The 288358-nt window shown below is 40.5% G+C and overlaps 14 protein-coding genes across 29 annotated transcripts; 8 read left to right on the top strand and 6 right to left on the bottom strand.

Annotated features, from left to right (window-relative positions):
• Window positions 1-5689: 5689 nt before the first annotated feature.
• Window positions 5690-167649, bottom strand: gtf2h3 (general transcription factor IIH, polypeptide 3). 2 transcript variants are annotated; one of them, XM_072664955.1, is made up of 13 exons: window positions 12415-12439; window positions 10976-11055; window positions 10707-10813; window positions 10113-10258; window positions 9387-9449; window positions 9221-9250; window positions 8966-8994; window positions 8809-8883; window positions 8669-8722; window positions 7603-7671; window positions 6584-6719; window positions 6084-6120; window positions 5690-5990 (listed from the first exon to the last, which is right to left on the bottom strand). In XM_072664955.1, the coding sequence occupies exons 1-13, from the start codon at window positions 12422-12424 to the stop codon at window positions 5921-5923; spliced, it is 906 nt and encodes a 301-aa protein (XP_072521056.1). In that variant the 5' UTR covers window positions 12425-12439; the 3' UTR covers window positions 5690-5920. The 2 variants fall into 2 exon arrangements, with proteins under 2 accessions (XP_072521056.1, XP_072521057.1); XM_072664956.1 differs by lacking the exons at window positions 10976-11055; window positions 12415-12439 and adding an exon at window positions 167646-167649 and having other exon boundaries at window positions 10707-10815.
• eif2b1 (eukaryotic translation initiation factor 2B, subunit 1 alpha) lies at window positions 12496-20095 on the top strand. Its single transcript, XM_072664953.1, has 9 exons — window positions 12496-12834; window positions 14033-14134; window positions 14696-14832; window positions 15731-15847; window positions 16147-16259; window positions 17094-17162; window positions 17334-17409; window positions 18003-18128; window positions 19720-20095. Exons 1-9 carry the CDS (start codon window positions 12822-12824, stop codon window positions 19873-19875), a joined length of 909 nt encoding a protein of 302 aa, XP_072521054.1. The 5' UTR covers window positions 12496-12821; the 3' UTR covers window positions 19876-20095.
• Window positions 21182-26463, bottom strand: LOC140542110 (transmembrane emp24 domain-containing protein 2-like). The gene is made up of 4 exons (XM_072664957.1): window positions 26107-26463; window positions 24116-24308; window positions 22667-22774; window positions 21182-22472 (listed from the first exon to the last, which is right to left on the bottom strand). Exons 1-4 carry the CDS (start codon window positions 26284-26286, stop codon window positions 22348-22350), a joined length of 606 nt encoding a protein of 201 aa, XP_072521058.1. The 5' UTR covers window positions 26287-26463; the 3' UTR covers window positions 21182-22347.
• vps33a (VPS33A core subunit of CORVET and HOPS complexes) lies at window positions 33683-45818 on the bottom strand. 2 transcript variants are annotated; one of them, XM_072664940.1, is made up of 13 exons: window positions 45708-45818; window positions 45121-45186; window positions 44311-44438; window positions 43478-43664; window positions 43172-43288; window positions 42593-42767; window positions 41902-42095; window positions 40990-41116; window positions 40828-40895; window positions 40522-40659; window positions 40179-40316; window positions 39484-39652; window positions 33683-34316 (listed from the first exon to the last, which is right to left on the bottom strand). In XM_072664940.1, the coding sequence occupies exons 1-13, from the start codon at window positions 45807-45809 to the stop codon at window positions 34123-34125; spliced, it is 1803 nt and encodes a 600-aa protein (XP_072521041.1). In that variant the 5' UTR covers window positions 45810-45818; the 3' UTR covers window positions 33683-34122. The 2 variants fall into 2 exon arrangements, with proteins under 2 accessions (XP_072521041.1, XP_072521042.1); XM_072664941.1 differs by lacking the exon at window positions 33683-34316 and having other exon boundaries at window positions 39625-39690.
• LOC140541998 (leucine-rich repeat-containing protein 43-like) lies at window positions 58582-75168 on the top strand. The gene is made up of 12 exons (XM_072664820.1): window positions 58582-58754; window positions 58934-59170; window positions 65683-65793; window positions 66094-66233; window positions 67429-67667; window positions 67797-67936; window positions 68070-68199; window positions 70826-70980; window positions 71511-71582; window positions 72669-72890; window positions 73923-74019; window positions 74550-75168. Exons 1-12 carry the CDS (start codon window positions 58644-58646, stop codon window positions 74699-74701), a joined length of 1806 nt encoding a protein of 601 aa, XP_072520921.1. The 5' UTR covers window positions 58582-58643; the 3' UTR covers window positions 74702-75168.
• rsrc2 (arginine/serine-rich coiled-coil 2) lies at window positions 76663-84224 on the top strand. Of its 3 annotated transcripts, none has more exons than XM_072664945.1 (10): window positions 76663-76783; window positions 78197-78339; window positions 79375-79415; window positions 80377-80555; window positions 81049-81195; window positions 81560-81676; window positions 82048-82133; window positions 82387-82649; window positions 82876-82965; window positions 83066-84224. In XM_072664945.1, exons 2-10 carry the CDS (start codon window positions 78258-78260, stop codon window positions 83252-83254), a joined length of 1194 nt encoding a protein of 397 aa, XP_072521046.1. In that variant the 5' UTR covers window positions 76663-76783; window positions 78197-78257; the 3' UTR covers window positions 83255-84224. The 3 variants fall into 3 exon arrangements, with proteins under 3 accessions (XP_072521046.1, XP_072521047.1, XP_072521048.1); XM_072664946.1 differs by having other exon boundaries at window positions 78238-78339; XM_072664947.1 differs by lacking the exons at window positions 76663-76783; window positions 78197-78339 and adding an exon at window positions 79748-79826 and having other exon boundaries at window positions 78349-79415.
• Window positions 83360-87937, bottom strand: LOC140542105 (uncharacterized). 3 transcript variants are annotated; one of them, XM_072664948.1, is made up of 5 exons: window positions 86883-87937; window positions 86205-86373; window positions 85968-86097; window positions 85415-85548; window positions 83360-85210 (listed from the first exon to the last, which is right to left on the bottom strand). In XM_072664948.1, exons 2-5 carry the CDS (start codon window positions 86325-86327, stop codon window positions 84434-84436), a joined length of 1164 nt encoding a protein of 387 aa, XP_072521049.1. In that variant the 5' UTR covers window positions 86328-86373; window positions 86883-87937; the 3' UTR covers window positions 83360-84433. The 3 variants fall into 3 exon arrangements, with proteins under 3 accessions (XP_072521049.1, XP_072521051.1, XP_072521050.1); XM_072664950.1 differs by having other exon boundaries at window positions 86205-87067; window positions 87256-87936; XM_072664949.1 differs by having other exon boundaries at window positions 86205-87067; window positions 87234-87936.
• zcchc8 (zinc finger, CCHC domain containing 8) lies at window positions 88045-95030 on the top strand. Its single transcript, XM_072664918.1, has 15 exons — window positions 88045-88237; window positions 89421-89463; window positions 89555-89629; window positions 89710-89815; window positions 90411-90482; window positions 90612-90715; window positions 90875-90940; window positions 91071-91131; window positions 91240-91373; window positions 91544-91686; window positions 91835-91950; window positions 92468-92554; window positions 92636-92750; window positions 93342-93805; window positions 94123-95030. The coding sequence occupies exons 1-15, from the start codon at window positions 88066-88068 to the stop codon at window positions 94525-94527; spliced, it is 2163 nt and encodes a 720-aa protein (XP_072521019.1). The 5' UTR covers window positions 88045-88065; the 3' UTR covers window positions 94528-95030.
• Window positions 98188-137926, top strand: clip1a (CAP-GLY domain containing linker protein 1a). 5 transcript variants are annotated; one of them, XM_072664935.1, is made up of 26 exons: window positions 98197-98385; window positions 102549-102802; window positions 102897-103402; window positions 104061-104185; window positions 105298-105514; window positions 106890-107045; window positions 107150-107241; window positions 107615-107675; window positions 109045-109149; window positions 113941-114846; window positions 114988-115104; window positions 115457-115514; window positions 116939-117022; window positions 117748-117904; window positions 118444-118609; window positions 118804-119019; window positions 122164-124782; window positions 125645-125782; window positions 126292-126398; window positions 127349-127469; window positions 128341-128393; window positions 131581-131698; window positions 132542-132698; window positions 133059-133111; window positions 136607-136734; window positions 137009-137926. In XM_072664935.1, the coding sequence occupies exons 2-26, from the start codon at window positions 102718-102720 to the stop codon at window positions 137235-137237; spliced, it is 6774 nt and encodes a 2257-aa protein (XP_072521036.1). In that variant the 5' UTR covers window positions 98197-98385; window positions 102549-102717; the 3' UTR covers window positions 137238-137926. The 5 variants fall into 5 exon arrangements, with proteins under 5 accessions (XP_072521039.1, XP_072521036.1, XP_072521038.1 ...); XM_072664936.1 differs by lacking the exon at window positions 98197-98385 and adding an exon at window positions 98799-98975; XM_072664938.1 differs by lacking the exon at window positions 137009-137926 and having other exon boundaries at window positions 98188-98385; window positions 134277-136694.
• LOC140542107 (D-amino-acid oxidase-like) lies at window positions 142887-156294 on the top strand. 2 transcript variants are annotated; one of them, XM_072664952.1, is made up of 11 exons: window positions 142887-142901; window positions 145851-146046; window positions 147240-147354; window positions 148257-148333; window positions 149789-149854; window positions 150057-150111; window positions 150282-150386; window positions 150570-150652; window positions 154544-154661; window positions 155085-155183; window positions 155285-156294. In XM_072664952.1, the coding sequence occupies exons 2-11, from the start codon at window positions 145853-145855 to the stop codon at window positions 155414-155416; spliced, it is 1044 nt and encodes a 347-aa protein (XP_072521053.1). In that variant the 5' UTR covers window positions 142887-142901; window positions 145851-145852; the 3' UTR covers window positions 155417-156294. The 2 variants fall into 2 exon arrangements, with proteins under 2 accessions (XP_072521053.1, XP_072521052.1); XM_072664951.1 differs by lacking the exon at window positions 142887-142901 and having other exon boundaries at window positions 145660-146046.
• On the bottom strand, window positions 156308-181684 carry svopa (SV2 related protein a). Of its 2 annotated transcripts, none has more exons than XM_072664943.1 (16): window positions 181524-181684; window positions 171295-171455; window positions 170022-170107; window positions 169767-169865; window positions 169476-169547; window positions 168948-169072; window positions 167202-167265; window positions 166701-166826; window positions 165644-165772; window positions 164787-164860; window positions 163017-163093; window positions 162813-162917; window positions 162350-162461; window positions 160352-160433; window positions 160126-160215; window positions 156308-159763 (listed from the first exon to the last, which is right to left on the bottom strand). In XM_072664943.1, exons 1-16 carry the CDS (start codon window positions 181556-181558, stop codon window positions 159551-159553), a joined length of 1650 nt encoding a protein of 549 aa, XP_072521044.1. In that variant the 5' UTR covers window positions 181559-181684; the 3' UTR covers window positions 156308-159550. The 2 variants fall into 2 exon arrangements, with proteins under 2 accessions (XP_072521044.1, XP_072521043.1); XM_072664942.1 differs by having other exon boundaries at window positions 171295-171458.
• Window positions 181685-186162: 4478 nt separating this feature from the next.
• Window positions 186163-213822, bottom strand: kntc1 (kinetochore associated 1). Its single transcript, XM_072664584.1, has 61 exons — window positions 213697-213822; window positions 213057-213177; window positions 212845-212960; window positions 212596-212674; window positions 211496-211573; window positions 211352-211386; window positions 211160-211270; window positions 210311-210404; window positions 209842-209894; window positions 209435-209547; window positions 208965-209016; window positions 208698-208802; window positions 208527-208570; window positions 207787-207849; window positions 207604-207679; window positions 206790-206915; window positions 206401-206567; window positions 205692-205803; window positions 205193-205336; window positions 204677-204733; window positions 204506-204577; window positions 204166-204285; window positions 203769-203912; window positions 203271-203366; window positions 202727-202830; window positions 202482-202584; window positions 202091-202225; window positions 201732-201851; window positions 201558-201630; window positions 200642-200709; window positions 200098-200432; window positions 199619-199791; window positions 199068-199165; window positions 198485-198626; window positions 198282-198338; window positions 197379-197542; window positions 197188-197292; window positions 196972-197100; window positions 196768-196884; window positions 196243-196352; window positions 195177-195411; window positions 194965-195054; window positions 194017-194185; window positions 193395-193453; window positions 192767-192983; window positions 192074-192147; window positions 191509-191719; window positions 191161-191273; window positions 190940-190995; window positions 190767-190845; window positions 190250-190374; window positions 189270-189405; window positions 188982-189077; window positions 188716-188772; window positions 188552-188606; window positions 188385-188448; window positions 187681-187810; window positions 187302-187391; window positions 187048-187202; window positions 186449-186551; window positions 186163-186217 (listed from the first exon to the last, which is right to left on the bottom strand). Exons 1-61 carry the CDS (start codon window positions 213820-213822, stop codon window positions 186182-186184), a joined length of 6687 nt encoding a protein of 2228 aa, XP_072520685.1. The 3' UTR covers window positions 186163-186181.
• A 5479-nt stretch (window positions 213823-219301) lies between these two features.
• Window positions 219302-223362, top strand: LOC140541753 (4-galactosyl-N-acetylglucosaminide 3-alpha-L-fucosyltransferase 9-like). 3 transcript variants are annotated; one of them, XM_072664519.1, is made up of 3 exons: window positions 219302-219395; window positions 220628-221579; window positions 222980-223362. In XM_072664519.1, exons 2-3 carry the CDS (start codon window positions 220637-220639, stop codon window positions 223135-223137), a joined length of 1101 nt encoding a protein of 366 aa, XP_072520620.1. In that variant the 5' UTR covers window positions 219302-219395; window positions 220628-220636; the 3' UTR covers window positions 223138-223362. The 3 variants fall into 3 exon arrangements, with proteins under 3 accessions (XP_072520620.1, XP_072520621.1, XP_072520619.1); XM_072664520.1 differs by having other exon boundaries at window positions 220628-221583; window positions 222980-223067; XM_072664518.1 differs by lacking the exon at window positions 222980-223362 and having other exon boundaries at window positions 220628-221769.
• A 3417-nt stretch (window positions 223363-226779) lies between these two features.
• On the top strand, window positions 226780-279300 carry ssh1a (slingshot protein phosphatase 1a). 2 transcript variants are annotated; one of them, XM_072664867.1, is made up of 15 exons: window positions 226780-227314; window positions 233805-233842; window positions 256701-256801; window positions 263310-263374; window positions 264718-264839; window positions 268526-268594; window positions 270951-271016; window positions 272067-272261; window positions 272741-272834; window positions 274190-274318; window positions 274430-274476; window positions 274863-275009; window positions 275604-275804; window positions 276345-277005; window positions 277212-279300. In XM_072664867.1, the coding sequence occupies exons 1-15, from the start codon at window positions 227228-227230 to the stop codon at window positions 278262-278264; spliced, it is 3075 nt and encodes a 1024-aa protein (XP_072520968.1). In that variant the 5' UTR covers window positions 226780-227227; the 3' UTR covers window positions 278265-279300. The 2 variants fall into 2 exon arrangements, with proteins under 2 accessions (XP_072520968.1, XP_072520969.1); XM_072664868.1 differs by lacking the exons at window positions 226780-227314; window positions 233805-233842 and adding an exon at window positions 246846-247107.
• The last annotated feature ends 9058 nt before the right edge of the window (window positions 279301-288358 follow it).

Consider the following 288358-nt stretch of genomic DNA (forward strand, 5'->3'; position numbering starts at 1 on the left):
AAGGTTACTCGTATTACAGAGGAGGGCCAATGTAGTGTTAGGAGTCTTGCCCAAGGACACTCATTGGTGTAGTGCAGCATAGTCACCCAAGCCGGGAATCGAACCCCAGTCTCCCACATGGTGGGGTAGCTCACTGCCAGGTAGTGGTGTTAGCTGTTGCACCACACCAACCACACAGGTCACAGTCTACATGTTGACGAACTCGATATATACACTCACTAATACGCCTTTCTGTCTTTCTCTCTTTCTTTCTTTCTTTTTTTCTACAGCTTATAGATTCACAGATATCACTTTTACACTGCTGAGTAATCACATACACCTAGGATGAGCCCCTGAGAGGAAAAACGTTAAAACTAGATGTGCATTTCCTTAAGAAACCACAACCGTGCTTGAAATGTGGCAAGTAATACTTAAGGGGTGTGCTAGGTGGTTGCTATTGTGTTGCTAGATGGTTGCCATGGTGTTCCAGGTGGTTGCTATGGATTTGCTAGAGGATTGCTAATATGTTGCCATGTGGTTGCTATGGTGTTGCTATGTGGTTGCTATGGTGTCACAAGTGGTTGCTATGGTGTTGCTAGGTGATTGCTAATATGTGGCTAAGTGGTTGCTATGGTGTTGCTATGTGGTTGTCATGGTATCACAAATGTTTGCTATTGTGTTTTTCGGGTGGTTGCTATGGTGTTGCTAGGTGGTTGCTATGGTGTCCCAGGTGGTTGCTATGTTGTTGCGAGGTGGTTGTAGTGGTGTCCTAGGTGAGTCTGTGTGGTGTGTGAGAGTGTGACATCACGCTGTCAGTTAGAAGTAGACCACACAGCGTGATTATCTACGAAACAGTGTTTGAACCGCGTCTGTACGCTAAGCGGTTTGGGCTGTATTAATCGCACAAATGTGTGGAAGAAACAAGAACAATTATAATAATAATAATAATAATAATAATAATAAGATGAAAAGGAATAACAATACAATATACTTTTCAAGCACTGTATAATTAGATTTATATGGTGTGGAAATATGTCTAACTGTGCCTTTGATGACAGTATTTGACTAAAATAATAACAAGGGTTAACTCATTAGCTAGAACCAAACTCAGTTCTCAGTTAAACTCTGTTAAACCTGAAAGGTAACCATCTGCAAATGACCTTTAAACCCATGACATTTGGTCCTCTGCAGAAGGCCACTGAGTTCTTTCTCACTGATAAAAGAAGAACTGGTGTCGTCTCCTCTTGCTCTCCTCTTCCTGTTTTTCTTCATTTTAAACAAGCTCACAAGGTCACAAGGTCACAAGAAAAACCCAAGTATTTGTCTGCGATGCAGAGATCTGGTCCTCTTTTCAGATATCCAAAAGTACCGTGGCCTCCTCCTGAGACTCTTTGCGTGAAGCAAAACAGGAAGCATTTCACAATCAAGTGAACTACAGAAGGAACCACAAACAAATCAAACTGAGATCATCTCAGAAGGTGCTCTCAGGCTGGTTAATTATTTGGGGCCGTTTTGAGTTAGTTTGACGTGACCCGGGGATCTAGGTTCTCTACAGAACTGAAGTGGCCCGAGAGTGAAAATGCTCTTAGTGTTCTACTCCAAGTGCGTTCAGTGGATCATCAGCAGTTTGAAAACATGTGGCAGCTGGTTTCATGTGACTCAGAGGAAGAACAATCTGGCCTTCACTTTCCCAACACTGCCAGCATTTCCCTTTCACCAATATAAAGTACAGCAAGTTTGGATTAGCACTCTTGATAGAACAGACTTTACAAACTTACAAAACAAACAAGACCCCAGATTGAGAATTGGGCACGTCCTAGGATATAGTGTGGAGCAACAGTTGCTAAGGACCAAACAAAGGGCAAGGGCATGGACAAGTCAATTATGACATCACAGGGTTCTGACTGGGAGTGTGTGTGACGGTAGCCGATCTTCCTTTGCCTCGTTCACAGCTTTCTGCTTTTGGAGTTGTCGTGGTTATAAGAATCTGTGAAAAACAAACTTTTAAGGAGTTTACGGCGAATGTGTTGCAAAGTATTTCAAAATTTAAAAAGTTTTTGTGGATAGGAAATTAACCACGGACAACGGAGGATGCTGACCGCATCCAAGACCATCCAGTCCAACATTCACAGGTGCATGTATGATCTCTGAATCTTCAGTAGATGTCTTGTAATCTTACAATGGTAATCAAAACCCAACAACTAATACACTCATGTTGCATTTCTGTCCTGTAGCACATCTTCCTGTGACAGAGCCATTTTGGGTCTGCCATTACTCGCCAGCACAACCCCTGATTACTAGAGGTAAGAACAATATTACACCAGTCGCATCTCCACTACTCACTGATTCTGGGTAGTATGATGTCTCTATTAAGGTAGCCTTCAAATCAAGTGTTACCTGTTCTTTCAGGTAATCACAATAATTCTTAAATCAATACCACAAATCCTGCTCTTCAATCAGAATTTCCCCAAATTTAAACCGTTTACAATACTACAGTTCTGTATCTGTTACTAATAAATGAATAGGCAATTTTTGCTCCTGTTCTAACAGCACCAAAGTGGTCAGAGGTCACAAGGAGCAGAGAGTTAGCTTGGTAAAGCCAAAGTCATCCTGGGATGTTTGAAGCTCAGTTAAGGGCATAGAGAGTGGTTCAGGCCAAAAGCAAATCTGAAATAAGCTATGAGGTGGATCTGGGTCAAACTGGGGTGAAGAGAAAGAGAGTCCTTCAAAAATGAGTGAGAGAAGAAAGAGAGAAACAGACAGGGAGAAGACAAAAATGAGAAAGAGGGAGAGAGGCAGTGAAAACAATTATAAGATTAAGAGAGAGAGACAGTAGGAAAAACAAGACAAGAAAAAAAGGAGAACATATATCAGGGAGTTCTGTCTGCAAAGACTCTAACACCGCTGAGGAGAGCCAGTCCAGTTTAATGACCACTGACCAACAGATACTGGTTCACAGACTGATGCAGTCAGTCCAGCTTCTTCACAAGCTTGCCTCCAAAACTTCCCAAGGCGGTTCAGTAGATAAGAAAAGTAAAGATCTGCTGAGATTAGGGCTGCAGCCACTTAAAGAATGCAAGTGGATTACAATGGTAATCAAAACCCAACAACTAATACACTCATGTTGCATTTCTGTCCTGTAGCACATCTTCCTGTGACAGAGCCATTTTGGGTCTGCCATTACTCGCCAGCACAACCCCTGATTACTAGAGGTAAGAACAATATTACACCAGTCGCATCTCCACTACTCACTGATTCTGGGTAGTATGATGTCTCTATTAAGGTAGCCTTCAAATCAAGTGTTACCTGTTCTTTCAGGTAATCACAATAATTCTTAAATCAATACCACAAATCCTGCTCTTCAATCAGAATTTCCCCAAATTTAAACCGTTTACAATACTACAGTTCTGTATCTGTTACTAATAAATGAATAGGCAATTTTTGCTCCTGTTCTAACAGCACCAAAGTGGTCAGAGGTCACAAGGAGCAGAGAGTTAGCTTGGTAAAGCCAAAGTCATCCTGGGATGTTTGAAGCTCAGTTAAGGGCATAGAGAGTGGTTCAGGCCAAAAGCAAATCTGAAATAAGCTATGAGGTGGATCTGGGTCAAACTGGGGTGAAGAGAAAGAGAGTCCTTCAAAAATGAGTGAGAGAAGAAAGAGAGAAACAGACAGGGAGAAGACAAAAATGAGAAAGAGGGAGAGAGGCAGTGAAAACAATTATAAGATTAAGAGAGAGAGACAGTAGGAAAAACAAGACAAGAAAAAAAGGAGAACATATATCAGGGAGTTCTGTCTGCAAAGACTCTAACACCGCTGAGGAGAGCCAGTCCAGTTTAATGACCACTGACCAACAGATACTGGTTCACAGACTGATGCAGTCAGTCCAGCTTCTTCACAAGCTTGCCTCCAAAACTTCCCAAGGCGGTTCAGTAGATAAGAAAAGTAAAGATCTGCTGAGATTAGGGCTGCAGCCACTTAAAGAATGCAAAGAACCCAGGCAGAAAGAAGGCAGAACACAAGGAACTGGGTGGGCATTTAAGTATCTACAAATGTAGAGTCATGGTGTCTGATGAACTTTGTGAACCCGCTGGGCCATAACCTCCCATACGTGAACTAGATGCCTTCAAAGCACCTTACTGACCTACAGTACTGTGAGATACTACCTTTCAATTACATTGTTTCCAGTCAAAACACTACCAGTTGTTTATTTTTTTAGAAAAAAATCAAATCACCGTGGCTTGAGCCCAGGTTATGGCCCAGCGGGTTCACAAAGTTCATCAGACACCATTGGCATTGGCATACTAAAACACCATGACTCTACATGGTTTCATATCTTAACAGCATAACGTCTCTAGTACATATGGGTAAGATGACATATAGGGAGAGATGGGCAAGCTTTTGGAATACGCTCCGCCTCTGGAACTTAATGGATAGCCTTGTCCAATCCCCATTGTACAGGTCAGAGACCATGGCAGAATGATTTTAGGGTCCGTAGTCAATTCCTCATTATCATACAATCTGGAGAAAACATCTACTTTTGCATTCTTAGAGTCAGGACGTAGAAATGTATTTACAACTAAGTGGTCTTTGTTTTACAGAAAAAGTTCTTTAGCTCTTGATATTCAGGAGGTGGTCCCTGAGTTAGGTTAAAATAGGAATGAGGGCAGGCTGCAATGTCATGGGTCGGCCAGGAGATGGAGGGGTTGTGCTTCTCTTTCCAGGGAAGGCCAAGGATCATTTTGTAAACTGGGGAGCTGGTGATAAGGAGTGAGATGCTTTCTATGTGAATGGCCACTACAGTGAGACAAATAGGGTTGGTGATGGATGTGATGGCTCTGTTTCCCACTGGGTACAATCCAACACGTGTATGTTCAGCCAGATAACCGGCCTTTAAAGGGCAGATAGTAAGGAAATTGTCTGCTGCTGCTCAGGAGATGAGTGCTGTGGACAGTGGAAAGTAACTGGAGGAGGAGCAGGAGGTATGGTGAGAAGGGGAAATGGAGCAGGTGGTTGGGTAGGTGAAGCTGCAGAAAGTGGTAGCTGTTGCCACCATGTCTGAGGATCCAGGAATAGGGTCCAAAGCTAGCAGTCAAGAACTGAATGCACAGCTCAGAACTCAGCTCAGGCAGATGCTTGAGATGTCACACTGGCTCCACTCCCACTGGGGCTATAAATGCTGTCTGGTTAGCAAGGCTCAGGTGAGCTGACTGGATCTGAAGCCAGGGATCAGTACATTGATGATGCCAAGCACTGAAAAGTAGAAGAGGTTGTAACCAGATGGCTGACGATTCTTTTATTGTTTTTTGGATATATTGTGTATTTGTTTTGAACCTGGGGTCAAGCAGAGGAGGATGGGTTCCCCTTTGAAATTTCTGTTATTATGCATCACTGGTAAACCCTGCACTAATACGTTTGGAAGTCTTATTCCCTACAGCTGACTAACAAAAAGTATACATATTTTTCTATAATTAATAAATAATTTTCTTTCTATAATTTTACTTTGTAAAGTTGTGCTTTTGTAGGAGTAATTCTGTGTTTTTGTACTATTGTGTTTTTTGTGCTTTTACAACCAAACAACATGGTCCCATCACCACAATGCCAACATTAAACTTTGAGATGTGCACACAATCTCTGATTCTTGGTTTTCGTCTGTGACCCAAAAATGTCTGCAAAAGAAAATTCCAGAAAATATAATAAAAAAATATAATGAAATGTTTTCAACTTTATTTACAATTTACAGTACAAAAGTGGACAAGAAGTCTTCCAATAATTTCCATTTTCATACTTAATAGTTAGACAAGGTTATTCTCGTCTGTGTCTCCTACAAAAAACACCTGGTCCATACTTTGAAGTTTTCTTTTGCTTCTACAAAACTATTAACACAAAAATAAAAACGCTTTATACATTAATATTAGAGGCATTGAGGCTGCAGACAGTTGGGTTAGTTTGCAGTTTTAAGCTTCTTCTTTTTTGGTTTCATCATCTGTGGTAAGGGAATCTTAAAGGCAGTCCTATAAATAAGACAAAACATCATCAATTAATCATCAATTAAACATTTTTGAGGTCATTTGTAAATTAAATATTGTTCATATAAAATTACTCACTCGCATGTTGTGCAGATAGGACTGAAGTTGCAGAATACTGTTAAATGTCAAGACAAGAAGAAGAAATGACATCAACATAAGACAAACTTCAAACAATTATAAATTTCTGGTGGGGCTGCTATTATTAATTTCATAAAATGTTTTTTAGTTGGTTAGCATTTTAATATACTCTTAATGTAAATAATAAAGATTTATAAACATGCCTAATTTATATTTAGGCATGTTTTTGAGATTGGTGTTTGTTAAAAATGCTATCCTATCTCCAGTCTACTAAAAATCTCTCAATTTGTCTGCGCAAACACATTAAGATCTGGATGAGGTTTTAGCTGGTTGAGAGATGTTTCTGCGTGTGATTTTAGAGAGATGAGATTGGCAACAGACCAAGTGCAGTGTTAGTCTCCCGTGATAAACTAATGAAGCACACGTCATATGGCTGGTCGGCTGCACCCAAGATAAATGATAATGCATTAAAGCATAAAAAACAGTAGGGTGAGACTTACTTGAGAGGCACACCGAGCAAACATAGCCAATCTCGATGAGGTTGCGATGGCAGAAGCAGGCTGCTCTGTAATCCACATGCACTGATGGAGGAAGAACTAATTGGGAACGCTGGTCTGCGTCTGGCAGGAATACCCACTGTCCAAACCAAAAACCACAGACACGATCATAATCACCAGCTCATGAAGTGGACACATGAAAGACAACGATGTCGATGGCAGTAAGGAGATTTTGTTTATGTGGGTTTTCCAACAGGACAGTGACCACAAACACACATCAAAAGCTGCCTTAGAATTAACAAAGCAGGCTACCATTAAGCTTTTCCGATAGCCTGACCTCAACACTATTGAAAATATGTGAGCTACCCTTAAAGGTCAGGCCGATGCCAGGAAACCAACATATTTAATCAACCAATTCTACCATGAAGAGTAAGTGGTCAAATACCAAAATTCGGAATTCGGAATTCTGTCAGAAAACAAAAAGATCTTGTCATGGTACAACTTGATAAGGACACTGAACCAAATATTAGGTTTGCTGTACAATTATTTATGACCCCGTGCTGATTTCAGAAAAACAAAACTGTGCACCAATTTCTTGTTTTTATTTTCTTATTAAAGATGTGTTAAGTAACTCTGGCTAACTTTGCCCCTAACAACAACAAAAAAACAAAAAAAAACAACAACTGAAAGCCAAATATTGCCATGACATTCACAATGAGTGTATGCAAACATCCAGTCACAACTGTATAGCCTGCAACATGGTTGGTACCAGTTTATCTCTCACCAACAAGTGACACTAGTAATCTTGTATTAGCATGACATCAATTATAACAAGTATAAAAACAAGTATAAAATGTACAATATGAGGAGACAACAGTTGTTAAAACACTAAATAACTTACAGTGTACTTAATTTTACTATAAAGAAAGTACATAAACTGGATAAATAAACAGGATATAAACAAGACAGAGTACAGCCAAAACTAGTGTATGCACTGACGGACATGAAACTGATTCTCTCACCAGCAAATACTGCGCTAGAGCGGTCTTCTGAGGAATCTTCAGATATAAACCCCCAGTTATGTCACAAGCCTGTAAAAACAGAGGTTACTTCTCATTTTATTTCACATATGGACAACTTTGTATATCATAACTAACAAGTTTCAGAAATATATATACAAATATTGCAATAATGTAAATGAGTACTGGGAATGTTGATTATTGTGCTTCTGTTCTCTTTTGCATGATATGTGATCATTTATTTTTTTGTTTTTATTTTACATGTAAACATAGCCTTTGTTCAATAATTCTAATCTACTATTAAAAAATGCTCACAATAGGCTATAGTACAGATTTTCATTCTTGCACAGACTGCTGGGGTACATGGACATAAAACAAAGTACAGTACAGTAGTAGAAAGCAAAATGAAGGAAGTACGCCAATGCATGGTACATAAGACAAATAAGACGAAACCACAGATGTTAACTGTGTTACAAACAGTAATAAAGTTATTATTATAGATCAATAGAGCAATATTTAACGCTAGTTTTGGATTCAGTATCGGTAACGATAAAGCGATACACTTTCTCAACTAAAGATGTTATAACCTTTTTCTTTATGTAATGTTATGTTTTTCTGTAGTTATATATGTCAAGGTATTAATCTTATTATTATTATGCCTCTCTATTTGCATGTGTTTCTGCATTTCATAGCTCTGAAACTTTAGTTTATAAGTACAACATATAAAAATATATAAACACTATAAATATCAGAATTCACAGCCATCTATTGATATCGATCTCGGTATTGGCAGATACTTAGCCCTAAGCCCTAAAATTATGTTTAGCAATAAGATGGATATGGTTATTACCAAAATCCATCCATTATAATTTAGTGCAACAATTCTGATGATGATTTATCTAAATTTACATTATTGTCCGTTAATGGCCACCAATACAAAGTAGATGAATAATGAGACTGATTTATAGGACATGGGACAATCTTTAAGCTTAAACTCATTAAGCTTACTTTAGCAGTCATTAGTTACAAAAATGATAGATGGTAAAGCAAACCACGTAAAAAGACATACCTGCTGCAATAGACCTGAGTCTGAGTCCAAGACACACGCATCAATCAAGATATTCTGGAAGTGTAAGTAAGAGAAGTGTAATTGGTCATGGTCATATAAAGAATTTCCTAATAAAAACGGAGTGAAATCTCACCAAATACCTGTTTCTGTGCGGCAAAGATTACATTCATGAAGTTCATGTACTGCAGAGCACAATCCTCAGCTGCTTTTACCACCTGTAAAATTCAATCTAGGTAACCATGCTTAGATGAATTTGTACTCAGAAAAAAAAGAACCCAAAGGAAACTAGCTGCTTACCAATATCCTTGATTTCATGTCTTGACCAGCTGAGAATAAAAATGTAACAATTCACTACAGACATAAAGGTCACTCTCGAAACAGATCTTTAACAAATTAATAAGACAAACTACAGCTGGAAACGAATGTAATCTAAATCTGGTTGGGATTGGAGGGAAATTGTAGGGACTGAAGTATGTCTGCAAGAAGAGTTGCCTCTAACCTAAATCATTATTCAACGCTTAAAAAAAAAACAATGATTAACTCAAACTTTACCTTCCAATTCTTTAGAGACTCTATGAATATCTGAGTGTTATGCCATTTAGGAGAATTCTACAGATGGAGGACAAATTCAGAACAGTTTATGAACTGTGGTTTAAGACAACAGAAACACTTAAAAGAATGTAAGGAAAGTGCACATTTTCAACTTGTTAAAGGATACAACAGAGAGCTTTGGCAAGAGATCCAGCCAATAAGGTGTCAGTCTGGTGCCCTTTCACCTGTGCTTTAATAAAGAAAAACAAAAAGATATACACGCTGCAGTTAGGAGTGTAACCCTACGCCGGCCCACCATTCATTTCCAATGCTGAGAATAAATTTTTCCCCTGATTCTTTTTTAACCAAATTAGAAAGAAGAACAAATATGTCTATCTATGTTGATGACACTATTGCTTGTAGGCGGGAGACTAGAGCTTGGAGGTGGGAGCATGACATCACCGCACTGGAGTGGGTTTTTTTACTTGCAAACTTTGGTGTTATAGAGGTACCTAATTTGAGTATGATATGATCATACTCATTACATCATGTTGTCACAATATGCCTTTCAGAGCACCATGTAACTGTGGAAAATATCTGGAGACCACAGACCTGCCTGTTCATTAGAAAGAGGGGACAGTTTGTTGTTTTTAGCTTGTGTGAATTCAGTGCAGCACAGATGAAAAATGATTTGTATTTTGACAGTATTTAATATATATATATTTCATAGTTGTTCAAATGTCTTGAAGAATTATGATGTTAGATGTTGGATATATCACCCACTCCTAAGCTGCTATTATTATGACAAACACTGTGGCAAATGGAACACAATACCAGTTGCCATTCAGCTAGGAAATTAAAACTAGTGGTAAAGGTGGGAAATATGCAAAAACATGCAAGCTATGTAACTCACTTCTAGCCATGAGATTTCTGATCTCCTCGGCAATGAGGTCGTTTGCTACCGACAGGAGCTCGTATTTGCCGTCGCCGCTGCCAGGTGGCACCTCATCCCCTGCAATGTCCCCAGCTTTCCAGTGCTTGTTTGGGTATAGAAAATGGCTTTCAGAGGAAAGAAGAGACGAAAAATGGACAGTGAATCCATTGTTCAGACAGGCACATATAGAATTTTAATGAAACGCATTTTCTTATTTAGTTGGCCGACCCCTGCTCTGCCCACAAATGTATTCTTTTATACAATAGTGTAAATTCAGCTACTTTATGGTTAGTCCACTGCTGACACAGGCATCAATTGGGCATGCACAGTGTGTGTAACCTCCAAAGAAAAGAACTGACAAAAGAACAAAGTGCTCTGGAGCAGCTGCACTTGAAGCTGAGGTCTGCACAAACAATGCCAAGCATCTGCTAACAATCAACTAACCTTGTGTAACCTTGCAACAGTAGCTACAAAAAACAGTTGCGGTCAAAGCAAGGACAGCAACAGTAACAACATCATCTGCTGATGCCCATATTTTGGAATCTACTTTGATGCACATATCAGCAGTCTTACCTCTCCTGACAGTGGCTGGCAACAATCGCCAGCTTGTTGGTTCTGGTCATAACCAGATGAGAATTTGCCATGACCATCACAGCATCCAGACATTTTGAGAGAGTAAACTAAAAGGGATTTAAAAAAAAATCAAGTACAAGTTGTCATTTACTTTACTTGTCATTTACTAGTTTCTTTAACTGGAAGAAAAACAAAACAAGGCAGAGGCTTGAACACACACACACACACACACACACACACACACACAGATATATGTATATGTAAGGTACCTCAGGTTCTCGCTGCGCCTGCTGACCCCACCAAATTGGGTTGACATCCACCACAATGACCAGAAGACTAACTTCATCTTCTGTAGACCAAAACAGATAAATGTCTGTTAATAATAGGTAAAATTTTCATCACTTTTTCATCTGTGATGAACGTGGCACCTCATCGCATGGCATCTACTACATCTTAACTTCTATTGAAAAAAAAAGTAAATAAATAAATCAACAAAAAGTGTTTTCCTGATATATCATCCTCAAACATACGGATGCCCTGGGCATGACTGTGATGTGCTGTCATAAACGAGTCACTGGCACACTGAAAAAGGTCATTACAGCAAACACAAGCTCCTTACTGCCCCTTCAGATGAAGGCCTGATAATATAAACAGGCTACTGAAAAAGATCATAAGCAGAGATGTGTGCCCCTAAACGTTGTGTGTGTTTAGTCTGATTGCACCAAATCAAAACTTGGGACACTGCATGTGTGTAGATGTGCTGTACTGCAGTATCAGATGTATGTGACATTATGCTTAAGTAGAACATGGAAATAACTGAAGTACACACACTCAACAAGCAGTTCATTCAGACTTCAAAAGACAGCAATGATAATAATAAAAAGAAAAACAGGGACATCTGTGTGCAAAATGTCCAATCAATAACATGAAGATTTTGCGAAAAAGAAACTTGAGATCTTAAAAAACATTATAATAAAATCATCAACCAGACATGAAAATCCACAGCCCTTTCAGGAATCTGTAGGTTCTTGTGTTTATCTAGTTCGTCCAGCAATTATTAAATCCCTCACAGGCAGGATCAGGAGGATTAAATCAGGGAATATTTGACCCAACTTCTTTTCCAAGACCAGATCTGAGAAACACTGTTCTTGATAGCTAAAAGTTACAAGTCAGTAGTGACCAATATGTGAACTGTGGGCAGATATCAATAGTTTCTATATGTCTCTGGAGATGTGAATGTTGACCCATACAACTTCTTTTATGTAGAAACTGAGGGCATACAGACGTATGAGAGAGATACTCCCTGTCTCCATATTTAGTGCACATTTCGCTCTTGCTCTCTGTCCTGTTGTTGCACAATGCTACTTAGCTACTATTTGCACTTCTTGTAGAAGCTAGGAAAATTAAAAAAATATATAGCTATCTGATGCTGTTTTCAACCTAGCATGTCAGAAGCAGAAACAAAGAAATGCTTTGTACACAACAGTCAAGCATCACCGCTATGTCTGTGCTGCGTTAGCATAGCCAGCGAGCTAATGTTAGCTAGCTAGTAAAGTGGCAGAAAAGCCACGAATGCGTCGCCTATTCAAACACGTGTAAAAACAAATGAACCGTCTCCCTATTTCAAATATATCTGAACTCCATTCACTTGCTATATGTGAGCGTAAGCCTACAGTCTAAAGAGCTCACATCTGCAGCTGGCTGTTACCTGAAGCCATCGCTTCCTCCGGTGGTCGCAGATTTCGGTTGTTGTCATGTGTGATGTAATCACTAAGCGACTGCTGACTGGGTTCGCACTGGACCTGTCTGACTTTAGCTAGCTACAAAATACGACCATACAGCCTGTTCGTGGGAAATCAGCCCTGAAACCTATAGACTGTGTGAAAGTAGCCTCCCTATATTTTTTACTGCGTTGCTATATTGTCTGTAGTGGTGCACCGGCTGCTTACAGCGTGGATAGTGTAATCCATTGCATCAGCAACAACGTGCTACAGAATGACCACCTAGTAAACAGGGAGAGGCAAGTTACAAGGTTGATTTTTGGAATAACTGAGTCTGCTTTTGCAGCACATTTGCACCACGGTTTAACATCTCCAAAAGATTGGACCTTGCGGCATGGATGAAGGAGGTAGGCTCTGTGTTCTCTGTCTATGGATCGTGATATAAGTGTGTGTTTTTAATGTTTTCTTTTTTAAACCCACGTTAATCTAATGATCGTGTTTCTCGTACTTGAACACAACTGAACCTATTTTAAATGATGTTTTTAGTCAAACAGAGCAACCCACATGGAAAGCAGTAAACCACTTAGCTAGCCAGCAGGTGGGATCACTTCAAAAACTGAGACATTTGACACAAATATGGCAGACCTTGTTAGAAGGGAACCCTGACTGTCAAAACGTGAGCTTCGTGTATTTGGCTTCAATGTTTAAGCATCATATTTGAATGGTATTGCATGGTCTTACATGTTGCATATAAGCATGTCCAGTATTATAAAAAAAAAAAACAGGCAGAGGATATATAAATGTATTATTCTGCGTAAATGTATAAAAATATACAATTCTAAGATCTCCCACAAAAACACTACTGATGGTCTTACTTTCCATAGGTCTTAAATTCAGTGAAGCCATATTCAGGGCATCACATACAGTGGCATGAAAAAAGCGAGGCAAATGTGCCATGATTTTTTAAAAAAGGTATAAAATTGATAGTAAAAAACAAAACAAAACAGAAACCAAAAAAGGAAAAGGAGCCTGAAGCAGTATTTTGTTAAAAAAAAGAGTACTTAATAGCACCCCTTTTGGCAAATATCAGAGCTTGTATTTTTTTTTGGTAGCAGCTAAGAGTTGTTTATTTCTTGTTGTTTGTTTCTTCTTATTTTTGGCCATTCTTTCTAGGTGTGTTTAGGATCATTATTTTGAGACCTTGGTAAGAATTATCTTAGAGCTTAAATCTATTGGGAAGTCCAAACGTTCATGGTGCTCTTTTCCAACTCCACCCCCCCCCCTTATTTTTATTCTAAAATGGTACAAAACAAGAAAAAAAATACACTAATCTTGCTTAAAATGTTGATCTTACTTAAAATGTTTCATCTTAAAACTTCCTGCCTTTTGGAGATCCATTTATCTTTTATATTGACAGAATGAGAACTTTGACAAAGGGTGCCCAAATATGTGCCACTGTGTATATAGGTGACCTTCAAATAGAGGAATTGGGCCTATGTGCAATGTCAGTTTGGGTTTTACATCATATCTTAATAGTACAAGACATGTACACTATTTTGGGCATGATTCTCTTTGAACATATTACTCTTTGCTGTTTGACTGCAGAGTTGGTGGAGTATTTCAGGACGCAGATGAGCCAGGATCCTGATGTGGCCTCTGCCGTTGCCGCCATACGCTCACTTCTGGAGTTCCTGAAGAGAGATCAGAGTAAGTGACTATGAGCACAAGATCATCCACTCACTGACTCACACACACCAGGCTTAAGCTGATTGATGACAGCAAAATGGATCAATCAAAATGAAGAAAAAGGGGTTTTACCTAACTGTGTTGGAACATATTTGGCTTAGCAAGAACGCAAGTTTCTATAACTTTAGTCTGGCAAAATTGTTGTAATACATGCAAATAAAATGGAGAAACTAAAGGGTGCTTCTGCAGACACCTGAGACATGTCTTGACTGAGTTACATGTTGGGTAAGAAGAAAATTAATGGTTTAACATTGCTGTTTATCCAAAGTAGTCTTTTAGTACTTTACATCTCTCAAGTACACCCATAATTGTATTAAAAAAATACTATATTGCAGCTGAATCTGGTGATGCTGCCAGCATAGCTCTTGTTGTTAATTTGACCAGAAATGCTAACTTGGCTCATAATTGTAACCCCCTGCAAATAAGACCATGCTAGTTGGCCTCTACTAGCTTTTATTCATTGTTCGTTCCATCAGAGTACTTTGGGGGAAATGCTTATTTGGAGGCTTTGCCATTTTACAGGCGAGACCATCTTGGGCCTGAGAGAGAACCTGACCAAAGCTATCGGCCGCCTGCAGGAGGCCGATTCCTCTGTGGCTGTTTCCTCTGGAGGAGAGCTTTTCCTACGATTCATCAGCCTTACCTCACTAGAGAATCCGGTTAGTCGCATATATAAACACACTCTTTTTCCAAGAACCTTTTAAATGTTTGGAACCACTATTTAGAATTGTAAATAGATTAAATGTAAATGTAAAAAAATATGTTGAGAAAGCTGTAAAAATTATATTAATATTCACATTGTACCGTTTTGTAGCTTCTAAGCTTAGAGGTATCTTTTGTATTCTAGACTGTACAAACTAGCTAACTAGATCCACACAGCATGTCTAGTCCCTGTAGAGATGTATAGAATTGGACTTTCAGGAGCCGATAAACATGAACCAATTGGCACCATGCAAAATGCAAATAGTGGAATAACACAATGTAATTTTATCCCCTCCATTATTGTGCAGCCTTACTTTGTGTTGTGGATTTGTTTTGAATGGATACAATTGCCGTTTTACTCCTCAATCTACACTTAACCGCCCCTAATGACAAAGTAAGAACATGTATTTAGCAAGAAAAAGCAGACATGTTTATGGGGTGTCTGCACTTTAAACAAATATCATGTATGGTGAAAATCAGTCAACACAGCCTAATACCATCCTTCTGGTGAAACATGGTGGTGGCAGCATCTTCGTGCTCTGGGGTGCTCTCAGCAGTGTTCTCAGTGACTCAAACTGGGAGACTTATAACAACCGAGGAATGGATGAATGCTATAATAACATAGAATCTATTTTTTTTAAAGAAAATTAAGTTTCTAAACTCTTTAAAAAAACTCATTATGGTGATTAAGTCCAGATTAATTTCTATTTAAACTCAAATCCTCAACATAATCAAAACTATAAAAGGGTCTGAATACTTTCTGAATCCATTGTAATGACTTTTTCTTTTAGTTTGATGCAAACCAAATCTGCTGGGCTCATTTTAAGCATACATTTACCTGTTTTCTTTTCTCAGGATCTTTCGCAGTGCAGGAATGTGATGATAGAGAGAGGTGAACTCTTTCTGAATAAAATTTTCTTATCCAGGGGCAAAGTGGCCAAACTCTGCCACACCTTTATTAAAGATGGAGCTGTATGTATCTCACAAATTTAGCTTTTTTTCAAGTTCTTCAGGAGGAGGTATGAGGCTAATGCTGCCTACTAACACTATTACTCTATAGTGACCCATGCTCATATTTTTAACAGTTCATTACCTAAGTACATCATACTGTGTTCTAAGCCACATTGACACATTGAGTCTGCAATGCTAGCCTCGTACCTCCAGTGTTACTAAAGAGACAAAATAGACACTAAACCTTTTGTCTAAACTATTAATTACATTTTACATGAGCCCTCACTCGGTATTTATGCCTTTATGCCTTCTTTCTTCAGAAAATCCTCACTCACTCTTCGTCCAGGGTTGTTCTGAAAGTTCTGACAAGCGCAGCAGCTGAAAAGAAACGATTTACCGTCTACGTCACCGAATCGCAACCAGATTCGGCTGGGTGAGCCACTTTAATAGCATTCATGCACCATTAAGAAGTTGCACCAATATGGTCCAAGATTGGTTTTAAGGAACTGATGTCCCACTGATCTCGCCTTGTATCATGTTTGATGATTTCATTGATATATTTATGTATGCACACGATTGAACGAACATGATTTCAACTTCCTCTGGATCAACTGTCACCTCTGTAAATGCACTGCCAAAATCATCTCTCACCCGCTCAAAACTCATCCAGGTGTTCTTTAGTTTTGCTCAGACAAGCGGATGTGGTTGAGAACACAGCATGATGTTTACCTCACCACAATGTGCTATTGTTTTACTCAAGGCTACCAAAGACTTCATTTTCACAGTCAGTTCTTCACTTTAAGTAGTATAACTAATAGTACTACACAGTGAGATGCTATGTTGATGATGAAATATTGCTCATTTTAGCTTGAATACTTAAGTCTTTATGGTTTTTGCACGTAGCTTTTAAATAGATTTTGAAGTGAAAATTAAGATTTCGTCTGAAATTTATTGACCGTTTTAGTCCAGCATCTATGAGATGCCAAACACGTTTTTGCTGGCTGACTGCATTTGGAGTATGTAATAAATAGATTTTTCAAAATATTCCTTTACTTGGTAAAAGAGCCTTTACATTATGTAGTCTTTGAAAGGGTTCCTTTCTGGTACCTTTTTTTAGAATGCATGTAAAATACAGTGTCAGCCTTCACTGAACATGGTTTGAAGCTTCTAAAGTATTGAGCTCTTTGCCATATTTTGGTATTGAAAAGGTTTTGAGCTTTCAACTCACTAATGTAGGTCTATTCTGTGTTTCCTTCTGTGCCTTCAGAAAACTCATGGCAGACAAACTGCGAAGACTTAATATCCCCGTCACCATAGTGCTTGACGCTGCAGTCGGGTAAGATAGGGGTTTTGTAATTCTGTTTCCCATTATAAGTACCCAAACAAAACTCACTGGGCTATGCTGGGCTTAAAGGTGAATAGTAAGTGTCTTGATTTGCAGTGTTGGTCCTTTTATCTTATCTTGTTAAAGTGAATATTATAATAAAGGCTTGTGAATGCTTTCCAGATACATCATGGAGAAGGTAGACCTGGTAATAGTTGGTGCTGAGGGGGTAGTAGAAAGTGGAGGCATCATTAACAAGGTCAGTCCCATGCCTGAACATATATGCACACTTTTCTGTTGATGTCTTTATCTCATATTGTGGGTACTATATGTTATGTCAGATCACAAGTGCATATCACTTTTTCTCCCCCATTCAAAATGTACGGTTAATACATGCAGCCTGTTCAACTAATATTTCAAATCACTAAATCCATTGGGCCAATAGATATTAAGCATCCCCAAAGGTGCAGTGTTCCAAACCAGTTATTCAGACTGGAAGTGCTTTTCTAACATTTTAAACATTTTTAAGAAAGTTTTCCTTTAAGTTGTCAAGGCACAGTACCAAAAACAACCTGTGTGACCGAGAGGAAAGAAGTGGGGTTGGAAAATGTAAATGTGATTTATGACATCATTTTATTTTGGCACATAAAACCACAAAATATTAAAAGTGTACTTCAGGGGAAAACAAAATCCATTAGGGTTTCATAGCAATTATGACCTTACAGGTTTAACTGTAGTCCAATAAATCGATTATGCTTCATCATGAATATAGAATTGCGAACTCGAATACATGAACACATTAACATTGTGTATTGTGACGACGATGTGACTGATGCCATATCACCCCTCCAGATTGGTACCTACCAGATGGCAGTATGCTCCAAGGCACACAACAAGCCCTTTTACGTTGTGGCGGAAAGTTTCAAATTTGTGCGTCTTTACCCTCTAAATCAGCAAGATGTGCCTCACAGATTTAAGGTGAGCTCCTTCAAATCCTTGTTCTTTAGTTCAATTGACTGAGACACTGAGAATGTTCACTGTGACATAGCCATGCTGAGATTCCTTTTTGGAAACCTGGTTTTGATTGGTTAACATACCTATAATTGTTGAACTACTATGATAAAATAATATATATAAAAATTATATTAATACACCAATTAGCCATAACATTAGCAGCACCGCCTTGTTTATACATGGATTGTCCATTAGATCAGCTCCACTTACAGGAGCACTGTGTAACTCTATAATTCCAGACTGTAGTCCATCTGTGTCCCTCATCTGTGACACCTTCTTGGCCTCCCTTTATCCTGTTCGTCAGTTGTCAGAGCAGGTATTAATTGGTATTAATCCATTGCTGCGGCGCCGGGAGGGAGGGTAAAGGGCCTTGCTCAAGTGGCAGTTTGCCGAGCCCGGGTATTGAACCCACAATCCTGTCATCAATAGCCCGGATCTCTAACCACTCAGCCACCCCTACCTAGTTGGTCCAACTTGTAGATGGAAAGTCCCAGACAGAAGCTCATATGTTGCTGCACAGTTTGTGTTGGACATCCTCTAGTCCTTAATCAGTGCTCACAGGATACTGCCCACAGGACACTGTTGACTGGATATTTCTGGTACTACAAAGATCCAAATACTACATGGTCCTGTGGAGTTCACTAAAAAAATCTTTGAAAAACAGGGTGAAAGGAAGTCTGGAATTCTAGAACTACAAAGTGCCCCTTTATGAAGTGGTGCTGATGGAATGGGTGTAGAAACAAGGAGGTGACATTTAAGTTATGGGTGGTCGGTGTATGTTTATATATACCATAGGTATTGCTTTTAGCGTGACATGGAAATTGCAACCAAATAACTGTGCCAGTTGTGTGTGTATAGCATTGCATTTGTTGTTCAGCTGATCTGGTTAATGGAATTTTTTTAACACATACCCAGCTGTTTTTACAAATCCTCTTACCCTCAATGTAGTTGGTCATCCAAGACGTTTGTGTCAGCTTCTTTAGTTGTGCACTGGCGCTACAAGGCTAATGTATTACAAACCTATAGCGTGTCAGTTGGAATTATGCAAACTTCATACCTAAATCATCACAAACCTAAACTGATTTATTACATGATCTTGAACTTTCAAGACTGACCAGAGTTTATCATAAGGTCTTCAATTTTTATCTATGGTTTAACCTTATTCTAATTATTTGAAAACGGTAAAGTTGCACCGGACCAGCATATTACCATATGTTATGCACTTGTCTGTCACCAAATATGTTTATATCTTTGAAAACACTGGTGAATGTACATCAGCCCCATAACTCCAATAACCAAAATCATAGAAGTCTAGCAACCAAAAGACATGACTGATGTCAGCCAAAATTTTTAAATATAAATATAAATATAAAGTAAAAAGCAGGCTGAACATGCATTGAGTGTGGTGATTGTGTGTGTGTGTATGTATATGTATATATATATATATATATATATATATATATATATATACATACATACATACATACACACACATTTTTAGAGTTATTTTTTATTTAACGAAGGGTTGTACTAACAGCCAACCTGTTCTCTTCAGTATAAAGCAGATACTCTGAAAACTGCAGAGGACCTCAACCAGGAGCACCCCATAATCGACTACACCCCTCCCTCCCTCATCACCTTGCTGTTTACTGACCTGGGTGTGCTTACGCCATCCGCGGTTAGCGACGAGCTCATCAAACTCTATTTGTAATACTCTCCACTGGCTCTTACAGAGACGTGCAATCAAATCAAGATCCCCCTGACCTTCATGCTAATTCGCATTGTTGGTCATCGTTGTTTAATTCTGCACCAACAGCAATTATGGTCTTCTTGACTCGCACTGGATGATCCGGTTTGAATATTCAGATTGCGCTTGGCTTGTGAGCATGTATCTGTGTTACTAAAAAAAACAAAACAAAAACCTTTCATAACATTGTGTCACATGGCTGATTTAATTAAGAGAATCATCCACAATTGGGCTTTGATCCCCCCCCCCCAAAGGTGAACTATCAACCATATAATATTCTGTAAAGCAGAATGACTTTTCTTTTTAGCTTTGTACTGGAAACATGAAATAGGGGGACAGTGTGTATAGGGTGCTGCATAGAGCTACACCAGAAAACACCCCAGCAAATCTTGCATCAAGCTATTGTGTAGTTTGTCAAATTATAGTTTAATTTTTCATAAAATAATTTGCCTTAATGATTTCACTTTAATATGTACGACAGCAGTAATTTATAGTGTTAAATTATCGCACAAAACAGATCAACCACAAGTCACAAACTCATCTCCAGCTTAGCTAGCTCGTAAACCCTGCCTGTAAACCTCATCTTTAAGTTAAAGAAGTGAACTATAAAAACCATATAAAAAATATATTTGGGACAATATGCTAAAGGTGGCCTGTTGCCTTGTTTGGGGGAGATGTCTTACTCCAAAAGGTCTCCAACTTTCTCCCACCCTATTGTCATGCAACTCTTCATGTAATCAAATTTTCCCCCTTAAATAATCAAAAGTTATTCCTCTGCAGATGATTTGCTACCATTACGTGTAGTCTTCAAGTTCTCTGATGATTTCCCTAATCAAAACACATCTTAGCTGTTTAAATGAAGTTCACCCAACTTGTTTAGCTTTCCTGTCACTCATGCTTACGTATGAATCTGTTTGCTTCCAATATATTGCGGCTTTTAAAATTAAAAAAACAAAAAACATGCATCTCTAATTTTGACAGATTTTAGTATTCTCCATCGTTTAAACCCTGTAGCTGCTTCTGTACACTGTGTAAAAAAATTGGATGAATGGACCTTGTCCTGTAAAGTCATTGTTTGAGAGTAGTGCAAGCGGGGGAAGAATTGCTACAAGATCTAAAATTCTTTAAAACCCAAATAGCACAAATTCAGCACAATTCATTTAGCATTCCTGTTAGAAATCATGAAGCATAAGCAGACCCGGCATCAATTCATTTGATACTGACTTAAGTCAAAAGGTCCCAATATAAAGCCCTAAGAAACTCCAGTATGTACTCTGGAATAGTTTATTTTCTTTGAGGTGACTGAAATTACAGAAACAAAATGTTTTTGCCCCAGAGAGTTTGTCAAAACACCCAACAAAAACTTTTGAGCAGGTTTCAACCCAAAATTGTAGCTAAATGCAGAGGATAAAAGTCCATTTATCTTTCTTTTTTTCTTTCTTCCCTTAAACATCTAACAGAAAAGTAGAGAATTTGTTTTTCTACTATCTATATTGACTAGCTGCATTGTATTAAACCAGGCTTTAAAAGCAGAAAAAAAAAAAACGCTCAACACATTATGTACACATCAACGTGAAACAGTTTTGCACTGTACAATTCAGTATTTGACAAACCTGATAATGCCACCTGGTCGGCACAGAAACCATTGTGAAGAATCTGACAAACAAACAAAAAATAATAGAAAAGCTCACACCACCACCATTTACAATGAAAAATCTAAACATGGTCTGTTGTGTCCTTATTTGCACTCTTGCAAGATAACCGCAAATATCTTGTAGTAACAGAAAAGCAAAAGAATGTAGCTTGCATTAGAGCTCAACAGAGTAACCAAAAAAATAACCCTTTCACAACCACCCTTGCTATAACTGTGGGAGCAGGAAAATCCATCCCAAAGAATGTTGCCTTTAGAAAATAAACTGCAGTAATTTAAAAGGAACACTGGGTCCTTAGTTAAAAGGCCTTGACCTCTACTAACAATACTTTAGCCTCAATGATCCTATTGTTTCTACAGCAGCCTCTTAAGGGTCCTGTGATGATGCAAGTTGTCAAACATGTTAAACAGAGGAGAACATGTGTGTATGCTTTTTTCAAATGCTACATACCAACAAGAGGGTGAAGGGTGATCAAACCTGCTCAAAATATTCATATGGCCAAGATTTACCTTGCATTATCAAGGATGGGGACAGCGGTTGTAAAATTCTCGGAAAGTCTTAAGTTAGTGCACCTTTAAGCAAATACAAAATATTACACAGGACCATGACAGGAAGTGGAGAGTGCATTCGCAGACTCTGCGAGTCTGGCAATGCCTAGTCTCAAAGATAACAAGACTAGGAGGTGGTCGTCTTCCCGTTTTTCAATAGGTTTACTTGTTTATTCTTCGAATGAGTCCAAAGAACGATGAGACACTTTGGAATACAAAACAGTACAAACCACAACTTAAACAACTCTCCGCACTTCGAAAAACCTCTTCAGATAGTAAATTTGTCCCAGGGTCATGGCCACCAACACCAGGGCCTCGAAGAACGACCACAGCACTACTCGACTGTTCGTGTTGTCGTTAACTGCAGACACATGAAGAAAACACAATGTTAGTAGTCATGTCTTTTGTAGCCGCATGACAAAGACTTTTTTTTTTTCAGAGAATTAATTTCCCCCCCATTTTACTGCATATGAAGGCTGCATTTCTCTGTGACACTAATCTATGTAGGTTAGAGGTTGGAGTCATTTTTCTAATAAGTTTGTGACAGGGTCTTACTTGCTCTGTGTATCCTCTCGCGGACCTCCATGTACTCTTGCTCGTGTTTGACCGCCGTCATAGCAACTGCAAGCTCGTTGATCATCTCCTCTAGCTTGTTTTGATGGGCTGTAATGGAACAGTGACCTAATGAGCACATGCTTAATGGAACAGGAGCATGCACATCCCGACGTAGTGCGGCAAAATAAAGAAGGGATTACATTTAGGTCCCTTATTTGCCCTCAGAACAAGGCAACGGAATTCTTACATTCATATTTTGTGTAGCCAGAAATCAAACATTGTGATTTAAACAAGTACACTGCATGAATAAGTACCAAATGCACAAAAAGCACAAGATTGTGGGTCACTTGTAAGCCAATAATCAAACTAAGTTCTGATTTCTAAGCATAGGCATTATAATGCGTGACATGCGCTGTGTCTACTTACTTTTTTTTTTTATGTGCCATAAACTACACTTATATGCAAGGGAATGGACTGTAGATAAACGTCACTCTTGTTGCAAACCATTTCCATTCATGTTAGCGGTATTGCAAGGCAACTGCACACATGACCAAAAAACAATAACACACCCACACCTGTGGCGTGCATGTGAGTGTGTGTTACTGCCCACAGTCAAAGGGTTCTAATGTTTTGTTCAAACAGCAACAGCTAACGGAAAGGCTAATGCATAGTCACAGATCCGTGTAAGCTTTCCATGCAGCCTAATTAACCTACCATCCCAGGTGCCACCACCAACTGAGGGGGAGGATGAAAGCAGGAAAGAGAGGGAGAAAGATGAAATGAAAAGGACGAAAGGATGGAAGTAAGGAAAAATGACAACAGAGATGTAGCCAGACGCAACATTCCACAACACGTACAAGGGCTTTTGTGCAGAAGTCATGCAATAAGACTATACTTTTTCAGGGGGTGAGTTCTCAAATGTTCACCATGAGCCTTTTTAAAGAGAGGCTATAGAAAAGCTGCACAGGTAACATGGCTTTTTAAGTATGCTAACATAATACTCCAGTGTTCTTTGACCCAATCTATCACATCTGTACTCTACAAGAGTATTTCTCAACCATGGAGGTCCTGCAGGCACACTGCCCTGTACTTTATAGTGTCTTCACTGCTCCAACTAATCAGCTGATTAACAGAATATTTCTGAGTTATAGTGGGTGTGTAAAAGCAGGGAATGCACTAAATTGTGCAGGGCAGTGGGCCTTGAGGACCAGGGTTGAGAAACACTGCTCTACAGTCATTTACAACCATTTTGGCTGAGTAGATGGCTGAGTAGAAGAGAGATCAGGTAGTACATTTCTGGAGTATTTACATAATGTCCAGTAATTACAAAATAAATACGTGTAACTATAATGAACACAAGAAAGAGTAAGAATTTCTAATACAGAAAGTATACCTGGGTTATTTTAGGGAGGAAAACACCACTCTAGACAACACAACACCATACCATACCCTCAGTCTCCATGCCATCGCCCTTCGGAGCCTCTCCAATATCAATGGTAAACATGACGATCTTGGGGGTCATGGTGGACATCTTATTGCTGAAGCAGAACTTGTAGGTACCGTCCATGTGTGCAGCCACAGAATACTTCCCGCTGGACTCCCTGTCTCCCTTATAGATCTGCTTCCCATCTGGGCCTGTAATCTGTCATACAACATAAACTTCACTTATACAGAGTTCACTGGTAATCAGATTACAAGAAGGTGATGTAAAAACAAAACAGCCATGGCTAGCTTGTGAACACTAAACGTGAGCCACTCACACTGTAGGGCAGTAAATCATTAGTTCAAATATTTAACGAACAAACAAGGCGAAAAATCCCGAGGCACCAAGCCCTTGGAGAAAGAAGAACGGCCTGGTTTTCATAGTTTGGAGTCCATAGTTACAGTGAAGAAAAAGGTCCCAGAGATTTCTGTGTCTCAACATTGTGGAACAGTTTGACGAAGACGCTTTCTACAATGAAATAACCAGTTAAATGAACTGAACCGGCCTGTGCAGCGCCCTGGCCTCAACCTCACCCGGCACATTAGGGATGAAATGGAACGCAGCTGAGGAGCCAAACCTTGTTGCATAACATTAGTGAACAACCTCACTAATACTTTTGCGGCTAAATGGAAGTAAATCCATGCAGCAAAGTTCCAAAATGTAGTTGTAAAGCTTTACTTTGTCCCTTGTCTTTTCTAGACAAGAGAGGGAGGTCGGGACTGGCAAACTTGACAGATTGCAGTACATACTTAATTGGATGTATCCATCACCATGTTAATGTGATGTTTACACGGCCTCAGAGTCACCAAAGTCACTCAGGGTAACAGCAGGGTGTGAGCATGCATTTTGACTTAGAATAGCTGTTTTAACTGACTGTTCAGAAAGCCGTGTTCAGAAAGACTTGTGCATCGTTCTTGCTAATAGGATTCTTACGGCACTCGTATTATTTATGCTGAATATAATAAAAGCATACACTACATGCCCAAACGGTGTGGGGATCCCTTCTAGCATATGCATTCAGCTACTTAAGGTTGCACCCATTGCTGCCACAGATGTGCAAATGCACACAGACAGATGATCCCTGTAGAGCAGTATTGCCAATCGAATTGGACTCTCTGGAGCAGACAGACATGAACCTATTGGCACTATGTCTAAAGCCAGGCATGTCAAACCTGCTAGCTACATCAAAGGTGGCTGAGACACCAGATGGCTGATGAAAGGTCCAGTTCTGCCTGACATGATCATTCAGTTTTGTCTTGATTTCAATCTGGAAACTAACTAGCTAATTACCTGAAAAAACTAATCAGACAAAAAGATAATTTTGCTAAGAGGATCTTGAGTCGAAGACAGCAGCTGTTAGCTACAAACGTTTGAGTCCGTGTTTAAATATACATCTTACAAACGTTATCCAAGACTCATATGTATTAGTGCTGATATCAAAGTGACTGTTTAACTTCACTGAAGCAAGAAATTCAATTTAGTATTTTTATGTTTCGAAGGCAGGCTAGCTAGCTAGCTAGCTAACTGGCCGGCTCGCTATCTAGCTAGCTAGCATTATACAAATTTGGCAGAGGGAACAAATCTAAGTCTAGAAAGTAAAAATCCGCCCCATGCTTTTATCCGAACTGCTTGGGCGGCTGTGCTACAGCTCAGCATAAATATAGAGTCAGTTATCACAAAATCCTGGGGTGGAGTTTTACTTTTTGGGCCTGGATTCGCCACCTCTGTAATTCGGCTAACAGGCTAGTACAGACGTTAACCAAGCTAGCTAGCTGTCTTGCTATGCTATGCTATGCTAGCGGGAAAACGCTTCCGACTACCGAAGTGTCGCCCCAGTAAATTGCCGACCCCCCTTCTGCTTCCAGCCACCAGACAGCCAGTTTTAATATGACTGCAGTGCTTTCCACCGCACGCAGTATTTACAAGACGGGGCTGACTAGCTAGTTAACATATTTACCTCCACGTCGATGTCCAGGAAGCCTCCCTCAGCTACCTCGAACATTAGGCCCATCTTGGTGCCCGAGTTGACCCGCTCGTAAAAGCACTCCTCAGCGTGGGCATCCACGCTCACAAAGTAGCCGGACGCGGTGGCGGACAACGTCGCCAAAAGGACCATGAGTTCTGAAAAGGTAAACATGACCAGACCCTTCAAGCGCACTTTAAAATAAGATTATAAAAAAAACAGGGCAGCGGCTTTAGCTCTGCTCGGGGGAAACGCAGGCTAACACTCGAAAAGCCGCGGACTCGCTGAGGAGGAGTCGCTCCCAGCGGCCGCCTGCATGAACCGCTGCGAGTGGACAGAAGGAGCAGTCTGGGTGCTGCCACGTAAGAGCAAAGGAAGAGGCGCCCCGAGGGCCAAAACGCAAACGGTGCAACTACCAACTACACTGTACTGTGATTTACCAGTATTTTTACTATACAAGCAAAATTACTTATTTTCTCTAGATAATAACATAGTATGTAGAGATAATACCTTGTTTTCTCAAGATTCTGAAGTCATATCTTAAAAGGAGGAATATTTTTTTTCTTACTTTTCATTAATTATCTCAAAATAATGACTTATTTTGTCAAATGTGACATTGTAGCTCAAAATAATGACCTATTTTCATAAAATTAACAATAATGACCTACTTTTACAACAGTTTGATTCAGTATGTCACAATAATGACTCATTTTCATTTTTTCCCCCAAAGCCTTTTTACTTATTTCCTAAACAAAATGTTTCAAATATTTTTGGAGTGGGAGCAGTAGGAGATTTTTAAAGTAAAAAGTTTCCAAAGCCAAGAAAAGTTGATTTTCATTAGAAAATTTCTCTTCAGTATGACATGAATATTTCTTTATGTTTTACACCAACCTACATAACGTCTGACAGATCATGCCGTGGATTTCCACAGAAAAGAAAAAACAAACGTCTCATCATCTTTCATTTTTTATTTCCACTTTTACCATCTCTCAATATCAATATGCAGTCCTATGCAAGTGTCTGTTAGCAGTTAACACTATCCTCAAAGTGCAATTAGATGTTTGGAGCATTAAGTGATGAGCAGACAAAATCAACTCAACTCAATCAAATCAACTTAATGTCCCTAAATCAAAAATCCAAATTGTACTTCATTGTACTTCCATTAACATCACATATATCATACTATACACACACTAAACATGAAGTCATTTTACTGCATCATTTTAAGTTAACAAACATGATTGTGAAATACTTTCCAGTATGTATATATTATATGTTGGACTCCTGTATAAATCACTTTTTCAACAGCCTGGAATAATTATGGCAGGTCCAGGGCCAGATTAATACACTTTGGTGTCCCGACCCTCTTTGGGACATTTTTGTTGTTTTTATGTAAAATTCTGAGAAAACATGTAGACTGTAATAGACTGCCGTAACTGCCATCTACATGTGATGTAACACAAATGACAATAATCCCGCTTCAGTGAATACAAGTCAATACAGTGCATTATTGTGTGTGTGTGTGTGAGGGTATTGTTAAATGCCATCTAAAAACAGCAGTTACATTGATAAGTTAAAATTTTTCTGAATATGTATACATTTTTTTTATTTGAGGGAAAAAAACATTGCAACAGAGAAAGCTATATCATCATATGCTGTTGACCCACACTAAATAAAAATAACATCTCTATGTGAATCCAATTACCATAATTGATCACATACTCAGGTGCAGTTGATTAGTCAAGACATGTTTTGTATCTGACCTGTGCTTCAATAATTTAAAATACAACATCTCCACTCAGTAAAACACACCAGTATCTACAAAAAACTTTCAAAATGGCAAATAAATAAACAACCAAAAATAGATCTTATTCAATAAAAAAATAGCATTTACGAAGACAAATCAAGAAAAAATGAAAAAAAAAGATGCCAGATGAGGTTTGAGCAGGTTAAGAGATCTTTCTGTGCATGTAAGTGCTACGTCACATACTCCAGGTCAACTGCATCATGTTCACCTGACTGTTCTCTAAGTTAGAAATATTAGTGACAGGTGTATTATTGAATAGCAAGTACTTTTATTGTAGACTGTGTACAATTTGATTTGAGTAATATCATGCAAATCATTTCCAATAGCATATTTGCAAAAAATAAAGAATTACTATTCAGCCAAATTCAGATGTGTAGTGGGTTATGTAGGAGGCACCTGCTTGTATACAACTTGTTTACATGTCAAAAGTTACCTCCAGAGCACAAAGCGGAGTATTGCCAAAGTGCTGTTGATAAACATTAAACCTTGGTACTTCATAAAAAATTAACAGCCTACAGCTTTTAAGAGGTTGAAAATGGTTTTGGTCATTGATCTGTCCATTAGTCTGTTATACAACTTGGCAGGACTATAGATGGTAGTTTCGGAACATCTTCAGAATAATGATTGTGAACTTGTCTGACATTAGTGTTGTTCCTGCTGTAACACGCCTGAGCCATCTAATTATTCTGATATCCGTTACTTCTTGTACAGAATCAAGTCAGGAAACAAAATTGTACCATATTATTTTATAGGTTGCATTTTTTTTATTATAGTATTTAGAAACAGTTATGTTTAAAAGAGTATAAATAGGCACCTTTGCCCTGGGAAAGTGAGCGTAGTGTACCTTTAAAACTCATTTAAGGTGCATAATTATAATTAAAAGCACGAATTTCATGTTTAAATTCACACACACGTTCATGCGCCCCATATTAAAAGCTTTGGGCATGTATTGGGAGAATATCATTTGGTTGCACATTCACTTCTAGTGTTTGTTAGCAGTGTTAGCCTTGTATCTCCAGTTTAAAACTAGAGAAGCAAAATGTCTTGGATAAATCTTGGATAATCCATTGTATCTGAAGCAAAAATTGTACATATTTGAGTTTCTGCCGAACTGTTCCTTTAAAGAGCATGTTGTGCTTTTCAGAGTACATTTCTAGTTCTACATTTAATCTGTTAGCTCCACTGGGGTGGGGTATGGACAAGACAACTATTTAAGAACTATTTTTTTTCACAATCAATTTGTCATGTACAACATTTTAGACAGCCCAAATATCGCAGATAACATTAAAATGTCAAGCCAATGTTCTTCACACAGTTTAGACTCTAAATCCAAATTGAATCCAAATTGTATTGATAGAAGACACAATTATGCAGTCCATTAACCAAGGCATGGAGCTACAACTAATGTAATCTGGGTTTAAATGTGTTAGATTGGACAAACCAATCTGTAGTGCAATTAAAAATACTGACACAAATCAGTAGTTTTTCAAATATCCCAAAAAGCAAATCAAAAATGTATAACACAAACAATGTCCACTCGAATTACACGGGTAACCCAATGTAGCTAATTAGCGAGGTAATCAAGGCAATCATTTGGAAGATGGCGTATCTGTTTATTTAGCGACAATAAAGTACGTAGTCCATCCAGCGAGGATCAAGGCACCAAATAACACCGTGTATGTGAATAGAACAAATCTCAGGAGTTCTCTGAAAGTCCGGAGAAAGCGAAGCGTCAAAGGTTCCCTTTCAAACTGCACCTCCATCTTCCAATTCTTCTCAAGCTTTCAAGCTTCCTCCAAGAGAGGGTATCCTGAGACCTGTTGACATAAATGTTTGTTTGCAAGCTTGTTAAATAAATATGATATACGTACCTGCCAGTGCTACATATTGGACTAAACTTTTGATAGCTAGGTTTGCACTTGAATCATTTATAAGCTACTGCTTTTAAATGGCTGAAAACTGCAGCATTCATTGATCAGTATATTAAAGGAAAGCCCTACACAATCTCCTACATGCAGGATCTCTAGCGTATAGCTCACTGCCATGGCCAATAAGTTTTCTGTTCCACCAACAGAACAGAAAACCCATTGATTTGAAACAGATCTTCTGCATCTCCATCAGAGGTGTGTACCAAGTTTACAGGTTTTCTGATCTTTCTGAAGTACCGGGGAACATATCAACATGAATCTGCTAATCAACTATTAATTAACTATTAACTATTAAGTAACATCAACTATTAATTAACTATTAGATGTAGATATTTCAGATAGATCAAAGCTAGATTGAGCTGAGACACAATGGATTATTCCTTTAATCAGTTATACAGCCTGTCAAAGCTGCAGCCTGTATATTTCTAAGGGCAATGTGTTTTGAAAAATGTAGTTTTAAATAGAAATAAAACATATCTTCTATGATTCTGCAAAAAGAAAGAAAAAAAAGCCAATTCCTCATTTCTAATATTTCTTGAAAACAAGCTCTGAAGTCGGCCATTGCAGCAAATCTTTAGTTATCTTTAAAATAAATATAATTTAGGGATCAAATTACGTTTAAAAAAGTGAGCCTCATACGAAGCTAAAGTAACCCATGTTCTGCCTAATAGTTCTAAAAGTATAAACAAGGAACCCCTGTGAGAAGTCAGTCAGTTAGTCAGTCAGTCAGTTGTTGCCGAACATATGCCATGGTCTGTTTACTCCCTAAAGATGAAGCTTTTTACTTACGTGGAATTGCCTTATTCTTTTCAAATGAGCCCAGGCTGTGAAAAAAGTGTGGCTGTGCTTCCTCCTGGCTGTTTCTGAGAGCTTCCTCTGATGAAGGTGAGTGGATAAAGCCTCTGTTTGCTGCTCGCGCTTATAGGAGTGGCCGAAAGAAGGCAATTAAATTGATTACAAGAGGCAGAAACCCTTGGGTCCCTCTAATGGCCCAAGCGCAGCATCCAGCACCTGCTCCACAGGCCAGTCTCGGCACATCCTCCCCAAGCTGTTCAACACACACACACACACACACACACACACACACACACACACACACACAAACACACACACACACACACCTCTGATCACTTCACATGTTCTGTTATAAAGATAAAGACAAAAATAAAGATTTTTATATAAAGATTACATTTCAAAATGACATATTAATTACATATAAATTGTAATAAAAGGCAAAAAAAAAAAAAACACTAATAAAAAAATGAATGTTAGATAACAGTAAACGAATTATTACGCAGACCTTTCTTGCGATTCTCCTGTCAGGTTAACCACACCTTTTCTGAAAGAACACAGCAAAATTGTGTCAGTGTTAAATCCACACTGTTAATGTTAAGTTTAGATATTACAGTATTCATTTAACACTGGCAAATTTGCTGTCTAGTACATGCCATGCAAAAGTCTAGGCACCCTCAGCCAAACTGCCAATTTTTAAGTTTAAGGTTTTTTTTTTTCATTTGAGAAGAAGTGAATACAGTCTCTGTAGCATATAAAATATAATGCAACTCTTTTTTGCAGAAGGCCTCTTAGCTATTCTTGCACAGCTTGTTGAAGGTCTGTCCACAAGTTTTCATGCAGGCACATTTAGGTCAAAAAAACTATGAGGGCCATTTCAAATGCTTGGGTTTTTGTCTCTTCAGGTGGTCAATTTTTTTGATTATCCTGATGAAGAATCCATCCTCTTGGTAGTTTCAGCCTTTTAATAGATGCTTTGGCATTTGCATATTTTTTCGGAATCCATACTTCTGTCTATCAGTGCATTAGTTGCAATGCCACTGGCAGCAACACAACCTCAAAACATGAGGGATCCACCTTCATGCTTCACATTTGGCAAGGTCTTTTCGTACAGTTCTCTTTTTCTCCAAACAGACCTTTGCTGATTTTGGTCAAAAGGTCCAATTGTGACCACAGCACTTGTTCCTAGTCAAGGTCTGAGCCTTTGCTATGTTTAGGGTATGCGAACATTTACACCGGCCTTATTGATGCTTATTTATTTATAAGATACTGTGTTTTACGTTTGATTACTTATATTGGGGCACTTCAATATGGGTGTTTTATACTGTTCTTAGATGCACTGTTCAATCTGATGTAAGGATGCAGCTTTCTCAATGATTTAACTGCAACAATACATGTTGTGTTCATTCTACATGTTTACATGAAAACAAACAGGCGACTTTGGTCTATTAGCAGTGTGGACCTCATGTTTCCAGTTCTTTCCTACACCCCCGTTGCTTCCTGCACCATGCTGCTGGAGCTGAAGGCACGGCTAAGCCATCGATCAGTGCTGAGATCCGTCTCCAACTCTAGCACAGTAAAGCTTGTCCGGAAGAGATGGCAAATGGCCCCTTAATTCAATCATCGTCCACCGCTGTCAAATCATGCTCCATTCCAGGCCAGAGCTCCAGACAGAGGCCCATTATCGGCTGATCGGGAGGCCTGTTATAGGACTAATTGCCACTGTAGGGAGAAGAGCGCTGACGTTTTGCTTAGCGCCCCCTTCTTCTGCTCGCCGCCCTTTTCAGCCCTCCAGTTATGATAAGTGTATATATTACAAGTAAGGGGGTACTGTATTTTATTCTCCCCCCTTCGTGAGTTGTTTGTTTAGGTCTGACACAGTAAAAAAAAAGGAGTCCGATTAATGTTTTGACCGCTGTTTTTCCAACCTCTCTTTATAACCCTGAGAATTAAAGAGAGCAGGCCGCTTTTCACTGCACGTGTCACCTAAAGAGCAGTCCGGGCTAAAATGTGGAACGATCTTTTAACCTAGCAAAGTTTCTCCTTTTAATGCAATTTATAAACAAACGTTGAACAGACTAGTTTTAAAATAAACCCCGTCACGGCTCCTTTTTTAAAGTTTGCTAATGGAGAATTAGCTACAACTGCTAGCTAGCGCTAATTCTCCCTTACTTTAAATACTGGCCGAGAATTAGCTAGCTAGCTAAGTATCATTAGCATGTTTTGGGTAGAGCATACAAGTGTAAACCGATTGACTAACAATTTCCACCTTTCTCTGACTGATAAAAGACAAATGGGCCACTGACTAACTAACACTAACTGTCAGCTCTACATACAATCTCTCACGAAACTTGTGGGCACGTGTGTGTAGACAGTAGACCATCTACCGGATTACTGAGTTAAGGCCCTACTGTCGCTGAACCAGACGTGGCGCTGTTTTCGCTGTTGGAGAAAGTCCCGCCCCTCTTCAAAATAGACAATCTGATTGGTTCTACCTCAGGGTGACTGACTGTTACATAAAAAGTCGCCCTAAAGAATATGGACTATGGCAAATATGGCAAATAACCTTTGCTGAGCTGGCATCTCTCTAAATATTACTCTCGCTATTACCTAAAATGGTTCTAAATAGTACTGAAAAAGGGACCTTCTGATCTATAATAATGTTTTTGGTGCTACAGAGAACCATTACATTTATTTTAAAAAAACAACAACCTTTAACTGAGTTCGACAAAGAACCTACTCTACAAAGAACCTAATTATACATTCATTTGTAAGTTTGCTTTAAACTCGACTGTCTGTTAATACCAACCTGAATCTGAATTTTCCTGATACTATGCCTATTCCGATAGCAGCAACAAATTCATCATAGGCATTCCTACTTATGGCCTGACTGCCACGCTGAATTCATAAACTACTTCAACAGTATCTGCAAGTACATTTTTTTTTATTTAAAATGCCAACGAGCACAAACAGATCATCAAGTGCATTGTAAATCATTCTGTACAACAAACCCACAACCATCTGATAACTGCCTCCAACTCTCCAGCTTGTTCCAAATCTGTACGCTCTTTTTCTCTTTTTCAGCAGGAGAGCTCAACCGGAATGGCCGGGATGATCACACTTATGTAATAACATTCCTTTCCCAGTAGAATGTTCTGATTGGGAACAGTGTGATTCCATGCTAAGGGGAGGATGCACAACATTGGCAAGTTACCTGTGGGATTTTTCTAAAGTGGCTTTGTTTTATTACAGTTAATGGGTATTAAGAAGCTTTCAAGAAAGGCCACACTGGGAGTTGTTGGTGACCGACTTACCAGAAGAAGAATAGGCAGGTGGAGGTGGTGGAGGGTTGCAAGAACAAAACACATAAAAATATATATGTACAGAAAACAAAAGTTGAGCCACAGCATTTGTAGAGAGACCCCCCCATACGTCAGCCATCAATAACAGAAGGCAGTCAATGCAGGGACAGTAACAGATGACTCAGAATATTTGAGCTTCTGGGCGGTCCATAAGAGATTTGATCCAGCTGGTGCCGTTGATGAGTTTGGTGGTGGCGATTATGTACTCCGTTCCTCCATCCTCCATCTGAGAGAGAAAGCGAAGAGCAGCGATTTCTGCATAGGTCACGCCACCAAGAAAGAACACCAGTGTGGTCCTGTTTTCACCCTGTTGACCTGCGGAGGAGTGAAATGTCAATTTACAATAAAATTCCCACAACACTGCACTGGAAACAACCACGCCCTTACACTACAGATCTTCACAAGCCGTGGAACAGAGGTTATGAGGAACGTTACTCAGACAGCTTGTTGTCCTGTCGTTAATACTCTTGTGGCATAAACCCTCTCATATTTCAGTTTTGCCCAATATAGCAAAAGCGATTTGCTAACGGCCTTTAGCACTCTCTCAGCACTGCTTAGCTCTGTCACAATCACAAGGGCACAAGGCCTTGGAGCGCTTTATGTTTTTCGGGAGACTGAGGTGTTCTGCTGAAGGCCGGCATCAAGGCGACTGAATCTTTTTATCCTTTAAAAAGATTTAAATGCCTTTGTAAAGCAAATTTAAGGGCATGCACTTACTGAGATGACAAGTCCAGCTCTTGTTAGCAATGTTAGCCTAGCATCTCCCATTATAGACTAATGAAGCACACATTGGGTATGAGACATGTCTTGGCTGATCAACTGCTCTTCGGGTCAGTGATAAATCATGTTCATTTGATGTTTTTTTTTTTCTTTTTTTTGCTAAACTATTCCTTTAATTGCTCAAACTACTTAAACACTCCATGAGAAACACACACACACGCCATTTGAGGCTAAATTTGTTGCAGGAGTTACAGGTAATTTTTTCCCCTCATCAATACTGATCTGCCATTTCTAGTGAACACACAATTTTAAAAAATGGGATGAATGTGATAAGAAAAGGCGCTAAATCACACACACAGACACACGTTCCGTTCTCAATTATCACTTCTCTGTCGACAGATCAGGACATGTACGGGCAGTAAGAGCACTATTAATAACCCAGACTGATGTATGATTTACTAAACCACTCGCTCTTAAGACCTGAGACTAATTGTGATCATACATTTCTTCCCAGTACATACGGTTTAAAAGAATACACCGGTGTTTTTTCAATCCAATCTCAAAAGCATATAGTGAGTTAACACAAGCAATAATGTCAACATATCCCGAGAATAAAACGAGAATAAGAAGAAATGCAACAGCCTACTGGCTTCAATTACAAGGTCTGCTGTGAGTCAATGGATTCCGTTCTTTTCTAAGTACAGGGAAAAAAGTATTGACTGTGGTAATCGACCATACGCTGCAGATGCAGCTGATGGAGGTTAGGTATATAAATAAATAAATAAATAAATAAAATTAGGGTGAGTAAGATTTTATATGGCATCACACTTTCCACACCCCTGCTATAATGTTAGAAACCTGCTTTACAAATACATGCTCAACTACATTTCTTATCAGATATATCAGATGTCCAGCAAAACACCTGTTGTTGACCCCCCGCCCCCCCCATGCACCCACAGGATCAAACAAAACATGTGGAAGACAAAGACTTCTCTTATCTACAGCTCACACATTCGCCTTCATGACAAAACCCTCTGACCGCAAACAGAACACTAAGCTGCCGCTCAGTCATAAATCTGCTTTTATTTATTAATGCTGTAAATGGGCCTACATACAAGCAGGTTTTACTCTACTGCTTATAAGTAAGGGTTCGACCAAGCAATTTGTTTTGTTTTGGCATATTCTTTTAGAGCAGGGCTGATTTGCTGCAGTTTGAAAAGCTAAAAAAACACATTAAGGCTCCATATAATAGAGAACTGATTGTCCCTTGTTTTATTAAAATAAAGCAAATTATATAATATGTAATATGTAAAGCTTGAAGGTTTCAAAACATACTGTTTACTCCTCCGGACCATACAGTACACAAATGGAAACTAAGCTGCAAATAAAGTCTGTTTGGGATTCACTATTTCTATGATGTCAAGAGAATCATCTTCTTTACATATCTCCACCCATAGCGGGTATGCACTGCCCCTCTGGAACACGCACTCTGTAGTCAGACTGAGTGGCAATGCATTCTGCAACATGGCTCAGGTTATTAGGGAAAACTGCCAAACCGGGAAGGAAACAATCGATTATCAGGTTGTTAAAAAGCAGCTGGACTCGACGATAATCAAACCAAATTATCAAAGAATCAATGACCCATGGACAGCAATGTGTAGCCAAGAACTGAGAATCAAATCACATTACACACATTTAGAGAATAAATTTCACTCGAATTTGTGCTTGAATGGGCTTAGGAGTGTTTTCCACATTTTCTGGGCACATTTAGTACTGGTTCATTTGGGTTTTGCTCGCTTTACTGTTTAATCAAACTTAGCATGTCCCTAAATTTGCAACTACAGCGGGCTTGTTTTTGCCCACCTGTTTTCAGAGGGTTACTTCACCAAACTGCAAACTCCCACGTTTTGGTGCCTAGATTTCAGAATTGTAGCAATGCATTGTTTCTCTTTTTTTGAGCTTTCAGCAGTCTGTAAAAGGAAAGCTCTGAATTCCTGCTGTATCCGTTTGTACAGTCAGTCGCACACATGTTATGTGCTTTAGCGGCATTTACACTATGCTAACCCTGCCACTCAGTCAGACTTTTTGTTACTCAGTGGGCGTGGCTACAGTGAGGTCACATACATTCCCCCCATTCAGCCCCACACACCCACAGTGTCTTTTTAATGAAAGTGCAGGGTGCTTTTTAACAAGGGCCAATACAGGACAGCCAATCAGAGCAGAGCAGGCCATATATTCAGCAGACATATCAATCATGCAGATAAACAATATAGGGTAGGACACCAGTTCGTTGCGACAACCCAGTTTGTAAAATTTCTTCCCTGTTAGATATTCCACCATCGACTGTGAGTGGTATATTTGAAAAAAGGTTGCGTTCAGGAGCCACAGCAACTCGGCCACAAAGTTACAGAGCAGGTTGCCATGTGCAGAGGTGCATAGGTCACAAAAGTCGCCAATGCATATTCATGCATACATACATACACACAAACATGTTCCCAATACAATACTTAGTCTGATCAAAAAATATTTATTTAAAACAAAAAAATCAGTTCAGTTTCATTCATTTTTTTAGATGGGGCCAAGTATAATGTAAAGTATAACTGCAACTAGTTAGCCATGATTTGTCTGCCTCACTCTAGCCAGAGTACATGTACTGCTATTGTACAGCTCCACTGAATTGTAATAAGGAGAACAGCGTGTTCCGTTGTTTGTATTCCTAGTTTGGCCAGCTGCTTAAAGCACTAGAACAAACTTTTGGTGAAGCGGGAAGGACAAAGCTTGCAAGAACGGTGTAACGCTGCAGAACCCCCCTTGACTTGGAGATGCACACATCCTTTCCTTTAATAATAAGTTAATTCAGTTTAATATTATTCTTTGGGTATACCTCACTTCTGAAAGCTTGTATCAAATGGAAAAAGATTGATTAAGATATTTTCTCACATGTAAATTTGGGATTGCAACATATGCTGTGGTCTTGCCCTGATCTGGATGGATATTGGAAGGTTTCTGAGATTATTTCAGATCACTAAAGTGGATCTACCTAATTTACCAAGACTGGCCATACAAGGAGAGGAGTCTGTGTTACCAGAACAAATAGGGGTGAACCCTAGATTTATTACGATAACACTTATTGCCGCTAAAACTGCTAACCTACACTTTTTAGTATTAGGTGGATATCATCTGAACCCCTAGCTTCTCTATGTTGATAAAAGTAGTCTCTTCCTATAGCCCCTCAGAGAAAATACTTATACTTGTCTCTAGAATATACCTGCTTCTATGTTATATCTAATTCTGGGGTAATGATAATGAGTTTTAAAGAATTTATTTGCAAATAATGGTGGAAAATAAGTAATTGGTCACCTACAAACAAGCAAGATTTCTGGCTGTCACAGACCTGTAACTTCTTCTTTAAGAGGCTTCTCTGTCCTCCACTTATTACCTGTATTAATGGCACCTGTTTGAACTCGTTAACAGTATAAAAGACACCTGCCCACAACCTCAAACAGTCACACTCCAAACTCCACTATAGTGAAGACCAAAGAGCTGTCGAAGGACACTAGAAACAAAATTGTAGACCTGCACCAGGCTGGGAAGACTGAATCTGCAATAGACAAGCAGCTTGGTGTGAAGAAATATACTGTGGGAGATTTAGAAAATGGGAGACCTACAAGACCACTGCTAATCTCCCTCGTTCAGGGGCTCCACGCAAGATCTCAGCCTGTGGGGTCAAAATGATCACAAGAACGGTGAGCAAAAATCCCAGAACCACACGGGGGGACCTAGTGAATGACCTGCAGAAAGCTGGGACCAACGTTACAAAGGTAACACACTACGCCGCCAGGGACACACATCTTGCAGTGCCAGACGTGTTCCCCTGCTTAAGCCAGTACATATCCGGGCGCCTCTGAAGTTTGCTAGAGAGCATTTGGATGTTCCGGAAGAGTATTGGGAGAATGTCTTATGGTCAGATGAAACCAAAGTAGAACTGTTTGATACAAACACAACTCGTTGTGTTTGGAGAAGAGTGAATGCTGAGTTGCATTCAAAGAACACCATACCAAGCATGGGGGTGGCAACATCATGCTTTGGGGCTGTTTCTCTGCAAAGGGACTAGGACGACTGGTCCGTGTACATGTAAGGATGAATGGGGCCATGTATTGTGAGATTTTGAGTGCAAACCTCCTTCAATCAACAAGGGCATTGAAGATAAAATGTGGCTGGGTCTTTTAGCATGACAATGATCCCAAGCACACTGCCAGGGCAACAAAGGAGTGGCTTCGCAAGAAGCATTTCAAGGTCCTGGAGTGGCCTAGCCAGTCTCTAGATCTCAACCCCATAGAAAACCTTTGGAGGGAGTTGAAAGTCTGTGTTGCCTGCCGACAGCCCCAAAACATCACTGCTCTAGAGGAGATCTGCATGGAGGAATGGGCCAACATACCAGCAACGGTGTGTGCCAACCTTGTGAAGACTTACAGAAAACGTTTGACCTCGGTCATTTCCAACAAAGGATATATAACAAAGTATTGAGATGAACTTTTGTTATTGACCAAATACTTATTTTCCACCATTATTTGCAAATAAATTCTTTAAAAATCAATTGTGATTTTTTTTCTCATTTTGTCTCTCATAGTTGAGGTCTACCTATGATGTCAATTATGTCAATGATGTCAGGCCTCTCTCATCTTTTTAAGTGGGAGAACTTGCACAATTGGTGACTGACTAAATACTTTTTCCCCTACTGTATATATATGTCATTACTCACGTTTCTTATGAAGACCAGTTGGAAGCTGCTGCCTCTCTTCAAAGTGTGGGCCGGGCAGCATTTTCAGCACCTCCTCAATGCTGCGCCACCCCGGCCGGGCCAGCAGCTGGGTCAGCCGCACACTGAGTGGAGCATAACCACTGTACACGTACGAGATGTCATTGGGGTTCTGGTAGTAAGAGACATTGTGTAGAATTACCACACTGCCTGCATTTTAAAAGGCACAGGGTGAAATACAAAAAGGTGTCAAATATATTTACACAATTATACACAAAAATATATTTAGTTCATTTCAAACTGGACCTTAAAGTTTTTAACACTTTATAAGCTATATAACTGTCTATAATTAGCCATCTATGGTAACTGCCATTAGCCGTGTAGCTCTACCGCTAAAGAAAGCAAACTTCTGAAATTAAAACATTCCTTGGTTGTTTAATTATGTTTAACCCCAACTTTACTAATGATTACTTTAATTTTGCATATTCTTTTACAACATTTGCATGGCTTTAGTTTTCTATGATGGGGTCCCTTTAGGAGCAATAATTCGAATGTCATTGCCAATTCATACCCAATACCTATGAGGAATTATTCAAAAGCCTATATTATTCAAAATCTCAATTACTCATTGAGCAGTTCAAGGAATGTATAATATATATTGAAGTCTACTTGTTTTCCCTCTTTATCTCCTCACTAACCTGTTCGTTTGCATCCTCCATCCAGAGCTTGAGGGTTTTCCTAATTGTGGGGTAGTTGTTCCTTGTGGTGATTTGCAGTTTGAGCAAGCCAACCTTCTCCAGGTTGTTCAGGGTTAGGATGTGCTCATATCCATATGTCTACATATGCAAAGATGTAATTAAATTAAATTGATGGGCCAATTATGGCTCCAATTCATTGCCAATAAACATTTCCATTCAATTCCACTTTACAGCTTAAGTTTACAGACTATGTACTACTGGTCTAAAAAACATGATCAGATAGTCATCATTAAAGCAGAGCTGCTAACAGCAGGTAGAAGTCCAATCAAAACTGTAGCTGCACCTGCAGGATCTCTCTCTTGTAGTGGTCGAGGACTTTCTGTTTCAGGCCGTTGTTGCAGACGGACTGCATGCAGACCAGCCGGAGGATCTTGATAAGAGGGTCCTTCTGTGCTATACTGTCCTCTATGTATGTATTAACCTGCAAAAATATAAGTGGGTTACGCATTATGTATAACCAGCAAAGTAGGTACTGAGTACATTCTATCACAGTCACACAGTACATTCTAGTCACACACATTTTGCTGGACAATGTTACTATGTCTTTATTGCTAAATCATTCATTTACATAAAGATAATAGGCACCTACCTTGTCTGTATCCACTCCAGTCATAAATTCTTGCTCTACTGTTAAATTGTCAAAAAAGACTTCTGAGGCTGAAAGAGATTAGAAGTTGTTCACATGTTATTACAAAAACCTGACAGTGATGAAACAAGAAAGAACTGTAGAAAGAGGGGGAAGAGAACACACTGGTGATGTCCTTGATGAGCTCAGCAATGGACGTGTGATTGGCTAGTGAGTTCCGAGCAGCCTGCATGTGGGGCAGCTGGGATACAAACTGCTTGATCTCTCCTACTGTCTTCGCATTGTGGCGTTCCTAGGAGAGATAAAGAAAGGTGGTTCTGAGAACAAATAGAAAAGGTCACATAGTCCATTTTAAAAAATGGAATAAATATAAAACAATAACAATAAATAAATCAATAAAAAGAATAAATGTGCACTTCATAAGTATGAAGCTGTTGGTGTTTTTTTAAAGAGTATATTCACATTTAATAACTGCTGGTCTCCTGCTTCTATAATTTGCTTCCAGGATTTTATCATCAATTGAGGCATTATTACAGACACCGCAGAATTTAACTCTTCTTGTCTTGTGGGCACACAAGCCAAACTTAAAACAGCAAAAGTGTGGTTTGTAGGCATGAAATGGCTATTTTGGGCAAAAAACTTATTATGCCAACCTACATGTCTGTAGTAATATTACTAATATAACTGCCCCCTACTGGGTCTGACAGGAACCACCCAAAGCACACTATTACAGTTTTCGTTAAGTCCTTCTGGCTTTATTTCCCACTACTACCTCTGACCAAAGGACAATCTGAATATTGCTGCTGTCCAATGAAAAACATGCATCTTCAGTTTTGTGCGAATAATTCTGGATTAATAGACCAATAGAAATGCTCTACTGCGGTGTTCTACTGCTGTGACTTCATAACTGCTATAGACCATTTTCTAGTTTTAAGTATTGCATCTCATCATGTTTTCTCTCAAAATCTCATTAAAATCTTTACAAAAATATTTTTCTAAATTTACATCACATTTCTTTGGCAGAACCACAAATAACTTTTTATCCAGCTTTGTAGCTTTGAAGGGTTAGCCACAAACCTCAAAAGCAGCAGAGATGATCTTGGCCTTCTTGCTGAGGGCTGCCCCCACGGCATTGAAGTTCTTGTCTCGGATTTCAGCGTACAGCTCCTCGGCCGAGTTGAGCTGCAGTTTCTTCGGCTCTGTCGGCAGATCTTTACCTCCTTCTCCGGGCTTCTTCTGAGCAAACTTCTCAGGGGGCAGTTTTACATAACCTGGCAAAGAAAGGCAGTTTACAAACAAGCAAAACCTTTAAAATAAACAACAACAAAAAACAACAACACAAAAACAAGGACACACAGTGTTTGTGTACTAACAGCAAACATTTTTAGACCTTTTAAATGTGAGTGAGTTACAAGTCATGTCAATGAGGTGCTTTGCATTTAACCACTTGAATTCCGCATGTTGCAGATTATTGGTGAGGTCTAGGCTTTATCTGTTCCATGGCTGCACTGTTGGCTACTTTTAGCTCCAGTACTAAACTACAGGATCAAACTTCAGACTAACATGTCTTGGCTGTTTGAGATTTCATTTGGGAAAAGGAGGAAACTGTGCAACTATTACCTTAACACACCTGAATGAACTCATGACCTAATACTTAAGTCTTTTTCATATACTAGAGTGGACAAAAACAAGAACGCTGCAAAGGTAATAAAAAAACAAACAAACACATATTTATTGACATAACTTCTAAATGTGTATAAAGCCATACCGTTAGTGATTCCATAGATTTCATCAATGAGGCCCTCATATGTGAGCTGTGTGGCCAGTGGTGTGAGAAGATCCACATTGCGGTCCAGCAACAGCAGTGTGTCGAACACAGGCAGGATCTGATTCTGACTACCAGCAAACTCCCTCTTCATCCGCAACATCATGTTAGCCACATGCTATAGGGAAACAGAAAGAGAGCAAGAAATAGTACTGATTTACAAGGCACTTGGCAACTCAACAGCAAAACTAATACACACTTCCCATCAGTGCTGCTAGTCAAACCAATTAAACAGGAATTGAACAACATCTTTTCATGTCTTTCAACGTTCTGAGGTCTCTCCACCATCCAGTTACTGGTCCAAATGCCTCACCAATGTTTACATGCGTCTTCCCCTCCTGCATCATCTAAGAAATTTCTGTTCAGCTTTGTTTGTCAATTCTTTTTCCATTTGGCTGTTTCTGGTACCTCTCAATGACAATGCATGTAGTTTAACACGTAGCTAGGAAGGGCCAGCCACGTGTCGTGCACATGCCCACCCTGTTACTGATTTGATGGATTAGTGTTGTGCGGCCCACTCACCCGTGCACATTCTCCTTTCCCAAATATCTGAGGTATCGTTCCATACAGAGCCTGCAGAGTCATCAGCCCCTTTGCAGTGTGATACAGGCTTGTCTGGTCATTCTCTAGATAACATTCCTTCAAATAACAAACGAAAACAAAACCAAACAAAAAAAAGAAAGAGGAAAACAAGAGAAGGTCAAACCTAAAGTCACAGTAAAACAACTCATTTCATTTTGAGTGATAAAATGGCTGACTGCTCTTCTTCAAAAAAACGAAACAGGTTTAAACAGGTTTGGGACACATATCTAAAGCTCCAGGTGGTACCCTGAATGCGCTCTCTGACTCCATGGAAAGCAAGTCTCCATCATAAGGGATAAGGTCCAGGATGTACTCGTCGATGTTGGTGAAGGAGTTGAGCACGCCCTGCTCTTTTAGCCGCTGCTCACACAGAAGACTCCGCCGGGGAACGAACAGTATGTGGAACTCTCGTGGTGGCTGCATCTTGTCCTCACTGAGAGAAAAACAAAGTGAACAGAGAGGTTTGTTAAACAAGGCCTTTAGCACCCACCTATATGATGAATCATCAGATCTAACATAGAATTAAAGGTTCCTTATTGATAAATAATAGAGGAGTAGGAGCAGGGAGTGGCTGGGAGTCAGTTCCACATAGCAGAATTGGCCTTGCTCTTGTTGGGTGGGTGGGACAGACCTCCCTCTCCCTAAACCAATTAATGCAATGCCAGCCAGGTGCCTGTTAGCTGATGTGAAACAGAGTTGGCAATTAGCATTTTCCTCCATGCACATTCAGCTGTCCAATGACACTGCATTAGCTGCAGTTCAAAAGATGTTGTCTGGCCTTATGTGACATGGACAAAGCAAATGCTAGGCTTCATCCTCCCATTGCTGGTAGCACTGTGTGACAGGGAAGTCCTAACTAACAGGTGGAAAACTGGGAAAATTACAAACACCTCTTCAAATGGCAGCCAGTTAGCGCATAGCTCATTTACATATATCACCCATCAAATAATTTAACTTGGTATTTCTCAATTCCTGTTCGGGAGGTTGCTAAATGGACGTTTCCTCCACTGGAGAAGATCAAAACATCATTAATATGGGAAGAGAGAAAGAACAATAGACAGAGAGAGAAAGAGACTAACCTCATTACATTCTCTGCAATGATATCCATCAACTCCAATCTCGGACGGACAAAGAAGATAATGTTTTTGACGTCAGCAGGGGGCACTCGTCCCCCTTTGAGTGTGAACATTTTTTCCACCTCATGTTCCTTGAGAAGAAAGAACAATACAACAAAAAAAAAGCTGCCATCATTGCCAATGCTGTGTTTTTATTCACCACTAAACTAAACTAAAACAAGCTGTTTCCTGGACATGTTACCTAGCCTTGAAGTACAGCAAACTTTTCCGTTCAGAGACATTCATATTTAGTCTAAAGTGCAACTCTAAAAGCTCGTCATAGGTACACAGCCTATTTACGGTTGCTATGATTTGGTAATTTTCAGATACTTTATGTTTACTTGAAGCGACAATTCTGTGTAAAACTGTATGAAGGGTCATTCCATAAGATATGATACCCTGAACTCTAAACAGAAATCTGCTAATAAGACATTTTGAATCAAGCATGTTTACCACCCTGTCACGCCTACTTATTTAACTCAAAAGTTGATAATTTGTTGTTTTCTCTCTCTCTCTGTAAACGCGTCTACTCCATCACACAAAATAGACAAAGAAAATGATATTCTCATTTCTCATTATTTGTTTACAGAATATTTGTGTGATTAACTGTTCAATTCTGCAAGGTCTATGTTCAATGTTATGGAGCCAAATGGACATGCAGCCTGTAGATCCTGGAGTCTTTGGTCATCCAATGGCATAAAATACACGGACATAAGCAGTGTCAGCATACATACATGACATATTATTGACCTTGAAGCTAAATGAACATCTCACCTTCAACAAGGAATACTGTGCTATCAAGCCAAATGGTCCAGTAAGGTACTCGTCCCATACGATAGCCTACAGACAAACAGATGAAAACCTGAAACAGCTCACTTGCTAAAAACAACATGAGCTACAAGGCAGGGCGTTAATTTGTGTATATTGACTGAAAGCAGCTTTCTCAGCCTTTAGAGAACATTTCAATCTGAGATCTTCTATCTTCACCAAGTAAAAGGGCATGGCCTTGGTGTGACTGTCAATTTGTTAAAAGATGTGCATGTGAAAATAAGACAGGGCAAAGCCATTCCCCACTAAAACCTATGTTGAGTGCATATGGCCACAGCGATGTAAAAACACAATTTCAAAGGCATTGCGTTTGTGACTTATGTGTGCAAAAATATGATATATGGTGAACAGTTTTCCAACACACGTTGCAATATACACCGTATTATGAAAAGTCATAACACGTCGCAGGACAAGTCCATGACTGGTGGCCTATTGAGAGCTAGCCAACGTTAGCAAAAAATGAGGACAACAGCCCTCCTAAAATCGCCCGCTGTCAACGTCTGTAACACTTTTCCCAGAGATATTCACTCTACCTTACTCCCAGCACATTTATCCAGAAATTCCCGAAGCTCTTTCCTCGCAGCTTCTCTCAAAATGTTGAGATTTACTCTGCCGTAAGACAAGTGCGCAGCCATCTTTAGGAGGGTAGAAAATACAGGTCATGTGACGCGAGCAGAGTCATGTGCTCAGAACGGGTTTGCGGTCGTCGCCTCCAGCACCACCCGTATTCCGTCAAGTCCCGCCTCCTTCGCTGTGATTGGCCAGTAAAATAGAACCGGCTGTCAGTATCGCAGAAACCACAGTAAACAAACGGTCTCTTAGGATAAACCTTCAACGTACTTCCTTTTTTTTATTTCTTTTTTAATTTACATTAAAAAGTATATTTATATTATATTATATACTTAATTTGGAACATTTTTACAGTAGTTATATATACTTTTAAAAGTACATATTTTATGTACTTTTAAATTCAGTACTTCAGTTTTATATTCAGTACATATTTTATGTGAAATTCCGTGCAGTATAATACTGCAAGGATTAAAAGCATATGGTATTACCTTTTATTTATTAAATCAATGTAAAATGAATGCAAAAATATTGCGAATATTGCATAAAAACAGGCCCAAAGTGCCCAAAGAAATACAGTTTTGGTTAGCCTGTGCCCACCGCAGCCTCAGCTTTCTTCACTGCACGGATGGGTAAATATAGTAGCTCTGTTGACCTCTTTAATCAGTGAGGCATTTCGGATGGCAGCGCACCAATCATGCCACTCTCAATATCACTGAGATCATATTTTTTCCATGTTCTGATGGTTGATGTGGTAAATTATCTGAGGCTACTGGCCTGTATTTGCATGATTTTATGCATTGCGCTGCTGACACTGCTGATTAGCTGCTTAGATAATTGCATGAATGAGGTGTGTATCAGAGGCTGCTGTTAGCTTCTGATCACAGCACACATCAACAGAGCATACTTGGGCATAACTGGGCATAATTGGGCATATATTTCTTTCTTTGTGATCTCGAAATAACACAGAAATATACATATCTAAATATATTTGAAATATGTACTAGAACGTATTTATTTTATATTACATGTTATTTTATTAATGCACTTATTGCCATTGTCAGAAAAGCTGTGATTTGAGTGTAAGTAACTCCCTCTTGTGGACAATCTTTACCTTGCTAGGACAGACATGGGGCCTGAAATACAGCCTTCAGCCTATCAGAGTTACTGCTACAAATATTTGGTGCTGGTCGCGTCATCAGGGCCAAAGATGAACTTTCCATTTGAATATGTGCCGCTTATTTATACTTGTTCAACATATACTGAATGTAACCAAGACTCAGAAGGGTCAGTCCTCTGGCTTTGTCCCCTACCCGTCTACAGCGCTCTGCTCTCAGGAGAACTGATCCCTGGCTTCAGAACCACTCATCTTACCTAAGCCAAGCTAGCCGGACAAAGGCCAGCGAAGCCAGTGCAAAGCAGAGCCACGGTCGTGACACATCGTGAACGAGCAAAAAATCACGTGGTCAATTACACCCAATGGAACAGTCAGGAGAGATGACGCGTCAGGGTGATGGGACGTATCAAGCTAACACGCGCTAAAGGAACTAGCTCGATAGCGGACAGCGATTACACGATAGCTAGCGTTGCCTGTTGGTATCAGCTTTATATAACAATATTATATCGTTGAACTGGCTAATATGTGATTCACATTATTCACAAGTTAAACAGCAACGCTTAATCGAGATAAAACTTCTCAGTAATGATAGATTAGCAATAAGATGAACAAAAAAAACAACTATATATTATAATGTATAGCTATATATATATATATATATATATATATATATATATTATAACGATAGCTATTTGATAAATAACTATCATTATAATAATAATTAGTAAGTAATTATTACCGCCGCTCAGGGCCCCAACGCCACCAGGGGGCCCCCAAGAGTTTAAGGTGAAGGTATAGAGGCATGTAAGAGGCAGGTAATTTGAACACACACACACACACTAGTGAACTAGAGGCAGTGAGCATACATACACACACACACAGAGCCGACCGACAGGTCCCTTAACTCCGACCACCTCTGCATATTGCGCAATTCCCTTTCACACCGGGCTAAATTTAAATAAGGAGGATTTTCAGAAAGCGATATTGTGAACTATATTGTAAACTATAAATTAAATTAATATAAACATTTTTTTACCTGTGTAATATAATTTCTTTTTTTATTCAATGTTATTAATATATACATGATTTAAAAAAAAAGATCTTGGTGCTCTCAGCGGTTAGAGCTCCGGGCTATTGGGTACAGGGTTGTGGGTTCGATACCCGGGCTCGGCACTGTTGGGCTCTCGAGCTCTTAAGTCCCTTCATCCTCTCTGCTCCCCGTGGCGCTGGGGATGGCTGCTCAACGCTAATAGGTGTATTTCTCCCATGTCTTAAAAAAGAAACTACCCCCCTGGAGCAGAGAAAAAAGAAGAAGAAGAAGCTGGAATGAGAGAGAAAACAGCAAGACAAAGGTAGGTTAGCATGTCTAATATTACAATATCATCATTAACCAAGCCTTCGGTTCAGTTCATGGTTAGCGGGCTAGCTAACAAAACGCGCCCAGTAGCTAGCTAACATTAGCTAGCTATCAAATACAATATAGCTAGCTAAATATAACCTGTTAAAATAGAGAATTAGGTGCATTAAAGATTTCAGGGCTGTTCAGTATTTATTCATGGACCTCCCCTATGTGCTAGACTAACTAGGCCGTCGTGGTAGCTAATAATGAGCGCTGTCAGCTAATTAAAGTTGGTGACAGAAAACATCTAGTGCTAGGCTAGGAGTCCACCATGGACCTGGCTATCATTCCTGAGTGAGAATAGGCCTCAGGTTACTGCTCAGTTAGTCACAGTTTTTTTCCGAGGTAAATTTATCTTGCTGCCACGTTCATAGGATAAGGGAGACAAAGAAAAACAGACAGAAGAAATATATAAAATAACTGTGTATGACAGTATATGGTCAATAATTAAATAATTCCATCACACCAATCTAGTCCTCTGACAGATGGGCCAGGTTTAGTCCTATTGTGCTTATAAACTTGACTTTTGGTCACCACAAATTTTTCAGGAGCGTTGTTGAAGTATTTGTATCGAACAGCTCCACCTGCCCAATCAAGTGCCGGTGCCTCCTCAGTTGATGATGGTATTAGTGAGTACTGAACAGAGGCTGCTCCCAGATCATGTTTTTTTTTTTTGTAGACTTTGGTGGTTGAAAGACTGTTACTTTTAGTTTAAATATGACATTTAACATGGTGAGCTTATTTTATTCGTTTTTATTACCACAGGTTCATCCTCTGTGGGGCTGCCAGCACCTGAGAGTGAGGAGCAGTCACCAGCTAAATGCATAAGAAATTGTTTTGTAAGTTTGCTACCGAATCTGTATCCCTTGTTTATTTTGCACTGTGCATGTACACACGCACACACACACACACACACACACACACACACTTCATCTGTTTCCCTCTTCTTCTTGTTCTTCCCACTGTCTGTGAGATCAGAAGATAATCACTGTCTGATTATCTTGTCCTGCGTTACAGTTTGACCCAGATCCACCTGATGTTTCAGTTTTGTTTTTGTCCGATAGCTGTATAACCTCCTCCGGTGTTTCCCTGCAGACACTAAGAATAGTGTTAGATGAAGCTGTTACAGAATCTGATCGTGCTGGCAGGTAATGGGTGGTTGTGTTCAGAGCTCTTGTTTTACAGCGAAGATCCACTATGAACTCCCAGTCAGAACCCAGGGATGTCATAAGTGACCTGTCCATGAACTGGACTGAACATGAATGAAAAACTACAGCCCTGTAGAGTTTCCCAAAATGTAGAGTTTCCCAAAAAAAATGGCGCCGCTGACGACGGCCGCCGTAACGACTGCTCTGACCACATCAAGCATTTTTTTAGTTAAATTTAGTGTTTTTAGCTATTTTATTCAAACTTTTTCATCATGGCTTGTATTGCATATGACAGAGAGACTCTTCTTTCTGTTAATTTACAATTCACTCACCTTAAACCGCTGTTAACTCCGGATCCAAGCTGGCCGAGAGAAATCCTGAAGGAGGACAAAGAATGGGACGACAAACTCCACAAGAAGCGACACAGAGGAAAGCGAACCGGCGCCAGAGACAGACTGAGAGCCAGGGCACACAGGGAACCTCTGCCTAGTATTCTCCTAGCCAACGTCCAGTCTCTAGACAACAAACTCGACGACCTCCGGGCCAGAATCAAGTTCCAGAGAGACATTCGGGACTGCAACCTTCTCTGTTTCACCGAGACATGGCTGAACCCAGCGATACCGGACCACGCCAGCCAGCCGGCCGAGTTCTTCTTTGTACGTCGCATGGACAGAACCGTGGAGTCGGGAAAGTCAAGAGGTGGTGGAGTATGTATCATGGTGAACAACAAGTGGTGCAACAGTGCTAATGTTGTGACCCTTGTACGCTCCTGCATACCAAACCTGGAGCTGCTCGCCCTAAAGTTTCGTCCCTTCTATCTTCCTCGGGAGTTCACCTCAGTCATCATCTGTACAGTGTACATTCCACCCGATGTACAGAAGGACACCGCGCTGTGTGAGCTTCATGACACACTCACACAGCTCCAAAGCCACCATAAGGACGCCACACTCGTTGTTGGGGATTTTAACAACGCCAACCTCAAAAGTGTGGCAGCGAACTTTCACCAACACATCACCTGCCCCACCCGGGGCCACCGGACTTTAGATCACTGCTATACCACACACAAAGACAGCTACAAAGCGCAGTCAGTACCACCGTTTGGAAAGTCAGACCACGCCGCCATCTTTCTCCAACCAAAATATAAACAAAGGCTGAAGCAAGAGCTTCTGGTGGTGAGAGAGGTCGCGCGCTGGACGGACCAATCAGTGGCCGCGCTACAGGGCGCTCTTGATGACGCGGATTGGGACATGTTCCGGCGCAGCTCCGATGACGTCGGGCTGTGTCCTTAGCCCTCTGCTGTACTCACTGTACACCTCAGTCTGCAAAGCCACTTCCAGCTCCACCAACATCATTAAGTTTGCTGACGACACAGTTGTGGGGGGCCTGATCTCAGGAAATAACGAGAAGGCCTACCTGGAAGAGATTAGAACCCTGGAGAACTGGTGCCAGGATAATAATCTCCAGCTAAATGCCAGCAAAACGAAGGAGCTGATTGTGGACTTTAGCAGGAAACAGCAGAGGAGCTATCAACCTGTCCACATCAGTGGAACGGCAGTGGAAAGGGTAAAAAAGCTTCAAATACCTTGGAGAGACCATCTCTCAGGACTTGTCATGGAGTTGCCACATCAACACCATAGCCTGAGACGACTGAGAGACTTCAGACTGCCCTCCAAGGTACTACGATCCTTCTACTCCTGCACCATCGAGAGCATCCTCACGGGGAACATCACAGTCTGGTTTGGGAACAGCACCAAGCAGGACAGGCAAGCGCTACAACGAGTGAGACGTTCAGCAGAGCGAATCACTAGGATGGAGTTTCCTGACCTGCAGTGCATCTATAAGAAGTGGTGTTGGACCAAGGCCAAGAAGATTGTGAAGGACCCCAGTCATCCCAACAATTGACTGTTTTCTCTGTTGCCCTCGGGGAAACGCTTAAGAACCCTGAAGGCTAACACAGAGAGAATGAGGAGGAGCTTTTTTCCACAAGCCATCCTAGGACACTAAATCCTAGGATCCCATCCTAGGGACTAGGACACTAAATTAAAATATCTACATACACAAACTGGACCCTCACTTACTACAATACACAACTAAGGCTCACGGACAACTCACTACGGACAATAATGCAAATATTTCTTTTTAACTCACACATACACTCACATACAGATAAATATGTACATATTTATATATATATACATATACAGACATGCACTATTCCATCTGTATTTTTTTTTTTGCTTCTTATATTTCTATATTTTCATATTTTATTTTTTAACTTAAATGTAACTTTTATTTTATTTATACAAATTTGTTTTTTTTTTGCACTTTTGCACTTTATTTCATTAAGTTAAGGTTTAGTTTAAATTTAGATCTTATTGAATAGCTCTGATGTGGGCAGACTGTCAAAAAAGCATTTCACTGCAAGTTATACTGTGTATTACTATGTATGTGACAAATAAAATTTGATTTGATTTGATTTGAGTTTACACATACTCGGTGGGTAATTTAATTGTATATATCATTATGCTCCGTGTATAGCAGTGTAGTGGTTAGAAATGCTAAATGTTGTGTCACTTTGGGTTTAAGATTAGGTATCTGACAGTAGCAGTAATCACTATTGTATCATTATAGTTATGAAAATGATGAGGATAATAATAATACATATATTAATTATATTATTAGTAGTAATGTATTATTAGTGTACATATAATAAAAATACATATATGAAAATAAGAAGAATATCTTATATATATATATATTGTAATGATAAAAGCCACATTTAAATACCATTAAGGCTAATTCAGTAGAAATGCTAAATAACTTCAGGGGATCTCACAAGGGCACCAAATAAATCAAATTCAAATCAAATTTGAACAATTTGAAGATTTTTTTTAAAGAATTGGTCGCTACAGTCTAAAGCAGTTAGTTTTCTCCAAGACGATCAACAACAAGTAACTTTGGATGTTCTTTTTTTATGCCTGTCTACCTTAAAGTCACTTTTTAAGACCATGCAAAGTTTCCAAAGAACACCCCCTAAAGATTTGCAGCAAGAAGTTTAAACACTCTTGTTTAGATTACATGTAAGTAAAAATAAATTTTGGATCCCAGATTCTATTTACTAAATTGAACACATTGAAAAATTAAAATAAAGGAATATAAAATGTGGTCATATTAACACATTTTAATTATTGTATTAATTGAGTATTTCATTATTGCCCAATGTGTTAAATTCTTAAGTAAATTAATGATAGTTGTATATTAAAATAAAGTGTGTTCTCTGTTGAGGATGTGCACTTATCCTTCCTTAGAAAACCAATTCAAAAATCGTTTTAACATGGGTGCCAAAACTTTTGCATATGGTTGTAGAGCAAAGTCTAATAATGAATTGTGATAAAAGTATGAAAATAATCACAAATAATGCATTACGATTGTGCAATACCATGAGATACTGAGACCGCTGTGCTGTAGTCTCAGTATAGCACTCCCTCTTGTCTGTTATTTTTATATATTGCTTTGACATTATGATTAATATGTTTCGATCTATTATTTTTGGCTGATTTTAGTGCAATTGTGCTAGCACATGTATATTAGTACATTGGAAATATTTTAAAATGCACTAACATACTTTTTTTTGTATGGTTTACTATGAGGAAGGCCTAAATGTTTCTAAATACAATTGTCTCTGTATAGCACAACCTTAGAGGTGGGTATAAGTATTTCATTACTGTACTTTTTGTTTCTATATTTTACTTAAGTATTACTGTCACTAAATACTTCTAACTCCCTACAATGATAGCACACGCTGCTTTTAGGTGAACATTATAAAAAATGTTCAGCAACGATTTTCAAATGTTAGTTTAGGTTTAGCACAAAGAATAATGTGATGGAAACATTTAAAAGATACATTCTCAAAATTAAAATTGTAAAACACAACTGATACATAATCACACTGACAAATAATATTAAAATATGATATAAAACATTTTTAGGGCATCAAAAAAGTGATTAAAAGAAAAGTTGTAGGAACATTTATAAAAACAATGTCAAAATGATAATCCCTGAAGATGTCAAAAAAAACTGACAGATTGCACATTCTAAGCACCAAACTCCCTCAGTCCCACTTTTACACAGCCCCAACTCTTACTTTATTACTTTAAATACATTTAGAAGTGTGTATTTTTACACTTTTTGTGAAGAATAAAATGAGTGAAAAATGAAAATCATACTTTTACTTTACTTAGTATTTTTTTATAAGGGACTTTTCGTCTACTACCTCTGATCCATTAGCTGAACCAGCTAATGATTATCAAACAGTTTAGTATCTTTTCTTCTGAATGTGAATTTAAAAAAGGAGTAAACTGAAGCCAAGTGCCAGGATTAAGGGCAGTAATTCAATATTAGGTTAGGTCTGCTTTTTTATGAACAATTTACCCTGTTTGTGATTGCAGTATACAGCCAAGAATATTGACAAACAACCCTAAAAAAAAAAACAAAAGCTAGGATTTTTTTTGTATTCAGTGCCACAGACACAAATGTTTCGGTTATGTTGTGATATGTACAGTCTGATTTGAGGCATGAGGCAGGCTTTGATGCTTGATTTATTTCTCTGTCACAGTCAAAAAGAGTATAATATAAATACAATAAAATTATAATGGTTAATAAGTTAGTGGTAATAAATAATTGCGCTTGTCTATAGAAGTCAGCAGGAATAGTCTTTGTAGTTAGGAATTATGTAGGGATAATCATGCTTGGCTTTTGTCAGTAACCATACATTTAAGTTTTGGAGAACATTTAAAGTCAGGCATTTCTGTTGAAATACAAAAGGACTTTTTACTCTTGCATCTAGATGTAGTGTCTCATTGCAGCTCCGTTCATGGAAATACATTTGAAGTATATTGGTCTTCTTCTTAAAGGCATCACCAAGCACCTTAAAATCTTCAACAGCACTGAGGTATTTTTTGAAAGCACAGGCAGACGTGTGAAAATTGTGTGAAATCCCACTGATGTTCTTTCTTGGACAGGCAGTGTTCTCGTGTGTCTGAAAAACACAGTCATAACAGTAAACTGATGTACATATGTGCATTTCTTACTGAGAATTCTCATGATACTTTCCAAATAAATCACTGCAACAGACATTATTAAGGTGAAACATCAGGGCTTTAAGAGAAGGTCTAATAATTTCTACTAATAAAATTACTAGTCTGTAATTATTTGTTCACTTGTATTCAATAAAATTATTTTACTTATTTAGAATATCATTTTCTTTAATGATTTAACTTTTTCATACTATATTATTATATATGATATATATCATATTTTATTTATATATTATTATTTACACTTTCTCTGAAAATGAGCCATAGCCCAACCAGGATTCAGTTAGTAGCAACAGCTTCTTACTGAGTCACTGTTAAACTGTTGCACGCAAGGTAAAATACATTTCTTCTGTAAGCTTCAACTGTCTGTCTTTAATCTAGCACTTTAATCTGCCTAAATATGTTTCAGTGCATTGTCATCAACTTAGTGGTAATATATTACTAGAATCCCTTTAGGGTCCCATACTAAGCACTAACTAAGCACTTTCTAGTGACTCTATTTTGTAATTACTAGTTTGAAATGTGTGAAAGTTGAACAGGAATAAAATATGAAATTATTTTCTACATTAGTCTGCAGCATTTTTTTTTTATATTGTTGAAAACATTGTTTCCAGGGTTTTGAACACTAGTCTATGTATAACTAAGCATTATCTAGTTTGTTTAATAGTTTTAACTATTTGTTATTGTTTAACTTAATAGTTTGAAATGTGGGGAAAAAAAGAAATTGTTTTCTACATTAGTCTGCAACATTTTTTTATATTGTTGAAAATAATATTGGCCCAGCACTTTTTCAAAAAATAAAAATATTATTTAAAAGTAAAATGTTTAATGTTATGTATAAACTTACGTAATTCACACACAGATCACACGTTACTTTCATAACGACATTAAGCATAACCAAACCAACTGGTGGAGTACCAGTTGTTGCGGCATGAATTTGCTTTAAACTGCAGCCCAGAAAGACAGTGATGATGATTGTCCTGGTAATAAAGCCTAGAAAAGATAATTTCATGTTATTAAATGTTTCCATTTAGATTTTTTTTATATTAGTATTTCAGTCTTTCCACATTCTTAGAACATTTATTTATGATGCATGAAAGCATGAAACGTCAGCCCAAAATTCCTAAGTCCACTTTTTACACAGGTAAAGTATTAATTGCTTAATACTGCATTGCACGGTGTACAATACAACATGTATTTGACATTTGTGTTAATTCAGTAGCTATTATATTGTTGCTGTTGTAGTAAAACATGTCTTTGAAATTATATCTATTTCAACATTTGAGTACAATCTCTGTCCCATTGACATTTTAATGAATAGCTGCACAGGTGATTTCTACATATTGCTCTACTTGTTTCTACTTTGTCAATTAAAACACTCAAAATTTTATGTTAAATTTGTGTTAAATATAAAAAAATATTTTAAAAGTTGCAAAAGCAGCACAAAGGCATGCTCTTGGACTTAATGAAAACATATCATAACATTTCACTCATTGAAGCTGCACTGTTAAAATGGGTTTATCTATTTAACCTAAAAATAATGACTTCATCTAAATAGTTAAAGGAACCACTATTTGATCTAATGTATTTATTTGAGTTGAACAAATCCTGTTTAATTGTTTTTTTACTACACAAAGTAATGTTTTAGGTTGAACAGACAAAGCACTTTTTACAGTGTATAATTTCAGAGATACATTTTGTTACAACAGCAATAGTGTAATGGTCACTGAATGCAAAGCACTTTCAATTGAATTATTTGCCAAGCAAGACAAAGAGCATCTATAATTTCTGCCTGCCTTTTTAATATCCTAATTACATTTTTAACATCTAAACATCACAGACTGAATGTTAACCTACCTGATGTGTAGTCCATGTTGCAGAGTGGTCTTTGGTGTGTCTCGGTTGTAGTTTGTGCATCTTCAGAAGTACATTTTAAGTCCAATCCTACACACGGTATTTTCCTATGTGACGGCAGTTTAAGATACTATCAGAGTATCCCATCCTGTCAGAGTTTACCCACTTAAAGCAGTATGACTCAACATTGATGTATGTAGATTTAGCAGTTTGAAAATTAGCTGATTATAAGGTAAGTTAAGATGAAAGGAATTAAAGCTTACTCATTTACTGCTCACCTCGTGCACTCACATAGACCGAAATCTACATTTACATTTACAAATGCTTGTGCTGCCTTTGATATGCCTTTGTTTGTTTGCTTGTTTAATATATAATTAGGTTGTAAATGTAATTGGTCAGCATTTGGATTCAGATTAATAACAGCACTGGCGAGTTCTGTTTCTATGTGCACTAAATTTGTCCTTACAAAGAATGTAATATACGGTAATCGTTAGTAGTTTGATTCCCGGGGCCACCCATGTCTGAGAGACCAAGACAGCATAACTGGCCTCACTGTCAGAGGGGATGGCCTTCCCTCTCTGCCCAATCACTCACATGATACTGGCCAATGCAGGTGTCTGTAAGCTGTCCAGTGATATTGCATTAGCGTCCATGAATGCTGTGGTCCTTCACAAGACTCAGAAGAAGAAGCAGATTACATGGAATTGAAAACCTGATGCTGAATTTGTGAAAGGTCAGCTAGAGACTTTGAATACCCACACATTTGAATACCCTCAACAGGAGCACATATGTATCAAATACATCAGAAATAAGTGTATGTTCAACACCTTAACACTCCAAGGCTTTTTGCACACTAAGGTGTATTACTCAGTAACTACTGGGAGAAGGACAAACTGGTGGGGCCTATTTCTTGGTAATGGAAGTTTGTAATAACACTTTTGGCCCGCCGGTGCATGGGCCATAGGCTTTTTAAGGGGTTACATTAGATCACTGGAAGTTTACCCTAACCCCACTAACCCAATGAAGAAGCAAACAGGTTTATACTATACAATGTAAATATTGTGCTGGTGAGAAAGCTGAAGGTCCAGCCCACAGTAGTCTGAACTAAGTATATTTAGCTTATTAGTTTTCTAAATATAGTAAATAGTTAATGGCTTTCCTCCGACATCTCTTGTTGTAGAGGTCCGGTATAAGTGGAAGGGGAAAGCTGCAGTGATGGACTGGGCAGTTTTGCAGCACCCTCTTTTACCCACAATGGACAAATGACCTCATTTGAATCTTGTAGTTAGTCTTTACATGAATGGTCCAATAGAAATGCTCCAGAATGACTTGGGATAAAATATGTTTGTATTAAAATGTTAATATTACAATTAATATACTAATTGACTTCCATTGTTAGTTTTTTTTCTTTGCATTTTTCTTGTGTAACAGCAACAATACATCACTGATGTTTGATGGTTTGTAGAGCTTGGAGACGGAGGCAGGATATTTATTAATACATGAAAATAAAACTAGGATTACTAGGATTACCAAATAAAACAATACAAAAATCACACACAAACGTCAACAATCCGCAAAACCGCCATGAACACACACTAACATGAACATGCATAGGGTACTTATAGGAAGACTAACAAGGGAGTCATGAGAAACACCTGGGACTAACAAAGGGATGTGGTTACAAAGGAGACACAGGTGGAAACACTATTGGACAGGCGGGTCTAGGACAGACAAGACACAAACAGAGCTATGCTTGGGAGCACTAGCAACACAAAACAGAGGCAGACATGACAGAACAGGGGCAGGCATGAATGCACAACTCCAGGGTGCATAAAACCAAACCACCCTGGAGCTGGCAAAAGGGGGGAGGCCAGAAAATCACAGGGGTTCAGACAGGAAAGGGGATTAAGACATGGGCAGGACATTGACCTGGGGGTCAGACAAGAAACAAAACAGGTGACTGGACAGGACAAGTTAGACGGGACATTTAAAATTACTTCAATTGGTAACAAGCAACTGAACTGGGTTTTTCAGTTCAAATAAATACTTTGAATCAAATAATAAAACTCAATGAACGAACTGCTTTTAGCAATCAGTAATTAAATATCATCATTAATTAGTATTATTAGGTGTAATAACACTAATGCTGCTCCACATTCCATCACAGAGCACCAGTGAGAGCTCTGTGTTGCCAGGCAACCATACTAAACACAACAGAGAGAGAGGAATGGTGGACAGGGAAGAACCTTTGATGGCTATTTGTCAGTAAGGAAAGCATTAATCCCTCGATGCCTTATGTGAAGTCAATGCTAATGGCCTGCCAAACGCTCACTTCAGCTATTGACAAGCTCATTCACAGCCTATGTTTGGAAAATTATCCGTGTGGCAGAGGCAGTTGGGTAAGTGTAACTTAATGAGCCCTACAATATGGCATGTAGGCCTGCTTCTGCACTTCTTTGTAACTAAGGAGTGAGTTAGTTACAAAGAACTAGTGAGAACAACAGAGTTGTTGTGAGACCCAAATGTTTTTTTTTTTCAATCAATACAACCAAGGCTTAGTGAACACTTATTTCAACAGCGCAAGCCAAGGTTGCTAGAATGTGAGGACCAGGATGATGAGAGTGGAGAAAGAGGTTTGGAGGAGGAAGATGCTCTGCTAGAGCTACTACGAAGCCCACCGTCACCATGGCAAGAGGAAGGGTCCTGGAGTCCTCAGGCCCTAGCCTTGAGAGAACTGGCTGTGAAGACACCAGAAGTTCTTAAAGGCAACTTCATATATTCATTCTTCACAACTCTGCGCATTGTAAACAAGGGGGTGAGTTTGTTTATTTATTTATTTGTTTATTTACTTAACTTTTCTCTCTTTTAGTTTCTACATCCTAAAAAATGACTTCAGCACATCAATAGAGTAATGAAGGTGCGGTTTCCTTATAGAGAAGATCAATCTAATAATTTTAAGTTTACATTTAGTCAGTGGAGTATTCAGAGAGAGCTCTAATAAGTATATTACAAATACAAGTCATCTCTTTTCAGTTCTAATTCTCTGATTCTTCGGTTTGACAGTGGCTGAATGAGCAGACAAAGACTGAGATTGCTGTCCTAAAATCTCCATGTTTGCAGTAGCTCTTGTATTGTAGTTCTGTTTACATTTAGTATCATTAGCAAAGCCACAGTTTCTCAGGTAACCAAGAGAAAGATGCTGGATTCTCTTTTAGAGGCTGTGCATGTGACATAAGTTTGCAATATTAATATATTTTAGCCTTAAATACACTTGTGTTAGCAAAGTTACAAAGGTAAATACATACACTGTCCCAAATGTAGGTAGTGGTTGCAGAGCAAATCACCAAACAGGGAAGGTCCAGAAGGAAAGAGAATGATATCATGGATTAAGGTAACAGCATATGATTTACATCATTTCCATACTCATCAAAGCGCTGTCATCAAAGCACCTGCTTGTGACAGAAGCTCCTGCCATTTGTGCCCCAGTAATGAACCCAGCCACCCTTGCCACCCACTTAGATCTTTTTTTTTCTTTTCACAATCTTGATTCAAAATCTAGGTCACCTGGACTGTTCAGCATTTTAGGTGTTCTGCTGAGCATGGCAGGATGGTGACTGTTTAACTGTAACTTGCAGTACAGTGATATCCATTCACAAATAAAGCCCATTTGCACTCCTTGTGTTTCTCCACTTATTCGGATATTTACTTTAAGTCACCCAGATGTACAGTCGGTACCAATAACATGTCTTAGCCCCTAAACATTTATTTATTTTGCAAACATGAGTGTAGTAAAAAAATATTTTAAAATAACAAGAACGTTCTACCACATTCAACACGTTCCAGTATAGGTTTCATAACCAATAAGTTTAATATCCTGCAATACATCCTGAAATACTAATGTAAACATTTCACAGATTACATGTTCTGTATATTTTGTAAATAGTTGTGTTTTTACTACTGTAAGGGACTATGCACTTATGTTTTTTTTTAAACAACAATGCAACGACACTAGATTCAGTTATTGCAGAAAGGCGTAACATGGTTGCATGTGTGGATAAGAATATTCCTTGTCTTTGCAAGGAACAGGAACAACACTTGATTTTGGCTTGACATGTGGTTGATTCAGCCATGGCTCAGGATTCAAACTCATGACCTCCTGGGCCATAGTGGCAGCACATTAGGCCACTGATACCCAACTGCATGGTCTACAGCTTTGTTCTATTTCACAATAAAAGCACTTGCAGTTGACTGGCGCAGATCACGCAAGGCAAAAATGTCACAAACCGACTTGTGGTAACTGACTGGGATAGTGCTCAACTCAAGGTTTGTCTATGGAGGTTGTATGACTGTGCATAATTTTACACCTGTTAGCAATGTGTGTGACTAAAATACTTGAACTAGTTAGTTAGGAGAGGTGTCCACATACTTTTGACTCTATAGTGTACACATAGGAAGCCTTGGTAGCTTTGCCTTCTGTTCAAATGAGTTATATCTGAATGCCAGGTCAGAGGTCAAGGCCAGAAGAAGAAGTTAGGCGGAAAGCTGTATGATAGCATCAGTATAGCAAACAGGATGTGGACCTGCTTCAAATTTGAATGTTTTTACTTTCAGATGATTTTGACAGAGCCTCGCCATCAATGTAATGCCATCATCTAATAAAATGAAGTTTGCATTGGTACACCTTCTTTTAGTGTGGGAGTTTTTATTAGTGCATCACTTCATGGTTTAAATTTCAGCACAAAAACCACTAGCAACAAAGGAATTTTACTTCGTAATGTCACATTAATAGGAAAACCCCCAACCCACATCTTTTGGATGCGCTAACATGGTGAAATCCATATTCTACTTGGTCATTAAAAAAAAGAAATAGTGGTAAAATATCTTTGGTGACATCTAAATGCCAAAGCCTGGTGGGATGGAGATAAGCTCTACAAAGCGATGCATCTTCTGGAATGGGGCCCCCATGCTTTCTGTTGAAGCTGATGCTATCATTGAAAGTCTATGAGCTGTCTGGCTTATGCCCAACTGCAAATACCATCATTTATATTGGTAGATGTCAGCTAGATTTTTCAGTTTAGTTTAAATCGTGTTTTAGTTGGGATGGAATAAGCAGTTGTATTATAGGACTGTATAAATGTGTAAACCTCAAAATATGTGGTATTATCAAAAGATTATAGCATTAACATAAGATCAATGGGTAACTGAAGACAAGCAATTTCCCCACATGCGGTATAGAGAAGAAATAGTTCTCTGTGATGGAAAACTGGATATGGATAATCCCTTTAAACAACCTTTTAAAATAGGAATAACAAAGCAAGTTTGTATGTAATCCATATTCATATAAATGTACAGTTATTTGTTTTTTTTTGAGTATGTACTCTTGTTCTGCTTCTATTTTTGCATACAGAAAAATATAGTTGGGTTGACTATGGGCCAGCTTGCAAACACCAACTGTACACAAACGCCAACGCTTCAGTTCTTTTAGCACAGCTTATTTAAGATCTATCCACAAATTATCTATTGAAGTCAGTGGACTGCCATTCCAAAAGCTTCAGTTTGTCTTCAGTTATCCTGTTGCTCGGCCTATATAAACAGATGGTTTGACATTTGCAGCCATGATTTGCTGGGATTTTGTGGAATCCTTTCTTCCCTCCACCTGTGCAGTATTGCCAGTCCCACCTGCCACAACACAACCCCAAAGCATGATGGATCCACCCATGCTTCACAGATGGCGAGGTGTTTTTTTTCCCCATGAACTGCAGTTACTTCTTTGTCTCTTGGTCTCAAACATACTTTTGCTGATTGTGACTTTATTGGTCCACAGCACTTGTTTCCCAAAACTAATCTGGCATCTTCAGATTCTTTAAGATATTTTTTGTGACAAGGTTGCAGGTAAAGCTTATGAATCTTCCATTAAGAATATATTTGTGCAAGCAAAGCTGCACAGTGGATCAGTGCACCATTCTCTTTACTTAGCTAAGTGTTCATGCAGGATCTTGGCAGTCATACGGTCGTTTTGATTTGTAAAGGTAAAAAGGTAAAGGTGCACGTATTTGTCACTGTACAGTGTACACTGTACAGCGAAATGTGTCCTCCGCATTTAACCCATCTGTGGTAGTGAACACACACTCACACACACTAGTGAACTAGAGGCAGTGAGTACACACACACCCAGAGCGGTGGGCAGCCAACTCCAGCGCCCGGGGAGCAGAGAGGGTAAAGGGCCTTGCTCAAGGGCTCAACAGTGGCAGCTTGCCTTTGCCTTTGCCTTTCTTACCAGCACATAAGCAGTTCTCTTCTTGGCCTTCCAGATCTCATCTTTACCTACGCAGTTCTACTGAACTATAATTTCTTAATGTGTAATGTGTTTCCACACTGTAGACACCACAACTATAAATTAGCTAACTTCTTATAGCCTCACACTGGCTTGTCGGCATTGTTTAATTTCCCTTTCCGATCTTTAGACAGTTGCTTGGAATGCTAACACAAGAATTTCTGAAGCTCCACAGCCCAGTCACTGTGAATGTGCATTGAAGATTTGCTAAAAATATTTAGATGAAAAAAAATATAAGATGTCTAAATAACTACAGAGGCTGTGTTTAGAGGCACTGTAAAAAGTGATTGTGGCAAAGGGTGCCCAAACCTTTTCATACAACCGTAAAAGAGGTTTTCAGAAATGTTCAAAAACAGCCCTGTGTGGTTGTTCCGTTGATGGCCCATGCTCTGTTTGAGTCTACTAAATGAATGAATTTTACTTCTAATGTTGTCTGCATGTTAAGTTAGCCCGCTGAGGAGGGTGTGTATGGAGAACAGGGTCTCTGTGGAAAAGGAAGATCAGAGGGGGAACTCCAAAGCTTGCCCACAGTACTTGAATGATCCAGAATGAACTGCTTTTATGTGTAAGAATAAAGATTTCCTTTATTACAGCTTTCTCACCCCAATTGCGTATTCGCTCCCAGGAACACTGATGTTTTTACTGATCTTATTGATCTTATCTCATACACACACACAAACACATGAGTAATTCTCTGTGTGTGTGTGAGAGGATGCACGTTGCTGGTGGTTGGGTTAATTGGAACTTAGTGTTCATCATTTACATTTCCACTTTTTGATACTTCAGTGACTGCCGAAAATGTGTGTTCAAATGGATCTTTTTTTTTTGTTCGTTTTTAATTGGGCTAAGAATTTTGGCCAAAAAAAAAAGCTCAACTATTCAACTGTTCAACTCAATTCAATAAATAAATACTGCTTGTGCTAATTTAACCCCTTAAACAGCCTATGAACCGCCAGTCGGCCAAAGGTGTTATTACAAACTTTACCTAAGAATAGCCCCACTGGTTTGTACAGAAGTCCTTGTAGTTACTGCATAATATGCCTCAGTTTGTAATAAGCCTTGCTGCACTAAATTTTTATTTGTTAAATACTTTTTTAAATATTTGAATTAAATTGACTAAACATAACTAAAACACAAGCAGCCCTAACCACTAACTGTTTATATACAGTTCAGTTGAAAGTGAAAACATCAAAACTTAACATCCTCTATGTCCAAATAATACATTTTATATATATATATTTAGTTACTTTTGTTTTTCTTTCATCACGGAACAGAAATCTGTTAATGTGTTAATATGTAGAGCATTATTCAAATTTGGCATGACGTTGTGCTTTTTTTTTTTTACTCACTGTTTAGCATATTAAACACTGTAGTTGAAGGAGTATGAACTTCTTGTTAAGGGAGCACAGATGGATTTATTAAAAGTGCACAGGAGTTAAAAATGAGTGTCCAACATACATCTTTAAAGGTGCTATATTCAATATTAATTCAATACACTTTTTTGTCAAATTCAGCAAATGTTTCCACATGGTTTGCTAGCTGTTTGCGTGGTGGACAATAAAGATAAGATAAGATAATCCTTAAAGTGCTTCTACTCAGCATGGCTTTGTAAATGGAAAAAACGAACACAATGGCTCGGCTCGAGTTCATGCTCGTGCACATTACTTGGGACCTTCCATAGGTTGGGAACATTGACTGACTTTTTTTTGCTGTTTCAGAAATAGCTCAGTATCGTTTTGTCCAGTTTGTGACTGTTTGTGATGGATAATCACAACTGCTTTGCTAAGCAGCAGCAACTGCAGTTTGCTAGCACTATCCTAGCTAAAGCTAATTCTTAGTAGTGCCAGTGCTTTCTCAAGCATTAGATATATTTTGGCGTTTGATCATAATGTACATTTGGTAAGGGTTTTATGGCTACAAAGACCTAAAAAATATGTTTAATAGCACCGTGGGATTATGTAGATTCATACATAATTCGAAATGCTATGCGAAGTAACATTAGCAAGCTAACATTAGCTAGATGGCATGCTAATGGCGTGGTAGCGATGTTGTACGAGGCTGGAGACCCACATGCGAACGCCGCTGGTAACAATGTTGGACCAGGCAGGCAGGCATGATCGTTGGGTGAGGCTGGTAACAGGCATGCTGACTCCTACTAGATTTTACTTTGCTGTGTTTGAGTTACTGTCTTTGGGTCTCAAACCTAGTGTCCTTGCGCAATGCGCGAATGTTGCTGTTGAATTCAGTCAACCATTGCTCTCTAGAAAAGTGTACACTTCCTTTAATAGAAAAAAAGGTTTTGACTGTGATAGGTCTTCAATCAACACGAGGTCAAAATTATACATACACTAATTCTGATTTTTTTTTAGATTACTTCAGTGGGGCTGAAAGTTGCAAAATGTCTTTTAACTTGCCAAGACCTCTTAACTGTTAGTGAGCATGATTGGCTACAGCTGGTAGCTTCTCTGTGCCCACATAAAAATAGTTTGTTGGACTGACCAAAACACAATACAGTGGGAAAGTCCAAGGAGCCCAGTGCAGATCTGAGAGGGACGATTGTAGATTTACACAAGGGAAGGTTTTACGGAGCCATTGCTAAGCAACTGCAGATTCTAAGATCACCAGTTCAAACAAGGTCTTTTAGAAGACCCAAAAGGCCCTCTGAGCAGAAATTGGTTCAGATGGTCAGGAACAATCCAAAAACCACAGAGGAATTGGTGTCAACAAGAGGAGAATGGGTTCCCTCAATGTTTTTTTCTGTTATAAATTGTAAAATTCGGTGTGCTGGCATCAGGAAAAATGGAAAGCCATAAGGATCTGAGTGATTTGGCAAAGGCTAAATGGTGATGCCTAGACGACTAGGTCAGAGCTTATCCATCAGGCAGGTCTTGTGGAGAGTTCCCAATATGCAGCTGTTTGTATCTACCAAAAGTGCTCCAAGGGAGGACAACCATTGAACTGGTGACATGTTCTGAATCCCTCATATGTGCTAGGTCTCCATCATTGATGAGGGATTGCTGATATTTAGCTGTTTGGAAGAGCTGGTGCTAAGTGCTAACAACATCACTGAGCTTCCTTCAGAGAACCTGCCGAAGACACTGCGGGTAAGGAACCAGGGTTGGTGCTTAATTATATATATAACTTATAAATTTTATGTATTTATAACTATAACAATACTGTCATAAGAACATTATATTTATCTGTATATTTATAAATTGTAGAGCACTTTCCATACATAGCAGTTCAAATGTCTCCCATTGAAATAGCATGTTTAAATTAATAAATAAATACAAATACAAGCAAAAATCCACATAAGTACGCATGGTCTAGAACAGCTCTGTTAATGTGCTGAATATAAGTACACTGCATAATAATGTCATCTTTTCAATGTCATACATTTAAAGGTCCTGGAACTTTATGCCAATCGTATTTCGAGCCTCAAGAGCCTCAGTGCCCACCCTCCTCCCCATCTCCAGCACCTAGGCCTTGGGAACAACTGCCTCGGTTGTCTGGAGGACATCCAGTACTTCACCGCAGACTTTTGGTAAAGGTTCCAACATCATGTTTGTTATGGAACATTATGAAACACTTTACAGGCCTATTACACAATTATTAGAAGTTAGAAGGATGAGATTTAGAAGAATTGAAGTGTGAATGCACATACATCGATCAGCAATAACATTAGCATCACCTGCTAGTTTAGAAGACATGTTGTTTCTATCTAATATATCTAAGCCCTTGACAGATGCCACTGATGGTAATGTTTTTCATTTTATCTGTCAGTGGTACTAATGTTATTGCTGATTGGTGTTCAAAGACACAACAATTGTGTGTAAATGTAATTGTTGAACAATTACATTTATAGTGGGATATAATGTTGGGAAGGAAACAAGTGCTGTGGACTGGTAAAGATGAAATAATGAATCAGCAAAGCCACATTTGGAGAAAAAAAGGAACTGCGTTCATGAAAAGAACACCTTGCCAACTGTGAAGTACTGGGCTGTTTTGCTCCCAGTGGCATTTGCAATTTGCATGGTTTGAGGGAAGAAAGGATTTCACAAATACCAGCAACGGCTAAAGCTGAAAAGCGAATGGCTTCTACAACAGGAGAATGATCCAAAATATACCACAAAGTCTACCATGAGCTACCTGAAAAAACACACACTGAAGCTCTTACAATGGTCCACACAGTTTCCTTGTCCAGTCTTGCTATCCCTTTCTGCTGTGACACTGAGAATTTCCCCACTGTGGGACTAAAAAAGGATTATCTTATCTTATCTTATCTTATCTTACCTAAATGTCATAGTGGACATTTGTGGATAGACCTTAAACAAGCTGTGGTTCAAGATGAACCAAGAATATCTCATAACTAGAGACCTTCTGTTAAGAAGGATTGAAAGACTACAAGGTTGAAAGACTTTTAACCACAAAGTGTTGGCCAGGTATGATTTCTGCCAAAAATGACGTTGCTTAATCCTGACTTTGAATCATTTTTTTTAATATCAGTGTTTAAATATAGAGCATTTTCATGCATGCCATTCATCACTGACTTACAACATACAGTACATGTAACTAACAGAACATAGCATTTTAGTGGTGGTAGATGTTTATTTCTCTTATTTTGAAATTTGCTTGGATATTGTATTATGATCAAATGTCTCACGCTGATCTAACCTAATGAACTTATACAAAACCCAGTTTAGCTTTTAAGTGAGTTTATGGTCTTTTGCCCCCTGTAGGCCCCAGCTGATGTCTCTAGATCTAAGCTGGTCTGGATTTACAGAGCAACATGTTCTAGTGGGGGCTCTCTCTAGCTTGCCCCATCTACAAAGTTTAGTTCTAGAGGGCAACCCTCTGACCCTAACGCCCTCCTACCCAGGCTTTGTGCTGGACAGCCTGTTGCAACTGCTTTACCTAGATGGAACTCGAGTAGTGCCAGACGACCGTCATCGCTTCAGGGGCCTTGCTCAACTTAAAGGTATAAAAGCTGAGTACTGTGAAAGTACAATTTATAATCATTAATTTACATGAAGTTAATAGTTTAAAGAACATTCTGTTCCTCTGTAAGTCAAAGAGAGTTAACATCATCTTTGCCTGTTAAGCACAGTTTGCGAGGAAGCCAAGGTCATGGTGTGTGTTCTGAAGATGAGGGGTGTTCCTAGTCCCGTTTTGCCTTTGGATGAGTTTCCCGTGATCAGCCACAGCTATTCTGTCTCCTATGAATTTCTTGATCAACCTCATGAAAATGTGTGTTATTTTTTGGCTCTTTTTTGCTCTCATTTGCGTAGAAAACTACTTCTGTAAACAGATTTGGCAATTAATTTACATGTAAAATATGTACGCAGACTAATATTATGTATGCATTAAAATTGTGTCACAGAATAATGTGGAGATCGGCCATACCCTGGTAGATATCCGTCAAAATCCACAGGAACAACATGGGGAAGCAGCATCAATCTCATGTCCACCAGCAGATCGCCTGAAAACAAGCACAGAAACACAGAACCAAGGTAAGTCTATTGGCCTTACCATTACTTCACACTTTGTTTATGTGGAAAATAAGGGGTAGATTTACTATCATGTTACATAGTCACAAATTCCAGTTTGCTGTACAAAAGGTAACTGTCACGGTTTGCCACATGGGCGCAATGGCCCATTAGCCCATTTTGGCTAACTGCATGTGTATTTATATGAGTGTTCCTCTTAAAGCACAACATTCTGGGTGGAGATTGTTTTAATGAAGCACTTTGAAGACTACTGGGAAGTACTGTGTGCTGTTTGAACGCCTCATAAAAAGGTTGTTGTTTTGCTCAAACATGGCCACTATTGTTCAGAGAATGGTTGTCCAAACATGGTTTGTCCTATGTTTGACCACTGAATGTTAAACAGTTGTACTGTCCATGCCTTTAGATGTGAACATTGTGTAAACAGTGCAGGCTAGAAAAAGTAAGTAACCATTTGAATTTAATAACCTGCATATCCCCCTTTAGCAACAATCACCTCCATCTAACATTTTCTATATAAACACTACTGTGCACAATTTGCACAGTATTAAGGACACATTTCCAGCCATTCCTCCCTGCAAATGTTCATCAGTATTTCTGCACAGCAGTCTTCATGTCAAGCCACAGTATCGTAATTGGTCGGGATTCTGACTTTGCCATTACAAAACACAAATCTTTTTATGTTTAAACCATATTGTTTGTAGAGTCTTCTGTAGGTATTTTGCTGTTTTGAGTTCTTTCTCACATTTTCCAACATTGTTGTGTCCCTACACATGGGAGCCAGATGACCTGGATGGTTGTGATGAAAGTTTAAATTACGCAAAGAGCACATGTTCCATCCAGCCATTGCAGGCTTGTGCAGTCTCTTAAGTGGTGGGTAGTTTTTCTGTGGCAACAATCAACAATAACCAGAATAGCTGTAAAACCCCTAGAGGGAGGCAGATCAGTGATAAAGTCAATATTCAAAAGGCCATGGGCGTTTGGGGATCTCCAGGGGTACTAGCAAACCAGCCGATGGAGAGTGTGTGGTTTTACACTGGGCACACTTCACAGTGCGTTGGATGCCTGGATGGCCTGAGCTGGGGCAGGTTTAAGTAGGCAGTTTCATAGGGTGGCAAGGAGATAAGACTTATTGTTATGAACATTTGGAACAGTCTGGAATGGGTCATTGGCTTGCTCTAAATGGATTTCACTGTCCATATCCCATCTGAGAGGGGCTAAAATGCAATAGTGGGGAAGAATGGTCTCCAGACGATTAGAACTAGAGTCATTAGCATTAGGAGATATTCGAGAGAGAGCATCAGCCTTGCCATTTTGCATCCTGTGCGATAAGTTACAGTAACGTTGAACCGATCGAAGAATAACAACCAACAGGCCTTTTAGCTATCCTTAAGTATTCCTAATTGCGGTGGTCTGTGAACACCATAAAGGGTTTCTCCAACCAGTGCCTCCATTTTTCAAGGCATCCTTCACTGCACTGCATTATAGGCTCTCTATTAGCACTGTTAAGTTTACAGGAGAAATTAGCACAATAATTTAAATTGTGGTGTGCCAGAGGGATGGGGAAAAAACTGCATCTACCTCCTCTGTCTGAAGCAACTACCTCCATTACAGAAAGTGGCTCAGGGTTAGGGTGTTTGAAAATGGGGGCAGTGGTAAACAGTGGTAAACAGGATGTAAGGAGAGCTGTGCTAAATCCTCAAATTAGATGGCAGTAAAATGTTGGAGAAGCCTAAAAAGAACTGCAAATCCTGAACCGAACTAGGTTGAGGCCCAATCAACTACCCTGCTGATTTTGTTGGAGTTCCTCTCCTTACATCTACCTCACATTAAAATTTGCATTTTCCCACTTTGACAAAAAACGTGGTTACGGTTCAGAGATGGAATATACTCTACAGCATTGTGGAACAGTATTGGGGAGTAAATATATAGCACAATCCCAAGGCTGATGTGGGGGTAACTGTGTGGCTCGTTCTTTTCTAAAGACGTCTATTAGTTCATTGTAACATCTGGGGACAGACTTTCTGTGGTGGTGGCAAAACCAAAAAATGGAGTGGATATACAGTGATCTCTCCATGTTTTTCATAGAATTTCCAGCTGCTCCGGAATCTAATAAGCACTAAAACAAATTCCTTGTCAAACCCAAAGTCAACTAAACAGGAACTATCATGTGATTAATTGTCGAGGAGAAGAGTGATAAACTTAGCTTTGAACATGAAGTGCTGATATGGCCTGTTTGCCACTGCACAAACAGAGCCTCTCAGTGAACTGTCTCCTCTTGAGTTAAGTGGGTTCTACCAAATAAATAACAAGATACTGCACCTCAGTCTAGGTGCAGCGTCCTTGAAAACAGTGAAAAGGTGTGGAACACCAGGGCCATTCGTGTGTCTTCATAATGGCCAATGCACCTGTAAAACCCACACTTCTAATCTTATCTCTTTATTAAAAAATTAGAATCATTAACACAGTTTTCTAGTCTGCACTGTGGATGTTTTAGATGGTAATTCCAAAGCCTTCACTTAATTTTTCGTTTTAATGTTGGGAGCTGTAATCAACATGATTATGTGACTCTTCTAGGACTGCACACAAATAAAGGCTAAGCTGAATTTCCCATCCTGCCTCTCTCCCTAAGACCCCAGTATTCCTGTAGTGATGAACAGCACATCAAAGCAAGAATGGGCTGAAATGGTGGAGTTTAATTATACAAGAACACATCATATTTGTGACCTGAAAGCCCTGAAGAACTTCTTTCTTAGAGGCCTTTGGCTCAGCGTGGAAGAAGAGAAGGTATGATGCCTCCCTAAAATGTTTGCTTCTAAGTGTGTGTTCTATGTACGCTAGGTATGTGTGCAAGGGGAATTGGGAGGACCAGCCTACTTACCCAGAGAAAGCAAGGCCAGTTGTATTGTTTGGGATTTCCAGTTACAGACGGCTGTGTGATTAGCAAGGATTGAACCTGCAATCTCCTTGATAATAGGGTCAAAGCTTAGACGGCTGCACCACTCAGGAACTCTGCTCAACCAATTTCAGTGAACCAAAATGCTTGAAAAAATAGCATTTGTATGTAGAATACGTTAGTTATTTGTAGCATAGCCCAGGCATATACAAATAAATATATTTTCTCTGGTGATGTTCTGCCAGGCTTGTACTGCATCCATCTACAACTACTGCTTGTTAGGGTTTTTCCTTAGCATATGAAAGGCAAGGGATAAAAACTCCTTAGTTCTTTTGAATAATGATTGACTATATTATTAATGTATATATTATAATATATTCTATATTAAATTCTCATTTTGTTAAAAACTTGATTTCTGCAGGTCCTGTCATGGCCAGCACCTCCTGTAGAAAGCACAGGAACCAAAGCAACAGCTGACAAGAAAGGAAAAGAGGTACAGTCTTCTACATTGGACTTCAAAGTAGTAGATTGTCACTACCCCTTCTGGACATACTGGGTGCTTAGGCTCTGGTTGTTATGGCAAGGCTTCTCTCAGGCTTCACACCCTTACAGCTCTCTACACCGAACAATTACTGTCACATCCAAAACAAACTCTGACCTGCAACTGATGCTGATGCAAAAAGCAGCCTGGCCAGCTCAAGCAAGTTGACCAGCATATGATGTGTTTTTGAGTTTGATGGTCTTGCTGATTTACAAGCATCCTGACCAAACAAAACAGCTGGTATGACCAAGCTTGACAATGCCTTTTCTCCATCAGCACAAGAATAGTGTATCAAGAACTAGATTTAAATGGCAGAGCACCTGATAAAAATAAATAATCCTACAATCACTGCTTGAAATCAGTATAACTTATAATGGCCTATAAGGCCTTTTAACACACTGCCAGAAGAACACTGGGATTAGTTCCAGTGCTGACCCCCTCTAGAACTAGACTGCTCGTCCTTGTTCAACATAGTGGTCCAGAGGTTTATGTGAATGCTCAGCTAATTGTGACTGGTCACTGGTAAACGTTGTCAGCGTTTTTACGTGAATATGGAAATGCAGCTTTTTGAAAACAGTGGCATCATAATGTTGGGCACAGTTTTAGACACAGCTTTTGAGGTACTCTACATGGTGGCATAGCAATGTTTCATCATTGACTGTTAACCTGACAAACCTACACTATTAAGATAAGTATATAGTATATATATACACTATAGGGTATATATATAGTATATAGTATAGTCTATACCTTATAGTATTAGTGTCTAGTACGCAATTGGGACACACCCGCAGCTTTCCACAGTTTTTAGGCCTGTGTTGGCTGTTAGACTGCTAGTTTAGGAATTTGACATCAGAATTTTTGAGGTCTTAGCGCCTTCTGCTGGGCTGGCTGGATCACATGAGAATCACATTAGAGTCGTTTTTGTGCTCCTGTGTAGCCTGCAGTCTTTAGATTATTATGCAATATAATGCACTTTAATAAAAGTGTTGTCATTTTTAAGTAAATGTTTTTACCACCCTGAACTTTTACTTGTAGAGTGCTGATATGGGCCAAAAATTAAAAGACAAGAAGAAGAAAAAGGAATCTGTGCTCAACCTAATACAGGAACCTCCTGTCAAACATACCCTCGCCTCGGTTCACATTGAACTCAAAGAGCTGTTGGAAGGAAAGGATCAGATTCAAGTGCAGTGTGACTTAGGGGTGCTGTTCTCAGATAAGGACCAGGATAAGGCCAGGACCACGACGCCCCGTGACAAGGTACGATGTGAAAGGTGTTCAGAATGCCATTAAAAAATCATCAGTCTGGGGAATTACAAGGTTACATTTGAAAGCCCAGTGTTTGTCTGTTTTGAGAAAATGTAGCAACAAATCATGCAGAGAGGTTTTTTTTTTTTAACATGGTATAACAAAAAAGTAAAGGGCCCAAATCAAAAGTCGAGACATTCTGCATAGTCAGTACTTAGTAAAATCCCTGCTTTCTTGTAGAAGTCTTTGTTCTTGTTTGTGGGGTTTCTTCCAAAAGGGCTTCTAGGGTAACACATTAAATAGATTTACTGTTAATCTGATACATCAAGTGTACTTAATATATTATTTCTTCTTCTTCAAAACCTACCCGAGCATTACCCCAACACCTGACCCTGACCCTGACCCTATCCCTAACCTCAACCTCAATCCAAAATCTAATCCTAACCCTAACCCTGACTCTGGCCTTGTGGTATCATCGTTAAAATTGCTGAAATTGGTGTTGAACATATGTCAAAAACTATGAAAGCTTTGTGATCCTACACAATTACATCAGCAGTGATCATCAGGGTCTAAGCACAGGGTGGCGTTTTGAAGGCGGTTAAACCCCTAAAATCATGTTAATCTAATTCAATATTAATGTATTAAATTCAATATTATAACTAATTCAGGGGCTGCATCCTTCAGAGGCTGTATTAAAAGGCTGATTGTGTCACATTAGCGTGACTAGGTTGTTCCATTTCAAATTCCATTAATACATGGTCTCGTATGACGATAACTGCCCAGTGGTGCTGCAAAGATGGCTGCCGAGTGAACTTGCCTATAAAGAATTTGGTTATACTCAAGAAACTTCAGTTCAGCCAGTGTGTCTGTACACTTTTTATATTTAAGTGTTTTAAATAACAAACTGGTGGCACTAGTTTGATATATTACATTAGTAAAACATGAAGTATTTACATTTACTAGAACATTTTTGTCCAAATAGTTAGTGATGAATAATCTTTAAACTGTGTTTTGTTACTAATCTTATAATACAAACACCTGCAGGAACAAAGTAAGAAGCCTAAAGAAGTTAAGAAAGAGGAGAGGAAACCAAACCGAAGTGGAGATATGAATGCTCGGAGAAATGGAACATCTTCAAAAGGTGATTTATTGGATTACAAGTTGCATAGGATCTTTTGTTTTTAAAATTAACTAAAATGATGAAAATTTTACATTTTATGATTAATAAATAGATTATAATGGCCTTAAAAACCTTTAAATGACTTTAAAATTGGTGGTGTACCCCAAAATCTGCTATGTCTTTTAATATTACTGTTTTTTTGTGGAATGAAAATTCTCACCAGTTGATGGATACAAATGAAATGAAATTTAGTTCATGTAGGCAAAAGCCACATCAGTTAGAGATCTGTGGTTGGGGTAAATTGGGTTTTTGTTAGTCAAATTGGACAAGGTTACTATTCTTCACCACCTGTAATGGTATGTGTGTTTGTCCTAAACCATCACAGTATGACATTAAAGTTTGGTGCATGTAGTTTTGACTGAGGATATGCAGTAAAAACCTTAAGCTGTAAGCCATTAGCAGGTTAGCTACATGACATGCCAAGCTTAACCCAAGCTGATTGGCACCTAACTGTGGCAAAATATTAATTCATTCCGTGTGTCCTTGGACAGGTAAAGGTAAAGGACGGATGGAGAGTGAAAGTGATGCTCCAGCTGATGACCACTTCCCTTCCAGCATGGAGGTGCTAACTGTGGAGTTCAGCGTGCAGCTTGTCAAAGTGACATCTGCTTCACAACTCACAATCCCAGAGGCAGTGAAATAAACTCTATTTCCCACACTCTGCTACAACAAGACTTTCTGATCTTCAGAGTGACCAGATGATTCACTGTGGAGCAGCTCATGGAACTGCTAATCCACCATTTTTCTTGAAATCAAGGGTATTAAATACACAGTTTGTTCCTACTTTGCTGTAGTAACAGTCACTACTCTTCTGGGAAGACTTTAACCCCTTAACACAGAAAGACTAATCACACACTAAGGTGTATTATTCAGTAACTACAGTGATTTGATTACATTCAGTCACGACAGCATTAGTGAGTTACAGATAGTGGATGGAAAGTTTTGTATCACAAAAGCCACTGCAACTCATACAAGAGTTATTGGATGAAGCTCTATCCTTCCAGAGAAGGCAGTATCACTACGCCACAGTCCAGTGCTGGTGGTCTTTATGCCTCTGACATATGCTTGCCATTAGGCGTTGTGAACTTGGGCTCCGTAGCGTCACACCGTAGCATTCTATTGGTAATATTTTCAATGGAGATACATACAAGTGTGTGCACAACTGAACATCTGTCTCAGCAATGGTTGCATCTTTGGTAGCCATATTGATTAGTCAATACCATTGGACATACGCTATACTATAATATATATTTATTAGACAATACATTTTTGTGACACATTGTAAACACATCATTGTCACTGATAAGCCTAGAATAGGCCACCAAACTCAAACTACCTATTCAACTACCATTTATCCGGTGGGAAGAAACTGACCAGTGATTAAGTTCTAGATATTGAGTAACATGACATGTGCTGCAGCAGATTAGCTGTCGTCTCTAACATCTAGCAAGGTGGACCAAAAAAGGAACTTCCAAGGTTCCTTTAACCTTTTAATAGTGTGGTTGACCACCCATACATTACCTGCTCAGTGGGGGCCCTGTGAGGATCCTGGCACGTCTAAACATAACATATCCAACTGAACCTAAGAGCATTATTCCCATTACTGAACCAGACTTGACTGTGTACCTGTAGCATGAAGTTCTCTCCAGGTTTTAGGTTCTAAAGTCTCATCTGCTGTTACCGTTACCTATTTAGAATCAGTGGGAGGAATAAAAACAAATACCAAATACCCAAATACAGCTAATTTCACTTCATTTAAAGTCTTATATTGGAGTAACAGGGTGAATGTGTTCAGGGAACAGGGATGCATCAATGTAAACAAGTTTACAGGCACACTTTTGTCATGGCCTACAATGAAAACCCCATGTTGAAATGGGTATTTTAACTTTATATTTTGAAACAGATGTTAAAGATTAAATTCCAGGCATTGTGCACTAGGTAAGTTTAACATATTTGTAAAAGTAATAATAAAAAAAGCAGAAACTTGAACACAATTGGGTTTTTTTAACAGGACAATGACCCCAAACACACAGCAAAGTTGTGGAATTGATAAAGCATGCTAATTTTTGGAAAGCCCCAAAGTCCTGCCTTCAGCCATGTCAAAAATATGTGGACTGTGCTTCAAAGCCTGGATCGTACCAGGAAACCAACCAATCTAACCGAACTTTACCAATTCTGTGAAGAAGAGTGCTCAAATATCCAACAGCAATTCTACTAGAACCGCCTGGTCAAGTGCAACTTGTTAAGATACATTTAACCATAATAATGTTTTTAAAGTTTAGTGTTCTGTATGTATATTTTGACATTTTGACATGTCCTTTTTCCATCTGTTGGTAAAAGACCATTTCAAGGAACCCTCTGAAACCAAATATTGCAATATTGGCATTCTTGTCCATGAAAAGATATTTATAGATATATAAGATCTATGACTGTTTCTAAGCTTCTCTGCTGGGGAGTGTGAACTTCGTTGCTTAAGCGCTTCTTCATTTGTGTTATATTCATTTTATTTCTGAATTTGTTTGAATTTTAGATATAAAATATAATAATAACTGTAGAGGTGAAGGCAGCAAAGGAAGAGCAACAAGAGAAGACATCCGGGTTACTGCGTATTGTGTTAGCTAGCAGCTAGCCGGCCATCGCTGGGACATCGTCGAAGTCCAGCTATTAGGGCATGAAAAACTCGATGAAATAAGTACACTTGAGGGCTTTCAAGCTTGGCACGGTGGTAAGTACATGTGTGACGTTATCTGCCTGCAGTATTTGGGGACTGAGCTCGTCTATACGCTGTAAAACGATACGAAATTATCAACGGAGGCGAGCTGGAATGTCTGGCTACCTGAAGAGAGTGGCGCTAGGAGGCCTTGATAGCTTGCTAGCTAGCTATAGCTAACTGGTTACTAGTAAACAGAGTCGGCGAGCTGGTTGATTACTCAGTGGGAATCATTAGTGTAGATTTGTGTTGATGACCACAGTGCCTGATCTTCTTTGTGCCATTTTGAAAAATCGGTTAAAAAAAATCTTATTCTTATTCTTATAGTCTACGCCAATCATCCTGCAACAAAGCCATCTAACGTTAGCTAGCTACCTAGCTAGTTAGCAGCGAGCTAATGTGATGTAGAAGCCAAACATGAAACTACACAAACACAGAGTACGCAAAGAAATAGATGAGGAGGGTACGAACCCGATTTAATCATATTAAAACTGTTTGCGATTAATAATGGAGAAGATTGGCTAGTTCACATTTGTACGTGCTAGTAATAGAAAATAACGAAGAGGCCGTATCTAGATTACACCATAGTATTATACAGCTAGTGCTGCCTACACGCATATATCAACGAAAATGGCACAAAAATAAACGGACTTAAATGTCACACTTGTCCTTATATCCATTCAGTGATCTATTACACGCACTTTTAAGCGATAGACCTTGTCTACAACACCTACTGGTGAAAACATTGCAGTTCAAATGGGGCTGGGTTAGAAATCACGTACTACTGTAAAGTCCGTAGCTACTATACTAATCAGTGTACCGCTGCTGGTAGTGTACTATATTTGACATGCTACCGTATTAAATATAAGTTCACAACTGTCATCAATAATCAGATGTCCCCGAATCACCTTTATTAGCTGGATCGAGTATGTTAGATTAGGGTTGGAGCTATATTTAGACTGTTCTATATTTAGACTGTCGTTTACTGTAGTTTATGTCCCCAGGGACGCTCCTAATGTGATGATAAGACACAGGTTGGAGTTATAGTTGGTGAAGAATGGTGACCATGTCCAATTAAATGAGCAAAACCACAATTTACCAAATATAAAATGTTTGCAGGTTTATGTTAATACTAGAGATTTGTTTGTTTACTTAAGTTCTCATGAATATCTGAAGTCACTTAATGCTGAATTTAGTGGATGCATTGCTAAGAATGAGACTAAGAAGGCAGCGATGGTGTAGCTCTAAATGCTCGAACTGATTTTGCAAGATAACCACTTTTGGCACATTGTCCACTGAAGGAAAAAATACCTTGTTTAGAAGATGATGGTGATGAGTCCCCATCAGCATCCAAATTGGTGTTTACTCATTTGCACATATTTATGGTAACCAAGTATATCAGTGCCACTCTTCTCTTTTCCTAATTAGGCAAATGACGACAAGTTACTGTGTATAACCTCTGTCTTCAGTTTGGACCCACACATACAACATGGAAACTTCAAAGTCCCCAAGGAGCTCAAAACATCATTCAAGGTCCAGATCGCGTTCAAGGGACCGGAAACGCAAGTCAGGTAAATGTTTACTTGTCACATTTTTGCTTAGTTGTTGCCACTGAAGACCAGGAAAGTATTACTACTAAAATTGTTAGGTTTTTTGTTTGTCATTTAACTTTACAAATGTGTGGTAGATATTTATATGCATATATGTAAAGAGAGGAGAAAAGTCAACCAAGAATATATCCCTGTGGGACACTGTGTAAAATGTAATTTTGGGAGGAATTCGCTAAGATCACTAAGTTCTTTTTTTTTTTTTTTAGTTTTTTTTTTTTTTTTTTTTAGTTTTTTTTTATTTATTATTATTTGTTTGTTTTTTCAATTAGTGTTTAATGTATAGTAGACATTACATGGCTTCCAAAATCTCAGAATCATTTCACTGCTGACATGTTGGCTGTAGAGTTTATTCTACAAAGCCAAAGCTGAGACTCGCACAGTACTCAGGTTTTGTGTTTATACTTAAAATAAATAAATAAATAAAATAGAATGGGATATATTTGCAATAGTGAAAGTCTTTCCATAGCCCTGTAGCCTCCTCTGTTTCCTGGATCCATAGAGAATGCAAGTGGCCATTGAAGCACAATGGAGAAAGCTGCCCTGAACATTGAATGAGATATTTCAAACCGGGTCTGTAGCAGTGGTGAGCAGTAGTCTTTGTCAGCATTCATGCATCTTTGCCTCAGTAACCCCTACACTGTGCTTGTTATTTTTTTGGCTGCAGCCGCCAAGATGGGAGGTGTCATCACGAATCCCAAAAATTCACTGGGGATAGCCTGGTGCCCCTGTTCACCAACAATGCAACGTTTCTATCTGCCAGTCTTTTTTTTGCATTGGTTATTAAACAGTAGACTCTGTTTTAGTCTGTCAGCTTGCAAGATTTTCTTTTCTCTTTTTCTTTTTTTATTATGTTTGTTTGTATATAGCTGTTCACACTGATAACATGGCTAGACATTAGTGCCTCAGATAATTATTTATTTAGAGTTATAGGGAGACCATAGGGGAAAGTGAGCTGTTCCAGCCATACATTTTTGTTGTTTTGTTGCTTAATATCAGGTGACAAGAAGCACAGACGATCCCGGAGCAGAAGCAAAGAGGTAACTAAATTAAAGTCCATTTCACTCACGTAGACATAAGATATTGTGGTCACTTCATTTAACATAATTGATCAGCTGGCATTTCTAGTTTTAGCCCTGGGTAAGTATGAAGCTGTACAGCAGATGGTGAAATGCCAGCTTGACAGTTTGGTCATTAGTTATGATTTCAGTAGATTTTGAGGGTGTAATTTTTTTGGTTCTCATTCTCACATGTCAGATGTGTGTGAAAATTAGAGAGCACTAAAGTATCTTACAGATTGTGTGGGATATTTTTTTGGTAAAAGCCTGTATTTAGATCACATGATAACATCTCTATAATAAATTACACTCAGCGTGCTAATGCACGAAGAGACACTCTGAACAGAAGACGCTGCTGACAGATAGCAAAATTATATGCCTACAACTGGACAGGTAACTATCAGCCATTCAATTTCACACTTGCCTAAAATTCTTGTTTGTCTAGCAACTTGAATCATTGTCCTACATTCAAGTCCCAGCAGGAGTTGCAGTAATATAGAATAAGATTTACATTTTTTGACCGACCTTTGCCCTTCTACTTAAATGCATGCACAGTGTAGATCTCAGAAATCACTGCAGCAAGTACAATTCAGAGACTAGCTTAAACATGTGCAACAGATTTAAATAAAGTATCTTTACAAATGGTCAAGTTTGTTTTATAAAATGCATGTGTGCATTAAATAGAAAACAAATGGTGAGCAAAGTTTAAAGGGTCCTTCATAAATCACTCCACAAATCCTATTTCAGGGTTGGTCAAGAACCTTTTCACCTTTTTTTGTTCTATTTACTACGTGGCCAGAGAGCTGAATGTGGATGGTTTGTGAAGGTTGTGAGGTTGGGTGAGTTTGAGTGAGAGTGTGAGTGTGGTTTTGTTCTGAAACCAACATACTAACTCTCTTTGTCACACTATTTTCCTGAAAGAGACCACTTCTTCTTAAAACAGGCACGGCGAAGGGACTCGGAGAAGGCGCAGAAATCCCAGAGCCGATCGGAGGAGGTGCTGCAGAATTCTGACAAGGACCGCGAGAGACTTTCTGAAGACAGCTCTGAGGACAGACACCGCAGAAAGGACCGGAAATCCTCCAAAGGAAGAAGTCAGTCCAGATCGCGCTCAAGAGAAAGGTAAGATGCCGTAGAAATATCGGATATTTGCATTGGAAGAACCCTTACACAGTACATCGAAGTACATGGGTGTTTTTTTCGTTTCTTACCGTTAAAAGCCCCTGTTTTCTCAATGTAGCTGCGAGCTAAATGCTAAATGGTACATAGCCATTCTGCTGCTAAATGCCACGGGGGGAGGACTGGAGCTAGCGTCTGAGGTTTGTTAACAGTACAGATATCAGAACAGTTAAAAAACTACAAATCAAACACAATTCAAAGTAAAAATCTAAAAACAACACAACTTGCCAGTCTCAAGGCTGTGTGCATTGCCATAGTAACATGAAAAAAATAACATTCACCAGTGATTAAGGACTGTCAGTCACGCCGGTCTATTAGAATATTAGGACCATGCCCAAATTGTGAGGTCTGCTGGTGCTCCTTAACCATCCAAACCATTTCAAGTTTGATGACAAAACTAGCAAAAGTGCATACCGTCGTTTTCGTATGCTTACAGGCGACATCGCAGTCGAAGCCGGGACAAAAAAAGATCTCGCAGTCGTGAAAGGAGATCGAAGAGTCGTGAAAAGAAGAGACGGGCTAGATCGCGATCCACCTCAAAAACCAAACACAGACAGCGCAGTAGGAGCCGGAGCAAGAGCAGGTAACCTGTTTTATGTTTAGATCTATTGTATGAATAAAACAAATGATTGACTTTTGAGACTTTTGTTGTGATGTCTACAACTTAAAGTTAAATTAGTTAGCCAGCTATAACAGCATTCATACGTTTCTAATACATTTAGGAATAACATTTGTAATTTAATCTGACAAACATTTGTGTTTCACTTCGTAAATAGTTTCCTGTTTATTCCAAATGATCAAATGGGTTACTGTGTTTTTTGTAATCAGCAATTCTGACATTTACAGTGTGCTTTCTTTAGAAGGAAGCAGGGCATTGATTTATGAAATTCTCATCAGTACATTTTTATGTGTAAATGATTGCTGGAATTGGATATTTGTTGGATCAGGGAAAGAAAGAAGAGAGTTGAAAAACCAAGGAGGAAAAGTCGCAGTCGGTCTGCCAGTCCTGTGGCTTTCAGAGGCAGAAATACAGCCATGGATGCACAAGAGGCTTTGGCTAGGAGGTAGAGTGTTACTTTCCTTAAAAAAAAAAAATCTTGTTTTAGAATAGTGGTTGTCGAATCAGTCCTCAGGGCCCACTAGGCTGTCCTTCTGTGTTAGGATTTAGGATTGAGCACAAACATAGACCATTTTGGTGGGCTCTGGGAACTACATTGAGAACCATTGTGTTAGAAGATTTTTATGCATATACTATGGTAAATTGAGATGTATATAACTAAACATGACATACTATTTACCCAACTATGTGGCAACTGTGTTTGTTTCCCAAATTCAAACAGTTAAAAAATAAGTATAAATACATTAGACCTGTAAACGAACCCTATGCCAAAAGTCGGAATGCACTTTGTCATTTTGTGCTCTGTCACGCTCCTAGGTTGGAGAGAGCTAAAAAACTTCAAGAACAAAAAGAGAAGGAGATGTTGGAGAAGCAACACAATCAACAACAGGAGGTAGCAGCAGGTAAGAAGAAACTTACTTTTGGTACATGTGACGGGTCAAGTCTAAGGTTGGCGACTATTTAAGGTCAAAATACTTTTACATATCAAAATATACCTCTACACGTTTATTAAGGACAGCATCCTGCTGTGTTATGTAAAATTACATTTGCATTTGGGACTATGAGACTATATCTGTATGTCCAAGTCAACACTCTGCAGTATTTATACCTACTAATTAAATCTGTCCCCCGCCCCCCTCTCCCCTTCTCTCTCAGTTGCAGCAACTCCATTGTTGAGTGACAATGTCGCAGCTACTGCAGCCAGCCCTGTGCTGAATGTGGCAGCACTGTTGGCTTCAGGCACACAGGTCACGCCACAGATCGCTATGGCAGCTCAGATGGCCGCACTACAAGCCAAAACGTTGGCAGAGACAGGCATTGCTGTTCCAAGCTACTATAACCCTTCCGCTGTCAACCCCATGAAATTTGCTGAGCAGGAGAAGAAGAGGAAGTTGTTGTGGCAAGGAAAGAAGGAAGGGGTTAGTAGAATTCTGTAGAAGTACTTTATTACTATAGGGATATATTTAACCCCTTGACCTGCTGGTCACTAGAAATAACATAATTGGCATGCAGCAAAACTTATGCAGTGGTGTCTTTGGGTCCAGTAATTAGTAATATTGACGTACTGTGGTTTTGGTTGTAAGTGCCATGTATAGAAATGTGTTGTGGTTTTTATTTATTTATTTATTAATTTATTTATCGAAGGACAAGTCCCAGACAGCTGAACTCTGGGAGAAGCTAAACTTTGGCAACAAGGACCAAAATGTGAAGTTCCGCAAACTAATGGGCATTAAAGTAAGTGTTTAAATCTTTCATCATACTTCATGTAACTGATTAAAAAAAAATACAATATTACAATATGAATGTGTGTAAAGTTGCTGCATCTTCCCCACAGCCTGATGAAGAAGGTGGCCCTTCCGCTGTGCTCAATGATGATGGCCTGAAGACGCTGCAGAAACAGGAGGAAATGTTTCGTAACTTGGACGTCCAGTACGAGATGGCCCGCTCACAGACACACACGCAGAGGGGAATGGGGCTTGGCTTCTCGTCATCTTTTTCTTCACGAGGAATGGATGCCGTTTGAACAGGAACCACTACTCCTCCTACTTCCATCAATGTTCCAGGAGTTCAGCTGATTTTTTTTTTAACGTGTGTTTGTATAGAAAGTCGACACTTTAGATCGCATGGATGTTGGTCAGAGCTGTAATTTATTCACCAGTTTTGTCTTGGAAGAATTCATATGTAAATACAGTCAAGTGATTCCGACGTATGTCTTTGTTAGGCTTGTGCGGCACATCTCTCTGGAAAATTATGCAAAGGTGCAATATTGGTATTGCAAAGCTTTAAGAGGGATTCAGACAGGTTAGTGGTATTGGAACATCCTTTTCATTTTGTTACGTTAACTCAGTTTTGTGTGGATAGGACATGAATGTTGTTTAGGATCTTGCTATGAGTGATACTTGACCGAAACCTTTGCATTATCAAAACACTGACATAGTACCACAACAGGTGTGCCAAGCTCTTGTAACTGCTTATTACAGCCTCATTAAAATTTGTTAGTCCCAAAGGAAAATGTTGTGCTAATAGTTTACGTTCAGTTGAACTCATAGCAGTTTTAAAAGTATTCTCACAGAATTACTGTTGGTACTCTACTGAAGGACAACATTCAGAAGGATAAATGACTCCTCTAATCATGACAACTGCCATATTTGACATTTTATGCTGTTGATGAAATGGCACGATGTGCAGCCTTGTTGGAAAGGTCCTTTATACCTGAATGTTACCTGAATGGAGGTTCATGCCTCTTATAATGTAAGGGATAAGTCAGCTTTAGTTTCATGAATACTGCCCTTCAGTAAAAGTGTTTACCCAATTATCTCTCAGAAAAGTGAAGTACAAACATTGTGGTAACCTCCATCTGAAAAAGGAATTTAGAAGTAGTTTTGGGAATTAGACTGTACTTCCGTTGTATCCTGGCATCAAAATGTTACGGAATCCACATGGTCAGTAAAGTAAGCCACTGTGTACATTGAATAAATCAAAGAATGTCAAAACTTTCTCTGAATTTTACCTCTTCCAAGCTAGTTGGCTCTGTTCCCAATTCATGTAGAGACATGTCTATCTGAGGTTAATTGACTATCAACTAACCAACTGTTTAGGTCTGCACTTATTCACATGGGGGGCTAAGCTTCCCTTACGTTAGCTACATTAGCAGCAAGCTTAAGAGATCAAACGTACCTCAAATAAACATAACGCCTGCTTTCTATCTGCTTATGAGACTGGAATATAACACATGAGCCACTCCTGTGATGAGGTTATGGTTGGCAAATTCCAGGATAAGCAGTACGATGGGATATTCGCTAAGTCTTTTCCACGTGGCTGCCTCTTCACTAAGGCCCATCCAGTTGATCAGCAGTTTCCGCATAGCCTCAGGAAAGAGTTCAGTGGCAAGTTCCTCTGCAGGGGGCAAGTCTGTAATGTGTTCAATGTGTCTCATCTTGAAGCCTTCCACCTGTTGGCTTATGCTGCCATTGGCTACATGGAACTTCTGACCCACCCAGCCAGCCAGAGCCTGCAGCAGAGGGCTGGAGTAGATGGAGAGCTCTTGAGAATGGTTACCCAGTAAAGCCATCACAGCATCAGTCAGCATTTCCTCATTTTGCTGTCCACCAAGGCAAGATTCTGCATAATCCAGAAGCTTCAGGACAGTTTCCTCTTGGTTCACTTGCATAGCACTCCTGGATTTTGCCAGGATTTTGTCACCTATACTACGGAGTTTATCAGCTAGTAGACTACACGGCCGAGAATCCACTTGTTCTGTCATGAAACAGTAGTCGTGGTCTGCGGAGGAATCATCTGGCTGGGAGGTGACAGAGTCTTCCTCTACCTCCTGAGGTTCTGAATGGGTACTGATTGGTGCTAAGATGTTATCAACACTCTGTATCTCTTCGCTGGTTTTTGGGAGTTGGATTTCCAGTTGGACGCCAAGATTGTAAACCATGTTTAATTGTTCATCGTTAATCCGTGACTTCCAGACATCCTGAAAAGTGGCACATCCAGACAAATAGTTAATTGAGGGGAATTCCACCAATTTGTCATATTTCCTACATGATCTTGATTGTTGTAGAACCCTAAATGGCTAGCACCCAGACTTAACACACAAAGTGTCATTAACATTGAGTACATTCAATGGAAGAGGTCAAGTACAGCCATTAAATGACACAGTAGTAATAGAAAGTTATACCTGAAATGACTCCAAGGTTGAAAGCTGCTCTTGTTTACTGTATAGCTCAAAGGCTACTCGAAAAACTCCATGAATACAGTAGAACCACAAACCGTTACTAGAACATGGAAGACGAATGCCTTGGAACCTGAAGGCTGGAATATTAAAAGGGACAAAATATTATCCATACATATTATTGTATGTTATTATAGCTTATGCAATTGAACATTTGCTCAGAGATCTGTCTTTATCAGGGGTACCCAACCCTGCTCCTGGAGCTGGAGGGTTCACTCGTAACACCTGGCCCTGGTTCTCAGATGCTCCTGAAGGGCTGGATTAGCCTGGGCCTAGTTTCTCAAAAGCATTTTAATGTTGCGATCATCTCTCATAGAGAAGAAAGTATTTCTTGTTTGATTACTTATGAATCGCATGTATGCTAAGATGTGTTGGTAGAAACCTTGCCCAGGTGTGCAAGACTAGGGATGGAGATGCACTTTTCAAGGCAGTAGATCAGCAGTACCAAGGTTGGGTACACTATACGACATCCCTCCTGGTCGAGATGACGTGTAAATACCTGAGGAGAAAACCAGTTTGGTTGCCAGTCCCTTTTTGGCAAATTTTGCATGGTATCTGGGATGGTTCTCAGTACGGACGTCTGTATTAGAAAAGAGATCAGCTCCAAGAAAGAGAGGAATCATCTGCTCCTTTAAAAATGAAGGCATTCAGAGTTAGGGACACCTTCCATTTTTCACTAATTGTAGATTACATACACAACACAGCAATCAGTTGTAAAAAAACAACAAACACTTACCTCATTTTTGCTCTGGTTGGTAACTACGAAGGAATTATTGCCAGCTAGATATAGGAATCGAATCCTTCGTTTTCCACTTTCCCAGTGGGGCAAGTCAATGACTGAGACACTCTCAGCGGTCATAGTTCCTTCACTAGATTCTACACAGCCTCATAGGAAATATGGGGATCTGGAGAAGGTTTTTAATATATTGTTTCTGATTAGATTATACATTTAGGCTGTGTGTCGTGCTCAAGTCAACCGTACAGCAAAATGCATACACAATTCTGAAGAACTGCAGATGATCTGTACATAGGAAAGACATTGGGGTGCTGGGGGCTGCAGCATCCCCAGTTACCTGTTAAAAATAATGATACAATAACAACCAAATTATAGTAAAGTAGTTAAATAAAATTGCACATGGCATATTGTGAACCATGGTTGTGTTGCATTGTCTGTGTCATACTTTTGGATGGTTTGGATGTTGGATATTAGATATTTGGGCAAATCAGTTTATTATAATTTTAGATCGCAGTTTTAAGAATAGGCCATGGGCAGTCAGGCTACCTCTGGCTCATTTACTGTTAATTAATGAGCACGGTCCCTGGTAAATATAAGAAGTGAAATAATTAAACAATTAAAAAGAACAGCTCGTAGGTTGTGCTCTCAAAAAAAGTGCAGTTACATACTGGGCCTGACCTGATCTACGTGCAGTAACAGACCGGACCATCCATCAAAAAAAAAAAAGAAGAGTCTCCAGTTGTGAAGAGCCTCTATTTCCTTGAGGGATGGAAGAGAAGTAGAAGTTGACAGCCCTCCGTTCAGCACCGTTTCTGCTATTTTGTCCACCCGCTCTTTTCTGAAGTCTCAGGTTGTAAACAAACCTGACCACCCAAGATACGTACAAAAGAATATGCGTAACTGGCACACTTTCTTAAATAAAACAGGATAATTAACCCAACCTTTGTGACTTTCAAATCAGCTATAAAGATTATTAAAAATATAAAATATATAGTTAACAAAAAAAAAAACTAAATAAAACAAATTCACCGCAAAACGCAAACACTCGTACTGAGATGTACCGCCTGCTGCTTCGCGCATGCGCCGCTGTTTCTTTTTCGGGGAGCTGTGTTGAATGCTGGGTTCAATAGTGAACAGTGCTGTTATCGCCCCCTGGAGGTGCAACGTTGTGAGGTATACCGGACTTTGTATAACTCTCACTTGTGAACTCTTCCTTGTGACCTACTGTTTTTAGAACAGGAAAACATCTGCATTGTCAAAAGGACCTTTTTTTTGGTACTATAGAGTATGTAAATCTACGTTATGGAGCACATGTGATTTAGGTATGCAATTTACAGAATGCTAGCTAGCTAATGGCTGGTGAATTGCAGCATTAGTTCTATGTCTTCACTACCCCACGCCCTCCCTAAAGCTAGGAAAGAGATATTCCTTACATAAAACAACGTAGCAAAGCACAATCCAAAGCACCGATCTTGATCTGTCTACACTTGATCTTTGGAGAACCCAGGATGGTAACAATTATACACTGCTGCACCTGAAATGACTTCAAGCTGCTCTCGTTTACTGTTTAGCTCAAAGGCTAATACTAAAACTAATAATCATGTGGATTCACTTGCAAGTCCGACAGTGAGGCTATGGGCAGCATAACAATCAGGCAAAATCAAGTCAAGCAAGGAAATACGGTTTCTGTTCCCTACTCCCTCAATAGGGCACTACCTAGGCTGTAAACTAGCCGAATAAGCGCACTGTCCAATAGGGTTCCAGTTAGGCATCTCGTCTAGTGGAGCACTTCAGCCAATCAGCGCGACCGCCTGCCTTCGTATTACCTTTCGGATGAACTCTCCGCCAAACGGGAGGTAACATGGAGGTTGATTTTGGGGACAGTGAGCTGTTCGAGCAGCTCGATGCAGACCCTCCGGTGCCTAAGCACATTAGGTTTACGGACGATGAAGATGAAGCTCCGGACGCTCTCCGTGAGCTCCGGGAAAGATTAGAGGAGTGCGAGGAGACCGTAGACCGCCTGAAAGCGGAGAATATCCTTCATAGCTCCCGCTGCGTTAAAGAAGCGCTAAGCTAGCTATAGCTAGTTTAGCGTCCAGCCCAGGAAGCTGTATGCTGTCCTGATAGCAGCTGTTGGTGTTTTCTCTTAGACTGGCTTCTCATGTCGTAGTGCAGAATCATTGCGCTGTGTTTCTGGATGGTCGTGAATGAATTAGGTTAAGTTGACTGATGGCAACCCAGCTAGCTAGTGTTGCACACGCAGCACAGCTCAGTTAGCCTCATTATGCTAGTGCTAGCTAAATAGTAGCCGACGAGCTATTTGACAATGGTCCCGTTTCACTGTTGATTAGTTTCCTATTTGACTGTTTGTTCGTAGCATCAGCAACAATGAAAGTCTAACGTTATGCCACCAGTTTTCCCGTGAAATGCTGTTTTCGTCAGTGTTGGCCGAAAGTCATTGGTCAGTTAGCCAGCTTGCGAAATGCCCTCCATTTACTCCAGGTCTGAAGTTGGCTGCTTGCTCGTTCGTTCGCCAACTTTCTGTTCCACCTTAAAGTTACACTTTCAGCCAATTTTACAACGATCTACTGCACCAGTTAAGGGAGAACTGAGAAGTTGAATAAGAAACAGACTTAAGTTTCGTTCTTTTACTTTCTTTTTCGCTTTCTCCCCAGCTGGAGGCAGCAGATGCTGAAAGCACACTTCATTCATATACAGGGAAGTCCTGTATAGGACACTTGCTGGCTGTTTATTATGAAAGGGAATTGACCAGTCGTATTGATCAGTTGACCATTTTCCTACTAGTGACTGCTTATGTTCCAGTCATTTGAACTCAAATCTACAATGGCAGCAATGTGAAGAAGTGTCTTACTGGTTGGGCTTGATCACTTTTGGTGGTCCCTTATATAAGATAATATATCCTAAATATTACAGTTCACCAATCTTGTGTTTTATGCTTTGTGCCTCATGAATGCGTATGGTGTACTGTTTTGGTTGTAGATCCTAGCATGGATGTTCTTGGAGGTATTAGGTTTGATTCTGGCCATTTTTGCTTCTATTAGACTGTATGGGCAAATATCAGGGGTTGGTACACATCACTGGTTAACATGATTGTAATCGCATACAATTTTCTCAACATGGTGGAAGAATGTAACTAACGTTTTACACACCTAGGCACAAAAAAATATTATTTCCACCCCTTAACAACTAGTTCACATGAGGAACTGAGACGGAAGTTGAAGTTTTTGAGTCGACCTAAGTAAGTTAGTCTGCTGATACGTTTTCTTGTTGGCAGTTTTTGTGTGTACAACTGATGACATGACAGTTCTCTCATTTTAAATTTTTTGCAGCGGTATCATCGTCGTAAATTCAAAACTTGACGGGCCGCTCTGCCAGATACTTTTTGGGAACAACAGCATTTCAAAGTAGGTTTTAGTTCTAGGTGTTGACCAAAACTTCTTGCTTTTTATTACACAACTAAATTCTCTTGTTTATATCCTTCCAGACAGCACCGACAAGAAATTGAAGATTACATCTACTCTCTCATTCAGAAAGACCAGCAGGAACAGAACAATGACAAACAGGGCTCTGCTTTACAGGTCAACCCACAGGTATGTTGACCAGCTGTTGCATGGTTTCACTGTGGGTGACATGCCTAAAGCAATGCCAACACCAGTGTAAATACTGTACAAGACTACTCCCAGTACATCCAAAATACCACTAATAATTGCAGTGCAACAAGCAGATTCACATGTTACCTTGTCAGGAAAAAAATCTGAATCAAATGACCGGGTGTATGTACAGTACAACACTGGCTTTAATACTATTTGCTGTACAAGTAACTGCGCCGTCTTGTGACCAGGGAGCCTCACGCAGGGCTGCTGTAATCCTAAACTTAAATTTGATTTGATCTGATCGGCTCTCAGAATCAGCTAATTAGAGAAATATTGTCTAATACGATACATAACCTACATAACACTTGTAACTGCTCTTGAGATGTGTATCTTGTGTGAAGGTATATATGATGTCAAAATATTACTGTAGGGCATAGGTATTCCTGCAGAGCATCTGTTGCAGGATAATTAAAAGCCTACATTTAATTTTAATAATGTTCTGACGGTCATATTTACCTTCAGGAATAATCTGTGCATTCAGTGTACTGAGGTTTCCATCCACTGGTTGTGATGCTCTATTTCTATTATGCAGAATTCAAGTTTTGTCATGGAGGAGAGCCAGAAAAATACTTCAACTGGAAAACACGTGAAAGATGCTTTTACCGTATGTATATCTGACATTCTGCCACACACATTAAAAAGACTCCTACTCCATCATCTGTATTTTCTCTGATTTATTAAGCATATAAACCACTGACTGACCTCCAAACTCATGATGTTTTTCATTTTGTAGATGGTAGGGAGTGTGTTGTACTTCGCAAGCTTTTGCCTAGATAAGTTGGGCCAGCCTCTTCTCAATGAAAATCCCCAGCTGACCGAAGGCTGGGAGATACCCAAGTATCCTTAAGATCAAACTTGCAGCCTCCTGTAACTATTTGGTCATTGATGTTCTTGTCTCTTGTCTTGTAAAATATATTGTTACTAGCCGTGCATCTCAACTGTGTGTATATTTGTCATGTGTAACACGCTTAGACTTCCTTAATCACATCTGCAAAGGTATCAGCAAGTTTTTGGCCAGATAATTGCTTTAGAAGGGCAAGAGGTGCAGATAAAGGAGAAAAGGTATGGAATGCAGAGCTTTAAAACAATGGAACTTCAGGAAGAATCCAGTTTGCATTCTGTATTTAATCCTTTATGTATATAAAATCATTCACTTTCAATTGTCACTTTTTGTACCCCTCCCTCTTCCCAGACCTAAACCATGCTGTTTTAATTGTGGAGATAGTGACCATCAGTTGCGAGACTGTCCAAAGGTGAGTTGGCGGCCTCCACGTTTAATGGAACTTGGCAAATTAGTACAGTGCTACTGTATTGTGACTTATTATAATATCTGCAACTCCAAAAAAAATGCCCTTTTGTAGCCCAAAGATATGGCTCGCATTAATGAGAAGAGAAAAGAGTTCTCGCAGAACAGCAACAACAATCAGAGCAACCAGCGCTACCATGAGGAGGAGGTGGAGGAGAGGTTTGCCAAGTACAAGCCAGGAGTAGTGAGGTCAGATGTCTTCCTAACACTAACATTTTCACATACACTTTATCAGTGATCTGACAGGAATGGTGGTTTAGAAGCAAATTGATCCTTTCACTATTAGGGCAGCATGAAACTTGATGTCAGTTTTTAAAATATAACCTTTTTTTTTTTCCTCCCCACATTGTTCTGTACAGTCAGGAGCTCCTGGATGCTCTTGGTGTTGTTACCAACACGCTTCCACCATTTATTTATCGCATGAGGGAACTGGGCTACCCGCCTGGCTGGCTAAAGGAAGCTGAGATGGAGAACTCTGGCCTAACACTCTATGACGGCAAATGTAAGTTCTTCTGAAAATACATCAGAATGTCTTAAAGAAGACTTTCTCTCTGCTTCTTAATATGCTAAAAAGTTTTGTGACTTGCTACCACATGATCCAAGCATTGTAACATTTGTGTGAAGGTTTTGCAAAACTTTTCTCTTCAAAGCATCAGGTGATGGAGAGGAAGACATGAATGGCCGTAACCAAAATATATCCTATGATGTCTCTAAGCTAGTGGATTTCCCTGGTTTCAATGTTTCTGCACCTTCCAACGTTAGGGATGTAAGTGTATAGTGATGTTGGACAGGACATTGTCTGGTCTTTTGTCTTTTCTTTAATGTATATTTGTAGTATATTTCCATGATCTTAATGTTTGCAGTCTGCAGCAAAACAGCAGAGGTAGTCAAACTTAGCAAGCAGTTTTGAAGCCTAATTATAAAGAGAGGGTGTGAGAGAAAATGGCCTGATTATTCCATGTCAATTTTCCACCATTGATTTTCTACTACAACATCCTGTATGTAAAACCCAAACCAGATTATAAATGGTCTATTAAATGTTATGTTCTTAAATATATAATCTCGACAGATGGCAAGGAATTTCGGTTTACAATCTGTGCAGACATGACATTTTAAGCAACTGATTACAGGAAATGATTAGAAGCTGTTTTGCTCATGCTACTTTTGATGTTTTCTAAATATCTTTAACAATTTTGATGCATTAGAATTACTTGCCACTCAAAATCAGAAACTAGAAATTAGAAACTTCAGGTTTGTTTTTCTCCTTTTTCTTTTATTTACAGGATTACAAGTCTTTTCGTTCCATCCCAATGCAGGCTCAGCACTGGAAGCAAACTTTTGCTGCTTACTTGTCTAGCATGTATCCAGCGGTAAAATACTTTCATTTCAAAGCACATTTTCTTGCATTTTCATTGATCTTTTAGTAAACCTTAAACTTGTTTTGTTCACAGCCTGGGTCCAAGTGCAGCAAAAGGACTCATGAGTCTGAGTGCACCCCACACCAGACAAAGAAGCGGCGGTCTAATTCGGATGTCCACAGAAGCTCAGACATGGACACAGATTCAGGTAGCGGGCGTAGCCCCTGTGTAAATGTGCTTAAGCACATTTTAAAAGTTGATGGTTTTGTTCAGAGTGACGTACGTCTTTGTTGTTATCCATATACAAGAGGGGGCAGTGGTGGCTCAGCGGTTAGAGCGCCGGGATATCGATAACAGGGTTGTGGGTTCGATTCCCGGGCTCGGCAAGCTGCCACTGTTGGGCCCTTGAGCAAGGCCCTTTACCCTCTCTGCTCCCCGGGCGCTGGAGTTGGCTGCCCACCGCTCTGGGTGTGTGTGTGTACTCACTGCCCCTAACACGTGTGTGTGTGTGTGTGAGTGTGTGTTCACTACCAGATGGGTTAAATGCGGAGGACACATTTCGCTGTACAGTCCACACTGTACAGTGACGAATACGTGCACCTTTTATCCTTTTATCCTTTGGATTCAGAGGAAGATGAAGTTTTGACCTCTTGTTAGTGGACGGGTCAAATTAAAACACAATTCATTGTTTTGTATCGTGGAGAAGACAAAAGTTTTTTTGGAGCAAGAGGAGAATAAATGACCCTCAACTTTCAATTCACACCTGCTTTACTGCTGTTGCATGTGTATGTTTCCATAGATCAGGACACTCCTAGACGATCCCAATCCGATGGTTTTCAGTTTCAGCCACCGCTTCCCCCTGGCTCTCCACTCATCAGTACACCGCCCCCCTTACCTCTGGGAACGCCTCCAGCCACACCCACCCCACCTCCACTTCCAAAAGGCACTCCTCCACCGACACCTCCCACGAACGCCTCTCCCTTTGTTCAAGGTAAAGGCGGGCTCGGCGGAGAGGAGTCTGAGGATGGGCTGACCCTAGAGGAGCTGGAGGAGCAGCAGAGGCTGCTGTGGGCTGCTTTAGAAAATGCCGACAACACTAACAGCGACTCCGAGACTGGCCTGGGCTCATCCACGGTGTCTCCATCAGTTAGGCCTGATGCTGAAATGGAGGAGGGTGAAGAAGAGGGGGAAGTGAAGACAGAGCAAACATCAGGCCATGTTTGTGAACCACTGAGCACACCTGCCTCACCCGAAGAACAACAGGTGACTAAGGGAATGATAATACGTTGATCAGCCATAACATTAGTGACACCTGCCTAATATTGAGTAGATCCCCTTTGCTGCCAGAGCAGAGCTCAAGATTTGGGGCATGGATTCCACAAGACTTCTGAAGGCCTCCTGTGGTATCTGGTGCCAAGATGCTAATGTCATGGCTGATTGCTGTTTGTGATACATTTTCTGAATGTTGCCAGCTAAAAGGAACAATTGTCCAGTTAGGAAGCTTCAATTAACTGCCTGTACAATTCATTACAGTGTAAACACATTATCATGATACCAATAACATCACATTGGCCTTACAGATAACTGCTGATGTTAAAGAAGAGAAAACCAAAGGTGTTCAGGTAAGGGATCCTCTTAATGAAGATGTGAGTGATGCTGGGATGGAGTCTCCGGATGAGCTCATAGTTCTGGATGAGATTTCTCAGGAGAATGATCACAACACTGAAAAAAATGGACTAACTGAGATTACCGAAGAAATCAGCACGCAGGTTTTGGAGAACCAAGGGATGGAGGGCGATAAAGAACCCACAGTCACAGCAGTGAGCTCTGTCCCACATCGGAGTAAGTTTGCTGAAGGTATAATTCCTTTTGAAGACACCCCGGAGTTCACGGAGGTTGCAGAGGCGACTGGGGTTTACCTCAGGATTCGAGAGTTGCTAAAAGAATCCCCTCGCAGTCAGGCGAAAAAAAAGAAAAACACTTGATTTTCTCTGTGGATCAGTTGGGTCTGGATATCTGTGAGAATTGAACACTATTTTTCTGTTATAGTTGTTCGTGAGGAATCTTTTGAAATGGAGTCAGGATTTTTCACATACTCCCCCTTATTTTTTTTTCCACTTTTTTTGGGACACACAAGTTTTTATACAAGCTACCAGTAATCTTCAACTTTTGTAGCACCAGTTCAGACCTGACAAATAGTGTTTTATGTACAGTTTTATAAACAACCCTTTTTTTTCTTGTTTTCTCTTACCATCATGAAGCAGTGATTGTTCCAATTGTGTGGTCTTCTTGACACGTCCCCTCCTCAAAGAACCTGTTCTTTGTTGCTTGTTCGTTCTGAATCGTATGCTTCCATTATTACTTTTAACTCTTAATTTATTTTTTAAATTGAGGTTTTATGCTTTCCGTCCTTTCCTGAGTTTCATTTTTAATGTCTCTTCCAGGTGATTAGACGTTTTTGGTAATAAAATGTCCATTTTTAACTTTTTTAGGGTTATGTAAGCAGCTTTCTGCCTCCACTTTCATGAACGCCAGCTGTAAAAAGTGGCAGTGGTCACGGTGTTACTGGCTATCAGAGATATAAGCTAATAAGATAATTTTAGAAAATGACACAACAGTGCACCACTCACACAAAGAAGCATCCGATTTCTTCACCACACTTATTAACGTCCAGCAACCCTGCACAGACAGCCTTAGGAGATCTGTTTATCAAAACCCCATTACAGCCTGCAGTATAATGTTATTGTATACTTCTAAAATAAGGTCCAAATAATTCTCTTCAAATAATATATTAAAGAATTGTACTTCTAGGGTTATAAAAAATTCTCGGTTCCCTTAAAAATGGGTGTGGAGGAGGATAGGCTTTGAAACAGCTGAGCTTTTTGTGGGGTGGTATACGTCACAGGTGGTAGGAGTCACTGTGGCCATGAACACGGTGTTACACAAAGCCATCAAAAATGGGAAAGAGCTGTTGTGTGACTGTACAAACAGATTCAGTAAGAATTTAGAGCTGTTCTTTTGCAGACTGCTTGGATTCCAGGTACCGCAATGTGGGGCCTCACTGATTGGTGATGTCATACTCTGATAACGGGGGGTGGAGTTTACCAACATGCCATGTTTGATTAAAAGGCAGAGCAAGCAATTCTAGGTTAGTCCAGGTAATTTCGTCTGTTTTATTCTCCGAAGATGGGATTTGCACCTCCCTTAGCAGTATGATCCTGGCTACACATCACTCTCTATAGACCATTCTTTCTTTGGATGGTCAATGTCGAGTCCAGCTGCCTTTAGCAGATAATCGTTTGTTTCATTCCTGGAGTGGTCGCTTCTCCTGATAAAAACATCTATGTTGCAGAATGTTTTGGCAGTCAGCCCGACTAAAGGAGGAGTGTTCCAGCGGGACTGTGATGTCAGTGCATACTTTCTATATATCAAGTGCAAATTCTTGTCATTTTCTTAGAGGGGAGTTATTTTGTTTAAGCATTTAAAAGCGTATATAAAACCTGAAAACATACGTGGTTATGCCCCTGGTGTACATGCTTGGTGCAGACATTAATATATTTGGACAAGTATCAGTCCCTCAATATGCACTACAATCCATAGGGACATGGGAAAGTGGGTGGGGAATGTGCTCTGATCTCTGGCCTAAAAGAGCTGCAGGAGTAAGAGTCACATCATGCTCTTTGGCATCTTCATTTGAGGAGTGTCAGGTTGTGTAAAACGGCGGGCTCTGTGGTTGCTTCTGACATCTTAAAATTCTGTCAAACGAGGTGGTAAACTCATTCATACACAATGTCAGATCATGGGCGGCCAATCAAGAACTTCACCGTGTTCGGAGATGGTTCACCCGTTAACTCATTCACTGTTTGCTTTAATGGGAAGCATGGCCAGGAACTTAGAACTACTAAGAATGACACCATTAAGTCCAATGTTTAAGGGAGCGATTTCACATGCTGCTCTGGTGCTCTAATATTTGCCGAAGTAAGCATCACAATCACTGCCAATTAAGATCATCTTAACACTTATGTGCTTTTGGCAAACTTCTACATGTTTTATCTAGTTAAGGAAGATCTTCTGAACATTAGTCAAGCAGTCTTTATTGCCATTCCTCAGTGTAACGTGTTTACCCTGGAACAAAACGTTCTTCCTCAGGCCCATGGTGCAGTACACAACAGCAGCACATTACACAGGGCTACATAGAAACTAAACCGTACACAACATGGCATACACTAACCAGAGGCATCTCTTCATAAAGAGGATTCTTAAATGATCAAGAATCACACCGAACACTTGCTCCACCAGTTAAGATGAACTAGGCCCAGAACAACCAATGAATGCATCAGGTATATAGATAGGTGTCTAAGCAACCTGAGGAAGTAGTGCAAGCAATTGTCTACAGAACTACAGAAAGGTGTGCAGTAATGGTTATCGGGTGTCTCTGTATAAACGAATCAAAAAGTGACGCATAGAAACATTTGAGAAATGTAAAGGATTTCAGCTGTGCGAGGATGTAATGTTATGTAGTGTGTGGTTAGTCTGATGTGAATGCTTGAAAAGTTCTAGGAAAGTCCAGTTGGCTGTTAGAGGCAGCAGTGTGTTCCGTAACCTGCCTCAGGGAAGAAGCTGTTGCAGAGGCCGGTGGTGGAGAAACCATGGGAGGGTGGGAGGAGTCAGAACCATTTGTGCTGGAACTAATTTCTTCAGGGCGGTAGATCACGAGGACTCGCAAAGATTTGGGCCCCTCTGCTATAAATCATTGACATCAAGTCCATAAGCCGAAGCATGGGTTCCCATCTATTAAAATATCTTGGGCATAGTGTTTTACCTGCTCTGACACACCCACTTTGCCTCAGGAAGGACTTGTTATTTAGCTCATTTGCTGGACTCAAATCTGCAGGGCAAGGGGTTAAATCTCAGGTCCTTAACTCTTAATAAAAGCCCTCAGTTGACCTGTCAGGACTAGTTAGGCAGGTCGAGAGGGTGAAATAAATACTCTGACTCTTAAAACGTGTACACACACAGATTTACATCAACCGTCAGAATGGGGCACCAATGTAATCTCAGTGATTTGACAATCTCAGTGAGCGTGACATGAAAACGCTTTGCGGGTGAGAGAGGTCGACAGAGAATGACCAGACTGGTTCAGGTTGACAGATACAGTTGTACAGATACTGTGATGAGCAGCAAAGCATATCAGAACAGACAACACAACAAAACATGAGGCGGTTGGCCTACAACAGCAGAAGACCATGTCAGGGGCGTTAAGTAATGAAGTACAAATACTTCGTTACCTTACTTAAGTAGAAATTTTGGTTATCTATGCTTTAACGGAGTATTACTTTTTACCTCTACACCTTATATTTTTATGCAATTCTCAATAATAATTACCAATAATTGCTTGTGGGAAAATATTTTCTTGATGCACTAAAGGGTCCATAATACTAATCAAGCATTGCTTGAATACCACCATCTATTTGATTAAGGTTGCTGGCCATGTGCATCTCTTCATGGCCGCAGTTTACCTGTCCTCCTGCACCATGTCACAAAGCAAAAGCCCTTTCTAACTGGTTTCATGAGCATGACAATGAGATCAGTGTTTAGGGGCCTTTCCAGGCACCGGATCTGAATCCTTTGGGAATCCTGTGGGGCTGTTTTGAGGCCCAACACAACAGATAGTGTTCCCAATAAACTGCACTGTTCACACGAAGCTTCAGGAAGCTCAAGGAACTACGTCATCATGCCGCCCGTCACTGCTGAACTCCGCTTGAATCCTCACAAGTACACGAAGTCAGGGGATTAGTTCTGGTCCTGCGTGCGGAGCTACTGCTGTCCTCTGGGCAGAGCAGGTAAACACATGGTCTCATCATCTGATACACACACACTGGACGACATAAAACGCCTACCGAAGGACAGGCTTGCTAATGTTTTGCCAGCGAAGAAGAAAAAAGGGAACCGACAGGTTAGCCAGCAGCAGCAGCAGCAGCAGCAGCAGCGCGAGAGCAGAAATTCCCCTCAGAAGGTTAGCTAGCTTAACACCTAGCCAGAGACGTTAGCCAGTCTAAGCTGGCTCGGTCCTCTCGTTGGTCTCACGGTGGCTGTGACCGGTTCGTGTATTTGGTCGTGTGTTTGTCTGGTATTCGAGGGGGGCGAAATTGCGTTGTTAGTAGCTAGCTAGAGATAGCTAGCTGTGTCCGAACGGCGGATTTTCGCTTCATTTTCCGGTACCTTGCGTAGCCAGTAACCGTTAGCTAGCTGGTTAGCCGGTCAGAGATGACATTGCGGAAAGTCGCCGTTCTCAGACCTGTGGAATGTCAACACGCTTTTTTGAGCCTGGCTGTTGAACTTTGGCGCGGTGCATAAGCGGAAAGGCATTCTGTATGGGCCCACTGAGGCTCTGTCGGTCTCTGAGAGGTGCGGTTCAGGATTTCTCTCTCAGGTAAGCGTGAGCTTGTGAACTTCTCTGAGAGTCCAGTGCTGCGTTACAGCGCAGAACCCAGTGGCGAGCTCTGCTGGTTCTTCTATAGCTAGTTACTGGTCAGTCCTCGGGTTCAGGACACTGCAAGCAGTGGACACTACGCCTGTGTTGACTTCAGCAAAGTGCTCTTGCATGTCGGCCTCAGATTCCACAGCTATCAAACGTGGTTGAATGCTGTGAGTTTCCTTATGCCTTGATTTTGAGGGAGGAGTTGGCTCTACGTGGCTCCTGTCTCCCTCGCTTTCCCTCTCTGTTCTTCTCACTCTCAGCTCTCATACACAAACAAGTCATTTGTCCTACTAAAGGTCACCTAGGTTTTGTAAGGGAGCGTCTGTAATGTTCTGTCTGTTGTATTTTTAAGGACATCAGACGTAGATGGACCTGATGTTTATTTTTAGTAGTGCAGACCCTAGATCTTCTAGTAGTTGTGGTTTGCACACTACATGACTGATCAGCACCAGAAGGAAACCCCAACGTCTCTGTCTGCTCTCGCAAAAATACACTGAAGCGACACAGCGTACAAGACTGAATATCCGTAAGAGCGAGTGATCCAAGTTTCTGAAGACAGTAAGACCAGGTCCAAACCTGGTGTTGTTGTGGATCTTTGTGGATGTTATTTAACTTCCCTGAGGTACTCTCGTCGCTTGCCTTGCACATTCGTTGGCTGGACGTGTTGTCAGACTTGCTGCTAGTTACAACCTGGTCACAACACTTTTCACACTCCCTGACATGTCCAGGAATTTAGCCTGCTAGATATGTTTTGGGCCGTCTGCAAGGCGTCAGCCAACTGTCAGCTGGCAGCTTCAGTAGCCTATTCAAAAATTTCCATCAAAGCCAACAGCAATTTTCACCTTTATTAGGTTCCCCTTTTTGGCAATGATGTGATTTCAGGGGTGCAGAGACTAGTCTCAGACAGTCCCTTCATGATAATGTACTGGAGTCGCTATAACTGCACTTCACTGTGACTTCAGATGGTGTTCATCCTCATTTAACACACCCAGTTCAACACGGGTGCTTTGGTAATTAAGTGATGATTTGAATGAGGTGTGTTACTTCAGGAAAAAAAAAACCCACCGAACTCTGCAGGGCGGTGGCAGTCTGAAGGGTGGTTTACAGGGCAGGATTTTCTCAGACTGCTTTTAACTTTTAAACCCAGAGTCAATCTTCTGTAGGGACATTACTATTTGACAGTCCTTACTACATTTTACATTTTGGTGTAGTGTTGTTTACCAGTGCATTTTGCCTTTTTCATTGTGTGAACATTTAATTATTCTTATTTTATATATATATAATTGTATGGTTTCAGTATACTCTTACCCCCCCCCCCCCTGCACTATAGATAGTGCAGTGCTATCTATATATCAATCCTGTAACAGGAATTGGGTATGTGGTTAGTAAGCCATTTGTTTGTGAATCTAAAGGAGTACTTTTTATCATTATAAGACAAAACCAAAAGAGGTATAAATGTATTGTTGAAGTAAACTAACAACAGTGTCCATAATGGGTTTCTCAAAATAGCTGTTGCCTTGGCACTAGTTTCACAAACAAGATATTTTGGTTAACACGTGTCAGCAAGAAATCAACACATCTCCCTGAGCCCTTCTTAACACTGCCTCCTTCATTTGTCACAGTGGGGAAACTCGTTACATGCTCAAAACCCATGTACTTATCTTCTTCAGCAAGTCTCTTCCTCTTTTTTTTTTTTTTTTTTCTGGCCTCAGCAATTTCTCTAAATGCATTTTAGCGTTTGGTTTAGCCACTGGTTTAGCTTCACACAGTCTCCTCTGAACAGCTTCTGGTCTTTGCTTCTGGGAAAATTCAGGGATTGGTTTTGCAGATGTTCAATTTGGATGAATGGTGTTCTGATTCTGCAGTCACCTGAGGCCTGCATAGTTTTTGGTCAGTGTCGCTTTCTTTAAACTGAGTAACTTTGATTATAATCCTTAGAATTTGTCATAATCCCTGTCATTGGGATCCAATGATCCGTGCCCAAGCCTAAATAAAGTCTTTATTCAATAGCTTTGGACTTTCCATCAAAGGGTTTACTGTGGTGACTTTTATGTTAATTTTGGGATATCTTCATCAGTTTAGCTTTTAGCCGTGCTCTATAGCCAAAATTCGAGTGGCTAAGCACTGACTATTAACTTGCTACTACTGCTGATTAAACTTCAATAACATAGAAGGCTAGATTACTAACATTCAATTCATACATGACTTCCCGCCTCAGAATTTGAGTATGCAGCTTTTCTTACTTTTGTGACCCAGCCTGTGTGCCTTGCAGAATGGACCAAAATATAGATGTTTTTGGTAAATCCCTACTTGCTCCTGTTCTAAATACCACACTCCCAAATTTTATGGTAGCATCTATTTGCCTCATACGTTCCTGCCCAGCGCTGAACTAATACTTATGAATCAGCTCCAGCCATCACTGGTATCACAAAGTAATGAAATATTGCCTATGAGCAGGTTAAATCTTGGCTGTGGAAAAAAAGAGAATAATTGTGTTTGCCCCTTGAACCAGAATAGGGGTTATTTCTGTGGTTAGGGGTGCCCCCTCCCCCCCCACTGATTTTGTGAATGCAATCCAAATATTGACATTTTAAGTAAATCCTATTTATTTTATGAGGGCGATTTTCCTGTGATGGGCAGCTTTTAGCATTTAGTAATCTGCTAAGCTGCTAATCATGTCTAGATCCATGGTTGATCTGTTTTCTAAAGTGTGCTGCTCATTCTTGCATATGAAAAATGTAGTTTTGCTGGTATAACAAGGGGGGCTCTATAACTGAATGTAGCCTGCCTAGCTTCATGGTCTTGTTTGCTAGAACCTTGAGACATTTGGTCTACTGTCACTGTTTTCTCCAAAGCGTGTTGTTTCTCATTATTGTACTTGAAATCTAGTTGTGATGAGAGTAGTGCCTTTATGGCATATCCAATGCCATGTTGGCATATCCTGCTGCGTCCTGTGACCTTGTGACACTGCAGACGCTTGCAAAATATGGATCATACCAGTTCTCCAGATCAGTTACATTTTTGGCTAATTGCATACTTGTGCTGAAAATAGGCTGATACCAATGCATAGCTGAGCGATTCTTTCATCTCTAGTATTCACAGTATTAAAACCTTGTTTTACAGTTTCACAGTCTTGCGGTATTAAGCAACCGTTTAAAAACATATGGATTAAATAAACATTTGTCTGCAATAAAAATGACTAGCTGTGAAAGAGCTGTCAGCTGCCATGTGGGAGCCAATTTACTGACCAGCAGTGCAGCATGTGTTTACAACAGATACAGATGCAAAGTCAAGCTACTGCCACTGTGAAGCCCATGTTCTTGGCAGAGCTGAAATGTGACAAAGGATTCCTAGAGTGTTACATCGGGGGAAAAAAGTGAAAGTTTTACACCTAAAATAGTCTAAGAATTGCTAGTTTAAGAAACTATAACTCCTAGACGGAAATACATTGGCTAACAACCCTTGTGTCAGGATCATGTTAGCTTGCTGACGCATGCTTTCATTTTTTTCCCCTTTTTCTTACAGAGTTGTTTGAGCGGCACCACTCTCGGCCCCCTTTCCCTTTCTTATTTTTATTATTATTAATAATATTGTGGCCTTTTTAGAAGTGTAAAAGTGGTGCTGCTAGTTGTGAAACTGGGTCAATGTTTTGTGGCAAGGCAAAGCAAGTTGACAAGGAACAACCAGAGGAACTATGAGCACGGCCAAGCCCAGTGGGCTTAAAGCCCCAAGCAAGATTGGCAGACCAGCTGGGGCTGGGACCACCAAGACATCTTCAAGTGAGCACCTTCTTCTTTAAACACTTGTTTTACTTAATGTTCTTCTGCAAATATTAGTTAAATAACAACATTTTTTGCTTTTTTGTGTATGTAGCTGTCCCAAAAGCAGTTTCAGGTGACAAAGCTGCAACAGATGAGAAAGATGCAGCCGAGGAGTTTAAGGTTGGGGACCGTGTTTGGGTCAATGGTAACAAGCCAGGCTTCATTCAGTTTCTTGGAGAAACTCAGTTTGCTCCAGGTATGTGGGCCGGCATTGTCCTGGACGAGCCTATCGGAAAGAACGACGGCTCAGTGGCAGGAGTGCGTTACTTTCAATCAGAGCCATTGAAGGGTATCTTTACACGACCCTCTAAGCTTTCTCGTACTGAAGGTGAGGCTAATGGGACAACAACAGCACCTCCTTCACCAACCCCTTCCGTCACAGCAGCTCCATCTGTTTCGTCAACCACCAGTACCACCAAAAAAGCCGCCACACCTACAAAACCTGACGCACCAGCCTCTAACCTCAATCGCTCCAACAGCGAGTCAGTGTCCAACCTATCAGAGACTGGCTCGGTGAAGAAAGGAGAACGAGAGCTTAAGATGGGCGACCGCGTTCTGGTGAGAATGTTCTCTACTGACACAAATATCCAGTTGTTGTGATACTGCTCTGTTACTATTGTTAGATTATTTTAGATGTATTTGTTTCTTGCAATATCTGTTTCTTACAGTAAAAGCAGACATCTCATTTTCAGCAGTGTAGAATCAGTCTTTATGTAAAATGACAAAGCACAAGCACATCATCCTTTACAGGTTACACACACACACATAATAATATAATATATATGTATATGTGTGTGTGTGTGTGTGTGTGTGTGGATGTATGTTATTCACTTACAATTATAATTAAGTAATAAACTCACAGTTATATGTCAGTTCTGGTTAAATTTGAATGAAATGTAATCCTCACAGTGTAAGACATTGCTTGTTCCCACCCACTCTCCCTTATCGCCTTAGAGCAGTGTTGGAGGGTTAGGGAGTATTTAAAGAATGTGTGCAAATCCAAGTAGATTTCAGTATGTAGGTCAGAATCAATGTTTGATGCTGATTTAATGTCAGGCACGCTGCATCAATTTCCGGTGGATTGCAGAAGATTATGATTTGGAATTAAAGGGATGCACTGTGGATATGGATTATCCCAGGCAATGCATAGGCTATGGTTACCACTTCCACTTACCCTTGTTCAGTTCCATGTTGTAATGCTTACCTTCTTTTTCAGGTGGCTGGTACCAAAGCTGGTGTAGTGCGCTTCTTAGGAGAGACTGATTTTGCCAAAGGCGAGTGGTGTGGAGTTGAACTGGATGAGCCCTTGGGAAAGAATGATGGTGCAGTGGCTGGAACAAGGTACTTGTCTGTCTGTACCTTGTCTGTCTTTGCATTTTCAGTTTTTTTATTTTTTTTATTATTTGCTTCTGTTAAATTATACATGTGATCATTTTGTGCTGCAATGTGAAATTTGCACAACAACTTCCTTCCTTCCTGCTGCCGTCAGACTGCACAACCAGCACTGCTCCCAGCGGACCACATACACACACACTTAACTACACACACATGTTCAGGGAACAGAGATCCCTCAATGTAAAAATACTATGTGCAATAACCCCCCCCCCCACACACACACACACACACCCATGTGCAATTGAGTCATTTGCAATAATCTGTAAATAATATTGCTATTGCTTTTTTTAATTCTTATTTATATTGTGTATATAGTGTAAAGTATTTACCTACATTTTTTGTAACTGAGTGTCTTGCTATCCCTTTCTGCTGTGACACTGAGAATTTCCCCAATGTGGGACTAATAAAGGATTATCTTATCTTAACATAGCAACCATTTTAAAAAGATGTTGGAATGAAAACTATAAACTATAAACATCACCACTCAAACTTTTAATTCAACACATTATGTGGATATTGACCTATTGGCGAGAGCACAGTAAAAAAATAACAGTAAATTGTCTAACATGCTGGTTCCTCTGAGAAGGGACTGTTACTACAAGCTAAAACTGAGGCCTGAGTGAAAAGGCACATGTTAAGACCCTTCCAGTGTGCCTGGCAAGCAGTGTGCAGCCACAGGGTTAAGCCACTCACTTTATCAGCTTATCAGTTTACTTGATTTTTAGCTAACTAATCCAAAAAGCACATAAACCTTGGGCTCATGTTTTTGGTAGTTTATAGCACCATGTTTGGTAGCTGCAGTGTGTTATGCCAGAGCCAGTTTATTACCAGTGTAAGTGTATGTTTACAACAGATCAGGATGCAGAGTTGATCCACTGGCACTGTAAAGTTCATGTCCCCTGCCCACAGAGAAACATGAAGAGGGAGAGTGAGAGTGAAAATACAGGTGTATGAATGAATCAAGGCCATATGACAGTCTGAAATTCATCACCAATGTTGATCATCTACTATCTACAAGTTTTAGAAAGTACTCATAAAATCTGTGTCATTGTTTTTAGGTACTTCCAGTGCCAGCCCAAGTATGGTCTTTTTGCCCCTGTACACAAGGTGACTCGCATAGGCTTCCCTTCTACTACTCCAGCCAAGGCAAAGACCACGGTGCGGAAGGTGGTGGCTACACCAGCAGGTTTAAAGCGCAGTCCAAGCACATCTTCAATCAGCTCTATGAGTTCTGTGGCTTCATCTGTAAGTGGCAAGCCCAGCCGCACAGGACTGGTGAGTCATACCGTGGAACTGTGTTTGCTTTCAATAACTCAACCAACTGGTCTGGTAATGTTCTGATTAAAACCTAAACAGCACCTGCTGGAACATACACTGTATTGCCAAAAGGATTCACTCACCCATCTAAATCATGGAATTCAGGTGTTCCGATCAATTCCATGGCCACAGGTGTGTATAAACCCAAGCACCTAGGCATGCAGACTGCTTCTACAAACATTTGTGAAAGAATGGATCGCTTTCAGGAGCTCTGTGACTTCCAGCGTGGTACTGGGATAGGATGCCACCTGAAATTTCCTCACAGCTAAACATTCCACAGTGAATTGTCAGTGCTATTACAACAAAATGGAAGCGCTACAGACTTCCAAACGTCACATGGCCTTAGGATTAGTTCAAAAACAGTGTGTAGAGAGCTTATTGGAATGGGTGGTGTAAAGCAATCCACCACTGTACTCTAGAGCAGTGGAGACTTGTTCTTTGGAATGACGAATCACGCTTCTCCGTCTGGCAATCTGATGGACCAATCTGCCAATCTGACTGCATTGTGCCAAGTGTAAAGTTGGGGGGCAGGGGGGTGAGATCATGGTGTGGGTTTGTATTTCAGTGAAAGGAACTCTTAATGCTTCAGCAGACACGAGTTTGGTCAATTCCATGCTCTAAACTTAGCAGGAACAGTTTGGAGATGGCCACTTCCTGTTCCATCATGACTGTAAACCAGTGCACAAAGCAAGGTCCATAAAGACAGGGATAAGTGAGTTTGGTGCAGAAGAACTTGATTGGCCTGCACAGAGTCCTGACCTCAACGTGATGAACACCTTTGGGATAAATGCGAGCCAGGCCTTCTCGTCCAACATCGGTGGCTGACCTCACAAATACGCTTTTGGGAGAATGGTCAAAAGTTTCCCATAAACACACTCTTAAACCTTGTGGTTTAAGGCCTTCCCAGAAGAGTTGAAGCTAGTCTAGCTGCAAAGAGTGGCCTGACATCATATTAAACCCTATGGATTAAGAATGGGATGTCACTCAAGTTTATATGTGCGTGAGAAGGCATGTAAGCGAATACTTTTGGCAATGTAGTGTATACCTTTACAAAGAACTAAGGAGTTAAGATAGAAATAGCATCTCAAAAAGATATTGGATTGTACTACACAAGAAATGGTCTGTATGTGTTGGCCCTCGCCTTCTCAGGTTGACACTTGCAGAACTAAGGAGTCTAGTTAGACTTATGTCAAAAATAATTCTGACATATTTGCTCAATAAATATGAAATCAGCTTGAATGTTACTGATGGATGATCATGTTTTAGTACTATATTCTGTACAAGTAGCCCATTAATTTTTTTTTTTTTTTATTGCTGTTTTACATCCATACAGTTAACAGAAACATCGTCACGGTATGCCCGGAAGATTTCTGGGACCACAGCACTGCAGGAGGCCCTGAAAGAGAAGCAGCAGCACATTGAGCAGCTCCTTGCTGAGCGTGACCTGGAGCGGGCTGAGGTTGCCAAGGCAACCAGCCATGTGGGAGAGGTCTGCCATTTTTAAATCTATTTTTTATTTATTTATTTATTAAAAAGTTTTGGTTTGTCAAAATCAATCAGTTGTTTAAAAGTTGTATACTTCATGGAGTTTAGATGGAGGCCAAGATGGATAGCCTACGTACCCTGGTAGAGGCTGCAGACAAGGAAAAGGTGGAATTATTGAACCAGCTGGAAGAAGAAAGGAGGTGAGTTATTAATTGACATTGAGTTATTAATTGACGAAGTCTATCTTTAATAATTATAACAGGTTTTTCCTGATAATTTTATTTATGTATCTATTTATTTACTAAGGAAAACATTTTATTGAAATGGAGCACATCAGCCTATAGTAGTTTGTTTGTTTGTTTAAATTTCATTTTATTTTGACACAAATTTGGGCTCCTTTTTGACTATACTGCAGTTAACATGTACCCCTACCATAAAGTTCCATTAACAAAAACTAGTTTGACTGCAGTGGTGATTGGTTCTCTAGGAGTAGTACATTACAACTGCAAGCATTTATAGAAAAAGCTAAAACCGGTCCTTATCACTTTTGATTTTTTTTTTCTTCACAAACAGAAAAGTGGAAGACCTTCAGTTTAGAGTGGAAGAGGCTTGTATTACCAAAGGCGACTTGGAGGTAAAGGGATTTTTAGACTTTCTGCAAATTACACACTTACACATGTTAATGTTCTTATCCACATTTAAAACAATGTTATTTTCTTATGCAAATCTTGAATGTTGACCTAGTTTTATCTATGTGAAGTGCATGAAGTAGCTTAGTGATTTATAACTTAATAAATTCAAGTTTATGTACTAGGATGCACAAATATGTAATTAGCAATTAATACCACAATATTTAGTTCCACAGTGTTGGCTAGGGCAATTCTGCAAAACGTCAGTCATTCATTTTCATGTCTGTTGCATCCCATTGTCACTTGTTCCCCATTGTTCCCTGTTCCACTCAAAAATCTACTCCGATTTCCATATCTAGAAGAGGATTAAAGAACCAAATACAATTTGGTTGTGTCAGAAGCAGGGGAAACCTTTCTGTGTGTGTGTGTGTGTGTGTGTGTGTGTGTGTGTGTGTGTGTGTGTGTGTGTGTGTGTGTGTGTGTTTTTCTTCTCTTTTTTTTTTCTTCTTTTCTTTCTTAAAAGATGGAACTGGGAAACTTTATGAGCGGAGTTGAAATAGCTCAATATCTTATTCTGGAACAGACTTAAGCAACTCTCTAAGTCATTTTTGTCTAAGTCAAGGTTTGCAAATTTCTAATGTAATGGTCCAGGGTGTGATACCTTATTAAACTTAAAACATGCATAGAACATTCTCTCTGTATGGTTTCTGCAGGGCACTGCACCAAATTCAAAGAAACAACAGATTGTAAACTGTGCATCAACCTAGTCAACATGACTTCTGATATATATATATATATATATATATATATATATATATATATATATATATATATATATATATATATATATATATATATATATATATAAATAAAACCTGCTTTATTACCAAAAACATTTACGCTAACGTACAAGGAACTAGCCACTGCAGTGCTGAAAAAGTGAGGAGAACTCAAAATCAACTGCTTTGTTTGCGGGGCGCTTTTTGATGTGTTGATAATCATTGAAATCAGTTAGCCTTAAATTCTCAAATTGCACTGTAATTTAACTTTTTGTTTTCTTTAAAATATTGTCTGTGTATTGTGATCGCAATTTTAATGTGTGCTTGCTCATTCCCTCAGTTTGTCATTTACAGCAGCCTATTTTACTTCACTTCACTCACGTTTTCTGTTGGTGGCAGCCTCATCAGCATCTGCATCAAACATTGCCCTTACCTCACCAGGCTCTGTGCATCCTCAGCCGTGACATTACGCTGGCCTGCATGTGACATCACCACTCACCCCTCCCCTTCCCCTTTTTCTCACCCCTGTGCATTGGGCTGGCATGTGATGGTGGCACTGGTTGTGTTTCTTCCTCTCCCCCTTCTGTACTAACAGACGCAGACCAGACTGGAGCATGCCCTCCTTAAGGAGCTTGAGCAAAGTCTGCTCTTTGAAAAGACCAAAGCTGACAAACTCCAGAGGGAGTTAGAAGACTCTAGGGTAATGGATTTTAACCTGTGCCTTTGGGGGGTTTAAGTACAAGTTTTAAGAAAGTTGGCTGCTCATTTAGAATTCTCTCAATGAGTCAAATGAAAACTTTTGCTTGACTGATTACTTGGATTCCTTCATATTTTAGGATGTTTTCTGTGCAGTTACTAGGGGCTGATATATAGCCTTTTGGATTAATCTTCTTTTAGTTTTAAAAGCTGTTCCTTGTCAGTCCTGGGTCAAATAAACATTGAGAACACCATTTAGTGTTCTGATGGTTAAATGTAAAGTATATAAAGTATAAAGATGCATACTTTTGAATGGCAGATGCACCCTTCTTTATTTAGTCATCAATAAATGTACAGAGTCTTTAATTTTAGCTAAGTTAAAATTACAAATTGTTAATGGGTCGTTTTAATAAGACCCAGCACACTATAAAGCGTCGTTATAAAGCACACATGACTGCACATTAGTTAATTCAATTGCAAAAAAATAGACCCTGCGGAATTACCTGGCCTTCTATATGAATTAATTAACTAAATAATAAAATGGCATCTGCTCATTATCCAAGTCACTATTATGGGCGCTTGCAATCTAACTAAACTTATCGTAACAGTTTTGGGTTTTTTTGTTTGTTTTTTTTTATTTTAATTTCATTTAGCCTCCACATCCACTGTGCAGGCTAGAAAACGTAAGTGAACCCTATCATTTAATAACCCTTTAGCAGCAACCACCTTCACCAGATGTTTTCTTTTGGTGGAGTAGGAATTTTGGACCATTCCTCCCTGCAAATATTTTTCGTTTCATCAGTATTTTTAGGGTGCCTTGTGTGCACAGCCCTGTCCAGGTCATGCCACATCATCTTGATGGTGTTAAGATGAGGACTCTGATTTGGTCATTCTAAAACACAAATCTTTTTTCTTCTTCTTCTTCTTCTTCTTCTTCTTTTTTTTTTTTTTTCCTTCAACCATTCTTTAATTGATTTACTTGTGTGCTTTGGGTCATTTGTCTTGTTGCATCACTCAACATCTCTCCAGCTTGAGGTCATAGACTTCTGCCCTTATGTTCTCTTGAAAATGTTTCAATGCGCCTTTAAATTCATTATGCCTACAATGATGGGTGTCCGGGCCCTCAGGCAGCACCAAACCATGGTCCCTCCACCATGCTTTACACATGGAATAAAGTTGCTCCAAAAAAAGCCAGATGCAATATCAAGGTGGTTTTGGGCAAACATGAGACAAGCTTTTCTGATAGTGGACACATGAACAAAGATTTTTACATTTAGTTAAATCTTCTGTATGTGTTTTATTTTATTATTTTTTTTTAATTAATTAATTTATTTTTTGCCGTCACCCCTAACTGGATGCCTACTTCTAGGGAAAGTAACAGCGGCCCTAAATTTTCCCTGTTTGTAGACAGTTTATCTAACGGTGCATTTTTCTAACAGTGCTTTTGTAGCCTCTTCCATCTTCATGCCCCTCTAGAACACCTCTTCGGAGGGCCTCTGAAAGAAGAATTGTCATGGTTCACAATAGCCAATCTTTCTTGAAGGGGTTTTTCAGTAACCAGGTTTTGTGTGTGTTTATTTAATGGACAAATCACCTGTGAAACGCACACTTTCAAGCTCCTTTACTTAACTGAAACACCTTTTACCAGTTAGCTCTTGGTTCGAAGTCGTTAACACAAGTTTGCTTTATCTAGCCTGCACTGTGGATTTTACTTAATGTGCTCGATGAACATGAACAGTACAACCGTGTTTAGCTAAAAGAGAAATATAAGGACAGCTACTAATTTTGTTTAGCTAGATTGTCTATAATGTTGACTTGGATAACAATCAGACTTCTTAGTAATCATCAAAGTAATCCAGGTAATTCATAAATATTCCCTTTTTCTGTATATAAGTGTTCCCTTTTTCTGCAACTGTATAATAGGTAATGAGTTAACTCCTAACTGTAAAACTGTATAATACTCATTCAACAAACCAGCATATACTGCTTAAATATTTCGAAACTTTACAAAGACCAACATGTTCTATAACTTCTTAGCTTACGGATCAGGAAAAATGACACCACCATTATAGGGTATCAGCTTATTGGTATGTAGGATAAATACTCCAATAATGGAATTCAAACTTTGTATTAACTCTTTATAATACAGAACTACAGTAGTACTCTTAAGTATAATATACAGTTACATACTGAGTTAAAGAATGTTGTTAATGCTGTGGTTAATGTTCACCATATATGTTTACCATGTATGTAATTAGAAATTTAGGAGGCTGCTTGGTGCAGCTATAATGAGCTTTAATCATATCAGAGTGATAATATACCAATTGAGCTGTAGGCTGTCCCTCCAGAGTTTTGCTTATGATCCAGACATTTATTGTAAATGGTGATGAATGTTGCCTCTACAACATCCATGAAGCACATGGTTTCATTTATTTTCAGGATGACTGTTGGTACTTTTGTTTTTCTACTCCTTCCACTATCAAAATACACAGCATTCTTGTTTCCCCAGAACTTCTATGACAGTTAATCTATTGCACTTGAGCCGAACAGCTGTAATGGGGTGTTTTAAAATGTCATCACCCCTTCTTATCGGAACGTTAATTTATTAATAAGCATCGGTATATTTAAATGTATTTTTGTAGCAAAATTCATGATGTTTTCAAGGCTGAAAGCTGTTGAAAAAGTGAAAACTTGATTTGTGCCCAAAATGAATCAATGTGCGATCTCTGAACAAGTATATTTTCCAGATAGCTTAATTTATAATCCTAATAAGCCTGCTTGTTCATATAGGAATAATCGCTTGTTCATAACGCATTAAGGACATGTTTGTATTTGACCCAGGTCTGTTTGTGTTCTTGCTAATTACAAATCAGTACAATTAGGAGAGGAAATTGTAACGTTAACAACAATTGCATGAATTAAACATTTAACAACAATTGCATGTATAATAACAGTGATTCTCTCCTAACTGCAGGCTAACAAACTCTTGATGATGAATGCCAACTGGCTGGGGGGGTTGTGGGCTGTTTTAGTCCTTTGAGTTCCAAACATGCTCATAGTCCTCTAAAAATAATTAAGGGTGAATAAGATGAATTAAGAGATTCAGTTGTTTTAGATTTCTGCACAGTTATGTTTTTTGTACTTGGTCAGTCCACCCAGTCTGCACTGCTTCTGGTACGTTTACATTTTTAGTCATCTGTCTATCTAGCCGTACCTAAAATAGTAACCAGTCAAACAAGCAAAACAACACATGTGCTTTTTTATTCAGACGAATAGATAATGACCAAAGAAGACCGTCAAAGTTTTTTGACAAAGGTAAGGAAGATCAAACCATAGCTAAGAAGCCTAGACAGGAGTTTTTAGATTGGCATATTGTTTGTACTTTTAATGCTGCCTAAGCAGCTGAGCGCTAATGTAACACAGACGTGTCCTGTTTAGTGTAGATACCAGGTCAGTCCTGCCAGTCATCCTCTTGACCTTGTGTTTTGTCTTTCAAACCCTTTCCTAACCCTACTAAACACCTTTTACATCCACAAAATTTCCCCCTGAGAACTGAACCAACAACATTGGGAAGGCCAGTTAACCTAATCTGATGGTGCAGCTTGGAACTCTGCAGCACTGAAATTGCCCCCTCAGTCCTTCAACCTAGTGTTTCTTTTCAGAAATTTGATATGACCCATTTTAATAGTTTTTTTTCTATCTGACGCATCTGTGTCATACTATTATTTACTGCAGACATTGGCTTTAATGTTTCCCTTTACTTGGTATGGAATTGAAGCTCCTGGCTCAAAAATGTTATTAAAAACTATGGCTGGGCAGTATGACTGTGTATAACTTCGGTTGTTTTGCAGTATATTACTGTATTTTAGTTTATTCACTTCACAAGTTATTTATTTTTGGGTGTGAAATTAACGAATGATTTACCTTCTTTTAAAAGAGTCCAATTACAAACTGTAAGCCTGTTTTTGTAGTGTGCAAAACAGAACTAAATAAGAGTTACTGCCATTGCTGCAATTTTTTAAACATGTCTCTTGAAAATCTCTCAACATTGTAGCATGTTTAGGAAGGAGAGCGAGTGTGTGCTGTGTAAGCTCTGTGATTGTAGCTGAGGTGTCTCACAGACTCCACTGGATGATGACCTCTCCTAAAGATCTTATGTAGTATCTCCGTGATCACAAGTTTGCCAGCAGAAGTGCGCGGGTTAACTTTATCAAGCGAATGTGGAAACAGCCCGGGGGACCTTCAGGAGCGTGCGTGTGTTAGCCTATCGTTTGAGCAAGACAAATTTGAAACGGTATACCAAATGAACCATCATACCGCCCAGCACTAGTAAAAACCAGTGGCCAGTTTCTGAATTCTGACTAAACATTTGAAATATTGACAGATTCTAAACTAGAGCCATTCTTACTATGCAGGTTTTCGAATAGAGCAGGGATGAGAGAATGCATTACTAAATCTGCTGGTTTTATGTTTAACCTAGCTTCAAAACACCAGAGCACAGTAGAAAGGAAGTTCTAGTTACATTCTCTTTTATCGTTTTCCATAATGCATGAAGTAAGGACTAGTCTGTTCCAGCTTGTACCGTAATGCTACAAATTCTTCTCTAATGAAAAGTAGTCCCATCTCTGGAAAAAAATGTAGATGTAGATTTAGAGCTTGTTTTCAAACTCAGTTGGGATTTCTTTCATGGTATTTAACCATGCACTGCAGATGCGGCAGATAGAGATTAGGTAAAAACGCTGGAGTATTAATTTAGCAAACAGTTTTGTCAGACTGTTGGCTGTCCTGTCTTTAGGTTGCCACAGTGTCTGAGAAGTCTCGCATTCTGGACCTGGAGAGGGACCTTTCTCTGCGTGACAAAGAAGTGGCAGCGCTTCGGCAACACCTGGAGACGGCGCCTGGACATGGCGCTTCTACTCAGGACCCTGCAGCAGCAGTACTTCAAGAGGAGCTTGGTTTGCTCCGTGCCCAGTTGTCCTCTCAAAGTGCTAGCCATGAGGCGGAGCAGGTTGCTTTGCGTTCCAAGCTGGAGGCTGAAGAAAAAGCACATTTTGAGGCATTGGCTCAGCTCCAGGCCTCATCCGCACTTTTATCCAAAGACAATGAGCAACTTCGTTCCCGACTAACAGAGGCTGAGAAGGAGAACACAGATGTCATTGAGCTATGGCGCTCAAAGCTAGCCTCAGCCATGACTTCCCACCAGCAAGCCATGGAGGAGCTGAAGGCCTCTTCAGGTACAGGGGCCAGCGACTCTCAGGCATTTGAGCTTATGGAGTTGAGGGAGACTTTGGAACGGCTAAAGCTTGAGCTAGAGGAAAGCCGAGCCAGACAAAATGCTGAAGCTAAGAAGTGGATGCAAGAAGGTGAAGACCTCCGGAAACAGCTGGTTACCGTGACTGAGGAGAAGGAGCGTCTGGTTGAATCTCTGCGCACTAACCTAGAGAGTGCAGAGGAGCAGCACCTAGTAGAAATGGAGGAAGCCTTGGGCAAACTGCACAATGCTGAACTGAGAATAAAAGAGTTAGAGGAGGAAGGACTCAAACTGGGACAGCAGGTTCAGGAGAAGGCCCGAGAGGTTGAAGACCAAAAAGCAAGCCTTCACACCCTTGTTTCCCAAAACAGCCAAGGAAACCAAGAGGTCCAAAGTCTGTTGGTCCGTCTTGAGGAAGCAGAGAGCAAGACTAGATCACAAGAAGGAAAGGTGAGGCCTGTTTTTAAATTCATGGGACAAGCAGAAGAGCAACTTTTAAGGTGCTTCATTTGTTGTATAAAAACTGTCAAACTGTACAACAGTACTTCTACTACTTCTACTATAGTATCGTGCTTTTCTCATTTCTTCTAGGTCACTGAGTTGACTTTAGCATTGGAGGGCAAACAGCAGGCGATGGATGGATTGCAGCAGAGCATGATCTCCTTGCAGCAGAGTAATAGCTCATGGGAGAAAGAGATTCTTGATTTGGTGAGCTGCAAAATGTTTTAGTTTTGCTTGTTTTTTGTTTTGTTTTTTTGTGATGGAATGTCAGAGAAACTGAGCATGTGCATTATGTGTAATTACACGGTAATATACAGTAGAGAATACTACAGTCTTAAGACGCCGAACCTTGGTTGTTTGTCTGCTTTTGGCCTTATTTCCAAAACTGCAAATCAGCACAATAGTGTTGTGTAGCACAACACTAAATGAAAATTAAGCTTGAATATGTGGGATCCTGAGAAAGCCATTCTGATGCCATGTATTTATGTATTTATCATCTTACTGATCACATTGCTCTCTTTGTTTTTTTAATTAATTTTATTTATTTATTTTTGTGTAGAAAGAGCAGCTAACCACACATTTAAATGAAAAGAAAGAGTCTTCAAATGCTATGCAAAGTAAGTGTATGGTTTTCTTTTGCCTACTGATTAAATCTATTGCATGCTACATATTTTACTATATGTACTTTTGTTTATTACCTGAAAGATTTAAAGATGCTTAATGTTAAAAAACATGGTTAAACCCTAGCTTAGTATCAAGATACATCTAGGTTCACAGATGCAAAGACTGCCATGACTACCAAAATATTAGGATGGAGATGTACACTGCAATATATATATATATATATATATATATATATATATATATATATATATATATATATATATATATATATGTGTATGTGTGTGTGTGTGTGTGTGTATTTGTATTTAAACTTTTTTTAATAGTTTAACAACTCACAGAGCAAGTGGTTTCTGAAACTTCAACGCAAAATACTACTTTTTATGACACACACACCTCTGCTGTCTCAAAAGCACAAGAAACATCTGCTGCAATAAGCCCAAAACTATAACAATGAGTCACAAAAGTTTTTGTTCTGTGGAGCAATAAATCAAAACTGGCCCATGGACGAAGAAAATCTTTTGAGCATATGGCTCAACGTTGTGTCTGGTGGAGGAAGAAGCGTGCCCTGAAAAGAACACCCTTCCTGTAAATCCTAGGAGAAAACGTTATGCCTCTGTGAGGGAAAGGCCACCTTCGTTGTGGACACTGCAACATGCTTGAGCCTTAACATTTCATAGAGAGAAGAGCAAGATTCCCATGGTCAACATAGCCAAGGCAACACCCATTCCACTAAAGGGACTACCACCCTGTAAGCTGGTATGTAGTACCACAAGGCAAGCCCTCACCTGAAATGGGAGATGGGTTGCCCTAGAAATACATGGCGCCGTCACTTGGAGGCAGACATGAAAAGGACAGGCCACACCTGGGGACAGCTGAAACAAATTGCTCAGGACCGAAGTGGCTGCAGAGCATTTGTTGACGACCTATGCTCTATGCGGGGTCACAGGCATTAAAACCTTTTGTGAGGTAGGTGAAGCTGTAAGTGTCCCTGGAACTTCCACCAGTTATCCTAAGCATACCTCAAAGGCTGCCGAGGCTTGGTTTCAAAAGAAGTCCTGGAAGTTTCTGCAGAGGTTGTCACAATCGCCTGACTTTAACGGCATCAATTTTTTTGTGAGATTTGAAAGCGGTCTCAGCAGCAAACCCAAGAATAGAGTGAACTGGAGGCCATTGCTCACGAAAAATGGACTAAGATTCCTCAGGAACGCTGGTGTCTGGCTATGCATCACAATTGCATTGGGTCCATTCTCTGCTAAGTACTAAACAGTTGTGTTGAGCTATTTAAATAAGTCTTATTTAATTGGGTTATTGTTTTAAATAATGTGCCTATACTGCCTAGGTTTGTTTCCTTCCGCTGCCTAAAAACATTTTTATTCTGCAGATTCCCTCTTATCTTTGGTTTTCTTTATTTTCTCAGAGTTACAGGAGTCTCTCAGCAAGAAAGAGGGTCAGTGCACATCTCTTTCCACTGAAGCAGAAATGCTCAAAGTCCAGCTGTCTGGTAAGTGTTTTAAGATGATTTCCAATTTTATTTTGCTAATCAAATGAGTTGTCAGCTGTGAATTGTCCCATTAGTTGGGAAATTGGTTTTAAACACCAAAACAGACAAAACCAATTCTTAATACTGAACATGACTTATGTTCATCTCTAAATAATTTCTTGATGGAATTTGAAATTAGCTGCTCTCCTCTTTCTCCTTACTTTTTTTCAAACCACTAACAGCAATACGTCAAAACAGCTATATAAAAGGCATAGAAACACCAAACATGGAACATAAAATTAGCCTCTATGCCGATGATCAACTTTACTTATATCAATAACAGAAACAATTGAAATCTTTTGAAAATTCTTAAAAAAAAGTTTCTTCTAGATTCTTCTATTAAATATGAATAAAGTTAATGCTAAAATCACCACAGTTATAATTGGATTTTACAGAAAAAATAGTCAGAATGTCAGACAAAGTATGGATTGATGTAGAATGCAGGAAGTAACACACTTGAGTGTCAAATTCAGTTTCAATGCTAATGGCTTTATAAAGATTGTGGATACCTTGATTATCATTCATGTTACAAATTAATCACCAAGCCGATTCATCATGAACACAGTTTGATTCATTTGCATTCATGAATCTTTGTAATTGATTCATTTTTACTTAGTGTAGCAGTTGTGACCATTGTACTAAGCTAACATCTCTGTATAATGCTTTTCCTATTTGTTTCTTTTTAGGTCTGGAGACAAAGTTGAAAGCAGGTGAAGAAAGACTTGAACAGCTTACTAAAGATAAGGCCAAGCTTGAAAATGATATAAGTGACCTTCTAAAGTCTTCTGGAGACAACTCTGCTCAGCTGACTAAGATGATGGAAGATCTCAATCAAAAAGAGAGGTACAGCTTATGTATAAAATATATATACGCATTGTCTTATATTATCATATTGGGGTTGAAATTAAACAATTTTTATTTATGCACACTAACTGAGCACTTAATTAGGGACACATGTACACCTCCTCAATTTTGCTATTATCCTACTCTGTCAATTATGTGGCAACAGTACAGCGCATAAAACCAAGCAGATATGGGCCAGCAGCTTCAGGTATTGTTCACATCAACCATTAGAATTGGGAATATGTGATCACTGATTATGAGCATGGCATGATTGTTGGTGCCACGTCAGGTTCCCCTTCCACCAGCCACAAAGCTAAGATAAGACTGAAGTGGTCACAGACTTACAAAAGCTGGACAGCTGAAAACCGTCATGATTTATGCTTAGGAACACGGGTGATGGGGTCAGGGTCATTTGGCACTAGTTTAATTTGGTTTTATACTAAAGCTGAAGTTGTTCTTTCATGTCTGAAATACATTTTTGTCAGTTTCTTCTCTAGACGATTCTTTTTAAGCCTGTTCCCTGGTATTTCTATTTGCAGGAGGCTTGAGGAACTCCAGAATCAAGTTTCAGAGCAGAAGGAATTGGTTGCTCGTTCTGAGGAGAGTAGGCGTCACGAGCAGGCCCGAGCTAAGCAGGAGATAAATAACGCCTCCGAGAGACATCAAGAAGAGATTTCCAATCTTCAGGCAAAGATCAAACAATTGGTATGAACAGAAAATTAGAAATACTAAAGTAGATTTGTAATGATCTAAAATAGTAAAATTTAGACGGCGTCATTTCTGCTGAGTGTCAGTCATCCAGTCACCAATGTCCAGAAGCCTAAGAGAACTGCTGCGTCGTATCAGGAGTTCAAGATAGTGAGAATGATCTTCCTTCTTTTTTTTGCATTGTTGTGCAGGAAACAAACATTGAGGAGACTCAAGCTAAAGTTCAAGAAACCCAGGTCTCTGGAGAGAAAGCACTTGCCAGTGCCTTAGAGCTACACTCGAAGGAGATACAAGAGCTACGCAGTCAGGTTGAAACAGCACAACAGCAGCTGTGTGTGTCTGAAGACATGTGCCAAAAGCTCAAAAAAGAGGCGGAAGAGTTGGTGACCTTGAAAGAAAAGGTTGAGGTAAGGAGATGAAAATCATAACAAAATAATAGAAAAATAGATCTGAGAGGTATGAAAGTTTAATTGCAGTAACTCAAACAGTGGGCTAGAGTCATAGTACTGACTGATAAATTCAGTTTTCGGGGCAATGATATATTGTTAACAAGGTCATTGTGAATCAAAGTTGGAATTTTTTTTTTGTTTTTGTTTTTTTCCTTCTAAGGAAAATAATGAAAAACTGTGTCTAGCCATGATTTTGATATATAAAATGTGTGTATATATACACTTATATACGCTTATAAAAAAGTGAGACAGGTCGTTTACCCTCCTGAATCGTTGATGAAACCTAGTATAACCAATAACCAATGCGGCTATACTTTCAGCACTAGCAGTGAGGAAGATCTCAAAGGTTACTGCCTTTTGCTTGATGAACAGCAGCCGTTAGAGTTGATTATAATTTTCATAGTGTTTAAAAATCCATTTGGGGATATTCATAAAAAACTGATCGGTCCACTTAAGTCCAAATCTTTTATTTTGTCCTTTTTTCAACTGACTTTAAGCACTTTTATATTAGATATTCTGTATTTGCTAAACGTTAGCTGTTTGTAAATGTGTTGGGTTTAATATTGAACTTACATTTTAACCCATAGATTATTGACAATCAAAAAGACAGGTTAACCTTTTAAATACAATCAAGGAAAATGTTTTTAAAATTTAACATGGGTCTTTTTTCCCCCAAAAAAGGTGTTCTGCATTTTCCTTAGGTAGAGTAAATGGCAATTACTAATGGTAATTTCACTAATCAAAAAAACCCTTCTACTCTTTGTGTTGTGTTTCGCATTTGTCTAGCAGTATCACCCCAAGTGATCTTGTGATGTCCAAAAAAACAAAAAAACACAAACACACAGGTTGTTGCTTTCTTAATCCACTTTTGGTAGGTATTATCCACTGCACACCCGGGAACACCCCACATGACTTTCCATTTGAAGACGCTCTGACCCAGTCATCTAGCCATCACAATTTGGCCCTTGTCAGAGTGGCTCAGATTATTGTGCTTGCCCATTTGTCCTGCTTCCAACACATCAATTTCAAGAACTTACTGTTCACTTTCTGTCTAATATGCCCCACCCCTTGACAGCGGCCACTGTAAATAGAGAAAATGTTTTTCACTTTGCCTGTCGGTGATGTCAATGCTATGGCTATATAACACATACACACTCACAGTTAGGCTTTAAATACACTGCTTAAAAAAATAAAGGGAACACTTAAACAAAACAATATAACTCCAAGTAAATCACACTTCTGTGAAATCAAACTGTCCACTTAGGAAGCAACACTGATTGGCAATCAATTTCACATGCTGTTGTGCAAATGGAATAGACAACAGGTGGAAATTGTCAATTAGCAAGACACACTCAATGCAGGTGGGGACCACAGACCACTTCTCAGTACCTATGCTTTCTGGCTGATGTTTTGATCACTTTTGAATGTTGGCTTTCACACTTGTAGTAGCATGAGACGGACTCTACAACCCACACAAGTGGCTCAGGTAGTGCAGCTCATCCAGGATGGCACATCAATGTGAGCTGTGGCAAGAAGGTTTGCTGTGTCTGTCAGCGTAGTGTCCAGAGGCTGGAGGCTCTACCAGGAGACAGGCAAGTACACCAGGAGACATGGAGGAGGCCGTAGGAGGGCAACAACCCAGCAGCAAGACCGCTACCTCCGCCTTTGTGCAAGGAGGAACAAGAGGAGCACTGCCAGAGCCCTGCAAAATGACCTCCAGCAGGCCACAAATGTGCATGTGTCTGCACAAACGGTTAGAAACCGACTCCATGAGGATGGTATGAGGGCCCGACATCCACAGATGGGGGTTGTGCTCACAGCCCAACACCGTGCAGGACGCTTGGCATTTCCAGAGAACACCAGGATTGGCAAATTCGCCACTGGCGCCCTGTGCTCTTCACAGATGAAGGCAGGTTCACACTGAGCACAGTCTGGAGACGCCGTGGAGAGCGATCTGCTGCCTGCAACATCCTTCAGCATGACCGGTTTGGCAGTGGGTCAGTAATAGTGTGGAGAGCACAGCCCTCCATGTGCTCGCCAGAGGTAGCCTTTAGGTACCGAGATGAGATCCTCAGAACCCTTGTGAGACCATATGCTGGTGTGGTTGGCCCTGGGCTCCTCCTAATGCAGGACAATGCTAGACCTCATGTGGCTGGAGTGTGTCAGCAGTTCCTGCAAGATTAAGGCATTTAAGCTATGGACTGGCCCGCCCGTTTCCCAGACCTGAATCCGATTGAGCACATCTGGGACATGTCTCGCTCCATCCACCGATGTCACGTTGCACCACAGACTGTCCAGGAGTTGACGGATGCTTTAGTCCAGGTCTGGGAGGAGATCCCTCAGGAGACCATCCGCCACCTCATCAGGAGCATGCCCAGGCGTTGTAGGGAGGTCATACAGGCACGTGGAGGCCACACACAATACTGAGCATCATTTTGACTTGTTTTAAGGACATTACATCAAAGTTGGATCAGCCTGTAGTGTGTTTTTCCGCTTTAACTTTGTGTGACTCCAAATCCAGACCTCCATTGGTTAATAAATTTGATTTCCATTGGTGATTTTTATGTGATTTTTGTTGTCGGCACATTCAACTTTGTACAGAACAAAGTATTCAATGAGAATATTTCATTCATTCAGATCTAGAATTTATTTGAGTGTTCCCTTTATTTTTTTGAGCAGTGTGTATTTATTTCTTCAGTAACTATAGTCCTACATCCTGATTGTGTCAAATAGCAGCCATGAACTCACAATTTTGCCCATTTCCAAAACCAAGTACACAGGAGAATTATATGCATTATTTGCAACAAAGTCTTTACGTTTAGAATGATTACATTTGGCTGATGCTCTTATCCAAGTTCCAGCGACTTCCATTTTAGTCAAAATGTCATAGGTAGGTGAATGTGGTGTTGGTTCTTACCCAAGAAAGTTTGTTTCCATGCATCTAATCTGCACAATTTACATACCCCCTTAGCTTTTTGTTTTTGTTTGTTTGATGGTCTTTCATTTTCCTTGTTCTGTTTGCCTACTTTTTTTTGCATGGGTGTGTTTACGTATTTTTTTTCAACATAACCCTGCTATTGTTTTTTTCCCCCTCTTATTCAGTCGCTCACTGCTGAATTGGCTTTCTCCGTGCAAGGGGCTGAGAAGCTTGCTTCTGAGGTTGAGGATTTAAAGTTATTGTCTGAACATCTCTCTAAGGAAAAGGATGTTCTTCATGCTCAGAAGGAAGATGTGGAGAAGCAAATGTCAGCGTCTCAAGCGAAGATGTCCAGTCTCGAAGAGGAGCAGACAGATCTATCATCAAAAAATAAAGAACTGGCAGCACTTAATGAACAACTAAGCATTGATCTAAAGGAATTACGTTCCACCAGCCAGCGACTACATGAGGAGAAGTTGGCAGTTGACACTGAGAAAGAACAACTTTCCAAGGAGTTGCAGGAGTTAATGAAAATCTTGGAAGAAACAAAAGCTGACAATACTGTTCTAAAGGGTTCTGAAGCAAAGCACTTACTCCAAATTAAAGAGCTTGAAAAGAGTAATGAAGAGAGGCAAGATGTAATTTTGAAGCATGAGCAAGAGCTCCGGAATCAAGAGACGCATAGTACAGAGCTAGCCCAAAAATACACAAAGGTCTGTGAGGATAGGGACAGGTTACAGGAAGAACTTGGATGCTGTCAGGAGGAACTCCAGTCCGTTACATCTCTCAATACAAAGAACACAGAGCTGCAGTCAGTACTACAGTCTGAGAAAGTGGATCTCTCCGCCCAGAATTCTAAGTTGCAAGCTGAAGCTGAATTTCTCCGCAGTGAGAATGCAAAGGTTTTGGCAAATCTCAACTCCACCGTTTCAGATAAAGAGTCTCTGGAAGCTGAAAAGGAAGACCTTCAGAAGCAGCTTCAAGCCACTAAGGCAGCGTTACAAAAGTCTGGCAAGGATAATGCTGAGCTTCAAGCATCCAAGGAGAGCTTTGCCAGAATGCTTGAGGAAATCAAGATAAGTAGGGAAATGACAGATTCTGAAAGACTTGTGCTAATGCAAGAAAAGGAAAACCTGTTGGAAACCCAGAGGAAGATGCAATCTGAGAAGCAGGAGCTTTCTAAAGAAGTAGAGGCTCTTGTTGAAAAACTACGCCTCAGTACAGAAGAGACCGAAGCCGTCAATAAGAAAATTCAGCTTGACTCTGAAGTTTTTGCTCAAGAGAAACAAATTCTTAATGAGAAAGTCTCTGAGACTGAGAGAACCCTTCAAACCTTTCAAGAAGACACACAATGCCTGAAGTCTGCGCTTGAGAAGCAAAAATGTGAACAGGAACATTTGGAACAACAAATATGCGACTTGAAGAACAAGTATGAAAAAGAAATGTCCGAGAAGGCATCCCTTGTGGCAGAGCACAAGCAAGTAGCATCAGAGTTGTGTAGTATCAAGGACGAGCTAAAAAACTCTCTGATGGCAAATGCAAACCTAATTAATGAGAGAACCAATCTGGAATCAGATCTAGAGAAAATGAAGCAGTTACAGGAGACCATGGGCACAGAGAAGATAAAATTGTCACAGGAAAATGTCAGTTTACAGGATCTTTTGGAGAAGAAGAATTCTGAGACTGAGTGTCTAGAGAAGGCCAACATCAGCCTAACTGAGGAAAAACAGAAATTGCAGCTCAGCTTGGATCATATGAAACAGGAGCTTGCCCAAAATAAGGACACCTTTGCAAATGATAAAACATCCCTTCTGTCTCAACACACAGAATTAAACAATGTCATTGAGGTGCTTAGACAGACAAACAGTGATCTGCTTCAGAAAGCTGAATACCTATCAGGTGAGAACAAATCTCTCTCGGAAGCCAAGAATTGCCTAGAAGCTTTTCAGCAAACTCTGGACAACGATAAGAAAGAGTTAGTTGCTGTTAAGGAAAACCTTTCTAATGAGGTTGAGAAACTTATGAAAAGAATAACTGAGTATGACAATGAAAAAGCAGGCCTCTTGGAGATACAGTCCAAGTTAAAGGCTGAAATTGAGTCTTCCAGAAACAAAAAGGAGAAGGCACTGATGGAGCAACAATTGCTGTTCGACAAAGTACAACAGTTAAGGAACTTGGTTAAAGAACTGTGCTCTGAGACAAATTTGCAGGTTCAGGACATTCAGAGTTCAGCTTCTTGTATTCAGAACGTCGAGGAGTTCTTCTCTGTACTCCAAAAAGTCAGAGAAGAGAAAACTTGGCTTGCTAAAGAAATTGAGATTTTAAAAGCCCAAGAGGAAAAAAATGATGAAGCTAGATCCGATATGGTTGTTGCAAAAGACTTGCTTACTTCCAAAATTGACGAACTGGAGAAAAAAACAGCTTGCCTTGCTAAGGAAAAGGGTGATCTTCAAGCTTTAAAATCTTCTCTGGAGCAAGAGGTGTCGTCTCTTCGTCAAAGCCTGGACACCAGTGACAAGAAGTGCTCTGACTATCTGACAAAGGTAGAAGAAATGAAAGTATCACAGCTTCATTTAGAAGAACAACTACAGAACCTGCAAGATGCCAATGTTAACTTGGAGGAGAAACAAAAAGCTGCAGAAATGCAAGTGACCCTTTTGTCCAAGGCCCAGAATGAGGGAGCTTCCTGTCTGGCCACAGTGCAAGCTGAGAGGGATGCTCTGCGGAGTGAAAAGGAAGAAATCAGCTCTATGGTGATGCAACTTGAGGCCCAAAATAAAAGTGCTCTATCAAAGCAGCTTGAGGTATTCTGCAACTAACAAACCTCCGACGACTTACTAACAATCACCCAGCTTCTAGATGTAGCGCTGAATTGCTTTCTGCACGCTAACATGCTTGTTTTCCTTTCTATGCCAATCTCACCTTCATTGTTTCTTCTTATATACATTGCTAACCACATTAATTTACTTCAATTTCTCAGGGTTTCTGTTTCCTTTTGTTTTTAACAAATGGAATGTTGGGTTTTGTCACTAAAAGTTAAAGGGTACTTTCTCACCAAAGTAAACTAACAACATGAATATGAAACATAAAAGCTGACGATTGTGCTGGTTAACATTTCAGCAGTGTATCCAGATTATTTGTGTACGGTTCTTTTCAATATTCAATAGATAAAATTTGTAAAATCCTAGCCTGCATTTTGTTGTTCAGATAATTTCTTCTCTTACCATTTCCTATGCTTACAGTAATTAGATTTTTTTTTTTTTGTACCAGCCAAGAATTATGCATGATTCATTGAATGACTAAACACTAAGGACCATTTTTTCCCCCTCTACTTAAGCTTTGTAGAATAAAAGATGAAAACAATTCGATTCACTTCTGTTCTGCCACATTCTAAAGGCATGAATAATTTTCTGCTGTAGAAATGCTGCTAGCATGTAGAATCTTCTTATTGGATGGTTAAATAATTGGTTGTCAGCTTGGCTTGAGTAGCAGGTTGAAATCTGAATTGATGCAGCTGCAAAAATGGCATTGCTTCAAATGTTCAGGTTTCTTCTCTAGGCATGCAAGTGCAGGGTGTACCAACTCTCTGCACCCTGAGTGTTGAACAGGTTCCTGGTTTTTCTTTTGAATGGGACTAACTTTTGCCTCTATCTCAATCTGTTCTAGGCTGCAGAGAGTGCTGGGCAGACCTCCCAGGCCTTAGAGAGATTGACCCAGGAAAAGCTTGCATTGCAGAAGGAGAAATTGGAGGCAGAGGCTTTAATCCAGGAGTTTAAAAACACCAAACAAGACATGCAGAGCCAGGTAAGGGGCTAGCCAGGGTGGAAGGGAGGAAACTGGAATCCAAATAAAATCACACCAGCGGAGTCTCGCCCAGGTCATGTTATTTGTAGTCACAAATTGTGTATGTAGTAAAATTTCTGCAGCAAATGCCAAAGCCAAAAAAGGTAAGGGGTTTCATGAGTGTTTGGTTTTAAACCACTGTGGCCCCTGTATTATTAATAATCTTGGAAACTAACTTAAAGTTTAACTGATGTAATGAGTAATGCAATATGTTAGTGTTTTGGATGCAACTATTCCAGTACTACTCATTTCGGCACCGACACACATGCCACATTGTGTGTTCTCTCTTTATCTGATATTACAGTGCACTGAAACAGGGACGTCAATCATAAACCAACAAAAATACATAACAAAAAAATACATAATGTATTTAAAAACTAGTGGCACAGCAGATAAATCCATATATTGTCCTTAATTACCAATGGAGTGAGTTTGAGCTGAATTGAGTCTAATTTGTGTCTCATTCACAGCTGAAGAGCCTGGCAGAAAAGAACTCTCTGTATGAAGACGAGCTGAAAAAATCCAAAGAACATCTGAGCTCTGAGAATGAAAGGATTAGCAGTCTTTGTAAAGAAATGTGAGTATTTGTTTGTTTGGTTTGTTGATTTGTTGTTTGTAAGAAATGCCGATCTAATTACTAGCCATATAAAATAGTTTCTTGGTCATGACTTAAGGACAAAATATACTGTTTTCCTCTGTGTTAAAAAAAAGGTTGTATGTGTGCTCTGCAGGTCTTGGCTATGTGATCTCTTTCAGCAGAAGGGCCAGAGTGGGCTGAGTTGAATAAAAACCTGCTCACAATAATAGCACATATGCACTCAAGCTCCTATTCAATTAAACTGTTTTAAAATGAAACCGTATTGTGTTTCAGTATTTTTGATGGGGTAATATACAATATATGTGCAAAAGTATTGCAACACCTACACATTACACCTACAAGAGCTTTTATGGTATCCCATTCTAAACCCATAGACATTAATATGGAGCTGGTACCCCCTGTTTTACAGCAGGCTTGGAACCTTACATGGTCTGACACTGGTGGTTCTAAAATGCTTCAACTTTTTAATATTACCACTCACAATCAGTTAATTCATTGAGCTCTTTAGAACCACCATTTCTTACACTAATAGGTGTAAATGGCTAGGTGCTTTTTCTTTTCCTTTTTTTTTTAAACACGAAACCCCTGAATTCAGTGATTTAAGAATTGTGTCCCAATACTTTTGTCCATTTAGTGTAGATCCACCAGAACACCATATTCCCATAACTTTACTCCCCGCTTCCTTTTTTGAAACTGTTTTATTTAAATTATAGAGCTTTTAGTTTTAATTTTGATTGTTGGGTTTTGGGGACTTTTCATTTACTTGGTATAATTGGAAACGATTTGCACATGCAAATAAGCTAATAAGCACAACAGTTACATTGCGGTAATATTATCAATACTACCAAATACTAGCTTCTTACCCTTTGTCCACTCTTCGTCTTGTTTCTTTGTGCCTCCTTATGAATGTTTGTGTCTCTTTCTCTTAGTGAGGAGCTGAAAAGGGCAGCAACTGAAAACACTCTGACCATTGAAACTATAACAAAGGAAAAGACAAAGCTAGTTAATGAACTTTCAAGCAGCCAAGAAGAGAATGACAACCACCAAAAAGTATGGCAACTAAACACTTTCCCTTTTTCCACATTATCTTGGTGTTGTATTTACCCAGCATGTTTAATGGGCTGAAAATAGATACAATATTTTATCATATTGTAATGAATTTGCACATAATGTGATTCAAAATATGCTTTTCTTGGCATAGCGAGGATATTGTTTGTGCTTGATAAACACTGATAAGCTGCAGGTTTCATTACAAACAGTGTGATTAGACTGGTTTAATTAGATGAAGAGCAGCAGATGTTGAATAAAAATCACTATACTCCGTATAGGAGAGAATGTGAAAAGTAGTTTTTAAGAATCTGTTGCTACTGATGTTTTTAGTGTGTGATTACATATATTGTGATCAATATCTTTAAATATTGTGATCTAGTGTTATCTATCATATCACCCAGCCCTAGCTCAATCTCTTGTGAACAAACAACAGTCTTGTTAAAGCACACTTGAATAGAAATATGTCTTTACCCTTAACACCAGCTGACCTATCCATGCTCTACTCATACATATTTATTTTAAATCAGTTTTGTGATTTGTGCTTAATATGTGTTTGTAATTGCACCAGAGTTAGAGCTTCATCACTGTCAGTCTATGATAATCTTCTTACAGAGTAATAATTAATAAGTAATTGAGTAATTTATGTACATAATTACTTCTGCTTTTACTACTACTACTATACACAATAATACTAATATTAATAGTAATATATACTTTTTTCCTTCTGTAATTTGATACATTTTGAGAGTCTCTGATACGACCAACTGTGATTGTGTGCAAGTTGAAGCTAAATCTTTGTCAAATAAACGCACAGTTGAGTGAAAAATGTACCACCATAGGCCTCCCCTCATCAGTTATTTTCTCCTTGTAGCTCAAGAAGGAGTGGGAAAGCCTCCAGGTTCAGTTGAAGGACATGGAAAAGAGGTGAGGCCAAGGATTATTTATTGTTTTTATATGCAGGTCTTATATTCATTGGTAATGTAGTGCTTAAATGTTTTTTTAGAAACTCTCTGGTTGAGCATACTACTTTTTTCTTGCTGTGTTCACCAAAAACATGCTTTGCATGGTTCTAATTTGGCTTCTTGCGCTTTGGCTGTTTTAAAAAACAAGAGACTACATCTTAAAACTTAATATTAACATAATCTTGGGTGCATACTCAAGCCATGCTACTTGGACAATGTTATGGTGATCATATTGTAGTACAAATAGTACTAGTAGTACAAATTTGGCACTGTTTGCCAGGCTTTTTCGACTATTGTATAGGTGTTATTAGGTTGGTGCGTTCATTTAGATCAAGCCACATGGAACGTATATTGAGTCCATCTGTTCGTTAACTCTGCTTATTACATTTGCGGCATTTAGCAGATGCTCTTATCCAGAGCGACTTACAAAAGTGTTTTGCCATTTACCCAAGAATAGCCTCAGCTAGTTTAAATAGACTAAAAATTCAAAGTGACCTCTAAGCTTAGACACTACTAAACACAAGTCCATATAGATACCATAATACTCTACTAGAATTCTACCAAGAATTCATGGAATAGGTGGGTCTTCTGTGTCTTATGGAGCAAGGTATAACATTTGCACTCACACCACCTTCAACTGAATAATTCATAGATGGCAGGACCTGGGAACAGAGCTGTGTAGGCTGCTTACACAGAACAATTACAACTAAAACTACTTTTATGTAAGGCATAATTATTTGGGAGGAAAAAAAATGTTGTCTCCCCAACTAAGTAAGCAGTAAACCAAACAGTTCTCATCATTAATTGGTATCAAATGTTCCATTTTTTGTAGGAACTCTGCTTCATGTGACCTTTTATGTACATTTATGTTTGGGCAGGACTGCTGTGTCCAAATAGACCAGAGGTGGGGGTCTGTGCATTTTTGTCAACAATGCATGATTTACCATAACACACTCCACTGTACACCTGGGCCATCATTTATCAATATGCTGTTTTGGCGTGCATTGATCATGGATAAGGATTTCATGGCAATATTAACCCCTTAATAATTCTTTTATATGGAATCAACCCAGGGCAAAATGTTACATAAAAATATACAATACACCCACAAAGATTATTAATTTAGGGGTCCTGAAAACTTCATGACCAAGCCCTCTTAACTTGCTGTTAGCGTTCATGATCGACTACAACTGGTTCCTTACATATGGTCACAAAAAGGATTTGTTTGACAGCACTCATTCGATTGACCAGATCACAGGAGCCCAGTGAAGCTAAGGTCTGGAAGACGACCGCAGCTGCCACCCTCAGAGGACCTGCCATGTAACTGGAAGCTGCTAGAACATCAGTGTCAGATTTTACTGTGCCATGAACTGCAAAACAGAATCCTCTGCTCCAAAATTGGCTGCTTTAGGCTCAACAAAGGTTTGCAGCTGACCTCATGGACAAAGCAAACACCTTCTGGAGGAAAAGAAGGTCCAAATCAACAGACATGGAGTTGTTTGCCACAAAGACCACTAACTGTGCATGTTACAACTCATTCTGATCCAAAAAAAGTATGGTTCAATGACCGATTGAAAATCCAATATTTACGGTCATGTCCATGATGAGTGCAAGTGACATCTCGCCACAAATTAACTTTTACTTTTAGTCAGCCAAGTTTACAAGGTGCTCCCAGACCTTTGTTGTATGTGATCACTAGTGTTGGCAAAATAGGCTAAAAAAGATTGATCACTGCGTGAAATTAAAAAAGGAAGAGTTTACAGATTATATTATCGTCATAAAAATTGAGTGACCCCTAAATTTTAATAAGCCTTGATGACCGCATGCACTCAAGCGCTAATGAGCAGATCAAGTACACCTGACAGTTGTCAATGCTATTTTTAATTAGTGGGGTAAAAAACCCCAAAAAACACTGTTTTGTAAAAAGACTTGAATTTCTTGCATATTTCTTTGACATTTTGCTTGTCAATTTTTCATTCTTTGAATTTTTTTGTTTATTATAAAATTTGTTCACTACTTGTCTTACCAGTTCTGTTACAAACGCATGGATTTGAGCTGTTTACAGTTTGTTGTAAACATCTCACCCTTAGCATATACTAAATGAGGGCCCGATCAGAAACCTAGCCCACCCTTCAATTTCAACTAAATCGACTCACTATAAACCTTCTCTACCATGTTTACACTAATACCAAGAACAAAATCCACAAAGTTTTAGCTCACGTACACTTCTCATTAGCTATTCACTATTTACAAACTTGTTCTTTTTTTGAGTTGAAAAATGATCCCATCATCAAATTGTATGTAGTATTCAGTATGGTGGAAACATCTGGCTCCAAAGTCAGTGAAAATTTAGTGTGCTGTCAGTGAAATTATTTGACGTGTCCAAGATAAATTTAAACTTTATCTTTACTACCCAAACGAATTAAGGCTTTGCTGCAGATCTCTTAATTGTAAACATTGCACTACACACATTGTACTGTTTGCTTTTTGTGAGCTTGTTCACTGCTGTCTGTTGTTCTACTTGCAGTATTACTCTCATATGTATTAAGCACTGTCTTGTGTTTGATAAAGTCTTGGGTGATATCTAAAAATAATCACTACAGTCATCACCCCTTACATTAGTTACATTGCCCTAATACTCTGGCCTAGTCTGATGCTCACGGACTCACTCAGCAGAATGTTGTAATACTGTGTTGTCACTGCATGTTTAGAGTTATGGTAATACTCTACACTAAACATTTTCCTCACTTTTTTCTGTCCACTGTGTGAGACTGCATTTTTAATATTTACTACCAAAAATGATTTGTCTGTGTGTTGCATAGTGATTGTCAGATTTAGTGCATTGAGGCACATGTTAATTTCACTTCTCATTTCAAGTATCTTAGCAGAAAAGTAGACTGGTTTGAGAATTGAGTAGAAAGCTATATGGTTTAATACAGCAATATGACTTTAGTATAGGGATGACTCCATGAAGGCTGATTTGATTATCTTATTGTTGTTTTTTTTGTTTTGTTTTTGTATGTTTAGCTTACTTTTTTTTACTTTAAAATGCATTTGACTTAATCTAGGGCTTTAAACACATTTGCATGTTGTTTGAATTCAATTGTGTACATCTTATTTTATTTCATTGCTTTTTTACGTGTTAACAGGGAGCATGTTCTGAAAAGTGAAATGGACAAGGAGAAAGCGGCGCTCCAACAATCTATTAAAAAAAACAGTGCCTTGACCTTAGAAAAGGACAGAGAACTGGAAACCTTAAGAAACGAGGTATGGTCCTGTGTGTGTGTGTATATATAGATAATTGTGTTATTTCTTTATTTTAGTTTCTGAAAGTCTGTCACATTTTTTGGAAATCAAGAGTATTAGTTGTATTAACTTAACTAACTTTTCTGAAAAAGCTGTACACTAGATGTTGGAACATATTTGTTATTTATTCACAAGAACATTAGTGAAGTCGGGTACTGATGTTGGATGATTAGTTCTGCATTACAGGCCACATTCCCTTGCTTTTCTGTAGTGATTTTACAAGCATAGCACAGCAACTACTCATTTTTTGCCCAACCCACAGATAGGGTTTTTAATAGTTGGATCAAACATGAAATACTTTGATCAAATCCAAACATGAAAATAGAGCCCCATTTCCCTGGGCCTTGTTGGTTCCTTTTGTCTTATATTTAAATTTCTATGTAAATTTTAATGTCTTTGTGATGGTGGGTGAGGAAAAAGTTCTAATCATTGTATGATCACCAAGGTCCAAGCCCTGTGCATAATTATGGAGCCAACAGAGCAATGTTTTTTATACTGGCTTCATTTTCAGTAAATGTGGGGCCTCATAAGGGGTTTTGAGACATGACCGGAATTTGCATTGCATTTACAACTAAATAATTCCACAGCAGTTTCCCCTGAATTTGTGTCTGTAGAATGTCTGTAGAATTTTCATGTTAAAATCACTGAAGTTTTGTCTAAAGGAACATTGATTCTTCTTAATCAACCTTAAAGACTGCATCAGATCAAATAATTTGTACTATTGAAAATGGCATACTTTAGTAATGCATTGGATTTCTTGTAGTTTATTAGCACATCAAAGTTACATAAATGTATGTGTTGTAGTTATCGATGCTTCATGGGGACAATGCTACAGCAAAGAAACTTCAGTCCACTGTGAAGTCTCTAGAGGGTGATAAAGTTCAGCTACAGGACCGATTGTGCACTCTGGAAAGAAGCTTAGCTGAGGCACAAGCAGGCAAACCTGGAGACGTCCCATCAGGTATTCATTCACATATCTTTCCGATATAATACAGTGTCCGTTAACTAGGTCAGATTGCTTTGTATTACAGGGTTTCCCGGTTTTGTTCAGCAGTAGCACCACACAACTGCTGACTTAATGCTGTCATTTGAAAAATAAATAGCTAAAAAAATGATTTAAGAGAAGGCTTCGGTGAGACTGTAGAATACTGCCTCACATTATCATTCCTAACAGTAATATTTGGGTCTGCAAGCAATTTAAAAGGGTTGCAGATCTAGTTCTTCAGAAGTCAGAAGTAATTAAGAATTGTAATATAAAAACACTGATTCTAATTTAATGGCAGTTTAATAACTTTAACATTACGCATTCCTGTTTTGGCAGGTTCTTCTGCGGTGGACCAGTTGAAGGAGGTGAAGGAGACAGCGGAGAGTCAGGTATTTAGTGTTTTTGTTTGTTTGTTTTTTTACCTGTGTACCTCAACACATGTCCAAATTCAACAGGAAAGCCACAAAGTCATTTTCTTGTAAAGGTCTTGGGTCAGTGCAACAGTAACTTAGCTACTTGTTGATAAAAAATACAAAGGATGCAGATGATATAATAATCAATTAAAATAAAGATCCACACTTCACTTCTCTAGAAGTACTATACATTTAAAGTATATTAAAAATAAAACCTCTTACCCATGGAACAGCCTTATGTGATGTAATGTGATGTATTAAGACACTTATTTTTAATATGTACTACATCGCAGTGGTGTGCAGACTTGGTAAGAGGCAGGGGCTGAGATATTTCCAAAGACACTGTTAAAAAGTCTGTTAAAAATTAAAGACACTGTTAATTTAGGAACTTTGCTAGTGGTATGTGAAGTATAGCACTACACACTTTAGGGCACAGGTCTGGTGTTTTGAACTGGCAGGTAAAACACAAACTTAAAGCTTAAGGCAGAAGTTTAGGAATGTGAAACAGCAGCACTGCACACTTTACTTATATATATATATATATATATATATATATATATATATATATATATATATATATATATATATATATATATATACTCTTAGTTTTATATCTAAATTCCTTTCACCATATTTTTCATTCCCTCACTATTTTTAGTATTGAATAACTTTCTACAAAATTACTTACAAATCAACATGGAGTTATGAGTGAAATAGTGAGATTATTTCAGAAATCCGTTTGGGCCAAAGAAAGCAATCTGTGGAAGTCCTCTTTAGCTGTTCGATAATAAAGTTAGAACTGACATACTGCAGTTACCAAAAAAACAAAGTATAATTAATATACTTAGTATAATATAACAAAGGAAAACATGTCTTGGTTGATCATCCATGTTTTAGTTAACCAAAATATCATTGATTTTATTTTCTGTGAAACCGTTTCCTTCAACTCTCTGCATCAGAACTTTATCCATTGCTTGGATTTTTTTTTTCCCCCCATTTGTCAGAGGACTCTAGGTTGTCTGCGAGAAGCTGGGTCCCTAAATTTTCTAATCCTCTGTTTTGTCTCTTCCTGTTCTCGTCCCTCCTTTCTTCTTCTCCTTCTCCCTTCCTCCTTGATGTTGGCAATGCTTCCTTCAATCAGGCAGCGGTTTGTAACAGTGTCTCATCCACTTCATTTGTGCATGTGCTTCAGTTTCTTTCTGACTGCTTCAGGGCTGCCAACTTTTAGCAAGAGTGAGATTTCCCCTTTTTCTCCTGTCTTTCTGCTGCTGTTGTCAATTGTTTTTAGAGCAGGGTCCCATTTTATTATATTTCATGTATATTTTTCTCCCCCCAAAATAAGTTTCTGGCAGCATCTTTACCTGTTTCACTGGCACGAACCATGTTCCAAACAGCCTGTAAAAAAATGTACTTTATTTAAAAACATTTTCACATACATACTCCTTGTAGCAATTTAGTGATTTGGCTGTTTTCTTCCCTGCCCACTTCCTAATAAGCCATGTCTCTGCACATTCATCATCGACTTGCAGACTTCAGATGTGCTGAGAAAATGGGAGACCTGCTAAAATTGAGGTTGAAAGCAATGTTCCTAATGTTTTATTTTTTCATGGGGAGTGGTGGTAATGTAGTTATTACAGGTGCTACTTAGAATAGTACATTTTGCAAAGGAAATGACTCCAGATTATAATATAAATGAACTCCAAACATGTAAAATTGCAGGGGAAAAGTAGGTTTTGGCTGCATTGACTACGGGCTGTACATTTTCAAGCTAACAAATGTGTAAAAAAACACCTTGCATTCACCAACAGCTAGATAGATTAAGCTAACTGCAGTTACAAAATTTGTCTGCTTGCGAGCAGATTAATATATTGCATTGTTTTTTTTTTGTTGTTGTATTATTATTATTATTATTATTATTATTATTATTTAAATCTGATAGAAAATCCAACTGGTTTTAACATGGTATGTTATTACTTCTTTCTTAAAGTAAACTTGAGACCTATTAACTATTTAAATATAAACCTTTCCGCCTAAATGTATTAGACAAAATTCTTTGTATTGATAGCAGTTTAAGAGTATTTAGTCTGAAATAACTGTCCGTTATTCACAAAAACCAAAAGCCTTAGAGGTTAGTTTAGTAATAGCTAATTGGTAGTTATTTACACAAAATACTTTATTGGTTGTTTGAAGCATTGACCGTCTAAACCCCTTTAATGAGGAACAGTACTCTCACTGAGTTGCATTAGAGTTGGCAGCCCTGCTTTTTCAGTTTTGGTCTGTGTCCAGCGCTGTGTTTACCTGTTCAAATCAAAGCGATGTTTAATACATTTGCCATACTGTAAATAAGTTAATCACAAACTGTCAAGTAACAGAGTGAGTATGTTATGTGTATATTGGTGTTCTAAACCAGCTGGGTTTGAAGATGTAATTCTGTTTAGGTGTTTTGTTTTTTAAAAACCCTGTATGTTTTCTGTAATGCATGTCATTGCATTATTCTAGGAAGAAATGTAAGGGAGCGTCCCTCTCAGACTGATCTGTGGAATTTACGGATGTGGTTGGAATTTTACATACACTCATCATGGACGTGAATGTCATGGCAGTGTTAGGCTTTCAGTGATTTTCTCATTTCTTGGACTTTCCCATTGTGATGTGTCCGATGACTGCTGTTCAACAAAACTTTTTTTTTTTTTTTATGTTGGCTTGGAGAAGCTACCCGCTGTAGTCAATCATGATCATGATCAACAGGATGCTAAGAGGCCTTGGCAAGTTGAAACATTTTGGAACTTCCAAACCACTTAATTAAATATCTAAATGGGTGTATTATTTTGACACACGATGCCTGTTGTCCACTTATAGAAACAGTTAAAAGAAATCTTTTTTTTTAATATTGCCTTAATATTGGCATAATATTCATGCCTATGACGAGTGTATGTAAACTTCCGACCGTAATTGTGTTCTTTATTTTTGATGAGAGCTTGGAGATAACCCAGATAAACCAGGTTTGTTGAATGTGCCAATGTAGATTGTAGAATAAAAATTAACTCGTCTTATTCACCCCCCCTCCCCCATTATATATCATAAATGAGACCAAAAAGAACATAGAGTATGCAACAAATATGCCCTGAACCAAACTGTACAATACATGAATGTCCAATTGCACAAAATTTGCTACTGATCCAGTCACACTTAAATATTGGTTTATGTCCATGTGGTGTTATAACCAGTGATCAGTGTTGTGCTCCATACTTGTTAGACAGTCCTTATGAGTGGTGTAAAACTTTAAAACTGTGTAGTTCAGTGGATGAGCCGAAACTTCAGCGTCAGTGTCCCTCACCTTGCGTATGGGTGTAATTTCCTGCTTATTGGCTTTATTTTCAGTGCTGCTTCTGTCCCAGGACTGGTGAGAGACGCTGTACTACTTTGCACTGGTTGTGGACTTATCATTAATGAATCTGTATCTTTGTGAGGCAGATTGAATTCCTGAACTCTGTAATCGTGGATCTGCAGCGCAAAAATGAGGAACTGAAAACTAAGCTGGAAAAGATGGCTGAGGCAGCGCTTAATGGCAATACTGCCAGTGAGATGGATAATCATGACAGGTAGGCTCTTTATTTTGCTTTTCTATACCATATGAAGATTTTGATGACACCAAAAAAAATTATTACTGATTTGTAGGTTAAAACTGAGTATGTATACAGGAAACTTGGTTTTCACTTCATCTCTGAACTCGTACACTGTAAAAACATGTCCGTGTTTTTTATATTTATGATTTATATAAAATTATATTCCTTTTTGATTTGCCCGTTTCACTAAACCAAAAAAAAATACTTGACACTTTACTCAAATTTGCTAACGTGCCATTTCTGTCTGCAGTCTGTCTGAAGCTAAAACCAAAAAGAAACCCCCGCCACGCGTTTTCTGTGACATCTGTGACTGCTTTGACCTCCATGACACGGAGGACTGTCCCACGCAGGAGCAGATGCCTGACTCCCCACCGCACACCACGTACCACGGCAGCCCCAATGACGAGAGGCCTTACTGCGACATCTGTGAGATGTTTGGCCACTGGACCGAATCCTGCAACGATGACCAGACTTTCTAAATCCTGCCCTCTTCCTTTTCCCCATTATTTAATACCTGCAATACCACACGCGCCTTCAGTAACACATTGCACAAGTGTGTTCATCTGTGTGTAGTGTGTGTGTGTGTGAGACTGTTTTTGTTTGTCCACTGGTTTGCCATGCCACACGGCACAATCCTCAGTTTAAGAATATATAAATATGCTTGTGTCTATGATTTAATGGGTTAAAGATACCTGCTATTGCTGTAGTCCTCAATCTGAAAACGTTTAACTTGGCCATTCTTCGAAACCGGTTTAAAATAAGATCATTTTGTATCGGCTCTTTTTGTAAAAACCCAGTATAGTTTGACGGATAATGGAGATGATGGTCTTATCCGTTAACGATCTAACAGAGATGTAGAGTGGAGGAGGAAAGAGGAAAAAGTCTGCTTTAAGCCAATAGTGCGTTTTTGCATCTCTGAACTGTTCCAGTGACATAACAAAGGGCACGTAATTCTGAATGTCGAATGAACCGCGAGAAAAGGCGCTCTAATCCTGATGCACTTTACTCCCTGATCCTCTCTCCCATTTCTAGCACTCTGTAGAACAAAAAGAGAGTTTCAATACGAGCAGAATGTTCTTCAAAATATCAATGCTGTTACTTTATAGTGACTTGTCTTTTGGAATATTATATCTGTACAAAAAAATAAAGGAATAAATATTGTTTAAAACAGGTTTCCTTGCTCTTAAATGTTAATTTTCAGCTTATGGTTCCTTCTTCTTTCTCCAGACATGCTGCTGAACCATAGGCCTAAAAAGTTCCATAATGAAACAAAACATGAACTCAAAACAAAACAGTCCAGCAATGTGAAAATGTTGGGACACCCCCCACATTTATTACTACTTCAGATCAGCTATAGATGATTAGAACCTCATTAGAGAGCGTTCTGGAGGAGCCTGTCTTATTTAAACCTCAGACATTTTGTTTGCTTTGCAGAGTAAGTTCTTACCATGGTGACATCTAATGAGCTCTCTGAGGCCATCAGAAAGAAGGTTGTAGATACAGAGGAGTCTGCGAAGGGATTTATAAAGATCTCTGAACAATCGGAAATCATCCGTTTCACTGTCCGCAAAATAATTCAAAGTACAGCTTCTACCATCAGAGAGAGACCACACATGGGGATTTTTGTGGGAGGTGTGCAAGGCGGAAACTCTTGCTGTCAATAAAAACATCTGTGCAAGACTAAAATTTTCCAGAGAACACCTAGACCAAGACCTGGACATCTGGAATAATATGATTTAGACCAATGGAGTCTAAAGTTCAGGACCTGTTTGGCATGAACCAGACAGCTTTCCAACATATATTCTATTAGGAATTCTTTACTGGGTCTGAAGAGTGCTGGAGAACATGGGAGACCATCTGTTACTTAAGCTGAAACGTCACACAGCTGAAAGAAGTCTGCATGGAGGAGTGGGAGAAGCTTTCTCCCAGCTGAACTTCTCGAACAAGAAAATAGTACTTATATTAATTACATTTTACAATTCATTTAAAAAAAAAAACATTTCTTCAGTTTAGTGTGTTCAGATATATTACCTCCATCTCTTAATATTGTTTTAAGGAGATCAAATGTCTTAATGTTTAAATATATTTTTAAAAATGGGGTGTCGTTAACTTTTTCACATGACTATGTATGGAAAGTTGAAAGTCTGTACTTTAATCACATCTTTTTTGCTTTATTTCAAAATTCTTTTTAGGTGGTGTACAGAGGCAATATTACAAACATTGTGTTACTGTCCAAGAAACTTATGGATCTGGGGATACAATAGATCTATCTCTTTATCGTTAATATAAAGAACACATCTAATATGGCTTATAATGCTCTCACACCTCTCCTTGATTCTCTTTCAGCTTAGATCAAGACCTTATTTTCCAACTTCTTATTCCAAATTACTGTTCCACATTTAACGGTGCAACTGCTCCGTTTAATAATAACGCAATAAAATAATAACTCCAAAATAAAAATTTCAGCTGCAGAACTCAACAGTGGTGCATCATTATGCAGCAGCCAAAGCAGTGCCTCACCTATTAGCAATTATCTTTCTATTATCTCTGTATGCTTTGAATATATTGAAGATATGATGGCACTGCTGAGTAGCATAAGAAAATTTTAAGTAATATTCTACATTATTTCTGGGGATAAACACATCCTGTGTGCTGTAGGGAACATAAGGGTTTGGCTTAGCAGGTGCTGTGGAATGGGATACAGCTTGTATTCTGGCACAGAATATGTCATATAGAATCAAATGACGGGAAGCCGCTGACTGGGATGTCACAATCGGCCAGCTGTTGTGACCACGACAACAAGACCATCAGTATATATACATTCTTGCGATAAGCTGATTGCCTCATTGTCTCCTGGCGTGCAGTGAGTACTGCAGATTAGTACATTTACTGCAACTGAATTTGTTTTCATTGGACAGAATTCATTTTCATATGATTTTAAAATATATAATTTGTTAAAGGCGTCCAATTCACTTTTTGTAAGATCCAGTGAATGTTTCCTTGTGGTTTACTAGCTCTCTGGCCTGTGACTTGATGAGAAACACAACACTAGTCCAGTCAGTCAGCAACAGAGGGCCTTCTTGGGCTCTGTTTTCGAGTGTGGTTGCAATGGACTCTGTTATCCAACAGTGCAATGTAAAATGGAAAGCGAGGATCTACTAACTTAGGGACAATTAGGGAAAACATGATGGATAACGATGCCCGTGCAGAGGCGAAGGTGTCAAGCGATCTTGCTGTGACCCATGACGTTTATATTTTGTTTACTAAGCAGTCAAACACTATTAAGATAGAACATATACAGGTCTCTACACCCATAACTCCAATCGTGAAAAGCCCTTATAACTACACTATTTTTTTTTTTTTTACAATTACTTATGACAAATCATTCAAGTCATTCCTGAGCTCCAAAAGAATAGAAACGACTCTTTGCTGCCATTGTAAGGTTTTACTTTTTTTTTTTTTTTTTTTTACAGATAAGATTCAGTATGAGCCATACAACATATCTCCTCAACTTTGTGGCAGACAGAAGAGACCTGCAGCCTTTTCTCAGAAGGTAAGTGATTTTTTTCTAAATGTGTGCCATAAGGTTTGCATTTCCTGACTGCTGTTTAACAAAATTATACATAAAATGTATTGTTCTCGGGCGCAGAGTGGATTCTCAGGCCATGCTGCTTCGCCATCAGCAGCCGGAGTCTGAGAAAGCAAAATTGGCCATCTCTCCTCATTATCACTCCATTGTGATTCTGGCTGGCAAAGGCGCCTGTTGGATCTGGCAGTACGAAAAGAGGCGACTGCTAGTTCCACGTGTATTGTAGTTCTAGTTAGTGGGTGGGTTAATTGGTTCAGAAATTGGGGTAAAAGTATTGTTCTTCTCTGGATCTCATGTGTTATATTTATATACTTGTTATATTCACTGCAACGTCCTGCTTTCATTTCAGGACTACAGGATCAACTCGCGACCTTGAGAGTGGACTGCAGACTGGATTCCTGATGAAATGGACAAGGTCACGGGGTGATCAGCTTCTGCAGCCAGTGAGTCAGCCAGTAGCTAAGGCTTCCATTGTTCAGAAAGGCCTCAGCCCTGTTTCAGATGTGGTGAGTACAGCTTATTTATTATTGTATTATTTTATTGTATTATTGTATTTGATGGTGTTTATATGTTTGTTTATTTGGTAAACAGCATGTAAATGCTGTTTAAAACATGTATATTACAGGTGATATATTACAGGTATAAGCTTTACAGTTTTCAACCATAAATGGGTGAAACCTATAGAGTAAAGGAGCTGATTTGTCTATTTCTCTCCCTCTCAGACTGCAGAGCCAAAGCATGATGGCTGGCCCGGGGTCCTCTGTGATGTATGTTTGTTTGGGAGTGGAGTTCTTCTCCTTCGCTGCCTCAGACAGACCAAGTAAAACCGAAGGACACTCTTCATCACATGCTCTAGCTTAGGGTGTAAGCCTCCACAGACAAAGAGCTGCACACAAAATAAAGGATGGATCCTCTTGTCCCTTTTGTTCTCGCCTTCATCCCAGCTGATATATGGTTGAAAATAGTTTCAATAATGTGATCTATTGATCTTCAGGTGACAAACCTGTGGTGAAGAGACTGCAAAGAGCTCCAAAGACGCCAGCAGTCTTGTCTGTACTCCTTATATACAGTATATAGTATAATCAGTGTACTCCAGCTGAAATTGCACTTATTACTTATTACTTACTTACTTACTTATTGTTACATTTTACTTTGTGTAATATTTGAGTAAAGTAGAAAAAGAAACATTTATTAAGTGAGAAATATTAGAATGCTCTTTTTTGTTTGGTCAAGAATGTCCAGGGGGTATTCCTGCCTTGCGCCCAGTGTTTCCGGGCAGGCTCCGGACCCACTGCAACCCTGACCAGGACAAGCGGATAAAAAGATAAATTTATGACTGAATGATAAAAATGGCTGCGGGACGTCTATTAAGAAAAAGAAAATACCTACTTTATTTGAACAAACCGACATTAAATGCATCTTAAATATGAGAATGAATCATTAACGTTAAAATATCACTGGGTCAGGCCTATATTTATATGTGTAGTGGCTATGCACACAGTTGTAAAGCATCATAAACTATTTGAGTCTTAACAGCAAACCCCTTGTGGAGAATTGTATATGACAAGTCTGTGTGAAGGCATAAATGCATCTAAAGTAGTGCTCTGTTTTGAAGGGGGTTTTTTTGCAACAGTGTGGGAAGCCTCTAAAATCTACAGGAAAGTGTTGACACAGTTGTGTATTTACAGTTGTGTATTAATGAATAAGAAGATTTTCAGAATGCTAGAAAAAGGCTACATTTGTCAGAACAGAATTGAAAATGCTCAAGGGTTTGTTTTTTTATTCTTCTACGAAAAAATCACTCATACTCTTCCTACTCTTCTATCCTAATCCTACTCTTTGGGCTGAAAAATCTTTATAATGAGAGTAATGGAAAAAAAGGCGGAAAACCCTTCATTTCAGCCATTAAGAAGAGAGTTTTTTTTTCTGGTATAGGTCTGGTACAGAGCCTTTCAGTTGAAGATAAAAACTGAAGATAAAAATCAGTAATGCTTTTGTGTATATTATGTTCTTGCTTAAATAGAACATTTAAAGGATTTGCTATGTCTTATACATTTTACAGTCAAGTTTAGGCCTAAAACTTATGTTGAAAATCCATTCATAGTCAGTGTTTTATGAAAAAATTGTTCCCAAAGAACATTATTTCAAATTTCCCACTGTTTTACTATAACAAAACTCAAGAAGATACATGGTAAGTTAACTGGTGGTTTTGAATAGTTACCAAACTAGTCGGTCAGTTTACACTTTTTACTTTACTATGAACAAATCCACATAAACGATTGAGAAATATGAATCTGGTTAAATTGGTGGAATTTGAATCACTGTTAAATGATTTACCTGTACTTTCTTCTCGCTCTATGCGTTCAACAGACCTGATCTTACAGCACATGTTGTAAACGAGTCAGGAACAGAACAGATCAGCAGGTAGTGCTGATCGTGAACGCAGCATATGGCAATGCAAAGCGTTTGAGGAGCTCTTGAACGCTGCACGTCCCACTTTGCTTCCCCCCCTTATTCACTTTCCCGGAGTTGACACAAGAGCAACAACACTTGGGTAAGACTCTGGGTAACACTTCTCGCTGACACCCTGTTACTCGATAAATGCGATTAGTAAAATTCTAACAGTGCCATTCATGTTTTGGTTGGTTTGGTTGTGAAATGCTAGCTAGCTACTTTTCGAGCGAATTCCTCGGTCGACCTTAACTGCTGCAGTAGTTCTCGTCTGTCTCTGCAGTGTTCTGGAAATGGAGATGCTTAATTTGAGCCCTTTTAGTTCAATAAACAACGAATGTGTTGATTAAGCCGTATTAAGTTATAAAAGGATATATATATATATATATATATATATAAGCAATGCTGTATATAGTCTTCTGCAATGTTTTTTTTTTTAAGTTATTTAAAAGCTATTTAAACCTAAAACATTATTACAATATTTTCAGCAAGTCCTAATGCACAGTTACTCTCTCTTTCATTACATTAAAAAAATAAATAATTAATGTGCAAAATTATAGGAACCTTAGAGTTAGAAGTTGGCCCTTGCAGAAATGACAGTGATTTATAATTTGTGTGATTATAATATTGTTTAGATATTTTTCTCATGCTGTTAAAGTTCTCTATGTCTATATAACTACATGTTTAGCTGTTGTTGTTGTTGTTTACAATTCATTATTTAAAGAAAATGTGTCATTTGGTCAAGGGTGCCCAACTTTTGCAGAAGACTGTACGTAATATTTTACATTTACATTTATGGCATTTAGCAGACGCTCTTATCCAGAGCAACTTACAAGGTTACTCGTATTACAGAGGAGGGCCAGTGTAGTGTTAGGAGTCTTGCCCAAGGACTCTTATTGGTGTAGCGCAGCATAGTCACCCAGACCGGGAATCGAACCCCAGTCTCCCACATTGTGTGGTAGCTCAGTGGCAGGTAGTGGTGTTATCTGTTGCGCCACACCAACAGATATAGAGAGATACAGTTGCTTTGTCACTTTCATGCTTTGTGTCGTAACCCTCAGAAACGTATAACCCACACCTATTCTTCACATACAGTATATTTCTAAAAAAGTGTTATCTATGCATTTCATGGCAGTAAAGCCATACACTAAAAAGTATTGGGACACCTGCCAGTTCAAAAACTATTTCAATGATTTTAACTAGATTTTGGAAGAGCTTTGCTGTGAGGATTCGATTGCATTCAGTGACAAGAGCATTAGTAAGGTCAGGATGTTGAATGATGGCCACCCGACCTCATCCCCAACTCCCCAACTCATCCCAAAAGTGCTGTTTGGAGCACCGTCCATCATTCCGGAGAACACAGTTCCACTGCTCCACAGCTCAATGCTGGAGGGCTTTATACCCCATTTAGGCTCATGTATATCTGCTCCACAGAGTCTTACTCTATTGGCAGTACTTCTCTACAGAGACTAGACTAGCTGTATGTGGGTGTGCATTTGCACATCTGTGTCAGCAATGGGCGAATCTTAAAGTAGCTCAGTGCATTTATTAGAAGGGGTGTCCACAAAAATGTGGACATATAGTTTGCAACATGTAACGTTCACAATCAGAATAATTATGGGATCAGCCAGCCTATCAAAAATATGTGCTGCAGTTCATGAGCTCAGATGCAGAGGCACAGCTAGTCTTGCACTATGTTAAATGCAAGAGTTAAACCTGCAGTGAACTAAAAAGAGGGTTCCACTTGGAAGCAGATTACAGTCCTCTTGTTTGGTCCACACCTGACAAGAGGTGGAGTGTTCCCACCGGTCAAAACGGACTAAAGAAAAAGATACAGCGCCCTTTAATTCTTATTCTGCTGGTCTGTTTATTAGAAACACTTTAAACACACTTGTGAAACGTAGTGACTCCTAAAGTTCTGTCAGTCTGTCCATGTAATGAATCAGGAAAAAGCTTACAGTGTTAATTAATCATTATCTATCCATGCAGGGTTTATCAGATAAGGGCTGAATGACTGAAGTGGCACAACGCATGTGAAATGTAGCTTTTAGAAAGGACTGTCCTACAAATGAGCTTTTTTCGGTGATGTATGGAGTCCTGTGGTGCAACTATTGCATTGGCCTTTGGGTGATTATCCGGTGATGCCACAGCCATCCGTGGCCAGGAGTAGGATTACTCAGCGCGTTTACTAACTTTATGTGTACTGATCGCTCAGTTTGATTGGAGGAGTCCTAACTAGTGGATGGAAAATGGGAATGACTAAATTGGGGAGAAAATTGAGGAACCCACCCCTCAAAAAAACACAGACCTGAAACACTTTCATTTCGGAGTGAGTGTGCAAGGCATTCTGGCCTAAAACTAGATTTTAATACGGATACTATATGTGTTTTCACTCAGCAATGTCTTTTTTACTACAGTACCCAGCAGGTGAAAAGGGCAGAAAAATATCTTCTTGCATTTGCATCGTAGTTTACACTCTTTAATCTTGAATAGTGTTTGCATTCATCTAAGTTTTCAGATTTTATAAAATAATTCTATGTTTTCTATCATATGGGCCCTTTAACATTCATCAGTTGCAGGCGCTCTGTTGAATGCTCTGCAGTTTATCTCCTAGGGCCAGTTCCCCAGACCCAGATTAGGCCGAAGCCTAGACTGAAAACAGTCACCACTTGGAATTACAGTGGAGTCCATAAACCTCTTCCCCTACATGGAAAAAGCTGAGTGTTAGAGTTTAAGTTAAGTACAGTATGTAACTTATATAGTTTACAGTTTAACTACATTACAACATATCCGTTCACATATTCACTCAGCCTTTGTACCTCTTTTACAGTGGTCTCTACCCTAGTCCTGCAGTATCTCTTGTTTTACACATTTTCGTTTTTTTCCACTATGGTCCGATTCAGAGTGGTCTTATTAATGAGCCAGTAAATCGAATCAGGTGTTTTGGGATCTGGGAAAATGCCACAATATGCAGAGTTTGGAGCAGACTTCTCTATTACATTATATACCTCTATAGTCATTCTTCTTCTGTGTGATTTCTGTGTCATTGCAGCCATGCGAGTGGCGGTCATCGGAGCGGGCGTCATTGGCTTGTCCACTGCCCAGAGCATTTATGAGCACTACCATGAAAAAGTCAGTCCCCTGACCATAGAGGTCTACGCTGATGTGTTCACCCCTTTAACCACCAGCGACGGAGCGGCAGGACTGTGGCAGCCCTATCTCTACGACGAGGGCAACGTCCAGGAAACGTGAGGGCTGGCAGTGTTACAGCAGGGTCAAACTCCAGTCCTGGAGTGCACTCGCTTGTTCGCTTAGATAATTATACACTGAGCTAACACATTTACCAAAGCATTTACTGTATAGATAGTGGGTTTATAGTTATAGACCGTCTGTGACTGCTGGTAATTAACCCCCATCTTAAGTGTCTCTACTGTCCAAAGAAGGCTTTTTGCTAGATTGTGAAGCATTGCTGTGATTTGACTGCAGTGACAAGAGCATTATTGAGGTTAAGATGTTGGATGATCACCACCTGACCATCCATCTCTCCCCAGCCTGTGCCAAAAGTATTGGATAAAGCACAATCTTTCCATATAACACAATTCCACTGCTCCACAGTGAAATCTGGGATGGTGCCAATAGGTTCCTGGTAATCTGTTCCAGTAAACTCTATTCTGTTGCAATTCTGTATTACAGGGACCAGACAAGCTGCTTTTCAGCATGGTTCGATCCCATCTCTGGACAGTATTTGTAGCTTAAATATGGGGAATGGTGTCAGTTTTTTAATGGGGTATTCTAGCCTAAAACTTTACATTTATTCTGAATTCATGATTAGTTATTGTGTTTGCATCAATCCTCATTCTCCCACTACAATACCTAGATTCCATTGGGAATTCATCCACAAATAATAAAGAAGTCCACCTATGTAGAAGATAATAATGAACATAGACTTGGTAATCAGCTTCCCAGTATGAAACTAGTTGGCTTAGTAGAAGCTAGTCTGAAGAACAAAGCTTGGTTTCAGATTTCTCTAGGACGTCCCTCAGCCAGCACATCATGGATGTGTTCAGTCCCATCACCAGCTCATCTGATTTATCATCATTAAGCACTAATTTACCAAACCAGCTGTTGGAGAAGATCAATGACTACTACTAGAGTCCCTAGCTAGTGTAAATGACTAAATTTGGGAGAAATATATATGAAAACACTGTGTGTAGTTTGCGCCTCTTTTAGTAAACCTGCCCTAATCCAACCGAGTAGCTGTAGTGAAATACTCTTGACTGACTAATCATTTACGGATCAGTTGTGTCCAGCAGTCCATCCAATTTTGTCTTATAGTCAGTGGACAGATAATTGTTAATAATTGGTGAAAGGACCACTGCAATGTTCTGTGCTGGAGGTTCTTGGCTGATTTTATGAGTGTGTGATTCTGATTCTTCTCCAGGAAATGGAACAAAGAGACGTTTGATTACCTGTTGAGCTTCCACAGCTCCTCAGAATCAGTGAAAATGGGGATATTCCTCCAGTCCGGCTACAACCTGTGCACCGAGCGTGTTCCTGTAAGACCACCTTTTCTTTTCTGCTGTCGAATTTCAGGTCTCATAAATGCAAGGTATGTCCAGATGAAGGTTTGTAATGATACTAAAATCTGCGGACCCTGGTCCATTCTTTGTACGTCTGCAGATAAGCCATCACTAGTTGTGTAAAATATGGCCGGCTACAGTAAAATGACTTTTACATACATGAATAATGTATTATGAATAATGTGACACTCTGGTGTTCTGTATTTTTATAGTGCCAACATTGATCATGATCCAGTTTGATTAACTGACCTGATTATTTCGTCTATTAATTAACACCTTATTGTGACCAATGTCATAAATCATTTAAAGGAATTATTTTAATGTATGTGATGATTTTAATGTTTTATGTTCTTTTATGGGCTTATTTTTCATTATTTGGACCTGCACAACAGCAGATTAATAATAATTATTAATAATAATTAATTCAAAAAAATGTTAAGTAAAATGGAATTGACTGTAACCTAATAATAGCGCCCTTTTTTTTTACTTTCGAGTACATTCAATTTTTTCGGCCCACCTTAAGTCAGTTACATTAAAAGGCATGCCCAAAGAGGAAGGCAACAGTTTAGTGATGTTAGTTGACCACTGGATTTATGCAGTTATCTGTCTTATCTTTTCATTTCAAACCCAAATGTCTTTGTTTAAAACCTTACTTTTCCAGTACTTTCAGAGGAGACTGATTGTGGATGATGTATAAAAAGTCTGAGATTCGTTTATGGTTTATCCAGTATACAAAGGATGTAAATACCCCCAAATTACAATTGACATTTTGCACTGCTTAACCTCATAGTCACCATAGTGTCCAGTATGTTGGTTGTACAGAATTGTTTTAATGGACTGCACTAAAGCTCAACTTGTGTCCATGTCTCCTGTTGCAGGAGCCCTCATTTAAAGATACTGTGTTGGGTTTTCGTGAGCTCACCCAGCGCGAGCTTGATGTGTTCCCTGGATACAGGTACTGGATACAGTGGACTCATCAGACTTAAGGCCAGAATTTCTTATATTAAACCAACATAGGTGTCTAAAGTTTGCTTCTTTTATAATGGAAGGTTATAGCCGCATGCTGAGCATCATTAGCTCATCATTAGGGTTTTATTGTTTTGTGAGATTCCATTTTCTGATTTACGAGTAAAGCCTTCTTTTTTTAATTTGTCTTGAATGTGGATGAGACTACAAGCACTACAAGCTCGATGAGGCTGAGGGATATGATGCTGCACTGCAGAACATTAAATAACATGGCAAATAACACATGAAAAGCAAGTTTTAGGCCAGAATGCTCCTTATATCGTTTTTGACATTGTATCCATACTCTTGACATAGTTCTAGGCTAATGCACATGCAGTGTGTGCATATTTGTCAATGCTGATGCCAGGACACATTAATAAAATTGGGACTGCATCGATATTCCAGGAAAAAAAAGGTGCAAACTCGAGTAAATTTCCTGAAGACAATGCAGTGTGATTTCACAGCTGAAGTTCCAGGTAGATGCTAGGTGGTTGCTATGCTGTTTCGAGTGGTTGCTAGGGTGTTGCTTGGTAATTATGTTGTTGCTAAGTGGTTGTTATGGTATCACAGGTGGATGCTGTGGGGTTGCAATGCAGTTGTTGTGCTCTTCCAAGGGCAACAAGCAATGTTTGTTGCCCTATGTTGTTGCTAAGCAGTTGCTATGGTGTCTCAGGTGGTTGCTAGGATGTTGCTGGGTGCTTGGGATATGGTTGGTAGCGTGCTGCTAGTTAGTTGCAATGCCATTTCTCATGGTTGTTAGGGTGTTGCTAGGTCAGATAGCTGCCGGTTTGATTCCAATATCATTTAATACAACATTTACACCTGGTCACTTCATGCGACTAGTATCTGGATTGTTTCCTGGTAAGATTTTATCCACATGCATTTAGTAGCCAAATGCGTCCCTGGTTTGACAGACTAAAATCCGATCACTGTGTGGGACAGAATATGCAAATTAGTTTGTTGCACTGCAACTATAACTGGTGTTTGGGTTGTTCTGGGAGGGGTTTTGTTGTCGAATGTGTCTCAGACCACCCCCTAAAGTGGGTTGAGTGATCGGGTTTGTATCTGGCATTTTTATGTGGCTCATCCTTATCCAGATATAATCCTGAATCTCAAGACACATGAGGTTACCAGGTGTAAACGGAGTCTTAGGGATGCTAGTTGGTGGGATACTAATCCTACTAATCCTGGTAGCTCCAGTGCAAGACTAACGAAGCAAACTTCAGACAACAGACATATAACTGATTGACTACATTTCATGGTCAGAACATTATATATGTGTGCTCTGTTCTGACAGGTTCAGTTAAGGCCATTAATTTAATATTTGGACATAATACTTTTATGGAACCTCATCTAATCTGGTATGGTATTTATAATATTTTATTTTTATTTTTTTTTTTTAAAGCTATGGCTGGTTCAACACCGCTCTAATGGTGGAGGGGAAGACCTACCTGCCGTGGCTCATGAACTGGTGCGGAATTTAAGCCATGAAGGACTTTTATTTTGTGAATGAATGAATGAACAAAATACGATCTACAGCACACATGTGCTCTGTGTTGCATGGTTTTAGTATGTGGAATGATGTGATATTTCACGCAGTACATGCTGTGTTCTTGCAGGTTTGGTCCTGATCAACTGAACAATGCTTAATTGTGTGCTTTCTCTTTCTACAGGTTGTCACAAAGAGGCATCAAGTTTTACCACAGGAAAATCACTTCATTTAAAGAGGTCAGAGCATCCCTGTTCTCACAACACTCACTGATTACAGTGACTGGCGAACTTTTGGATTAAGTATTTACTATTGTTATCCGATGGTAGCATAGTGACCACCTGGTAACACCCTAGCAACCATAATCAGCATGTTTCCTGTCTCGTGTTTCTCCCTTTTTGCTAAGTAGCTGGCAGATGGTGGTGCAGATGTCATCATCAACTGCACCGGCGTTCGATCGGGGGCACTACAGCCTGACCCTGAGCTCACACCAGGCAGAGGCCAGATTATTAAGGTCAGAATAAAATGTGTGTGGTCAAAACTGTGAAAATGAAGAGTAATAATAATAATAATAATTAAGAAGCAAACTTTGGCTACATTTACACTAAAGTGAAATTTGAACAAATTGTCACATTGAATCTTAAAATCATTAGGATGCGCAGGTGGTCTTATGCACTCTTTATTTTTCAACTACTAGGTCGATGCTCCTTGGATAAAGCACTGGATTCTGACACACAATTTCACGACAGGAGTTTATAATTCACCATACATCATTCCAGGGTAAGCTGCCCCATGTACTCGGTGGGTAAAAAAAATCCACCCCTTTACATTTTATTTGTTGGCAGCTTTTATAACTGCTGCTTTGGGGAAGTGGCAGAGCGTCTGTCTCGCGACGCGGGACATCCAGCACGAGACATGGACCCAGCAGAGCCATTTGATTTAGAGCAGGCAAAGGTCGCTCTAGTTAGTCAGGGGGCGATTGCAGGGAGGCATGAGCAGGCCCTGCAGCAGATTCTTTCTCAGCTGCAGGGTCTGACCACTCTGGTAGCACAGCTCACTGTCCAGCAAACTCCTGAACCTCCCCAGGAGGCCGTGGCTGCCGAAGCAGCTGCTGAAGCATCCGTGGTGCCTCGTGCTGAACCCTCTCTACTGGCCCAAGAGCGCTACGCTGGTGAACCTGGAGGCTGTAGAGGGTTCCTCTTCCCAAATGTTCGCTGGCTTTCGAGCAGCAGCAGCCATCCCGCTTTCCATCAGAGTGTGCTGAGGTGGTGTATATCATCTCTCTCCTCACCGGTAGCGCATTAGCCTGGGCCACCCTGATGTGGGAGTACCAACCTGACGTATGTGCCTCCGTGGCCCGGTTTGTGGCGGCGCTGTTGCAAAACCTTTGACCTCCCTGTCCGCACCTGCGTCAGGGAAAACGCCATCGAATTCCGCACGCTATCGGCGGAGAGCGGATGGAATGCCAGCGCTCTCACCTCAGCTTTCCACCATGGTCTAAGTGAGGAGCTCAAGGATGAGCTGGCCTACCGTGACCCTCCCACCTCCCTCGATCGGCTCATTGAGTTGGCCCAACAGGTTGGTAACCGTCTCGAAAAGAGGCGAAGGGCGCGGAGTGGCAAAGCCTCTCAAGCTCCTCATGGCCCACCTGCTGTCTCAGGCTCTTTTCGGGGGTTAGAAGAGCCTCCTGACAGTGGTGTCCAGCCCATGCAGTTGGGGCACACTCGCCTGCCACGGCAGGAACGCAAGGCCCGCATGCGCGAAGGCAGGTGCCTCTACTGTGGGGTCTCCGGGCACCTCCGTTCTGCGTGCCCCGAACTCTCGGGAAATGCCAACGTCCGTCAGGGGAGGGGAGACCACTGACGGATCTGACGGTTCTCCCTCGGGCCCAGGGGGTGTTCCTCAATGCCACGCTAGTGTCAGGGTTGTCTGAGGTCCGCCTGCCTGCCTTTTTGGACTCTGGAGCGGCAGGGAACTTTTTAGATGCTGGCCTCACCAGGAAATTGGCTCTGCCGCTGGTCCCCTTGAGGGAGCCCATGCCCATAGCAGCCACAAATGGTTGGTCACTGGAGCCCAGGGTGGTGTCCCACCAAACGCACCCTCTCACGCTGCGAGTTGGTCCTCACACCGAGCGGATAGTGTTTTTTATTATCAGTGCTCCTAACTTGCAGTTGGTGCTGGGTTTCTCTTGGCTCCAGCATCATAACCCCCATGTGGACTGGCTTTCCCGGTCTGTCTTGGCATGGGGGCCAGTCTGCCAGTCCTCATGCCTTAAGACCCCCAGGTGTACTGTGGGTACTGACACCAGTCCCGAAGGTTTTGACTCCTCACGAGTCCCAAAGGAGTACTGGGACCTTTGGGAGGTGTTTAGTAAACGGCAGGCCCAGCTGCTGCCCCCCCACAGACCCTTTGACATCGCAATTAACCTCCTCCCTGGCACTACCCCCCCCAGGGGTAGGCTGTTTTCGTTGTCGGCACCAGAGCGTCAAGCAATGGAGGACTATGTCTTCTTCTATGTCGGCTTCTTCTTCGTGGGGAAGAAGGATTAAGGGTTGAGGCCCTGTATTGACTACAGAGTGGGATCAAAGACCCCACCCCTACCCGTTACCCCTTATAACCTCAACCTTTGAGGCACTGCAGCAGGCCTTCATCTTCACCAAGCTGGACCTGCGCAGTGCCTACAACCTGGTCAGGGTCAAAGAGGGTGATGAGTGGAAGATGGCGTTCATCACCCCGTCTGGGCATTACGAGAACCTAGTCATGCCATTCGGTTTGATGAATGCGCCCACCGTCTTCCAACGGTATATCAACGAGGTCCTCCGGGAGGCTTTGGACAGGTACGTGTTCATCTACTTGGATGAAATTCTCATCTATAGTAAGTCTGTAGACGAACACGTCACTCACGTCCGGCGGGTTCTCCAGTTGCTTCTGGAGAACCACCTGTTCATCAAACTGGAGAAATCACAGTTCCAGTCAATCTCCTTTTTGGGCTTTGTTGTGTCCCACAACACCCTGCGCATGGACCCGGCCAAAATCAAGGCTGTGGAAAACTGGCCCAGGCCAACCTCTCTGCGCCTTGTCCAGCGCTTCCTGGGGTTTGCCAACTTCTTCCGAAGGTTCGTGAGGAATTTTGGCTCCGTGGTAGCCCCTTTGACGAGGAAAACGTCAGGGAGGTTTGTTTGGTCCATGGAGGCCCAGGAAGCGTTTGACACCCTAAGGCGCCTGTTGACCACAGCCCCTGGTTCTCCAGTTGCCCGACCCGGAACTTCCGTTCATAGTGGAGGTGGACGCCTCTGAGGTAGGCATGGGTGCAGTCCTCTCCCAGTGGTCAGGCCCTGGCCAAAAGCTGCACCCCTGCGCCTACTTCTCCCACCGCTTTACCCCGGCTGAACGGAATTATGATGTAGGTGACCGCAAATTATTGGCGGTCAAGCTTGCGTTAGAGGAGTGGAGACACTGGCTTGAGGGAGTAAAACATCACTTTCTGGTCTGGACGGATCACAAGAATTTGGCCTACATCCAACAGGCCAAACATCTTAAACCGCGCCAGGCCAGGTGGGGATTGTTCTTCACTCGGTTCGATTTCGTATTATCATTCCGACCGGGCTCAAAGAACAACAAGCCCGATGCTCTCTCTCGCCAGTGGGAGCCCCCTCCTCTATCAAGCACACCCACGACTATAGTCCCCGAAACCCGGATTGTGGCGCCCATCCGATGGGGACTAGAGGACGCGATCAAACAGGCTCACCTCACTGAACCTGATCCGGGTGGTGGCCTCCTCCTCACCTTCTACCTGGTCTGACCAACTGATTTGGGCGGAGTACGCACAGAACACCCTCTGGCACTCCTCCCTGGGAATGTCACCCTTTCAGTAGCGCGCCGGCCCGCCAACACAACGGCCTGGGTTCAAACCCCGCTGTAAGTGAGCACCACATTACAGTTGTGGTCTCATCTGGTTTTTGACAGTCAAGGTGGTTGAAAAACTGGCCATTCAGGTGAAACCATACCCATGACCAGCATAGCATATTTTTCATTTGATTTTCTGGTTGTCATAGCAAAAATCTGTAAAATGCTCAGAAATAAGACTCCTGAGACTTCACCTGAAAAGACAAGAGCTGAAAGGTTTCTCTACACCTTGGCTAACCATCAACAGACAATGAAGACTACAAAAAATCTTAAAAATCATCCAAATGTCAGGTGTTTTTTTGATTTATTCATCACTTGTTAATTTGTTAGCTTTGGATCCTATAGCTAACGAGAGCAATACAGCAGTATATACACACAATGGTGACCATTTGCAGCCCTGTATGTACCCCTAAAATGATGGGATATCCCAAGTTGTGCAGAATTGATTTGAGGAGCATTCTAGAGAGTTCTGACTAATGGTGTGAGCCTGCACGTTCACTAGACATGAGCCCAGTCAAGCATTTGTGGGATATTGGGGAGAGGTCCATTCGCACCTGAGATTCTGCACCTACAAATACCATGGAGCTGTGGGTGGCTGTCCAGACAGGATGGCTCAATATCCCTCCAGACCTCATACCTTCACTTGTGTAATCGATGCCATGTTAAGCTGCTGCGCTTCACCAGGCTAAAGGGGGGTCCTACATGATACCAGATCCTGTCCCATGTCAGTGTGTTTGAAGACTGACTATTTTTATACTTTTTCAGGAGTCGTCTTGTGACGGTCGGTGGAATTTTCCAGAGGGGAAATTGGAGTGAGCAGGACAATTCCATAGATCACAAGAAAGTGTGGGAGGAAGCCTGTGAACTGGAGCCAAGCTTAAAAGTATGGAAATTCTAGTTGAATTTCTGTATTTGTGGGGTACTTATTGAATACGGTTGAATACCGTAATTACAGTAATTATCTGATTTTGCCAAGCATGATGGGAAACATTGGGTTTCTTTATGACTTAATGTATTAGTACTTTCAAAATCTCATACAGGGTACAGTTATCCTATTGTAAGAAGACCACTCAACACTATGGGTCTGAATGGAGGTGAAGCTAATCGACACAAAAGACAAAAATAAAGCAGCTAAAAATTATGATTTCAGAACAGTGCCAAACGTCAACATCATTGAACATAATGACTGAAAGTTAAATGGTAAAAAGGGTGGTCTCTGTCTTTTAGACAGTACTGTGTGTTCATGCATGCTTGGGACTGCCCAACAGCCAGTGTTTTACATCAGTGTGTTCCTGTCTCTTCTCAGCATGCCCAGATCGTGCAGGACTGGACTGGTCTCAGGCCGGTACGCAGTAAAGTGAGGCTGGAGAGGGAGACGATGCGGTCTGGATCCAACACATTTGAGGTGAGAAGTGGCTAGAGGGTATTTACTGAGCTAAAAGGCAGAGAAACAACTTTTTGGCCTCCTGGAATCGCTTTAACTTTTCCTCTCTCATTTCATATCAGGTCATCCATAACTACGGTCATGGAGGCTACGGCCTGACGATCCATCGAGGCTGCGCTGAAGAAGCAGCTCGGCTTTTTGGAGAGATCCTCCAGCAAAAAGGCCACCAAACGAAGCCTAAATCTAGATTGTAATCCTGCAGATTACTTTGTCCCAAGTGGTAGGTTTGGGTCCAAAATGAAGTACTTACTGCTTAAAGCAGCCCCCTAACCAGAATGAAAAAATTTACCACCAGCATATGTGTTATAAACATACCTACTGCATTCAACAGCAATGCCGAAGTAGACCTAGGAACGAAATATTCCAATTAAAAATTTCTAATAATGAGACCACCTTCTAATGATGTATCTTGAAGGTGGGAGGAACATTTGAAAAATTTAACTTGATTTGATTACGAGTTTCCAAGCTGTTGGCAGCAATACTAATGAGCTCAAATCAGCATTTTGAAGAAAATTCAAAGTCACTCAGTGATGTTGTGTAATGTCAGAGGAGTAATGTCAAATAGGAGTTCTTGTAGTGCTCAACATAGTGTCTGTTTACGGATCAAATCAAAATTTTTGAAATTGTTCACATGCCTCTAAAAGAAAGAAATGGTTGGAAATAGATATGCCTGAAACTTGAGATATTGTTTAGACATGGAAGGTGTTTATAGGTCTATAATTTGTTTTAATGTTATCATCACTATTGCAAAAAAAAAAAAAAAAAAAACCTGAATCAAATTTGTCTACATTTGTGTTGTAGACATTGTGACCATATACCACCACTGTAAAGAAATCTCAGTCTAAAGTTTTACTACAATTAATAGTTTCACAGCAAACTTAATTACTTTGAAGGACTTTGGTTAGGCCTGTATCTCAACCACTAAACTATGAAGAATAAAAAAAATAAAAGAAATCAGTGGAGTTCCCATTAATTTGCTGTTAACTGTAGTAGAGAGGACATATGAACTGTGACCTACACTACAGTGATCAAACGACTGTGAAGATGCAATAAACAATAATGATGAAAATGATGAAGAAAGAAACTTTTTGTACTTCTTTCCTCTTGAAATATAATTTATTGTAGATACACATGTTTATCCGGTGCGGTGTGTGTAGGACATCTGTGCACACAGACACTAAACTCAGCACTCGCAAAGGCAGGCATGTAGGAGACAAGACAGCTCTGTCTATCCAAACACACAGGACTGGGGTCAGATCCGTCTGTCTTGAGAGGCAGTTCAACAAGGCCAATTAAGTTAAGGGCAAAATCTCTTTCAACCCGAACCTGAATTTTAGCCCGTATACTGAATTGAGCTGAATGGAAATGAAACTGAATTTATGACCGCGCCAGCTGTATAAAGCACTGTACAGATAAAACGGACCTGGAGTGACCCCAGCCCTGCGCTGCTTCACACTTCACACCTCCTGACCTTTTATTCGCCAAGGCAGCAAGTTCCTAATCCAGAACCTCCGAACTTGCTCACTGTACAACTAGAAAAGATTAAGAAAGTTAATGAAACAGATCACTGAATGGTAAGTGAATAGAGTGTTTGGGGGTTGGAGTGCGTTTGTTGGTTTTGTTGGTCCAGTCCCACAGGAAACAAGGCCTTGACCAGACTGTGATTTCTGATGCGGAGCCACTTTCCTAAAACAAAGAACTCCAGTAACGATATCTTTTACAGTCCCTTAAAGTCATTATTTTGGGTAAAACGGATACCCACAACCAACAGCTTCTGGCTTTTAAGATGAAAATGGTGGGGTAAAGTTTGTAAGGGCAAGTAAACTATATTTTGCCCAAAAGTAAATAACAATTGTTATAAGAATCGTTTCTTTTGCAGGCAAGATTCCACATGTATGCACATGTAAATACGCCTTCTGCTGTTGAAGCCCAACCTCCTCAAGGTTGGACGTGTGGTACATTCTAAGATGCCTGGTTATGGTTAGCTAAGAGGTTATCTGAGTTACTATATCATCATCTGACAGCTCAAACCAGTCTGACTATTCTCTCATCAACACCAATACCAGCCAAAATAATGGTACTTTTGGAAACCTGCATTCAGTGTAATTTGAAGCTTGCCATCAATTAGCAAACAACAATCACTTAGTACTTCGAAGTTTCTATCTTTGACATACCCAGTTAAAACCTAGAACTTAACGGAGTGTAAAAATGACATTTCTGGGGTTTTTTTCTCGACACAAATGCTACTCTTTGTATGATCAGAGCACCAGCGCAACGTGAGCCAAAATAATTGTTACATGAACATATGTTAAAGCTAGTAGCAGTGTATTTTTTATTATCTGTACAGTTACCATTTAGGACAAGGTTTTGTTATGACAGCACTGTTCAGTTACCCAGGGAGTGGGGTTCAGGGGTGTTTGACTGGAGCTGCAGCAGCTATTGCCAATGACATTTTTTTTCTGGCCCAAATCATTTGAATATGCGAGAATGTTTGTGGTATTTGGAAGCGTCATACTTTTTTAAGCCACAAAAATTGTATCCACTGCTATGATGCATGTTGTCAGCGTTTTTTCTAAATCACTGCGTGTGCCATAGACTCTGGAGGGATATGAACTGTTATTAGCTCCTGGCAGACCAGTTTCAACAACACTCTGTTAGCCTTAAATGGATGTAGCCCACCAACTGTCAAATGTAAATTATTCAAACCCATCGAATGTCACCGCATTTGGCATGTTTTCCATGTCCTTGGCAACAATAATAAGTACCAAATAAATAAATCTGGTAAACCTGGGCAGTGGTTGGTAACATACAAACAATAGTTATACTAACACAGCATTCCCCGTCTAGACGTAACGGATGGAAGCTGTTGCTTTATTGCAATAACAGCGGAATAGGCCTCACGGCTTGGATCAGCCGTGCTTTTGATATGCTTAACGTTACCAAACAATGCGTGCGGTCATATCCAACACCTGATTGAAGTGATTGTGAGTGGAATGCCATGCTAACGTGCTTGGACCCCCACCAGGCAAGCAGAAACCACTAAATGGCAGCTAATGTCAGTGAGACATGCTCTCAGATGCGGTGGGGTGGTCAAAAACAACCATAGCTTTTGTGCTCACGACACGGATCACTCTACTTCACAGCGGAAATGGCAGCAAATGAAATGTGGGCCTATAGCAAGGTTTCGCAGCCAGTCACAACAATGATTCACAGAGAGAAGTTATTGATTAAACAGCGTAGTTAGTGGGTTGTGAGCTTCCTTTTTTTATTTGGGACATGTGCTGTAAGGCTCTATTATGGAAAACAAATCACTTTCTATCTCTATCGCCACACTTTTTCTTTTTCTTTTTTTATACTTCCATACATTCATTTTCACATACACACTTTGTGCTGCCCCTCAAACATGCCGACCAAACGTTTTTTGGGGTGAAAATCTCTCTCTCTCTACAGATGTCTAGCTTGTCTCACGTCAAGACACGCTCAGCAAAATGCTAGCTGTGTTAAAAACCTCAAACAGGCCGGCCATTACACATTTTACACACCTAACTGGATTATGGGCATTCATTGCTCAGGCAGTACCTACATAATTCACAAACACACTTTCACTCCAATCACTACTCCTGGAGGGGAGATGGGTTAGAGTGCGACTTAACCATTTAGCCTAGCCAGCTAGTGGTATTAGAGAGAGTCATGTAGGCTAATACTGGAGCCAATGTTCCAATAAACTCATCTTTTCAATCATATTCTCTCTCTTATGATTGTAAGACTCAGTAAGACGTCAGTTCTTTACCCAACCCCAGTTCAAACAGAAAACAAAGAACCCAAAGCTAGTGGTTAGCGGTTGGCGTAGCTTTCTGTAATGATAATTAACGCATTCTATGAATCGTACCCCGCTGTTTAGACCTGATAAGACATCAGTTCTTTACCCAAACCTTTAAATGTGGTCAACAATGAATTTAAGCTAGTGGGTAGTAATGCTAACTGGCATTACATTCATTTGTTATCAATGTTTTTGCAACCTTTGTTTTTTCGTTAAATTCATGATAAATGATGTTTGTAATGGAGATTGTTGTCCACAGTGTGTTGCTGTGAATTTGAGCATTTGTTTGAACTACTAGCTAACACAGTTTGACCAGGTTTACCACGCAGATTTTGGATACACATTGACCCAGCTAAAGAAGGCTTCTCAGAATCCTATCACTGTCCTTTCTGGCAGTCTGTCCTGGATCATGTGACATAATTCAGGTTTTGGTAGCTCTTGCACTACCCACCCCATCCCCCCACCCCCCACCACACTTTTCATCTCTTTTGCCCTTCATTCCTTCCTCTCAGTTCTGTGAGCCGGAGCTGGAGCGTGGGATGCCGTCGGGGCTGTGGCTGGACGCCCGTCCCATCATCTCCTGCCCCCACTCCCTGTGGCTGGACTCTTGCAGGCCGCGACCTGTAGTCTCGATGGGGAGAGCGCAGGAGGCCACTGCAGCCAGCAGGCAGCAGCAGCAGTATACTGATAAGGTCAGGTAGACAGACGACTCCAGCATGACCTTTGGGATAGAGCAGAATTTAGAAAAGGATGCACTTTAAGGATCTCAAGTTTAAGGATACACTTCTGAACGTTTTCCTTTTGTTTTGGTGTCAGAAATGACAAAGATATTTCAACCATTTAAAGGATGTTTTAGTTTAGAGGTGGTCTGTGAGGAGGAAGCACTACTTTGGCACAAGTCGGGGCTTGATTACACCAACTGGATAACCAAGGTGAGTTTATCTGAGGCTGAAAGACCTGAATGGCCAACTGAACAGCTCATGCTGATGGCTACTAAAATCAAGTATGGCTGAAAACTGGTCTTATGGCTTGAATAAGCTGCAGTGATAAAGTAATTAGGAGTTTGCTGTGTCATGCATCTACCTGGGCCACAAAGGGTGTGATTAGAGCTCCAACCCGGGCCATGCCACTGCTGGTTCCCAGACCAAGGGCCCGCGTCGCTGTAGGATATACCTGGAGAAGACAGAAGTACTAGTTACTGCCCAAGTCCTGCCCAACAGATTTGTCTACTGTTCCAGTTTCATCTGTGTGACCCTGTACATGATTTTATGATTTTTTCAAAACTGTTTCATGCAATGTATGAACATACCTCAGGTGTATAAACATAAGCTGCCTGGAAACCTCCAGCGATAAACGCCCTTGCGATGAAGATCAGAACCGTTAAAGAAGTCCTACAACAAACAAACAGCATCTGCAGTCAGGATACAGTCAGTACTACAGTCGTTCTGTCTGAAGCTCCTGCAAGCCATGCCCCTGTAATGAACCCTCGTTTAAATTTGCTTAGATCTTGTTGTCTCGCCACCAAAACTGAGATCAGCTGGGTTGTATGTTAACTGTTTGTTAAGTATATCATGCAGCACATCAGTGCAAGCATCTGCACTTAGTATGGTGTCATTCAGAGAGATCTGCTGTGAAATGTCTCTTTCTAAAGCTAAGTCTGTTCACAGTGGTGGTGAACACCTGAAACGCTGTTTTAATTTAGTTGACAAAAGGTTAAGGCCAAAGATTATCAGCATACTTTAGTGTCTACATGAAAAGTGGCGCTGTTACTCTTTTCCCCTGTTAGTCAGAACATTTTTTAAATGATTCTGACAGTAAATGCTCTGGCAAGAAGCAGATATGGCTTTACCAATCTTTTCTAGAATCTTATCAAAAAGGTTTGGTCTCACAAGCAAGTCAATGGCATGGTATGTGTCATATGGTACTTGGCACCAGTATAAGTATAAGCTACAATATGGGGATGGATCCATGAATCGTGAGGCCTAGTGAGGAATAGTGAAGTTATTTAGATGTTTGACGTGTAGGTCTGGCAGTAATTGCGGCTGGGTGTGTATGTAAGCAGGCAGCGTGTACCATCAGTCACCAGCAGGGGGTTTGGTTAGCACAGTAGGAAAGCTGGTGGATCTGGAGTAAAGAACTCCAAGCCCCAGAATCCCCAGCGGTAAACTACACTGAATAGACCCACCTGTGTGGAATAATATATATACACCCAGACACACAGTGGGTTTAAACTGTGAACAATGGAGAAAAGGAAGAGTTTATGTTGTGAACAGTGGAGAAGAGCAAGAGTTGAAAAGGAAGAGTTTATGTTGTGAACAGTGGAGAAAAGCAAGAGTTGAAAAGGAAGAGTTTATGTTGTGAACAGTGGAGAGCCCTCTTGACATGCATAGGCTGGGTTGGGGGTTCAAGCCCTACCATGGCCACGTACCAATCACCAATCTTGTCTTCACATAAAACATTGACTGTTTGTTACACACACAGTATAAACCCCTTAAAATAGTTCATTAAATATATATATATAAACTCAATTTCAACTTGGAAAGGGCAAATACTTTTTTTAGTTAATAACATGGCTATTTCTGTGCTGTTGACAAGGTGACCCCTGGTCATGGCTGTTAAATCAGTCAGATTTGGCAAATGTCCCTACAATGATCTATTTCACACCAAACTCCACTCTGAATGACTGTTTGCACCCCAGCAAAATCATTATGCTGAAATATTTAATGTAATTTCTCTGCATTTATTGCAGCAGTGTTTTTAGTGTAGCTGCCTACACAGCATATGAAGCCAAAAGCCTAAGCTTATATCCGCGAATGCAAAATCGCTTCAATGCTGGCAGGTTCATTTGGAAATTTTCTTCAATACTAAGAGCCAGCAGCTCAGCTTTGGTGATGCAATCGCACTGAAGCCAAGTTGATGTGGGTTCCTCTACTTGGTGCCAGTTTGAACAGAAGGGCTAGTGGGTGACTTCTGTGACTTCTGACTGTGAGGGCTGTGCTACATTGCTGCTCATTCTATGGGTCAGTTTATAACAGACCAAATACACAGTCATAAAGTGGCCAGTGAGTGAAACAAAAGGTAGGTGTGGTGTTTCTAATAAAGTGGCCAGTGAGTGGAAGCACAAGGCAGGTACAGTGTTCCTAAAGTGGCCAGTAAGAGGAAGTACAAGGCAGGCAATTTCTAATAAAGTGGCCAGTGAGTGGAAGCACAGGGTAAGTCTTTCCAATAAAATGGCCAGTGAGAAGAAGGAGTATGAGTAAGGGAGAGAGAGCCTTGGTTTGGTGTTGGATGGATGTGTGCTATGTACCTGCCCACACAGGCGTAGAGTGGCACGATGCACAGCGAGAAGACAAAGAAGCAAAGCGCCATTGTCTTCCTCCTGCCCAGCCTGTCGATCGCCCACAGTGTCACCAGAAGACCTGTAACAGTGCAATAAAATAAAAATTAAATTCATCTGGATAGCATACATGCTTTTCTATTCTGATGTCAGCTACCTTTTGTGTGCTACATCTACATCACACAGTATATAGTATATTTCTGATATGTTACCCCACATGGGAGGCTTAGGTGTTGTGTGAAGGCTGTACTTTAGCCTGGTTAGCCCTCACTGTGAGTTATATATAATTATTATATATAATAAATTTATAATTCCTGCGCCCACTACGTCCACTACGTATTAATGTTATGGCTGATTGGTGTATATAGCAGTACATAAACACAGTGAAACTGCAGGAAAGTCACAGGGTCCTATCACAGGGAGCTGAAATTACCTGGGAACTCGGAGAGCGTAGTCCACAGCAGGTCTTTGTAATCATCTGAATTCAGGTACTTGCACTCCAGATTACATCTCGGCTCTGCTTTACTGCCCTTGGCATCTAGAAGGAGACACACGGCCAGTGTTAGCTTCTGATCTTCTGACCTTGCATCATCAGTATTAGCTATCTAGGAAGGTTTTTTAAAGCCATTCAACATACCTCCACAGGCCCCACCCTCCTGAAAAAGTTCTGTGGTCAGCAGCACAAGGCCGTAGTAAGAGAATGCGTTCGAGAACCTGAAACAAGTAGAGCAATGGGTTCCAAAAAAGCACTATACCAGATGTTCCCTATAACAGGAGGGGCTTCACACACTAGTACAGAATAATTCTCTCACTCTAACACATCTACTGATCAAGCCATAGCCCTATTATTATATGCAGGTCAAGTTGAGCTCTGGAAGATAAAGAAAACGTTCAGAGGGAACTGCTCATAGGATTTCTAGAAAGGCAAATGGAAAACCCCCCATTTGACTGCTAAAGACCTTCAGGAAGATTTAGCAGACTCCGGAGAGGCGGTGCACTGTTCTACTGTGCAATGATACCTGAACAAATACGAACAAATACGAACCACTAAAATCAGTTTGTCTGAAGTTTTGAAAAATGAAGATGCTTCAAATGGTAATTAATACGATAGAAAAAAGAACCACTTTTGGTTTCATAAATAACCATGTCTGTAGTAGAGATGTACGGGTGCAAAGAACCTTATCGAGGTCCAAAAAACTTGATATAAAGGTTCTCCATTACATCTTTCTGGAACTGAAGGTGGTCCTTCTATGGCGTCACACAAAGAACTATTTAAAGCACCTTTTAAGAATCTCAGAACTAGAAGCCTTCGGCAAGGACAAATGGGTAAAAATCTCCTAAACAAGAACTACCCTTGACTCTGCATACACTTCTGTACTGGAATTTACAGTGCAGTACGGATCCTAAGGATGAAAACACTATTTTCCCCATTAAGAAAACCAGCTTACACCTGAAGTCCTTATTTGGTAAGGTAAGGTAAGGTGCACGTATTTGTCACTGTACAGTGTGGACTGTACAGCGAAATGTGTCCTCCGCATTTAACCCATCTGGTAGTGAACACACACTCACACACACACATGTGTTAGGGGCAGTGAGTACACACACACACCCAGAGCGGTGGGCAGCCAACTCCAGCGCCCGGGGAGCAGAGAGGGTAAAGGGCCTTGCTCAAGGACCCAACAGTGGCAGCTTGCCGAGCCCGGGAATCGAACCCACAACCCTGTTATCGATATCCCGGCGCTCTAACCGCTGAGCCACCACTGGGCATCCAGAACTATAAATAATGCTACAAACAAACTACAAGCAACTAACAGTCCTGCGAATTGAAAAGACACTGCATGAAAGTAGGTCTTCAACAAGTTTGGTGAGGTTGCCAGTATTCCAGGGATCTGATTACCACCAACTAGAGAGCCCCCTACCAGCACAGATGGCCACACAACCCCCAAAGACATAAAGATGTCTGGCAGGTTAATAAGTAAAGATCAGTACTCAGATGCCCATTTACATTTATAAGACACTCTTATCCAGAGCAACATACAAGGTTATTCATATCACAGAGGTGTAGTGTTAGGAGTCTGGCCCAAGGACTCTTATTGGTGTAGCGCAGCATAGTCACCCAGACTGGGAATCGAACCCTAGTCTCCCACATGGTGTTGTAAGGTAGTAGTGGCAAGTAGTGGTGTTATCTGTTGCGCCACACCAACCACCAGTGGAAAGTGAATACACAATCTTTGTGTTTACCATAGGAGTTGACAGCTGTACCAATATTGCTCTAAAATACTGCCATTCGGCCCACCCCTAATGCAAAGGTCCCTTTGGACGGTGACTGCCCTAGACCAGAAACGCACCACTGTAGGGCATTATAGATGAAGGTTTGTGTATGTATTGTGATTCATCTTGGTCTCACCATATGAACCAGAGCAGAACAGTGGTCCAGCGGAAGTGTGGCAGGAACAGATCCTTAATCTTTCCTCGGTCCTCCTGACAAACAGAATGTATATATATATATATATATATATATACATATATACACACACATATTGTGAAAGAGGCAGAACAAAACCCCTGAGCTCTATTTTGACATGTACAGTTAAGTATTGAGGAGTCTTGTAGTGAAACTACTATATATAAAGGGATGTGGCTGTGCACTTTTGGTTCTTTAGTTTCATGCTGAAGCTATTAAGATAATGTAGCTAACAATTCATGAAAATTCACTAGCATTGTGCAAACAGCATGCCTAAATCATCACACACAGCCTCTTACACAGAAAACATGAACACAGTGTCATTGATGCAAAGCACCAAATGTTATTAGATTAATACTAATAATGCCCCCTAGTGGAGAATCTTAACGTAATGGAGTAAGTGAGTAAACGCCAGGTCCATGAGGTGCTTTGCACTAGCATGTCAACAGATAAAAATGGATAAATAAGCTATAACCAGACACCAAACATCTTAGCTTAACAACTGAACTTTGACTGAACCATTGATTTAAACCACACTTCCCTAACAGTACGCTTATTGCAACCTGTTTAGCTGTATTCAAGACTGTTCCCCTTGATTACAGTGTCCAAGTAAACTGGGTCTAAATTGAGACTGGTCTAAACAGCATCGCACCGGCTTTGAAAAGCTGTTAATGTTTCTGAAAGACTCTGGATCATATGAACGTCATTCTACAAGGTTGCTGCATGAGCAGAGGTTTGTCATGTGAAAAGAAATAGAATGCAATCAATTATTAAAGAGCAGAACAGCCTTTAGATTTTACCTGTCTGGCCACTATGAGTTTTCCCAGGGGCATGGGGACCTTGTTTTCCGTGGCAATGCGTTTGAGGGTATTCAGAGCCTTCTCCTGGTTCCCCGACAGAACATCATAACGGGCACTCTCAGGTAGCCACTGCAGTGTCACACACATGTAGAGGATGCACAATTAGGCACAGTAGTCTATAACATTACTCTACTTTATACTCCTAACCCTAAATATAGTCGATTGGCCAAAACAATGCTAGTTGTTAGTTTTGCCCTGAAGCATTACAGCATTAAATCAGTCTGGGCCAGATTTAAAAAACACAAAATTAGATTTATCCTAACATTAAGAGCAAAAGTATCTCATTAGCACATTCCCTCATTCATTACCGGGGAATGGTGGTGTGTTTTGTACTGTTAAACAGCTTTTTCACTCATTTGCACACTGCTAGCAATTCTTTACACCACATTGTCCTCCAAAAAATACCACCTGAATCTGCTGGATGACAAATTTCCTGATGACAGGTTTATTATATAAATTAATCAATTCGTTTATTAAACATGTTTAGCCGAACAGACTAAACATCAGCAAAGCAAAGTCCACATGTACACCCACGCGAACGCTGCATTTTAGAAAAACTTGACTTTCATTAATTTGACCATGGCTCAACCAATTCATTATTTTCTAAAAAGGTTATCTGCTTGTTGCAACCATGCATTTTATGTTTTTTGAGGATTGTGTGATGTCTGAATGCTTTAGCTTTCACTTTTTTGACTGGACATGTCTTGACTGTTTGACTACCTTCATGGTAATAGGAAATCTGCTCTTTGAATGGGAGGTCTGTACTATATGCACTAGTATTCATTCAAATCATGCAAAACTTAAACTTTTTTGATCACATCAAATTAGCGCAAATCCACTCATTCAGGATTCAGGAACCACACCCATTTCATGATTCACAGTGAATGCACTCTAGTGCTTTGAAACAATCATCAGTTCAGAGTGGTGCGAGGTGGAATGGCTTTGGGAAAGTGGGCCAGACACCATGTCGTGCCGACGATGCTACGGCGGAACGTACAAAGCAGAGAATTGCAAAGATGAAGAGGGGAATGGTGGAGAGGGCGAGCAGCCAGCGCCAGCCCAACGTCGGCATCACCAGGATGGCCAGCAGCACCTCAAACACCGTCCCCAATGCCCAGAACACCTACACACACACACACACACACACACACACAGGTATACCGAGAGACAAATGGTGAAAAAAAAGAAACAGAAGCAGGACAAAAACACAAACATGTCTATACACAATCTTCAAAAGGAGGGTAAGCACAGCAAGGTTCATATTTGACATGCTTGTTTCGGCTCATCCAAAGGCTGATTAATTCAAAGCCTTAATGAACTTGATTTCAGAGGAATTGTAAAGAGGTACAATTACTGACCAGCCCAACTTCCAGCCCAACAAGCATTATAATGTGAGGTTCTTTTATGTTCTGTAGCCACATACAACATCTACTTGGCAGGACAAGGATGCTATAAAGACAATGTAAAGTTTTTTTTACTAGGCACAGAATGCTGATACCTCAATCAGCAGGATGCATGTTGCTCTGGATCTCATGGGGAGAAACTCAGCATACAGCGTCACTCTGGAAAAAAAATGAAACCACTGTAGATGAGCATGTATATGTAGATGTAGAACTGTAACCCTAACAAAAATAAGTGTTGGAAAAATGCCAATGTGATTGCAAGTATAACAACATATGTGACATCATGTTAAGTAACAACTAAAGTAACATTGGTTACAGTAAACATGTAAAGATCAAAGAAATCATTTGACAGCCTCTTTAAAGACGTCGATGCCCGACATCATAAAAAGGCCAATATCATAGAAAACCAAACTGAGTGACCATGCCAGAAAGAGACCACGTAAGTAAATGAGGCCACCAAGACCCCTATGACTACTCTGATGGAGTTAAAAGCTTTAGCGGCTGAGATTGGAGAGACTCTGCACACGACAGTTCTTGCCCAGGTTCTCAGGTACATTATAAATTTGTATTTATTTAACTGATTTTATAGAAATCAGTTTAAATGTTAAACTTGAAACAGTTTTTTTGTAAATTCTTGTGCCGTTAAAAAAGAAATCACAGTTCCATTTATAAAAGCAATAAAAGCAAGAAACTTGTACAATAGTGTTTACCAACCCAGTCCTTGGGCCCTATTTTAAGGTTCCACATTTCTGCTTCATCCCACTTGTAAGGGGTGGCTCTAGGGCAAGGCCTCCTCCTGCCACCAGGGGGAGGTCCCGAGTCCCCCCAGCCAGTAATCGAGCCCAATTCCCTACACCTGGGCAGTAGGCTATATAGGCACACAGATCCAGTTGCCCCACTGCTGGATCTTTTGACTCTGGTGGTGTGTGTGTGTGTCTGTGTGCCAGTCTGTAGTTCTCGAGTGGCAGGCTGAGTGTGTTACTCCCCTTCATGTGTCTCTCCCGAGTCTGTCTCCCTGTGTCTGTGCAGTGTGTGTGTGCGTGTTAGCACACATACGCTTGTGTACCAGAGGAAGGCAGGAGTGTCTGTCTTCCCTGGTGTGTGTGTGTGTGTGTGTGTGTGTGTGTGTGTGCGTGCGTGCGTGCGCGTGCTAGCACACATACGCTTGTGTACCAGAGGAAGGCAGGAGTGTCTGTCTTCCCTGGTGTGTGTGCCTGTGTGTGTGCGTGTGTTTGCACACATACACTAGTTTACAGAGGAAGGCAGGAGTGTCTGTCTTCCCTGTAACTTCCCAGTTTTCTCGTTTCTTTTGGGAGATCCTTTTTGCCCTTAGTTGTATTTCCCTCTAGTGTTAAAGAGGTAGCCAGCTCTCCCCTGGCGTCTGTTTGTTTGTTTGTTTGTTTGTTTCACGCCTTTTGTTTCGCGTAAGACATGACGTCTCCTTGTTTATTAAACCCACCCCCTTTATGTTTCATTTGTTGGCCGCTTTCATAACTGCCGCTTTGGTGAAGTGGCAGAGCGTCAGTCTTGTGACGCGGCGGCCTGGGTTCGAGTCACGAGTGGCTTTATTTATCATTTCTGTTTTGCCTGCTCTAAGATTAAAAGACTCTGCACTTGGGCCTGTTGGTTACATGATCGTGGTAGCTCACTCAGTAGTGCGCCGGCCCACCAACAAGGCGGCCTGGGTTCAAACACCGCTGTAAGTGAGCACCACATTACACCACTAGGTTACTTGCTTGAAACCATCAGCTGTGCCTCAGGGACAGGACTGAGAAACAGTGAAGCAGGATATGACCCCTTTAATAATAAAAACTAACGTCATGACACTGCAAGTCACTTACGATTGTGGAGCTCCTCCGATTCCAAAGCCGACCAAAGCTCGGAGGAACAGGATCCAGCCATAAATAGGAGCAAATGCGCTAAGGATTCCATAGAAGAGAGTCCACAACACACTCATCTTCAGACCCTGGAACACACATATATACACGCACATAATCATTAGGGGTAAAACGCTAATTCTATGTTAAGTGCTCAGAATATTTAGTACTGCTTAAATATTCTGTTAGACTAAACTCTTATGGTTCGCTCACAGGCTTCTATGGCTGCGTCCTATTACTTAACTGAAACTTTCAATCCTGTCTGCTTTCTTTAATCTGCCTGACGCAGGCAACTATCAGCAGGGCAACTTAACATACTAATGTAGCTGATTGTTTTTAGAGTAAACTCAGGCTACTGGAGCAAACCGCTAATGATCGGCTGCATTAGGCAGACTAAAGAAAGTTTCACTAAAGTAATCGGACATGGATACAGAAGCACAAGACCGAATTCATGAGAGGATATAGAGAAGGTCACATCTCAGTACCACTTACCGTTTTTCGCCCATACTTATCAGATATGTTCCCCCATAACGAAGAGCTGATCATCATTCCAATAAACACCACCTACACCAGAGGAGAGAGACAGACATAGGCCGAGACAGACTGTCAGCAGCTGCATTTGATGGTCAACGTCAGCAGCCACCAAATCCTGATCCTGGAGATCTATCTTCTAGCAGAGTTTAGTTCACAAGGCAGATCTTCATGACCAGGGTTGGTGGCGGCTGGAGTAAAGGAACTGGGGAGAGGCTTCAGTTTTCTTGCAATGGAGCTTAAAAACAATACCGATGTGAGCAGCGCCACCTCCCAGCTGGGCAGTCTCCACTCACAGTGTAGCTGCGGGGCCAGGATACTGAGGATCATCATCTCCATAGCATCAGCCATCTATATAAGCAAAAATCATGCATTAAACATCTGATATTTTACAACAATGGCAAGTGTTATTGCTGGTAGTTAGCCTTAAATTTAAACACCAGTGCCCTGAGAACAATTGTGTGCATTCCCATCACTGGTCATAATTTCCATCTGAGGAGGGTTTACCCAGGAAAGTCCAGTAAGGATGGACAGCTTCCACTGGAATGTGCCAAAGCCAATGGCCTCCACTGCATCCTCCACCATGAAGGTATCTAAAACAGCAAAGATGAAACATACATTTTATTATTAAAAGTTATTTAATAATAGGCTTTATTATATAAGTACAGTTGGGTCCAAACGTTTTTAGACAGTGGCAATTTTTGTAATGATTTGAATAAGATGTGACTGAAGTGTAGACTTTCAGTTTTAATTTAAGGGGCTTAACAAAAATAAGGCATTCAACAGAATTCAGCAAATTTAAGCCAATTTCTACCTAGTTCCTTCATTTTTACAGACTCAAAAGTAATTGGACAACTGATTGTTTCATGGCCAAGTGTGGCCTTTTTCCTCATTGAGGAGAGTTGATTCTAGGTAGGCGGATCATTTGTCAAAGTCTACAATGAAAATACGTCTTCGTGAATTTGAATACAGAGGGTTTACTGCAAGATACAAACCACTGGTAACACTCAAGTACAAAAAACAAATTAGACTTGCTAAACCTAAGATTATTAGAAATTATGTGATGAAAAAAGGAGAAGGAAAGGAAGGTATGAAGGTATGCCGGTCATTATTGTTGGTAACTGTTGGAAAAAGCAGCAGGATGAATTATGAAGTATGTAGAGCTCAGATTCAGTCAAATGCTAAAAAAATGATAGAATGATATTTCACAGTACAGATGGATAACCCAAAATATACTGAGAAAGCAACCCAAGAGCTTTCCAAGACAAAAAAATGGACTGTTCTTAAGTCAATCGCTTGATCTCAACCCAACTGAACATGGTTTTAATTTATTTAAGAGAAAATTGAAGACAAAAGACCCACAAATAAGCAACAACTGAAAGCAGCTGCAGTAGAAAGCAGGAGACAAAAATCTGGTGATGTCTATGGGTTCCAGATTTCAGACAATTATTGATTGCATACTATGCGTGTCCAATAATTTAAAGAAAAACTGGGGCGCCATGATTCCATTTCCTTCCGTTCCATAGAAATGAACCCAAAATTGTGTGCCATGTTGTCAAATTTGCAAGCAGAAGGGGCCTGGAGGTGGAGCCGGATTTGCCTATTCTTTAAGTAGACCCACCCCTTTAATAGATTTACATTTCCATCACATTACAGTACAAGTCCATGCTTTCCTGCAGTCATTGCTCAGTCCTATTACTTATACTTGAGTATCAACATTATGCCAACGGCTGGAAGGGCAAGGAGGGAGCTGTAACAATGAAAGGCTTTGTGGCGTTACCATCAGTAGGGTTGGCGAACTCTCTGGGTACTGGGGCTCCATCGGCCAGGGCCACAGAGCCCATGTCCATGTGTCCCCCCTCCACCTGCACCATCTGCTCCCTTGTCCCGAAATCATCGTCTGAATGGGTGCTCTCACCGGTGCGCCGAAACTTTACCACACTGCTGGACAAACGAGGAGATCTACATCATCATCATTATCAGCATTATCATCATCATCATCATCATCATCAACAACAAGGTTACAACTCAAAGCCATCAACATATGTGGATATCCACTACTCTCCAAAATTTGTTTCTTGTCATTTGTTGGAAGATATGCTACGGTTGTCTAGGTGGCTGCAATGGTGTCCGATGTGATTGCTAGACAGGTGCTATTATAGATTAAGAAAGAAATTTGAATAAATGAACCAATATTTGCTTCTTTCTTCAACAAATTAAATCACAAGTCAAACTGTACTGCAACATGGATGCAATTAATTTAAGGGGTGTATTTGCTACAGTAGCTGTAGCCTTCACACAGATTCAACAACTTTGTAACTGGTTAAGTACTTGATAGTTTGCCTCCTTTCTCTGAATACCAAGAAACTACTCTGTCTATTTTCCCCATTTCCCCTCATTGCACATCATTGCATAATTAAAATGAATGCATCTCAGGGGGCACAATGCCCACTGTCATATTAATCACCCTGTTGTAAAAAGTAGCATAGTCAATCTGGTTGGCCAGCATAGCGCAGGTTATGTTTTCATTTGAGTTTGATGGTTTAGCTATTCTACCAGCATGACCAATCTGAACAACCAGTTAGACCAAAGTGGTAGATGACCACGGTTTAGACCAGAGGGTTTATCAGACTCAAATGAAAAGATACACTATGCTGGTCCAGAGCTAAACTTACCAGTTCAAGCTGTTTACTCTCTGCTTACTAGCCGGAATATGTTTTTACTTGGATTACCATCTTTTAACCACCAGATTAGACCAGCTATTCCATCTGGAACCAGGTACCAGCAGAATCTGGTCTTGAGCTGGATTTTTCAGCAGGACGCTGCCAAATGCATTTATGACAAGACACCATGAATAATGTATTTTATTCATTACATATATTGATTCAAACTTGATATAGGGTTTTTGTGCCTGAGACCTGCAAAAGCCAGCATATTGAACACATTTGCTTAAAACATTAAACGCAACAGAAATGAAGTAGTTGATGATGACATATTGTGTTTTGAAGACTGGTTTGCTGGCCAACCAGTGCCACACCAGCCCCAGACCAGTATAAACCAGCCTCTTTTGGATTGGACCAGACCGACTAGTCTTTTCTCCCCATGTACATCAATGTGCCTAAGGTACAGTGACCCAGTTGCCAATTCACCGGTAGTCCGTTCCTGGACATTTTGAATACTGACCACTGCATACCAGGAACACCCCTCAAGACCTGCCTGATGTTTTGGAGATGCTCTGACCTATTGCTCTGCTCTGAGATCCTTTATCCATTACCATTTGCTTCTTATCAAAGTAGCTCAGACTCTAATGCTAGCCCATTTTTCCTGGCTGACTATTCACTTGCTGCCTAATATGTCCCACCCTTCAAAGTAAATAATGTGCCAAGCATGCATGGACCTAAGATCAACATGACCTGTGCCTATTGTGTCGTCTGTAAGGGTATACAGCCTACCAGTATTGGGCTATAAAGTAGTGGAACTGCACTGAATGAAGTGTTGGAGCTCCATCCTTTTGGATGAGTTGCAGTAGTGATCCCAAACGAAGTCATCCAACATCATTACCTAATCTGAATGCTTTCAAATCCTTACAGCAATGTTCCAACATCCAGAGCCTTCCCAGAAGAGCAGAGGCTGTTGCTGCAGCAAGAGGGAGACAAACCTCTTATTGATACCCTTGGTTTCAGACGAATGCTGAATGAACAGGTGTCCATAAACTTTGGACACACAGTATTTAGAGCAAATTTAGATCAAAACACTGTTAAAGGTAAAGGTTCCTTGAAGAACTTTTGGAGGTTCTTCATTTTGAAACTGTGGAGAAACCTCTAAATGTGCTTTGAGGAACCTTCAAGAAAAGGTTTTTAGAAAAAAAGGGATTCTTTGAAGGTTCCACCATAAGTTCCTTATAGTACCATAAGTACTTATTTCTTTGATGACCTTTTGAATGGTATATGTGTTGTATGGTAGACTCAGTTTGGTACTGTAACTGATGTCTCAGACATGATCACCTAGTTCTATTAAAATCCTAGCAGCAATCCATAGCAGCGATGCACGATTGAAGCATCCTAGTAAGTGAAACAGACAGCACATTATCCAGAACGAGTTTATGCAAGGACAACACAGCAGCAGAACTGTGGTGGGAATTTGTCTGTTGCCAAGGTGACATAATGGCTTCCTCTCTGGATGATCTGGTTCTGCAAGGAGAGGGAAAGAAGGAGAAGGAGAAGAAGAAGACGAGGAAGAGAATGGCTGTCGATGTAACGTCTGCAGAAATCAAGCAAAACTTGAATCATGACTCACCACTGCCGGCATGTCTGAGAAAGGCCTAATGAGGCATGGCTGCTTGCCAGTGTCCTTAAACAGCAACTCTTGTCTTGTCTTCACACAGGGTGAACCCCACACAACCATAATAACAGATGGTCCACCAGGGCCTTTAAAACAGTGGCCATCTATAAAATGATACAGTGGTTCTCAACTGCCATAACAAGGCAGGCTGGGGTTCTCTATCTGACTGCACTTAAACACACAACAGGAATGTTCTCCACATTTCTCCTGCAACCAGTGATGTACAGGCCAGGCCTGACATCGAGACCCCTGGAAAAGCCTTATACTGATGTTCTAGTTCAATTCCAAGCTCTAGCATGTCTGGACTTCTCTCATCTTCTCATTTTATCAAGTTAGATTATATGGACAAAAGTATTGGGACACCTGCTTCATTCATTGTTTCTTCCTAAATCAAGGGTATTAAAAATGTTAGCTGAGTGTGACCTGCTTTTGTTGGAGTAACTGTCCAGGGAAAGCTTTTGAAGCACTGCTGTGAGGATTTGATTGCATTCAATGACAAGGGCGTTAGTGGGATCAGGATGTTGGATGATCACCACTCCTCAGCTCATCCCAAAAGTATTGGATAGAGCACCATCCATCATTCCAGAGAACACAGTTCCACTTTATACACCTCTAGCCCATGCCTGATATTAGGCACGGTGCCAAAAGGTTCATGTTAATCTGCTCCAGAGAGTCCTATTCTATTGGTATTGCAATACTCACATGGACAATCTGTGTGTGTGTATTTGCTTAGAGTAGCTGAATGCATTCATTAGAAGGGCTGTCACCACACATTTGGACATAAATGTTTATATATAATTGGTCATTTATGAGGAACATTATATTTCGGATGATAAATAAGCCAAACATCTATTGTGATGTATGGGAACATCCAACAACGACCAGAGGTTCAAGGATTACGTGCATTCATCCCCAATCCCATTTACCTTTACTACAGCTTGCACTTTTTTCAGGTGACTCTCTTTCAGTGATTTTGCAGAAATCTCTAGGTGATGTTTCCATACCTTCAAAGGTCAATCTTAAAAGTTGGAGCGTTTTCTGATTCGGACCTTCCAAGTCCTCCGTAAAACATTCAGTGATGTTAAGTGGGTTGGTCAGTCCATTGTTCTAAGGAAACATGCAAACTATACATTTTTTGGTCTGCGTTCCTAACAAACTCTGTTATCTGATGGGGCAGTTTTGGTGGCCCTGCATGGTTGTTGGGGGTCCCATTTTCTTGGTATCATTTAAGCATTGTTTGGACTCTTGTTTTTTTCCTTGGATTTCTCCTTCAAAGAGGATTATCATCTATCCTAATCGCCTCTGAAATATCTCCTGAAAAGTCTCAGACTTTTCCATAAAAAGTGCCAAATGTTCTCAGTGTGGAAGTCATTTCCCAAACTGAGCATTATTGAAAACATGGTCCATGTGCATTTCTTTCAATAGACACCCCCCAGGTTATTGACCACCAAACACCAAACAAAAGGTCTTATGATGAAACTGATGGAAAATGCTCTCCCACTGATCTGAGCCCTGAACAGAAACGAAAAGCTGGAGTTCTAATTACTGTAATCCGGCATTTGGGGTGCAAGTACCCGTTTCTAACTGTTCAGAAAGCATCAAGAGACCTCGGCAAGGACAGCCAGCGTCTCTAATAACTGTAATCACAGCATCATGGCTGAGTAAAGCGCTCGTGCCGAGACAAAGAGCATAATTAAACACAGGCCTCCACACAGCAAGAAGCAAGAGCAGGGAACAGAGCAGAGCACGAGTGTGGGAAGAAGAGTACTGAAGAGCAGAGTAGAATGTGCTAGAATAATAAAATCTGCTGTTTACAAACTTTGCCAGCGTTCTGCACTAAATGACAAAGAAATACACATCATAGTGTGTTATGTACTGCAAAGCGTCTTACCAGGGTATAAAAGTAAAGGTAAAAAGTAAAGATATAAAGTAAATTCTATCAAATTTAGATTATCTGGAGCTAAAAGGAGTTTTAGGACTCTGTTGCTGTGACTAAAATGGCTCCCTATTTCCTCATTTTAGAGCACTAATGAGTATGCTGGTCACTTTTCTCAGAGTGTCCGAACCATAAATTCGAACAGGATTTTGAGGGTGCTTTAATGTTCCACAATTCACATAGAGATGCACTGTACTGTTAAAAGCAGTATTTCCCTGAGGAACTTTCAGGGGTTCTTCAAGTTGAAAATCAAGAAAGGGTTTTCTAGAAGAAAAGGTCCATTGAAGGTTCATGAATTTTCACCTTAAGAGGTTTCTTCTCAGTTTCAAATTGAGCAACCCCTGAAAGCTCCTTAAGCAACGCATACAATGTACATCAGCTAATGGTGGACCAAAATGAATTGAAGTCTCTTATTACTAAGCAACAGACAGCATTACAAACATTTGCTCAGCATGCTGCAAACTGCAGAATGTAACTTTGGAGAAGTGGCAAGATGTGTCTTTTAGTGGGGGCTCAAAGCATGAATTCCACTTCTCCAAATGTAGGGGGAGCCCAAGAGCAAGAATGCCCGTTTTCCATAGTGTTGCTTTAAGTTGGCAAAATTCACTCATTCATCAATTTACTAGAGATTTTGACCAACTTTGACAAAAACAGTAACTTATTTTCTACATATTCTAACTAATTGTGTCTTATAGGACTGAGGACTTCAAATGCAATGACCCATTTTCTGGATATGTTATATTTTGAGTACCGCTTTTAATTTTCTCAAGGTTTTGACCAATTTCATAGAAATAACTACAAGTAGAAATGTATAGAGTAGAATGCTGTAGTAGTAGAATACAACAGTAGTGGAACCTTATTTACTACCAGGCTAAAAAACATTGTTTATTTGTTGATTTACTTCCTGCAAACCTCAAAAAGACACTAATATTACCACATATTAGCATCATTTTTTTAACGTGCTGGGTAAAATATAAGTACAACATTCGCTGCACTTCTGTTAAGTTTCACTGGCTGTCTGTGCAAAACTAGACATGCTCAGAACTAATAGTCATGTCAACTCTCACAACTGCCTCACAAAACAGTTTCAGAAAGGCCGCTTAGTGGCCTCAGGTGGTAAATTTAGTATAAAGTTTAAATATAAAGTATGAATGTTTATTACTAGACAAATAAATAAGAGAGCAGCCATATGAAAGATCACAGCATACTAACAACACAACCTTTACTGAACTACAGATAATGCCTCAGAAGGAAAACAAATTATTAGTTATTATCAGTAATTTATTAGTAGTAGTCTAAGAGTTTAGCCCACACCGCCAGTCACCAGCAGAGGGCCGAGACGGTGTACTAAAAAACAGCTCTAAAAACTCCATTTCCCAGAAGCCCCAGCGCTAATTATAGCTGATCAGACACACCTGCTGGGCTCTGCATAAAGGCTCTCCCAAACAGTGGCTTAGTGCTGCACCTTTGTAGAGGGGCAGACGGTAAAACAGGTAAAGAGAGAGCTCTAGAAGGAAAGAAAAGAAAGAAAGAAAGAAAGAAAGAAAGAAAGAAAGAAAGAAAAGACCAAGAAAACAAAAAGCAAAAGAAAAGAAAGCAAGTCAAGTCAAGTCAAGTCAAGTCAAGTCTTATTTTAGGAGGGGAACTTTAAAGTGTTTAAAGTGTGAGCTGAACCAAGGGCTCGGCACAGCTCACTGCCTTTCAAGTTATTCATTTCTGTGAACAAACATTTCAGTTACAGCCTTATTCTCAGCCCCAAGGCTAAGTTTTTGTTTGTTTGTTTGTTTGTTTGATGGTTTGTTTTTATAAAACCTGTTTGATTTTTACCTCCTTTTGTTTGAGTATGCCATTTTGTGTGTCTCCTTTTGTTTACCACCCCCCCCCCCCACCCAACACTTTTTGTGTGTGTTTTTTCCACTTCGTTTAACAGCCCTTTGGTTCAAACCGGGCTTCCAGCACTTTAAGCAAAACACACACACACACACACGCAATAATCCTCGTTCACCATTCTGATGATCCATTTCTCAGTTTATTTATTTAATTATTTATCAATCTTCCTGTTAAGAATAAATAAATAAACCAGGAGCTCTGCTCTTGGATCTACCCCCCCCCCCATCTCAAAACATGTAGTATTAGCAAGTGCCTCAGCTAAGGCTTCTGTACACAGCTCCTAAACACAGTTGTGGGGCAGTGATGACTTGGAGGTAAGGGTGAGTCATCGCTCTCTTGTGGGTTCGATAGCTAGGTCCTGCCGCTGTTGCCACTTGTACTTAATGTATGACCAAAGACAATAAAATCAATCAATATTTCTTTTATTTAGCTAATGTTTCTGACGAGCACTAAATCTGAAGCAGCAGAGCAAACAACAAAGTAATTGTTTAATTGTTGGGATTTGTATAAGTTGAAGCAAAGTGAAAACGATAGCTTTCCCAGAACGTGGTTTAACTGCTACCTGCAGCTATTTTCCACGCAGTAGTCGACACTGGATTTTGATCTGATCTGGGAATAGCTAACGACTTGGAAGTAGCACATGATTAGAAACAGTAACACACAGGTCATACATTAGCCAACGCAACGTACATTTTGTTCAGATAGCTGTACCACCGTCAAGACGCACACTCAGATCTCCAAGGATCTGCTCTTCAGGCCTGGACGTCTCAGCCAATGTCACTGAATGCCACTGGCCACCGCTCAGTTGGACAGCAGCCGGGCCCTGAGCCAGGACCACTGCATTAGAGCAGCAGAGGAACGGCATCAGCGAGATTTGCAGGAAGCTTTCAATGCATCAGTCATGGTGCAGTCTCACAAAGGCGCACAACGCCCACAAGACGTCCAGTGTATGCCATATGCTACTGGTCCATTCAGGTGGTCTTGTTGTACAGCGTGTTTAGCAGCTGTTTTTTTGTTGGTTAGCCAGAAAAAATGACTTATTCTTCCACTCAAGCGAGGCAAGATGCCACACATTAAGTGATTAAGTGCTGGAGTGGGTTGAGGAGTGAGGGAGTTCAAGTGATGTCATGGCAACACATTTGCCAGATTTAAACCCCACTGAGAGCTTATAGGACTGTGGAGAAGAAAAGTATAACCTCTACAGGAGGGTGTGTGGATAGCAGTGGAAATGTGTGGGAAGTGGATTTAGACCTTTTTAGAAAAATGTAATTAAATATGACAAAGCATAGCGAGGTGGTCATCAAAGCCAGATGGGGACCTATCATCACACCCACACAGCAATGTTTCAAAATCTAGTAGAAAGCCTTCCCTGGACGGTAGAGACAGTTACTCCAAAAATAGCAAAATACACATTTTTTAAATACCCTTGATTTTGGAAAAAACTATGAATGAGCAGGTGTCCCAATACTTATGTGTCTTCAGAATATTCTTAACTTAAAATGGAAGTTCATTCCAATGCATTTTACCTATATAGCCATAAATATATATATAGCCATAGAGCTATACGGAACCATGACAACTAAAGATTTGAATCCTGATTCTTTAGACGGTTCCTGTATGGTTCTACTTGGTTCTGTGTAGCACCAAAAATGGGTCCACTGTTGCTTTTTCAGTACTATATGAATCCTTTTTTGCTTAGAGATGGTAGATGATGACCCTGATTTCAGTCCAGGCTATGCCCTACAACTAACTGCCTTAACCATTGTAACCATGAACTGTTGCAGACAGGGGAAATTCTCGCAATGACTGCGTCCACCACCAACATTTGTGATCAGTGGGAATACAACTTTACTCATGTACTTCTAGGTCGTGAGATGCATACAGCTTGTAAGGTCTATGTGACTTCATCTTGCGGACAAGTGAAACGGACAAAGCAGCAAGCCCTTATATAACACCGCCATTCAGCCGTGAACGTTTAAATTAATCATGGAGCCAGCATGGTTTCTGAGTGGATCATGATCTCCGGAACAACACAGCCTCACAAGAGCAATGCTATGCAAATGCCAGACTCCCCATGGAGCACAGGAACCAAACCACTTGTAAGCCATAGGATATGGTATGCACCAATACAAAACTGGTTGCATATCTCAAATTCAGGTATTTTAGAGTTTCAAATGAAAGTCATATTGAGTGGTTTTGGGTGTAGAAGAAAAATGTTAGACTTCTAGAGGTTTTAGAATGTTAGAATTTATTAGAATTTTAGAATTATTAAATGGACCTGGGTGCACTGGCACAGGAATATCATATATATACTCACTGGATTGACAAACTCAGAGGAGCACAGTGCAGATCTGAGAAGGATGATTTCCACATTTACACGAGTCAGCAATATCCCTAGAAGCCATTTCTAAACAACTGCAGATCCCATCATTAAGTTATTGGGTATTAGGTGTACACACTGTCACCCACAGCTGAAACCAAAGAAATTGGTTTGAATGGTCAGGAATGACGCAAGAACCCCAAGACACAGGCCAGCCATGAACTGGAAGCAGCTGGAGCACAAGTGACACCGTCTACAGTCAAGTGAGTTTACCATGACCATGGACAGAGAAGCTCCTGTCCAAGAAAGAAGCCCCTGCTCCAGAAACTGGAGGGATAAGATGTTTGGCATTCAACACCAAGAACACTGTATCAACTGTTAAGAATGGTGGTGGTAGCATCATACTCTGAGTCTGTCTTGATGCCAGTGAAGCGGGCAGATTACACAAAGTGGATGGAAAAGTGAAGAAGGATACTACAGAATTCTTCAGCATAACCTCATATCATTAGCTAGACCGTTGAGACTGTCCAACAGGACAGTGACCCCAAACATGCATCAGAGGTGCTTGTGGAATGGATGAAGCAGCCTAATGTTTGGCTTTTGGAATGGTCTTAGCAAAAGCCCGACCTGAACCCTATTAAATAATACGTAGACTGTACTTAAAAGGCAGGTCTGTGCCTGGAAACCAACAAATTTAACAAAACTCGACCAATTCTGCTAAGAAGAGCGGTCAAATATCCAACCGGAATATTGCCAGAAGCTTTTCGATGATTACCAAAAGCATCAGGTCATGCATTTTGCCTCAGTTCAAAACAATTCACTGAAGAAATCACTGAAAGGCAAATATTGCTGTGACATACATGCCTATGAAACGTGTACGTGAACTTCCTACCACAACTAAACTGTGTGCAGTGGCTTCAGATGTTCCTGATCAATCTAAAAAAAATTGAATGCAGTGTTTGGACATTTATAGCCTGAACTGAAGGCCTAGGTCACAGTCACTCCTCGTCACTGCTTATACCTAGTTTAAGGGGCTGTAAATGGGGTGGGTTTTGAGGTATGACTGTATTCTAGCAGTCCTGTTTCATACAAACACCATACAGCCATGTGATTTCTAGAGCCTGGCGACAGTCCACGCACACACACTCACGTTATTGCAAGCGTTGGTGCAACAGACTGTCTGTATACCTCCAGATAATGACTGAATTGACCACGAATAAGCGCTACCTTACGAGAAAAACCCCGTGTAGCAGATCCCTCACAGCCGCTAGAGGTGGACCGCTGCTCTGTTTACACAACAACACGCCTTCCCCTCCTTAAACCAAGGCGAAGGACGCACCGAGTCTTGATATCTCGCCTAAAACGATCTGGCTAATATTTGGATAAGGACGTCCCAGCTGCCTCTGAGGCGTCCGTGTTGTGACCGTATTTACACGGAGAGCAGTGGGCGAGAAGGGTGTTATGAAAAAGGGCCAGGTTGGCGGAAACGAACAGGACAAAATACGAAAAGGTTGGCACTCACGGCAGCTGTCTTAACTGGAACAAATCATCGTCCATGATGGTGCTGTTGGTCGCCGTGTCCGTTCCTTTGTTTCATCGCCCTCACATTGTTCGCAGCGAGCCGTGATTTCAGCACCATGGACAGCCAACGGCCATTAGACGCACAGCGGTGGGTTGTTTTCTTTTTGTTTCCTACCTGTATTGCGACAAGCTCCGCCTCCTACACTACGATTGGCTGGCTGTAGCGTCTGCTGCGCTCGGATTGGCTGGTCGTGACTAATTCTTATTTAGTTTATATATGTCAAAATATTACAAGAATCATATATATACTTCTATTATAATATGATATATGTACACGCACACACGCGCGCGCAATTTTATATAACAATGATGTTAAAGTTGAAATATGTATAAAAGTATAAAACGTATTACATATACAGTGACAGGCAAAAGTTTGGGCACCCCTGGTCAAAATATGTGTTACTATTAACATCTAAGCAAGTAAAGTTAAAAGATGGGCCCAAAGTTTTGGGTACCCTGTTTGATCAGTTCTTAGTAGCACCCCCTTTGGCAAGTATCAATACCTTTTTGGCAAGTTAACTGATCTCTATTCTGCTTTTTCCGTTCTCGTTTGGGGGATATTTGTGAGATTCTTGGGCAGTCTGATATGCATCATGCTCCTTTGAGGTTTATACACGGATTTCTAATGCTGTTTAGATCAGGGGCTTGTGAGGACCATGGCAAAGCTTCAGCTTGTGGATTTTTAGGTGTGTTTAGGATCATTAGCCTGCTGTAGAGGCCATCTTCTTTTTATCTTCATGTATTTTTTTTTTTTAATTGAGAAATGTTCCCTGTGCCACTGGCTGCAACACAGTCCCAAAGCATGATTGATCAACCCTCGTGTTTAACAGTTGGAGAGGGGTTCTTTTCAGGAAATTCTGCACCTTTTTCTTTAAAGATATCTTTGCTCATTGTTGTCAACAGAACCTGCATTTTCTTAAAGGCATCAGGCTGGTTTAGACCTTTTCTTGAAGGTCTGTTGCTGTCAAACAGGGGGTTTGGTTTCCTGACCTCCACCATTTCTGTCAACTGGCATTTTACATTACGGATGTCAGAAACTGCTTCCTGGAAACACTTTACTATCTTCTTACAGCCTTCTCCTTCTTTGTGGGCATCAATTATTTTAATTGTCAGAGTAGGTAGGCAGCTGTTTAAAAAAGCCCATGGCTGCTGATTGATTGGGACAATAACAAAACAATAGTAATGATACACTAATTTTGCTTAAAATGTTGAAAACAATATTTCATTTTTAACATTATGCCTTCAGGAGATACGTTTATCTTCTACTGACAAAGGTGCCCAAACATTTGCATACCACTGTATAGTTGGGTCATTCTACCACTACAGTGACAAACGGCGTACAGATTTCAATATGATATTAGGTTATAAATCGTACTGTGTTACACTAAATAATGTTACCATCAGTAAACTGAAAAAACTATACTATATGTCCACATGTTTGTGGACATCCCTTCTAATGATGGAAATATGGTTAATGCTTCATCCAATACTCATTCAATCCAATACTGGTCCATATAGTGTACTAAAGTCTTATCTTTATCTTATTGTCCACTGCACTATGCTGCATTATTTATACATAAATATATTATATTTATATACAAGCATAAAAAAGTTACAATGATTTCCATATTTCCAACACCACAAGACATGAAGTGGTCAGCATTTTAGTTAAATTTGTCTTAGCATCTTCTGAGCTCGTGGTTTGGACAGCGTTTATCGCAATGAGCCACCTTTTTAATACTGAACGGAAGAAGAGGGTCATTATCACGTGTGTGTGTGTGTGTGTGTGTGTGTCTGTACATTCTAGCGCAGGTGTTCTTCCATCAGCCAATCCAAGCAGAGGGGCGGGGCTTGTGCGGAATACGGGTGGGCAGGGGAGGGGAGGGGCGAGTCGTGCTACTTCTCTACAGGGGGTCAGCACGCCCCTGCCGGCCTGACGTGGGAGGAGTGGATCGCCGCCACTAATCCAACTGGACACCAGCTGAAGAGTAAGCACGAATAAGGGAGACCCACATATAGGCTCAGGGGGTCTAAGCTGGGCGGGATGCTGGTCAAGCTGGTAAACCAGCTGGTTCTTGCTAACTCTTGACCAGCACTGCGTCCCTGCTGACAAACCAAAACATACCCTATGCTGTTAAGCTAGCTGGTTTACCAGCAGTTGCATTTGAGCCAGCTTGATTGAACTATTTTGCTTGATCAAGCTGGGTATACTGGACAACCAGGTTGCTTGGTCATGTTGGTAGACCAGCTAAAGCAACAATCTCAGACAAAACGTGGTGTTTTGTGTTGATTTAGGAGAAAACACTTGAATAATTAATTTTATTTATTTAAAAAACTGTTCCTGGAAGGTATATAGCTGTGTCTGTAGTGCTAGGTAAGCAAACAGGCCGTTTCGTAGCAAGCTAGCTTGGTTTACGTTCACTAGCTTTACCACTAGTTAAGTCATCTCAGTCACCATAGATCTAATCTGCCAGTACTGTAAACATTGTATAAAACTGCAAATCACATTTACAGCATCATACTGGCTTGAACACAGTAACACAGAAAAAGCCACTGAATTCTGTGGTCTGGTTAAAGCTTGCTAAAGCTGACTGAGAAACACCCTTACTTAATCCCTTCAGACTGAGCATGCCACTAAATAAGCTTAGATCCTCCATCCCCTCAATCGCACACAAAGTACTGAATTACTATACACACACACACACACACTTCTGCCTGTCTAACATCCAGTATTTCAGTTACTGATCTCTTCTTGTGTATTTTATTGGACACTGCCATAACCTTTTGCTATTTCTTCTGAATTTTACATCTCAGTCTTGAACGACACAAACGATACTGATCGTCTTTTCTTTTTTTTAAAGACAAATTAATTAGATCCGCTTTGAAAGGAAAATTCTTGTAATTTGTTATTTGTAATATTATGTAATATTGTGTAGTGCAATGCTCAACCGTTACTATTAGAGCTAGGCCTTCCGCTTGGGCCTGAAGTGTCAAAATTAACAAAACTTTTTTTATTAATGCTAAGTTCTGCTAGCATTGCCCATGGAAATAGAAGTATGTTATAGTACATCATTTTATAGTGACTTTGGGGTTGTCTGAAATCCACTGGCTACACCATGGCCCATTTTTAACATCACTGACATATCTAGGACTTTCCGAAGGCCCAATATGTTGTCCTACTCATAGCAAATCATTATGTGATCTTGGTGGTGAATCTGGCACGAGGCCTGATCAATGAGGCGCCTTAGGTTTTTCCACCTAGCTAACAAGCGGGACAGGAGGGGGACTGATGGGATAATCAGATAAATCTCCATTTCAAGATTACTTAAAAATTACAGACGTCTTTTTTGTAACACTACATTTTGGAAAATGCCACAAGAGCTAGCTATTAAATCTGCATTTCAGAAGAAACAATAAACCACTAATTTTTGTGGCAACGCCTGAATTTGTGAATAATTGCGGTGACAAAGTGTTGCTTTGTTTTATTTTATTACTGGTTTGTAATGCTAATTAGCAAAGTAGAAAAAAAAAATCAGCCAGCAGAAGTTTGAAATATTAAACATTTCACAGCATTGTTATGGCTTATACACGTTTTTTTTGTCCACTATTAGAATCATAAAGGGTAAAAAAATAATATAAAATTTTGCTACAAATTGTCTGTCTCCAAACTGAAGGGAGGAGAAAAGTCCCACTGTGGGACTAATAAAAGATTATCTTAAATTTAGTCGAATTAATGTGCAAACTACTAACAGCCATCACTCCCAAATCATTTAAGCAAATGTTGGAGGGCTACTCTTCCAAACTTCCCTTTTAATTCACACTGTGTACAATAACTAATACAAATCTCCGGAAGGCAGGAGAGAAGTCAGTCAGGAAAAGAAATGGTTTGTGGAGGCTGTAGTACACTGCTGGGGTGATTTTATAAGTCTGTAGAGACCAGTGGCATTACAGGACAGGTCAAACACCTCTATAATCTGATTAGAAAGGCCAGCTCCACCACTGGACTGACCCTGGACTGGCTGGAGGCAGTGACGCAATTCTACACATCCCCTTAACACAGCAGAAAAGCTACTGATGTATTTATATGGTCCAGTTTTTTTTGGATGGACACTCCAGAAATAAATAACTAAATATGGAAATGTACACTTCTTCTTGGCAATGGTGTTTCCCGATGAGAGCCCAAATTGCCCAGATCCCAGTCCAATCAAGCATTTGTGACACATGCTGCGACAAGAAGTCTGATCTGATGAGACCAGATTGAAACTAGCAAGATCAGATTTATATTGGAACAAACAAATAAGGAGTCTTTTCACATTACATTTTTATGTCCACTCAAAGTTCACTTTTTTGGGATAGTTTGTCTGCAACTGTTTATTTCATTAAAATACTACTAATCAAATACCACATTTTTTTTCTCCCTAAATAATTGTGCACACAGGAAAATAATAATACTTGATGAACAACATTGTACAAATATAATGCAAATAATCTGAAGAGCAAAGCCAGAGCATCAGGATAAGACACAACATTTATTTAACAGTATTTTGTAAAAAAAACAAAAAAAAACAATGCAATATACAGAGCCATTTCCTTCTGGAGTCAACCTCGAGATTCCATTGCTTGAGCCAAGAATTCCTGAAATGGGGAAAAGAAAATATATTTATTAATATAGCTCTTATGCCACGTTATGCAAATCAAAATAGGTGAGTGTTATGCAAATACTCCTATAAAAGATAAAATAAGATTTTATTTAATGTGCAAAAGTGAATGTGCAGCATAATGCTGTGCAATTAAACATGAAGTAAATACAATAAAATACAACAATTTGTAACCAACACAAAGTAGCATTTCAGTGTTTCTCATTACCTTGATGGGGTCAGAATGAACGTCTTTTGAAGGAGTTCTTGTCCCAGCTTTCAGCTCTTTACATCGGAGGTACTCCTGAGCAAGATCAATGGCTTCTTCCTCCCTAATTGAAAGGAGAAATGAGGCAGTGTTTCTAAGGGTAAGACTAAGAAACTGCTGTAGATCTGTACAGTCAGGACTGAGCGATCCCATACCATAAACAGTGACATTACAAAATACTAACACTTATAGATAAATGGAACAACATACAGTAAATCACTGTTATAGGTTCAAATTTGAAATTAGGGCCAACAGCTGTGGCCGATAACTTTGCATCTTACTTTAGGCTCAGGCACAAACTGAAGCGTGTAGACATCTATGTAATCACAGACGTAAACTTTCTTTTTCTTGACCCCACAGCACCCTATTCTGGTCACTCTGTGATTAATTGTGATGGCAGCTGACGGTCATAATACACTGAGGTTTTACTGAGGTCTGGGGTTAAATATGCCGCCATATGTACAAATGTAGAGTGGACGTATTAGGCAGGCAGACCTCAAAGTAGATGATTAGTTTATGTATTTGTGTAAATTAAATTGCTATATTTAAAGACACCTTACCTGTTGTGGTTCACAAGGTACTTGACCAGCTCGTTCACCTTCTCAGAATGACCCTTAGAGGTGAAATGTTTCATAAGGGCCTGAAAGTGTTTGGTCTTCATCAGTCCCTGGTAGCGATTATTTTGGAAAAGAAACTGCAGCACAGTGTCTCTGACCTGTAGTTGAGAAACGGGTAAACACATTTAAAGATGGTTAAATCACTGGGAACATCAAAACTGACAATATATATATATCTATTTAAAAAGCTTTCAAACCTGAGATGGAATGCCAGCCAGTTCCCCAGTGTTCATACTCTCCTCCAGCTGATCCAGAATGACGGCAGGGTTGCAGGACATCAGAAAGCTCTAATATAAACAGAGAGAGTCTGTGATTTCTTCTTCTACAGCAAGAACCAAATTAAGAATGGTCCAAGGCTGACATGAAGTATCTGCATTTTTGACTGCATTGTTTTTTAATCCGAAGACATTTGTATACAATACCTGTATGCAGGGTTGTCACAATAACAAGTTTAATGTATCATTGTATCAGCTTGCATTTTGGCTTTTACAACCCAGCAACAGTCTGGCCTGAAAGTGGACCTTACAAGTCAACATTTCTCCCATCATCTTTTGTGATGGACAAACAAGAACTCACTTGGATTTGTTGATGCCTCTTCTCAGAACAGGGGATCAGTAAGAGGGTCCCAAGGGAGTAGGCCATGAGGTTGAACTGGGCGAAGCGCTTAGCAATTCCAATCAAGTCCAAATTCAACAGAAATGGGCATCTGATAAAACATTATTAGATATATAATTACTAGAGAGCTTCTTACACTAATTTACATATAACAAATAATTGCAGAACTGGGATTGGAGCCACATTCCCCCCCCCCCCCAGTTTTGCAATTGGGGGGGTTGAGTTTTGTTTAGTTTACAGAGCTTCAAACTGGCTCCTACTGGATTTCTCCTTGGCACAGCTGTCTAAGGGTTTGCCATATTGTCGAGAGATTAAATCTGGTTAATGCTCTATCAAAAAAAAATAAAAGACAGTAATTACCAGCTAAATATCTGCAATATTTTTCACTGAAAACGCTAAAACAGTGGACTGTCAATATCGGCAAACTTTGGTCAGGTTCTACCATTTAGATCCACTTAATAAATTAATAAATACATAGATAGACAAAGAGACAGTCACAAATTCAATGGAAGGAAAGCTAATGGGACACTAACAGCACCCCCTGTGGACAATCTTAGAGTGGGTCGATGCTTGAGTAAGATGGTTCATAAGGTGCATTGCATTTTACAATAACTGCTGCCTTTGCAGTTATTTAGCTGTTAGCTTAAGTAACAAAGTATTCTTACTTTAGCAGAAGTACAAAGGTCTTGTAGAAAGTGGCCTGTTGATGGGGACTTAGAGGAAGAGAGGCTGTAAAGCAAGCAGATACAGAATGTTTAGAATACTGCATAATTTCTGATGTAATTCATTTCACCTCAATATAAAAGCAATTTACACATAAGCAGACTATTACCTGTCATGAAAGGGGCAAGGATCACACTGCGCCAGGTTCTGGAGAAGCTCGGCACCTGTAGGAAGTTGAGATGGCTGCTTTTAGAGAAATATATAAGCTCATGGATGGACACATTTGAAAAATGCTGTATTATATCAAAAAACATGTAGATCAGGAGTCAGTACCTCGAGAAGGCTGGGCACAGCTCTGAGAGTTTCCAGAATCTTCTGCAGATAACTTATCTACACAGGGAGTAAACATTGGCCATCATTTATTATATATATATATATATATATATATATATATATATATATATATATATATATATATATTCTTTTTTTTAAACTCACATCATAAACGCATTATGAATAAATACCAAGAATATAAGCAGCTATACCGATCATTAATCAAAAAAAGTTCCCACATCCTTGGAGATATCCAAAAGACATACCATATTAAACACCAGGAGCTTTTGCAGGATGCCACTCCATAACGGAGTATCATACACCTCATACTCCAAACAGAGATCCGCCACTAAACGCACAGCCTAAACAGGGGTAAAGAGATACAGTAATGATAACCACCATGGCGTTGGTTCTAAGTTCTAAGTTTTACATGGCCCAGGCTGCTGTATATGATGCAAAACCTTCAGGACAGTTGGTCCTTAAGATCATACAAGTTAAGTGGGTCCCAAGGCCAAATCTGTACTAATCACTGTATTAAAGCAAGCCGTTTCTACCTGTGGTTCGTTGCTGTGGTTCTTCCACAAACCCTTGATCATGCCTTCTTTAGGGCTGCTGAGAAACATCTCCAGGTTGTATGGAATGTTAAGAGCCTCCAGTTGAGAAAGATACACGTAGCATTTCAGGTAATATCTGGGATAGAAGATACACAGCTGACAATAAGAGAACTAAATAGGTGGAATGGAAACTTCCAATATGAAGGTCAATAATGAGCAGCCTTTGTTAGGTAGTACTGTGGAAACTACTGTACATGTACAACATAGATAGACCTTATTTAAACATTTAATCTAAAAGTGCCATTCAGCTCTTAGATTATTTTTTAAGTCATTCCATCTTCTATGCCATCAATAATTCATCTGCGTGTGTATATATGTAGAGACTGTTGACAGTCTGAGTGTAGAGTTTGTTAGCAGTGTTAGCTTAGTACCTGCCACTGTAAACCAAGCAAACCAGTCTTTACTCATCAACTGCAAGTGGGAAGTCAAATTCATTTGATTTTATGAATAACTATTCCCTTAAATAAGTGGGACTATCTTTAAAAAAAATAAATGGACTGCGGTTGTTACTACGTTCCTCGTTTCATAATAAAACGTGTAGTTTTAAAAGTGATCAATAAACCACAAACTGTCAGGAATCCAACATGAGTGCTCCAGAATTCTATAGGGCACTAAAGAGCTCCTTTCATTTTGAACTTGCTTGTTTGATATAATATTTTAATTCTGATTCCAGTTCGCCTTAGCGAAAGAAAGCCAAAGAACAGTCATATCTGGAACCCATAAAATATGTCTACCTATAAAAATAAACAAAAGTTTGAGGCTAAGGTGATTTTCTGAAGTAGATTTTGTCCTTCTCTTGCTGATTAACTAATTACTTACATACTAGAAAAGTGGGCTACAATTTGTATTCATTCTGAAAATGGTTTTAGCTCATTAGTCAAATATCATTTACAGATCAATAGGAGACCGCTGGCACGTACTTGACTTTATCGCTGGGTGTGTGGGACAGGAGCTCCAGTGTGGCAGAGTCAGCGATGTGAATGAGACAGAGCAGGGCGCGACTGCGATGCTCAAAGGTCAGTCTGAGGCCTGATCCACCCAACGGCTGCAGACAAAACATGAGAATAATCTGAAAAGTTTGCTGTTTGAGGTCTTGAAGAATAAGGATAAGATTTTCATGGCATCATCCACATACATGTAGGCCCAATATGCAGAGTGCAAGGGGTCGACAGAGATATATGAAGTAGTGTATATTGTATATGAAGTAGTGTATAGTGCATATGAAGTAGTGTGGAAATCTTTGACCTCAGGAAATTTTTACACAGCCACAGAATACTCTACTAGAGGAACTATTTACATGGTAGTAGACATTACACCATGAAAAAAAGCTGATGCTTAAGATATAAAGCCTGAGCCATCCTGTCTCTATTGTATTTCAAGCTCCTTAAAAACTACACAAGCCTGATGCATGGAGATCCAATACCCATTATTTCTTACCCAGGTCTCAGCAGTCAGGATTGGACTGAGCAAACGGGCACTCATGTCCATAGGGTGCATCTGCAGCAAGTACACCACTCTGAATATGGAGACAGATAAACAGTCATTATATTACAGTCAGTTCCAACCTATATAACCCTATATAATTAGTAATAGAGGAGTTGTACATTTACCTCATGAGATCGGGGTCATCAGTAATATCAGTGACTTGGTCCTGATACTGTATGTCCTATAGTGAATTACAGACCTCCGTTACAAAATTAAACAGCATGTGTTGGCCCATCATGAATACGTAATATATGTAATATTAACATAAAAAAAAAAAAAACTTAATTCATCAGAGGTTAAAATGTGTTTCACAATATATTCACCAGCATGTGTTTATGTGACTCACTTTGCCATTTGACTGCTCAGTTTTGCAAAGCCACTTCTCCAAGAGAATATTCCGGATCTTCAGGAGGTCGACGCCATTGATGGTGGCAATCTCTTTAGCCACAGTGTGAATATCTGTCAGAGATAAATTATAAATGAACTACATTCAATGACCTTCATTTAATTAAGCACTTAGGTTACCCATCTCATCCCATTTACATGGTTAAACATCTCAGTGGCTAACCATCTGCACAGCTAAACTTCTGCACACCCAACCATCCGCATTGTTAAACATCTTCATGGACACGAAGTCCATGGTTAAACATCTTTATTGTTAATGTTATTTGTTAATAACAAAGTTTGCTCTCACCAGGGTAGATCTGCCCAGCAGGGCCTTTCATGCGCTCCACCACTGAGCCGTGCTCAAACAGCGCAACAATAAGGCGACCGGGGAGTCCTGTGAGTTTGAGGAGGTCGGGGCAGTCAAGCTGAAACGATATGAGGGCGTTCTCTGTGGCTGAGCGCTGGTACTGCAACTGCAGCTTAGAGGTGAGCATCTCCCCCCTCGTCTGTAACTCCTCCTAATCACAAGCGCAAAAAGAGTAGGATGGGAAAGCAAATGAGTAAGTAAAAGAAGCACTGCAATGTTTTCATCTCATTTGTGCTGTGTTGCATACAACAAACATGAGGACAAATATGAGGTTCTCTTATCACAATGAATGGAGAAGCTAAAGTGGATGGTACTGATTTGGTACAGTCAGTATCAGACTGACTGAGGACACAAATAATGAATCATTCCATCTTCCAAATGCAAGCCGTTTATACTGCTTCTATGCTGCATTTGTTGCATGTGTGTAAAGCTCCGCACTGTTCAATTGTAAAAAAATGCTCTAGTCTTTAAAACATGTGAAGAACTCTGATATGAAGACATTTACCTCTAGAGTATCAGACTTCAACAATTTATGAACAAGCTCCAAGCTGAATTTTAAAAACATGGTTTTCTCTGCACCTGCAGGAAAAGTAGAGTGCATTTTAAACAGAGAGTATAACAAAGCCTTTAAGGTAGTGTATGTTCATAAACATTTACAGTACATAGCATAGAATAAGTACACCCTCTCTGAAACTTAATAAATGTAACAATCCCTCTTTACAAATAAAGCCCTATTCAGACAGGATTTGTTTTACATGGGGAGGTGGTGTAATTTCTCAGTAATTTTAGTCCAGTCGAAATGCGCCATGTCAGTCATTTGTAGACTGTGCTACCGTGTCAAATGAGCCATTGAAAAAAGAAGTAAACTTCCATCTCAGTGATTTATGTTGAGATTTCTTATCCCCTGCAAATCGTTTATACGCTTTGCAGACGTCCTGTAGTAAAATTACATTACTCCACCTCCCAATGTAAAACTAATCCTGTTCGAACAAGATTTATGACATATTTAGAGCTGCTATTTGATGTAATGTTCCAGATATTACAGAATATTTACAGATATTAATGACATATTTCAATGTTAAGTGTATGTTTACTGCATTTTAATTTGACCATTCTTCCACAAATTGTAACTGATCATTTAGAAATAGAAATATATATTTATGTTCAGAGGAGGTGTCCTACATTCTTTTATTCTGACCTGATGGCACATCTTGAGCAATTTTGTGGATGGTTGCTGCAGCCAGTTCCAGGTTCTGAATGCAGAGAGCATGTTTAAATATATTCTGTATCACAGTGTCAGTGTCTCTCTTGGGGCCCTGACCCTGTGTGCGTTTAGTCTGATCCAGCAACAAGGGCATCAGGTCATGCTTGAACACGTGATTCACTGCCAAGACATAAAGCTTATCCAGGCTAACCTGTGTGGGAAAAAAAGGAAAAATATATAATTAGATCAGGGCCATATTAGGGCATATTATTACCACATATCAGTTTTAAGTGAAATGACAGTCAGTTTAGGTTCAGTGTTTGTTAGCAATGTTAGCCTAGCATCTCCTAAAAGAAGTAAACTTCAGATATTATGGGGATTGAGATTAGTCCAGGACCACTTTTTCCTCTAACTGGAGAATCTCTATTCATAATACTGTGTAGTCTAGGACTAGGTTTAATTCCTGTCAGTGAAACCAACCCTACGTTTATCTCAGATAAGTCAGTGTAGAGGAAGTAGTCTACTTGTGTAAGCTCTTCAGGCTCACTGTCCTTTAGTGACACTAGATAATGTAAGACCATGTTGCTCTCACTTCTGTCAGTCTGTCATACATCTGTCTTACCTTCATGAGCTTGGACATGAGAAGCAATGTTGGTAATGTCTCCTCATTGAGCTCTGGAGCTATATATAAAGAACAAAAAAATAATAATCATAAATTTTTTTTAGGAATATAGAACAATTAAGGAATATACTGTCAACATGCTTTCAGCTACATGGTTTAGAAACAGCTTCCTAGCCATAGCTGCCCAGCAAACATTCATAACATCATGGGAAGTTACAAGAAAGTCCACAATCACTGATCAAACTGGTTTACATGGCATGATAGCAAGGCATTTGGCTGCTTCTGGTCCATATTGATGGACCTATCAATTCTGGATTCTATCAGCAAATTCTAAAGGAGAACATCAGGATATCTGTCTCTGAATTGAAGCTCAACTCTCTGTGGGTCATGCAGCAAGACAATGATCCTAGGTACACAAGTCTACAAAGTCCATCAGAAATCCAACATTTGGAAAGGCCAATGCTCAACAGAAATGCTGTGGAAAGGCCTAAAAAGAGCAGTTCCTGCAAGAAAGCCCACTAATGTCATGATTTTTTTTTCTTGAAGTAAACAGGTAACCACTGACCTGCAGCTGAAGAAGTGAAACCAAGACTATTCAACTCCTTCTAACACTAATACTCACAAACGATCTTCCAGAAAAAGTGGTTCGTCTGGAGTAGAAGGTGAAAGGGCAAGCGCATGTTTGCGAGTGGTGTGCTTTCCAGAGAGTTTTCCAAAAGATAGGTGTTCTCCAGCTCGGTGGGAGGAGAAATACGTTTGTGGGACTTCAGGTGCTGAAGTAAACCCAACATCTGCAAAATGAGGAAAAAAGAGGATTCTTTATTTTCACAACATAAGGTTCAGTTGCTAGAGAACAGCTGAAAGTAATAGGAGACTTCCACTCAGGATACACATTAATGCCAGGTTTGAACGTGGTCCGTGATGCATCAGAGCCTCATCTCACAGAAGTGTACACGCCTCGGCCTCTCAATGATTCAACAAGCAAAACCCCTCCCAGGACAATCAAAACACCAGTAATAACTGCTGTGCAATGAGCAAATTTGTAGATTTTAGTTGACTAACCGGAGCATAGGTTACTACAAAGTGTAAATGCATGTGGCTAAAATCTTTTCACAATACAATCCATGTGACCAGGTGTAAGGAGACTATACAACACAAACTTTTAGGGGTCCAACACAAGGCACAAATGACAATGGGCATCATGCAGACTTAAGTATTCCATTAATTATGATATCAAACTCTTGGAAAACCAGTGTGTCAAACAACCCCTGCATCAGTCAACAACCCAGTCCAGTATGTTCATGTCATGGGGCACATCCTTTTACCTTCTAGGTCCAGCCTTGTAGGTAGATCATACAACATACTGGGCTCATGATTTAACAATAAAAATAAATAAATAATAAATTATATATATATAATATATATAAATAAAGGCTTATCATGAATCGGTACATTCCTACTATTATTTATAAAATGATGTAGTTATTTACGAATGGGGATCTTTAACTACAGATGTGGTTCAGTTTTAGGTCCTGGATCATCATCACTGGTAGTTAACTAAAATTCTCACCTGACAGAGAGGTAAAACAGTGGTGCTTTCATCAGCAGTCTGAATTGTTTTCAGCACTCTCTCAATCCTCTCATAGTTGTAGGGATTCAGCTGCAGCCCAGAAATATATACAGAATAATGGATTACAAAAAAAGGCACCAACTCTTGATTAGTTTAGTATATCAATTTCACCAACAGCAAAAATACATAAAAACAAACAAACAAAAAAAAACCTTGGTCAGTGCTGTGTGCAGCCGGATAACCAGGTCACTGGTGGAGCTCAGCTGAGGAACAATCTTTAGGGCACGTTCCAGGATGTCCTCGTGACCCATCGGTGTGTCCTCATCCCCCAGGGTCAATCCAGGGTCACCAGCTCCCAGTGCACCAGGCTTATACTCTCCTTCCTCCTGTAGCAACAGGGTAGTAATGAACAGACTGACCGCAGAGTCACTGTCCAGCCCATATGTGCTACAGAACAAAGAAGAAAGAGTTCACATTAAAGAACATAATAATAATAATAATAATAATAATAAAAATAATAATATAAATTCAACAGTTGACCCTTACATTAAACATGAAAAAATGACAATAAAAAAAACAAACAATAAAAAACCTTGAGAAGTTCAGAAACTAAACCCTTATGGTGGGGCCTGGTGGCATTGTGTCTTTAGTGAATTGAACATAAAAAGTTGGCCCAAAAAAATGAAATATTCTTTCTGTGTGTTAGGTGAAAACAACGCTGACGCTGGCCTACAAAGCCAAGACTGGACCAGCCCCTCCGTACTTGATGGCAATGGTCCAAAGCCGGTCTTGAAGCCCTTCGAGCTTCAAGTATGGCTCGGCTCGACCCGCCATCCCTCAAAATCCATGGAAGACAAGCGTCCAGGCTTTTTTCTGTCCTGGCACCAAAGTGGTGGAATGAGCTTCCCCTGGGTGTCCAAACGGCCGAGTCACTCGCTGTCTTCAAACGCAAACTGAAGACCCACCTCTTCCGAGAGTACTTGGGCGAATAGAGTACTATGGTCGCTATATTGTATTGTGTTTAGCAATGTCTAAGCTTAGAGGTATCTTTGAATTATTAGTCTATTCTAACTAGCTAAGGTTTTTTCTTGGGTAAATAGCAAAGCACTCTGGATAAGAGCGTCTGCTAAATGCCGTAAATGTAAATGTAAATGTGAATAATGTCACGAGCTGCTACTGTGCTGTGTTTGAGGAGATTCTTTGCTCACAGCAAAGACTCCACTTCACAAAATTAATAATTTGCATGCTTGTTACATGAATTGTTTAGAAAATACTTACTTGCAGTACTCCTGTAATATCTCAGCTGTGATTTTCCTGTTCTTCACAAGGACAGGAATCAAATTCCTCTTAGTCTCAGAACACTGTCTGAATACGGACTGAATAGAAACCTGGATAAAAGCAAAACATGGACACTAAGTGGGCTGTTTTTAAATTAATATATAAAAAAATCTAATATTAGGGGGTTTTGGTTGTCGGGCAAAAACCTTGAATGCCAACTTTACAGGAGGGGGTAAAAAACCTTCAATTCATGTAAAAAATATAGAAAAACTAAGAGATGCATCATTATAAGTTTTTGCATCATTATACTTATTGTGCATGATCTCTATTTATTTAAAATCTAATTTTAAACAGTCTTTGTATTATTTTAATACCATTACCATTTATCAAAAACATACACTTGATTATAAAATTAATTCATATTGTGTTAAATAAATATTTGGGGTTTAATTAGAAACCAAATGAAGTATTCCATTTTAATGCAATTCATAATATGACCATTTTATTTTAATTATTTTTACTAACCCCACATTTTCCAAGCTTAATTCCCCATTCTGCATCTGTGATGACTGCCAAGAACTTCTGCTTCTCTTCTTTATTATTATACAGTGAGCAGAAATGGGCACCGACCATGGCAACAGCCTGGAGAAGAGAAAGGCGAAAACTACAGTGTTTAAAATGCCAAGGATAAACAAATAATCACAGGCTTATAAACTAAGACTGTCTTACCATGATCTTGTCATAGTTCTGCCAAGCGCTCGTAATTATTTTCCACAGAATATCAAGCACCTCAGATTTACACAAAATGGTGCAAAGTCCAATGGCCAAGTCACAATCGACTACCCTCCAGTTCAAGACCTAAAACACAGAAAAAGAAGAATTTTGAATATAAAACCTAGATAGATAAACAAATAAACAAACAATGTCTGTTCATAGAATGCTTACCTTATGCAACAAGGAGACCACAACAACTCTAATGGAAGACAGAGCAGTTTTCTCGATTGCGTCAAGTGTCTGTTTGTCTCGGACTAAACGACTGTTAGTGTGAAGCTGAAGTAAAGAGATAACAGATATAAGGTATGAGAGGCTGATTAAACTAGATACAATGATTTCTTTAGTTTTGACCTTTGCCCCACCTTCATGCTCAAAGTAAGGTCCATGTTGTTGGAAACAAAGTGCTGCAAAATGCTGCCATAAGACTCCAGTAGGAGCCTGAGGGCCAGCTCTAGCTGACTGCACTCCTGCAGACTTTGAAGCATAGTGGCCATGGGTCCCAGCAGTGGCCGAACAAAGTCATTGTCTATAATAACAACGCAGAAACATTATAATGCAGGTTAAAAAACAGGCTGATAGTTTTACACATATTAATAGTCAGTTAAAATGTTTTACAAAGCCATATAAAGTAACCGCAAACACAAAATCAGCCGAGGTGTGTTTGCTCGGCTAGCGTTGCGAACAAACACTGGACTTAGACTGTCGCCCATCTCACCTTACATTTACATTTACGGCATTTAGCTGACGCTCTTATCCAGAGCGACTTACAAGGTTACTGGTATTACAGAGGAGGGCCAGTGTAGTGTTAGGAGTCTTGCTCAAGGATTCTTATTGGTGTAGCGCAGCATAGTCACCCAGACCAGGAATCGAACCCTGGTCTCCCACATGGTGTTGTAACTAGCAGGTAGTGATGTTATCTGTTGTGCCACCAACAACCTTGGTCTCAGAGTCACATGTAGTTAAAAAAAAAAAAAGATATGGTTGACTGGCTTCATCACTGGGCAGCTTAACATGCTTGGAGGAGAGCATGGACTGCCAGTTCTGTTACATCAGCAAACAGATACCCCCCATTGTCTAGCATAGCTATGAGTGATTGGGAGAGAGAAGGCCCCCATACCCACCCAGAGAGAGTGCTCAAGTCAAATACTAGCATCTCCTGGTGTAAACTAAACAAGCAAACTTCAGATGCCAAATCTTGGCTAACAGACTGTCTCAAACAAAGCAAAAAGGTTGTAAAACTAAAATGGGTTGTGTATTATAAATACCTTCCTGGAGAGCACAATATGACAAGCAAGAGCAGCCCAGGGAATGGAATGCTGAGTCTAAAGAGCACAGAAAAAACAACTGAATTTCAAGCATTTGTATCATTATATAATATTTAATCTGTATACCTACATCAGAGCTGGCTACTGAATAATTTCTACACAGTTATCTCACAAACAGACAGAGAGGCATTGGACTTTAATACCTGAGAGAGGCAGAAGACTGGTGGTAATCTTATACTGAACTGGAAGAACTGAGACTGGATCCAGCACAATTCCATCCTCATTAAAGACGTCCTGAACGCTGCTCTCAGTATAGGCATCATCTTCACCATTCAGCACAGCATCCTGAATACACAGGGTGTGTCAAACAAAGATATATACTGTACTTTCAAGCCTTATGTTTCCATGTTCAATAATTAAAAAACAAAAAAAACAAACAAACAAAAAAAAACAACAGAATATGTGAGACTAGAATAGTACACTGGGAATTTGCTGGAGCTATTCCGGTGGATTATTTTTGCATTGTGTTATGCTAGCCATTACCTTTTATGCTTACCATGAGCTCTGAGATTAGATCAGAAGTGGTGTAATAATGGACCAGGGGATCAAACCAGTGATCTTACTGTGCCAAGCCCACTAGCCACAAAATATGTTTTCCAAACGTAATTACCAATAAAAATTGGACCAATAGATATAATGTACTGTCATAGCCATTCTCTGTCCCCATGTACTGTTTCTCGTATATATAGTATATAAAAACAGGTGTTTGGTGGGCAAGAAACATACCTTTGCAACAAAGCCATAGTCATCAATCTGACACTGGCGATATACATCAGCAGCCCCACGAGTGCTTTTACACAACTCCACACAGTCCAGCAGCAGATCTGTCACACAGAGACATTTACAGATATATTTACATTATGCAAACAGTCAGCAGTTCACAGATGTAGGCTTAATGGTGCCCTAAAATGAACAACTGGATTTATCTTGTCATAGTTGATTTATCAAGTTAAGTACATGACATACTATAAATCTCAAACACTTGTGGTGGTGCAAGGCTAACAGCTAACTGGCTACGACCTCTTCAGCTTCAGTGTTTTGATACTGTGTTACTATGCTATAATATGTAGCTTGTGTGAGCCAAATAAAGCAGAGCGTATTTGTTTTTTCCCCCTCACAAGCCCTCCATAAGATGAAAATCATAAGGCAAAATAACAGTTGTAAAATGTATTTTCACCCCAGCCAAAGACACATATTTAATATTTTACATCAAAGAACAACTTAAAATACTCAATCACTAGAAAGTTTATAAGATGCTGTAGTAAAGCAGAAGGTACCTGTGTGGCAGATAGTGATGGCCTGACAGGCCAGCTTGTGGATGAGTGCTGGGAGGTTCACTCTCTCAGGCAGCACCATCGGGACATTATCCTCTAGCATCTGGCAGAGGCGCTGAGCCGTGCTGAAGAGAACTCTCCCCGTGCTGGAGTTTGGGTGATGCTGGTACAGCTCACTAAAGAGAAAGAGCGATACCTGTTACTCACTGATGTGCAGGGGTTAACCTACACTGTCCATCAACAGTTTTGGGATACCATGCCTTGATCTGCTTAAAAAGTGGTTTACACAGCTGAAAGGTTTGGGTGCTGATAAGTGTCGACATCACATCAAGGTAGTACTGCTCATTTTTGTATAATTCAAATCATTAAAATGTAAAAAGATGATTTAGGATGAAGAGGATTCTGGAATCAAACGTCTAAAGAGTTCAATGCTTCTAAATCACTAAATCATTTTCTCTTATGAAACTGCCCTCATGCCTTACCTAAGAATTTTAATGGCCTTCTCCACATTACCAGCTTCTAAAGCTCGAACCGCCAGGTCTGCCCACAGCTCCTGCTCAGTCCTCTGGAGGTGTCTGGCCAGGCGGTGCAGCCCAGCCTCAGTGGAGAGGGTTTTAGTTTTACCATCAGGATCATTGGCCACTGCTGCTTTGGCCTTGTTGTCAGCTTTAATGATATTCACTTTGTCAGGGTGTTTCTTCCCAGAGTGTCGCCAAGCTCTCGTGTTCTCGTACGCAGTGATGAGCTGCTGGTTGAACTTCTGTCTCACTGCTGGATCATCATATTCCTCAGGGGTGAGGAAGATGTCAAAGTCCTCCTGAAGAGCATGAGCAATAGAGAGCACCATTGGAACAGTGAAGTAGGGTGGTGGCAGCAAAGTTAATTCTATTTTCTAATTGCACATTAAAATATGCAGATGTGTACTCATTTCCACCAAATCATTTGACCAAACTTGGGTAAGTGTGTAGTGCCATCAGGAAGATACACTACATCTAAAAGTTAAATGTACATTAAAGCGTTCTGTACCTGTAGGTGAGCAATGGCCGTGAACATTTTCAAATTGTTTTCACACCCCATCCTCTTCAAGGCATCATCTGTGATAAAGTCGAACGTTACATTACCATAATTCTTGCTTACATAAACTGGTTTTGAAAATAGAATAGTCACTTTATCCTCTAAACCTTGCGTATTGGGTTTTGAATGTTTATAGCTTACAAAAAAAATCTTATGAGCTTATTATAAAATGTTTTATATTCATATACATAATAAACTATTAAAAACCACATACCCTATGTTCAAAAGGAAAGAAAAAGGAACAGAAACCTTTCATTGTGAAAGTGTTATAGTCAGATATTGAGTTAGATATGACAAACAAAGGTTGAGTTGAGTTGTTTGGCCACAATTACCAAAACTGAAAACTTTGAAAAACAGCCTGAAACACAGTCCTGATCTCAACCTTATCACAATTGTGTGGATTGAGCTTGAAAGGTAGCCAGGAAAGTAAAAAGAAAACAAATGCAATTAACGTCAAATATTGCAGATATATCAGTGAAATATCCAACTGGAATTCTACCAGAAGCTTGCTGTTGGCTACCAATCATCTGGGCAAGATATTACTTCTTAAGAATTTCCATACACTAGGTTCATAAACACAGTTCATAGTAATCCCTGAAAGATCAGTATTGCTATGACATGATTGTCAAGTCAAGTCAAGTCAAGTCAAGTGGGTTTATTGTCATTTCAACTACATACAGAGTACACAGTGAAACGAAACAATGTTCCTCCCGGACCATGGTGCAACATAGACAGTGCATACAAGACACAAGTGCAACACAAACAAACATTGTATAAGTTTGTAAATGTATAATTGTAATGTAAACCATAAAAGTAGACAGAAAATGAAGAACCTCTCCAATGACAAAGTGCCATGACAAAAAGTCACCTTTTTGGATGCTCTGCAGGTACTTCAGCGCCTCTGCCAAAGTCTGGGCAACTTGCATCCGCAGCTTCTTAAGCTGTTGAGCAAACGCAGCCATTGCTGAATTTCTAATACGATTTCAAATAAAGTTACCATTTCATTCTAAAGACGCTCTGAAAGTTTACACAGCACACAAACCTCCTCACAAATATGATCCTTATCTTGCAGCCTGAGTCTTGCCCAACTGGCCAGACGTTCAATTACAAGTTCAGCCTCCGCAGGCGGCAGCCTTTTCAGCTGTGCTATGCACTTCTCCCTCTGCAAAGATCAACAAAACAAAACAAAATCATTTTTTTAACATACAAATTTCAAAATCATCAAACACACACATTAAACCTCAAACAACGCAAATTTAGAAGCCAGTAATGGTGTAACTGTGTGCAGCGGCATTGGTACTAGAAGACATTTTTACATGCAAATTTTTGTGCACACACTAAAATATATTAGTAAGTAAAGTGTTTTTCATACTTATTTGAAAAGTGTCCTGATCAATATACCTCATTACGCTCCAAAAGCTGAATGCAGTGGATGTAGTGGATTTCCGACGAACAGAGCTTATAGGCTTCGGCAAGCTTTAGAGAGTCCTCCAGAGACGAGGGCAGGTCCTGCTTCAGAATGTGCCTCACCAGCATCTGTGCATTGTGAGCATTTACAGAGTTATAAATGACCAAATAATAAAAAAAAGCAAAAGTAGGGCAACTGAACTGTTTTTTTGTTTATAGTTGTAACATAATTAGCCTTTTAACATGTAATGTGTGACATTCACATTTTTGCTCTGTAGCTACATGGCCAATCTAACATGTGTGTGTTAAAATTTGGGTGACAGAGACTTACATTACTTTTTAGCTTCACAAACACTTCTGCGTATCAGAAAAAAACAGCACTTACCATGGTCTCTCTACAGTTAGAGAGTGTCAAGTTACGAATCCCATAACATCGCAGAAGTTTCTTCAGCTCCATCAAACGATAGCTCTCTTTTAAAAGCTCCTGTCTGTAAGAGGAAACGGACACAATACGCTATTCTCCCCATCACTAGTGAGTGAAGTTTAAATAAGAGGACTAGCTATCCAAATGTTAGAACATGAATATTAAATAAATGGTGAGATTTGTTTAGCGTTTTTGCAGTTACTTACTTGGGATGCTCCTTTTCCAGGTGCTGTTGAACTAATTTCTCTATTGTGTCATTCCAGGGGACCACAGCCTTGTACATTATCTCGAGCACGGCATCCATCACAAGCTGAAACACATAAGTGGTACTGTGCTTTTGAGGAAAGGAATCTGGGAGTAAAACTCAGTTTTTCCTTACATATATGGAAAGAAAACATTTAACAGGCTTAAGCAACATTAAGAACTGTAACTACTGGCCGCAAGTTTAAAAGCAATACACCAATCAACTAATTTGACCTGAACTAAAAATTATTTGAATCAATTTTACAGTATGAATACAACCAACAAAAATGGAGAACAAACAAAAACCTCAAAGCTAATAAGTTCGAATTGACAGTGGGCTACAATCTGAGTCACAATTTGATACGACTGATATGAGAAAGCAAGTTGACTTAATCATGATTCTTAAAAATGTTGTAACATCCAGTTTAATACTTTAGAAGTTCAGATTAGCTGTTAAGAGTTTATTAAACATATCCTTTTGTGTTTGTATGTATTGACTGGACGTACATTGGTGTCTGCCATGCAGTGAAGCACAGCTACTGCTTTAGCCTCCCACTCAGTGAACAGAGAGGTGATCTGTGAACTGCAGCAATCCAGCAAATCCTGAGAAGAAACCACAACTCAAATTACTACCAAGATTAACAGCGGCAAAATTAATCTCAACGGCACACACTGTGAAACACATAAATTAAAAGCCTTAACTAGAACATAATTGTGAAAAAACATAAGCTTTCAACATGAGGGAAAGTCTCAACACAAACTAGACACAGGTGATCGTCAGCTAGAGAGGTATAAAGCTACTCAGCACTGGGACGTAAAGCAGTGGAGCTCCCTTTTATGATTCTGGAAGGAGCACTGGATGTCTTAACATTAGTATTTTTAGTGGTGGTACCATAAAAGCCAAATGTGCATAAATGCTTTAAGGGTTTCACTGGTGTTTAGACCAGTTTAGACCAAATAGAGAAAGTTTATTTGACTAGAGGAGGAGGATTAGGCAGGAATTACCTTGATGTAGTCTAACAGGATGTGATCAAGGTCAAGTCTGTGCTCGAGAGCATAGGGTCTGACACTGCTCTCAACCACTCCAGGAATCAACTCTGGAGCAAGCACTTTATCCAGCATCAGAAATGCCATACTCCGTGTACTTCCCTATAAAATAAAGCACACATAAACGCAACTAAACACATGGTTGAATATTTTTTTTATTATAAGACTTATCAAGGATCTGGATTTTATTATAAGACTTATCAAGGATAAGGAATTCCCAGAAACCATTAGTCTTTCCCTAAATACACATAACACAATGCATATCACAATCTTTTGATTGATTGAGGTCTGATCATGAAAACAACATCCAATATCATATCATCATATTAGTCATATCAGTAAGTTGCACACGTACCATCTCGAAGTCAGAGAGGGAGAGCCGGCAGTTGTATTTGGAGTAGAGGTCACACAGTTGCCGTAAGTTGGTCACCAGCGCCTTAAGATGCTCCACTTCCTCTGTTTTATAGTCCTCAGTCTGTGGAAGACAGAATTCCAGAAACAAATGAGAACATACAGTTGAGTTTTACACAACTCCCAAATATGTTCTCAAATAAGCCAAACAAGCTCGAGGTTTAGTTTAACTTCTTTGGTTAAACAACACATCATAAACATGTAGGTTGTCTTATAGCATACATTATGTGGCCCTCTACAATTTCAAAAAGAAGTGGAAAAAAAAGAGAATAACCAAACAGTACCAGATTAGTGGACATCCAAAAGGACGGCAGGCCAAGTTCCGCCAGCATCAGTCCATTTTGAGGCCAGCCATTCTAAACAGGAAATGAAACATGTGTTGCAGAAATTTATGTCTGGAGAGTTTCAAATACAAACGATAGCAAATGTTCATTTTGTATTAATCTTCCCAGCACCTTTTCTGTTAGTTCCAGATCTCTTGCACGCAGTTCCAACCATTTGGCCAGGATTCTCTGTGGACACATTGCATGAAGTGAGTGCAATATTTCACTGCCCTGCATTAATATGATTTTCAACCCTCAATTACATTAACACAGCTAATCAGAATAACAAAAAGTCTATAATTTGTAACTAAACTAAACTGTAAACATTAACTTTTCGCACTGTAAACATTAACTCTTTTTTTTCAATTAGCCATAACCTTATCCATGTCCTTTGTTTATTACCTGTAGCTGTGAACTGTAACCACTAGCATACTGCCTAACCTGCCTACACTATTTTTTTTTCTTCAGAAATTTCCTTTGTTTTCCTTTGTTTAGGTTTACTGGTCGCACATTTAGTCACACTACTTTTATCATTGTGAAAATCAACAGCTTTATTTAACATAACATTAATGGGCATCACATGTAATGTTCATTAATTGTGACAAATAATGCCTTGTGTAGGGATATTTTTTCCCCCAGCTATCATACCTGTCCTTTCGGCAAGACTTTCCACATGAAGGGGACCACCACACCCTTTAACCAGACGCTGAGATCCTGTGATGGTATATCTGATGGGATGGAGTTCAACAGAACGTGCAGAGACCTCTCATCGAACTTACTCACAAACTCACCCTTAAAAATATTTGCATAAATAATTGATAAAAAAATATAAGAAAATTCTGCAAATTCAAACCAGTGCATCTATCAGGGTGACACATTTACACATTTCAGAAGATGCAGTAATATGCCCAAAGTAGAAGATGAGCTGATCTCCAAGACATTATGTTAAAGACTAAACATTCCTTTGAATATTTCAGGCAAGATTATGGTAGTGGTACTGTAGAGTGGATAAAAAAAGAGGAGTACAAAGCACAGGTTTGGGTGCAAAGATATTTAAGCTCTCATTTTTCACCGATATCATGGACCTTAACTAGCTTGTTAGGTCGTGATGCAATACAAACATCATGGTATGCTTAAATGCGTTTACCTCGTGTCGAAGCCACAGGTACTGCGCCCTGCTGAGGTTTCCCTCGCGCAGGAGTCTGAGGATATTTTTTAGGTAATCTGTGCTGTTCAGAAACTCAATCCATGAGACGCCACTAAAATAAATTCAGAGACAGAATTTTACTCACACAGCAATGAAGCACAAGCGTTTTTTAACGGCTGTTTTAAGAGCACTTCATAACACAACACATCATGCAACAACAACTGAAAGTCTGTAATGCAATTAGGATATTATAGTTAAAAAGGAACATTGGAGGTCCAGCTAAGGCCTGCATAACAGAGAAAAGTTTTAGAGAGACCCACTCCTAGGACTGCTAGATAGCCAAATCCAAACCCTTGTCTGATTTCTGGAGTGGTGGTGCACTGTCCGAATGTGCAGCGACTCCTGCACAAATATGACCGCCATGCTAAGAGTCAGGAGAAAATTTTCCTCGCCGCAAAATCTCACATCATTTCTTTTGGTTTCATGACACTGGATAACTGAATTTCATATAACAGTCCCCATTATTATACTTTTATTAAACATGTAGCTTTGTTACATGTTGATGGTATATTATTAAACATATGGTATTCTACAGTATTATTTTTTCACTTCAAAAGGCTAAACTACCAAGCAGGCTACTAGTCATTCACCTACAGTCTGAGGAAGCAATCTTGGCGATAGTTTGCATAAAACCGCTTAATCTACGTACTTGAAGTTGTCTGAACCGTACAGGTTGCAGAAAGTGGCAAGTTTGGCCAAAGCTGACTGGATCTGCGATGACGGGAAGCGGTTTGCAGCGTAGTTCAGCATCTCCTCAGCTGTACTGAGTGTGGGCCAGAAAGCATTGAGGCAATACTGGACCACATACTGCTCATCCTGGAGACACAAGCAGACGTGCACATACAGCTTCATTTTAAGGTTCGGAAATAACTGATCAGCCGCCAGGACGTGCTGATACACATGCAAGCTGTTTTCACCCGAATTTCTAATTACAAAAGCACGATGTCTAAAACACTAAACATTGATCAAGACAGAACAGCATGACTGGTACACCTTTATGTATCTTGGTAGTTAGAAAGTGTGATGATTAGACAATACCATGATCTTCATCAGGTTGGTTTTGGCCTCCTCAACAAGACCAGCCCACACACCCTGGCCTTGTCCATTGACTGCCACTGAAGCAAGCTTTTCCAACACAAAGTCCAACTTGACCTTGTACACCAGCTGAAACCAGAACAAAAATATGCCATGCATCACAGGTCACAATATACATTTTAATATATATACAGTCAGAATATTATGACCACCCTGGTTTGGAATGAACTCAGCCCATTAGATCAGATGTCCCACACAGGAGCACTTTGTAGTTCTAGAAGTCCTGACTATAGTCAATCTGTTTCTCTGAATACTTTGTTAACCTCCTTTCACCCTGTTTTTCAATGGTCAGGACCAACACAGAACAGGTATTATTTGGGAGGTGGGTCATTCTCGGTGACACTGGCGTGAAAAGGGTGCGTTAGTAGTGTGTTGCTTCCTGTGTTGCTGGTATGAGAGAGTGTTTAAAGCTCTCCGTCACTGCCGGACTGAGAATGGTCAACCAACCAAGAAATATCCAGCCAAGAGCGCCCTGTGGGCAGCATGCTGTAAACACTGATTAAGGAATAGAGGGAGGATGACCAACACAAACAGCAACGAATGAGCCTGTCTCTGACTTTCCTGCCTTGTTGGTCCAACTTGTAGACGTAGAGTCTAATAGAGTGGGCAGTGAGTGAACACAGTGTTTAAATACTCCAGCAGCACTGCTGTGTCTGATCCACTCATACCAGCACAACACACACTAACACCACTCCAAACCAGGGGTGGAACATATACAAATATAAATAAATAAATAAATAAAACAAACAAACACTACCTCAACATCAAGCTCAAAAGCTATTGCAAACTTCTCTGCTTCTTCAAACTTGTGTTTGTACAGAAGCCTATTCAGCCTGAGGAATACAGAAATAAAAAAATGGATGTCAACACAGATCAAACTGATTATTGGCATAATACTACTACTACTACTAACTGAAGTCAAAACTGCATCTGATCATACCTGTTCTCTGGCAAAGCTTCTGTGAAGCATCTCAGGACTAAACCAAAGGCTGAGGCCTCAGGACTGCTTTGAAAAGGTAGCATTAGTCAGTTCATAGTTCATAGTTGCTTTGAAAAAACTCTTTTTACAATGAGGTGTGCACTACTATTAAACCATGTTCTTTGGCTTTGTAAGAAAGCTTTGATTTGGTAACCACATAACCGTGCATCATCAATATCAAACTTCATTAATTAAAATACCAAACACATTACAGTGCTAATTATTAGGGCTGCACAACATTGAAGACAAACAAACAAACAAAAACATACATATCACATTGCAATATGCATTTTCTTTCTGCAATACAAAAACGTGTATCCCTCGGAGTATCCGTCTCTACATTACAGGGAAGGCTTTCTACTAGATTTTGGGGCATTGCTGTGAGGATTTGATTGCATTCAATGACAAGAGCGTTAGCAAGGTCATAATGGTGGATAATCACCACCCCACCTCATCCCTAACTTGTCACAGTATTGGATGGAGCACCATCAATCAACTCAGTACCACTGCTCCACAGCTCAATGCTGGAGGTGCTTTATACCCCTCTAGCCCACGCCTGGCATTAGGTGCCATTAGGTTTATATTAATCTGCTCCAGAGTCACCTACTCTTTTGGCAACACTTCACTACAGGGTCTAGACAAGCTGCAAATGTACATTTGCACGTCTTTGTCAGGACAGAGACAAATAGTGTTCAGCTCACCTCTTGGAACTATCAGTAACGCCCTCCAGCAAATAGATGACATCCTAAATGTTTGGAAATACAATGAACAACTTTATTACATTACAATAATCTATTAATAACAAAGGGGGGGGGGGGGGGGAGGTAAACACTTTCAGTGGAAGTATAGTTTGCCTGTAGTGTTGGGCTTACCATGCTAATGGTTTTCTGTACTAATGAGGACACTGCAGACACCTCAAGAGAGTACAGAACATCCATAGTTGGAAGGGACTGAACCAAGAGCTTTCGAAGATGAGACTAAAACAAAAACAAAAAATGTTTATGTGAAAGTATGCATGAATAATTTTATTTTGTAATGTTTATAGTTGTACATATACATTGCAATAAAAATAATTTTATATCATGGGAAAAATCCAAACACAACCGAGTCTCAGTGAGCACACTAAGAAAAGTACACACCTTGCCCTCAACTGCAGTCAAGGTCATGATCTTCATGCTGGTGCCTTCTTGTCTGCAATTTGAAGAGTATAGATTCACAAAACAGCAAGCAAGTCGATAAAAGATCTTAACTACGTCCATACTATTGTTACCTACCAAGATTTACCTGTTTTGCAAGCAATATGTAATGCAGCACCAACTAATTCCACAAAAACAAGGTCTTAATTACAAATTGCTTATTTTTTGATGACGATTTTAAAAGCTAGCTGGATATTCATCATCAGCCCAGGGAATAAAATGGAACTATAAACAGTACTAGACATTTACCAAATGGTAGCCTTTACTTGCCCTGAAATAGTTCCACTGTCACCTACTGCATATTTGACTGTGTAAGGTGGAATTACATTAACACAGTTTAAAAAAAATGGTTAATACTTTAAGGACAACTACAGTAACAGAGTACAATAATAAAGTAATAAATAGACACTTGCGTTCCAATAGATGTCAAATCCCCTTCTGTTATAAGCAGGAAATCAAAGATGTAAAGATCAGGCCAACAGCACAACATGATCAAAGAGCGTACGTCCCATAAACTCAGCATGTTCTAATAAGAAAAAAAGGGGGGGAAAGATGCTTTTGATTAGGACCCTTGTTTGCATTCACAATGGCAAGTCTACGACATGAAACCAAAATACAGGGATTTAGATTTTTTGTTTGTTTTTCCAAGATATATGAAAATTATACATTTTTATAAGTTAATTTATAAATTATTCTTAAATTATAATTATTAAATTATTAATAAAAAAATGATTACATATCCTACATACATGACAAGAAGAAATAAAGAATCATATCAATACTTATCCTTTGACATAGCTAGTACTAGTTTGTGTCTCACCTCTTCATTCAGCATGTACATCAAATTGTCCACCACTTGAATCTTTTTCACACCTGGTATACAAACACAAAATACATTCAATTACTACAGAATGTCTTTAAACATGTGGTCTTGCTGACGTTTACTAGCTAAAGGCTTGTAGCACTTATAATATTGTAATAAGTTCTCAATAATGTAATAAGACATTGTTTTTTTGGGTTTGGTAACAGTTTAACAGTTTAAGTTAAAGTGCAGAACTCTATTGCATTTCTGGTGTTAGATAATTTGATTTTATGTAATTAATCAAGGAATTGTGTTAATACACATACAGATAAAAAGTATACATTTATAACAATTTTACTATCATTCTATTTTGCACTTCGTAATCTATCAAATCAAGAGATACGTTTGTTTTAGATCTAATCATATTATTGTATGTAAAACACCCTGATTAAACATCATGATTAATAACAAAAACATGCAGCATTACCCGGCATTAAAGTTGAGTCCAGAACATCTCCAACGGAAAGCGACCTCTGATCAGACCCCAAGCTCCAATGAGAAATAATATTTTCACCACTGGCCTGTTTATTTAAAAAAATAATAATAATAAAAAAATTTAAAAAAAATAAAAAGAAGTGAAAACTCATTAACCACATTCATAAAACCAAACCGCTGTATCGTGGTCATTTCAATTTGAAAACTAGGAGTGATTCTACCACAATTCTGGTGCACTCAGACTAAAACACAGGCGTAAATGTCATTAGCTTCACTATAGTTAACATCAGTTTTTTTTTTTTACAGCTAATCTAAAAAAACTGCCCATCTTTTCTGCTCTACTGGCTTCATAATGCTGCACAATGTTTGGTTCCCTGAGATTGCAACTTGTTTGAAGTTTAAAGAAGGATGCATAACTCCATTACAACAGGTTACAGACATCAAAATGTTCACCAATTTTAGACCAAAGTCAGATATTGTCTGAACTCTGCTGGAATAACCACCCGACCCCTCAAGATTCTCTGCTAGCAAATTTATATGACTTAGGTCAGGGCTGCTCAATCCTGGTCCTGGAGATTTACCACCCTGAATAGTTCAGATCCAACACAGCTGACTCTAATGTTCAGTTGTTTCTGAAGGCCTTCATTATCTGGATCAGGTGTGTTAGTTTCGGGGTGGAGCTAAACTCTGCAGGGTGATAGATCTCTAGGACCAGCCCTGACTTAGGTGAATGACAGTAAAGGCAGAACAACAACTTTTGCAGAAATGCAATACATTTTTACACATATAAAAAATAAAAAAAAAGAAGAAAAAAAAAGAATCAATTTAAGAATAACATTACTCCGATCATGAGGTGGACTTCACTGCCAAAGCAGGCCAGCGCTGCTGAGATGCAGCCCTCTCTGCAGATTTCTTTAGTGGAGCAGAAGTCAATGTGGATGCGTGATTGGATCTGCAACAAATTTTAAATAATCAGCAAAAAATAAAACTGTCAAATTGTGGAGGATTAAAGACTACCAATTTTTGGACCTACCTCGTTTAAAGCACCTAGGTCCATGCTTTCAATCGCTATTGACACAAAGAGGAGAACAATTAACCACTGCAACAAAACACATGACTTCATTTTAATAATCACTTCTGGTGTAACATGTACATGTTTTGAGGAGTCTATACAAACCTTTCTGGGTCTGCTCCAAAGCAAGATTAGATATATGAAAGAATCCATCACGAACAATGACAAAGAGATGGTACAATCCTAAGAAAAAAAAATAGAGAAGTACAATAGAAGAAAGTCACACAAATCAGAGATGTTTCATACAAGGGTGAGTGTTCAAGTCTTAGGTGTCTGTGATGAAGTAGTATCAAGTCTTTCAGGTGAGTCAGAGTTGACTCTCCAGTCTCTGATTCCAGGTCTGATTGAAGTATCTGGGGTCAGAGTCACTGATCAAGTCTGTTAGGTGCAAGTCTTTGAGCGCAAGTCTGATTTGAATCTCTGGGGTGCGAGTCCCATGCAAGTCTTAAGTCTCAGGAGTGCAAGCAAGGGTCTACTGTCAAGTCTGTTAGATGCGAATCCAAGTCCAGCTTTGAGTCTTCGAGCACAAGGCTGATTCGAGTCCAAGTTGAGTCCAGGTCTCAGGGGTGCGAGCCCACTTTAAGGCTCAAGTTTTTGAACGCGAGTGATTCAAGTGTCTGGGGTGTAGATTAGTCAAGTCCTAAAGCTCTAGAATGCGCATGTGCAAGTCTTGAGTCGCCGGATACGAATGCAAGTCTCTGAGACGTGTATCAGAGTCAGGTCTCTACAGTAACAGTAACAGTTGGAGGTGCATCTCAGGAGTGAGTCCGAGTCAAGTAAAAAGGTAAAAGGTAAAGGTGCACGTATTTGTCACTGTACAGTGTACAGCGAAATGTGTCCTCCGCATTTAACCCATCTGGTAGTGAACACACACTCACACACACACATGTTAGGGGCAGTGAGTACACACACACACACCCAGAGCGGTGGGCAGCCAACTCCAGCACCCGGGGAGCAAAGAGGGTAAAGGGCCTTGCTCAAGGGCCCAACAGTGGCAGCTTGCCGAGCCCGGGAATCGAACCCACAACCCTGTTATCGACAGCCCGGAGCTCTAACCGCTGAGCCACCACTGTCTCGAGTCACTTGGGTGTTTTTAGTAGAGAATTTAAGCTCATTCTCAGAGTTGTTCAGTCAATAATAAGAGACGTGAGGACTCATCTCTGGCTTAAAGATGATTTAAATAGGATTTCTACTTCTAGACTTACCTGGAAACTTTTGTGCTTCATGTAGAATGAGGCTTTGATAGGTTGTCACATGTCCATTTGATGGGGGCTGCTGCAGAGGCTGTCAGGACAACATCAACACAAGCACGTTGTATGATATCAAATAAATTATTTTTTTTTAATTAACAGCTCAGGCACAAGACAGATTAGCAGTCAAACAGGATAGTTCAGGCTTGTACTTCAATAGTTTGATAATATATTTTTTTAATTGTTATATAAACACAAGCATACTTTGGCCAAAATGGTCTTCTTCATGGGCACATATATAATGTGAAGGTTGCCATTCCGCTCTCCAACGAACAAAAAACGTCCCTGAGGGCAAACACTCACAGCATCCACCGGTGTGTCTGTACAGAACACAGGCCATCATTAATAATTTACATTACATGAACAGACAGTTTATCAGACCGAGCTAATAATTATAGATGTAAGTGTCTGTTTACCAAAATAAAGGTGAACGAGAACGGTTTGGAAACTAGGGTCAAAAAGGACCACGGTAGAATCCGCAACAACAAGGCAGCAGTTCAGGTTATTCGAGGCATAGATCCTGGAGTTGGACGGGACCTGCATAAAGAGAGGAAACACCTAAATTAGTTATTCAAGCAGATGGTGACGTTAATAAGTACCAACTTACCAGATATTTTCTGGGAGTAAACAAACGTAGGGAAGTATGTACACAGTATGTGACAAAAACAGCTAAAAAAAAAAAAAAACACATATCGTATATAAGCAGGTAGTTGTTTTAATAATCGTTATTGAATATTGAAGCTATCAGTCTATAAATACTCTGAGGTGAATTTCTGGTGATTAACTTCGCCCCCTTCCATCTTCTCTATTCCACCTTAAATGCTGCAGTGTTTACATTAGGGACGGTACCGGTAACACCGGCGCCTGGAGGTAGCTAACTTCGCACCATTTAAAGTGAAGAAAATACGAATAAGCAAAGCAATTACTTCACCAAGCACCATATAAGTAGCTAACTAATTTATCTGACTGTAATTACAATCGCTATTATTATTGTTGTTGTGTTACAACAATTGACCACAGCACAACATAGAGGCAAAGTTAGCTAGCCAGCGCTACCTTTTCAGAAGGGGAAATTCTCACGAGCGTGTCCACTTGGTACAAGGCGCTGCCGTGCTCCGAGTCGCTGGACAGGCGGACTGTGTTTGTGTCCTCATTTATCAAAAGCTCAACGTTGTTCCACATCGTTTAATACCGCTGAGACAACCGACTTAGCTGGCAAACTTCGTAATATGGGAGAAATGTGTTGCGAGTTTCGGGCGAACTCGGTGATGAGTGACACTCTCTTCCAAACAGACCCCAACGTTGGCTTTATCACAAACAATGAAAACTAAAGTAATCGGCACACGTCAAATCAGAAAACACTTCTGGTTTTAACTGATAAACACGCAATATAAGCGCAAACAATCCCGAACCCTGACAAGTCCATATTCAACTCGCAATTGGCGCCATGTAAACGTCATTCCGGCAGCCCGAAGCTCCGCTTCCGTTGTGTCTCAAATTGCTCCTTACTCCCTAGCTATGTAGTGCACTAAGATGACATATAAATACATAAATATATACAGCGGCGTTTGCATCCAATTAGCACACGAAATGTCTAATACAAGGCCATTCATTTTCAGATATTCAGTCATAGGGGTTGCACGACTCTGTATTTAGCTAACATATTTACATGTATATGGTGTGCTTTTGTGACGTACGTAGTGCACTATATAGGGAGTACGGAGACATTCAAGATTTAACCCGAGTCTCGAATGGCTCCCTATATTGATCCCTCACTACGTAGGTCGTGAAATACCAGCTTCTGCACCCAAATAGTGCACTAGAGGTCTAGAGGAAGGACATTTATAATTAACCATATGTTTACACGACTCTGTAAATGACCATTAACGCACTTTTTAGGTGTTAGTTGCGTAGTTTTCATGACGTACTATATAGAGAGTACCCAGGCACCTCGAACAGCATTTGACCACATGAGGGCCCTCACAGTGCACAACAGCATTCAGCGGACAGCTCATTAATAACTGAGACTTTTCGTAATACAATAAACACTCATATACAACACATATTGGGAACAACTATATAATCATGTGTTGACTTCTGCACAGGCACTAAGAACGATGGCGCTTTTACATTTACATGATTAGCTACATGCTTTTCGTCGATATGTCAAACCTAGCGGCTCTGCGCATGCGCACATGGCCACAATTTGAACGTTTTCATGCGTTATATGTATGAGTACTCTAACACATTTTGTGTCAATCCTGGATTCTTTTAAAACACACATGTGTAATATATCTCCATAATTGGTGTACACAGTTGTGTGTTAACCTTAATTTATAATTATAATTATATTATTATAAATTTAAAAATTATAATTTAAAATAATTTATATTTGAAACAATTGTCGATTAACTGTACTTGAATTTAGGTGTAAAATATAGCTAAGCACCTGTGGATATAGCTATCTAAATATAGCTAGATAATTTCCCATCAACTATCCACGGTTTAAAAAAAATTCAACCGTCTCCTCGTTCTTTTTCGGACGTTGGTGGATAGGAGTAAGCAGGGCTCTGCTTTATCGGTAAGTATTTTAAATTAGATAAACCTTTGGGATAAAAAATATAACCTGGCCAACAAGCCAGTAGATACTAGTAGAAGATACGGTTAAGTACTAGCTACCGTTCAAGCCGAGTAGTTAGCTCTAGTTAGCTATAGCTAGCTTGTTAGCTAGCAGCCAGTGTCCTTAATTAACAGTATAGCTACATTCATTTAACATTAACGAACGCTAGCTAGCTAGGTTATCTGTTAGCTAAGTTAAAAGCTAGCTATATATAGCCACCGGTTTGCTGTGTAAATTGAGTTTACTAGTATTGGCGTTAACTAGCTATAGCTAGCTAAACAAGATAGCTTAGCATAAGTAGCCGCACTGCATAATCCAGTCAAGAAATGGCGGCAAAAGACCGTTGACCGTGGTTGATGGCTCAGCCACGCTTCGCTCTTTTTCGGACGTTGGTGGCCAGGATTAAGCAGAGCCCTGATTCATGGGTAGCTAAGTATTTTCATTTAGATAGCTAAACCTTTTGAATTAAAAACATATAATCCAACAAGCGAGTTAGCTAGCAGCCAAAGTCCTGCGTTAACAGTGCATTAAGTTAGCTAGCTAACATTAGCGAACGCTAGCTAGGTTCAAGCGAGCTAAGTTAGCGCTTGAGTGCTGGGTTCAAGACTATTTTTGCTGTTTAAATTGGGTTTCCTATTATTGTTTTTTATCTCAGCTGGCATTAACTAGCTCGCTAACCTAGGCTCAGCAGCTAAAGAGAGGTGAAATAACACTGTGAACGATTTCCAACTCCCCGCACAGCCATGACAGATAAAATGAGTTAATAAGTGTGCTGTTTAACATATCACTAGCAAACACAGACATTTCATTACCTTGCTCACCTTTATTTAAGTATTTGCTGACCTGCTGTTCCTACTGTAATCAGGGCAGAATGTATTTAAGTTACATAGCTAACATAAGTTAATAAAAAGTATTATAAATAAACGTTTGTGTTAGAAACAGTTATTTGTAGTGTAATCAGACAATCAAAACCATTCTGACAGCTTTGTTGTAAATGTCTACTGAGTGAGTGTGTGTGTGTGTGAGAGAGAGAAAACACACATCACAATATTTTATATTTTTATTATTATATTTTCTCTAACTTTTCTAACATTTTCCATGTTCTTGCCACCCTCTTTAAGGATGATGGAGAATATTCAAAGGAGATATATTATGTTTACGGCACAGAACATGTCATTGGAAAAACCTTTGCAGAGCAACCTAGATATGTTGTAGAACTAATACTGAAATTTAACAGGAATTTTCAGGGTTTTCTTTAACATAAACATCAGTAACTTCGATAGATTCCAGGTGGTTTCATCATGCAAAGAGTCAGCCTCACCTCAGCCTATTGCGGTTGCAGTCTGTCATGCTCAGATACCCATGTTTACATTTTGTGGACCTTTCTTGTTAGGCTGTAGTTTTGAAATTTGCACATAGTCTGACTTTGTGGTGGTTTCCTTATAAATAATGCATTTGTGCCCTTTACCTGTGTGCAGCTTACCCAAGAATCACATGAACTTGAAGAACTGAAGTCTCTCTTGGAAAAGGAAGTGCCAGAGACACTTGATGAAATATCATGCACAAAATGCATTTTGACAAAAAAAAAAAAAAAAAGGCTAAAGCTTGTTTAAGTAGGCATCTCTGACCTAGTGGAGAAGCATGGGTTGTAAGTAAATAAATAAGTTGTAGCTTGATTAATTTTTAATGTTCTATGAAAAATGTGGCTTTATCACAGACGTAATTCTAATTACCTATATTCTAATTGTTTTTTATTCCATGAACTACTGAAAAAGTGTCTCTAGCAAAGAACATCATCCTTCCATCGCTGAGAGTCCAAGTAGATGAAAAAGGGGAAGGATTTGTAAGTTCATGCTTTTGTTCTTAGTTGTAAGCTGTGCAGAGTTGACTTTCATATTTTTAAATATAAGGTTACGCAAAGGATCAAATCAGTTTTTTTTTAATAAATACTTGCCAAACCTACCCTTGCTTAAATTTGCATTTTTGCCTTTATCTGGAACATACTCTTGCACATGTAACTTGTTTTCTTTATGTGATTGTCTTATGTAATTACATATTTCTTCTTGAAATGAATTACTTTTAAAGACTCTTCAAGTTTCAGTTTCTTAAGTTGCACTAAAGCATATTTGCTTAATTGAACTACTATGTTTTTTAAATGCCTAAAGAAGAAATTAGGCTTTAATACTATTTAGTAGTAATGCTAGTAGCAGCAGCAGCTGTTGTTGAGTCAATGCTTTCAATATAAAAATGGATATAAAGGGATGATGCCAAACTGAATTTATTTCTTTAACTTTGAGCTGCATTAATCTAAAAAATCTAATGGAAATCTAATTTGTTAGCTGTATTAATCTTTGTAGCTTCAGTGAAAAAAAGGAACATTGGTTTTACCAATAACATTTATATAATATATATTTGTATAAATATTTATTCCATTGTTCCTTTTTTTTTATATGTATCTCTAACATCTGTGTCTTAACAATAGCTGCTGCCACTGACAGTTTTTTATCATTTAAAATATCTTAATTAATATCCTTATGTGTTTATTAGTTAATATCTTTATGTATCTTTAGGAGCATCTCTTTCTGGGTTTTTGGAAATGATACTGCGCAATTTCTGCTGAAAGCTAGAGGACTGTCAGTGACGTTATAAAGCACACAAGCAACACAGTGAAGACGGGTCAAAATTAGACCAGGATGAGGACGATGGTAGTGGGACAACTGAGTGGATTAACCTGATGAAAAGATTTAGGCCATCTACAGACAACATTTCATCAATCAAAGCAGCAATGCAGAAAACATTCACCTGGCGCAGATCGTGGGTAGCCAAACTTTCCCCCACCCTGTCTGAACTGTTCCAGGATATGCCCAATCTGGTAGGTAACATTTTGTACCATAAAGCATTGTCATGTTTGTCCCCTCCTTGCTTTTAAATGCTCATTACGTGTTTATGGCTGAATGTAATGTGACGAACAAGGCTATCATTGAAATATGAATAGCATTCTTAAATTGAGAACATTAAACTGAAACATGAAACTGTACCTAACCCCCCTAACGTGGACAGAAGAGAAAAATTGCTGAAAGGTTGCAACGCAGGATAGCCCGGCCAGTGGATAAGCAACCCCAGTCATAGGCCAGTAGCATTTCCTGCAGGCTCAGGGTGCATTAGGGTCAGCGCAAACTATCATTTGAATGAAATCAGAGAGGCCCACAAAGAAAAGAACACAGTACCTATGGTCAAATATGGTGGAGGTTGAAAGATGTTTTGGGGTGTTTTGCTGACATTACGAAGGCATCATAAAATCTGTAGGGCCCAGTGTCAGAAAGCTGGGTTTGCGTCTACCAGCAGGACAGTGGCCACAAACATGTTTCAAAAAAGCACCCAGAAATGGATGGAAACAAAGTGCTGGAAAGTTCTGAAGGAGAAGGCTCCCTTCAAATATGAGAGACCTGGAGCAGTTTGCAAAAGAAGAGTGGTCCAGAATTCCTGTTGAGAGGTGTAAGAAGCTTGTTAATAGGAAGCAATTGATTTAAGTTGAGGGTGCCAATAATTTCTGAGTTTTGTGTGAAATTTACATCAATTTTGTGTATAAGGAAACATGTAAGTGCCATAATTGTCCTGGGAGAATGACTTTATTTTCTGGAAAAAATTCAGGGGTCCCAATACTTTTGGCCATGACTGTAAAACCTTTGCATTTGCTAAGGAAGACCTACAGACCGTGTGGTGTCTTCCACCAAACGTAATTCTGTACACACGCTCATGGCAGATCTGTGTTTAAATGATGGAGCTGGTGAGCATGTAAATCACAACAGTGTGTTTTTGGCATGACCACTGATTTGCCTTTGTTAAGTCTTGTGTTTACTAGGCAAAACTATGTTAATTCTTTTTGTGGGAGTAGCATTTCATGCTTACTAGGAATGAGCTGGTTTATTTAAAAAAAAAAAGAAAAAACTGATTGGCCCTTTCTGGTCATGATCTGTGGGCAACATTTACAAGTTGAGCAGGGGGAGGGCAGCAAAGTGCTTACTTGTGTACTCGTGGAGGCTGTCACATGCAAAGGGTGGACCATCACTCTGTTTCCTGCTGTAGACTCTGTTCAGCGAACATCCACTTCTGAAACTTATATTAATGATTCAAGGTAAGTTTCCCTTAAAGATTTTCTGACTTGTGTGCAAAACTGTGTTTAATTAAACCTTAGATTTGAATCATTTAAGAAAGCTATGACGTGCAGTGGCATGGCATGTGGACGCTTTCTGTTTCACTCAACAAGACAGTTAAGGGGGGTTGCGTACATGAAGGAAGCCAGGCCAGAAAGAATGATAACCTACAACCTAAAAGAATATGTTAGTAGATGGTCCCAGAGGCCAATGGGAAAGAAATAAGCGTAGGCCGACAAGGTAGTATTGTCCAAACAAACACATTAAGCAAAGTTGAGTATAACTGTGACTATAATCTCTATATAAGTCGCTGTAAAATAATAACTGAGATGACACCGCTGACGTGCTCTATCTAAAGGCAACAGCGCCATTTTGTTGTTTTAAGAGTAGCCAAATGAAATGTCTACACTGTAAAAACCCTGTAAACTTAAACTTAAGTTAACAGCTAATTATTGTACCTTTACAGAAACGGTATTGTAATTCCAATGTACAAAATAACACTGTGCTTTTTTTGTTACAATAGGTACTGTATTTCTCCCTGAATTACAGTAAAATACAGGCCGTAGAGGTGCCAGCCATATACTGTGCATACTGTACACCAAATGTGTTGAGTACTGTGAGCAAAAGCTACAGAAAAATACTACACCGAAAATAGGTAAAAATAGTACACACCGAAGAACGTTAGCTCTGCTTCTCCTTAAGACCTTACAGCTAACCGCTCCATGCTTCTATGCTAATCTTTAATACCGTAAATCTGACAGTATTCTAAGGCATGAAGAAAACCACTCATGTCTGAATGTTCAAAGTTCAGTGTTCTAGCCTTCCTAAAATGGATTTCATTGGGTGTAAAAAAAAAAACAACTAATGGATAATGCTAACACATCAAAGTCATTTTTTTCACATCCTGTTTTATGCTGACCAGTGTTTTTTGATGCCAAAAACTAGAAAACCTGACTCACATGTTCTTGAAAACAAGATATATGACAAGTTACCTCACAAGAGTCTCCAGAATAGAAATACTGAACACTTGATGAAGCTTTCTACAGTCTGTAGGGCAGTGGTGACTGAGTGGTTAGAGCACTAGACAATTGATGACAGGGTCAGGTGTTTTATACCCACATTTATTAAGCTGTCACTGTTTCTGTGTGTGTGTGTGTGTGTGTGTGTGTGTGTGTGTTATATACATTTTATTAATTTATTTTTTTTATTAAAGGAAGCATCAATGTCCACTTCGATATCGAGAAGTCAGCAATTTTGCCTGTTGGGCACTGGTTGGATAACAGGATTCTGCATGTGTTTTCTATACATCCGCCACACCACAAAAGACTGCCCACCTCAGATTGTTCATCCTTGTTCTGTTCCCGCCAAACCCCTCAGTGTTTCCAATGACACTCTTCCAGATAAGCCCATCATGCTGGTGTGGGTCTGGCCTGAGACTGACGACTACAAGTTTGACCCCGTAAAGTGCAAGGAAAGATACAACATCGACGGTTGCCATCTGACAGATAACAGAGACCTGTACAGCCAGGCGGATGCAGTGCTCTTCTACCACAAAGGCATTAAAAAGGATCTGTCCAACCTTCCGCAGACTCCTCGTCCGCCCTTCCAAAAGTGGATCTGGTTCAATCTGGAATCACCAACCAACACTCGGCCAAAGTCGGGTTTAGAAAACCTCTTCAACCTCACTCTTACGTACAGGCGGGACTCTGACATCTCTGTGCGGTATTATTTGAATGTCAGCAAGATCCCAAAGGAGTTTGAGATTCCTGAGAAAGACAAGCTTGTGTGCTGGTTTGTGTCCAACACTAACCCTGGTACTGGAACAGGGACCAGGATGAAATTCTACGAAGAGTTACGCACGTATGTCAACGTGAACGTGTTTGGAAAAATGGCTGGAAAACGGCTGACGGATGAGGAGTACTATCCCACAATGGCCAGCTGTAAGTTCTACCTGTCATTTGAAAACTCCATCCATAGGGACTACATGACTGAGAAGTTCAACGGCCCGCTTTCAATAGGGACCGTCCCCATTGTGTTGGGACCCCCGAGAGATAACTATGAACAATTTGCTCCGCATAATTCATTCATTCATGTGGCTGACTTCCCTAGTGCATCAGCGCTGGCCCAACATCTACTTGTGCTGGACAAGGACGACGCAGCCTACCGTAGGTATTTTGAATGGAGAAAATATGTGACCGCAACGCCTCATTATGCTGTTTGGAATGAAGAGTTCATCTTGCCTATTTGTCGAGCATGCGATTATGTTTCAAGACACAATGAATATAAAGAAACACATGATCTCTTCAAATGGTATTCTTCATAACAATAAAAAAAGTTCAACCATTAAAAGTGTAACTTAGTGTCTCTTATGATCTTTGATTTACACGAATCAAGCGCCATGGTTCCAAAACCAACCACTGTTGTGAAGAACTATTAAGTTTAAAGATCCATCATTCTGAAATGTAAAGGCTCTGTGATGACTGAAACACTTTCATACTAGCCTCTGAAGGTGGAATTTAAAATCCCTTTAAATGGACGTTCCTATAGAGAACAATTTATGTACAGTACCTATAAACAGTTTCCACATTTATTGCTGTTACTAATGAAATCATGCTCAATATAATAACTCTTTAAACAATAAATTTGCTATGTCCAGGCAGTTGGAGATCACTACTGGTCAAAGCCTCCACCTAAGTGCAGTAAATGTCTCAAGTGACCAAAATGGAGCTTTTTGGGCCAGCAGACTAGATGCTATTTTTGACAGAAACCAAACACTGCATGTCGCCACAAATGCACCATTGCCTACCGTGAAGCATGGTGGTGACAGCATTGATTTAACAACCTTCAGAGTAGCCATAGCTGTCTCCTGCACTAGTCTCCTTCTTGCAGTCAGATTTACATATGGGTCATAATCCTTCCATTTTTAATGATGGATTTAACTGAAGTCCAGGGAATGTTCAGTGACTTGTAATGATTTTTTTTTTTTAATCCACCCCCAGATTATACTCTTCAATAACTGCAGTCAGGTGATCTCCATTTCAATAATTGTGAGACTACTAGCACTAGCTGCCTGGACCTCTATTGAATTAGGTTAGTTACTTTAAAGAGGGTGAATTTTATGCAGTTATTAAAAATACCATGATTTTATTTCTAAAAGCAATTAAAAGGGGAAAACCATTTGAATACTTTTTATAGGCACTGTATGTCAGGTTCATTAAAAGTCACACTCTTAACTTTTTAGCAAAACTTCAAAAGAGAACCAAAAGTGGTTGTTCTGTGGCCTTGCACAAAGAACCATTTGTGACACATTTACATTTAAAGAGCACATTCTTGAAGGTGCCAAAGATGGTTCTTTGCATGATGCCAAACAAAAAAAATGCGTTTGCTATGCCAAAACATTCTATATATATTATATAAATATTTAGCTGAATGAAAGGATGTATCTTCCAATTACACAAGTGTTGCATGGAATTCCACAAGGCTCTATTTTAGGACCACAATTATTTGCATTATGTATGTTGCCACTGGGCATGGTTATATGCTAACTATGTCCGTTGTTTTGCAGATGATGCACAATGCTGGATGTTCCTTCTTCTAAACAGTGACAAAACCGAGGTTCTCTGCTTGAGTTCAAAAGCTGCAAGAAATAAACAGTCTCACAAAAAAACTGACTTAATGTTAAACTTGCTGATTTTTCTGTTATTCTTGTTATTTAGCAGCTAAAAATCTTGACATCATATTTGATTGAGATCTATCATTTGACCAACATATAGCTACTATTACTAGGACAGGTTTTTTACATCTTCAGAACATTGCAGAGTCTAAGAAATTCCTTATCTCTGCAGAAAAACTAATACATGCGCTTTTATTACCTCAAGGCTAGATTACTGCAATGTGCTATTGTCAGGTTGTTCCAGCAGGACCCTTTGTAAACGTCAACTAGTTTAAAATGCTGTAGCCAGGGTCCTTACTAAAACTAGAAAATTTGACCATATCAGTTAAGTTCTACCAGCACTGCATTAGCTTCCAGTTAAGCTTCTATTAGTTCCAAGTCCATATTGACTATAAAATTCTTCTATTGACATACAGAGCCTTACACAAACTATCTACCTCTATATAAACTATAAACCACCATTATTATTACCACCATAAACCATCATTACTCTTGCTAAAAATATACATAAAGTACAAACAGTATGAACGAAAATGGTAGATCAGATCTGTGTGTATAAAGAAACTCTTAAAAGTTTGTTTAAAACAGACTGAGATTTGTCTAAGTATATTGTAAATATGCTAGCAAATGTATGTATTTACTTAAAATATGATAGAAATACCTATTAATTGCTTTCATCAAACTTTGATAACACTTAAAATCAATATTTATTTTTATATTTTAATAAATATTTTTAAAATATATAAAATAGTATATTTATTTAAATACATTTATGAAGTATACTTTAAGTATTCATGCTAATATAATTCCATATACTTATTTAATACTTGAAATAGACTTTTGTACATTTTTGTAAAGTTTTTTTTTTTTTTTTTTTTTTTAAACAACCTCTACAGTAATTCACTTAACGCTCACTTGAAATGTCACAAAATTATGAACATATACTATAATCCCAAATAAAGTCTGTCTGAATATATCCCACATATTACTCACTGTTTTGAGTTAGGTGAACATTTATGGTCATTTTACAAGCCTTTGAATTGAATCAACTTATAATAATTGAGTTTGTTCGGTTGCCATTGGCAAATGGACAGTGATTGGCCCATGCAAGGTTAAAATTAGCAAAAACAAAATCACTGGAAATTGTTTTTTTTTTACGGTTCCCAAAACATTTGTCCTCAGTAACTAAAAACAGCAACTTAAAACAGTGTTTTGTGTCTTCTCAAATCTTTCCTGTCTTATATTCCATGTTGTGTGAGGATCTAAAACCATTTAGGGCAAAAGCTACAGAAGGCTTTATTTTATACTGGTTCTTGTGGCTCTTACTTCCTCTGTTTCTCCCGTTGGAGGCGGTTATTTTTTTTTTTTCAGTGTCAGAAAGAAATAGGAGGCAAAAGCCAGTGGTTTCTTGTGGCCGAAGACTAAATTTAGTAGGACATGAAAGCGTACCAAAGAAATTTTAAACTAATAGAGCAAAGGTAGACGTGTGTGTGCCACACACACAGCCCTCTGGCGCTTGTGGAGGAATATCTACAGTTGTTGCTGCGTTGCGTAGTCAAAAGCAGACCGTAAATGTTGACTGGTTACTGACGAGAAGCTGTGAGGCAATTTCCTCACACACTACTGAGCTCTGACATGGCTTCAGGAAGCCTGTTTGTAATCACAGGCAGGCAGACTTCCTGAGTACAAAATGGTCTGTATCTGTGAATCTCACACTAGGCCTCAGGGATCCCCAGGTCGGTGGAGATTTTTGCTCCAACCCAATACGCACAACGGAAACCGTCTGGAAACCACTGGTATATACTGGTACTATGTGGTATACAGTATACACTATAAGGTATATGTGCTATATAACATATGCTAGAGTATACCTTTTAATTATGTAGTGTTAATGTGCTACTAAGGGTTGTGTACACACTGCAGCTTTGTGCAGACAGTCAATGGCACAGAGCTATTAGTGAATCTTAAAGGCTGCAACACCCCCTGGTGGTCATTTATTATTCGCCATTTTCACTTTTTTGTTAAAATAAGGAAAAAACATATATGTAAAACATATATATATATATATATATATATATATATATATATATAAAATAAAAAAGTATATAAATGGTTAAGTTCTGCGATAATTATTTAAAAATATGTCAATTATATACATTAGTTTACTATTTCAAAAACACAAGCTACTATTATGGTAAATACATCATAATCATAAACTCACCTGAATTACTTTAATGAATGGAGGGAAGTAGGTGGAGCTGGGAGGTAGACAGAAGGAGGTAAAGCTGGAGGGTGGAGAGAAGGAGGTGGAGCTGGGAGGCAGCTCGAATCATCGCGCCACAGCGACATCCTGTGGCCAATCAGTGGTGAAAAGAAAACCCGCTGTCTTACACGCCTCGTATACTTTTTTAGGTTAACAAATATAGTCACGGAAAACAGACAGATAATTGTGCAAAGAACAGCATGCTTTATTTAATACACAATTATTGTATGCCATTATTTTGTGTTTATGATTTTGTGTTGCAAAACAATGAGAAAATAACAGTTAAGAAAAGGTGTGATTTATTGTCCATAGTAAATATTAGTAAGCGTTTTTCGTGAGGGCGTGGCAATGTTGCTACGTGCCGTGTTGATGGTCACAGTTCTGGGGTCGGAGACAAGGTTTTCCAGCTCTCATTAGAAGCATTTTGGGTCATGATGGACTCAGTTCAGGGGCTTGCATCGAAACGCGGGAAAAAGCTTCCCGGCGTTTCAAAACAGCGTGACGTAAGGGCAACATTTTTAATAAGGAACGTCACGTGACGTTTTTCGTCTTCGTACGAATTATTTAGTACAATTTTTAAAATGTAAAAAATATCTATATTAATTTTCACGGAATACACGCAGCCTATAGATCATGCAGACATGGCAGCAAGGAAGTCTCTAATATATACTCTTATTACCATTGTTAACAAATGACTTGAAGGTGACCTGTTATATTGGCACAGATGTTGCGCTCTGCCCATTTCAAGTTTTCACTGAGTAAAACACAAGAGGTACTCGTGCAATCGTAACCATGACCAAGAGCTTTCAAGGTCTGCAGTAAATTGGAAAGGGCCGGGTCCCTAGCTTGGGCCGGTCAACATCGCTTAAGAGTCGTGCTCCCTCTGACTCCGGCTGCTGATGGCAAAGCGGGTCTTTCCTTTTCTCACAAGGCTGAAGTTGGCTTTGTCTTTTGTCAGTCTCTTTGCATCTGTAGATGGATACACAACATTTCTCCAAGAGAGATGGCAGCTCAGAAGACTGGCCTTCGAGTACCTGGTTAACAGGTATTCATCCTAATGGAACCACGCTTCAGTCCCATGAAGACCTTGCCTCACATCCAACAAATCCCTAGTGACGTCCCTGTCGGACGTTTCACTATGTGACCGTCTGACGGATGAGTTTTGGCGGATGCCAGGAAAATGCTACCTATGGGACTGTATAGTACCAACCTCAAAGTTGGGTGGAGGTGGGATGATGGTCTGGGGATGTGTTTCTCAGAGCTTGGGCTTGGCCTGTATTAAATATTAAAGCCTAATTAAACCTACATACATGCATGTGTGAGTGTATATGGGCTAAATTATAATTAAATGTCTGTTCTGAATGTATGTATGAGTTTGTTTTCGCAGACAAGCAATATTTCATATGTCATGACTGCATGGTGTGAGTAAAGGCAGAGTCAGCCCTGTCCTGGCTGGCGACGTTTGGCACCTCTCTCTCTCACTCTCAGCCTCTCCACATACCAGCAGCGTTAACTCTCCATGGAATTCAGATTTCACCGCTTAGCGGTCTGTGTGCTCCGAGCATCTCTCTCAGCGCCGAGCCGCACACAGCTGAACCCAGCGGCCGTCCCTCATTCCGGAGCAGCCCGCTGACCTTACAGAAACCGTGTACTTAGCCTACATGTACCGAAAAGGGCTCAGGCTCCCACAGAACGGCTTCGCCATCTCCATCGACGGGCGCTGGAAACGCTAGCCGCTTCAGCAGGAGCATGGATTCTTAACGGCGGTGGAGTCGGTTACTTGATCCTGGGACTGCGGGATTTGGGGCAAGGAGCGACTTTGTGAGCAAAAACAGACGAGCCTAGCCGGGCAGCGGCAAGGGGGCATCTCCTCAGCAATGGCTCTGGTAACGCTGCAGCGGTCTCCCACCCCCAGCGCTGCCTCCACCGCCAGCACCAGCACCACCAACGCGGGGGACGCCACGGTAACCTTTATGGCCAGAGAGAGCCTCTTTGTAACGGCAGGCGTTTTTCACGACACGCCGGGGAGGGCGTGAGGAGGGGGGGCAGGCCGGAGGTGCTAGCTAACGTAGCTCGTCCTTTATTACACCCGCGGATATACTGACAACGATTAGGTGACAATAATGTAAAAGCAAGCTAGCATGGCCGCCGGTTTATCATCATCATCATCATCATCATCATCATTAGCTAGATAGCTTACCCAGCTAACGCCTGCTGCTAATGTTGTCAAAGGCTTGATGCTGTGCCAAGAGGAGCAGTGTTTATAGCGGTTAGCGCTAGCTGGAACCCCACGTTTTAGACACTGTTCGGATTTACTTCATTGATTTTCTCCTCGTTTTTATCATTTCCGGTCTTCAAAACATAAGCACAGCTTCGGTGCTTTGCATTTAAAGCTCTTAAACTGCTCGTGTGAATGAGCTAGCCGATAAGCTAAGATAAGCTAGCTACCTGTCAGTGCCCCTCAGAATGCAGTGTAGAAATGGAGGCAGCTAGCTAGCTAGTTTGTTTGTTTGTTTGGCGTGCAGTCGAGCAGTGATTTCGGTGACATTAGGCATTTCATGGGCTTGTTTAACTATCCAGCAAACCACTTAGCAATAGCTAGCTAGCTATCATTTTGTGTGGAATGGCAGGAGAAGGAGGGGGTGCTGTAGTAGTGGACAGTCCTCCATCTGTAATCTCACGTTTCTGTCCACCACATTTTGGTCAACATGCACCATATTCTTTTCAGAGTCTCTTTTTTTTTTGGCCTCCTTGCAATATAAAGGTGTTCATTTCTCTTGGATGCCCTCCACAAGGTAGCAAACCCGAGGGTCTGCTGGGGTGTCATGTATACATGTGGTCTTCTCCTCTGCACACCTCTAAAAGTCCTGTGTTTTTAGCCGTGACTGGGACCTTCTGAAAAGGGGGGGGGGTTTAAATCAGGGAGCAGTCAGGGTCTGGTCGTGTGGCTTCAGTCTGAATGCAGACAGGACGGAGGGAGGCAGTACAAACACATACACACACAGGCATACACACCTGTCATTTGCCTACACGACGAACCATTGACTTTGCATGTGCACGCACACCCGGCATTTGCCTGTTCCATGACAAACACTATTAAAATACACCACTGCAGGTTCCCTGTTTGGTTTGTGACCTATTGCCATGCCCTTTAATGACACCCATATCGTCCATTGGCGCTCATCCGGCTGTGGACGCAGTGGCCGTTGAGGCAGAGACGGAGGCTCCACTTAGGCTGGCTCTGTTTGCTCCAGGGTGCTGTGTTGTTCCAGAAGAAACCCCCCTGAGGACCTCTGCTGGGGCTCTTGCCTGGACACAGGAGTGCTCAGGTTACCTCATCGTAGCACCACTGCAGCCCCATTTGAGCAGTTTTAGGGCTGCGTATCGGCGGCAGCTCCCTGCCACTGAAGGGAAATTTGATAGTCTCAATCAGACTGCTATTATAATGACTTCGTACAAGCATATTGTCCCTTCAGCTGCATGGTTTAAGAGCTACGTCTTCTTCTTGTCAGTCATCTGTCCACGCTGGATCATCAATTCAATTTGCTAACACTGACATCATCTTATTCTGTTTGTGAGGTGTGTTTTTTGCTGCACCCTGCAGCCTCAGCCAGCAGAGGACGCCAACTCCACACACTTCAAAGCCCCACCGATGGTAAACAAAGCGGATTAGGTCCAATGGGCGCAATTCTATTACATCAACCCCTGCAGTATAGTCAGTCGGAGGACCTTCGGGTATTGTGTGGCCTCCAGTTATTACATAACGTGTTGCACGTATGAGTGTGTCCATGCTTACGTCATATGCTGCCCCTTTCCATTAATGTTGGCGTGTAACAGGTAGCAAGCACCTGATTTGTAATTGGGAGCTATAGGGAATCGCTGTGAGGTCCTTGCTGAGGTGACAGCGCTCCCATCTTGGTGGAAATAAACGTTTGATTTGGGCTTAATGGAAGATTCTGCTGCCCTCCTTATGACATCATTGGTGCTGGTTCCCAAAAGGGGCCGGTGTATCTTTCCGTCCCCTTCCTTGTGCGCTATGGGATGGTAATAGTTTTGGGGAGGGGTTGGAAATCCTCCCCCACATAAGTGTACAAAATGGACTGTCCCTAGTGAGGGTGGGGCTGCTCCAGCGCCTTACGGCTCCATACACACACACACACACACACACACACACACACACACACACACACACAACATTTAAATTCACAGCACAATCTCGCCAGTCCAGCCGAGGAACACACAGCTGCAATGATGTCACCTCCTTGCCCAAGGAGAGAGAGAGAGAGAGGGATAGACGAGGGAGTGATAGGGAGAGGTAATAGGGGAATGGATAAAAGGAAACCAAAGCCAATCAAACGAAGCCCATCGTGGAGGATGCTTTTTTTGTGTGTGCAGACGTACATAACAAGCAATGGACGCTTTACGCCCACCAGTTAGCATCATATGCAAAATACCCAAATCATCACACACATGCATTAAACGGCATCAAGTTGGTCAATGTTGGAGGATTTGCTTAATTATTCAGTTGGTAAGATGTAAACAATCTCGCTCAGAGTAGCTTTGGAGTGAAATGATCCCTTGTAGAAAAGTGATGGTGAATGTAAGCAGGGGTCACCATGTCTACCATACAAACACAGGCGTTTTATTCCCCGTCCCAAATCACCAGTGAATCCACACTGGTCTTGTGGGATTCTATGTGATATTGCACATAGAATACGTGCTAGTGGAAGTTTTCTTTGGGTATTGCTTTACCACACAGCGTCATACATGTTACTCCTTACGTAAACCATCGGCTCTGGGGATCGACGTAATGAGAGATGCATGTGCTAATCACTTATTTTGGCCGAAAATTGGTCGATTTGTTTTCTGTCATCGCAATTCCAGCTAATAGTTGTAGTAAGTTGTTTCTAAATCAAAAGGATTCCAAACAACACCATGCATGAGGGGGGAAAGGGGTATTGTATGATTCAGGCATGGCCTACAGCTTTTATTTTTATACCTCGACACTTCCAACCAACAGCAGCACTGGATGTCTGTCCATCATTGCACTCAGATCATTAATTAAACGTGTCCGCTTGTATAGCTGACCAATGTTTAACACCTCAAACTGATACATTTCTAAACTATAGGCTGACAAGATATGCTTTAGGTCCCCACACTTAAGACAAGGCAGACATTACGAGACCGTAAACAGCACTGTGAGTATTGTTTGGCACTGTGTTATGATCATCAGGCCGCTCAGACACAGCCCTTTTTTTTAAGGTCAAATGAACAGAAGTAGAATTTCTGCACGTAGCGAGAAAGAGGCAGGGCACTGCGTTGTGGAATAGTGTTTCCCATGGGCAGTTTCGGTTTAAGCTGAGTAGCTTCCCTTTAGGTGTGGAACGACGTTGCCCTTAGTTGGCTCACCTGCCTTTCCTATTGTTCCTTGCTGCTGGCAGTAACCTAATCACCGGTGTTCTGCCTTTCTGCACACAATGAGAAGCTATTTTTAAGAGGTTATTGTCGTGATGAAGCCGCATTTGCTCAGCAAAAGCCATATTCCTTAGCTTTCTCTGCCCTCGGAAAGTTAAGATAAATACAGACTTTAAGTCACGTGACATCAACCATGTATGTGTGGTAAGTTAGCTAGGGTGCAAAGGTCTCCAAGTGGTGGTAGTCGAGTCCGAGTCGAGGCCAGTTTTTAGTTCAGTCGTCTTTAATACCCAGTTGCTGGATAGGATGCCTCCCTGCCACCAGTGCTGGGAGGATGAAGGCACATACTTCGCCTGCAGCTCTCAGAAATCTTTTAAGACGTTCATTTAGTATTTAAACTTCGGTTGGGGCTATTGTTTTTAAAGACAGTTTACAACCCTAGGGGGCAGTGGTGGCTCAGTGGTTAGAGCACTAAGTTATCGATGACCGTGTGGTATGGCTAAGAGCAAGGCCTTTGACCAAAAGGTCCTTAACCCTCTGTGCTCCCCAAGCACCGAAGCGAAGGCTGCCCACTGCTCTGGACACATGTGCTCACTGTATGTGTTTGTGTGTGTGTTCAAATGGTGATTGCCCCTGTCTTTGTCCATTATTTAACCCTAAGAATGAAACGTGCTGTATTTTCTTTTGTGCTTTGCTTTTATTGGCTGGTGTAGGTCTATGACTAGCATAGTAATGCACTGTGATTATTCCCGAGTACATTGTGGCTGTCCTCTCATTGTGTCCTCTCAGTGCAATGTGCTGTTAGCACAAGTTGAAGGTGTTGTAGCCGGGTTAGCTTTAACAGAATCGTGCTAGTAAAGAATAGGACAGTGTTTTTCCTTGTGTAAATGGCTTCAGCTGAGGTAGTCCAAAATGGTAAAAGCTATGGTAGGCTAGTGTTAGTTTTTTGCATAGCGTGGATCTCTGTTTGCTCCCCCAGCTTTTGCTTTGTTGTGTGATTGAAACAGGAAAAGCCACGGTCTGGTGCTGTTGTGCTGCTCTCCAGTTTCAACAATACCATATTTTCCTGAAGCATTGTGTTTTACCACTTTGCCAGCTTTAACAAGCAAACTTTAGCAAGCAAAAATTAACAAGCTAAAGTCAGGACTTCCAAAACTGTCTTATAGTTTTGGAATTGGCCAGTTTTCTGGTTTTGCGGTTCTTGTATGCCAGTTCTGTTCACTAAACTCGTATTTATTTAACTATGCCAAGGAAAAAACAGATGATTTCAAGAACCAAATGATTTCATGTCGTTTCATACACGTTAGCTCGGTTACGGCTTTGCTCTGCTGCTAAATCAAGACCAGGAAGTGTATGGCGTCTTGTAATAATTATGCGACCAGTGTTGGGCGAGCTTGGCATGTGGGCCATGCTAATGTGGCGGGGCCTGGCGGGAGACCATGTAACACTGCGGTAGCAATGTTTGATGAGCCCATCATCTGGGCCAAGCTAACAATACAGAAGTAGATTCAGCTGGGCCTTGTTAACACCGCAGTAGCGATGTTGGACTAGCTGACAGCGGGGCCATGCTACAGTGGCAAGAAAAAGAATGTGAACCCTTTGGAATTGTACAGTTTTCTGCATTAATTTGTCAATAAATGTGATCTGATCCTCACCCAAGTCTACCCAAGAGTATTGATAAATATAATGTGCCTAAAATAATAACACAAATTCTGATTATTCATTGAGAACAGCCATAAAACCCTCATAGTTCTAGTGAATAAAGTATTTGAACCCTTTAGTAAATGATCTAAAAAAAGCGAACTGGAGTCTTCTTAAGAAAATGAGTTTGGAGGTCTTGACTAGAGCTACTTTGACTAAAAAGAGCTTTCAGAGGATCTACAAACAGGGTGTCTATGGGAGGACACCATGAAGGAAGCCGCTGCTTACTAAAAAGAGAATTGCTGCATGCCTAAAGTTTGCGAAAGAGCACACTGACACTCCACGATGGTACTGGCAAAATTCTTTGTGGAAAGATAAAACTAAGATTGAACTATTTGGAAATACACACAGCGCTGCATAAAAAAGGCACTGCACATTATCATGAAAATATCATTCTAACTGTCAATTATGGTGAAGGGAATATTATGATTTGGGTCTGCTTTGCTGCATCAGGGCCTGGCCAGCTTACAATCATTGAGGGGAAGATGTAGAAGTTGGGTGATGCAACAGGACAATGACCCAAAACACCGGAGCAAGTCCACAGCAAAATCCGCCTTTTGGAGTGGCCAAGTCAGAGCCCAGATCTTAACCCTATAGAAATGCTATGGATTGCTCCGTACACATGAGGCGTCCACAGAACGTGACGGAGCTAGAGCAGCTCTGCCAGGAGGAATGGGCTAAAATTTCTTCTGAACGATGTGCAGGTCTGATCCACAGCTACAGAAGTGCGTGGTTGAGGTTATTGCTGTCAAGTCAGGGGGCAAACTGGCTGTTAATTCCAAGTTCCAATTAGTTTCCTTTCTTTTTCCACTACCGCATTGAATGTTGAGTGTGTTCAGTAAAGAGCTGCAAGATCATATGTATTTCTTTGTGTTAATTGACTTGGATGAGGATCCGATCACATTTTATAACAAATTAATGCAGACAACCATAACTTTTGCAAAGGGTTCACATACTTTCACTATCAGCTGTAGCCGACTGAAGTATGCTAAACTTTATTATGCACAGTACACTGAAGTTTACTTTCTGAGACACTAATGATTAACACACTTGAGGAGTGCTAATATTGAATATTCTTGTACTATAGAGACTGTACTGGAAATATAAAGACTCAGGATCATATTGCACAAATATGGAGCCAATCTGCAGATCTCTACGCCATTAAGCCCAACACAGTGTGTCAACACCGTATGGAGGCCGACACAAGTCTGAGTATATTTTGAAGTGCAGAAATGTAACTGCAGCACTACAGTAGGCTACTATTTTAGGGTTTTTGTCTGTGTTTTATAATGTATGAGCTGTCAGATCTTTACCCTCTCTTTCTCTTCCTTTTTTCAGGACTTTGGCAGTGATGATGAAAGACGGCTAAATCAAAGGTAAGAAATAGTGCTGCTTGTGTGTGTGTGTGTGTGTGTGTACGTGTGGAAAGAGAGAGCCTGTGTCCCTTCATGAGTACGCACCAAGCCTCAGTAACAGATGATTAAGAAACCCATCTGCATCGTGTTTGGCGGAGCCTTCACCTCAACCTGCACTTAAGAGGCTGTTGTCTGCATTGCCGCTGTATTGTAAGGGATAATCAAGGGGACTTTGTCTCAAATGGCTTGATCGCTACCCTTGCTGCGCACTATCGCGCCAGGCCGTTATTTTCAGATGCGCTCGGCCTTCTAATGTGGTCACGTCTCCAAGGTCGCACGGGTTCAGCGTCGCCTTTTTCCGCTCGCTTCTTTTTCGCTCATAAATGTCATGCTGGGTGACTCAGCGTTTTAGAACAGCACAAGTAGACGGTTATATGAAATATTAAACTACCGGCGATGTGAGGACGCCAGAACAAAAATGACGAGGCGTGTTTTGGAGGTGATTGTGTCTCCGAAACACTCAAACTAGGTCCTGCGTCCTCTGGGAGCGCAGCAGTCAGCAGCCCAAAAAGTCCTTTCGGATTCTGAATGTGGGTCAGCGGCAGCGCGGCGGGCAAATGCTTAAGTGAAAAGTTTTCCACAGATTTGCTGATGCAGTTTTGAAAGTACAGCTCAGTCAGGGACTGTGCTTCGTATTGATCCCTGAGACGTTCCCTTCACTCTGTTGGCTGCTAACAGGCTAGACCATGAGGGAATGACACTGGTCACGAGTCAGATGTCTGAGACGTTGTAAAAGTAGGTCCGAAGGCAGGTTGTGTAGATCCCATTTACATTTCAGATCAAGTAATCTGATCACAAGTGGACAGCGGTAAGTATAAGTCTAAACACTGTTATGTAAGGCTTGGGGAAGCATTGCGATGTGATCACTCAAACCAGTTTTGAGGGTGGCTTGCGTGAACGTTTTGTGTTATGATGAATTTGTGGCTGCAGCATCTACTGCTGAAGATGCCTTTTCTTCTTCTACTCTTCCTCTCTCTCTCTCTCTCTCTCTCTCTCTCCTTTTGCCTGCTCAATCTAAACATGTCAGGCTGTTGAGGGACATTTACCCTTGGCCTGAGAACTGTTTCTCCTGAACTGAGGAATCATGTGTGTGTGTGTGTGTGTGTGTATGTTGTCTGCTGTTAATTGCTGAGTCTAGTGTATCAAATGATATGTTAAAGCAACCTGGAGTTTGAGGCATTTGGCATGAAAACTAACAAAATATTAATAAAATTGTGCACTCTGCCCTTTGAGATGCATGAAAAAGTCAGGTATAAATGAGAGCACTTTCTTGCTGGCTAAAAAAAGTAATAATCAGCATAGCAGTTTTACAGTGGTTATTGATGACCAAATCTTCGATCCAATAATATTGTTGTAAGTACAATCCTCTTATTATAGGCCAGAACTTTAAAGTGATATTACACTTGAGGAACCCAATGATCTGAAACTGATGAAATTGAGCCCTAGTATCAGAATCCTTAGTATAAGAATATTTAGCTTTAATGCAAACTACTACTTTTTTGGCACCAATTATTTGACATGAATTGGTGCTCGGTAGTACCTACGTAATTAAGTCTGTACCCTTAAAAGTACAGACTGCGGTATTCAACCCTAATTACAACTATTGCAGTATAGCATTTAAATCTGAGAGGTATAAAATGATTAGTCATGCGAAATGTGTATTGGAATCTGCCAGAAATGACAAAACCAGAGATTTATTTATATCTCAAATTCTAGCACACATTATTTATATCGTTTGTCTCTTTTGTGACTATGCGATGGCTTTACAGACCATAGCACCGCCAAAGTCAAGTATAGTTCAGCCAGGCTACTCAATGATTTATACCGCCTAGTAAAGTTCAGGCTTCTGATTATCTAGCAGTAGTAGCATGAACGTAGCATGCAGTGTTGTCTCTTTTGTTAAAGCCGTCATACTGTTGGCTTACGGACGGCAGTGTAGGACTAAGGGTCAGAGGAAGCGGAAGGCTGTAGCGGATTCAACAGGTCAGTTGTTGCAGCTGTAGAGGTCATGTTGCTCAGGAAGTTTGCATGCAGTGTAAGGGACTATGAGAAAGCACTCCATGACACAAGGAATATTGCTTCATATGGTGAATATCCCAAAAAATATTAGAATAGGAAGTTGCCTATTCTATGTTTTCAAACATATTTGGCCACACAACTGCCACTGATGCAGCATCACTGTGCTGACCAAAAATCACTCTAGGGGTGATGTGGGGAGGAAGTGCCATCAGCTCACCCCTGAGAGAGCAAGGCCAATTGTGCTCACTCCGACTCCGGCTGCTGATGGCAGGCAGCCACTCGGGATTTGAACCAGTGGTAGCAATGGATTGTAGTGGTAGCGCCTTAGTCCACTTGACCACTCCACCACGGCTATGATTATGAAATCTACGGTACTTAAACAGGGTAATATTATGTTATGAGTTCTTTAACATGTCTGGACAGGACTTAATTTGGACTGTCTCTAGTCTAACATGCCAGATCCTTGCAAGGTCTTCAGAGCCTAAAGTAGGAGAAAACAGTTCAGCTCAGCTCCTATTAGTCATAGTACGGGATGCTATGAAATCGCTCTGTCCTCAATCTGGACTGTTAGAAGACATTGATTACACACACCAATCACACTCGCTAAACTTGGTAATCGGGTGTGTTTGAGCATGGAAGTCAACAAACTGTGCCTGCCCTTGTCCACCTTTAGTTCCTCTGTAGTGTCTTGTTCAGCATTCAAGGTGTTTTTATCCTAAGTAAGGTCACATGGAAAGCAAAGGGGCGATTGTTCTCTCGGAACATTACACACCCTCTTTCTCTCGGCCTCTCTCTTTTTCGCTTTTCTCAAAAACAGGATGTGGGGGAAAAATGGGTCAGAGATTTTTGAAAAAGACTAAGCCTAAAGACAACAGTGTCTGGCTCTAACGTGTCCTCTGTAGCACTAATACAACATCTATTCAGCTAACTCAGTTAGCTTCATTAGCTTAATTGACTCAGGCACTTGTCAAAGCTAGTTTCAGTCGTCTATTGTAATGTCTCTTTTAATATCTGTATTTGCTGGTTGCTACATGCTACTAAAACTCTAACATATGGATGGAATGAAAGTAATGCATAATAAATAAATCATAAATTGATAATAGAAATCTTAAATTAAGTTCTGTTCAATGGAAAATGCATATGTTGATATTAGTCATCTGGGCGCTTTCATTTTTCATTCCTGAAAGCTGGAAAACGGAAAAAACATAAACCTTATTCAATATGCAGCTCTACAGTCCCAAACATGGCAAGCTTGTACTACTTATTACAGCTCATTGTACTCCTTGGATAGGTCCTATCTGTACCCCTAGTAACATTCCAATAAAATAAGCTGCTTAATTGCTGACATAGTGCTAATTATCCAGCGGAAACGTACCACAACCTTGTATGTTCACAAGCCTTCTGATTTATACGAATGAATTTATGCAAATGAGCAGCAATGTCGGACGGCAGCCAGTCAGGTTGTTGAATGTGTTGTAATTTGTCCACTGTGTCTTGCCCGTAATGGGACACTTGGCGTACAGTGCTTCTCTTCTCGTTTGCATACATTCGCTTATAATTCTAAAGCTGTATTGCCATTGCTTGTGGCTGAGGGGCCCCCCTAAGCACATATCCAGTAGGCCAGGTTGGCAATCGATAGAAATAGAACTTAATAGAAGTTCCATGTTTACTCTGTAAAGCTGTAAGGTGGATCTGCTGTAGCACTCGCTGTCTACTGCCCTTTATAGCTGCTGGGTCTTGTTAATAAATGGTGCTACAGGCGAATTCTCCTCATTTGATGTTATTTGCTTATGCACGTGTTCAGAATGAGGTAGATGGCCACAACAGGTTCGGACCTGTTGTCTGTTGATCTCATCGATCCCTGAAGGCACAACCCTGAGTTATGCAATGAGAGGGAAAAAAAAATAGCTAGTAAAGAAAAAAAAAAAAGAGAGGCTTGAACCCTCACGAATTCCATGGCGCTTACATAACGTTGACCTGTTTGATATGCTCCTGAAATAAGAAGTGGAAAAATGAGATTATTGCAGCAGATGGTGCAGATTATGCCATGGTTGCTTAATGGGTGCATATACTTTGAAAGGGGCCCAAGGATGGTAAATGATGAAGCATCTCAGAGAATTCACCTGTAGAAATGTTGTTATAAATGTAGGTTTATGGCAGTTATCATGATCCATAAACCTATCGCCCCAATGAAAAATAATTACCCCATCAGCTACTAAATCAGTTAACCCCTTAGGAGCTAACTACAAACTACAGATTTCCACAATGCAGAAACACATGCAAGTGGGAAAGCATAATCTTGCTAAGCATGACCCAGGCATGATTACTGCCAGACCTGCTAACTCTAACCAGTTTGCATCCCTAAACTGACACGCATGGCCAAAAGAGCAATGCTTCCTCTAAAAGCTTGGTTAAATCTTCGCTAGCATCGCAGGAGCATTCAAGGAGTTCCAGTGGTCGAGCACTCTTGTGTTCGGCTATTTTTTGATGATGTTTTTTTTGTTTTTTTTTAGTAATGTCTTGATATACGGAGAGGTTGAGACATGTGCTTTCTAATTTAGTATGAGGTCCGCTACCTCACTGTCCCACCACTGAACACCTCCCCCTACTGCTGTCGTCCATCTTTCTTTCTTTTTCCTCAGCGAATGTCGAATTGGATTGGCGTAAAAGTCGCATGAATTCCGAAATCTGGCTGTTCAGACTGAGTTGCTATTGGATATGTATCGGATTTTAATACCACACAGGAAAGTGTCCCAAATTGGAACTGAATGTGCCACTCAACTTGTGTCACAGGAAAAGATCTGATTTAATGAAATTGACCAGTCTGGAAAGAGTTACGGAGCCATTGCTGAGGCTGAGGCTGGGACTCCAGTGAACCACATTGAGAGCCATTGTCCACAAATTGGGAAAGTTCAAGTCCACCACTGAATGTCTCAAAAGAAGCAAAATTAAGGTTTTTGCCAAAGTGGTCAACTCAGAGTCCTGACTTGAATCTTATTAAGTTGCTGTGGCAATGGGTAGTTGTTACTGCCAAGGGTAGCACTACCAGTTATCAGGTTTAGGGGGGGGGCATTACTGTTTCACTTGAGTGATATCGCAGCATTAGCATGTAGTACTAGTGACTAACTCTTGTGGGGTCCCATGTCGCTTTGCAGGCCATTGACATCTATAGATCTCCCATAGCGGCACGGCTACGTTCCTGCTCCTCAGGCGTTACTGCCCGAACGTAACTGTTCTGAATCGCTGGGCTCCGGTTTCGCTGCGCTCAACACAGTCGGCCTTTCAAATGGAACAATGCGATTGTTATTGTGTGCCGCTCGGCCCTCTGTTGCTTTTGTTTCGAGAGAATGCTTCGGCCTCCCACTCCGTTCCGTGTTGCTCAAGGACCAGCATTGCCCCTACCAAAAAAAAAAAAAAAAGCTGAAGAACTGATCCTAGATCAGCCTAAGCGAGAGAAATTTGCCTCCTACAGCTGTGCTCTCTCACTTGCTCTGCATTCCTGTGCAGTAAGAGTTATCAGGCCGCCGGAGAGAGAGGGAGCGAGGAACCGGCAGGGTTAGATAAGGATGAGGAGAGCGAGCATGGCCAACATAAACAGTAATATATGGGAGGTGAAATGAAGTCAACACATTGCTTCATGTAGTCCTGCTAATGCTTGGGCTAAAATGTTGTGTATTAAACTTTAATAAAGGATCTAGTATCTTTCAATAATGGCACTCCAACCGAATCTCTGTAATTATCAGTCCACCATATCCGCCCATAACCTAGCAATGGACATAAGCTTTAAAAAAGTTACAGCCTGGTCATGCACTCTCTGTACTGATAGCTGTTGCTGTTTGTCAACTGCTGATGATGTGAAATAGTTGGTTTATAGTGAGTGAATGTGCTGTGATTTGGGCGTCTGTAGTATGTATGTGTGTATTAGCATTAACATCTTCCGATAGCATCCTTACTGCTGCCAGCTGGGCTATACTTTTCTGTTAATGGGGCCTCCAGGACACCAGATGGTGCTCGGTGCTCTGAACACCGTCTCGGAACTGGATTGAGAGTAAAATAGCCGATACCCGACCCATTCAAATACGCCTGGATCGGCCAGTGGATCAGGATTGGGACATCCCTACTTGTTGCTGAATGCAATCAAACCTTTGCAGCAAGGCTTCAAAACAGTTCTGAATCGTTAAGAATTTCGTTGCCTAGAATAAGGCTCCATATAGTGGTCTAGATTTGGTTTTGGTTGGACCAGGTGGAGTGGGTTAGGGTTGGATCCCAAGACTCTGAGAAGATAGCTCTTCAAAGAGTGTCTGTGGTCCAAAAGCCTACAGAACTAACAAAAGTAGATGATTAAAATAGAAGAAAGATGCAGGGTATTGCAAAAACTGAACAACCTGTTAGCCTCGTCCAAACATGTTCAGTAGTCTTTCTAACTATACCCACCCGCTACCCATCCCTTGTTCACCATGCTAAGTCTTTCGGCTGGACAGTTGCTCTTAGCTCAGATAGTCGTACGTCAAAATATCGACTTCTTCGTTTGGCACGTTTAGGGTTTTCTGCAATGACCTCGGATATATGGCTACATTTTCGAGCGAGCCAGGTGTTCTCACCACGCAGGAGCAGCGGCAGGAGCAGCCAAGCACGGCTATCTGTGTTTTTGTTTGGGTTTGCGCTCATATCGGAGAACACACGCGAGGCCTTTCGGCGTTCCGCTGGAGTGCATTAAGTGCAACTGTTGCATAATTACTGAAAAAAAAGGGAATCGAGTTACAGAGGGCCTCGTGATCCTGCGCGGTACTCGGGATATAATTTGTTTAGGCCTGTTTTAATGTGATAAGTCTTCTGTTTCTTAGCGTCCTGAATAGCCTTTGCAAAATGTGACGTTTGAGGTCGTGTGGTCAGCTGCTGTGATGGTTAAAATAATAAGCAGCCAGTGTTCTGGTCAGGGAATCCTTTTTGCCAATTGAATAAAGCAAGCAAGGCTTTTCTTCCTATTAACGGAGTCTGCCCTGCGGACAATATGGAATAAGCGTTGTTATGAGCGTGACTCAGCTCTTTCCAGTCTGTTAAACAGAAAGCTCTCGTAATTGAACATGTTAATTAGGTTAGGTGGGTGTAAGGCTGTTTCTGCATGAGTTAAAGGAAATAGTCCAGGACTCAAAATGCTGCATCTGTGTTACACTGTTCGTTACATGCTTTTACCCACGGTTATAGAAGCAAGTCTGCTTAACAACTTGTGAAGGGCTTAAGCGGACACTTTGCATGATGCTAATTGGTGTACATTAGCTTGAGATAATTATGAGCTACATTAGCTTCTTGTAGCTCCAGTGCTAAACTAAAGAAGCCGACTTTAGGCATCATGTCTTGGATGGTCAACTACATTCGTAAGGAAAACGGTAAGGGTAGTGGGTGTAAATTGTGTGTGTGTGTTTTGTTGTTTTTTGTGTGTAACTGTGTCGTTAAATTTGATTGGACGGCAGGGCACAATGTAACTTTGGGGTGCTAAGAATGGGGAACATGCCGATGTTGCTTGTTGTCGTGGCCACCTGTCGATCCATCACTTTCACCAGCGCTTGGGATTGGACAGAGCGGGTACGGCTTTGGTGTTCTGTTCTTCCATGTTTCGCTCCTCCAGTCCTCCATCAGTGCGAGGCGGTGACGGAATGAAAACATTACATAACACTCCCGTGGGGGGTGAAGAGACTTTCTTTGTTGCCGCTGTGTACGTGTGTATGTGTGTGTGTGTATGTATGCATGCGTGTGTGCTGCCCAGGAATAAAGCTCCTTTTTTCTGTGTTCATGCACTACCTCGGTGTGTGTGTGTGTGTGTGTGTGTGTGTGTGTGTGTGTGTGTGTTTTTGTACATTTTCAGGACACAAATGTGATAACGAGCAGAGGTAGTTTGCAGTGTGGAGACTTGCCCAATGCCCAGTGCACTTTACATAAAACCCATGATGTTTTATTATTATTATTATTATTATTATTATATATTTACTTGGATGTTACTTATATATATATATGTAGATAATTACACAACCCATGGTGCATAGTATTATTGCATATGTGTACTTTATATGTTGTTATTATTAACTATAGCTACTTACATATACACACTATGTCCAAATAGTTGTCCCAAAACAAATTCACTCAGCTACTTTTAAGGGGCATCCATTGCTGACTCTCTGGAGCAGATAAACGTTTGCACCTATTGGCATCTTACCAAATGTCAGACGTGGGCTAGAGGGGTGTAAAGCCTCCACAGCTTTGAGCTGTGAAGCAGTGTAACTGTGTTCTCTGGAATGATGGTGCTCCTTCCAGTATTTTTGAGATGAAGTGGGGTGGCGATCATCCAGCATCCTGATATAACTGAATGCAACCAAATCTTCACAGCAAAGCTCCGAAATCTAGTATAAAGCCTTCCTTGGACCGGACAGACAGGATACATATTTTTCCAATACCCTTGATTTTGGAGGAAAACATAAATGAGCAGAGGTCCCAATACTTTTGTTCATATAGTGTATATATGAGGTACATATGAGGGCAGAGGTGGCACAGCGATTAGAGCTCAGGGGTTGCGGGTTTGCGGGTTCGACGGGGTTGCATGTTCGATACCCGGACTCTGCAAGCTGCCACTGTTGGGCCCTTGAACAAGGCCCTTTACCCTCTCTGCTCACCGGGCGCTGGACTTGGCTGCCCACCGCTCTGGGTGTGTGTGCTCACTGCCAATAGTTTGTGTGTGTGTGTGTGTCTGTGTCTGTATCTCACTCCAAGTTCTGACATTTGTATTAAAACAAGCCTGTGTGTTGTGCCGTCTGGATTAGGAACGCCGCACACACCTGGGTGTACAGCTCAGCCAGTGTGCAGGTGGCATCTTGGCTCGGACACCTGTCAGCTTGTCCTGCGGTCTGCTCCGAGTGTCATCATTGGATACGGTTGCCCCGGTAATGCTGAGTCACATGGCCAATGCTGGAAGGCATTTCGTGTGTTCTGTGAATCAGCGTTCCAGCAGTAGAGCTGCCCTGGGCTAATCTGAACGCACAACAACCTTTATTTATACCTGAGTGTGTGTGCACAGACAGACACACACACACATACATGCATGCGCTACTCACTCCTACCTCCTCTACCATATGGCCAAAGCAAATTAGCTTCTGTTGCTTGACACCAGCTCCAGTCAACGTAAAGCAGTCTTGGCATTTCTGAATCACAGAGGTTTTATGGTTTGACGCAGTCTCTGTGTAAAGACCTTCTCCAACAAATATCATGCTACCACGATATTAAAAATAATTGAAAAAGACAAAAATCTATTATGAAACCAGAACACCGCCAATCAGACTGGCATGTAAAATACTGCGTTGTCGTTATTGTAGAAGTATTGTTATATAACAGCTCTAGCTGGACAGAGCAGATGAGCTATCAGAGCTTGTCAATACATCGGATGATGATGATGATGATATCTCCAGTGTGTTTGCCAGAGAAACGTGTTTACTGTTTCTGAATGTATCTAATATCTAGCTAACATCAGCTAGTGCAGTTAATATCTAGCAAACAATGGCTAGAGTAGTTCACAGCTAGCTAATATCAACTAGAGTGGTCAACATCTAGCTAACTTCAGCTAGAATAGTTCATATCTAGCAAACATCACCTAGAGTATTCAACATCTAGCTAACATCAGCTAGAAGAGTCAGCATCTAGTCAACATCTAGCTAACTTCAGCTAGAGTAGTTATTATCTAGAGCAGTTGTCATCTAGCTAACATCAGCTAGAAGATTCAACATCTAGTCAACATCTAGCTAACTTCAGCTAGAGTAGTTAACATCATCTTGCGCAGTTGTTATCTAGCCAACATCAACTAGAGTAGTCAACATCTAGCTAACTTCAGCTAGAGTAGTCAACATCTAGCTAACATCAGCTAGAATAGTTAATATCTAGCTAACATCAGCTAGAATAGTTAATATCTAGCTAACATCAACTAGAGTAGTCAAAATCTAACATCAGCTGTAGTAGTTATCATCTAGAGCAGTTGTTATATAGCTAACTTCAGCTAGAGTAGTCAACATCTAGCTAACTTCAGCTAGAGTAGTCAACATCTAGCTAACTTCAGCTAGAGTAGTTAACATAATCTAGAGCAGTTGTCCTCTAGCTAACATCAGCTAGAATAGTTGCCACCAGAGCTGTGTCGATGGTGGATGAAGGGCAGTGTCTGAAGCTAGATCAGCTGGCACCGAATGTTGCTGAATCAGCTGTAGTAGTCATCATCTTGAGCAGTTGTTATCTAGCTAACATCAGCTAGAATATGTAATATCTAGCTAACATCAACTAGAATAGTCAACATCTAGCTATCTTCAGCTAGAGTAGCCAACATCTAGCCAACATCTAGCCAACATAATCTAGAGCAGTTGTCCTCTAGCTAACATCAGCTAGAATAGTTGCCACCAGAGCTGTGTCGATGGTGGATGAAGGGCAGTGTCTGAAGCTAGATCAGCTGGCACCGAATGTTGCTGAATCAGCTGTAGTAGTCATCATCTTGAGCAGTTGTTATCTAGCTAACATCAGCTAGAATATGTAATATCTAGCTAACATCAACTAGAATAGTCAACATCTAGCTATCTTCAGCTAGAGTAGCCAACATCTAGCCAACATCTAGCCAACTAACCAAGCTAGATCAGCTGGCACTGAATGTTTACCATTTCCAGCATCTGGTTTTAGAGCTGCTGCTCCATTTGTTATGACTCACTGTGTCTTTAAAGTTTAGCAACACTGGCTACTTATTAATTTACGAGTTAGCAGGAGCATCAGTGAGCGAAAGAAAGGTGCTGTAGGAACAGCAGGATGCACTCAAATCAGGCTTCTGACCTTACAGGAGGCACATTATAAAAAGCTCACATATTCAGTGATTCATACATTAGGTTATGTGGACTGCCAAACAACCCACAAACTGGTCTGAAAACATGGGATTCGACAAGACTTTTTGACCTTCATCAAGAGCAGACTCTTCCTTCATGAAGAATCACTCGTTAGCGTTTTATCCCAATTTGCATAGAGGATAAAGAGGGTAAAGTTTATATTTTGTCGCTGTCCAATAAAAAAAAACATGTATCTCCAAAGTTTTGCTTTACAGAAGAGGGCAAAAATGGTCTTCGCTTCGAATAGGCATGGACACCGTCAGACTGATTTTCTAACCAACTAAGGAATGTCAACAGTCAGTGGTAAAAATGAGGCTAGCGCGTAGTTTCTTTAGCTATTTAGCTCTAGCTTATGCTAACAGAAGCAATAAATGCAATGTAAAGTTCTAAAAAGTCATTACATTACTTGTTGCAGAATGATAGTCGTTTTCATCTTCTGGTTTGTTAGTTAAACGTCTTTGAGGTGAACTTTATAGAAAGGCATTTATCGGGATTAGCGGCACGTTAGCGTGTTGCATGTTGCTTCATCTCCATTGACTTGGGTGAGTGGGGTGAACAGTGGCTCGTTATCATGTCAAGCAACGGGGCTGTTTTAGACAAGGTAGGAATGGTGCTATGATGCCGGATCTATGCCGAAGTATTTGGACCGAAGCATTTGACAGACATTTCGTACGAGTAAATATGTCCGATTCACTAAAGCAGTGTGTGAAGCAGTTGAAAGACTTCCATTTCTTGTTAGCTTCTTCAGCTTTGTAGTTTCACTTAAAGCTGAAGAAGCTAACCTGACATGTCTTAGCTCATGGACCTGGATTGGGTTACAGCTTCAGCTTCACTGTTCTTCTGTCCGCTTCTATCTGGCACTCTCTTCCACGATTGCAGCATTTCTTTCCCACTCAGTATAGTCTTATCAGCTTTAAGATAGACCGCCCAGCCCCCCTCCTCGCCTCCCCCCAGTTAGCCTCCTTAATCTGTGTTTGTGTGTGCATGCGAGTGACAGAGAACGAGAGAGAGATGTAGATAGTGAGGGGGTGAGTGCTGGGTTCTGTCCTCTCCACAGCTGGCCCCTCGTGCCCATGGTGAGATGGTGAACCAGAGATGACCGTGCTGGGCCGGGCCTTTCCTCTTCAGTCTCGCTGGAGCGTCCCGGGACTGCCATGGTTGTTCCGAGCAGGCTAGAGGAAGCCCTGTCTTTACTTTAGGCCCTAATGAGATTTAGCAGGGGCTGTGCCAGGCTCCAGGCTCCAACCAATAGAGAACAACCCATTGCCTTGCTCCTTATTCAGTTTCTCTGTTAATGGTCAAGCAGTTGTTTTTTGTTGTAGGGGACCAAACACCAAAGTGTTTATGCATGCATAATGCACTATGCATTTGTGTCAATGCTAAATGTTTTTTATTTATTTATTTATGTAATATAAGAAAGGCCAGTAATTTCTTGTTGTGTGTTCTAGGGGTCCAAGCACCAAACATTTAAAACAGAGAAAGAGGCTGTTTTCTTTTTTATGCAGGATGACTGGAATGAGCTGTCACTCTGGAACCCTGGACGCAAAAACTGCAGGACTAGAGAGATTTTATTCTCTTTCTCTTCCCCCATCCACCCCCCCCATCCCACTTGTCCATAATCCAGCTCTGTTCGAATAAAGCCAGGAAGTCTCTGTATTTGGGCAGCTTATTCTGAAAGAAAGGGACCCAGATTTGAGAACCGTATAGGATTTCTTTTTTGCACAGGCCACATCTGTGTCCACACTGATATTGTGCGTGCGCGTGCGTGTGTGTGTGTGTGTGTGTGTGTGTGTGTGTGTGAGGACAAGAGAATACACAGAGGCGCGCACACACACACACACACACACACTCACACACATGCAGCCTGCCTCGGGCTCCAGGGCGGAGATTCCTCTAGTCAGTCAGCACACAGAGAGGAAAGCCGGTTTGTCTCTCTCACTCACCATTCACTAAGCAAGGGAGCACAGTGCAGAGAGAGAGAGAGAGAGAGAGAGAGAGAGAGCGAATGAAGGGCAGAGCAAAAAAGGAAGGAGTGTCGACGCATTCCCAACCCAGCAGGAACTTGCTAAAACAGAAGCAAGCTCACTCTGCCGGGATCTAGCAGTTGAACGTGTTCTGTCATCTCTCCGCTGTGCCATTGGCCGCTTTTTGTGCCGGACCGGTCGCTGGATTTTGGCCGGGGGCGAGGCGGCGCTCCCCGTGCCCGAGCAGGATGCACCTGGTGCTGGACACCCGTCCTCGGGCCGTGCTCACCATGCTGCCGTACTTTGTGGAGAATGCCGTGCTCACGCAGAATGAGATCTACCGCATGTGAGTGTGCTCCGAAGGGCTTGGGGAGGAGGGATGAACATAGAGAGAGATGGAGGTTTTAGCATTTTCCTGTTTATGAAACTTTAATGCTACTTTTGCACTGGTGAGATTCTCACATTCTTACAACCTAAGCTTTCTTGAAGTGGCAGGGAGCACGAAAGTGACATTTGTATGGATGAATTCTGGCAAGACATATACAGAGCTTATGGAGACCAACAGTATGACAGGAATTGATGATATTGTGCTTCTTAAGTGAGGAAAGCAGTGTCATGTAGCCAAATTCTACTGTATAAATGTTTGGAATTACTTTTCTTAATAACATGTTATAAAATATAAAAACCTTTATTTAAAAATATAAAATATTTATATTATATTTATGAATCATCACTCTGAGCACTTCTAAAATTTCGTTATTATTTTTTATTTATTTTTATTTTTTGAGTATCCTACTAATTGTAAACGTGAAGGTTTATAGCGCTCGTATACTTTCATTTTCTATATTTATCTGCCATTATACTGGTTGTGTATTATGGAAAACACTGATTTCATGCTTTTGAAACCAGCCAATACTTGTTAATTAAGGATGTCCTGATCTTTACAGAGTCTCTTAGTGCTAAGTCGGTCAGCCGATTCAGATTCTCCTCCCGTTAAAACTGAGCGCTTGAGTGATATTGATATATTGATAGTTTCTGATATTGTGGTCTGTTCATGTTCCACTGTAAAATAATTCCACACTGCAAAAACTTAGCTCTTTTGTTTACCTTCTGAGAACGTCTGCAGATCTGAACACCATGGTAAAAACACAGACTGGGAAATGGATTGGGATTAAAATAGCCGATACGCGATCCATTAAAAAAATATGCCTGGATCGGTCCTGATTCCTAATCACTGGATCAGGTCGGGACATCCCTGATCAGTACAGTGAATATGATCAGTTTTCTGTTTGTCGTAACATTGCATTTCAATTTGTTACTGAACAGCTTTGGCAGTGTAAGTATGGCTTTCTCATAACACTAAACCTGAACAGAGAGGACCAAAGAGAGAACAACAAGGAACACAGGAAATTGGAGAGTGATCTATGGATGGAGGCATACTTGCAAGGCATGTATAGTAACAGAAATGCTCAGAGCCTGATAACTCTGTTTAACAGTTTCTGTCCTATGTTCATGTTTATTTTTTTTTAAACGTTGATTATACTGTAGTTTGATATATGATTGGTGTTTCTTATTGCTTGTAATCGCCGCTTTGTTCCGAACATTTTGGGTGGTACACACATGTTGAGCATTGTGGAAGTGGGACAATGAGCTACTTGCCTTGCTTTGTGAGGGACCTGGATTGATGTTGAGCCGAGCAGGTCGGAGCGCTTGTGAATGAAACTGTTCCTGTGCCACATCAGAAAGCTGCCATTGTTCAAATCAAAGATATTGTGCTACTGCTAAAGGAAAAGCGGTGGGAGGGATGGTGGTCTGCCTCTGTCTGCTTGCGCTTGTTTCAGAGGCTAAAGATGGCCTAGGCCTAGGTGTTGTGTTGGGTAGTAACTGGCATAATACAATCAGATACTATTGGATACAGAACTGAAAAGCATCCCTTATGTTATAAAAGTAGAGAATAAAAATATTCGATATCCAACGTACCAGCATATTAAGTGCTAGTAAAGAATTGTGAAACCAGTTGTGGTGAACCACATGTAGCCACATGTTTTTGGAAATGTTTTGAAATGACGCACAATTATCGGAATATGACGTCGTTCCCAGCTCTGACATCCGTCAATAGATAGAACACTGCATTATATCCACCGCGTTCCAAACAAGGACTTCAGTTTAAGGCATCCACCCAAACATCCATACACCTGCTCTTACCATTTTGTGGAGGAAAACTAACCAACTTTTTAGGATTTTAGCTAACTAGATTAGCTCATAGGCTAACGTCTTACCCACTTAGGCAGAGAAGACTGATGATAACACATTTGCACTTAGACAGACAACAATGAACTGGAGCGAAGCTTAGCATTGTATGTTGCTAACTTGCTGACGGCTTACAGCTTTCCAGGCAAAACCTGCACTTTTGCAAAATTTGGCTCCATATTAAATCCACTGATCTTCACGCTTAGACTACCATGTGTTCTCTGAACGAAAAGGATCGCACTGTGACAGTTTAGGACAAATGCACAAACTGTTAAGCCCCTAATAAATACATATAAATATAAATGGAAATTTGCATTTGTTGTTGATTGTTAGTTATTCAATAATTACTGGTGCTCCTCCAAGAAAATGTAGCCTGTTTGCTACAATGCTGCTCCCTCCTCTGTTGGCCTTGTTGTAAACAGCCTATGGCCCGCCGGTGGGCCGCAAAGCGTTATTAAAAATTTCTATTACTGAAGAATAGCTCCACCAGTTTGTAAAGAAGTCCCTGTAGTTACTGAGTAATATGCCTTAGTGTGTAATAAGCTATTCTAAAGGGTTAAAAGAGGTGGTTCTCAAACAGGTCCTTAGAGATGGTCAAAATATTTGCTCTCTGGACTGTGTAGGGGTCTTTGAGGGACATTTTATATTTGCCTTGGGTTTGCATTTGACATCAATAGGTTAAATCAAGTTTAAGATTTGTAGGTTTTAATAAACTCACATTAACTAATCTATAAGTATATTGTAACTACAACCATGTCTTAGAAAGAATGTGAAGAGGGAAGACTTAAGCCACTTGGACTTCAGGCTGCAATCAGTTTCTTAAGGAGGATCAAGTGGCCAAATGCTGTGATAGACAGACTTCCAGCAGATTGCTGCAAAAAAAGGAGTTAAGAAAAAAGGAGCAAGTCCTTACGTAACAGCATCAGCTTTATTTTAATGCTTAAGATGAGTCTGTTAATGCCGACCTGATGTAGTTCAATATATAGCAATATATATTTAATTCATTACATAGTTCATTATGTAGTTGCAGTTGTTTTTGTTTTGCTGAGCTGTCATTAAAGACTGGGAAGTGCCTGACAGTAAGCTGTTGACATGTAAGTGGGTTATGCTCATAAGTGCATCGCTTCTTTGGAAATTATTATACCAAATGTCATCTGTCAGAACCCATAGGGTTGAGTGACAGGTAATTCCATCTGCAATTAGTGTGTGCATTTGCTGGCACAGTTCAGTTGAGGGCTGTGTACTTGCCTTATGAATGCAGTTCAGGTAAGCAGAAGGGCTGTTAGGGCTGTGTGTGCACACACACAGGCTTAAGGTTCTTGTTTGCTGCGATAGGGAGTGTATTTTTAGCCCGCTGTAGTTTGCGGGGTGTGTGATAGCAGGTTCCCAGAGGCTGCAGGCTTTGGAGCGCACTCAGCCAAGTTTGACCCAGTATGACAGACTCACTTTCTGATTTATTACACCATCAAAGCTAATTTATTCAAGACGTTACACTGGTGTCGTTCCCAGGCATTTGACCTGTTTTCAGTGTTTCGATGACTCTCCGACCGTGAACCAAGCGGCAGTTTACTCCAGGAACGTTCAGCAGTATAACTAGGTAAAATCTGAATCCATTCCTGTAGCGGCATGCCATTCTATCCCAACTTGACTGTACGCTTTTTAAAATAAAGGTGCGGAATGGAACCATGTTGGTATCCCAACCTTACTATATACTGAAAAAGTTCTGTCCTAACCAATCTGTCCCAACTTGATTATCCTGCCAAAATTATATTCCATCCTGACTAAATCTCAACAAAGCTCTGTCCCAATCTGACTGTATCCCAACAAAGTTCTGTCCAAACCTACAGCATCCTAACCAATCTGTCTCAACTTGATTATTCTGCCAAAATTATATTCCATCCTGACTAAATCTCAGCAAAGCTTTGTCCCAATCTGACTGCATCCCAACAAAATTCTATCCCAGCCTGACTGAATCCCAACAAAATTCTATCCCAACCTGACTGCATCCCAACAAAATTCTATCCCAGCCTGACTGCATCCCAACAAAATTCTATCCCAGCCTGACTGAATCCCAACAAAATTCTATCCCAGCCTGACTGAATCCCAACAAAATTCTATCCCAACCTGACTGCATCCCAACAAAATTCTATCCCAGCCTGACTGCATCCCAACAAAATTCTATCCCAGCCTGACTGCATCCCAACAAAATTCTATCCCAACCTGACTGAATCCAAACAAAATTCTATTCCAACCTGACTGTATCCCAACAAAATTATATTCCAACCTGACTGAATCCCAACAAAATTCTATCCCAACCTGACTAAATCCCAACAAAATTCTATCCCAACCTGACTGAATCCCAACAAAATTCTATCCCAACCTAATGTTATTCCAAAAAGGGGTTGTTCCAACCTAACTGTATTCCAATAATGCTTTGTCCCAACCTTACTAACCTAATAAAGCTTTGTCCCAACCTGACTGTATCCCAACAAAATTCTATCCCAACCTGACTGAATCTCAACAAAATTCAATCCCAACCTGACTGAATCCCCCAAAAAATCTAGCCAACCCAACAGCATCCTAACAAATCTGTCTCAACTAGATTATTATGCCAAAATTCTATTCCAACCTGACTGTATCCCAACAAAATTCTATTCCAACCTGACTGAATCCCAACAAAATTCTATCCCAACCTGACTGAATCCCAACAAAATTCTATCCCAACCTAATGTTATTCCAAAAAGGGGTTGTTCCAACCTAACTGTATTCCAATAATGCTTTGTCCCAACCTTACTAACCTAATAAAGCTTTGTCCCAACCTGACTGTATCCCAACAAAATTCTATCCCAACCTGACTGAATCTCAACAAAATTCAATCCCAACCTGACTGAATCCCCCAAAAAATCTAGCCAACCCAACAGCATCCTAACAAATCTGTCTCAACTAGATTATTATGCCAAAATTCTATTCCAACCTGACTGTATCCCAACAAAATTCTATTCCAACCTGACTGCATCCCAACAAAATTCTATCCCAACCTGACTGAATCCCAACAAAATTCTATCCCAACCTGACTGAATCCCAACAAAATTCTATCCCAACCTGACTGAATCCCAACAAAATTCTATCCCAACCTGACTGCATCCCAACAAAATTCTATCCCAACCTGACTGAATCCCAACAAAATTCTATCCCAACCTGACTGAATCCCAACAAAATTCTATCCCAACCTGACTGAATCCCCCAAAAAATCTGTCCCAACCCAACAGCATCCTAACCAATCTGTCTCAACTAGATTATTCTGCCAAAATTCTATCACAACCTGACTGCATCCCAACAAAATTCTATCCCAACCTGACTGCATCCCAACAAAATTCTATCCCAACCTGACTGCATCCCAACAAAATTCTATTCCAACCTGACTGAATCCCAACAAAGTTCTGTTCCAATGTGACTAAATCCTGGCAGAATTCTGCCCCGGACTGACTGTACTACTTTGTGTGCGTGTGCGTGTGCGTGTGCGTGTGCGTGTGTGTGTGTGTGTGTGTATTCACTACCACGAATGGGACAAATGCAGAGGACACATTTCACTGTGCATTGTACAGCAACAAATACTTGCACTCTTTATATCCTCGCAGTATTCTGCCCCGACCTGACTGTATCCCAATAAAGCTTTGTTCCAGCCTGGCTGTATCCATACACAATTCTCTCTCAACCTAGCAACCTAGCTCCAATTTGGGTGGAACTTTTTACATCACAGCAGGAGGTTTAATGACACCAACTCATAGCTCCAGGGTGGTCAAGCAGGTTTAGAGGACAGGAGGAACCATAGCTTCAGTAGATTTCAGCAGAAGGTTTACTGACAACACTAATGCAAAACAAGTGTTGTTTATCCCTTGTTTATAGGAAAAATATTAGTCTACCATGCAAAATGAATTCTTTTAGAAATATCTACAGTCAAATATCGATCAGCCAAGAATAGCCAGTAAACTCACCGCGTTGCTTCAGGCTGTGACCGATGCTGACCGGCATGGGTGTCTGCTAGCCACATCGGCAGCAGTTTGGAAAGAGGCGGTAGTTTGTTGTGCATGTGTCCGTCCTTGCCCTCCCAGTGTCGGAAGCATTACATTTAATTGGGGTAGAGTAATAACGAGTGGATGAATATTGGGTAAAAAAACATTACAAAAAATTATTTTTTAAAAATGTTTTATATATAATAATCATTTATAAGTTATTTCCATAGTTTACTTGGAAAATATGCAAGAGTTGGTCTTATTTTGCTTGTTCATGGAGGGAGGTGGTTGGGTGCACAAATGAGACTTTTCGCTCTGTATTGAAATAGCTACACCCGTAGTAGTAGTTAAAACCCTCTACAGGCATTGCACAGGCTGGGTTTTAGCGCCAACTTATGTACCTTTGCCATGCTTTGTGTTGGTAAACTCTGAGATAATCCTGGAGGCTCACTGCAGACAAAAGCACCTTTCACTTAGGCTGTTGCTTTCGGAAGCCTCGAAACTTCACATAATTATACACCTCAAGATGAGCGCAGGCTCTTTGGTTTACTTCTCTCCCGCTCTCTCTCTTTTTGTGGTCTCTCATCTCTTTCTTACCCTTACCCTTAGGCCTAGTGTATATTGCCAGTAGGATAGACAGAGTGAGAGAGAGAGAGAGAGAAGAGGACAAGAAGAAAAAAGGAGTGAAACAAAAGCCTCTGTAATCCGCAGACACCCCCGCATCCTTTAAACAGCTCAACATTGTCTTAGGAGCGAGCAAGGAAAGAGAGAGGGTAGGGGGGGGGCAAGAAAGGAAGAGAAGGAGATGGGAGAGAAAGTGAGAGAGAGGGAGTTGGGGGGGGGCGGGGGGGCAAGAAAAGTAAGAGAGGAGGAAGGACAAAGCCACTTCTGTTGTTATCGATTTATTTCTTGCCGGAAGGCGTGGCAGAAGTTCCTCAGGACACTGGACACAGGAGGTCCAGTCAGCGTGAGACAATGCCCCAAAAATCAAGCAGGGTGAGTCAGCACAGGACTACGACCCCAGCTGGACGACCCCAAATATTTCAGCTACTTCTTTGCCCTTCCTGCCCTCCCTCATTCTGTGAAGAAGCCTTACTCACTTGCATTGTTGTTCTGGTCACGTGGGTTCTTCAAGTGTTTTGCTCTCTTAACCAGTCTCGGGTCAGTTCACGTGGTATTCGTCATGGTTAACCAAACTGGGTCCAGAATTCAGAGCAGCAAATCCTCAGACTTTCCTCAGCTTCTCAGTGGGTGGGGGAGTAGAGCAAGAGTGAAATGGCTGAAAGAAAAGCTGGTGTCCTTATTAAGATTCATTGATAAATCAAATTTTAGTTGAAATCAAACAAGCTAACCAGCCGAAATGCTTTTGTTTACCATGTAATTATCCAGAGAAATGATCCAAAAATGCCCTTTAGGTCCAGAGCTACCGCAGATAATCTGCATTTTAATATTAATTCAAATTAATATCTTTATAATGATAGAACAGGCACTATTACCCCCCCAGTATTTGCCTGTGAAATGGCTCCCACAGCCTCTTTAACACATTGTTTACTAGATACTAGATTATCCCTCAGCATTATTCGATGCTTTACTATCCCTCTATGTGGTTACACCTTCAATAGGTTTTGATAATAAGACAGAATGGTTATGTATAATGAGTAACTACAGTGAATTGAGGTTAGAGAGACCCCAATAAAAGACCGGATCTGGCAGACAGGTCACTAATTTGCGATCACTACTATACTACAATTACTAATTATTAGGGGGACCTGGTTGACTAAAATCAACAACCAGATTAGTTGGCTACTAATTTAATAGTCGATTTGTTGGTGATGTCATCATGCTTACTAGTTTCTTGTGCTAATAAATGTCAACCCAGAGATGTCGTAAATAAGAGAGCAGTCACTGCTTAAAATATGCATGAGAGTTTCTGGAACGCTCAACATTACAAAAAGACAGCCAGTCAGCTTGCTGGTTATGGATAAAGTCCTACCCTTCGTCAAAAAAAAGTCCAGTCAGCTTGCTTGTTTAAGCAGTGAGTGGAAGAAGGTGGTGATATTGGGGCTCCCGCCAGACCGTGTCAAGATAAGTCACTACTACAAATGAACACAAAATACTTTCAAACTGAAAGCTAAAATTATTGTCTGACATTTGCCTTAAAGAGAAAGAAATAAGAAAAGTAAAAAGTCAGTTTTGGCAGATTAGCCAATAAGCTGGGCTAGCTAATATGTTGGGCTAATGAGGACTTGATGGCTTGGTGGCTCAGCAGTTAGAGCGCCGGGATATCGATAACAGGGTTGTGGGTTCGATTCCCGGGCTCGGCAAGCTGCCACTGTTGGGCCCTTGCGCAAGGCCCTTCACACTCTCTCTGCTCCCCGGGCGCTGGAGTTGGCTGTCCACCGCTCTGGGGGTGTGTGTGTGTGTGTGTGTGTGTGTACTCACTGCCCCTAACACATGTGTGTGTGTGTGTGAGTGTGTGTTCACTACCAGATGGGTTAAATGCGGAGGACACATTTCGCTGTACAGTGTACACTGTACAGTGACAAATACGTGCACCTTTACTACATGAGATCTTTTCTCCTAAGCGGACAATATGCCAACATGTTAGTTTGTCAGAGAAGTATATGATCACTGTTTCTGGATGTCACTACAGTTCTAGCTTGAGCAGTTAGCAAACTTAGCAAGTCTTCCTTCTCTCTGCCCTCATGTTAAGGCACTCCCTTTTTATAGTAGCTATGGGTAATTTTATACACTTACAATCAGCATAATGAAATCTGCCACATTTTATAGCCCCGTTAAAATAAAAATTTGTTCGTCACTAAATTATTGTGTTATTGCGAGAGAGGTCTAAGCCACCCAAGCTAACAGAGCTCTTTATTCTAGTTGCATGTATTTGCTCAGTACCCGAACTTCCTAACCACAGGTGAGGGTGGGGACGTAGATTCAGTCATGTAATATTGATATTAAGGACCACATTGTGAGCCACACATCAAACTGGTCTGTGGTCAGAATTCTCTCAGAAAAGATGAATGGGGCCTTGTTAGCTTGAAGTCCATAGAGTTTTACATGGTTTGCCATCGCCCCACCTGTTTTTGTTTGTGTTAAACGCCCGAACGCTGTGGGAAATGAATCGTCATGCAACCTGAACACACAAACCCAGACAAGCTGTCGCGAGCATGCAGGACAGCGCAGGTGAGAGACGGCTTGCGTAAGCGTCCCCAAGCCTCTCTGCCACTTTGGCTCCTGAGACCGACTCCTGTCGAGGATCGCTCTCCCTAACCAGCGTGGCTTACAGGAGATAATTAAACCCAGCTCAAAGTGCTTACCAAACAGTGAGTCACAGCGTGGGATTTTCCCCCCATCTCAAGGCCTGGTTCGCAGACTGGACCTTTTTGGCAGCTTTTGCAGGAGACTATCAGGATTCTTACTCATGTTTAGTCTATATGTGTTGGACCTTTTTGTACGTAGCCTGCTGGTGCGCTATGTAGATTGGACCTATTTGCCAGTTGCTAGAGCTGTGTAGTGCCGTGTGCAGTGGACCGTTTTTGCCTGTTACTTTGTGCTGTTTGTGTTGGACCTTTTTCCAGTAATTGCATCCAGTGTGGTGCTGTGGGTATTGAACCTTTTTGCCAGTTTCAATTGACTAAAGTTGTCTGTTTCTCGTTCTCTGTTGCAGTCTGAGTGAGAGTTTCTTCATGGTGAAGGGGGCAGCACTGTTCCTACAGCAGGGCAGCAGTGCGCAGGGTCAAAGGCCACACCCCCACCACAAACATGCAGGTGAGTGTCCAACGTATGTACACACACTATAAAACACAAACACATCTTTGCTGGTTTTGTTATGTTTGAATGAACTTGATGGACATCCTCTATCAGACTACCCTGCATTACTCTCGGGCCACTGAAGTGTAGCGCATGCACGCTGCCTCTGACTCAAGTACAAACGCTGGTGCCTCAGAGTGGCTCAGCAGTCTATTGTGCTGCCACTATGGCCCCGGAGGTTGCGAGTTTGAATGCAATGCCACTTTGCCATCAGTGGCCGGAGCTCGATAGAGCTCAATTGGCCGTGCTCTCTCGGGGTGGATAGATGGCGCTCTCTCCCCCTCATTATTACTTTGTCTGTCTCTTTTCTGCAGCACATTGGTTCCATAAATCTCCCTAGTCCCAGTGTGCCCCACCCGCCCCCTCCCGAATCTCTACCAATAACCTTCAGCCATTGCTGTTGAAGTGTGTGCGTGTGCTAAGGCAGCGTGAGGACAGCAGATGCTGCGCAGCACCTGTGTAGGTTCAGAGCACACTCAGGGCCTGCGCTGAGTGCAAACACACACTCCACAGTGCTGGTTAAGCATGTCCCAGACAAGTGTGGTGCGTGCGTGTGTTTACGTGGATTAGCCGGATTAGCGGTTTGGCGCAGCATATTGAAGATGTGAGCGCAGCACTTCTGTCCGATGTAGGCACTGGGCAGGGGACAGTAGGAGTTTAATAAAACAGCAACTGTCCTGTTCCACACAGTGGGTTGAACATACCTACCTTGTACTTCTACTCACTGGCCACTTTATTGGAAACCTCTACCGTGTGATTCTTCTACTCACTTGCCACTTTATTAGAAACACAGACCTTACTGTACACTTACTGCCCACTTTATTAGAACCCTCTACCTTGCACATGCCCTGACTGGCCACTTTATTAGAAACACAGACCTTACTGTACACTTACTGCCCACTTTATTAGAACCCTCTACCTTGCACATGCCCTGACTGGCCACTTTTTTAGAAACATGCCTGCCTTATACTTTCTCTCAATCTTCCTTTTGGGAATGTTTGGGTAATGGGGCTTTACAGGTGTTTGTGATTAGTCCGGTGTGTTTAATTGCTTTGGAGTCTGCTTTTGCTGTTTGTCAGCATGAGCACCACAGTCGTGCCAATGAAAGTCAAGGACACCATTAATTACCAAGAATGAGATACAAGGATTAAACTGTAAGAGATGTTGGCCAGATCTTAGATTAACAAAAATGAACCGTCTGGAACGGTGATAAGAAGCAAGAAGGAACTGATGAGCATAGAAACTATAAAGAGACCGCTTGGCCTTTAGAGCTTATGACAGAAAAAAATTCTCACTGTTATGAAGAAAATCTCCACACATCTTGTCCGACAAATCGGGAACGCTCTTCAGGAGGCATTCATGGATTTGTCGGAAGACTTTGTAAACTGAAATACAGAGGGTATGCTGCAAGAATTGGTGGTTAATGGAGTTTGTAGAGGGGCTGCAGTCCTTTAACAGTAAAACGGTTAGAAGTGTAAACGTATTTTTGAATTTTTAAAAATCAGGCCTGCCGTGTTGATTTGTGGAATATTGAGACAGCAGCATGTATTTATGTTTAAAATTAGCTCATGAATAAAACTAAATCAACCAAAGAAATAAGTCAAGATTTGAATTATTTAATGCTGAAAAGGAAAATGGTAGGCCTGACAGCATTTGCGGCATCGCCTGCTTTGAAATAATTAATAATTAATTTCTCGTCTTCTACAGGCTTATTAGGCGGCTGTTTTTTTCATTAGTAATACATCTTAAATATAAACAAATAAATAATCAGACTAAACACTTGTGATTTACATTGTGATATATTTGTCTCTTTATCCTGGACAGCAGCTAATAGGTCTGATACGAAAGATTAGCCTGGCCTATGTAAATTACAAGGCAGACGCATGGCCAAGTCCGTGTTATGACAGACCCAGCAGAGATATCCAGATCCTATATTGTGAATTAGCCTGTAAACGGACCTATTAAACCTTGTTCCTAGGGTGCCTTCATTCTGTAGGCCTTTTCTGAACCGTTGTTATTGCCAGCCATGGGTGCCCAGGCTCATTGATGTGATCCATGGAGGCCCAATCTTCCAACTTACAGGATCTGCTGCTAACGGCTGCTTCTGATTCATGCTGCTTCTCCACACTGACTGAAGCTGCTTGCTCTTAAAGACAATCCCTCATCCATTCAGAAGCCCAAGGGCTTGCGCTAAGATCGTTTCAGCACCCGGAGGTGTGAAACTTTAAAGTAAATAAAAAGATCTCAAGTGACTGTTCTGTTCTTGTATAAACAAGTGCATTGCATTTAGTATTAGGTGACCTGGAGTTCCTAGTCTGCCAGCATGATGTAACAACCACCCTCTCCCCACACGCATACAACTTCCATCTTCTAAGGTCTTATGATGATTATGCTATTTGTTAGCTTTCAGTTTTACCTGTTTATGAAGACGTCGTCTGATACACCCGTTGGAGTGGGTCCAATGACGGTATCTGATGTTGTTAGAGAGTGAGTCATGTGTAAAGTGTGTAAGGAGTGTTGAAACAATAAGAGCGCTTTAAGAAAGCATTGGCGTTAGGTGGTCCTGTACTCCTGCTTGTTGATATCGCACCTTTTGCAATAACTCTTTTTGTGGTTGTTGCGACTTGCAGTCATGATTCATTGCGTTGTTGGAACGAGCAGGCTGCCAAGTATTGCACATTTACAACAAGAGGTACCAGACATGGGCAAAAGTTCGAGCACACACATTGTGCACTTTGTTATATATATATATCAGACCAGAAGGACTACTCCTCTCCTTCTGATTTATTCTTTTCCCCCTCTGATATCTGATTATTTTCCTGCTGATTTCAGTCTGATGCTCAGTAATACCAATATGGCATTTCCATTGACCGCATTATTATATCACACTGGTAATTGTGGTAATTCTTGAAGGTTATGGACGTTTCTTGATCAGGATGTGACCGTGCAAGATGATTATATTTTATGTACAGTTTATTTATAATAATTCAGTACAATTTCATGACAAACAATATATGACTATATCAATGCCTCTATTAAATAATCATTAATGCCTCGATTGCATGTAGCTCAGACTCTACTTTAGCTCATTCCCAGTTCCTTGGTAACACAGGTATTGTACTGTAGGGCCAAACAAAGGTAACAATTAGGGCTGCGCCAATATGACACTTGTGGGCTGGTGCTGCTGTCTGATATTTTTCATATACATGTACATAAACATTTATAAACTGTACATATTGCGACTAAATCCACCTGAATTACAGAGAAACATTTATTCTGTAGGGTTACATGCTGCTTGCCATCAGCAGCCGGTGCTGGATAGAGCACAATTGGGTGGGTAGATGGCTCCATCTCTCTCCACATTCCTTCAGTGTAATGCTGGACAGCACATGTGTGTACTAGCCAATGCATCACGTCTGGGTACCTGCCGCTTTCCTTCAAGCCTGTTGGTTACCTAGTGACGTTGCCTCAGCGTCAGTTAAAAAAAAATGGTTGGGCATGTGTCGGAGGAGGCGCGTGTCTGTCCTCAACCCGTCAGTCCTCGCCCAGTCAGTTCTCAGCCAGTCCACCGTCACTCAAACACTCTTCTGAAGTTTCTTAACATCTGTCCAGTGCCGTCCATCCAGACTACCAAAAGTATTTGCAAGTTACTTGAGACTTTTGAAACAAAGAATTTTTAATCCAAGACATTTAATCCAACTAGTTTCAGTTGTGAAAGCTGTCACATTTGTGAAAACTGTTGCATTCACAGAGTGTGAAAATACTAATCAGACTAATTAGACTCTCCCGCGATCCTGACATTTTTCAAAAAAGAAAATTCACCTTTTTTGTTGTATTTACAGACTTTGTGATTCTGTTCATATTCAGCAGAAATGTCACAACGCTATTTTTCTTGTCCGATACTGATGTTGGAATATTGAGTATCAGCCAATGTTTGACTTGACATCGCACAGTGAAACAGACTAGAGTTGTTAAAGGATAGGATCAGATAACCAATCCAGCCCGATACCCATATGCATGCATACAGAGCTACCATCTCTAATATCCGATATACAGACCCCAAATCAATTACATGAAAACAGTGCAAACTGTTGGTTCTGCACAAGGTCCGAATTAAAGATGCGGGGACAAATGAAGCATAAAGCAAGCTTCAAGTCCCACGAACAGTCAAGATTGGCAGCTTGTGTTTTGTTTTTGTTTTTGTTTTTTTAACAGGTCCCAGTACAGTTCTCTAGTGACGTCATCGAGTGTCCTCATTTCACATCTGTGGCCGCTTCATTTTATTTTAAGACACTTTGTCCTAAACACAGATCCTGTATCCTCTAGAATAAATTGGGATACTACTGTAAAACGTGGCTTCAGAGAGTCACATGCAGCCTTCTGTGCGGCTGCCCTTTGGCACTGACCTGAGGTCGGTTTTGCTGTTTAGTTGAGGTTTAGGGAAGAACTGGAAAAGGGACAGTGACCCTTGCTTACTTTTGCCAGGCAGCAGGTAGAAATTAAGGATGGTCTTTCAACAGGTGAATTAAGTTATACACAACAAATCGTGGGGGAAACCGTGAGCGTGATGATCCAGGATCAGGCACCCTCTTGTAGGCATAATTAAGTTTGCTAGGGCGTAAAAGGGCAACGACTGACCCCAGGCCAGCATTCCTGCTCTCGGCCAAAACACAGGAACTAGCCGAAATGGGTTGGTTGTACTTTCACATGCTTAAATCCTGTTTCCAGACAGGTTCTATTCAGACGTGGGCCTTGGGTACCTGCCCCCCTTACCCAACTGCACATTCTCACCATGCCAGCCATGATGGAACACTAGTTACCTGCAGTGTTGCCAAAAAAAAAAATCCTAACAAAAGCAATGGAGTTCAAGCTACTTCAGTGCTTGGACCCCTAAAAGGAAAAACAACAGCAGAGGTGCTGGGCGTCAAACAACATCTGATCGGAACCCAAACTGTTAATTAACACAGACAGCGGTTCTGATTTATGAGCTCGTCTGGCTGGCGTGTTATCCTCACTCTGCGTTGACGAGTAGCCCAGGGTCATACCAGGGCGGCTTAGAAACAGGATGCATATAAATGACTGTTAAATTTGCCTTTGTCTAGAGAACTGGTTTCCTGGTTCAAGGTCTCCTTTTTCTTTCAGACCCTGAAGGAGGCTGAAAACTCGATCTTCACCTTTGAAAGCCTTGAAAGTTGCATAGTTAACCAGGGAATGTGCTGTTTGATTGGCTTGTACAAGGCACTGCTGTCATGCAGTAGAGGAGAAATAATTTTTTTAGATGCATTTTGAGGCAAATTATTTGTTTCCGTCGTCAGAAAGAAACTTTAGCCACTGCTTTTGCTGTGTGGTTTCCATATACGGACTGTACGGACTGTGGAAGAAGTGGATTTTTTTTGTAACTTGCACAACACATAGGATTACAGGCTGCCACAGGCCAGATACCACTTGGTGTATTACTGTAGTGTGTTAAACCCTGACCACACGTCCATAGTGGATGATAAGTAGTAGAGTTCTGCTATTCTGTAGGCCCACCACAGTGGGAGCAGGAGGTTACCCGGCCCAGCGTCTGCAGGAGTGGGACGACACATACCGTCTCCAACATGGGCTGTGCCTGCAGATTCCCTTTATCAGAGTAGCGTAGCTGAGCCCCAGTTTGTCTGGCTCTTGTCCATAATTTAGTGACTGTGTTTGGTCTTTTAACATGAACAAGCTGAACGTACTGTGCCTTGCGGCAACCGTTAGTAAGCCGCGCCCCCTATCTCTCACTCTCTACTGAGACATTGAGAGAAGTGGACGTTACAGTACAAAATCAACCATCTCCTCAAAAGTGAGCATTTTTTAAATAAAGGTAAAAACCATCATACAAGCTAGCGGTTGATGCACCATGAAACAGCATGGACAGTTTGCAGCTATAGGCCAGTAAGGCTTAAAAGTCAGAACAGGCAAGAACTGTAAGAGTAAACTTTAGAAGAAACCATGAGTCGTTTTGTAATCCTAGTAATCCTAACAAAAGTGAGGTGGATAAAATGATGTGTTGGGAATGAGCTCATTGGACACTCTCATTAAAATCACTGCTGCAAGGCAGTGAATGAACAAAGAGGTGTGTTGCAAGCACTTTCCAAACGTCCGGGTCCCCGCACCCCAGACACGTGCAAGGCCGAGACTGGCGAGTGCTCGGTGCTCTTATTTAAATTTTTTTTGTTGTTGTTGCTTGTTCGGAACACTGGCCAGCCGCCTTCTCACTCATCAAGGGTGTGAATCATTCATTCCTGTCTTTCCTGCTGGGCCTCACCTCTCTAAATCCTGTTTTCAGTTTTTATTGCTGCAGTTCTGCATTGTATTGTTTTGGGTTTTTGTTTTAACGAAGATGTAATATATGGCTTATGTCATGCTGTTGAGCAATGCCAATAGGTCGAGTTGTCATGTTCTTGTTTGGTTTTAACAGTCTCTCTTTCTCCCTCTGTAGGAGATTTACCTCAGCACTTGCAGGTAATGATCAACATTCTTCGCTCTGAAGACCGAATCAAATTGGTAAGTACACACACCGCACACGCAGACACAAACATATGTACACATGTGCACACCCTCCCACACGAACACACACTCTTTCACGCCTGAGTGCTTTTTATTGCCGGCCGGAGGCTGTGTGTGTTTCGCCATGTTCATTAAGGGATGAGAACATGCTTCGGCATAGGTGCGTTATTGCCGAACATTTCCACATGCAGAGTGATGCGCTGAGTGAAATGGAAACTGAAGCCAACTTCTCTTGCCAGTACTTACCCTGAGAGCAGCGTGCACATTTTCACACATCTGCATTTACCTCCCAGATTTACCTTAGCCAGTTAATCCACCCACTCACATGGAGTCCCCCCCATCATTTGCAATGCTCCCGACACAGGGAGGTTGGTTGGTGTGGTGCGACAGAACCTTAAAAAAAACCCACACAGCACAGTGAGCTAAACACCATGTGGGAGACCAGGGTTCAATTCCCAGTCTGGGTGGGCTACAAGGTTACAAGGTTGCCTTGTAAGTCGCTCTGGGTTAGTAAATGTGTGGGGGCCAACACACGCCTCCGACCATGCACAGGCAGCCAGTACCTGTTTTTCCGAACTGCAACCAATACGTTTGGATGAAAGCGCCATATACCCAGCTCTGATGCATGGGCAAGCAGACGGCAGTGCCGGCCAGCACTGCAATGGAGTGATGTAGGGAGAAAGTGGCGTCTACCTACCCTAGAGAGAGCAAAACCAATTGAGCTCTTCTGGGCATTTTCTCCTAAATTTAACCCACCAGTTAACCCACCCACCTACTCATTAGGACCCAACCCCCATCAATTGCAATGCTTCCGACACTAGGAGGTTGAGAACATCACTGATACATCTGAAAGGAACACCTCTCTAACTGTTAAGCATGGGGGTGGCTCAGTCATGCAGCCAGTGGCACAGGGAACATTTCACTGGTAGAAGGGTGGAAGGAATCAATTAAATACCACCACCATATCACCATACCACAACCAAGGTTTTGCCATGACCCCCATGTTCCTGAACATAATTCAGACACCTATAGGGCAGTGCAGCAAGACAACCCAAGATTCTCCCTAAACCTGAAGACTTTTGTGAGGAAGAATGGCCGCGAATCCCAAAGGAGGTTACTAAGTACTGACCAAATAGGGTGCATTTTTGGTTATTTTTAAAGTGTAAAAGATGGAATTTAAAAAGCAAATTCCAGAATTGACATAACTTTAGATCAGATCACTTTAGGTGCCCAGACTTTTGCATGCCACTGTTTGTGTACTGAATCACTGCTATTAGAGATTTTGCTTTGCTTTGTATTAGTGACCGATTGCCCGCATTGGCTGTGTGTTTGTGCATCAGGCGGTGCGGTTGGAGAGTGCATGGTCAGACAGGGTGCGGTACATGGTGGTGGTTTACACCAGTGGCAGGCAGGACACTGAGGAGAACATTCTGCTGGGGATGGACTTCAGCAACAAAGACAGGTGAGCTCACCCATGCAAACAAAGTTAAAAACACTTATAGAAGAGTGCAGCAAGGTAGCACTAATCATTTTTTCCTATAATGTTTCAGATCAGCAAGAAAGAAAAAATGCAGACAAATGTTAGAAAGTAATGTTAGCTTTCGATTTGAAAGAATTTTGCCACAGCATTGTCCCTCCTTAACTCGTAACACCGTTTATTTATGTTGTGTATATAGTGTAAATTATTTATCTACATTTTTGTAACGGAGTGTCTTGCTATCCCCTTCTGCTTTGACACTGAAAATTTCCCCACTGCAGGACTAATAAAGGATTATCTTATCTTAACCAACAGGCTGATTGGCTGTTTTTGTTGAATTACTGCAAAACGTAACAGCAGCAGTAGAACTATATTCCACACTGTTCTTGTTGGGCTTTGGTGATTAAGCCACAGTTCGTGACCATATTATTATTATAGTATAGTATACTGTAGTACAACTCACAGAGAGTACTTAATTTTTATAGTCCAATCTGAGCCAACATAACGTTTTCAAAATGTGAATTGTGTATTTGTGTAAATGATCATTGTTAGTAAACAAGACAAGCAACTAATATTTAGCTATCATCTGAAATTGGAGAATATTATTATGTATATGTATTGAAAATGCATTGCAAGTGGCAATCATCAGGGCCCAAGCACTGTGCCAGTAAAGCACTTTTAGGAAGGTGTTTTTAGACACCTTATTTATAAAAGATGTAGCCTTGACTTGACATTGCATAGTTGTTGAACTCTGTGAACTAAAGAGTTTCTGTCAGGATGCATAAGAATGCACCAATTTTTCATGTTTAAAGTTTCTGAACTTACCTTTTCACCTTGTCACCTTTTCACTACTCAAGACGTTTGATGTTTTATTATCAGAACAACCTGGTTCTGGTACGTTTGAAAAAAGGTTGAAAAAAATTGCCATAATTCAGAAAAGAATTAATGATCTCAGATCACACAGATTTAGAGACTACATACAATCAAAGAAAAAGGGCATATTCTCTTTGATAAGCTGTGATTTGTTATTTAGTTAATGTGGCTAGTTTGTTCTGTTACCCTGCACATCTGTTCACTCTGCGAATGCTAGTCAGAAATAGGAAGAATCTTTAGGATCTGAATGACAGATGGCCAAGTGGAGCCAAATAAAAAGCAGGCTACTCCAGCTGCAGTGATCATATTGCTATCAAGACAGCGAGTGTAGAGTTTTGAGTCACTGTAAGACAGACCACCTGAGCTTCGCTACAGTGCATTAATCCCTGTGGTTATGCGGTCATCCAATGCACACTGTCTGACATTGTGGTTCAGCACACTCAGACAGTCTTAGTCAGCATGGTGAGGATGCTGATCGGGAACAGCTGCAATAACACCAGTAGCAGCTCTTGATCAGAAGTGATTCATTTCAGTTGAAGCTGAGGACTTGCGGCTGATTTGGAGGCTTATAGCCTTAAGAAGCAGACCTGTTATGAAGACTGGATTTGGCACAGCTTCAAAAAAATGGATAGCTCCAAAATAGCAATTTAATAGAACATAACTTTAATATGCATTGAAAGGCCCGTAGTTTGCATGTATCTTACATAATTCATTTGTATATTACTATTTATCTACCTCTCTTTATCCCTTCCATCCTTTCCTGTTTCTGCTACTGTGCTTTTAAGAAATACGTAAATGTACCCTGTTCTGATTGGCTGGCCTGTACTGTGCTTCATAGAAAAAGCAGTCCAGTGTGAATGGGTGGAGATAAACTACTGTTGACAGGGTCAACACCCGCTTAGATTATTAATTTAGTGGTGCTGAAAGGTCCAAAATAACCATAATTGCCATAATGACCAGAGGTATGTTTAGAGAAGTAAAGGTGAGGCATTCAACCCAAAGAACACTGTACCAACTGTTAAGCATGGCGGTGGTAGCAAACCTGCTCTGGGGCTATTTTTGCTGCCAGTGAAATTGGTAACATTGCTCAAGTGTAAGTGGATAGAATCATGAAGAATTCTTTAGCATAAACTCAAACCATCAGCTAGACAGTTGAAACTTGGACACAATTGAGTGTTCAGACAGGACATTGACCCCCAAATACACACAGACAAGGTGGTTTTGGAATCGATGAAGCAGGCTAACATTAAGCTTTAACATAAGGCCTTTCAAAAGGTCTGATCTCAACCCGATCGTAAATATTTCCTCAATTCTACCAAGAAAAGTGGTCAAATATCCAACCAGAATTCTGCCAGAAGCTTGTTGATGGCTACCAAAAGCATCTGGTCAAGGTGCAACCTGCTAAGCTATTTAACCAAATATTAAATGTGCTATAAGTATTTTTTTGACCTAAGGTGTGTAATTTTGACCTTGTGTTGATTTTCTTTTGTTTTTTTTTTAACTTCTGCACCAATTTCTATTTTTTTCTGTTACAGTTATTTATATTTATATATATATATATATATATATATATAATGTCAACATTTGATCACAACTGAATATAGGGCATTGAAATTAACTATACGTTTTGGCACTTAAATAGTGCTGACGCACTTCAGTCATTTGTTTTGTATTATATAAATGATATATAAGATTTGTCAGTACAGTAGGTGAATTTATGGTGCTATATAGAACCGTTCTGTGAACCATACATAAGATATTTGTGCTTAGAACTGCTCTTTTGGAACTGTGCTCTGCTCTAGAGGTTGGCGTTTGGATTGTAGTACTTTTTGCTAGACCATGCTGGATGTGTAGTCTGCTTGGTCCTCATCCCCAAGGCCAGGTGGGGGTTATTGGATACTCATTTCTGCAGGGTCATGGCTCAAAGTATCTTTAATTAGGTCCATTAACTCTAGCTTTGAATATTCAGAGTGAATAATTAAGCACTTTTGTTAGAGTATCTTCTAAATGCCATTAATGTAAAGTTGACATTATACAAGATATAAAGGACCCAGGCAGGCCAGAAGTGTTTATGATTCCCTAGATAGAACCATTGGTTTTACTAAAGGACTCTTGCAGTTGATTGTTGATTGTCAGTGAGTCAAGCTTTTTAAGTTACAGGTGTTTTCTTTTGCAGTACGGACACCAGTTTAAGTCCCTGCAATTTTAGACAATTTCTGGGTCCATAGCAAAATATGAAAACATGCACTTGCAACTTAGTCACTTGTGAAAGTTAGGGAGCTGCTGGTGAAGAGAAATGTTTAGTTGATTTTGCCAACATATTATTAATTAGTACACATCCTTTACAGATAACACAGTTTTGGACATTTCGCTGCACAATTCCGGTTTATTTTCTGGACAGAATGTCCAAATTTTTACACACATTTTATTTGTTACATTTTATTAGTATGACTGTATTATTTTAATACTCAATGTTAGCCTGCAGTCTTATTATTTTGTTTAAAACTTTCAGCACAAACGTAATGCGGCAGCAACTGTGGTGAACAGTTGCGACAAAATGTGTAAAACGTGATTGTTGCCTCAGCAATTATGATTGACTAGAAGAAAATGACCAGTTCACACTCTAAACACTCCCTAAGCCAAATTCCATATGTGCCGCGACTCGTACTCTATATCAGGAGTTCTAGGAGGTGCGCTGGGCTGAGGGAGGAATATTTAGGGAGTGAAATCAGAATTTCTGCTCTTTGTCACTGACTGAAGCTCTTGTATAACAGTGTGGCATTTTCCCCCCTCCACAGTAAGAGCTGCTCTATAGGAATGGTCTTGCCTCTCTGGAGTGACACGAAGATCCATTTGGATGGAGACGGGTGAGTGAGCTCTGAGCTTTGTTGCGTTGCCACCTACTGGTTAAGAAGAGCAGATGCAGCCTTATGGAATATTCTAGCACAGTGTTTCTCAACCCTGGTCCTGGAGGCACCCAGCCCTGCACACTCATTGCTTGCCCTTTTGTCAACACCCCTGATTCAAGTAAATCAGTCAATTAACAATCCTTTCAGAGTTGCAGTGGGTGTGTTAAACCTGAGAAACCACTAAAATGTGCAGGGCAGGGTTCCTTCAGGACCAGGGCTAATAAACACTGTTGTAGCATTTTAGAGATGCATATAGCCTTATGGAAAAGCATGACTATCTCTCTAAAGGAAACAGACGTGACACAAATTCCATTTATTTGCTGAATTTGTAGTAAAGGAAAAATGTAATATGTTTTATTTTTTCTCCAATATATAAATATAAACAAATAAACAGTAAGTGGGTTATTAAATTGAAGCACTGAAGTGGCTTCTCTGTACTTCTTGTCACTTAGAAAAAAAAGATAGGGCTGCCAAACCTTGTATGTATGAAAATATCTAATTCAGGGTTGTTTTCTTGGTTTGTAAAGGCCTAAGATCATATTTATGCTATTTCTCCCAACATAGTCAATGAACATTTGGTCAATGCAATATACTTGTTTACTGGAGTTACAAGGCTGATGTTGCTACCAAGTAACAGAAGGCTACATCAACTAGACTTTTTGTTATGCTAACTTTGTAGCTAGAAGTACAGTCAAGATACCAATTGATTTATTTTGAAGTAAGGGTTAAATAGTGCACATGTAATATTTCAGTAAACCATGAATTTAACTTCATTGGGGTCTTTGTGGTATCACTTTTATTACACTACCATTTAAAAGTTTGGGATTGGTTATATTAATGTATTTTAGTCTCAGTAAGCCTAGAAAAAGGGGAAACGTTAATATTCTTTATATTTTAAGTATTTGGAGAATACCTTAGGAATTATAAATCTGATTATGGTGTACTTTACCACAATGTTTTAAGCAAGTTTACTTATTTTTGAACAAACCCTTTTTATATCAATTAACTGAAGTGTAACAAAAAAAAAAAGTTCTAGAACTATTTCATTTACTCAAATTGCAGTTTACAATGTTTTTGATTATTTTAGTTTTGTAGTTTGGAGGTGAATTTTCTCATGTGCTGTGTAGGTACAATTTCTACAACATGACAAATACAACTACAAAGGTTTAAGTAATTTTATCAACCAACATTTCAGGAAAAAATGTTTCCAGCAAATTCTAGTAATTCTAATTTTGATCCTGAACTTTAGATTTTAAATCCTACTTAAGTTCATGTCAGTGTGTAGACTTCACTCTAAAGTTCTTACAGAAAATGAGTGAATTAATTTAGTTGTATTAAATAGACCCAGCATTGCAGTTTACAACGTTATAGATTATCTTAGGTTTGTAGTTAGCAACTGTGATGCTCCATTGTATTGTTTTATAATCTATAATAACTTAAATATATATATCAATAGTTTACTTAGGTTCAAATAAAGTTCCTGATATAACTTCATAATAAACTGAATTTAGTGAATTTATTCAAATGTGAGGCCACCGGTTTCTCAAGCTCATTGTTTAAAATTTACAGTGTACAGTTATATCTTTATTTTTTGGTAAAACTTTGTCTGCTTCGAAATTTGACTGCAACTTTATTTTTATTTATATGAGGGATTCATTTTCATATAAATGTATTCATTTATGATTTATTGCTTTCCTAATCAGTTCCTAGTTCTTCATTCTGTATACTTCTAAAAACTTTTTTAAACAACTTAGCTTCCCACTGATTAGTTAAAATTTATTGTGAAGGTGCACAACATCAACATATTAAATATTTATTTAAAAAAAAAAAGCCAAATGTTTTATTTAACAGAAATCATTCAATCCAGACTAGTATACAGTTTTATTTGTATTGTTTTTTTATGTACATTTAAGAGTAAAGTAAATGTTTTGTACAACTTAATATTTGTCATCTCATATAATAATATAATAATTATAGAGAGCCTGTAAACAACAGCTAGTGAATAATGAATGCATAAACTGCATATTAACAAATAGCTGATTGGGTTTCAACCAGTTTTGTCTTTGTTATACTACGTTATATATACTATTTTAAATGAATTCAAGCTATAGTTTTACTCCCAACCTTAAATTAGACAGAACATCAACATTAATGCTGACGTCAGGAATGTTTTCTTGTCCATTGTTTGGAATCCTTTTTCCACCTGGTAATTAGCAGCAAAACACTAAACAGGGTGCCGACAGTGGAATGAGCGTCTTAATTTGAGCTGTGGGGCGGGGATGAACTCTGCTGACCTCTCTGTTCTCATCTCCAGGGGTTTCAGCGTGAACACCGCAGGCCGCACGCACATCTTCAAGCCTGTGTCTGTACAGGCCATGTGGTAAGAGACGCACATACCTACGCACATCTGCAGAACTAGCAGTTCAGTTCAGGCAGTACACCCATTTCTATGGAGTTCCAAATGACAGTAGTTATTTAATTGAGTAGTCCCCCCCCCCCCTAAAAAGTAATGCTTATGTAGGATGTCTGCCATGTTCAAGTGCTGTTATACCTCCATGGTGCATAGCAACCACTGTGTAATGACTAGTGAATGCATTAACGAGTGAAACAGTCTGAACACAGACTTAGTTATGCAATGACTTGCATTAACATGTGATTTACATTCTACATCCAACAGGCTGAGCACTGGTCGTTAATATACATAAGCTCATTAACATGTCGATTTTGCATAACTGACTGCGACCGAGGTCATTTAAATCAGAATTAAATTAAATCAGACAGCGCCACGCTCACACTGAGGTCTGTCTCTGACCTTATATATGGTGTGCGTTTTGAACACACACACGTTTCATAGTGTTTTCATCCAGGTTGAGGTTGGGTTGTTGATGCCTGACTATTAAGTTATTCTAAATTACTCTAACCGCTATTGTATAGAATAGTAGTACTGTATGCTATACTTTATACTATATAGTAGTCTGTAATTATGCAGTGACCTACTTTTCGATAGGGATGTATTACTGTGAGAAGCTTCGGTTTCATGTTTATCTGCCTCTATTTACAGTCTGCTTGTTTCATTAGAATATAAAAAGCAAAAAATAATACTAGATAAGAATGAAAGGCCTTCCATCCACGTTATTGTGCGCATTTGGAAGCCTTTGTTCAGACGTCTGGGTGTGCCCGTGTCCTCTGAGCTTTATTTGCCAATGAACAAGCTTCTCTGGGGGTTCGGAGTGGTGTGAACGTGCTGTTGTTCAAATGCGATGAGGGCCTGTGGGAGATCGGCTGATATTGCTGCTAAAACTAGTTTCCATGCTGCCATCTGTTGGTAAAGATGTGGAATTGCTTTTTGTTTTTTTATTTCTACTCCTTTGTGCTTTAAATATGTAATTTTATTAAAGGAGAGTTGACGAGATGCCCTCTCCCTCCTCAGGTCAGCGCTGCAGGTGCTGCACAAGGCGTGCGAGGTTTCGCGCAGGCATAACTATTTCCCTGGGGGCATGGCCCTGACCTGGACGGGCTACTACGAGAGCTGCATCTCCTCTGAGCAGAGCTGCATCAACGAGTGGAACGCCATGCAGGACCTGGAGACACTGCGGCCAGACTCGCCCGCCTTGTTCAACGACAAGTCAGTCCTTTTCTCATTCATATGTAAAAGTTTAGTGATGAATGGTCAAATGTCCAAAGTGGTCCATCAACATGACCAACTTGACCAAATCAGTCCACCACTATAATGAGGTTGATTAAAAGGTAGGTGAACCATTAAAACCACTGAACTCAAGCGAAAGCCCGTCCTACAACTGGTTAGGACCTAAACTTGTCTAAAGCTTAACCAGCTGGTTGATCTGCATAGGGTATGTTCTCTCGTGGATGGCCAGCTCAGACCATAAATCTGACCATCAAGCGTTTAACTCCTAACTCTAAAAAAGACAACTGTAGATCTGTACTGAAGTAGGTATTTGTTCAATGTCGCAGCAGCCTGATGTTCCTGTTGGAATGAATCATAGCCTTTTCTACATCCTACCCTGAGGTAGTTCGCCTACCTGCAGGTTTAGAGGAATTCCTGTATGTTTTAACTGCTCCCATGTACTCCATGTTCCCTGCCAGGCCAACAGAGAGGGAACGAACGGAATGCCTCGTCAAAGCCAAACTCAGAAGCATCATGATGTTCCAAGACCTGGAGAATGTGACGTCTAAAGAGGTGGGCCAAAACTCCTACCCGTCTGCACAATTATAATCTGTATTTTCTGCATTCCACAATTAAATAGTAATACACACTCTTTGATATATTATTAGGATTATTAAGTATGTAAAGTGTGTATACATATATACATCCAAACTTAAGGAAGATGGGCTACAACTGCAGAAGACCATATCAGGTCCCACTTCTGTCAGTCAAGAACAGAAAGCTGAAGCTGCAGTGGGCACAGTGGGCGGTTGAAGACAGGAGAAATGTAGCCTAGCATAGAGTCAGAATTTGGCTTGAATCCATGAACCCAACCTGCCTTGTTTTAACAGTTTTTACTCGTAGATGTGGTGTAATGTTTTCTTGGCATACTTTGGACCTGTTAGTACTAGGGTTGTCCCCATTCAATCTAGTTGATGCTCCGTTTTACCAGCGGGAGAACCGCATGCATTTTGCAGTGTTCAAACCAGCACTGAAGAGCATGTTAAGGACTGAGTGGAGACTAACGCTAATGCTAATTTACACACGCAATAGAAATTCAAATCACCGCACATTCGGCCACTATAAATCAGTTATATTTCACACCAGTAGTCGACAGTCAACAGAATCAGTCCAGAATGTGTACTACTACTACTACTACTACACACACAGGAAGTAAGTTGACTGCAGTGGTTTAAATGAGCTGGGAGCTGAATTATCTTCCAGGACTGCATTATAAGATATTAAACACTATAAAACATTTAAGCTATAAACATTTTTTAACATTTTTAAGAAACGTCTCTACTAAACTAAAACAATAAGTCCAGGATGTCTAATTGTAGAAACTGCTACTAAGATCTTTTCTAAACTGTGCGGCTCATTTCTTTATACAGACATGAAGATCAGATCCGTATCTCCTGATACTCAGCATTAAAGGACTCAGATCATTGGGGGCAAAATAACTTGATAAGGACATCCCTAGTTTATATCAATCATTCATTGATTTCTGTCACAGTCTATGTCACAGTCTATTTGAGTCTATTGATAATTTACCTATTTTCCAGCCTGACAGTGGACCATGTCACAAAGCAAAAGCCATCTTAAACTGACTTCATGAACATGACATTGAAGTTCATTGATCTTTAGTGGCCTTTCCAGTCACCAGATCTCAAACTAGTAGACCACCTTTGGGATGTGGCAAAAAAATGTGGAATTCAGGCCATGAAGAATTGAAGCTGTTTAAGAGCGAAGGGGGGCCCTAGCCAGTATTAGTATAGTGTTCCTAATAAAGTGCTATTGCATCTAACATATCTCCATGTTTAGAAGTTTTCACTTTTGAAGATTTATATTTTTGTTATTAATACGTCACCTATTTGTTCCTCTTTCTTCAGATTCGTAATGAGCTAGAGCAGCACATGAACTGCAACCTGAAGGAGTACAAAGAGTTCATTGACAACGAGATGCTGCTGATTTTGGGGCAGATGGACAAAGCCACACTCATATTTGACCACCTGTACCTGGTCAGTGAAGGTCATATTATCTAAGGGCAATGTTAACGTCATATTAACGTATTATTATTAACGTCAAGGGCAATGTTGTTCACAGCCAGTGTTTTGATTTTTTTTTTTTAGGGATCTGAATGGAACGCGTCCAATCTCGAGGAGCTGCAGGAGAGTGGGTGAGGTTCAATTACGTCTATGCAACGAAAATGCAGGACATGGATATGTCTGTCTTATGCTGCGTTTACATTTTTTCAAGCCAAATTCCAGTTCTTTCTGCATCCGCATACAAAAACAGCAGCGTTTTTAGTATTTACTCAAGTTGAAGTCGATTTCAAGTGCATATTTCAGCCACAGACTCTTATTCAAATCTTATTTAAAGCTTCTAAACGTCACCCAAGCTTGTCTCAGCAGAACATTCACTCAGGTTCACACAGTTACTTTCCACATGGGGAGCGACATTTGTTATAATTGCATAAATAAAGGCAGAATAAAGAAAATGTGACTCAATGGCTTTGAAGGCTTTCTGTAACAGTGAACATACTGTTTTGCTTCGTTTTGTAAGGGTGGGCTACATCCTAAACGTCACTCGAGAGATTGACAACTTTTTCCCTGGGACATTTTGCTACCACAACGTCCGCGTGTACGATGACGAAACCACGGATCTGCTGGCCCACTGGAACGACACATACAACTTCATTGTCAAAGCCAAGTAAGAGAGACACACTGGAGGAGTGAGTTAGAACTAAGGGGTTCTGCCAGACCCAGTAGGGGGGCGCTAGTAATTAGAGTTGCGGTGGAGGTGGGGGGGGGATAATTGCAACCGAATAAAAATAATTCGTCATTTGTTTTCAGAGTTAAAAATAAAACCCAAATCAATCGATCAATTAATGGAGAAAACTGGAGCAAATTAATCCATAATGAAATAATCAATAGCTTGATACTAAAAAGTTCAAAAGAGCTTCATCTCCTGTGCAGCTTTCTAACTGATCTATTTTCAAAATAATACATATTTGTAACTATAGTAAATATTTTGTTAAAGAATATATTGTATAGTGTGATAACTTGTAATACCTTACCATTAATTTTACTCCCATCACGAGAGTAAAATGAGTAAAACATGCTGTAAAGGCCTGTGTCCTCTACACAGGAAAACACAAAACATTGATTAAACACTATTATATTTGGATTGTATATTAATATTTTTTATTGTATTTTTTTAAATATATTTTAATTATCATTTAAGTAATTAATTACAGCGAATTAAAGCTTGTTTTTAATGTCCACATCCTTTCCTACTTCACAGGAAGAACCAGTCCAAGTGTCTGGTCCACTGTAAAATGGGCGTGAGCCGCTCGGCGTCCACCGTCATTGCCTACGCTATGAAGGAGTACGGCTGGTCTCTGGAGAAGGCCTACAACTTTGTCAAGCAAAAACGCAGCATCACGCGGCCCAACGACAGCTTCATGAGACAGCTGGGTGAATACGAGGGAATTCTTGACGCCAGGTGACCACTTGCCCTTTTCATTGCTTCTACATTTGCCAAAACATTTACTGTTCAAACTGTAGTTACTGTTACTGTTTTTTGTTTGTTTTGAAGAAGATTTTGCTTCTTTAGCTATGCTATTGTATCTAACTGTGCATGACTGTAAAAAACTACTTGTTGGCTACATTAACCTTGTAGCTCCAGTGCAAAACTAAAAAAGCAAACTTGGCCACTAAACCTGGTCTTTGCTGGTCAGCTACACATATCAGAATATTATGAACACCCCTGGAATGAACTAGGCCTATTCTATCACCTCCCCTTCCATATAGTAGCACTTTGTAGTTCTATAATTCCAGACTGTAGTCCCTCTGTTTTCTGCATACTTTGGCCTCCTTTGGCCTCCTTACTTTGGCCTCCTTTTCTCTCCTTTCAATGGTCAGGACCCACAGGACTGACCACCACAGAGCAGGTATTATTTAGGTAGTGGGTGATTTTCAGCACTGCAAAGACACTGAGATGGTGATGACGGGGCTTTGTAACTAATCTGTGCTTCCTCTTTAGCAAGCAGCGCCACAACCGCCTGTGGCGTCCAGACACTGAGTGTGATCACCCGGACTGCCAGCAGGCTGCTTCTTCCTGCTGCAGCGACCCCGAGGGCGTGACCCCTGGTGCCACCCCATGCTGTGAAGCCGCAGCCCACTCTTCCCCCCTTGCACTGGAACTGGACCCTGCCAACCCCCAGAACTACAATTACTACTTCCGCCGGCTGTCCGATTCTGCCCTGGACAGCGACCCATCCACCCCAGTCCGCGCCCCACCACTTCTGGACGTGGATCGTGTCTTCATCGAGATCGAGGACGTGGAACGGGACGCCCTCCTGGATGATGAGACCTTCGAGGGGCGGGATGGCCTCCAACTGCCCCGCTTCGCCGCATCAGGAGAGGGCACAGCGGCCCAGACATGCTCGCGGGGGTCAGAGCCTTTGGAGGAGCTCCGGCTGCGTCTGGAGTTCAGCACAGTAGAGGAGGAAGACGAGGAGGAAGCGCAGAAAGAGCAGGAGGAAATGGAGGCATTGGCTGAGGGTGGGAGGAGAGGTGGGGGAGGAGCAAAAGAGAAGGAGGAGGAGTGTGAGGAGAGTGGGATCGATCTGGGAGCCATGAATCACCTCTGCAACGAAAACTCCAACAACAACAATCACCTCAGAACACGGAACAGCCTCGCTGTGAGTATAGCAATTCGATGTCCTCATATGTTCTGAAACTTTCATTGACTTGTTAGGCTTCTACTACATTCTGCGAACAGTAATTTTACACATTGGTTCTACAGCATTTACAGTATATCACCTTGTACTGTTACTCACTGCCGCCTTTATGTGGTCCAGGACATGGATTTTTTCCTCAGTTTTCTGTTTTTTCTTTTTCTGTTTAGGAGAGCATCCTTAAGAAGCAGCCGGGGAAACCCAGACCAGCGCTTAGCTCTCTCCCCACACCCAAGCCCAGCCGCATCACTCACTCGGATTCTTGTGGTCGGGGCCTTGCTCCTGTAACCCCCCATAATGTGCCCAGTATCTCTATCGAGGTGCCACCCTGTGCCAATGTGCCAGTCATGCCCATCACTCCCAGTCTGCTGCGGGCTTGTGGCCCTTGCTGTGACTGTGCCAAGTGCGGCAAGGCAGCCCCTGATCCGTGCCTTGATTCGGTCGCTCCGGACAAGCCAGAGAACAAATCGCTGAACCCCCTCCAGGTGGGAGAGGGCAGTGTATTGCGGGAGGAGGTGGAGGGGAGTGGATGTTTAAGAGGGAGAGACAAGGCAGGGGAGGGCTCCACAGGCATACACAAGGATGGAGTCTCGACTCTGGGATCAGAGAGGCCAGTGGGACCTGCCTACCCACCGCAGCAGGAGGCACTAGTGCACCTTCACAGGTCTGGCCTGGTTCGCCGGCGAGCTGAGCGCCTGGAGAAGCTCTCCGGCTTGTTCCAGGAGCACTCGAGAGATCATCCATTGAAGACCCCGGAGCATCCATATGCAGACCCTTCCTCTGGACCTTTCGGGGCACAAGCGGATTTGTCTTCAGACGCCGCAGCTGTGCCCCTCACGAACGAGTCCTTGCTAGCCGCCCTTGGATCGGGGGGCTTGACACCTGTGTCTTCGCCACATGGCTCCACGCTCACGCGAAGCTCCAGCAGTGACAGCATCCGGAGCGTGCGGGGCAAGCCTGGCCTGGTGCGTCAGCGCGCGCAGGAGATTGAAGCCCGCATGCGGCTGGCAGGCCTCACCGTCCCCTCGCGTCTCAAACGATCCAACTCTCTCGCCAAGCTGGGCAGCCTCACCTTCTCCTCTGAGGATTTATGCTCCTCTGCATGCTCCTCCGATGCTGGGACCCTGCTGCTCCTGTCACTGTCGCCAGAGCCGGGTCACGCCGTCAGCCCAGACTGGCTCTTCAGTCCTGGGGGGGCAGGGCCAGCTGAGCCCAGAAGCTGACCACAAAGATCAAGGATACATGTGAGATGTTGCCCTGCTTGGGAGAGTTTCTCTGCACAAGGATTTCCTTCCTGAAATTTCTTTCTCGGCAAAGCCCACAGAAGGAACTTTGGGAGGACGGTACTGTACATGAACTGAAAAACAAAGAAACCGACATTTTAAACACTATGAATATAAAAAATATGCTATTTAAAGAAAAAAAAAGAAAAAGAAAAAAGCGAGAGATAGCCAAATATTTTAAGAACGTAAAAGCAGTGGATCCCAACCCTGGTCCTGGAGAACTCTGTAACACGCAAGGGTTCAGCTAATCAACCAATTAACACGCCATTCCTGAGTTAAAGTGGGTGTATTTGAGCAGATAAACACTGAAATATGCAGGGTACTCCCAGACCAGCCTTGGGAACTGCTGGTTCAGAGGCTTTTGTTGCATGGAGCTGAAGCTGAATGTGTGTGACAAAAAAAAAACATGTGTAGAGCACTTGCCGCTCCTTGGCCAAATCCTTGAGGGCATCATCGCTTTGGTTCAACCCTGCAGAACCAAGCAGCCATATTTGCCGAAGGCCTCTGCCCGACAGGGCAGGAGAGATTGTTACCTGCTTTTTCCATTCATCCACCCATCTATGTCCCGTTTCAGTGTGAATCACATCTTCCTGCTGACTTTGAACGACACTTTTAAATCACAGTCCTTCCGGACAGCCAAGGAAAAGGGACGTCCGGATTGTCGCTGGTGACTCTTTCTGTGCTGACAGGCTTCTACGATGTTGGGGGTGAGGGTGGGAAAGAAGACAATTCTGTTCAAATCTCTGTGCTGTTCTCCCGCTTGGTACATCCACAGAAGCCGCTGGAGATGTTTGGCTGTTCTTTCTTCTGGCCTGCGACCCATAGTACATTTTATTTTGACTAAATCTTAACACTACAGACATGTTAAAAAAAAAAAACACACACACACTAGGCTGCATGAAGATTTGCAAGAGAGCTGTCGATTGACTCCGACTCTTTGTTTCGGGTTCCTTGTGGTGCTCTTCTTTGCTGTAATGGGGAGTGAGGGGGGGGGGGGGGGGGGGGGGTCAAAAAAACCAAACATCAAAGCACAGATATCTTCACATACTCAAGAAATGAGGTCATCCTAACCCTACGCTTTGAGGCTAGAGTTTTGGGGCTCTGGCACAGTTCTCAAGATCAGTGAAAGATTCTCCAGTGAAGCTCATTGCCTGGGGAACAGGAGATTATAGCCATAGAAAGCCATACTCCAGTAACTCGTCACATTGGAGGCTGGTTCTCGAATGTGATGGGTGACCGGTTCCGTCGTCTCATTTGATACTTATGCATCGGCGTAGTTTGAAAGAGCTGGAGGGGTGGAGAACCACATTTGTTCCCTGGACCAGGAACTAACTGCTTGACTGTTCGAGTTTTAAGGTAGCTTCCATATTGATCAAAGCTGTTACAAATCTTTGAAGAACTTTTGACTTCCCAGAAATACTTAAAGGGCCCATATCATGGAAATTCCCTGTTTATATACAGTACTAGTAAAGTAAAAAAAAAAAGGTACCACCCACACTCCAACCCATACTGCCTACACTTGGAATTTGAGCTGCATTAAGCCGATTCAGCTTACCGAAATTTTAGCATAGACATTTTTAGCTCGGACTGCCTTTTGAATGAGGCAGCCAGTCACAACAAAGGCCGTTTATATGGCAAAATGTAGGATATGGGCCCTTTAAACTACTTTAACTATACAATTCCATTTAGTTCCATTCAATCCAATTGCCTATACAATTCCGTACCCTTTGGCGAAATCGGAAGCTGTCGGTGTCGGACAGAATCGCACACCATTTGGATCCGTCATATGCTTCTGTTTGTGTGTCTGTGTATCCAGACGCTTCTCATTAACCCTCCCTCCCCCCAAGACACAGAGTCAAACACACATGTTGTCATTTTTGCCACGTCGGCAGGTTCGTTCCCTTTATTTCCAAATCAGTCAGCCAACTGCGACCCGCTGTCCGAGTACTTGAGGTTATTTTTTTATTATGCAACACTCTTTTACTTGCAATGTTTTTTTTTGTTTGTTTGTTTGTTTGTTTGTTTTTTTTAACTCTTATTTTGTACATTTAACGATGCTGTTAATGTGTTCAACATGCACTTCTGAAATGTGAGGTGTGTGTGTGTATGTGTGTGTATGTGTGTGTATGTGTGTGTATGTGTGTGTGTGTGTGTGTGTGTGTGTGTATATAAGCACTACTGTTTAGCGATGAGGTCATGAGCCAGCTCATAGAACACGCGCATCCTCGGCTGCAATGCACACGCATGACAATGCACTGTAGATAAGTTCTAGGTATCGCTGCTGTCCTGCAAAAACCTTGCATCTTCATGGGTTTGTTTTTTGTTTGTTTTTTTGCCCTTTTTCACTTTCTTGGCATAATGTGTTCTTCACAATGTGTCAAAATGTCAGGATGGATGGACCAATGGAAATTGCTCAGCATTAAATTCTATTCCATTGACTTCCATTGAAAGTGAGGGATTTTTTTTTTCCCATGGGAGGTGTGAGGTTTTTTTTACGTGACAGTGGCAATATTTGTATTGCTCATTGAAAGTTTCAAATTCCAAGCTTGCTTTTAAAGTGTGAGCATGTTTTCTTTGTCATTAATGACACATGGAAGTCTTTTATTGATGGAAATTTTCCTTTAGATTCAGTACAGCAAATGAGAAGCTCAACTGTACACCTTGTGCTGTTACGCTAAATCTAACATGCTAGTTACGTTATGGTGATGCCGTCACATTGGTGCGTTGAATTGAAACCTCAGTATATAACACATCGGGTTTCTACATACAAACAATCAAAAATCAAAGGGTGAAGAAGCAGATACGGGAGTGTTTTTTCTATTTTGAGAATGTAGAGAAGATGTTGGGGAAACCCCACAGCGATGAAGACGTCCTGATGCTAGCATAGCCACTGATAATAAATACTAAACAACATTGTAAACAGCACAAACTCAAAAGTGTCCACCTTCAAGATCACCATTATCAGGGTTTTTGTCATCTTTAAGCCTGAAAGTCTTGGTCAGCATCTTTACAACAGACTTTAATAGTCTTCAGTAGGACAAAGAAAACATGCTTATAGTTTTTTAAATGCAAAAAAAAAGCTAGGAATCCCCAAACTTTTGATGAGTATAGGTCCTCAAATAATGGAGGCCAACCGACGGTACCTGTGTCCTGATGACGACTTTGAGAAAACGGGGCATGGCGTCAAATCCTGACTTGAATCAACTGCTTATAACGTTCGTACATACGTTCGCTGACGTGTTCGTACATATCTTGCACTCTGGCATCAAGAAGCGCTACCATACACCTGCGCGTCAATCCAATCCTCCCTCGGGACCCAGAAAAGACGCCTGGGTGCAGTGTTTGTTCGTATTCCTTGGGGTGACGGCCCTCGCTCTGTTCTTTGGGCACATATCAACGATTACTGCTTGTAATTGTAGAAATGCAGCAATATTGGAATTGTGGTGTTCCACTCTTTTGGAGTACAGAAAAACAAAGGTTTAAAATATCAGCCAAATCTGAACAGCTTCTGATAGTGGTATGCTTCTGACATCATCATCATCATGCATCCCTACAGAATTCCGATTTAAAAATTTTGGAATTTCACAGCAAGCTCAGTAGTTTTCATGCGATCTATGAAATCTGTTCCTGCTTGAGCTTCAAGGTTACTTCACTTTGCCCAGGATGTGCAGTTGTGTTGTCTGATGTTTTTGTTGGTTTGTTTTTGTTTTGATTTTCAAAAAAAAAAAAAAACATGCACTGACCATAATCAAGGACAAGCTCTGACCGCTCATATCGTCCAGAACCAGAAACGAGAGAGAACGAGACTTTGTTGACCTGTTGTTTACAGTTGTTTATCTGTGTTTTTTGCATGTGATTTATGCAGATATCCCTTGACATGAGCTTCCACTAATAATGACCGACGATGATTCCACCATGAAGTAAGAAGCATAAGCCCCTACTGACTTTCCATAGTACCTCCTGTTAGGTAAGTCCATGATGCAGGGATGTTCTTGACAGCACTGGTTCACAGACTAGTCCTCAGGGACCCCCCCCAAACATTCCTGACAGATTGTGGGCAGATTGTGGATCCAGGGTTGGTGACCACCGCTGTAGACCATCTCTTGCCTATTGCAGTGGTTCTCCAACAGGTTGTCAGGAATCCCTCAGACAGTCCAGACTTTTGCTCCGCCCCAGCTAGCAACACATGGGAATTTGGTCTAAATGGCGGAGGGGGTGGGGTGGGGTTCCTGGGAGCCAGTTTAGGAACCTTTGTGCCATTGCACTCCCAACGGCCACTTTATGAGAAACTAAGGTCTCGTTCTGAGTTTGGGGCTGTATGGTGCCAAGAGCTGACGCAGTTTCGATAGCTAGCTGGACGTCCTGGTGCAAGCCTGGCGCTCCCCTAAAATGTGTGTGTTCCATTCCACTGAGCTTCAGTAGCCGCCAAATGGCGTTGTGTCCCTGAACGCCTGCTACCCGGGCGTTCGCTGCGTCTTCTCCAGTGGTCACGCAAGAGAGTAGCTGGTTCAGGTTGGCCACAGTTGCATATCACGTTATCAGTGTAAAAGTGCCTTACCCCGAGACACCCAGAGAGGCAGTTCCATACACATCGTCCCTCCGATCACATTGCCAAGCAGGCCAGGAGGGAGGTGCCGGTTAGGCGAACGGTTTTGTATCGTAGAAAGCTGGCAGATGTTTTGCGTTGCAGCTGCTCCAGCTCGTTTATCGCTGTGCTCTTAAATCCAACGTAGGTTTTTCTTATTTTTTATTCCTCTTAGATTAGCTCGACTTTTTTTTCCCACAAGAACATTTCGGAGGGGGGGGGGTGGACTGACACGCTTCAAACAGATGTTATAGAGTTGCCAAGTTTACCGTGTTTTCTTTGTCATTGCAGAAAAAGACGGTTTTAAAGCAGAGTGTACGACCAAAGTCATACATTAAAGAAAAAAAAAATAAATCGCCACTGTATAGAATTCGTCTCCTGAGTAACCACTGTCGCTCCGACGTTCTTTAGCTGATGCCACTTTTATTGCACCTTTGGGACGGATGGTTACAGTGACCGAGAGAGAGGTCTTCGCTCGAACCAGGCCACAGCAGGCCTGGGCCTAAATCAGTGACCAAGAAAAGCAGCCATATTGTTCGTGCTAATTGGAGGATAGGAGGAGGAGGAGGAGGAGGAGGTGGAGGTGGTAACCTGACAAAATGACTCCGACAAGCAATTCCCTTTCTCCGTCACCTCTCTCTTCCTCTCTGTCACCACGGTTACCATTTGTTTGGGTTTTGTTTATTTTTTTCTGGTTTGTTTTATATTTAAGTATGCAGTAATTTTGTCTTTTGTACTGCGAACTTGCTGTAGTTTTCGATGCATATTGCACTTTGTACATTTTGTGGAAATGATGTAATGTGTGTATATTATGGAAATAAACTTTTTTTTCCATTCTGTTCCACTTGGGTTTTGTTTGTTTGTTGTTTAATAAAAGAGAAATGAACAGTTAAATCAGTAATCTGGCATGCTCTCAGGTCTGTTGAATTAAAAAAGGCAGGTTTAATGAAAGCAGTGGTTCTATATTTATATGGGGGTGGGGGGGGGGGGGGTGTAGCTCCAAATGGAAATATAACTGTAAAAATACATAAAATTATGAATATGCTTTAAAACAAAAAAAGTAAAATGATATAAATATTAATACTAAAATATTTTGAACAAATATTTTTATGAACTAATTTGACTTTTTTTAGTTGAATAAATAAAAATCCTTCTTTGATGTAATGCATGTTTAACTATATTTTTGAAGAATTAAAAATGTAAATATTTATGAATACAAATCTTAGTAATAAGGATTGTTTTTCCAAAATGGAAAAAAAGGAATAATAGTGTGGTCTGAATTATTAGTATTATAAATGATGTGTGTGTTAGAGTATCATTTCTGCCTACAACTAGATAAATACGCAAATAAATAAATACTGTTGAGTAGCGGTGTGTGTGTGTACGATGGTATGTTTGCAGTGTGATAAGATGTCTGGAGCCCTGAGGGACAGTGTGTTTTGCTTCCGTGGCAAAAGGCAGAAAATCTGCCAGAAAACAGGAAATGAGCAAGACTTTTTTTTTTTTCTTCTTCTTCTTTTGTCATCTTTGGCACGAGGATGGAAATGAACTCCCTGCCAGTCTCTTAGTCTCTGAGCAAAAGGTCGGAGACCTTCAGCATTGCAATGGTTGTTTTTTTCCTCTTTTTTTTGACAAGGCCTCCAGACATTGATTACCTGAGTCAAATCTTAATTCATTCTATGACTCTTTACACCTGCTAATACTCATCAATCAGAGGATCACCAATCTTTCAGCTGGCATTTTCTACAGTGCGGAATGTTGTTAGGAAAATGACAGTTCAGGGGAACTGTGGCAGTGAACCTGAGATCTGGAAGACTGAGAAAAATCGCAGAGAACTGCTTATATGCTGGTATGACAGGCGAATCAAAACCCCCCTATGACTGCAGTACCTGCAGTCAAAGGGAGGGTGTGCACCGTTCCACTGTGCAGCATTGCTTGCTTCATAGAAGGGTCATAAGACGGAAACTTTACCTGTGAAGAAGGATACCATCTGTTTAATGGATGAAGCTGAAATGAGGATGGCTTGGGTAAGAGGATATGACCCAAAACGCCTCCAAATGCCACAAACGGAAGCTTTTGGAATGGCCCTTACAGTTTTCCTGTCTAACTGCCAGTGTCTAACTTTGTTAGGGTCCTAATTGATGCAAATGAAAATAATTACTTCTAGTCATTTTGTATTTTGGGCCGTTAAGTAGAAAGTGCATCTCTTTCCTTTTCTGTAGCCAGGACATTTGTTAGGCTGTGGTCACAGGCCATGGTCATGTTCTGCAGAATTCTGCAGGCAGGACCTCAGTGAGGGATGCTTGTCCCATCTACTGTAGTCATGGTAACTGAGTGGACACCCATACTTCAGTACCATGTGGATTCTAACTGGAATGTCAGTCTTGTTCTTGATTGAACAGAGAGCTCTGCGGGCCTGCAGGCCTTTTCCTTCACTGTCAGAGCAAAGCCTCCAGTTTAGTAGAAATTGCACCTCGGGGACCTGGGACTCAAAAGCACCTATTGTAGGAAAGGGTTTGATCTAGGGTGGTGCTATGCTTTTCTTTCGCTAGATTATTACCTTCGATTTATTAGGGTATACCGTCAAGGCTTGGCAGTAAGAGTGGGACCTACACAATACTAGGTTTTAATGTTCTGGTTGATCTGTTAACATATCTAGGAGAGTTGGAGATGTATACCACACCCTCGAGTAAGGACCTCAGTAAGCCAAACTAGAGATCATCTCAGCTGGACAGCATCCACTGACGCCCGTGATTCGAAGAGGTGCATCCTGTTTGGACGTTGCCGTGGTAACCAGGAGGCAAAACAGAGCCATTGTTTCAGTCATCCTGCATTTTTGCAGCCTCCCTGAGACGGGTCTTTCTCTCACCCTGGGGTTCGGGACAAGCAGTGCTCAGGTTTCCGAGACTGGGATAAGACACTCACTCCCTGCTGTGAGGATAATGACCTGTGTGGTGAGCAGGTGCTGTGCTATTGGCTGATATCACCCAGACTGAAGTTAATGAGGCTTTGTTGGTACTGTAACTCTTAAGACCTTATAAGCTCGTTTTATAAGGACAATGTCAGGGTGGACCACCTTGGCGGGGAGACCACCATGGTCACCTCACCACCCTCATTTACACCACAGGCAAAAAGTCTGAAAGACTTGCAAATGTCTCCTTGTTTCTGTGTGGTATCTAGGCGGATCTCTCCCATTCGTCCGGCCTTCAAAAGCAGCACTGAAGACCTTAGATGTCAGAATAACTACCAAGAGACGTGACACAGGAGGTAGCCAATCACCTTTAGATTTTGATGATGCGTCAAAACTTTGGACACACCTGCTCGAATGTGTGCTGATCATCGTCTTAAAAACATCTGAAATTCTAGGGTAAGGACTTGATACATGCAAAGCCAGCCACCGCCTCTTTTCAAACCGCTGCCGATCTGGCATTGCTGGGCAGGTGTGTCCATAACTTTATATACCCCTGGTCCCAGACAGTATGATTGAGCTTGCTTTCTCCTTTCAGATGGGTAGGGAGACTATCTTGTATATCTAGGGTGATGATTAAACTGGGAAGCAAACCACTTCTGTAGATCCTGAGTCAAAGCATGTTGACCTGTCTTAATAAACAAGTTACCCACTGTTAGCTCCTGCAGTTTTAGCTACTCCAGTTCTGTTCTGGAGAGTCTATTTGGACGAAGCTCAAAGCTTCCCCGCTTCACTTTACACTTCTACAGCCTTTGGTGGGTTGCGCATTGGTTTTGATCTAAGCATAATAAAAATCAGTCATGCACCCCGGTGTACGACTCATGTGTAAATACAGAGAAATGAATTAGCAATAGACGGATGGATTTTCAAGGGAGTGCAACCAGGAATAGTAATAGCTGTTGATACAGTGAAGCTAATGGGTTAGCTGCTGGATTGATAGTGCTGGGCCCAAAAGAGGGATATGGACTTATTTGGCATTACTTTTAGGTGAGTTCATATCATTGCTTTGGGGTTTAAAGACATCCAGCATTACACCACCACATAGTCTACATACATAGCCTTTTTAATGTAGAGGTTTAGAGAATGTAAAGCTTTCATTGAACAAACATAGGCAGTGTTATACACACTTCATGGATGACTGTATAACTCATTAAGGAGAAATCTGCCAGAACCTACTAAACTAGCTAGCTAGGTATCGAGAACAGCTACATCAAGCACTGCTCTTTACAATGGGATTTTCATGATGTTATCCCAGTATCTAGCTTTCAGTGTAAACAAAATGTGGTCGAAATGTCACTGAAAAGCCTCGTTTTTATTTACTGTTACATACATGTCCTGCAGACTCCACACTATGCACATTCTTGTGCTATCCCTCATGTAACCCACTCTATATTTAGTTTATTAGCTCATTAGCAAGCTCCTCGTGTGCAGGGTAAGGTGTGTTATACTGTTCTTGGCCTATTTATGTTGTTGAAATGCTACGTCACATATAGCAACCAATCACCAGCTTCCACTTGCATTCAAAAAAACTTGACTTACACATCCTCTCTGCTGCTTTTAGATGCCGATGTCTTGTCTTTCCACTCCTGCCTTCATTTTGGGCAGTTTGGCTCCGCCCCTGCCATCCGTGTACGGCAGGATCAGCAATGGAAATTCAGTGGAGATTCATCAGCCCAGGCTACATTTCTCCAGTCCTCAGCTGACCAGTTTCGGCAGGCCTGTGCCCACTGCAGCCTCAGCTTTCTGTTCTTGGCTGACAAAAGCAGAACCCGACATGGTCTTCTGCAGACATAGCCCGACTACCTCAAGGTGCTGTGCGTTCCAAGATACACTTCTGCTCACCACAACTGTACAGAGTGGTTATCTGAGTTACCATAGCTCAGTTAGAATCAATCCAGAACTCCTGCCCGCTGCATGTTTTTGCTTCATTGAACCAATCTGAGTAAACTCTAGAGACTGTTCTGCAGAAATTCTCAGGGGATCAGCAGCAAAATACTCGAATCAGCCCATCTGGCTCCAACAATCACACCTGAGATCTCTTTTGTCCCCCATTCTGAAGGTTGATGTGAACATTACCTTAAGCTGGTGGCCCATGTCCGCATGATTTTAGGCATTTTCACATGATTGACTGATTACATAATTGCAAGAACAAATAGGTCTACAGGTCGTCCCAATAAAGTGCTTGGTGAGTATATCTCTACTTACTACCCACTATTGCTTTCCAGTGATGAATGGGCTAGAAGGACATTGATAAACTGGGCAAGAACAGATGGACTACGAATTGACCTACACTAAGCACCTATATGGTCTAAAAAATAGATACAAGGTAGGTTCTGCTGAATGCACTGCCACAGACTAAGACACTGAGACAATGGGGTAGGGACTCTATAGGCCCTTATCACTGTCCAGCTCTGATCAGCTGTGCAAATTCACAGCGAGAGAGGAGTAACTTATTGCATTAGGCAAATTAGCCCGTGACAT

The sequence above is a fragment of the Salminus brasiliensis genome, chromosome 20 (genome assembly GCF_030463535.1).
Source record: "Salminus brasiliensis chromosome 20, fSalBra1.hap2, whole genome shotgun sequence".
In the NCBI taxonomy this organism is placed as follows: Eukaryota; Metazoa; Chordata; class Actinopteri; order Characiformes; family Bryconidae; genus Salminus; species Salminus brasiliensis.

Coding starts and splice junctions, on each gene's coding strand:
- clip1a (XM_072664935.1), top strand. CDS start 102,718: ATGAGCACGGCCAAGCCCAGTGGGCTTAAAGCCCCAAGCAAGATTGGC. Junction 102,803..102,896: donor GACCACCAAGACATCTTCAA/GTGAGCACCTTC, acceptor TTGTGTATGTAG/CTGTCCCAAAAGCAGTTTCA. Junction 128,394..131,580: donor TTGAAGGACATGGAAAAGAG/GTGAGGCCAAGG, acceptor ACGTGTTAACAG/GGAGCATGTTCTGAAAAGTG.
- svopa (XM_072664942.1), bottom strand. CDS start 181,558: ATGGACGATGATTTGTTCCAGTTAAGACAGCTGCC. Junction 171,459..181,523: donor TTCCAGTTAAGACAGCTGCC/GTGAGTGCCAAC, acceptor TCGTTTGTCCAG/CAGTGTGGTAAAGTTTCGGC. Junction 169,073..169,475: donor ATAAGTATGGGCGAAAAACG/GTAAGTGGTACT, acceptor TGTGTGTTCCAG/GGTCTGAAGATGAGTGTGTT.
- LOC140541998 (XM_072664820.1), top strand. CDS start 58,644: ATGCCTTATGTGAAGTCAATGCTAATGGCCTGCCAAACGCTCACTTCA. Junction 68,200..70,825: donor CACAGAAACACAGAACCAAG/GTAAGTCTATTG, acceptor TCTCTCCCTAAG/ACCCCAGTATTCCTGTAGTG. Junction 70,981..71,510: donor TCAGCGTGGAAGAAGAGAAG/GTATGATGCCTC, acceptor TGATTTCTGCAG/GTCCTGTCATGGCCAGCACC.
- LOC140542110 (XM_072664957.1), bottom strand. CDS start 26,286: ATGTTTACCTTTTCAGAACTCATGGTCCTTTTGGCGACGTTGTCCGCC. Junction 22,775..24,115: donor CGATGGCATGGAGACTGAGG/GTATGGTATGGT, acceptor GTTCCATTACAG/CCCATCAAAACAAGCTAGAG. Junction 22,473..22,666: donor CGAGAGGATACACAGAGCAA/GTAAGACCCTGT, acceptor ATGTGTCTGCAG/TTAACGACAACACGAACAGT.
- ssh1a (XM_072664867.1), top strand. CDS start 227,228: ATGGCTCTGGTAACGCTGCAGCGGTCTCCCACCCCCAGCGCTGCCTCC. Junction 256,802..263,309: donor CCCCCACCACAAACATGCAG/GTGAGTGTCCAA, acceptor CTCCCTCTGTAG/GAGATTTACCTCAGCACTTG. Junction 272,835..274,189: donor AGAATGTGACGTCTAAAGAG/GTGGGCCAAAAC, acceptor CTCTTTCTTCAG/ATTCGTAATGAGCTAGAGCA.
- vps33a (XM_072664940.1), bottom strand. CDS start 45,809: ATGGCTGCGCACTTGTCTTACGGCAGAGTAAATCTCAACATTTTGAGA. Junction 43,665..44,310: donor ATTGCAGAGAATGTAATGAG/GTTAGTCTCTTT, acceptor TTTTTCTCTCAG/TGAGGACAAGATGCAGCCAC. Junction 40,660..40,827: donor CTGGAGTGGATACAGACAAG/GTAGGTGCCTAT, acceptor ATATTTTTGCAG/GTTAATACATACATAGAGGA.
- gtf2h3 (XM_072664955.1), bottom strand. Junction 6,720..7,602: donor CTCTAGCGCAGTATTTGCTG/GTGAGAGAATCA, acceptor TGGTTTGGACAG/TGGGTATTCCTGCCAGACGC. Junction 5,991..6,083: donor CCTATCTGCACAACATGCGA/GTGAGTAATTTT, acceptor TCTTATTTATAG/GACTGCCTTTAAGATTCCCT.
- rsrc2 (XM_072664945.1), top strand. CDS start 78,258: ATGGAAACTTCAAAGTCCCCAAGGAGCTCAAAACATCATTCAAGGTCC. Junction 79,416..80,376: donor CCCGGAGCAGAAGCAAAGAG/GTAACTAAATTA, acceptor TTCTTAAAACAG/GCACGGCGAAGGGACTCGGA. Junction 82,134..82,386: donor ACAACAGGAGGTAGCAGCAG/GTAAGAAGAAAC, acceptor CTTCTCTCTCAG/TTGCAGCAACTCCATTGTTG.
- LOC140542107 (XM_072664951.1), top strand. CDS start 145,757: ATGCCACAATATGCAGAGTTTGGAGCAGACTTCTCTATTACATTATAT. Junction 147,355..148,256: donor TGTGCACCGAGCGTGTTCCT/GTAAGACCACCT, acceptor CTCCTGTTGCAG/GAGCCCTCATTTAAAGATAC. Junction 150,653..154,543: donor TCACCATACATCATTCCAGG/GTAAGCTGCCCC, acceptor ATACTTTTTCAG/GAGTCGTCTTGTGACGGTCG.
- eif2b1 (XM_072664953.1), top strand. Junction 14,135..14,695: donor GTTCCTGAAGAGAGATCAGA/GTAAGTGACTAT, acceptor GCCATTTTACAG/GCGAGACCATCTTGGGCCTG. Junction 14,833..15,730: donor TTACCTCACTAGAGAATCCG/GTTAGTCGCATA, acceptor TTCTTTTCTCAG/GATCTTTCGCAGTGCAGGAA.
- kntc1 (XM_072664584.1), bottom strand. CDS start 213,822: ATGTGGAACAACGTTGAGCTTTTGATAAATGAGGACACAAACACAGTC. Junction 201,852..202,090: donor AGCTTTTGGAGCGTAATGAG/GTATATTGATCA, acceptor TGATCTTTGCAG/AGGGAGAAGTGCATAGCACA. Junction 191,720..192,073: donor TGAAGTCTGATACTCTAGAG/GTAAATGTCTTC, acceptor GCTTGTGATTAG/GAGGAGTTACAGACGAGGGG.
- LOC140542105 (XM_072664948.1), bottom strand. CDS start 86,327: ATGACCGCTGAGAGTGTCTCAGTCATTGACTTGCCCCACTGGGAAAGT. Junction 85,549..85,967: donor CAAACTGGTTTTCTCCTCAG/GTATTTACACGT, acceptor TTAATATTCCAG/CCTTCAGGTTCCAAGGCATT. Junction 85,211..85,414: donor CAACCTTGGAGTCATTTCAG/GTATAACTTTCT, acceptor GCCACTTTTCAG/GATGTCTGGAAGTCACGGAT.
- zcchc8 (XM_072664918.1), top strand. CDS start 88,066: ATGGAGGTTGATTTTGGGGACAGTGAGCTGTTCGAGCAGCTCGATGCA. Junction 90,941..91,070: donor GTGCAGATAAAGGAGAAAAG/GTATGGAATGCA, acceptor CCCTCTTCCCAG/ACCTAAACCATGCTGTTTTA. Junction 92,751..93,341: donor AGACATGGACACAGATTCAG/GTAGCGGGCGTA, acceptor ATGTTTCCATAG/ATCAGGACACTCCTAGACGA.
- LOC140541753 (XM_072664519.1), top strand. CDS start 220,637: ATGTCCACTTCGATATCGAGAAGTCAGCAATTTTGCCTGTTGGGCACT. Junction 221,580..222,979: donor CAAGGACGACGCAGCCTACC/GTAGGTATTTTG, acceptor GTTGTTTTGCAG/ATGATGCACAATGCTGGATG.